The sequence below is a fragment of the Anopheles stephensi genome, chromosome 3 (genome assembly GCF_013141755.1).
Source record: "Anopheles stephensi strain Indian chromosome 3, UCI_ANSTEP_V1.0, whole genome shotgun sequence".
NCBI lineage: Eukaryota > Metazoa > Arthropoda > Insecta > Diptera > Culicidae > Anopheles > Anopheles stephensi.
In genome coordinates, this window is record NC_050203.1 from 83,655,551 (window position 1) to 83,897,244 (window position 241,694).

At 46.3% G+C, this 241,694-nt stretch overlaps 14 protein-coding genes and 7 non-coding genes across 29 annotated transcripts; 13 read left to right on the forward strand and 8 right to left on the reverse strand.

Moving 5' to 3' along the window:
* Positions 1-3,997: 3,997 nt before the first annotated feature.
* Positions 3,998-10,997, forward strand: LOC118513775. Of its 2 annotated transcripts, none has more exons than XM_036059952.1 (4): positions 3,998-4,139; positions 5,939-6,056; positions 6,142-6,741; positions 6,802-10,997. In XM_036059952.1, exons 2-4 carry the CDS (start codon positions 5,979-5,981, stop codon positions 6,871-6,873), a joined length of 750 nt encoding a protein of 249 aa, XP_035915845.1. In that variant the 5' UTR covers positions 3,998-4,139; positions 5,939-5,978; the 3' UTR covers positions 6,874-10,997. The 2 variants fall into 2 exon arrangements, with proteins under 2 accessions (XP_035915845.1, XP_035915846.1); XM_036059953.1 differs by lacking the exon at positions 3,998-4,139 and adding an exon at positions 4,219-4,336.
* A 94-nt stretch (positions 10,998-11,091) lies between these two features.
* LOC118513774 (DExH-box ATP-dependent RNA helicase DExH6-like) lies at positions 11,092-14,818 on the forward strand. The gene is made up of 3 exons (XM_036059951.1): positions 11,092-11,478; positions 11,549-12,715; positions 12,795-14,818. Exons 1-3 carry the CDS (start codon positions 11,298-11,300, stop codon positions 14,774-14,776), a joined length of 3,330 nt encoding a protein of 1,109 aa, XP_035915844.1. The 5' UTR covers positions 11,092-11,297; the 3' UTR covers positions 14,777-14,818.
* Positions 14,819-15,161: 343 nt separating this feature from the next.
* Positions 15,162-45,166, reverse strand: LOC118513773 (mucin-5AC-like). The gene is made up of 7 exons (XM_036059950.1): positions 45,038-45,166; positions 44,877-44,972; positions 34,002-34,744; positions 33,529-33,791; positions 29,278-29,351; positions 19,313-19,866; positions 15,162-19,239 (listed from the first exon to the last, which is right to left on the reverse strand). The coding sequence occupies exons 4-7, from the start codon at positions 33,560-33,562 to the stop codon at positions 15,651-15,653; spliced, it is 4,251 nt and encodes a 1,416-aa protein (XP_035915843.1). The 5' UTR covers positions 33,563-33,791; positions 34,002-34,744; positions 44,877-44,972; positions 45,038-45,166; the 3' UTR covers positions 15,162-15,650.
* A 473-nt stretch (positions 45,167-45,639) lies between these two features.
* On the forward strand, positions 45,640-47,636 carry LOC118513776 (DET1- and DDB1-associated protein 1). Its single transcript, XM_036059954.1, has 4 exons — positions 45,640-46,001; positions 46,164-46,302; positions 46,370-46,431; positions 46,538-47,636. The coding sequence occupies exons 1-4, from the start codon at positions 45,939-45,941 to the stop codon at positions 46,628-46,630; spliced, it is 357 nt and encodes a 118-aa protein (XP_035915847.1). The 5' UTR covers positions 45,640-45,938; the 3' UTR covers positions 46,631-47,636.
* Positions 47,637-50,300: 2,664 nt separating this feature from the next.
* On the forward strand, positions 50,301-137,408 carry LOC118513778 (receptor-type tyrosine-protein phosphatase mu). The gene is made up of 18 exons (XM_036059956.1): positions 50,301-50,610; positions 52,939-53,584; positions 64,792-65,449; positions 126,594-126,718; positions 127,376-127,399; positions 127,535-127,815; positions 127,904-128,038; positions 131,827-131,967; positions 132,750-132,916; positions 133,792-133,927; positions 134,939-135,188; positions 135,419-135,495; positions 135,638-135,769; positions 135,838-136,059; positions 136,161-136,255; positions 136,886-137,021; positions 137,087-137,193; positions 137,270-137,408. Exons 3-17 carry the CDS (start codon positions 65,403-65,405, stop codon positions 137,165-137,167), a joined length of 2,049 nt encoding a protein of 682 aa, XP_035915849.1. The 5' UTR covers positions 50,301-50,610; positions 52,939-53,584; positions 64,792-65,402; the 3' UTR covers positions 137,168-137,193; positions 137,270-137,408.
* A 165-nt stretch (positions 137,409-137,573) lies between these two features.
* Positions 137,574-146,352, forward strand: LOC118513777. The gene has a single exon (XM_036059955.1). The coding sequence runs from the start codon at positions 137,610-137,612 to the stop codon at positions 141,639-141,641; it is 4,032 nt and encodes a 1,343-aa protein (XP_035915848.1). The 5' UTR covers positions 137,574-137,609; the 3' UTR covers positions 141,642-146,352.
* A 746-nt stretch (positions 146,353-147,098) lies between these two features.
* LOC118513786 (CCHC-type zinc finger protein CG3800) lies at positions 147,099-154,492 on the forward strand. 2 transcript variants are annotated; one of them, XM_036059970.1, is made up of 3 exons: positions 147,099-147,360; positions 149,107-149,462; positions 151,919-154,492. In XM_036059970.1, exon 3 carries the CDS (start codon positions 152,350-152,352, stop codon positions 152,953-152,955), a length of 606 nt encoding a protein of 201 aa, XP_035915863.1. In that variant the 5' UTR covers positions 147,099-147,360; positions 149,107-149,462; positions 151,919-152,349; the 3' UTR covers positions 152,956-154,492. The 2 variants fall into 2 exon arrangements, with proteins under 2 accessions (XP_035915863.1, XP_035915864.1); XM_036059971.1 differs by having other exon boundaries at positions 147,128-147,360.
* LOC118513781 (phosphatidylinositol glycan anchor biosynthesis class U protein) lies at positions 154,340-160,671 on the reverse strand. The gene is made up of 5 exons (XM_036059965.1): positions 160,274-160,671; positions 159,568-160,210; positions 159,231-159,502; positions 159,011-159,153; positions 154,340-158,925 (listed from the first exon to the last, which is right to left on the reverse strand). Exons 1-5 carry the CDS (start codon positions 160,395-160,397, stop codon positions 158,812-158,814), a joined length of 1,296 nt encoding a protein of 431 aa, XP_035915858.1. The 5' UTR covers positions 160,398-160,671; the 3' UTR covers positions 154,340-158,811.
* A 5-nt stretch (positions 160,672-160,676) lies between these two features.
* Positions 160,677-161,351, forward strand: LOC118513788. The gene is made up of 2 exons (XM_036059972.1): positions 160,677-160,804; positions 160,868-161,351. Exon 2 carries the CDS (start codon positions 160,904-160,906, stop codon positions 161,264-161,266), a length of 363 nt encoding a protein of 120 aa, XP_035915865.1. The 5' UTR covers positions 160,677-160,804; positions 160,868-160,903; the 3' UTR covers positions 161,267-161,351.
* Positions 161,352-161,606: 255 nt separating this feature from the next.
* Positions 161,607-226,660, reverse strand: LOC118513779 (NADPH oxidase 5). Of its 7 annotated transcripts, XM_036059961.1 has the most exons (16): positions 226,353-226,660; positions 225,386-226,130; positions 199,179-199,273; positions 181,914-182,025; positions 181,736-181,833; positions 175,985-176,105; positions 175,796-175,861; positions 175,611-175,695; positions 174,484-174,569; positions 166,438-166,562; positions 166,138-166,355; positions 165,880-166,068; positions 164,345-164,538; positions 164,097-164,218; positions 163,060-164,004; positions 161,607-162,979 (listed from the first exon to the last, which is right to left on the reverse strand). In XM_036059961.1, exons 2-16 carry the CDS (start codon positions 226,064-226,066, stop codon positions 161,968-161,970), a joined length of 4,149 nt encoding a protein of 1,382 aa, XP_035915854.1. In that variant the 5' UTR covers positions 226,067-226,130; positions 226,353-226,660; the 3' UTR covers positions 161,607-161,967. The 7 variants fall into 7 exon arrangements, with proteins under 7 accessions (XP_035915854.1, XP_035915853.1, XP_035915852.1 ...); XM_036059960.1 differs by having other exon boundaries at positions 165,880-166,355; positions 226,513-226,660; XM_036059959.1 differs by having other exon boundaries at positions 165,880-166,355; positions 226,457-226,660.
* LOC118514921 lies at positions 168,071-168,265 on the forward strand. Its single transcript, XR_004906896.1, has one exon. It is a non-coding gene; the product is annotated as a U2 spliceosomal RNA (small nuclear RNA).
* On the forward strand, positions 169,083-169,277 carry LOC118514925. The gene has a single exon (XR_004906900.1). It is a non-coding gene; the product is annotated as a U2 spliceosomal RNA (small nuclear RNA).
* LOC118514922 lies at positions 170,095-170,289 on the forward strand. The gene has a single exon (XR_004906897.1). It is a non-coding gene; the product is annotated as a U2 spliceosomal RNA (small nuclear RNA).
* On the forward strand, positions 171,115-171,309 carry LOC118514923. The gene has a single exon (XR_004906898.1). It is a non-coding gene; the product is annotated as a U2 spliceosomal RNA (small nuclear RNA).
* LOC118514920 lies at positions 172,127-172,321 on the forward strand. Its single transcript, XR_004906895.1, has one exon. It is a non-coding gene; the product is annotated as a U2 spliceosomal RNA (small nuclear RNA).
* LOC118513784 (carboxypeptidase B-like) lies at positions 182,081-183,201 on the reverse strand. Its single transcript, XM_036059968.1, has 2 exons — positions 183,087-183,201; positions 182,081-183,029 (listed from the first exon to the last, which is right to left on the reverse strand). The coding sequence occupies exons 1-2, from the start codon at positions 183,182-183,184 to the stop codon at positions 182,123-182,125; spliced, it is 1,005 nt and encodes a 334-aa protein (XP_035915861.1). The 5' UTR covers positions 183,185-183,201; the 3' UTR covers positions 182,081-182,122.
* LOC118513783 (carboxypeptidase B-like) lies at positions 183,410-184,667 on the reverse strand. Its single transcript, XM_036059967.1, has 2 exons — positions 184,533-184,667; positions 183,410-184,455 (listed from the first exon to the last, which is right to left on the reverse strand). The coding sequence occupies exons 1-2, from the start codon at positions 184,628-184,630 to the stop codon at positions 183,546-183,548; spliced, it is 1,008 nt and encodes a 335-aa protein (XP_035915860.1). The 5' UTR covers positions 184,631-184,667; the 3' UTR covers positions 183,410-183,545.
* Positions 186,578-187,773, reverse strand: LOC118513785 (carboxypeptidase B-like). Its single transcript, XM_036059969.1, has 2 exons — positions 187,597-187,773; positions 186,578-187,532 (listed from the first exon to the last, which is right to left on the reverse strand). Exons 1-2 carry the CDS (start codon positions 187,677-187,679, stop codon positions 186,629-186,631), a joined length of 987 nt encoding a protein of 328 aa, XP_035915862.1. The 5' UTR covers positions 187,680-187,773; the 3' UTR covers positions 186,578-186,628.
* LOC118513782 (carboxypeptidase B-like) lies at positions 188,166-189,563 on the reverse strand. Its single transcript, XM_036059966.1, has 2 exons — positions 189,239-189,563; positions 188,166-189,160 (listed from the first exon to the last, which is right to left on the reverse strand). Exons 1-2 carry the CDS (start codon positions 189,352-189,354, stop codon positions 188,236-188,238), a joined length of 1,041 nt encoding a protein of 346 aa, XP_035915859.1. The 5' UTR covers positions 189,355-189,563; the 3' UTR covers positions 188,166-188,235.
* On the reverse strand, positions 200,796-200,869 carry Trnat-agu. Its single transcript has one exon. It is a non-coding gene; the product is annotated as a tRNA-Thr (tRNA).
* Trnat-cgu lies at positions 201,376-201,447 on the forward strand. The gene has a single exon. It is a non-coding gene; the product is annotated as a tRNA-Thr (tRNA).
* Positions 226,661-241,694: the final 15,034 nt, after the last annotated feature.

The window sequence follows — 241,694 nt, forward strand, 5'->3', positions numbered from 1 at the left end:
GACGCTGCTTTCATACGTTTGCCGCTAGGGGCGCTAGCAGCGATTTAGCCACGACAATCACCAGCTCTTCAAACTCACCGTTAAAAGTTCTTTTTCGAACAAAATGACAAACTTTTTTTGTTTTTTAAGTTTTTTTAAGAAAGAAATTTATTCATTGATACAAAAAAAAAACACTTCTTTATGAAATAACTGTGAAACTTACAAAATAAAACTGCTTTATAAAAGCTATTAGATTGTTATCTTTAGGCTTAAGGCTAGGTTGTCTCCCTCTTAATCTTAAGCTAGTGCCAAATAGATACATTATAGTGCCTCAACAGCATAACATAGCTTATGGATTCCCATACATAATACGATATAACAAAACAAAAATGGCTCACTTCTTTTGTGTTCGTAACCATAATCATGAAAAACTGTCGCTCCCTTCGACGGGGTTTCGAGTGGTTTTGCAAAAACAAGCAGAAAAAACCAAAACCCTCCCAGACGTGCTTTGCTGCTGGGAAGCCCGCTGACAGTGGTCGTAAATTACAGTCCACCATAAATTTTCCTATATCATCATCAGCTCCGCTACAAAATTACTCTTCCTTCTAGAGACGGTGGTGTGTGCGCGGCGTTGTGTTTGCGTTTGTTGGTGTCGATACGTCGTTTGCTTTTTTGTTGTTGCTTCGATTCCCTGTGGTACGTTTTTGGGGGTTTCCTCCCTTCCCTTCCGAATTACCACAAAACTTCCGACACACAACACGACCGATCCCGGTGTGGTTAGCTCAAGGAGGAGGAAAAACAAAAACTGAAAAGTTATCAGGAAGGACCCGCTTTTTTTTGTTACTGTGTCCACAGTTCGGGCCGATGCTTGTTTGTATTGGAAGCAACCGGTCTGTTGTGTGTGCTTTCTTTCTGCTGTTTGATGTTTTGTATCCTTGTGTACAGAGATGGGGTGTATGGGGTTGTTTTCTTTCTCGTTTTGTTTATGCTTGGTTTTCTGCTCATCCCCGGTTTGTTCCGGTTTGAATTTTGTGTTCGCCCACGCACGAAAGGAAAAAGCCTGATGCTATAAGGAAAACTCTCAAACACACACACACAGATACACGTGTACGCATGGGGATGCTTTTTCCGAATGAATTTTCCTATCAATGGAAAAATTACGACGTCGCGTAGGAGGAACAAAATAACACACACACGTTCAAGCTCACACCTGAATCCAATAACTGCCACCGTTAGCTACACTCGTGGACATTTTAACGAGATGCTTCTGTTGCATGTAATACATTATCCCGAACCGTTTTGCTTCTCGATTTTCCACACTCCCGCACATGTTTGATAATGCGTTCTCTTGTTTCTGCCCGATAAGATAAAACCAACTCAAAAAAAAAAAATACGTGGCGAAACATGTGATTCAAATAACCGTCCAGAGCTTTCAGTCGCAAAAAAGAACCTGTTTAACACGCCGGAAGATGAATGAAAACGGATCCGTACGCGTGTTATTCTGCGCCCGATGGCAAGCCAATAGGAAAAAAAAACACGTCCGACACCTTTACGTTCAACAACACCAAGCCGTATCGGGTTACCGTTGGCGCACGTACACCACCGTCCATGCTAGGATCGACCCTTGGAAGGGAAAATAAAGCTCCTAAGCACGTCTCGCGACGTGATCTTCGACAGCATGTTATCGGAAAACTCACTCCCTTTTTAGTCCCCATTCTCATTCATCGCCTCACAAAATTCTCTGCAACACGACCGAGGGATGGGACAGTTCCCGGTACAGTCTTCCGAAAAAGATTTTCCAACTCATTGAATGGCGAAAAGCTGAACGCAGCTGCTCCAACCCACACGCGTGTTAGAAGAGGCTAGAAAGAGAAAGAACGATAGCAAGAGAGAGCGAAAAGGACCTGTGTAGAAGTAGCTAAAATTATCAATGAAATTCGACTGCCTTCTAAAATTCACATCCGCTGGGAAAGGGAGCTGCCGTCGGGCTCTCTTTCAGTCGCTTCTGGGTTAAAGGCCAGCGCCGGGATGGGAGGTGAGTAATGGCTTGCTTTTCTTCTCCCCCCGGAAAACCCATCGTGGGAAATGTGGCCCATTCTTGTCTGCTAGTGGCAGTGGGCGTAGGAAAAGTCGGCAAACTACTCCTAGTGCCTCAAGCACTACGCCGACGGCAAGGATTTCAGTCGCTGCGAATTTCCTGCGAATCGAAACACTTCTTTCGCGATTGCTGTGAGGAGAGATGTTTTTACGGAAAGTGTCAGCGATTTTACCACCTCGTGGAAAACAAAACTGATTCCCGAGAATTTTGGCTCGAGAGCTTTCGGGGGAATCGCTTGTGTCTGGGTTGGAATCGAATCTGCATCCAAGATTAAGAAGACCTCGGTGTTTAAATGTTTTTCGCCGAACAATTGAGAACTGTTTGCTGAATTGGATTTTCACCAATTACTTCTAAAATAACTTTGTATTAATAGTAATAAGCCTTCTCAGCTGTGGTCTTTGTTGGGCTTTATCTGGGATGTATCTACCACTGCCGGGGAATCGGAATAAAATTTGGAATGTGAAAAATGTGCAATTACAACAGCAACTTCAACTTCAACTCCAACACCAAAGGAAGCGTTTATAGTTGCTGTGGTTTTCCTGTGGTTTTCCTTGATGCGTTTTCACACGATGAAATAGCATTTCTTTGCTATGTTTAAACAAACCAAATAGCACGAACTGCATTTTATCTTGTGCTTTCTTTCTCTCTCTCTCTCTCTCTCTCTCTCTCTCTCTTTCTCTCTCTCTGTTGCAGGACGTGATTTTTGCTTCCCAGTGGAGAGCGTTAAGCGTGTGTGGCATGTTTGCTTGTGAAAAGATAACAAAGGAAAATTAAAAAATCAACAGCAAAACATTACAATTTCCTGGTGCGTTCTGCTACTTATCGAGGGAAAATGTACAAATACACTTATCTTTAATGTACTTGAGATTAAAGCATAAATAAAAATGCCAGGCCATAAAACAAGTGTTCACTGTGAGGATCAGGTATAACAAAACACTCATAGTGATTAAATCATTTGGACAATTGCTTGAATATGTAGAAAGCACTTAATCGCTTGATAAATCCGGAAAATGACTTCTCTTTCTGTCACTCACTTTGGACTGGACTGGAAATTTAAATTTACCGTCAGATCATTCACAGGTATTTCCTATCCTGGTGGAAGCTTTATTCGTCCGCCTAAACATTTATTATTCTACGACACTCCTTCCCGTGTGGGTCCACCAAAAAAGCACGACCAGAAGCGCTGTTATAATTAATAACCGTTTCGTAACTTATCTAATCAAAAAGCCTCGGAAACTGATAGTATTACTGGTGAGGTCGAGGGGGCCATACCGTACCATGCCGACCACCATCATCATGCGAGAGATGTTTGAGAGCATTTAATTTGATTCTACTTCAGTACCTCCACGGCTGTGTCGTAACTGCGCTGTGTGCTGTGAAGGGAGTTTAAGATTTTAACTGGTATGGTGAAGATATTTTATCCGAAGGTCTTACAGGTGTTTAAAAATGTACCGAAGAGCGTAGCGTGGCGTTCATTTTCTTTAATTTTCCTTGGGAAGAAATTACAAGCATTAATTCTTTTTAATTTCAAATTTTTTTACAACTCCTTGTACTATTGCTAGTAATATTAAAGCCTTTAAAGCTCTACGGGCAAGCTTTAACAAATGGGGCAAGCTTTAACAAATGGGGCACATGTTGCCGAAAGCAAAACAATCGCCTAAACAATGCATCAAATCAACGTGATCAAGCGCGCCAGCTGGAAACCGTTTGGTTGTTTTGCAACTACTTCCGCCACCACTTTAACAACTCATCAACCTTCAAAACGTGTCCATTTTCGCCCATGGTTTCATCCAATTTCCATCACTTTTTCACACATCGCCAACAAGGGCGCATGCGCTTCCCACAGCAACACGAGAGGAAAAGAAGGCCCTAAAGAGAAAGAGAGAGAGAGAGAGAGAGAGAGAGAGAGAGCGAGCGAGCGAGCTTCATGTGGAAAAGCTTTGGGCTTCCATCGTCAGGCCAGCGGTTGCTTCGATCCAGTTTTCACCATTTCGTCGACGAGTGAAAAACAAGTCTCGCTTCGCAGAGTGTATAATTCGCCGACAGGAAAATCGTTTGTTAGGTAAAGGTTTTCTTCTTCTTGCCAGTGCCTTATCCGGTGGGAAAAGTGGGTGGTTTGGGCGAGTTTAATGTAGTGGTGACATCGCTAGTCGGAGGAGCTTTTTCCGTGTTTAGGCAACAGAAAGTGTTTGTTGGTTTGTCGCGCCATTTTTTGTGAGTGTGCGGTTTTTTGCAATTGTTTATTGCTTTTGCGCTTAGGTGAGAAGAGTTTAGTGTATCTCCCGAAGAAAGAGTTCGTAATTGTGTTAAAGATTGGATAAAGTGGAGCAGTAAAACAGGTCTCAATCAGACTACGTGCTTTGAAAGAGGGAAACCATAACCACACTTTTTAGTTTGTGCCTTCTTGCTCACACAGTTTTCGCGTGGGAGCCCGAGATCCAATGTTCCGAAAATGTTATCCTATCCTGCGTGCTGATGTCTCGAAGTTGTAGCGAGTTCACAGCCTTATCGTGTGGGAGGGTGAACTGGGGGCAGTTCTTCCCTCTACCAACCTCCAAAAAATCGATACAAGCAGGCATAATGTTTGCTGTTTAGTTAGCTACGGTGATCGCATTAATTATACATTCATGACGGTGATGATGGCAAACACATCGCCTGCCAGGTTATTTATAAAGGTTGAAGGTCGTGCATATGTGCGAGTGTGTGGTTAGTGTCCGCAGAACTCAGTGCAGGAAGCTCAGCAGCGACATCGCAAATCTGGAAGGAAATGTTATTATTGCGTCGCTGTGTCTCGCTCAGTGGCTCGAGATGATGGATTGAAGACGGGAAGCCCGACAGCCCTACTACTGTCCAGCGAATATCCACGCCACCACCATCTGCCAGCAGCCCTGTTGACGTCATCGACGTCATTCGGCGTGGGGGGGATATGATATTGATTATGTCGCATTGCGCCGTCGACGATGACGTTCGCTTTCCCGCATGCGTTCTGCCGGATGCCGTTTCCAGAGATTTTGTGTGTGTTTTGTGATGGTCAGGGTGTGTAGTGGGCACGGACACTGGACTGAAGATACTGGCCGGTTGGTTTCGGGAAAAACAGCTGGTGCTGGGAAGATGTGCACGTGTGGTTTCAACACACTTCCCGGGCCTTCGCATCGCAACAAGTGGTCGGAATTTTAATTTGCTGCTCGGGATTAATGGTTGGTCAGAAGATCAGAATGAGAACCGTGGAACGCTAAATCGCTCCCTCAGTAAAAGAGGGGGAGAGCTTCTCAGATTTTATAGGTCAAATGGTATGGAGCCTTGCGCACGAGGATATGGTTGGTGTAATGTACGCACATACACCCGAGTAAGGATATCGTCGCTTTTCATCTAGCCTCCATCAAGATTAGTTCGTTGCCATGCCACCAATATACGGGTCACCGACAGTGGCAATTGAGCGTGCGGTGATTCTAATCGGGGAATTACTTTTGATGACGGTTTCGAAAACATCACCTACTTGGATGCCGCTGCCCAAATGTCAAGGTTTACTGCCCAACGCACCAAACCCAGAAAGGACTTTTCGGAGGATTTAGGTGCCGAAGAAGTGCCGCACGACACGTGTTCGGAATTCATGTGAATGTGAACTTAGCTATAAATCACACGATAAGACACAGCCAAATGATGAAAAATGTGTTTTCCGAAGGACGGACCCCATGCAGAGACACCTCCCCGTCCAGCAGGAATAGTGGAGCCAAAAAGCTTTTCTATGTTTTGTTTGTGTTTCATTGTGCTTTGCATCACTCTATAATAGTGCTGTTGTTTTTCTTCTCTCTCTCTCTCCCTCTCTCTCTTTTCCGATGCCTTTTCCTTCGACGGCTGCAGAGCATTTGAACGTGCTTTTTAACAAAGCACGGCACCAAGCATGTACTTCTTTTTTGTTTTAGCCTCGCTGATGGTGGGCGCTAACCCAGCGTTAGCCTACCTATCAGCGGGCATGAAGGTAAGGACTCCAACTTTTCCCACTGACCTTCCGAAAATGATGCTCTCAGCGTGTCTGCTTTCATTTTTTTGTTTCACACCATCAGGATCAGTTTCTTTCGGACATGTTGCTCCGCGAGCTCGTCGATAGGATGGGCAAGGACTTGGCCGAAGCAGCCGACTCGTACATCGATCCGGCCGCCATGGACGAACTTCCCGCCAGCCGTCTAGCACTGATGGCGCGTGTAACGAAGGACCTCGAATCCGAGCAGCTCGATTACGACGCCCTGCTGGACGGTTCCAATCCGAACCCTTCGCCGCGTGACCAGGAATACCTGCAGCACAGTTCCCTCTGGGGCCATCAGTACGTGTCGGGTGGAGCCGGCGAAGGACCTAACCGTCCCAAGCCGCAGGTGAAAACCGACGCCAGTCTGCCGGCCTACTGTAACCCGCCGAATCCGTGCCCGGTCGGATACACCGAGGATCAGGGCTGCACGATGGATTTCGAAAATACGGCCGCGTTTAGTCGGGAGTATCAGGCCGCACAGGACTGTATGTGCGATGCGGAACATATGTTCAACTGTCCGGCGTCGACACAAAGCGAAGGCAACCCGCAGATGGATTCCGATCTGGAAAACTTTATCGCCCGTCAGTTCCACACGCAGGAGCACAAGAACTTGGTAGCGAAAAAGTTTCACGTCAAGAAGGTACCATAGCTTGAGCGCGATGGTGTTGGCGCATTTCTCTTACTCTGCACTTTCTTTTAGAGCTACAACCCATTCTTGCAAGGTGAAAAGTTACCGGTCGCTGCGAAGAAAGGGTTCAACGTTAACGTTTAAGCGATAGAGCAACCGTGGCGTATTCCATATCATGATAACCGACCCAGAGGCACCCAACAAAACCAGGTAGTCATAAAGCCCTGCAAGAACTAACCACAACACGGACAAACGGCAAACGGAAAAGTAATATTCATCGTTCACTTCTAGGCAATAAGGACAAATGCAAATACCGACACTAACTTCAACAAAAAACACACACACACACACTCGCTGTACGTAAAAGCTAAGGTGCAACTTCAATGCACCAAATATCGGCTCTTTTTTCGGAGTAAAACATCAGTTTTTATTCCCACATTTAACTCAAAGCAGAACCCGAAGAATTTTAATTACCCTAGGATATCTTCAAAATCAGTCCATTGATTTTTGCAATCTTCAGCCTTTGCTTGATGGCATGTATGCTTTGCTTTCTACCGAGTTATTTCAAAATTTCTTGAACTTTAACACCTTTCGCCGTATTATAGAGCATGAAGAATGTTGGTACATGTTAACATGCATTTTTTGCATAGTGTGTATAATATCCTTCCAGAAGCCAGAAACTAGGGCATATAGGACAGCTAATATAGCCATTCTTAGATGTTTCATGATGATACGTTCAACAGCAGATGCAACTGTCAGAGGAACGTGTTGAGGGATATTGTAGCTGAATTCCCTCTCTGTTGACTAATTTCCATGTTTAACACCGGTTATGAGAACGCTTAGTACAGAGCTTTCGAGAGAGCAACAAGACGATAACATACCAGATCTATATGAAGCATGAAATCAAAATGAAATATATTTTGAACGATAGAGGACACTCTTAAGCGAGAAGGATAACAGTCCTTTTCAAACAATGCTACAACGTTAAAACCAAAACCTAATATCTCAATACACCATCACCACACTACAGGCATTGGGTGCATTATAAGCTAGAAACGTAGAAACACTAACTAACAATCACCAAAACCATATGCAATAATGATTTGTATCATTGTTTTTCGGTAACTACCCAACGCTTAGATGATCGTTGCCAACAGTAGTCCCAGTTTTAGTGGCTAGGCTTGAATCAGGAAGTGTGTCTACTTCTGCTATAATCGTGGTCAATTTTATCCGTCAACTTGTGCCATATGAGACCTGAAACCCTTTTCCAAACTGAGTACTTTCAATACAGCAAACCCTTTTGGGCCAATGCCCAAAGGTTCAAGGTTCAAGATGCTTCCTGTGGTATCTATATTTGCTGATCGGTATTTTGTGTGTGCTAACCATAGACACGAACGAGGCGTAAGCTGCTTAATGTGTTTCATGTTACAATTTTAAGCTCGTGAATTCGATTACCGCTTCCAGAGCAGATGATGTGATGTCGCGCTAGTGGATAAGCGTTCATACTGATGACCTTCTCGGTGAGGCTGGCTCGCAGTGTCTCTTTTTTGCTTGGCCAAAACAACATCACACACCCAACCAAGATCCGGGCATGCCCGATAGCGCGTTCCTCCCGTGGACCAAATAACCCCGCCAACATCCTAGGGGTAGTTATCGGAAGGGGGCCTAGAGGCACTCGGAGAGCGGCTTGGCTGAGTCTCATTAGGATGAGAGCTACCATTAGACGTCAATCACATCTTGAACGAGATAGAATAGCATTGCTTGCGTTTCAATCCCTTTTTCGAACGAGGTGTTTTATTGCTGTATTGCAACGCCTCTTACAAAACAATTGATTGTCTTTGTGAAACTTGATGCCATTCCAGATAATTGTAATGCACTTGAATTAACTTAATTAAGAACTTATAGGATACGTAAGCTTGATGACCCGGGGTTCATCGATTAGTACTGTAGGAGGGAAGGTGATTGCTTTACGAGAGGAGCAATAAGAACAGCCGTGGTTTTCCTTTGCCGGCAAGCAAGAACGCCCAACATCCAGGTTTCTCGCTTGTGAACCGCTTTAACATCTCGAGCAAAGATCCGGTTCGGCGGGCTTGGAAAATCAAACAACCAAACATGTAGGAGAGCAATAAGAATATCGACTAGAAATTTGACTATAACTTCTTCGAGGAAAAACGAAATAAAAACCTTTAACATCAAAAGGGCATTAAATGACTGCTTTCATCCGCGTACTACACGCCATACCATCACGATTCGTAGCCGGATGAAGCGGACAAAACACGAAAACGCAAACGATCAAAAATGGTTGACCAGTGTGCGGGGCGTCGGGTTGCACATACGATCAAAGCGATTGCGTTTCGGTATCCATTTTGGACGGGCCCAATACCACCAGAGCTTGCCCTTGAGATCCTTCGCTAGGACGAGCGCGGGGGATGGATCGTACAAACATCGCACGATCGATCGAAAGGAAAGTGGTGCGACATTCCATCCAGTTCGACACAGGTCCCTTTCGATCGGCATTCCGAGCTTTCGCCTGTGAAGACATCCTATCCAAAATGGGCACCATTCGGAATCGTGCAACACATCGACATCGCTTTGTCAACCATTGTTTGATAACACTTACTTCACATGAAAAAAAAACAAACTAACAAATATTATAAAACTAAATGCACAGTTTACACAAGCGAGAGAGAGAGAGATGTACACGATCAACCTGATCAAAATACACACCACACACAGAGAATTACTTAAAGAAACTTACAATGCAGTATTAATATAGAAAGAGAAAACATACAAAAACTTTAATGCTAAGGGCAGAGTGGAATAAAAAAACGCAAATGGTATGCTGAAAGCAACATAACAATTCCATAAACACACCACAGAACACTTTACTGTTAGCTTATAAGAATGAGAACAAAACTGTGTAGCAAACACCCACATACACATTACAACTGTATGTTATTATATATATTTGCATTACGTTAGCAGAACGATGGACACATACACACGGTAGAGTGCAGTGCAGTGGTTGAGATGCGAGCAGGAAAAGAGAGGAAATATATATATACACACAAAAACTATATATAATCTAATTTTGTATTTATATCTATAAATATTTAAAATATACATACATATATATACATGCAAAACTCACCTTATATACAGATAGTGTACCCAGAACACACGTGCTGGAGGGGGTTGCCGGTAAGGAAGGAACGGTGTAACGAGATCGAAAAAATCGGAACAAAAAGAGGGAAGCATCTCTTCTTCAGTACTTCGATTATTTTAAAACTAAACATGACAATATCATTACACATACATTCCAATAAAAAGGATCAGCTTTACGAACAATGCAGGCAAAAGCTGTGAGATGCAGGCGAGTTGGGAGAGTGTTGAACAAGTTTAAAATACTCTTCTAATGATGATGATAATAATGATAATAGTATCAGTACGTGCATGTTGTTGACGGAGGTCAGCAAACATCCGGAGACCATCCCGGCGCAGGGGAATAGTGCTGAAAACAGAAACCAAAACCATATAAGTCACGTCAATACAGTTGCTTCAACTTGCTTTTAGAGGTTTACAGGATTGCAATCAGTTTAGAACACCAGGACACGCTAAACGGAAGGCAGGAAAGGGCGGGAGGGGAACAGGTTAGCGCTGAACTTGAATGATACTTACTCTCTTTCAGTATGGCATTTAATAGCAGACCGACCCAAACCCCAGGACAAGACACGAACGCTAGAATTATGCTTCTTATGTGTATATCGGGAACGAGAGAAAGGACGAAACAACAAAGCAAAAAAGGCAGCTAATGTAAAACCCCATTTTATGACATTTTATCGTCTTTCACACGCGGAACACTTTGAAATATTTGTTCGTGTACTAATGTAGTAAGAGCGTTGAACACAATATACCAATAATTCCACAGCCCAACAATACCCACAACTCACGCAACAACACGCGTGGAGCTTTCTTTGCACTTTGATCGACATCGAGAGCTTTCCACCGAACGAACGAAAGCATCGATCGATCCACAAACTTACGGTTCGATGATAGCAATAGGCGGAAACGGAGGGCAAAATAACCAAATCCAACCAACAACCACACAGCACAACACTGAACAGAGGAAAAGGAAAACATAACCTAAAAAACCCGGTACCCGAGGATGGAGACGGAAGCACAAAAATGACTTGAAAATTCAAACAAAAAAAAACAACAAAACTAAATAGAAATATATCATAAACCTTCTGTGTCGTATTTATGCATCATTCACGGTTCCTGTTTGTTCTTTTGATTATTATTTGTTGTTATGGTTTGGTTCTAGCGTCGCAATTTTCCTCTCGAACATCCAGCTCGGACACTCGATTCGAGTTCGAGTGTACAGTATAAACGCGGCTATTGCACTAGCTCCACCACACAAGCAAGCCATGCGAGTGTATATTGCAGCGGGGCTTGTTTTTTGAACGGTAACGGTTATTAGTGTCAGGGAAGAAGCCGCCCACAGCTAGTTTATCCGAAAGGTATCTTTGTTCGTGGATGAAAATCTCTCGCTTTTCCGCTAATTTGCGATGGATCAGGACAATGTTTCCGTGCTTCGGGCGATCGTCGAGTACGTGGAGAAAAGTGATTGCATACTGGAGGTGAAAGTTATGAAGGCAATCGGCTGTTCGGATTTGATAGCGTTGCAGAAGGAAATGGCTGGGGATGTAAAATTTCGCTCCGTTTGGATTTTCCCGACCGAAAATGAAGGTAGGTAGGAACACCGGTGGTCGTGTGCGGGAATCGCATATTTATGTTCGAATTTCTGCCCCACTTCCAGTCGGTGTAACGATTGTACGTGTCGACTTTGGTGGCAATGTGCCGTACTCGGTGGCGACGGAAGCGCAGCTCAAGAAGATTTGCCTGCTCGCCCAAAGCTTGGCCCACGTCACATACGCACCGCAGCTAGCGGAACGACATTACACTCGTTTTTCTTCCTCGATGAACTGGAACTTTTGGCTGATCGGTAATCGTGCGACGCGGTTGGGAAATGTTCCTCCCCCCGGTCAGTTTAGCGAACGCACCCTAAACCGGCGGAAAACGCTCGCTGCATATCAACACTTGGCTTCGTCTGCCGAATGGTTTTCGATCGCCGATAGTTCCGTGTATATCGTCTGCGGTGAACGGGACAGCGGGAAACTGACCGAGCTCGTCCACTACATGCTGGGAAGTTGCTGTGAAAGCGAGCGTTCTTGCCGTACGATCTGTGTGCTGCAGGAAGAGGTTGAAGTGCTCGCTACGGTGGGCCGTATATGCGAGGAACGGGATGAAACGGTGGGCAGTACGATCGGGTATAAGCTGACCATAAACGCGCAAGTCGGTGAAATGAACAACATTGTGTTTTGTACCGCCCAGACACTGATCATGTCGCTGGTGATTAAAACGTTCGATAAAGTTGTGCCGGAACTTACGCACCTGATCGTGGACTGTAGCGATCAACGGCCGGCTGGGATGAGTTTGCTGTTTTCGCTTGTAAAAAAGATTATGTCTCAGAATGAGGCGATCAAATTGGTGCTGTTGTGCACCAAGGAGGAGGTGCAATCGTGGGCAAACTTCTTTGAGGGCGCGCCAGTTATGCGCTTGCCGTACAACGTACCCACCGAGAACAACCAGCCGAACAGTCCGTGCGGAGCTACGCTCTATCATTTGGACAAGATTCTTATGACCATTTGCACACATGGCGTAATTCAGAGTTTGAAGGCGAACCTTCCAAAGGTGGATAATGCGCTGAAGATGATGGCGAACCTGCAACTCGCGTACGGCCATCGGGGGCTGAATCGGAATGCGACGGATTTAATGGATAAGCTGCTCTGGAACTGCTGGAATTCCGACGATGCGACACCGTTCACGGCGGTCCTGTTGCCGATGCTGGAGCATAACAGACACATGGCGGACTACCAACATTCGGACACCCGAATGACGGCCCTGATGATCGCTGCCGCGAAAGGTAAGTGGACTTTGTTGGAATAGATGTGCTAAGGGGATTTCTTAACACAAATTGCACACATTTTGTACGCCGAATACAGGGTTCGAAGACGTGGTCCGGCGTTTGCTGGAGCTGGGCGCTAATCCGTACCTAATGGCACGAAAGTCCTTGCAGGCCATGGATTGGTGTCCCGAGGCGTCGAACAATCGCTGCTTGCAGTTAATGCTAAATGCACACAAAGCGTACACCACGGACGGTGGGGCGGATCGGTGGTCTCTGCTGTGTCAAATGTACCACAAACTGTACAACCCGTACGTCGTTGACCAGAAGCTGGTAGTGGACATTGTGGCACACATCTGCAAGAGATTTGCATCGGGGAATGTACTTGTGGTGCTACCCGATTACTCCGACGTGCTCGAGTGTCTCGTGTGGCTACGACGCAGTGCGCTCGATCGACACAATATAAAGTTTGTGGTCTATCACCGTCTGGTCACCGAGGATGAGTTTAAAGATAGTGTCGTCTATCCGGAAGAACAATCGAAACCGAATCCGGGCAAACGGTTCTGTGTCATGTTGCTAGCGGGAGCTTCACTGCTGGAGCTAATACCGTCGCTGAACCACATTCATTATGTGGTGGACACAGGGCTAAAGGTGCACCATTCGGGGGATTACGCCAAAGGCATCTGCATTGATCGCTCGTGTCTGGCTACGGCACGCACCTGCCGCCTGCTCATGTGGCTTGCCCAGCGGAAGTGTTTCATGCTGTACGGGAAGGATAGGCTGAAAAGTGACGAAGCCTCAAAACCACTTCCAATCAAAGCGGTCTCCAATGTAACGCCACCGGAAACGATACTAACAGCCCTGCTTTGTCGTACCGACTTTTCCACGTCGACGATCGAGTATCTTGGCGCCACGCTGTTCGGCGCACGTCCAGCAAGCGTCGGCGCTTCGTTACAGCTGCTTCACCAAATCGGAGCCATCGAAAGACCGCTTACCGTACCGACCAGCTTGGGGCAACTGCTGAGCCACCTGGACGTTGGCATCCATCTGGGCAAAGCGTTACTCTACTCCATCTTGTTCCGTTGCGTTGACCCGATGCTCACCATTATTGCCGCCCTGAAGGTAGGCAACCCGTTCGTCGAACCGTTGGACGAGCAGAGTGAGAAAGAAATTGTGCAGCTAAAGCATTCCCTGCACAGCCGCACGTACAGCGACTGTATGGTGCTGTTGCGCTTGTACCATCAGTGGAGCCAATGCAAGTACACCCAAACCGATGGGAGCATGGTGAGCAACTATCGGCTCAAGATCGGCGCAATGGAAGCGATCTCGAACGCGCGGGTCGAGATTATGTCCATGCTGCGCGTACTGGGGATAGTCAAGTGTAGCCGTGAGAACAACATCGACTCGCTCAACACCAACTCCACCAAATGGGCCATAGTAAAGTGTTGTCTGGCGGCCGGCTTCTATCCCCAGCTAGCCATAGCGGACTACGAAAAGCACCTACTAACGACCAACTGTGGAAGCGAAGGGTTTAAGCCGCATCGTCTTTCGGTGGTACAGATCGACAGTCTTCCCGCGAAATGGGTGATCTACGGTCGGAAGCTCGACCACCAGCTAAACGTAGCGAAGGAGCAAAGCGTGCAGGCGCAACTCCTAGAAAACACCGTCATTACCGACTGGACGGTGCTGCTGGTGTGTGGCATCGATAGGTTCGACACATTGGCCAACGGTAACATGCAGCTACGGGAAGGGCGCAACATTGCCGACAGAGAACCGGGCACGGTACAGTTCATCATCGATCGGAAGTACACGTTCCAGCTACCGTACGACTACTACCGGGCAGTTTCCTTCATTCGACGTCGGCTGGGGCAACTGTTTGAACATTTTAGCCGCAACCTGCTCAAAACGTTGAAGCGCGAGGAAACGGACAGGCTGGTGAACTACATCGGAGATATATTGCACCAGGAGGATGTAAGCTCAATGATGGCCTGCACCCTGAACGATACACGACCGAAGCTTAAGAATCCCCTGGCGATGGGTGCAAGCTGGAACTTCACGATGGATATGTTTGATCGGATGTAGTCCCAGGAGGGAGCGACACGCCTGGACTTTTTTTGTTGTGTATTTAGTTCGTCGATAATTTACAACTCTTTATTATTCTTTTCGCTTTTTTCATTTCGCCCACATTTGCTCGTCCGTTTTCTCATCCATAGCTCGTGTACGAAACGAGCTTCGCTTAAACTACTGTTTATAGTACAACGTTTGTGTGTGTGTGTTAAAAAAGGACGACTAAAACGCACTGCGCGATCCGTCGTTAGAAGGAAGGAAATCGAATAGCCTTCAATCACGTGTTTTCACTCGTCAATCAGAGGAAGAGCAGCTAGCTTAGGGTTTAAAACAATCCTATCGAACAAGAAGTTGTCGTGAAAGGGTATTGAAGAGAGTAATAAATAAAATTGAGATATTAGAGGAGGAAAAGTACACCCTCAGGGCGGGACACAGTTCTTTCCTTTCTCGCAACTCAAACCGTTCTACTAAACTTACTAAGGTCTAAGGACTTAAACGTAAGGTTTTGCATAATTTACAGTACTATACGGACGGGCGGCGACAGTTCACGCGGGAAGCCTAGCCTTCACTCTACATTCTCTGCGAGACTCATGAAATACCCCCGACGCACACCTCAAATCCCCTAATGCGCGCGCGCCCTGATTGGTGATGCGGCCTGCCTGCCTGCCTGCTGGTAGCAACAACAAAAAAACTCATTTAAATACTTGCCAATTTAAATACTCTCTACGGGTGTTTAGATCCGCCCCAGCACCTGTGTCACACAACAACACACACACACCTTTACGAAACGCTAACCAAGAGGCGCGAGCCAACATTCGTGGCTAGCCGTGGCCACTGGCAGAATTGCATGTGTCTAAAGGGAAAATCAGGCCCGCTGCCTGTCTCGCTATCACGCTAGCCCTCCGCTCGGTTTCTTTACCTGCGGAAAGAACGCTTCAATCGGTAGGATTGGATCTTCGGTGGCGAGCGTGAAGTATCCGGGCACCTTGCGCGATAGCAAGCCCTTGTTGACGGACTTGAAACTGCCGCGATCCTTGCTACCGGTGCCGGACAGTGTTAGCTCAACGACGCGCTTCGAGTAATCGGACGACGCACTGTTAAGATCGTAATCCTCCCCGTTGGTCGCGGCGGTTGCGCTGTTCGGATCCTTGGGAGATATCTTCATTATTGCCGTTTCGTGATGGCGGTAGCTTTCGGTCGTACTGGTCGCGCGCGTCGTCCCATCGTCCGACGCCACACCGTTGGACGAGTCGAACCGATCGCCGAGCGTGCCGAGATCATCGATCGGGCGATTCTGTTCTCCGGAGGCCGCTAGAACGCTGTTCTGATCCACCGAAGGGATGTCTGCTACCTCTTCCCGCTTCTCGCCCTCATTCGCCGGGCCCGTGGCGGTGTTTGCCTGTTCCATCTCCTTCTTGCGGTTGTAGTTCTGAATGCGTTGCCTTAGCGTGATCTTCGGAGGTCGGCGGTTGATTAGCGAGGCGGTAGTGTTGTAGGTTCCGGCTAGCGTACGATTGGCCGCCACTGCCTGATCGTATGCCGTCTTGGTACGTCCACGGGTCGCCAGGATGCCGTTGGTTGATTGTCCACGCGTTCCCGTGCTCGTTTGAGACGTTTGAGGCGCTTCCGTGGAAGGCTTCTTCACCGTGAACCGATTGTAGGTGCGCGTACCGTGCGGCCGGAACGAACTTCTCGTCGTTGTTTCGTTGGCTGACTTTTCCGTTGTGACCCCACCGGTTCCCGTTGGGAGGACGTCGTTCGATTCGACCGTCTTGTTCGCGCGCGCGTTCACCAAGAAACGATTGCGGGTAGGGAAGCGAAGCTTTGGAGCCGTTGTCGTTTCTAGATCACCACTGCCTGGCGATGCCACCGTGCTGGTAGGGCCAGACGTACTAGCGGCGGTACGGTTCAGTTTGTTTCGGTACTCCTTGATGCTAAAGCGTGGTCGGTTGTGTTCGCCACGGGTTCGATTTTGAGGCTCCGAGGAGTTTATGTTCGATTCGTCTGAGTTGAACAAGGACACAGCCGCTAGGTCGGTTGATGTGGCCAACGTAGACGAAGCCGTCGGTGGAAGGCGGCTCGGTAATCGGGAGTTTAGTTTCAACCCATCTCCAGCGATCGGCTGTGTGTCCTCCTGCGAATCTTTACCCTTTTGCTGAGGAGCTGGACGATACCGGGATCGGAAACCGCCACCAATAGTGGACGGTACCGAAGGTGACGCTTCCACCGGTATACTAACAGCCGCGGATGATGTTGATGTGCTGCTGGTGCTTGAAACCGTAGTTAGGGTTGGCGTGGCGAGCGACGGTTCCGTTTGATCCAGGGCAGAGTTTTTCTCCTCTTCTCGCTGGTTTAGCACATTGAGGCGATTCCTCGTAAAGTGAGGTTTCTTGCGGAACTTCTTAATGACCGCTCCGTCAAACTCTTCACTAGAAACGAACGTTGGCAGGGGTGGTGGTGTGGGAAGGATGGTGGTAGCCGCTTCCGTCTCTACGTTAGCGGCGATCGGAGGTGTTACGGTGGTAATGGGCTTTGGACGGAAGCGAATCCTGTTACGGTTTCGGCTATCCGCGACCGTGTTTACGCTCGGACTGATGGCGTTTGTCGTCGATTCCGTAGAATCCAACTCGGTGGTATATTCCGTGGTAGTGCTGCTCTGGTGGTGCGGTTTCGGACGTCTTCGGCGATGTTGCTGCCCGTTACCTCCCTTCGAACCAGGTGCTCGGCTGGGTGCGGGTGTCGTTACCACCTGCTGAATAGGTGACTCCTCCGAACCGAAGAACGGTCCAATGGTTACGATTTCTAGCTGCAGATCTTCCTGCCGATTTTCCTCCTCCGCGTCCGTCGTGTACTTGTACTTGTTCTTGGACTTGGGTGGGATCAGCGTCGGGTCAGCGATCGCGTCCTCGATCGTGAAGAAGCTGTGCGTGATGATGGGTTCTTCGGTCGATTGATCCCACGGGGAGTTTGTGGTGGGGCCGGCACTAGCCGAAGCGGACGTCGTGGTTGAGGATGGTGTTGCCGATGGGCGTCGATTTGGCGGAAGTCCAGTATAGGCGGGATGCATCAGTTTGTGCTGCTTGTATTCACTCTCCACCGGTCGGAAGAGATTCTTGAAGACATTTGGCTTCTCCGTCGTGAGGTACTTTTCCCTGTTGTACCACCCATTGTCGCTAAGTTCATTGAGTGGTGTGACCAGAACAGGCGAGGAGGACTGATGATTGTGGAAGCTTTGCTCTCCCGGGAACTGATACTGGTTGTAGTGGTGCTGGTGGTAGTACTGCTGTCTTGGCAGGGTCGTCGCCGTCGGGAACTGCGTGGTAGTGGTGGTGGAAGTCGTACTAACAGTCGTCGGCGCAGATCCACCAGTGGAAGCCGCATGCGATACGGGAGTCGGTCGGGGGAATTCATAACTAAACCGATTCGCGTCCTGAAGCGGTGAGTGAGGATTGATGTTGTACTTGTTCAGAATCTCAATCGGATCCTTGCTCGGGGAAGATTCCGAAAGGTGGTTCAACACGGTCGGCAAGAATGCTTGCTGCGTGCTCGGTGGCGGAGGTACCAGATTCTTGCTGTACTCATCCTGTATCTCGTTAAACTTGGTTGAAAGTTGCTTTCCGGGCGATTCCTTGAATTTAACAATCTCGTACGGTTTATGTTCGATCGGAAGGGGTTGCTGGGTGCTGTAGGCACCGAACGCACCGCCACCAAACACTTGGCTACCGAAGTTGCTGAGAGACTCCCGCTCGGACTGGAACTGTCCCTGCTGGAAGCTATGTTTCGCAGAAGATCCTCCCGAAGCGCCAGACGGTGATGAAACCGGAGGAGCCGGATGTTGGGTTTTCAGGTTGAAGTTGTTGTACTTGTTACCGGAGATGAAGCCGGATGAAGAACTGTGCTGCTGCTGTTGCTGCTGAACTTGCTGAAAGAAGGGGGTCAACACGCTTGGTGGAAGATGTGGGAACAGCGGCGTCGAGTCGAGTCCACCCGATCCCGTTTTGGTGAGTTCCTTTTCCGCGGATGAAGGTGTTACGTACTTCTTCGGAAATTCAGCTAAATCCGCAGGAATTTGGTTAAAGTGTGGGAAGGAGAACTTGACGCCGCTGCTTGGCTGCAACTGTTGCTGCTGTTGGAGAAAGTTTAGCTTCTTATACTGTCCCACGCTCGGTGTGTAGCCGGGAGCATTGAAGAAGTTCTTGAGCGTTTGCGAGTCGAAGGTCGGCACACCGCCCGAACCCAACTGGCTAAGGAACTTCGTTTTGGAGGGTGCTAGCGAGGCTGGACCGAGTGCGGGCGACTGTCCGAATTGGATGTAAGTCCCGTACAGGTGATTCGGGTTGATGAAATGCTCCAACCGGTTCGAGCTGGTAGCGATCGGTTGCTTCTGCCGGAAGCCGGTTATCCCGAGATGGGACTGTAGCTTGTTCATGACCGGGTGAGGCTTGAGTGTCGATTTTTGGATCGTTGGTTGTACATCCCTGCAAAGTGTAGCGGAAAGGAGTTGTCATTAATTGCGTTGGAGCGGCAGAGTGCAGTCGTACCGGTACGTACCTGAACTGTCCGTTGAACTTGCCCGACTTTACACCAACCGCACCGTGCGTGGAAATGGCGGCCGTGATCTTCGGTGTCGAGCTGTGCACCATGTTTAGTGTGGTGATTTGATCGGACTTCACGAACGGTTTCGATTGGCCGGGTGATTGTTGCTGTTTGTGGGGCCCAGCTGGATAGATCGTTTGCAGCAGCGGCGTCGTCATGTACTTCGGTGGACCGGCCGGTGTATGCCCGAAGGACGGTGCACCTTGCGGCGAATGTTGATGGTGATGATGGTGCTGATGGTGCTGCTGATGGTGCTGTTGCGCCGAGACCGCCGGGCTTGGTCCGGGTGCCTGCTGATGGGTCGTGATCTGCACCTTCATGCCACCCTGCGAGTGCTGGCTGTACTGGGCGATCGGTTGGTTGAACTGCTTCAGGATCTGCGCATTGTGCTGTGCGATGTGAACCAGTTCGTCCTTGCTCGTCGTGTCGAAGCTGGCAACACTGATCAGTTGCTGCGATTGTTGCGGTTGCTGCTGGGGCACATGATACGGTATCGGTCGCCATGGTACCTGCGGAGAAAGATGGTAAGCGATGAGTTCTTGAGCATTGATGCTGGCGTTTCACCGAAATTGTTACAAATAAAGTAGAAAACTAATAGCGCTATCGATTTCATTTGCAAACGGCGGCGTTGTGTAAAGAGGCATGCATGCAAAAATTTGCAAATGAAAGTGAAAGCGAACACTCCAGGGCGCACCGGTCCCACTTCTCAACATAAGAACACCATCCACGGACACCACCGAACCGAACACTTTCCCCGCGAAAGAAGCAAACAAAAAAATAAAAAAAAACCAAATGTTTCGCCAAATTCGATACGCATCGAATGTTACCGTCGCTACGGACGGACACCCTCGAACCCATGATTAGGGCTCTGGCCGGGCAACGGTGGTGGTGGTGGTGGTGAAAGAAAAAAGCAACAAAACAACCTAAAGCGCATTGGATGCAGCTTGATCCGAGGGGTTTGCCCGAAGGAAAGCTTTTACCAGCAGAGCAATGGAGCGATTTTGCACGGTACGTTGGACGAATTAGAGAAAATGAAAATGAAAAACAGTTTTCATCAAATTACCGGCACACACACACACCAAACAAATTGATAATAATCGTATGCCCTTTCGAGCGATGGCTCGCGCTGCGTGCTTGAAGATGCTGCTCATCTTGCTCAGCAAAATATCAATCAAACAACAAACGGAAGGAGGCGGTGGCGCGAGTGTGTTGTAGAAAAGATTTGTATCAGTGAAAAACAGCAAAACTAAATCTAAAACAAAACACAAAAGAACACCACCGTGCGGGGTGTACGTACGGTTGCTCAGGCGTGCCGTAGGCCCACCCGACCAGGCCGCCAGAGCAGCGTGTGCGTACATGCGACCCGCTAATTGTAACGTTAAACGTCACAATTTTCCGGTCAGCGATCATCATCAGACCGAAACGATGATCGCGTGAACAGGAATCAAAGCGGCGGTTCAAGGGTTGTTGATTTTGTATTAATTGTCGTCTTCTTATGTTCTTCTATAGACATGGAGGAGTTGAACTTGAACCTTCTTGATCAAATTTATGATTTCTTGACTTAGTGATCGTCGTAGCTGGTTTGATAATCGAGTCAAATTTCCCTGGATGTCCCTGGATGGGCTGCGATGCCTGATCCTGTCATGTGAGGTCATGGAGACCGGCCTCCGCCTCTACCTCGTTCGCCCCAAGCTTGAACCTGCAAATAGTGTATATAGCATAGAGCCTAAAAATGTTGAAATCTTCCAGACACTATAGTTTTAGGTGTAACGATACACTAGGAAATCCATTTATCCCATCGCTATTATTTACATGCCGGTGGTACACTGTACGATGCGCTTGGACCGTTAAAACAATTCCAACCAGAGTTGTGTCTGGGGCACGCAATGAAGCTGCCACTAATAATCGGTATGGATACATCTGTCGTTCGCACATCCATTAGAAGACCTAACATCTGCAAGCGCTTTTCCCTTTTTGTTTTAGTTTCATGACATCTATTTCTTTTCTCTAGACCCTCGCACCGAGCCGCTGAGCTCTAACAACTGCAGTGCAGATATATATGCTGATCGTTAAATGCAAACGAGGAAAAGAAGCTGCACAAGCTTCAGCGTTATTACCCGCAGGAATTTATAACCATATCTACTGTTGTTGTTTTTTTTTTCTTCTTCTTTACCTGGCTTTCCCAACAACGTTTTCGCGTGATTCGGCCGGAGAAATGTGTGGCTGTGGATGTTGCGTTCTGTGTTTGGGGTTTCTCCTGCCTCATCAGCGTTTCGATCGTTTTAACCGTCCGTGCCAATCAGACTGTGTAATTTCGAATCGAAGACGACCGCCCGTTTGGCGACTACGTTTTGTGGCCATAAGGCTCCAATCGCTATGATGATGCTGCGGGACCACGATTAGTTCGCTGGCGTTCGTACGACGACAGGTGTTTGCTTTCTGCTTCAACGTATTACAACGTGTTTGAAGCGTACGCTTTCCGTTATTCCATAATGTGCTCTCACGAAAAAAAACGTTGTCAATAATTGGCAGACGAAAACATTCTTCAAAGCAAATAGCAATTCTAGCAACGAGCATGCTTTTTCCCAGCATGAGAAGCGAATTAAACTATTATGACACCCTTTTGCTGGGACGAGTATCGTGGTCTATTTGTCTTCCCATTAATCAAGCGCTTGTTCACGTAAGCGTTGTACGCTATTTGCTACGAGATTACTGCTGGTTTAGCATAGAAATAGACACTTCCAGTCACTGCAACCCAGCCCAACTAATTAGACAGATAGAGTGTGCGCTATTCTGGAGAGGCTTTCAAAGGTCAGTCCGATGACTTGGTTAATCACAGCCGGGCAATCTCTAGGGATGAGATGCCCAACTTTCTCGAAGCATAAAGATGATTCCTCGGAGGTAATTCGTACCCTTTAAAGAGCATTCTTGCCTTGGGTCGAGGCGTTTCTGGTGCTGCTCGGCTAATCAAACAGCTCTAGAATGGCATTAGTACCGATCGAGGGACGATAATGTCCAGCGTTGGGCGGAGCTTAACAAGCGGTCTGAATGCTAGTCCACTGTTCAGAAATTAGACAAAAAAGGGCACACACACACACACACTAAATAATGTTAGTTGTTTGAAGTTTCCCACTGGGTCAGTTGCCTGCCAGCTGGACACACGGGTAGGTTAGTTGGGGCTTGTGACCCGTAGGCTAGAAGAAGAACCCCGACGACAACCGTCATGAATAATGCATGCATCAAAAAACCTCCCCGAAGATGTCCCAGCAGTTTCAATTAAAGTTGTGAGCAACCCGCCTTTCTTTCTTCGTTAGCTGGTCGTTTTATCTCCTCGTCGAGATTTATAATCCAGGAGTTCTTCGCTGAGGGCTGTGCATGCTATGCTGTGTGCTATCACTTAATTACGGTGTATGCAACTAAGCAGTGAAAAAGGTGCTGCAAATTTGGTCCCAAAAAATTGCAAATCCAGACGTCATCGTGAGTGACAAAAGTAGGGCAGAAGTTTGCTTTATTTATTTAAAACTGCGCTCGTTGTGAAGCTGCGTCCAGTCATCATAGCAATTTAATTTAATTAGAAAGGCAGAATGTAAAGGACAAGTTCTCTTGAGCATCCCCTCGTTGGTGAGGCTTCTCACGCGAAGCCTTCAATTTCGGTGAGCACGAATGGGAATTAAGTTTTTGGTGAACTTCGGAGAGCTCTTCCCGCAGTCGGACTATTATTAAGATTAAAATATCAATTCGCGTTTCTGTCTCTGGTCCCTGGCTGGCTAGTGTGTGTGTGCAAAAATATCAATCATCCGTCATCACTTGGTTCTTGGGCCCGAGGGCGTGTGAGCTTAGGGTAAGTTTAACTTCAAATGAAACTGGAGCAACCTTTCAGGAACCGGGAAATGGCTCGTTACGATCGCGTTTAAATTAAACAAAATGATACGTTGTGGCTATCAATCGTTTCAACACGCCCAGCCCCATCCGGATGGCTTGTTTGGGTTGGCTTCTTGCGAGGATGTTTTGGGGTTTCCACCTCTCGAAAACCGGAGTTGTCACAGTAAATTAGCAAAACCAGGAACAAAGAACCCATGAAGAGAATTGCACAAAAAGTAGGGTTGAGGATTTTCTGTCTGATCGGGAGAAACCTTGATGGAGACAACAACAAAAAAAACTCCCGTGTCGATTACCGTGCTGATCGTTATCATTTCCGTGCCTCGTAAGAGTTATATGCTTGTGGCGAATTTCGGTTCCTTAGCTGGACATTGGAATTTATTGCCAAGAGTTGGTAAAGATTAGCCCAAGCAGGAGATTGATTGATCGTTATCATGATCGTTTGAAGCGCTGGTACCATTTTTGCATCTCGAGTGAATCTTGATCATGCCTGGGTCCGTTACGTTGATGGATGTGGCTTTAAAATCACACACCGAGTGCGTCGAAGCAGTCTTGTAACGCACATTTCTTCCGCTTGATTCTCATTAAGGCACAAAGAAAGAGGAGTCGAAGCAAGAAAGCCGGAGTTCTCCCTCGCTTCTGTGAGACATATTTGTTGGCATTTTCCTGCATGCATTATGGCATTCGCTTCACACGTTGCGTGGATTTGCTTAAGGATGAATGCCATACAGCAAAAAACGACGCATAAAGACGAATTGTCTTCAAACAGTGATCCAGTTTGCCAGTGGCCAGAGGATCACCCCATAATAAGGCATAACCGATGTGCATCTCAGCAGCTTCCACACGCTGGACGCCAAACGCTATTAGCGGGATAATAACATATTTATGCAACCCCTCATAGGCGGGTTGCTGTGGCATAGTTTATGCTCGCACTTCCCACGGGCAGACGGCAAACATAGAAAAGCAAAAGTGCTCCAGTAAGGCATCACCAGCGTGTTGGAGCGAAAGAGAGACCATTGTTGCGAATTTTTTCCTCCCTGTACGCTTGTAAGTGAGTGATAAAAGCCTGTGGCCTGTGCCACATCAATAAAACGACCGGGAGGTTAATTCGATGTTTAACATGGCTTCGAGGGGCCACAACAACGGAACGGCACCGTCGTAGCAGTCCGACAAAGGGAAAATGTGCTACAAGTGAAAACTGCTCTGTGCGGAGCTTTCGCAGCTCGCTGGTGGTGGTAGTACACGCTTAATGCGATGTATTTAGACCTTGCGCTTTGCACAATTGGTAAGCAGCAGCAGCTTAGCGCCGACCAATAGCGGCGCGATGGTTCTATGCGATGCTTTGTCTGTGTGCTTCAACTTTCCACCGGTGGCTAGGCAGGTGGCTAGAAAGTATTGTTTGATGTATGTTTCCCCATTTGCAAATGCAAACATCGCTAGACGTTCGTTTGGTGCATTGTGAAAAGAAGTGTTAACCGGGGCGGTTACACTTGCCAATGATGAACGAATGAGCGCCATTTCGAATAGACACCTGGACGATCATCGATCGGAGCTAGAAGTGGTAGCAGATGATGATGAAAGAACTGATTGTTTTGTTACATAATGAACCTTGGACAGAATGAGGTTGCTGTGCTAGGAAAAACGAGCTTTCTTTTTCCGTGTTGTTGCGCTGGAATTTGTTTACGGTATTAGGCACTGCTAGTCAATGATTTTTTATGACCTTAATACCTTCGTTCTCAACGCTTCATATCAGGGATTGTCAAGTGGTTTAGTGATAGTGGTGTTGGTCTTTCACACGGCAGAACTCTGTATCAAATGTTCCAATGCTGATTAAGAAAAACAGTATCTACTTAGACTAACCTTAGTACGGATAACATGCTTGAAATGTTGAAATGAAGGATTTAACATGCTTGAAATGTTAATCCCAATCCCAGTAATAGCAAGACACCTCCTGAGAGCTGTGCAATAATTTTCACGTACTTTTTTGTAAGTCCTGAAAAATATTTTCGCTCCTCAAATATAGTGAAAACGTAAAAGGTTTGTTTTTTTAAACAAGGTTAATGTATTCTCCATAATTTGAGGTCGCTGAATAGATCCACAATGTCGGCTTTTCATGTGCAAAATGTTGGACATATCTACATTGATCCTTTTGCAGTACCTTCCAAACATCATCCTCTTCTTTCTTGGCCTAACGTCCTCTAAGGTCGTAGGTCATATCTGCTATTTCTGGCTTACTAGACTAGATTAACTAGATAACCATTACCCATCACTTTGGGGGACCAGACCGATTTGGCAGGCACCAGATGAGATTTGAACCCCTGCCGTGTGAAGACCGGTGCTGCTGTTGTATCTACCACCGGCCCCTACTAGTGCAGCATCCATCGTTCCAAAGTTTTATCTGAATATCTGGTGGGACCAGACCGGTATGATTTACTACGAACTACTCAAACTAAAAAACTTCTGAAAAACCGGCCATAAGTTATTTGATGATCTAATAGTTGAAAGTAAAGAGAGGAATTGTTGACTAGCTGACAGGGACAATCAGTAATGTGGTTCGATTCGATAGTGACTCCGGTCTTCCCACGTCAAAAAACCAGCTATCAAATCACGCCCGAAACGGCTTACCGTATGCAAGTGACCTTCCAGCTATGGGTCAACTAACCTCTTGGGTTTGTAGAGCAACAGGAAACCTTATAATTTATTTCTAAATCTGAAGAAGTGAATTATTTGTCTATCCTACCGAAGCTCCCCAGTAGATGTAATACTTGTTTACAATTCAAGTCACGTGAGTTTTGAGCTTTAACTGACATTTTATGAAACATATTTTCACGTCTCAAAAGTCAAGACTTCTCAAGACTACTTCAAACTGTTCACCCTTTCTGCCCATTACCATCGTGCACCAACAGGAAGTAACCATCAAGCGGTGGTGGTAGTGACCATCATTACCGTATTATGTGTTACGCTTTTATTTTTGACCACACAACAAAACAGACATGCAAATTGCCCAACTAATATAATCCATAGCACCACAGCCCGGTCGAAACATCCGTAAGGCAGGGCAACAGTTTTGTGAGGGCCGTTATTATTATGATCCGAACGAGAGCGGGCTGAATTACTTCCTCGAGGTACGTACAGCTGGGCACGTACCGGGCGTAACATAAGAAGGGGCGCCCATACGGCTCATGCTCATGCCATTTATGATAATGAGGGGTTCTGTTTGCATAAGCACGGCGCTTCTCTTCCCCTACGGCACGCCACAATGTTACCAGCGCACAACAGCCAGCGCTGGTAGTGGAGTAGGTGGTTGGCACTTTCGGGGAGGGCGTCGAACAAATTATGGCGCGCTGTACCAAATTATGGACGGCGATAATTGTTTAGCATGAAAGTAAAAACAAACTGCTTGCAAGCTGGAATTTTGGCTTTTGGGTAAGGAAAGTGAGTGAACATGCACTACCGGGCGGTGCATGTGACAGTGCGTGTGAACTTCAGAGAGTTCAGCTTGCATAATATTGCACCGGACTCTGAGGACCTTTGTGGACGATGTTTATTTGGTCTTGTACAGGAAATAAGATATGTCTGTGTTTTTTTTTTTCTGGAGGTGATTCAAAAGGGAAATATGAGTTAGGTCTTCAATTAATTGTTGCGGACGATTCATCCAATGCTTGTACAGGTGATGATCATGGGGACTTACGATCGGCCCCTAAGGGCAGATGAAGGAAAAGCGCTTCAATTAATCATCCCCTCTAGATGTGGCTCGGAAGTTCATAGATCATTTCTTTTAATGAAACACGATTGTGTTAAATTAAAACATTAACCACCCCGAACTCATCCCTCCGGGGGGTGCCTGCTTTCTACAAGGTGCGCGCGCACACACACCCCCCAAAAGGCAAATGAATTATTCACCCCGTACGAGTTCGGTGGAATGTAACACCGCAGGGTGTTGTTGGCCGCCACCTTGAAAAACCTAACCCTAAACTCTGAACGAAGGTAAACTTTTTCCTTCCTTTTTGCTTTGCCACAAGGGAAATGTAAACAAAATGCTACAAATAGGTTTATGGGCCTTTAAAATCTCCGTTCAGGAGTAGCGAAAAAGTTTCCCGACCAATGTATCTAACATTCACTTGATATACTTTCATGCCACAGATAGAAACGTGCATGGACGTGCTATGCTTGTGTATTGGCCGGAAGAACACACCCAGCAACTTCTACAAGACGGGGAAAAACAGAAAAACCCCGAGATCCAAGATGCAAGGTACTGTTTTGATTTTTTGGGGTCACTTTCGGTGAGTGAACATTCCTTTCTTTTGAACGCCCCGGGTGACCTCTTTCCCGGCCGTTATGATTTCCTGCATGTAGTATGCTACGGCGCTCCGGTGCCTATGCTTGCAACCACCAGTTGTGCTACCAGTTGTCCAAAAAAGGGTTATTAATTTATTGGCGCCTCTCACTCTCAAATAAAGTGCTCCAAAAGAAGCAAGTGTTGTAAAAGCGATCGGCAAACAGCCGACAGAAGAAGCGTTACAGTTGCGTAACGCTTCTTATCGCTTCCGCCTGCCACTACTGATCCCACGGTTTCGGTTGCAATCGCGGTAGGCTCTCGCTGCGATCTCGGACTCTGTCGATGATGACCATCGCGATACTGGCGGTATCGTTACGCTCAATTTGGGTCAGTTTTTACGCACGGCCAACAACCGAGGAAACACACACATCGCCGTTCGCAAGCGGAAAATTATGATCTTTCCTGGCTACTTGCCTGCTTGTTGGCTTGCTGATCGATGAATCAGTTCAGGAAACGGTTCGTCCGCACGACGACGCGGTAGATTTAATAGAGCCATTTCCGATCGTCCGAAAATTGCGTCAGTGGCTGATAAAACCGCGGCCCTCTCACGATCGGATCGGGTCTCAATTATGCGGTTGCTTTCCGCGCTAGGTGACGCGCGTTCGTGTCGTGCTTTGGCTTCCCAACTGAGGCAAGCAACTTCATTCGCTATATCACGCGGTACGGTGCTAACACAGAGGAAAAGCCAGCCGTGCAAAAATGGTTCGATGACACGAAAAGATTGCAGCACACCAGGCGCTAAAATAAAGGACGTTGTTATTGCTTTGCCGTTTTTCGTGAATGGGACGACACGTTGTGTAGCAGCTTAGCGTGTTCCGGAGTCATTTAGTGGAGAATGAAGCTTTCCTTTTAATTATATATGAAGGGAGCAAAGTTATAGATTCCTGGGAGAGAGAAAGCTACAGTTGTTTAGTTAGAATAGTAGAGATATCTGAAGAGGACCAAATTCTCCTTCTTTTGTCACTAAACTAGATCCTCTAGAGATCTTTCTCCAGATCGATATAGCCTCCTGCCCAAATTAGAAGTCCATGGGAAGACGAGATCACAAGATAGGATTTGAATCCGGTTCCTTCGTGTCAGCAGCTGTCGTTACTATCACTATGCCACCAGTTCGCCGCCAATGAGAGACATTAGGATCAGCTTTTGTTTCCACTAGCGAGAGTTAAAATAGCTGAGATCTACCAGAAAGAAATGATCGAATTGCCTTCCCGATACGATATTATTACTTACTACTTCTCAAAATCACTATTTTTTCTCTTGCAGCCTCATCTCTTCGGCTCTTTATCAGCTATTAACACCTCTAAGCAAACCGATCGCTCTAATGAGCACCGTGATTGTTTTTGCTGCGTTTCGTGTGAAAAGAACGCGAAAGGGCTCTTAACAAGAAAGAAACAACCCGCATCTCTAAGTGAGATGAAAATTAAAAGATACCGAACCCGAAGCATTTCCCTCCTGACTGACGTCATAATGATGGGCAGTTGGGGGTTGGTGGTAGAGTAATTTAATTACCCTTTCAATCGACGCCTTGCATGCAAAGTGCATTTCGTTAATTTGTTTTCTTCGGTCGGCACCAAAAGCCCCTGATGGAAATGGAAATGCTGAAGAACAAACAATCCCACAAGCCAAACACCCTTCAAACTAAAGAGCCGTGTGAGATTCTTTGTGGTGAGCTTTAGCAGAAATGGGAGGTTTCATTACTTACTGATAATTCTAGTGCCCTCGGCTCGACATTCTCGCTGTGACCGTACTGGAAGATAATTACAGCCAGCCATATTCCTGTAACGGGAGCAGAGATTAAAGCGTTAGTTAGTTGCGGTAGTTGATTAGCAAATCGTTACGGGTAGCGTTGTGTCTCAAACTGATCGCATCAGTAGATCTTCCGGGTTTGTCTCACCGTGTCTGTCTGGCTTGAAACCCGCGATTTCCCATACTCATCCATAGCCCAGACATTCGGAGCGTGAGAAAACCCTCCCCTTCTTTTGATGGTGATTGGATTTGACACTTATGGTTGGGGAGTCACTGTGCCTTAACAAAAAAAAAAAAGGTGAAGTTCACCCGAGGGCGGAAGAGAATGTGGCGAAACAAAAACACACCAGCTGTAAGTCACATCCACAGGTTGGTGCTGTGATAAGGCACACCAACCGAGAGCCAGCGTATCTGCGGGATACACCACGATTCGATTTAGTTCACCAACGTGCGGTGCGGAAGCTCATCAGCATTTGAATGAGATTTTCACAACGTGGGCAGCGGGGAAAAAAATGGGAACGAGCGAACTTGCCTAGCGGGGCCTGCATACAATCCGGATCATAATCATATTATGCTGCCGTCACTAATCGCAGCAGGTATCGGCACCAGAAGGGGAACGTTCGCTCGCGGGCACACCACCGGCAAAGCAAGGGCGCCCTGGCCTTGCCCTGGCAGAATCGGTGCCAAATTGATGCCAAATTAGTGAAAGGGGCGATCAAGAGCGTTTCCATATGTGGGGCGAGCGGATCCAGCGCGGGTCGGGATTTTGGGAACCCTTGCTCTGTGATGGGGATGAGTTGATGCTTTTAAATCTCCCACACCTCTTATGCACCGGACGGGGCTCGGTTTGCATGGGAACGGAGAAGGAAGAAAAAAAGGTAAGACGCTCGTGCCGTTGTCAGATTTGTGGCAGCTAACCAATCGGTTAGTCAGTCAGTCGGTTAATTAGTTATCGACGGTGTGCCCTCGCGCAACCTGCTCTCGCCCTAGCTCTAGTTGGTTGCTCCCGAAACGCCGAGCTGAGTAGCTTGTAAGCTAGCTGATGGATCAAATTGTGCTCTTTGCTTCTTTCCAGCTTGATCAATTTTAACCGCTCGGTGTTAGCCGAGACTCGATCGAGGTACGAAAAGTCGATGAATTGATTAGGTCTGATAGGTGTGTGTGTGTGTTTTTTTTTCGCTGTCGGAGGTTTTCCTAGCTTCCCCAACCAACGGAAGAAGGAAATGAAGCCAATCAGCCGGGTATCGAGATGAAAGATTATTTAATTAAATTCCAGGTTAAGTATGCATCCCAAATCGGACGGCCGGGCTCTCGATCTGATTGCGTATCTCCCCGCGTTGAGGGGTTGAATGAGGATTCGAACGAAGAAATGGATCATGATCGATTAGCACCAGTGACGCAATTGATTCCATTTAGCGGTAAGATGGGGTAGCATAACTTAACCCCCCATCAAGATAAGATCCGTACCGATCTGATTGACGAGACGGGATAGATTAGGATCGCCACACACTTAGGCTGAAGGATGCCTAACGGACTTCGGAGCGATCAGATACAAAGCAAGAGCAAAAAAACCCCTCTCGTAGGTTTCCACTTTCCCATACACTTCTTCAAACTAGGGCACCAAAGAATGCCACAAATTCTTCGGAGAGCGTATTTAAAATTCCACCCGAAATACCTACGCTCCGCGATATTTATAGAATGTCGCCGAGTGTTTATTGATTAGCAAGATTAGCTAATCTTGCCAAAAGAAAGCTTATTACCATACTAAGATTATTCATCCGGTTAATCTGTTTTTCAACACGCCACCACACTGGACTCCACGCCAAAATGTTGCGGAAAACTGTCATTTCCTTACGGGTTTATGCGCCTTAAGAGCTCGCCAATGCCAAAACATACACGCGAGGGCTCACCACGCCGAGGCGAAGAATCGGATAATAAATTTGCACACAAACGTGTCCGTTTTGTACCTGCGAGCTCCAGCCAAGTCTCGCACATCGGTGCAGAAAGTATCGTAAAATCCGCACCACCAATCCGCATGGGTTTAAAGATTTTGCTGAGAACATAATTTCCATGAGAAATGATAGCGTCACCGGGCAACATAACGCAGTTCTTGTAAATACAAACATCCAAATCGGAGGAAGCAAAAGAGGTGAGCGGTTTGGAGAGCGAAAGGGAAGTAGCTAATTAAGAATATTTTACAGCTAGAGAAGCGTTCAGCGTGCTGTAGAACGGTCCAGCTCACGATTAAGATATTAATGAATGCGTCCACACAGTCGCACAAGCCGGGCCCTGAGCAAGACAACCGAACCGAAGGGAGATAGGTCCCGGGATTTCTCGAGTTGGGTGACCCGTAGGCTAACCCGCAAGCTTGACTTGCTGTGTGTGTGTGTGTGGTAGTGTGCATATCGACAGACTTGATTGGATTGGGCTCCGAACAGGGAGGGTTGGTTGGTTCGGTGATATATAAAACCTCCGCGAACGAGCATCTCAGCACCGACCACAGAGCGCCGAGAAACCGGATGCTATAAATATCCGTCGTTTGTTCTTGGAGAATCGGTTGGGCCGGGTGCCAAAAGTGCTGATCTGTTGGGTCGACACAGACCCTAACGAAACGAAATAAAATTCCAGCTGATACTAATGACTTCATTTCATACGGGTGAGCTTCCCGAAAGAACCGCTGCCAGTTGTCTGGATGGAAATCTTCCCTCAGATGAATAAAAACGGTACCTCGAGGGTTGGCAGTGTGTTGGTGTACGGCAATCGTGAAGAATGCCAAAACATGATCCAAATCACGAAACGCTGGGTGAAGCATGAAGTTGATCGAGGTAACGTAATAGGCGTAAAATTCTTACAATACACACACACCGACTGCTGATCGTATCATCGTCGCCGATCAATCTCTCATCCGGTGGTCTCGTATGGTCACCACATTAAGATTGGGTCAGTAGTCGCATAAGATTGCAACCTGCATTGCTTCAAACCGGTGGCCCCATCGGGAAGAGGAAGCATCGGGACTTGGTCAAGGGCATCATGGCCCACGATCGTCCGGAGTTGGCATTGTTGTTGCACTGCTCAACTAAATGAAGGAACGGTAGAGAATACAGTTACCGGTCGGGAACGCGCAGGTATAAGCGCATAAGACCCTAGCACTAACAAGCAATTAACGTTGCGCGCGATCGGTGATGACGCTTAACGGGATCGCCCGGGATCCCCTTTGGGATCGTGCGACCGAGAGCAGCACACGCGGCTGCTGTCATAACACCTTAACGATGCTCCGGACCCGATCTCTATCATTGCTGGCCAGTTAATTCTTCAATTGGGTACCGCATCAGAAAGAGGGCAAGGGATGTAGAAGTTTTGTTCGGCAAACAATAGCATTCTTCCTACACGTGTAACTAGGGCTCAAACGATTATCTGCGTGTAGCTTGTAAATTGGCCGCAAAGAAAAGTTCCAGAATTAGCTGCTGGAGAGGTTTGGTGAGCTTTTAAAGAGCCGAACTTCATCTTACATCCCAATCGTTACATCAAAACACTTTTTTGTGTGAGCTTGTTAGTGCTCGAGTGCTCTTAACCTTAAGAGGTGGTCCTCAATTAGCTATTGACTCCAAGAAAGAAAATTCTAATGCAATCTTCCCGCCGTCGTTCAGAATACGATTAAAACTGTCCTACTAAAGAGCGTGTAACGGAATGATATGAACGGTTACCCGTATACGAACGGTTATCGTATCTTTGCGTGAGATCAACCCATCGGAGGGCGCAAAGCTTAATAAATTACCGCGCCAAGACACACACGCGCGCGTTCTTAATTGTTTTGCAGTGGGAAAAGCCGAGCTCAACCGTTTGGGGTTGCCGGTATGTAGGTAGAATAATAATAATGTGCCACTTTACACCTATTTCCTGCCGTTTTTTTTTGTTTTTCGCTGCTGTTGAGCTTGGTCTGGAAAGCACGCAAATGCGCAAACGGGCAGGAAACTCGTTCAACATCCGAAACAACACCTTCCCAGGCCCGGTCGGTCTGTCTGGATGGAAGCGGTCGGAATGCTTCCGATGGTAGCTCGTTCTCGGCCGAACTGGGTTGCAGTTGCGGTTTTGCGGAAAAAACAGGTTGACCAGAGTCAGGAGCGGTGTGAATAGCAAACGAAAGACCTCTCAGCTTGAGTCCGTTGATAGATTTAACCCTTAATCTAGGCGAGGGAGTCATACTTACGGATGATCAGAGTCAGATTGTTTCCGAGCCCCATTTTCCGGCCGTACTCATTTACCGGGGTGGTCTCGACGTTGCTTTCGGGACGTTTTGGACTGGCGAAGTGCCGAGTAACCAACGCCTTTCAGGGTTTTCCTTTACACCACACTCACACGCACACGACGCACCGTTCGAAGGATCGGTTGGGATGGCGCTTTGGTTGCTTCAAACTACTTCAAACACTTTCTCGTACGTGCACAGGACTTTCTCTTGTACAAAGCAGTGAACTAAACACAACGACAAAATAGAAATAATAGTAAGGTAATCTGCGAGGAGAAAAGCTACCTGTTTTCCCCTACACAGAAGTATATATGTTTTTTTCTTCTGGATCTGGATCGCGATATTCAACAACTATAATTAGCACTTGAACTCAAAGAAAATGCACCTCAAAAACTCCGTCAGAAAAAAACACCCCACAGTTAAAAAACTACACTCACAGACACAAACTCTCCAACCGAAGGATAACGATCCTTTCGCTCGATCGAGATCACCACACACTAGGCAAGTCTTCACTGTCCCATTTACCGCAAAAACGTTCGCAAACGAGAAACACCTGACGACAAGCCACAGGCAAAACTACTCGTACGGTTGCCTTACTTACACTGGCACTGCGCGCGCGTTTGGAGCTGCTGACTCGTCCGGAGCTGTCGACGGCGGGACGGCTTACTGGCGTATGATACCGTGGCCAGCCGTAAAACTATGTTAAACCATTTTGTTCCACTACCTTGGCGCGGTCGCGATCGCCAGTTGCTTGCTCGCTCCCATACGCGGCTGTCTGCTTTCTTTCCATCTCAGCGCGAGTTTCGCGGAGAGTTTCTTTCTTCCTGGGGGAGGGGGGACCACCTTCGAGGGGTCTTTCTCTCGTGCGTACCTTCAATTGCTTGGCCGCGTGCTCTCTTCGGCTTTGGCGTTTGTTTTCCTTGCTTTCTTTCTGATGTTTTGATCGCACGGAGTTGGCACGGAGCAACAGTAGCATGCAGTTTCCTCTGACTCCCCAGCAAGCGGGCATCGGGGAGTTTTCGCAAACAAGTTTCTTGCGTGCCTTTGTTTTGCGCTGATGTCTGCTGGGCTGGACGAGATATCTCGGCTAGGGAGATGATCAATTGTTGCAATAATTGATATCGGTAACCGATTGACGGTATAGCCGTGGAGTTTCGATTTCATCGTGGATCGTAGAGACCTAAAAGTAGGACAAATTAAAAATGAAACAAATGTAAGTCTTCATAATAACCAATGTTGATTCAAAAAGAAGGTCTAAAACTGATAAAGACATCAAAAACTCTAACAACCTTGTAAAGCCCTCAAAGCTCAACTCTCCAACTCGAAATGATTCAATTCAAATGCAAATCAGTGCATCAGTATCAGGCAGCTTCCGCAGCACACCTCGCGATGCAGAGTCACGATGAAAGAGCGTGCAGGAGAAAAGGCCTCATACAACAACAACCTCCCCCAGCCAAAACCCCCAACCTGCCCGGTCGTTTTGCGTCGACCAAAGCGCGCGAAAACTGGAAAGGAGTTCGGTCCGAAGGGGCACTAAAAGGCTGTTTTATGGCCCATTGGCTTATTTTCACCCAGGGCAGCATGGGCACGAGCACGACCACCGGTCCTATCCCGTGGCAACGCACGCGTGCCGTTGTTGAACTTGAAGCCTCACCACTACTCGACGACGACCACGACGACAGGTTCCTTGCCTTACCGGGGTTTCTGCTCCCCTTTTGCGGGCATGCTGCCTCTTTCGGGAGAAGAGTGCATACCGGGACCGGACCACCTGCGCCATCATCATCTAGCGAAGTTCAAGTTTAACTGGTTCGGTGTTGAGTTTTTTTCTTCTGCTCTCTTCCAAATCGATCGATGCCCTCAGATGCTGGTTCGATCGGTACCTGCTGCCCGCGTCGTATGTTGGTTTTGTTCCATTCGATATCGCCATGCTGTTGTAAGTGATCGCCGCTTACTGAGTTGGAGCAGTTTAACGAGCCGGCAGGCAGCGTACGCTTTCTTACACCAGGGCAGTAGGTTTCGAGTGTCGTCATTATAAAACGGAAGCCAACTACCAAAACAATGTCCGTAGTCCACAGCCTTAGCACGTGGTGAAAGAAATCGAAAACACCCATCAAATGGTCAGTGCTCTTCAGTGCTTACGGCGTGCTGAACGCAAGAGAAATTGGGAAACCAGTCTCTGTCGCTTGTCTCATAATCCTTGCAAAGACTTCTGCGAGCGTTAAAAATAGCTTTCCGAAGGTGTCACAATGTAAAACGAGCTGTCGCTTTTATTGGCTCAATTTCCTGCCGCTGTGCGACTCCATCGATCGCCAATTCACCCAAAGGGCTGTCCACGGTTTCTGCGAAGGAAAGTTCTTCCGAAACCACCGCACAGTGGAACGGTGTGATGGAAAAAACTTTTACTTTTTATTGAGCAGGTTATCCCGAGCAGTTCAAGATACGCGATCACATCTCTGGAGAGCAGGCATTGGAAAGTGGTCACCCGGCTACCGGGTGATCGATCTCCGGCTTATGATATAATATCGCAGAAAGAGCTCACACGAGATCTCCGCTCGCGTTAATTGAAAGTCGTCCAGTCCAGTGGGACGATAAACGTGTAGGGCGTGGCCGTCATCCATGTCAACGGTATCGGTACACGTCGCCATTGCGAAAAACACCTCAACATCACCAGTCTGATTATGTTGTACCCCTTGGATGGTGTGTGATGCGGGAACATAAATAGAAGCATAAAACAGCCGATACGGTAGCTCGTCCAATTTAATGTGTTTTTCTTCGCGCAAACACTTATCTTCCTGATGGTTCCAATGCCTTGACCATTTCATTCACACGCAAAGCACACCACTACTTCGTCTTCTGCTGGGCTGGACCATTAGGTTGGCAAATGAGCCGCTGCAGGAGCGCACGTTGGAGTATGTTTCGAGCACGTATCAGAAGGAGAAAGTGAAGAAATTACTATTCGGCCCTCCTGTACCACCCTGGGGGGGGGGGGGTGGTGGTGGTTGGTGGGCGAGTGAGTGATAGTAAGGGAATTTTCCAAAAATTAAAGCTTCCCAAGCGGGCAACTACTGCCCACATTGACGTAGGCGCATCATTAATTTCGTTATGGCAGCAATGCTCCCGCCGCCGCCCGCTAATCGATTAGGGCTTAGGGAGGGTTTTTTTTCGGGCTTTTCAATTTACCATAGCCGTAGCGGTACTTGGACGGTATGGAAAGCTTGGAACAGAAGTGATGATTGTTTGCTTAAGGGTGTTGGTGTTAGGTGTAGCACACATTAAGCGGGGTTATGCTTATCGTATGCTCATTACTACTATTTTTAATGACTACAGTTTTCTAAATAAAGAGCATCTATTAGCGTTTATACTTAGATATTCCAATAACCTTAGCGAGTAAGTTGAGTGAACGAGCCACACCTTTGGAAGAACTGTTTTTTTTCCAGATAAAGATCCCTTTAACTGTAGCACCTTTATTGGCCAAGCCAATACTGATTTACGGAGAAGTAATCTTTATGTAAGAGATCTCAGCTTCAAAGTCGTCCAAAACATCACCTATCAAAGATAGCGCAGAAATGTTCGTCACTGATCTCCTCTGAGAATACCTTTCGAGAAGGACCGAGGCTGGAACTACATAGAACTCTTGCAGTTCCATTATTCACATAAGCGTCTGAGACATGAGGCGGTCCGGTGGCCTTGCTTGCTTCTAACGGCAGGAACGGGGTTCGAATCCCATCCAGAGCTGCTCCCCATACACAGGGCTAACTACTTTGCTAAGAGCTAAAATCATGTCAAAGAAAGCCAGAAATGGCAGACTGATACCTTTATAGGTTGTTAGTTACAAGGTAGAAGAAGAAGTCTGAGACATGGATTCTATCGAATGCAGACGATAACCGCTCCAGAGCTGTACAATGCCCTCAATATTTTCAAGTGAATTAGAATCTCCGCAGGTTGGGATTAGTAGGTCAAATCTTGAGAACGGTTCTGGCTAGATAGCCCCGAGCACCTGAAGACTTTTCACGCAGTCCACATGGTCACAGAAAGCGTGGAAGGCACAATAAGGTAGGCTGGGATAATGGAATGACAGCGGACGTAGCTCGACTGTGGACGATTTCAAGGCTTCAGCCCTAAACTTTGGATTCTCACAAAGTTTGGAGACAGCTCGGATGACAAAAATCACAGTCTGCTGGAGTTATGGTTCCAAAAGTTTGTCTTAAATGATCGATGATCGTTTTAAGATCATATCATTTGTTTTTTACATACAACAAATGAGAAGTGAATTCCGAAACTTCTGCCTCCATGAGGACACGTGCTTTGAGCAAAGCCGAGGGAAAATAATAAGCAAGGCGTGAAAGTTTTTCTATTTTGCAACCTAATCCACCACAAAGAGAGTAGTCCATCCCTCCCATGCTCATTTCAATTATTTCGCCTGGCCAGTGTTTGGCACACGAAAGAAAGTGAACACAAACCCGGCCGTGCAACATCGATCTGGTCGCATCTGGCAAAAGGTTCGCACATTGAGCGATTGCTGCACGATCTCGTTTCGATTCGAGTGGTGCGCCCGTTGGCGAAATGGAAGCAACAGCAAAAAAAAAAAAAAATCACGCGAAACGGGACCACGCAGAGATGATCACGCGTGTGCGTTTTGCATCGAATTTTGGGCCGGTTGTTGTTCGATTGACCCAATGAATGCACCACCACGCCCCGCAAGTGCAAAGAAAATGGATCGCTACGGTGTGAAGCGACGCCAGATCGATTCGTTATACCATCGATCGGGCTATTATTGGGTTTGGTTTTAATTTTCTCACCAAATTGTAACTTTATGTAATCCGACACCACATACGAAGCCTCGAAGCGATCCGGGCCGAATGCATACGTTGGCCATCATATCGCAATCGAGCTGTTGCACTTTGTTTTTGTTTGGCGCAGCCATTATCGGTGGGTGTGATCGTGAGGCCCGGGAAAACGGGTCCTGATTAGTGGTCGAGTGGGCGTGTGTGAAGTGAAATTTGCAAATTCTCGACGATGCAAAATTAGGATATTACCCAACTGTGAAGGGTGTGTTCGGTTGTTTGTACCCCTTGTTTCTACGCGCTTTTGCTTAATTTCTCTTCGTCCTAGATTGTGGTTTGGTGTGTGCAAATTTGTTCTAAAAATAAAATAGAAATTATTATCGATTTAACCTGTAACGTGCAACCTTTCTATATTTGAGATTTTAACGCGGATCATTAGCAATATACCTTCGAAGCATAAATATTAATAAACCACTTTTTCAATTACAGAAATCAAAATTCTTCACCCATCTCTCATGCTCCACGCGATGATAAACGATTGCACCACGAAGGATGCCAGTCGACAGAGCTTCTCCAAACGGAGCATGTGAGCTCTCAACAGTGTGCCCACCAAGGTGAAAGCCTTTCGCTCTGGGTGGGTGTTTGCGCTATCGAAAGTCCTGCCCTGGACTGCCAAAGGGATGCGTGATGGCATTATGCGTCCGTTTTGCGTGATCGTCGGCTGCATCATCGACGGCTAATCAAACGAGCGTAACAAAGCAGCTATAAACAACGCAACCGCTCGCAACTTTCCCACATCGGCCACCACCAGACCCGACCGGGCGAGTGACAACACCGATCGCCGCTCGATGCTAACAGCGCCGGAATAAATCAAACCACTTGGCACGCGTGCTCGCGTCTCGAATGCAAAGTAGCTCAAACACTGTAACAACCACTTCCCGGCCCCGGTTCGGCATTCTTCCTGCCAAACACGGGAATAGAGAAAAGCGAAATTTATGACGAAACCCTACGACTGGTGATGTCTGAATTTCGTCTACGCCCGTGAGCGCATGTGTCTCCCCCGGTGCGTTACTAAGTGGCGTTACGCATTACCACCAGCACGGTTGTGTGACTAGCGCATCTACCCTTATGCGTGCTCGGGATGCGTCTAACAGACAAGGATTAGCCATCCCTAGATTCCTGCTGGTAGGAAGGGTAACTACTCTACACCATACGGATCTCCCCGGTTTCACTTTCATTGTGCGTTACGCGACAACGCACCGACAACGACGACGGCCATGGCCAAAATGTGAGCGACATCGGGGGACAAGCGTAACCGGAATCGTTGCGGTGGAACCAAACAACAACCCGCTTTACGCGGGGGCCAATGTCCCGTACCGGGCGACAGTGAAACTAGTGAACTTCACTCGATCACTCTCACTGTCGATTTCATGCGCGACTTTTCTAGCGACAAATTGGTTTGCCGGCCGGGCGAGTGCGAGTGACAACGAACGTGCGTACCTGCGGTTGTTACACGTGATGATGGAGGAGGTGGAGCCACCACCGGCACTTGGATCGGAGGTGTATTTGAGGAGGAGAGGAACGCAATATATCACATGGTGAATGAAAATTGTCACATTAGTTCCGCTGGAAATGTGTTTTCAATTTGGAATTTTTGTGATAATGAGAAATCAAGTTGTTAACTGGTGCTCTTTTTAAGGTAGACAAATATACTTTCGTTGAGAACACGTGGAGAAAATATGTTATTCAAATGTATGCATTTTGAATAATTTTACTAAGTGATTTAGACGAACTCTACCTTTTATTACTACTAACCAGGAGACAGAGAAGTTGATTGACATCTTTCTTATCATTTATTTTCTCTTTATACTTCAATGTATCCTAGGCTTAACTCCAAATTTGAGCTTTCAAAAATATTTCTCACAGACCTTGCCTATCCTAAAGAGGAATAGGGATATAGGAGGTCATTAAGTATCCACCGGAGGCGACCCGGTGGTAGCGGCGCCGGTCTTTACACGACAGAACTGGGGTTCAAATCCCACCTGGGCCGTTCCCCCATAGTGAGGACTGATGGATCCAACTATGCGGTATCAATAAGTCTAGTAAGCCAGAAATGACAGGAATGATCTAAGGGGTCGTTAGGCCAAGAAAGACGAGGAGAAGCATGCTCTTTACTATATTGGAACAAAACTACAAATAACAAACTACCGGGACAAAGATACAGATAACGGCAACAAATGAGGATTGGGTTAAGGGTACGACGACTTTCGAGGTATACAAGACTAATCAGTCGTCATATGTCCCCAGTTATAGGACAGAGTAAGGCATCGATCGTCTAGATCGTCTCCTAGACTTCTTGTTGCCAAGTCGCCATAATCTTCCAGGATACTCGGTCCTGAGCTGCATCCGACCTCGGACAGGTTGGACTCCACCTGATCCAGCTAAAGAGTTCGCAGTGCTTCTCTACACCTCTAGCCGAACGGGTTGCTGACGAGCACCTTTCTGGTGGGGCATGAGTGCCGAATCGAACACAGCGCTAGAGAGATATTTTTCACTGGCGCAATCAGTCAATTATTCAGGGTCAAGTGAGTCAGTGACGGTCCACTGCTCCAATGGATATTAGCGCCGGTCTTTACACAGCAGGAACGGGAATCGAATGCCACTATCCAACTACGTGTCCAACATCAATAAGTCTAGCAAAGGCATTAGATGATCAGCATGACCTAACAGGTCGTTAAGCCAAGAAGAAGATAAACTGATCGTGTACTGGTGAGTCACCAACGCCGTTGACAGACAATCTTGTATAACATCAAAGATCTTGTCTAGGATCTTCTTGCCACTCTGACCAATTTTGCTTCATCAGCTTCGGCCTCATTTTACGGTCGTTCAGCACTGTCCGATACAGCCGAGACTAAGCCACCCTTTAGATTTCTTGCTTTTCTCCAGAAGATGCATTCAAACCTGAACAAATGTACTTTACCAAATCTCACACTCATTTCGGCCAATTTTCTTCACTTTCCTGTCCGCCAAACAGCATTGGCATATTTCACGGCATACCCCGCAAATGGCATGCAAAATTTTTCACACGCAAAACCGAATCCACCACTGCTGCAATCGGCGTCGCAATTACACTTACCGCCCAATAGGTGGCGAAAACTCGCATTCTTTCGGTCGCACCGTCCGCACCGAATCGTCGACAGAACTGCGGCGCCGCGGCCCAAAGAAAGTGGGCAAAAGTGCGAGGGAAATCTTGAGCGTGTACACGCAGCATCAGCGGCCAGGAAAAGTGTGCCCCTTCAACCGTGTCAAGCTTGGAGCTTCGATCATCGCGCGCCGGGTGATGAATCGCGGTGATCGCACGCCGGCATGTGCCAGGGAATATGTAGATATGTAAGCTAATTAAAGAGGTGGTACACTCTGCTACACACGGACGGGAGGAATGGGCAGGGGTGGGGGGGGAGGAGCAAATCTTTTCTCTGCACGTGAAAATCGAAAATCTTGACCAGCATCAACAGCGAGCACCGAAGACAAGACATGCAGGCCAGGCAGATACGGCCGTTTGCGAGATAACAGTTTTCCAATCCGGAATCCGGTTCCGTCCAACGATTTTCGGTTTCGGCTAGGCGAGAATAGCGAGCCACTTTCGTGTAATTTTTTGCTCACGTGTGTTTGGGTGTGTACTTTATCTCGGTCCGCTCATGTCCACTCTAGCTGCGAGATAAGGGAAAACACTGCACGCACGAAGGGCACGGATCGCCGAGATCGAAGGGATTGTTGTTGCGCAGGGTGCAGTTTGTCCATAAAATTCAGCCACTTAGCAAGCAAATGAAAGGAAAGTGAAGCAGGAGAAGGGCGGCACATGTTTGTTTTCTAAACTATTCAACCCGGTACCCTCGGGAGGCCGGCCTCCGACTAATAATAATGGTCTCCGTGTAGTGTTAAAGAAAAACGAAAGCGTCCAATTTGTTTGTTATTCTCCATGCTCCCTCCAGTACACCCTCGATAGTGGTACTACACACGAATGTTGAAGCATTTAACGTTATTAATGCGAGAGACTGCCTACCACTGGTCACACCATCTTCTGGAAAGAGGTTTTATAAATTGAAAATTCGAAAACCCACAAACACGAGCGGAGGTAAAATTAACTCGAGCAGAGAGTCTGAATGGTCAGCGAGGGCAGAAAGAATCGGTGACGCCTCTTCGCAACCGGTTTAAATAATTGCACAAGACTCCCCAAATGAAGATAAATGATCGAAATCGAAGCTCCATCGAAATTATTGACGATAAACCCTTTTTCCCTATTTTGGAGAATCCATATCGTGGTCCAAAGATCGAGTTTAAGGGCTCTGTTTCGCTGGGAACAGGTTCACCACCCATCCCAATGATTATCTATCACTCTCTCTTTTTTTTATAATATTTTTTTAAAATTAATTTCCCTTTTTCTTATCGCATTTAGGTGATTGGGCGAAAGAAGATCCACTCACATGGCACTCTTGCGCCGCAATTTGATGAACCGTAAAAATGTTCACACTCGATCGTAAATTCAGTGCACACACATTAGCGCATTTTCTTTTTCGATCGATCCTTCGGTCCGGTTCGGTGGCGTCCAGCGGAGGGATCGAGTCGTGAGACTGTGAAGCCAACAACAAACATGAGACATCGATCAACATTCAATTGAACATGCGTTCAAATTGATGTTGGAATGTCCGGGGTCTTTTGTTTTTTGTTTTTTGGGTTGTACCTCCAACGCAACGCTTTATGATCGATTTATTCCACAAACAATTTCACACTGCGGTGAGTTTTGTAAGCAATTTGGATAAGCTTTCGTCATTTTTCCTTTTTTTTATATGCTTCTCACACATATATGGCCATTCATTGGGGTGGGGTGAAATTTAATTTTCACTTTGAAATAATTGTTTTACCGCTGGTGATATTAGACCGCAGCACGTTGGTTAATGCGTATTTTGAGGAATTCCATTACAGATGCCTAGAAATGTAATCGGAAGCATAAAAAAGGTATCAAAATTGTGAATAAAATCATGCTTCACTATTCAAAACATTCATGCTGCTAATTAGGCATAGAATGTGGCTTAACATGAATAATGATAATAAACAGATTTTATTTTAGGTAATTGTTGAAACATTAAGCAGGTGAACCATATTGTCCGTTCCTAACATATGAAGATCATTTAAATGCAATTATTATTCATCAATTAATCTTCCTTTCTCGCCACCACACTCACGCGCCCTTACTACACATTCGTAATACCACCCCTAAAGGATGGCTTTTGACCGCTTAGTTCCGGGTTTCGATTATGAGACACACCTGACCAAATATTAATTATCCACAGGCCAAAGCATGTGCGGCAATATTATTAGCTGGCTGCCCTTTGCTTTCCCCCGAAACACCAAACCAATTCAAATGGCTTGCCCGGGCGACAGGGAGAAACCCCAAAACCCCCACAACACTACATAAATCCCTCGACTCGATCGGGGGGCCACGTGCTGTGGGGTGCATCCGAAAGAAGGTGCACCCGCAACAGTAAATCCGTCCGTAAAAAGTATGCTTTCGCTTTCGTTCGCGGTTTGCCACCCACCGTAACCGTGCGCATTCTCGCACCTTCCACCGGCCGAGGGACGGAGCACATACACACACGGAAGTTGACCGTTGGTGCTGCGGTTTGCTTTATTGTATTCAAATTTTGCTCACGTGCTTACACGTCGCTGGACCACCAAATCGGTTTTTGGCGAGCCAATCGAACAACACTTGGGGTGGAAATTTTTCATCCCAACCTGGTTGGTCTCCTCTACCCCGGCGGGGTCCGCCACCTCCCGCTGTGATGGGATAGAGTGAAGAAGAAAAGTGAGAAAATCCGAAGTGGCGATATGATCGATGCGATATTTATGCTCTCCATGCACACACACACACACACACACACACACACACACACACACACACACACACACACACACATCTTGTTTTTCCCATCGAAAAAAAAAATCGGACCCGTTTGCGGTCATTTAAGCCACCGGAGTGCGTAATTATTGATCCGATCGGATCGGAAGGAAAATGATTCGGTGGCGAGTTTCGATTTTCACATCGTTAAGTGAAAATGCATGCAATCGCTTTCCGGCATCGATATTTAAATAATGGGGAGAGGAAAAAAAGTGAGTCAGCGCTGGCGTTTGTGGAACGCTTTTTTTTGGGGGCAAATCCTTTCTGCTGTCTGTAGAGTGAAACAAAGTGAAGAAGAGACAACTATTTTTGCGTAACAAACACATGCACCATCATGCTCTGAGCACAAATGGCTCGTAAGCAGATTGCATGGCATATATGTATGTGCATTTGGAATAGACTTCGTTTGTATAGTTCAATGTGTTTTACGATCAGATTTGATTGCGACACACGCGGAAGGGTTCCTCGTCAGAAGAGCCCATGCGACTCAACTTTCTGCCCTTTGCGTGATCTACATATAAGTTATGAATTTATGCCTTAACTTAATCAAGATTTTCTATATTGGTACATACCATGCAGGTCGTATTGAATCGTAATTTGTCGTGGTGTCCAAAGCACGTTATGGTCTGCGATGGAGAATGTTCAAGGTGGTAGGTACATCCGCGTGGCTGAAATACATATACAAGACTTATTAATAAAGTAGATAGAAGATGTCATCAGTAAAGGAAACTACTCTTTCTGGTTGACACTACTCGAGAGGTCTCGATCTGCTACTTTCCGTTGATTCTACCCAGAACGAGATGATCAGTTTAACGTACGACGCGACGGTCCGGACTGACAAAGGAATAATTTCTTCTATCTCACACTACAAACAAAGCAACCTGCCATGGTTTATTGCTGACCATACCGGAACATCCAGTGCCAGGGCGATTCTGTTTGAGAAACACGCTAAATACAAGATTTGAACCCCGATCGGCAGTGTAGCACAGGGTAACATTCACGAACTGGCCTTACTTTAAAAGTCTTCTCGAAATAAACATTTTTTTCCAGTGAAGTTTTGTGCACCACTGTATTCGATGTTTTCCTGAGAATCGATGCGGTTACACTGGGCGACTCAAAACTCGGTTGCTCACAATAATAATCTTTTTTTCACCAAATGATGCACTTTTACGTGTATTTAAAATAAAATGAAAACAAAGTATTCATTACACAACACAAAAACAATTATTGAAGATGGTTTTATACATTTCCCACACGTTGATTTGTGTATTTTTACTCCGGAATAAATCTCGCATTTGACAGCTCGCGTTTGACGTTCGGTTGAACTGTCACTGGAATGGTCGCCTTCGTTTGACAGCAGCCCCACACAGCTCACGTCGTAAAATCAACAAACAGTGTGCTTTTTAGCTGCTTTTGTGTTCCCGTAGGCATTCACTTTTTTCAGCTGGAATCGTGATTATTCGAAAGTGTTTTCAGAAATCCAGCCAGCAGCTTGGCGCACGACATTACACGGTCGAGTGGAATCAGCGCAGCGTACGAAACTATTCGTTGAATCCATCCATCGAGCAGCAGCAGCAGCAGCAACAGTGGCGCTGACGGTGGTAGCTGCGGTGCAGCCAATAACGACGGTGCTGATGGCCGAGGAACAGGAACTGGCTCGCGCTCCCACACAAGGGCGTTTGCGGCAGCCGAACATGGTAAACTTGCTGGCGACGGTCTGCGCCGCAAATCTGCAGCAGGCACCAATAATTATTACTGCCAGAACGCGATAAAAATAACGCATGCTCTCATTGCCCTTACAATGTGGTTAAAATCTTTTTCTTTCTCTCCGTCTCTTTCCACGCATTCCGCGTTTGCAGTCGATTACGGAGTTTCTGAAAGATCTGCCATGCCACAACGAGGAAAACTTTTCGCTCTTTAACACGGAAAATGGCGTAAAAACATCCTCGAAAAGGCCTTCCGTCTACATCCCCACGGTAGATATCCCTTCCGAGCAGGGTAAGTGTGTGTTTGCCGATTGTGGTTGGTTGATTGGAAGCTAATCGTCTTTTCTTTCTTTCCACAGTCATAGTCACGGACAAGAAGAATATTCTGCTCCGCTACCTACATCAACAATGGGAAAAGAAGGTGCGCACAATAGCCATAAATCCGGCACGATCAACCAAAACAAACAGGCTCATACATGTTCATTCGTCCGTTCCCTTTTTTTTCTGTCTCACTCTCCCTTTCACAGAATCCTCCCAAAAAGCGTGAGCTTGAAAATGCGTCGAACGATCTGCTGCGCAAAAGACCCCGCCTCGAAACACGCGACAATAACAACACGTAGACGACGGAAGGATGAAAACGGAAACCGGAAACACACACACACTAAATTAGCGTTCTAAAGAAATTAAATGATAAGCTTTGAGTGTCAGGTTGAACAGCAGGGGTACGTGTGTAGGGGATGTGTAAGGGGTGAATCGGTCGATCAAGGGAATATCGAGGAGCGTAGAAGATAGCTTCAGTAATATCTTACTTGTCGCTAGGAGAGGAGCAAAGATACCGTGCGCGGAAGGCGGTAAAAGGGAACCACATCGCATCAGTGTAGGTCTCGATACTAGTATGAATTTTCAAAATCTGATACAATTCTCCTGAGGGCGAGATCAGGCGTGTTTTTTCAAAGCTCCCAGTAACCGGGGCAGCATTGAACGTTTTTGTGGAAGGATGTCTCAAGCAGGTAGTGTCTGTCGTGTTTGATGTCCTATTTGGTTTAAATTTCAATCATGTTGTGTCAGTAATTTTTTTTCGTGTTTCTTCCCTTTGTCTTCAGTTACACCTGTAACGCAGAGAAAAGAAGTAATGGCTAAGACATACTAAGATATGTAGTTTTCCCATCGTATTGTATTAGAATTGTCCTTAAGTCGTTAGAACGCCATTCAAGATACCCAACGCACACAAACGAATGGGTGTTTTTCTCAATACAACTCCATTGCCCTGTGGTGTGCGACTAGTTGTACTTTCCCTAGAAGAGGATGAAGTCATCTACACCTTGTAGCGTAGCCGGGAAATTCAGCAGCAGATCATCGTGCTGTGTCTCAGCGGAAAGCAGGGCAGGAATAAGCAACCACCATGGCTCGGGAAATGTGCTGGTAAATTATCTTGAAATCGTGTAAGAAACCAATAGGAACGATCGATAGTGTAGCTTGAAGTATGGATGAGAAGACTTCCAAGCAAATAACGGCAAGTGTCACAACAGTTTTCTTCTAAAGCTACTCATAAAAAGAAACAACAAAAGCATTCATACCCGATTAAGGAACCAACGTACCACGTACATAAACTGTAGTATAAACATATTTTTTTCTTTTAGATCGTGAAGAACCCTGAAAGAACCTAACCGAATGAATGGATAATATTTGCATAAATGTAACAGGTGGATGCATCGTGGCGAATGTGCAGATCTGAAACGCATTCTGAGAAATGATTCTAGATCGCCACATTCCTGCTACTATTACGTGGCTTTTGAGCGTGACTCAAGCAGCAAATCTACTTAAACAAAAATGCGCCAGGAGAAAATGAAGTCATGAAGCTTCTTTACGCTTGAAATCTGTTCCATTCGCGCTCCGGTTTATGCTTCATTAATTTAGATGCAAAGCACGACCATCCCATCCACACATGGTCGAGTGTGGCGTTCCTATCTCGAGCGCGATCAGAATTGCACGGAAGCCGAATAAACGAATCAGTTTCCCAACCGATTCACATCAAAAGCTCGCCCCGAATAACTTTTCGGCGTGAACAAATTTGCAATTCGCGCTTGGAAGGAACTAATGCTCGGCAAAACTTTCCCCACCGGAGATGCTCCGGTGTCATGTTTGCGGTTCAAGTGGAGTGGATCGGATGGATGGATGGATGGCAAAGGGGAGGAGTGCAAGCGTACGAAATGTGGCTTTACGAGGATTTACTCCCTTTTACGCTTACGTAATGGTTCCGCTTAAACGGAACCACCAAAATGGAGGAAGGCTGCTGGAGGATGCTGTGGGAAGATATAAGTGTTCGATTTCCGTCCCATGCGCCCATCTCGGAGTCGTTTGTCGGGGTTGTGATCATCGACTATTTGCATATTCCCATTTACACACAAGACACAGCTCCGCTAGTCTCGCTCTCTTTCTCTCTCTCGCTTGCAGGATGAGAATCCACTCGAAACTGAATGGAAAATGAATTCTGTGACGCGACTCGGCACATCATCCGCCGATCCGACATCTGACGGCTTTTCTCGGAACAAGCGAACCTTTATGAACGCTACTTTAGGTCCATTTGTTCTTTCGCCGTGAAGCCGACACGACGCAGCAAATGCACAGGGTTAACGGACCTCCGAACCGCGAGTAGGTGGTGGAAAACAACGCCCACACCCGATTGTGGGCCAGAACTCGCAGGCCGGAGCACTGCCATGATCGGCTTTGGGACGCGTAACAAAAGACACATAAACATATGCTCACCCCAATTCTTCTGGAAGTCGCTCCTGTTGGTGCTCATTTTCTCACCAACGGCACTCATTTTCACGAGTGGAGAGTAAACCTGACGCACTCTCTCTCTCTCTCTCTCTCTTTGCTCTTTGGATCGGTGAGTGTTCTCACGACACGCACACTAGTCAATGCTACAGGCTGGCTTTCCTTTATGCCACGGCTGGCTCGTTTTTTTTCTCCTCCTAACGTAGCTCAACTTTCCGGCATTTTGTTGGTAGTTGTTTGTGCTAGGGGGGCAAGCACGCAAAAGACGATGACGACGATGGTTACGGGTGGCCTCTAACGAGTGACAAACAGGTGGTTAATAATAAATACCGACACGCCAAGCCAAGGGTGGACTCGCGGGACACGAGAGAGGGACTTTACGGGGGGGTGGACTTTTTTTATTCCTTTTTTGGAAGGGAGAGACATTGTCCATAAACATAAAGTGGGCTATTTAGCGCGATTTTTGTTTGTTGGGGTGGTTTCGGAACTTCAGATGAAGATGATTTTCGCAACGACATGAAAATGAATTTATATCCCTATGTGATAGCTGAACCCCAACAGCTTAAATGAGTCGATCCTTACCGGATAGGCATCGGGTTGGAAAACTCTCTTGAATGCGTTACAGTCCTGGTAGTAGTAGTAGTAATGATGATGGTAGTAGTAGTAGCAGCAGACACTTCGCATTTTTACGATTGTGCATCGAAATCAGCTGAAAGGCGTAGAACAATTATGTGTGTACGCTATTCGTTTTACTTCTCGAATGTTTTCCCGGAGGTCATGGTTAGCCAAGAAGCTTCAAGGAGGATGAGAGCGTCCGGGTGGAGTAGAGCAATTTGAGAATGGATTGTGAGAACTGAACCTTAGACGAATTCGGCGATACTCAAATAGGTTGTCGTAATACCTTGAGGTAAGTCTAGATATCTTATGAATCGACATTTTTTATTGGTCATCGCTAAAAATTTGCTGAATCCTTGAAATATTCCTAGCTCATCTACGAAAATGCACACAAAACAATCGGACAATTCTTCCCTGTCGCAGTTCATTCGTCTTTCTAGCACACGAAACGCAACCGACTGGCGTCCACGTGTCGCCTCCGGTCCACAGAACACATACACACATCTCAGACGTCGTCAGCCACGGCTGGTGTCGCCGAATGGTTTTTTTTTTATTTCGCTCTCCTATCTCCACCCACCCACAACGAGGACGCCAAATTCTAGCAGGAAATGAACACGCGGAAAGGATTCTCTCGCGGCGGTACTAGTATTAGTGCAGAACCCCATCGGGGAATGAGGGTTCTCAACGCTCACTCACAGACTCGCCAGCTCAGCAAGAGCATCGTGTGCGTCGTGTGAGATTCTTCTCTCGCCGCACAATGATCAACGGCGCTCTTCGGTCTACTCAGAGCGCATTTGTGATGTGGTGAGTGTGTGTGTGTGTGTGGCGTTTATGTTTGCGGGCACAATTTTCCCACTCAATCCCCCCCCCCACCCCCTCTCCCCCCTTCGCTCACATTTGTTTTGTACGAAATTTTTCCACACCGACCGCTACTAGCAGAGCAAAGCCAGAGCGAGTCACCACTCAGTAGATCGTGAGTGTTTCAATGCGTCGGACGTGCATCGAAGTGTCGCGTTACGCCATTCCCGGCTCTCGGAACAAGAATCGCTAGCCCACCAAAAAACGAAATAAAAAGAAAAGATAAATCATCATCCAGCAGCCGCATCGGTAGGCATCACAAAGTTTCGAAAGGGTCTACCATTACCAACGCCTTCGACCAGCTGCCACGCGTTACACAGTTCCTCCAGGGAGGGGAAAAGGAACGAAGGTAGTGAGAAAATAGGGGGAAATATTTTTCGCCACTACCAAACTACTGAGTGTGTGATTTTAATTTTTTGTGGTGGGATCTAGTGGTGTCTTACAGAATATGGACACACGGTTCCACGGTTCAGATATTTACGGATTCAAGGATCCGGACTCGACGATCGCTTGGAGACTATCGAGCAAACGAATCGAGCAAAACACCCCGAAACAGGGAAGGATCCACTCTGCGTACGAAGCGTTACGTATTGAATGTGAAGTTCGTCGAGAGTGGACATTTATTATGCTAACTTCACAGCGAAAAAATACTTTACCCGTACACCAACAAACACGGGTTGTTGGTGGTTGCGTTAGTTTGTGTTGACACTCGCACCATGTGGCAGGAGCAAAGTGTAGCAGGCAATACGGATTTGTGTGCGTATCTAGAGCGTGGAGATTACATTTGGGGCAAATGGGCCAACACAACACTACGCCCGACAGGGTTTATCTGTATGTGTGTGTGTGTGTGTGTGTGTGTGTGTGTGTGTGTAAAAGGAAAACATCTTTCATTCATCTCGATGCCTCTTTTGGGACGTGTAAAAGTGATAGCGATTAAGTAAGCCTGTTTGCGAACACAGCAACACCCGGTCTGTCAAACGGGACGTGGGGACTGTGTGTGTTTGTGTCTGTCAAGATACTCAACTCTTCCCTGTTAGTGATGATACAGGTGTGCTGCTAGTAGTTTAGTACAGTGTTCTCCACGTCACGAAGTGACAGTTCGCTGTCAAAGTAGTAGTGTGAGGTGAAAAAAACTGTTGAACAGTAGTGATCCAGCGATCGTTCGTAATGATCGTACGTGCGCTAGATCAAGAATCTCCGCAGCTGTGTGTGAGTGTGACTGCGTACAGCTTATTGTATCTGTAACAGTAGGGTAGGGTAACAAAAAAAAAAAAACGATGCTGTGGCCCGGTTTGAATGGGATGAGAATGAGCAAACCGTAGACGCGCATTTCTATAAATATAAATCGGCCTTTCAAGCGACCACGTACCTACGTACTGACCCGCGGCCCGATCAGTTTCCCAGCACTGGGCCGCGGGGCTGATGCTGATGGGGCAAAACCCGAACACACATGCTCATGACGAATCCCATATTAGCTGCGTTGAGGCTATTCTGATCTTTCTTTAATTTTCCGCTTTTTTATAATTGGATTACTTTAATTTTTATAAAAGCTTTATATTGACGACTTGGTAAATTTTACATTTTTCATTATTTTTTTTATTTCAAAATTTATTTCGCAACGTGAAACAATTCAACCAACAATCCATCGAAATATGTAAACCTCCCCATAAAAAACGCAGAATTTCTTCAAGCCATGTAAACACAGATTCCTTTGGCGCCAAATGTGCGTAACCCCATCGGCACCGGTCTGCTGCGCCATCTTGCTTTGCTTTTGCGTGTCTTGGGCGAACATTCATAACATACATGCTACCCGGTTTGCTTCCTTGTCGGGCCATTTCTTTCACCCCCTCGATTCCTGCCTCCTGAACCACTCATTCCAACTCAATGCTCGTTCCGCCCCACTAAATCGGAAGCAAACTTTGATCGAATGGCAACCAGAACGTCGACGACGTCGCTGACGATGGCGATTGCAATCGAAAGTGAAAATATTTGTTTTCACTCCCCTGCCCTAGCCCCCAAACCCCCCACCCCACCCCTCTCAACCTCCCCAACCTTACCCGAATCGGGTAGGCCGCCGTTTCGTTCACCGATTTGTGTGTTTGATTTCATCTGTTCGGATGCGTGGGGTCGTCGTCGGCGAGGGAAATCCCGGGGAAAAGAAATATCTTCGCGATCTCTAACTCAGCCGGTTTGTGTGTGCTCGTTCGTGTTCTCATTTTCCCCCGACTGCTTGAAAGAGCAACTGTTCTTACTCCTTGCTGAGTAGGGGGGGTTTTTTGTGACTTGAGACAACTCTTGCTCTTTCTCTCGCTGAGAGATGCCATTAATCGGACCGCGAATGGACGTGAGGGAAGCTGTGTTGGCAGATAGTGTTATTGCTTTAGTGTCGCTAGAAGGTGAAGCACCTTTACCGGTATGTCAAAGCGTTAGTGGCAACGTATCCTTGAGGATAAAGGGAATATCATTAAAATTCATCCGAGAGTGATCATCTAGGATCGAGTAAGCGGGTTCATCGTCTCTCCCGAAGCAGTAGCTCTCAACCTCGAGTATCCTAAGCGTGTTCAGTTCATCTCGTTCGTTCGTTTAAAACAGCCGGTGTGGTGTGGGCACCCTGTCGTTGAATGAAAAATAGTGAAAACCGACGGTCACAGGTGTTAATCGGAATTTTATCTAACAGGCCCCCAAACAAGTGTAACGTGTTTCGATGTGGCATGAAAACGCAAGCAAAAAATAGTTGAATTTCACGCATTAAGACTACACTGTGCCCGAGAGTGTGTTCGTGTTTTGCACATTTTTTCTACTTCGTGCCTGTGTGTTTGTTTCCGTGAGCCGTGTTTTCCACCACCACCAGCTGAGGGTTGCAATTAAATTATTATTTTTTTGGTGTGTGTGTGTGTGTCGTTGTTCGTGATAGAAACGTGTGTACCCGCGGCAGCCAGCTCAACTCCGGAAGCAGGAAGTGTTTGATTTGTGTACGGTGCGTGTGTGCCTGCATGCGTGCGTGCGTGAAAGGCGTGAAGTTTCGTGCCACGTTAACGAGGTCTAGCTGTGTGTTTGGGTGCTTCTGTGTGCGTGCGTGTGTGTTTGCAACAGGGAATGTGGCATTTAGTGTTGTGTGCGGTCGAGCACTAGTGAAATAGATTTCCACGACACGACGCAAGCTGCCAGGAGGCGTTGTGAAAGTTTGTAAAAAGTTGGTTCGTCGCGAAGTGTGTGTGCGTGTGTGTGTGCGTGGAGTTCATCGGCAAGTGGGTGCCTCAGCAATAGTTCATCGCCAGCGTGCAAGGAAGCGACCGCAGCGTCGATTGGCGGCTGATCAAAATGTATGCAACCACTTTTTTTCAAGCGAACTTACGTTTACGTGTTGTGTTTTTCCAATTTGCTTCATTTCCTTCTACCATCGTATCGTGATCTTCCTTATTGTTTCCTTTTCTGTTCGATTGTTCTGATTTACTCTTTTCTCCCCTTTATTGTCCTTCATTGTAGCTTTTCTTATTTTTTCCCCTCGAACGATACTTCATACGCTTTCACCACTTTACGAAGCTAGAGGAGGAAAATTGTACATTTTAATACAGAGTACCCCCGGGGCAGTTGAAGTTTTCCACAGCTTGTCATACAAATACACGATTCGTTGGCTTGTACCCTTGTTGTGCCGTACTGTGCTGTCTCTTGCCCTGTTTCCCAGTTCCGGTTCAGATTGTGCTCTCTCGTGCTTGGTTTCATGTTGTTGTGCCTATTGCTTCTGTTTACAGTTCTTTTCAAATGTTTTCATTTCAAAGTTGAAGATATGGAGTGGCTTTTTTATTGTTTACTCCTTTCTTAGCTTAGTTTTGCTAGTTCCCATACACGGCTTAAGGCGTTTTAATTAGGTAATTTATAGAAAACACATAGTGAGTTAGACAAAGAACATGAAAACAAATGAAAAATATGGTAAAAACAGTTAAAGAATGATTAAAAAGAAAAAAGTTGCAAAATAAATAGAAATTAAAGGAAAACTCGAAAAAATAACCAGAAATCATCACAAAGAAAATATTTTCTGAAAAAAAAACTTGACAGAAAAGTTAACAAAACTTATAGAAAATGTGACCTTAAGTGAACACAAACTATCTGCATACTTTATGCGATAGCACGAACACCATTTATATATCGCCTCCCTAGAGCAGCTCCACGATACGAACGCTCCGTATCACACACGGCGCACGGAATACGAAGTAAATCCTGACAAATGTTCTGACAGCTAATCGAATGATAATGTGTGCTCCTATCGGTGCCGATCGTTACCCGCAAAACGAGGGCTTTGGCAAAACTTTATCACTCGTGTGTTTGAATTTTGGCTGCCCATGAAAACTCGAATGGGCGCTACCGGGCGAGAGGCCGATCCTACCCATAATCCTTCCCACGAAAAACGAAAACCCCGTGGAAACGATGACCGTGTTTGCTGTACGGTGTCTCGTTCGTTTATCCAGTTTGATGTTGGAAAGGCCTCGACGAAGATCCAAAAAGAAGAGACGAGCGAGCGAGCTACGGTTTTTCGATATTCACATGCAAATGTGTCCGCTTACATGTGTCGTAAAGGATAATACGAAATCGATCAATTCGCCTACCCGTTGCCGTGTGCCAACCCCACCGCCAACTCGCTCGCGGGCGTTCAATGAACCCCATACGCTAATGGTCCGGTTCGGCCGATCGTCACGAAGGCCACACGATTGAGTCATGGAAAATGGTTTCGATTTTCCACTTCATGTCATTTTGTTTAGAGAACCGATTGGTAAAGTTGTTTAGCCGAGCAGCGAGAGTGTGTGTGTGTGTTTTCCCGGCCTTTTCCTCTTCCTCTTGGTTACATAGAAAAATCTGACTGGGGCCAATTTGGGTGAGCCAAATTCAGCCGAGATGGCATCTTGAATCGCTCAATTTCGACGAACGACCATAAATCTTCCATTTTCGGTGCTTCGGGTCCGGCATTCTTCCGGGATGACGCGAAACAACGACGCTCGCCAGTTCGCTCGCCCCGGCAAAAGCAGCCTCACAGTGTTATGAATGTAGATTGCTTTCCTGGAACTGGGTGAGCGAATAAATTCTGCTGCCGAAAAAGGCAGTTTTTTTTTCGTTTCATTGGTTACCCGAGAGCAAAAAATTACATAAACAACAGAGGGAAAAAATGCGTAAGAATTGTTTCTCTACATTCCTGGACACGCGTAGGGCTTCAAAAGCACGTGCATTAAATATGTTGCCATTTTTCCGGTTTGATGGAAAAGTTTTCCCACAAAAAAATTTCAAAAAGTTAGACCCATGCACTCACACACACACACACACACACACAATGTAAAGTTTGCATAATATTGACATGCCTTTCTAAATCGAAATAACATTCGCTTACCTGCTTTGTGCACTCCAAACCGTCATTCTCAAGCTCCTCTCAACCTCTCATCACTCATAAAGTCGATGGATGTAATATTGTTGGCCTTGTTATCATTTTTCACGACCATCCCATGCCGATGATTTCACATATTTACATAAGCATAAAATTCAATTTTGCTTGCCTTCACCCAGCACTGGACTGGATATTCTCTCCTGTTTCAGCACACAGCAAAACGTAACTGCTTGTCCCTTTTTTGTACTTTTTCTTCGGGGGCAATGATCGGTCGAGTGCGAGAGAACGCTCTTGTGTTTATCAAATTATACCCTTCAAAGATCAACTTTTCCAATCATCAAGAGCAGAGATCGCTATCCCGGCGTTCCGGCCATGATCTCAGCAGAAATGTTAAAAGCCGCTTTACTGTTTATTTAGTTACGGGTGTTATTTTGGCCGAACCGAACGTAAAAGGGCGGAATTGCGCATTCTCGGTACGATCAACCTACGGAACACCAGGCGTCTCCATTGACGTTTGCTACCGGTGGAAAAATGTAGGTTTTATTTTGTTTTATGCGACACTATTGCCGACATTATTAAATAGATTGTGAATTTTAAAAAAATGACACAATCAATTTCTTAAAAAATTCTACAACCTCGTGTCCCATGCAAAACTCAACGTTCGCGTGCGGGTCATTATGTGGCTTGATTGTTTCTATTTTCAACTCAACGCTGTTCCGTGCGCGTTTTTGTTTTTCGCATCTTTCACTTGCCCTCACTCAACCACTCGCACATGCGAGTTGTTGGTGCCTAATCAAATCGTTCAGATTCGCTGATGGCTGTCACTTGTCACATAATCTCTTCTTTCCTTGATTTTCCGCATTCTCGGCTTCCCTCTCGCACGCTCCTCATTTGCCATTTGCTTGTTGATTCAGCAGCAACAACAGCACCATTTTCGTTGCATAGGCATGACTCTCTATCTCTTTCGAACCTTTTCCCTCCGGCCTACCGATCTGTCTCCTGCTGCTAACCAAACAACATGGCAGCTGGTGCTACCAGTGATTTGAAAGGAAGACGAACGGAGGAAAGGTGGTACAAAAATGGTGTATCCCCCTCTGTGTTGCGTGACGCGGACACGTTTGTTCCCTGACCTAGCACGCAAAATCGTATGCATATTTTACATACAGCGCGAGCTATTTTTTTGCCGACCCGAATGTACACGGAAACAGGGGTTAGTTTGGACACGAGTGTCGTGGTTGGAATTTGATTTTCCAATCGTCATCAGCCTGGGAGGGGATGGCGTGAGGGTGCACGAATCGAAAGTACAATGCAGAAGTGGGCTACAACGAGGCCATGACAAATTTGATCAATGTCAGAGGATCTGATTAGCTTATTCAGCAACACTTACTGCGTGGCACTTGTTTTGGGGTTGATCTGCTCGTTTTTTTTATGGACAATTCTCTGTGGGAAAAGCTCCAAATTTGCATCCAAATTCAGATGAGAGCATGTTTGTGTGTGTGTATGTCTGGAGGATAATAATATTGGCATACGTCCGGTTACGATTTAGGCACAATTAAAAGCCACACAGAATCACAGAATCAATTGACACTCGTGGGAAATTTGTTAAGTTTGTTTTGGAATAATTGATTTGTTTGTTTATGTTCAAACTCGCCAATACACTGATTGGAAGCTTGCATATAAAATGAGGGATGTTGGGACATTAGCAAACAGTACCTCAAATTCAATGTGGGACACCTGACTTATATTTTTCGTTTAATCACTCGTATTTCTTGCGATAGATTATTAAAAATTTAATACTATTCTCAACTTTGTTTGAGCAATTTTTGAGTGTAATTACATAAGAAATAAATAAAAAAAATACTAAAAAATTGTATTCCATTCTTGATTGTTCATAATTGTGGTCTTTAAATGAAACTCGACTTTGGCTGTATTTACTTATCGTTGACCCCTTGCTAAATAGTTACTCTTTTTGTCTAATGTTCTGTCCATGCCTTAAAGAAGTTTCTTAGTTATCATATTTAAAAAAAAACGCCATAAAATGGACATGAATTAACCAATTAGAGCTATAAGTTGTTATAGCGGGGCGGACCGGTAGTTGATATGATAGCGGCACCAGTCTTCACATGACAGGACCTGTATTCAAATGCCATCTGGACCGTTCCCCCATAGTAAGGACTGACTGTACAACTATGCGGTATCTAAGGGTTCGTTGGGCGAAGAAAGAAAATGAACTACAACATCTTAGAGAGGAAGACCAAAGTGAAACTATTTGACTATTTTCCTTAAGCATTCAATTTTCTTTTAAAGTAAAAAAGAACGTTCAAATAAGCTATTTCCCAACTTTTTCTGCTAATTCACCAAAGCTCCAGTTCAGACTGTTTATTGGCTAGTCCAAATAGTGTATATAGTTCATTTGGTAATTCATCATGTGTTCTTTCTTTACCCTAGTAGTCCACTTTATCCGGTTCGTTTATGTTAGCTAGCTTGAGTTCTTCAAATTTGTTCAATAATTTCGAAACTCCTTTTTTCATTCATAAAAATAACAGAAATAAAGCTTATTTGAATAGATCATTAATTAAGCAGGAAATTATAGGAAATCCTGCAGCTGTCCCACTTTGTCTTTGATATACTGTATTTATTTTAATGTTTGTCAATGAGCTACAGTGCTTTGGTATTTTCGAACTAACAAAACCGATCTTTGCATCGAATTTCTGTAAACAGTTCAACGGCTTCGTGCTTCCTCGCTCAAAACAACAGAAACCTTGCTTTCTGCATCTTATCTTACATTCCATTCGATCTTCTGCCTCTTCTTGCTGCACGAAAATGTCACCCCAGATGGCTCGCGGGCAAAATGGCAAATCTCGGTGAGGACCGAACGTCACAGTGAAAAGATGCGAACGGCGTAATTGTTGATTGTTTTGAGGCGATTCGGTAGTAACTTTTTCTGTGGCCGTATCCATTTCGTCTTTGCCGAGCTGTAAAATCGTTCGTTGGCAAACGCAATAATAGCTGCTATAATAAAGACTCTCTAAAGAGTCTGGTTGATATTTTCGTCAAATATCACCGCGAAACCGGCGGGCGAAAAGAGCGATGGGTTCGCGCGGGATTGAGTTGGGCAACAAATGAGACAATCCTTTTTTTTCAGTTGCACTTGCCCGCACCGATGAGTTAGTTGTTTGCTGTTTTACATTGCTCAGTAAAGATGGCGTCTTAAACAAAAGGGAGAGCTTTATTTTCCTTTTTGTTTTGCAAAAGATTTATTTCTGTAGTTATTTTTAAGAAACCATTTCCGTTTCCCTTTTTTTCTCTTTTTGAATGTCTCTGTCTCATCGACTGTATGTATCGGCATTACCCGTCGTTCGCTGTGTTGTGATGTGATTGAAGATTAATTTTTTTCTGGCTCAAGTGAAAACTGAGACTTTACCTAGAATAACCTCTTAAAGAGCACATTTGCTCCTCATTAATCCGCTCTTGATCAGAACGTACGTACGTTCAATAGATTGTTTGAGGGCAACGCCACATCGACAAAGCGAAAACTTTGTCATCTTCTAGTCCGTGGCCTGCGGTACATAAAGGATTAAGGATTTTCATTCGGCGCGCGTGTGTGTGTGTGTGGACCTTCACACGTATAGGCTCAACAGGTGGTTGAGCTCGGCTCGGCGGATAAAGGGAGGGTGAAAATTTGGTCCCTATTCATAGGCCCGCTCGGTTCATTCATGTCCCGGAGCGATTGTTGCTGCGCGGTATGATTGTGCATTGAATCGCGGAAAATAGGCCTCTCGCAAAACCTGGGCTCAGGGCCAATCTTGCCTTCACCCCATTTTGCTTCAGGTGTGCCTGGCGTGAGGTTTGGGAGTGTTTTGGCGCGACGTGTAAATATGTACAGCCGATATTGCTATAAGCTTGTAATTTGTGTATTGTTGGTGAGCGCTTTGTAGAAATTTGCATTGTACGTTGGAGAACTGGTTTAGGCAGAGATTAGGTGTTTGATAACAGATCATCAGTTGGATTCCTGTCTTAGACGAGTTTGATGGTGTAATTAATAAGTGTTTGATATATTAGATATTCGTTTGTCTCTGTAATGTAAAAAGAGCTTTAAAATAATCATATAACATACACAGAATTTATAAAGTTAGCTTGTACTATTAAAATTCAGAATTCATTCACAACATTTAGCCGTACATCTCGTCTTCAAGACTAAAAATGATAATAACTCATTTTGGGGATATAAGACAGGATTATGATGACTCTATTGTTGACTCTCTCGGGATTTAAATCCCTACTAAGCAACCAAATCTCTCGGAGATCAACTCTCTTGGGCTTCCTTAAAGATTCTTCAAGATCCAAATTGTTGATTCATGAGCTGTACCCTGATGCAGTTACGAAAACTATTCGAAGATCCGGATCGATTCATTATTTAGATTCAACTCTTTCACTGGCTCAGTATCGATAATTAAAGCTCTGTGGTGACTAATAACTAATTTGCTGTCTGTCTGGAGTCCTTAGATTCAAATATTTATAATAACTAATGACTTATTTTCGCACAAGGTAGTTACAAAAACTATCCAAAGACTTGCGTTAGTCAATCTATTAAAAAGAGCTAACTCTCTCACGAACTCTTACTCAGTCTTCACATTCTTCTCCACTTATTCAGACGACGGAAAGCAACTCTTCCCCTTTCAAGTTCACATTTCGCCAGAAAACCATGTGTTGGTTCACCCTTTCGGCGCGTAAAATCAGGGCCATTAGGGCGATTGAACTCACCGTCTACTTGGACAGCCCGCGGAAGGACGTTTTCCCCCTGCGCACTCCGGCCCTGCTCGTTTGCGCTCGGTACTAGCTCACGACAAGGATTTGTTGTCAAACTATTTTTAACCGCGCTAATCCTGCTTAAATTATTTACCCCACTTGGACCGGATGCTGCCGAAAGACCAAACAAAAAAAAAAGACGCAGGGATTCGATCACTCGACAGCGGCGCGGGAGAATATAAAGAAGCCGCGGGTGTACGGGATGATGATGCTGCGATTTGCTCGTTGGTCGTCGAGGTCAATGCATGCATGCTCGGTACAACCACCAGTCCGAGTGTTTTTGTGCCAAGAAGCGCGGTCATTAAACAATGTTTTTCGCGTTACGGACGGTCGCTCGTTCGGTCGCAGCCCCGGACGAGTTCCGTTTCGTATTATTTTGAGTAAAATTTTGCATCATCCGTCATTTTTTTTTTTGTCCGCTGCCCTCGTCTTGTGTGTGTGTGTATGTGTGTGCCTTCTGGGTGAAGGATGGATTGTTGCGTTCGTCGGTGGCGTCGTGTCGACGGATTGATGTGGAAACATAGTCCCCGGGTGAGAAGGTTCTAAGAATAGTCTCGGGCGGGTTATCTTTTTTTTTCTTGCAACCAGACAGCAGTGGCATCTGCAACCCTCGAATGTCTGTTTTTTTTGCGGACTGCGAGTGATTATTTTCTGAGCTGCTGAGTAACACAAATGCGTTTTTGCGATGCGTCCTTGCTGTACGATTTATCAAATTAAAGTTGGGATGTGCTTAAGTCCTTGAGTAAAAAGGATATTGTTAGCTCCAAAATTCGGTGGACACTTATCTTATGACCTGAACAATTCTATATTCTAAAGATTGTCCCGCCCGATGTGGAACAATTTCTCAAACGCCATTGACCGTGACCTCTTCCAACCCATGTAAGACGGATCCGGACAACAGAATCTTGAAAGGAAACGCATCTTCTTCGCTCTGACGCACGCTTCTCGTCGAACATAAGGGGGGGAAAACTTTTTCCTCAACCTCAACTCGACTCGCCGTTGTTCGTGATAAAGAACGCAATGTGTTGTGGCTTCTGCTGCTGCTGCATGCTTGTGTAGTCGGATGATGCACAATGGGTGTAACATGACGGAATACTGTCACCCGAAACTACTTGAAAAATAACCGACCCCCGGCGGCCCATCGGTGTGGACCTGGTTATGAAGACCGCCCGAAGAGGTTAGGCACCATATCCTTCTTAAAGCTCGATCCAGGGGGGGGTTTGGCTGGGACAGTTTTCTCACCTGTAATGTTCACACTTTTCTCGGTTGGAAAATCCTTCCAGCCAGTTCCAGACGAATGCACGTGTGTGTGTGTGTGGGAAGTTACGGTCCTGTCACTATTGCTGTAGGTTGTTTGTTGTCAACAGCTGGACGACTTCAGAAGGGACGAGTTGCAGCCGAGTTTCAGCTACATCTCGTTGCCCCCTCCCCATTTCCTCCGTTGTCTCGCCATCCATCACTTCCTTCCGCTTCATCAGCAGCTGTTGGCCGGTGGTTGGTGGTTTGCAGGTGTGAAAAAGGACTCTAGCGCAACATGATGACCTCCCACCGTTTTCAAAAGCCTTCGGTGGGTGGTTTTCGGGCATGGGAAAAGGATGGCTGAAAAGGGGTTTGGTAGATGGTCATGACGGTAGTGTGATGTGGTGGGTAAATTGTTGTTTCTATCTCAGCATGAGTTTGCTGGCCCGGTAACCGGGCGGGCTGGCTGCTTTTTGGATAAATTATGAGCACCGCAACAAACTATGCTGGTAACCCCCGGTTTTTGTGTAATCAGTTTTTCGGTTTGCTTATTTGGGGTGGAATGGACAAAAGAATTACGCAAACGGGATTTAGTGCTGGGCTGAATTCCGAATCGATTGTTTCGATTTCCAGGAATTAATTGGGATTGAAAGGCTTAAAAGGGGGTATTTTTGAACCCGAGTTATCTTACAGCACAAACAAAGGGAGTAAAAGCGAATCTCGTTAAGAAGATTTTAGCCGGGTTTTTTTTTTTGCCTTTCATGCTCCCTCAAAGAAGAACTTCCTTCAATCAATATATCTTTTACCGGCAGACAGCACAACACGTTACGAAAGTCGAAAGCCGAGAGACCATCAAGACACCCTCCCCCAAGGGACCTGTTTAAAAGGGCGGGAATAGTTCACGCGCCGAGAGTTGCCATAAATTTTGCAGCAAGCAATTTTGCAGCTGGAGCGCAAAAAAACCGGCCCGCTTTAGTTTTATGCTCGATAATTTGCGACCAAGGTTTTGAGGCCGTGCGAGACTCAGAGGGTACAATATTTATGGAGCTTGTGTGTTTTTTTGGGACCCGTTGAAATAGTCGAAAATGTAGACAAATTAGCAACCAAACACGACGGCAAGCGTGGGACTCATTTTAATGATTTACTGGGAGTTTCAGCAGCATGGAAGACACATTTTAATGCAGTACGAGTAATGATCGGAGGGAGGTGTTCGTGTCTAGGTTGTTTAATCAGTGGGTTTATTGGGAAAGGAAGAGGCACCCCTGTCTAGTAACCCCTTACTGTTATTTATGATGGCATCGTTTTCCCGAGAGTGTGACTTGAAGATATAAGACGTCGAGTGATTTTTAAAGCTTCTATCACTGTGCAAGCTACGGTGAGAGACTCTCATAAAAAGAAGCTTTGTTTGGAGAGCCCTCGAGGAATTATTTGTCACGATGCTACGCGGCTCCTGTAAAGCTAATAAAGCAATTGCTTTTAATTAAGTACATTCGATAGCTCACAACTCGCAGCCGACACACTTGACAATTATTCTAGTCGAAACGCTTTAAAGTATCGCTGTTGCAATTTCAAAGTATTTGAATGGTTCGCGAAAATAGATTGCAATAAAAAAAATCCAATTCGATTTCCCATTATTCCCACACGCCGAAAACGCGTTTAGTGTTTCGGTGGAAATAGAATGCAACTGTGATCGAAATGCTTCAGGTGGACAAATGTGAAATGGAAAAAAAGTCCATCCATTACATCAAATCGGATAAATTGCATTCACGATGCGTTTTTCGGAACGAATTTTCTATACAGCAAAACCCATATGAATCGGTACCGGCATAGGAGTGAATAATCCGATTAGGATTAGATGTAAGTGCATTGAAAGCGTTAGGTGCAACTCTCATTTCAACCACGATTGGTGAAATGTAATACAATGAAGCGGTTGGGTTCGTTTTAAACAAAAAATTCTAATATTAGACAAGATTCAAGAAAAAGGGTTTAAAATATCAACCTATTATTTCACACAAAAAAACAAACTCGATTGTGACTGAACCATTCACTGTCGGAATAATCGTGCAAACCAGCTAGAAAGAGAGCTTCGCCAGACCGTAGTAACCCAGTATGTTTATATTCAATGTAAGCGTGTACAGGTGGGGCAAGAATAAATTCAATAGAACCTTTTATATTTGCTCAATTTCACGATCCATTTCGTAAAAATAGCACCCGCACAATCATTGATGCTCCCAGGATTACCAGCCGAGCCACTCACTCACCGGGAATGATTCACTTGACGTACGTACGTCGGTACGCAGTATCGATTGTACTAGTTGCGGACGAAAAGATATGAATAGCAGATTAGGTGTCCCGTATGCGTACGTCTGTTAGTCCTTGAGTAATGTGTCCTCGACTGAGACAAGCGAGAAAAGAGTTTCGAAGAAGTGAAGAAAAAAAAAATTGGAAACAGAACAAAAGCATCGTCATTTTTTTTCTTCTACTCAGCAAGCACGGCACAGCAAGATTTGACTTAGCACTAGATATGCGACAAAAAAGCACACAAAAGAGCACACAAGAGCACACACACACTGATATTGGCAAAGCAAACAAACAAACGATCGAATTGTGTATTGTATTGTTCTAGCTCTTCCCATGTGGAAACCGTTTCCGCCTTGCCGGCCTTTATGTCGTTTCGTCTTTTCCTTTGATTTTCCCTTTGTTTTGTGGTCGATTTTTTTTCTTCTGTTGTATTCCTCCCTATTTGTTCCTAATTCTTCTATTGAGAAAGGAAACAATTATCTTTTCTAAAATTTAATTCTACCGTTAAGAAGGGCAAACGGAGGTATCGCACAGACAGGGAATAACTTCATCGCTCCTTTCAGATGTATTAATTACAGCCAACTAACAACGTTCCTCCTATTGTGCTCTGTAGTGTTGGTGTGTTGGTAGTAAGCTAACATGTAGCAAGTACGCGGAACGAGCACGATCCGATCTGCCCGTGTTTGGTTTGGCCGACGTTCAGACTAGACCGACTGGGTCGTAATAGTGTTAGTAACGATAGTTATTAACCGGTTGTCCTAATTTTTCGTCCCTTTTCTCGTCTCCCCTGCCAACTCCATACCCCCTTAGCGCGAGAGTAACGTCCACGTGCCAGTGAACGAAGAGAACCCCCAACAGACAACTGCAAACGATACGGCAGTAGAGCTTGACTCGTTGACCTCTTTGCCATTCCGGCGCGCAACGGGCACAGCGGTCCGGACCGGGAAAAACGATTGCACAAACACGCAACCACGGCATCCCGGCATCGTTTCATACCGAGCGCGAGACACATACACACGAGACACCCCGGTTCAACAGCAAGATAGAGAACACAAAGCAAGGAAAACGAACGAGGAATAATCCAATACCGATCGGTAATCGGTTGTCCGGCTGTAGAGCGAGTGGAAACGAGCTAGTGGAAAACACAAGAGAGAGGGAGCGAGAGAGAGAGAGAAAAGAAAGTAGATAAATTTTCCCAAAAAAAAAAATAAAAGCTCTCCGTACCACGAGAGCCCACGCGAAACGGACCACCGGGCACAGAATTGCAGTGATCAGAGGATTTCGCTTCACCTGCGTGTTTGGCTGTGCACATCGTTCACAGTGAGGCGCACACAATCTCTCACACACACACAATTTTGCGTAATTCGGTACACATACACGCACACAGTTGAAAGGCGCGTGAAACAGCCCCCCCCCTCAAAATGTCCCGCTCGACGGCATCCAATCAGCAGCGACGGCAAAGATCAAGGTAAAGGAAGCAAATCTTTTTCTCACTACTCTCTCATATCGGTTTTGTTTTTAACCTTTTCTGTTTTTAACTCTTTCTTTTTCGTTAACATTTTTATGTTTTTTTGTTGATGTTTTTGATTGTCTTTTTAAGTGTTTCGCTACGCTTACTCTTTTAGCTCTTCTCTTCTACGTTTTTTTAAGATTTGTGTGGCACTTCATGTATGACAGGAATGCAACCCAAAAAAAACTTTAACTTTACAGCAACAGCAATTTTTTTAAGCTGCTTAATTAACCCCGTTTTAAGGACCTACTGATTAGAATCGATTAGACGATGACGGTTGGCTCGTGTTGCCGACCAATCTTAAGCGCTCTCCTTTCCAACCAGAAAGGATATCGTTTGTGCTGGAAATGGTTCAATAAGTTTTAGCCTCGCTTTCCGAGCCGATACTTCAAGAGTAAAGTCCGGAGAGTTTGAAGCGGGCATCATCAAACGAAACTGAGCTACAGCGACGAACGAAAGCTATGGAAGCGACGAACATCATTAGACGAGTTTTTCTTTCGCTTCCTGCTTGGTTGTTTGCTTGCTTGCAGTGCTGTGCTGGGGTTAAAGCTTCACAACCTCGAACGAACAGACGCGTTTTGGGGGGCAATCTTTTGTTCCACCCTTTTTTTGCATACAAACCGTGAGAGTGCTGATCAAATTTCGGCTTCATGCGGATAACAGTTTAGCCCGGTTTGTGGGAAAAACTGGGCAAGGAAAGTGATACAAAACCTCCAGGCACAGAACCCAAACGTTCGAATTGAGTCCATCCTGAAAGCAAACCCAACTACGACGACGTCGTTCCACACACACACCATTTCCACTTCACCGGATATCGATTTCGATCGAAGGCTCTTCACGGGAGTTAAACTTTCACTTTAACCTAAACCGCTCCGTGTGTCTCGTGCAGTCCACGGAGCAGTCGATCGATGCTTCGATGCTTGCGATGTTCGTTCATCCGTCCGAGGACCGCTTCCGGTTCAGCGGATAGCTTTGCGCCACCGGAACATGGGCGGGTCAAAGCACAGCAGTTCAATGGCGATGTGTGTCCTCCGTTGACGTCCACTTTTTTTGCTGGTGCGCCAAGAGCCAGTAATGGGGCAAACGTTCTACGGTAATAATATTATTGTATCATTTTTCAACTCAAACAAGCGAAAGCGCGTCGTCCGGGAGGAAATACTCTACCGCGGGCGAGCGGTTCGAGTGGCAGACACATAAAGTCCTTTTGACGTCGCTTCCTTGCGTCATCAAATTCTTCCCTTTTTTTTGCCAGTGTGCTTTTCCTTCTACTCATTTCGCCTGGCCTTTATTCCGCCGTTGCGTTTGGTGGCGATTTTCCGGCCATTTTTCTTTCGCAGCCCAACGTTGTTGTGACGCCGTACGATGCAGCTCGGTTCGATCAGCTCGCGGGTGGGTTTGGTCGGTTTGGAGAGAAACAGACACGAATGGCATTTAGTAATGAATTATAGGAATCGATGGTGAAGGTGAGAAAAGGAGAAACTGACTAGGTTTCGTTTGCTAAAGATAAATACTGACGGAGATAGGAAAAAAGTGAGCACAAACTACAGGAAGAAAAACGCATTCCAAGGTATAAGGTTAGATGAAGGAAGGCGCATATGTTATGACGGTGTTTGTTTATGGATTTTTTGCGTTAGTTCCGCAGTACCAATATGATTTCACTATGAAGGTATTCAACAAGAAAAACAAACAGTGGATATGGGCGAGAGCGAACGTGTGCTTATTTGTTTGCCTCTATCACGATAAACATGATCGATCGAAACGTGTGCTGTTGTTGCAGCTTGCTCATCTCATGCTGAAGATATCCTGCTTTTTGCCCCTTTTTTAGATATGATTATGGTTAAAAAATATTCAGCTTTTGATTAGACTAGGGATACTCTACATAAAATAGAGAATTATTAGTATTAAATTATCTCATCCATTTTCGAATTCTTCAGGGTTCAGCTAGTCAAAAATATGTAACTGATCGTCTAAACAAATACAGAAATAAAGATATTCAGCAGTATAATCATTATTATCACGTCAAAAGCTCAATAGGAGCTGAACATTTCTTTTTGGTTGCATCTAATTTAATCCTTACTAGTTTACAAAATCAAAAAATCTCTTAAGGGTGAAAACATCAAATTGCCTATATTTAGGCGTATATGACATGAGAAGACTGTGGGAGTACTAAGTCTACTAAAATCTCAAGTAATGAGCTGTGTGATGTTAGATAGAGCCATAAACTCGTCCTCACTTTCTCAACTCAACCTCTTCTCACTTTAAAATTCCACATTATCTCAAGCAAAGTTTCTTCCTCCTTCAAAGATCGATATCTCACTCGCCGTACTTAGCTAAGAACGACCTGCCACTAAGCTCCTTTCTCCGGGACGGTTTTAGCCGTCTTTTCCTGTGTGAGCTCACCACCAAAATCATGGTGATTGTGTAATCTGCTTACCGTTCCACCATCCCGTAGGTCAAAGAGTCGAGCCGGTATCACAGATCGCTAGAATTAATTGATGGGTTAGAGCTTTCCCCATATGACCCAGGACCGTCGATACTCGCGACACTCCCTCTCGATAAGAACCAGGCAACTTTATTTCTTCGCTGACTGGCGAGACTCACCTGGAATTACGAAATTAAGCTGCCAGCTCCAGCGGTTGAGTTTTATGGTTTGGTTCGCAAAGGTACGCCCAGGCGTCGCGAATCTTACCCGTTGTGCTTGTGACAAACATGACAACACACACACGCTCACGGACGAACAGACACACTGGGGGGGGTTCATACCCGGAAGATGATGTCATATGGCGTCATTTGGCGAAGGTTTTGAAACACACGCTGACTGCCAGCCCTGACTGCCGTTGCCGTTCAAATTATCATCTTTACCCGTCTTCATTATTCATACCCCAAACTGGGAAGGAACAATCCTGGGATGGGTCGCCGATCTCACCAAGGTAAGCCGTGAAAGGTTCATCTTCATCCCACGGTGTGCTCGTGCAGTGCGCTCTCCGGTGCAGCTACGATCCGCAACTCGGAACCACCATCATTTCATATCGATCGTAATTTAATATTTTCACTTCTGAAGATTGGAAAAGTTTGATGCTTGCCGTTGGTGGGAAGGCGTGTGTTTTGCCCCCTTTTGTTGTTTTCCATTTTATACTTTTCCTCCTGCAACGCACACCGGCTATCTCTAAGCGTTTCCAGAACACCGGAACTGAGGGAGGACAACACATTTCCAACAGTTTTAGTCTTTTGTTTTAGCGCAAGGTTTCTCTCGGAGTTTTTTGCTATATTACCGAGAATGGCTTTGTTTTTATACGACAATGTTTTCCCTTAGCTTCAGCCTTCCCTAACACTCGCTCAAGCCACATCCAGCCTCGCTCCAGCTTCACGTCGCTAAAGCCTTAAGTGGTTCACGCACGGAGCGGTGCGAATCGGCGGAACGTCTTAACGGCCTGGTCTGGTTCGCATCACCAAAGACCACAACGTCTGTGTGCGTGTGTGTGTGTGTTGGTAATGGAAAATTGCGCTCGTTCCCCAGGTAGCCTGTGGCGATGAAAACGCGACAATACTTTACGAGCGCACCGAGCGCATTACCACCGTGAACTCGACCAGCTCCGACGGATGGGCTACTGTCGTTTACTGCTTCCCAGCGCTGGCACCAACGGGCATTTTAATCGGTGGCACAGTGGCAACAATGCGGAATACAATTCATTGGCACCCCGGGGGTTGGAGAGTTGTGCAGATTGAACCTGAGACCTTGACAATGTGCAGAAACCGAAAGAGAGAGAGAGAGAGAGAGAGAGAGCACAGGTGGCATAAACAGTCCTAAGTGCTTCTTCAGACTCCATGTGCTTTAAGTGGCCACAGATGTAGTCAAGAATAATATTTTTATAGTTACTCCGAGCGAGTAGTAGTTGCAATGTTTCCTTGGAGAACAATAGCCCAAACAAACACTTGAAACCACCCAAATGTAGCTCCTCTTTTTTTTTGGAGCTCGAAAAAGGTTCCCGAGAGATCCTTGTGGACCTTTCTCGCCCGCCCACAAGAACAACACCAGAAACCAATCCCAATATCAATCAAAAGATTTTCAACCTCGACCGTGCAGCTGAGAGTTGTTTTTGCTCTGTCTGCCTGGTGGCCACGGGATTCTGTTATTCCGGAACACCCGATTCTGCAACATATTATGTGTTGTCCGTAAAAGCTTTGCCTAGCATCAAATTGCATACCATTTGCCGAAGGATACGTGCCGGTAGGTGCCTTTAGCCTGTTTGTGTCCTTGGATGCTATGGTGCTCGCCTCGCGGATATAGTGCCACATACCGGTGTACCCCATTAGCATGGGGAATGGGAAACGATGATGATGATGATGGTCTTAAGACGATGAGGTCGTGTCTGCACCAGCGTCATACAGCGTCATATGTTGCGCTAACGTATGGCTCCGGTAGTTTGACGCAAAACAACAACAACCGGGCCCAGGTTTCGTGCATGATAGCACTTGGAGTAGTACTTGCTTCTTACCGCGATGTCGTTCACAATCCACCACAGCGGAGCGGGCGTACCGGCGGAACTCGCATCACGATCAAGCAACGACCACGCAAATCAAAACACACTAGTCGGGCGCGTTGTGAGAGTGTGGGCTCAATTTGCATGTGGTACGGACGCTGCCGAGAAACGATAACCTTGGAATTGAGGAGCCAAGGAAGCGTTTTTTTGTGGTGTTGAAGGTAACCGAAAAATACATCAAAGGTCTACTACCAAGAAGCGTGTCTGTTTGGCGTCTCAAGTATCAAATAATGTTCCTTGAGGTTGGTGGTTGTTCATCCATTATTAAATAAAGGTACAATGTGTTGTGGGCTGTGATTTGTTCTCCCTTATAGGATGCGGGCAACAAGCGGGTTCAGGGATATAGATTCTTCGGTATCTCATATTATAAATGGAGGACTACTCATACTTCCATTTGTGGTGAAAGTCGTTGACGGTTGACAATTGAACACTTCTAACGGAGTGTTCCCACGGCAGGACCAGTGATCAAATCCCATCCAAGGACTGACTATGCAGGTACAGAGAAGATTATGTCATAGAAAGCCAGAAAATGGCAAGCTCAAATCTTTCGAGGTTGGAGTGCCAAAGAACTAGAAAAACTCTCCTAACGAGCATCCAGTTAAAAGTAGCTCAGAGCTATGGAACGCTCCGTTATCGAGTAATTCCCGTAATGCGTATTGCCTACAAATAGGCGCAAGCAAAATGATTGAAGCGAACAATATTTCCCATAAAGTGAGATTTAATGAACCTCAGACGACTTCAAAATGAGACTCAACTCTACACAACCAGAGAGCATATTTTGCTTTTATGGCTCAATTCACTCACTTGCCTGTTAACTGCTGATGGGTTCCCCCCCCCAAAATGGTAGCAATAAACATTTAAATGAGTTCTATTTTTTCTCCTTTAAATTACTTTCACTTTCATAACAACCTTACACCGACGCTGCACGGGACACAGATTTATTTTAAGCTTTTCATCAGCTTCTCACTGAAAAAAAAAAACGCAAACCAAGGGGAGAAAGAATCGCAGCTTTCTACTAGATTAAGTTGGCTCAATTTCTATGACGCATTACCATCACACGCATTGCCAGATGTTATCCGGGTTCATTTATATCTCCGGTACATATCCCTTGCAAACAAAACCTCCAAAAACTTTTGGGGCCCGTCCGAACGTACCGTAGCTGGGGTGGGTTTTGCCAGGTACTTTGTCATTTTCATCCCGCTCATCAGTGACAACGGTGAGAACATTACCTCACCGGCGCCGTTGTGAGGCTTTTTCACACTGTAAATCATTGCCGCCCTCCCATGCAGCGGCTCGGTTGGGAAAGTAAGTCATCCGGTGCTTCGGTGGGATAAAAAATGGCGCCTCATTACTTGCGGCCCTGCTGGTGGTGGAGTAAATAGTGATAAACTTATCATATCCATGCCAGTGAGGGTTACCTTTACACCTGGGAACGATCAAGACGTATCTTACACGGACGTCACACGATAATCGGTTAGAATTCGTTGATTAAGCCATTGTGTTCGGTGCCTGGAGTATTCCCCCTATTCAAAACAACTTGCTCCAGGATAATCTAGATCTTGCACGAGCTACATCCAGAAATGCCGGAAAGAATGCCAAGCCTCTTCGCCAAACTCCTTCAAGTTGATTTAGTGCGGCACAGAGCAGAAACAATAACACAGGTCCCGGGATAGGAGTTCCGTTGGAGGCTGTTTGAGTACGCGGCGCGAAACAAACTGTTCCCTGGTGGTTGGATTTCGCCACACACTCGGATTTAATCGACGAGGCGCTGAGGTTGATAGCGTTGCGGTACGTGTCTGTGGAGTAATCCACTTATTTAGAAAGATATTTCGGCACTCTAGCCGGCAAAGTTGTTTGTTGCGCTCGCTCGTGACATTCGCGCGGTATCGAAGATCTAGTAGAGGAAGTTGCGTTGGGTTTCCTCGAGTCGCTCCAAAAAGCTTCTATTCCTCGACAACTTTCAATCCCTCTCGGGAGGACGACCAGCACCAGCACTGAATCCAAATGTATACAATCAATAACAAAATGCCACACACCGAGGCGGCATAAGTCGCCGATTCGGTACGGCCGCCGGGGTTTGGTTGACGTTGTTTATCTTTCTGCCCGATTCTTTTGTGGCACGTGGAATGTCACGAACACAGAGAGACGCCTTCGAGAAGGATTAGACTAGCCAACCCGAACCCGTCCAAAACGTGCCCTCATTGACCGACCGATAATGTGGTCCAGTGGCGCACAAGCTTGGAGTACCGGAAAAGGCAACCGTTCTTTCAATCCTTCGCAGAAAGCCTCTAGAATGGGTACCGGTTCCTGGTTTGGATCTATGTTTACACTTTCGTCGCGTAAGGCGGCCCCGAGTCCGTTTTCTGTTTCCCGGGGAAACGTCCGAGAAAGCTTAATAAAAGGTAACGTTAATATAAGCACGTTACGTAGGAAACGACGCTGTTTGGCTTTGGCGGTGTTCCGGACCGGCAGCAAGACGGACACAAAAGAATCGCACTCGTTTTCTTCGATTCTGCTATAAATCGGTTTCTCCAGCCCAAAATTCCCACCGGGACACTGGGGGAAAAAACGGTAGGGTGAGCCTTTTTCACGTGGCGAGCTTTTTCGGTTTGAGGTTTCACCTCACGTAACACATTTCGTTCGTTTACTCTTCACTTTTGGCGGGGATTGGAGTCTGTGACAATGAAACGCCTCTTGTCGTCAGCGCCATCACCGGCACCGGAATCTAGCTTTTCGGGGGTGACCCAAGCTTAGGAACGCCAATCCAACCAGGTATCAACCTGGCGATGCGCCTGACCTCTCAACCACGCGCCAAATGAATGTTACATTTGGGGTCTATTTAGTTAAGGAGGCATCAGTGAGGTTAGGCGAGCCAATATCCTGTGCAGAAACCGGCACGGAGAAACACGATGGTCTCCAGCGATTAGGTCAGCTACAGCTACTCCATCTGAATCCATTTTCCAACCTGCTCGCCTAAGGCACGATGTTTGCAGGACACTCGAGGGACAACCATACAAACGAAGTGTGTCTGTGTGTGTGTGTGGTGGGGTTGTTTCATTTCCGCATTCCAGAAAATGCTCTTTTAACATTTAAACAGGTTCAACAGCAGCAATATGAAACCGTGTGGTTGATTGCTTTGCGGTTTTCGGCTTGGATATATGGTAGGTTTCGGTTCGTCAATCATTCATCGGATGGAAGTGAACCTCGTTCGTACACGAGCCCCGGGACCTTGTTGCCTTGATTAGGTTCGACCCGAGCTTCCAAAGGGGGCCGTGTACGATTATATATAACTCAATATGTATTAAGCGCTTCGTTTAACCACTTTCGATAACAAACGGGATCGTACCGGCGGCTCGTTATTCAATAACAATGGACACAATCTTCACCGGCCAAGAACACGCGTACACACACACACATTTCAATTGCAATTTATCTTCAAGAAATCGTGAGAAATCAGTGCAGCTGTGTAACCCGGGTGATTGCATGTTGCTTCGTATTATAATTATTATAATACAACGCTTTTGATAGCTGCCGCTGACTACCCACCTGGATGGGTGCTTCTGACGTCGGGTTACGGTTATGGTTGGTCCGCTAGGCATAACGCGTACGGAAAGTCAAACGTACTTTACATCACTTTTTGCTGCGCTCATTCCTTGTGAAGCTTTCTTGGAACGTTTCGCACAGTGGGTCAGGCTAGGCCAATTGGGAGGACGTTTGATTTTTAATTAATTTAGTGTTTGCCATCTCTTTGATCAGGATCTTTGCTCAGTATATTTTGAGAATTTTGAAAGCTAGATGGCTGTATCGTTAGTATTTTTGATATCCATCCTTTCACAATTTAGAAGTTTATCATTCCAACGTCAGAATATCCATAATTTTCTGCATAAGCATAATTAGAGGAACGAATAGAAAGATCTTCCCGATTTAAGAAAAAGAGGATTAAAAGGAATGTTAAGTAGCTGTCAGAGCGCTTAAAGTTTTAAGTAGCATTCTACAAATTTAGAGGTTCTGTTAACAAATTTGAAGAAAAGATTTTTTTGAAATATTGCTCTTAAAGATAATTTTTATAATTTTGTGTCAATTTTTAAGTTCAATTGGTGGTAATACTGAAGTTAAAGGGCTACATCTAATAATATTAATTTTTTAAATAAATTTTCTTATCCAATCAACGTCTTACATCCTCTCTTGACCCATTGTGAAACGGCTTCTTCAACGTTGCAACCAGCGAGCAAGAGCCTTTACCGAGAAAGGTATTCTTGGGGCGAAGAGTTTGATTTCTGTACCATACCCTGCCCGCGATCAGCCAGAAGCCTGCCGACTCGGCTTGCGTTCTATATCAGTATCTTTGAACTACGATGTAATGAAAATTTATTATCTTTATCTTGCGGGTGCTTTCCTGCTGCTCTAGCAACAGCCGCGCTGCTCTGTGTGCTTCGGAAGGCAAATTGCACTACCTTCAATCGCAGTCCCAGAACCTGCGCTTAACTCGGTGCAGCATACAAAAAAAAAAGCACGCCAACAACAACATGTGAACTGGTGGAAACATCACACCAAACTCTTCTTTGCTCACGTGAAAGGTACACGCATATACACTGTGTGTGTGTGTGTGTGCGTAATGGTAAACCTCTATCCGTGTGCGGGTTTGCTAGAGCATGGCACTCATGCCCACGTGCACTTACCACGCTTAGTGCTCGGCGGATGGTCTACCACGCGTCTTTGGGGTCTCGGGGGACGGCTTACGGAAGACACAAATCTTGATGTGCTGGTTGCCCATAAAGAAGCGATGGCGAAAACAAAAAAAGCGATCCAAAAGTGTGGTTTTCGCTGAAACCGCAACTCAACGTACGGTATTCTGCGGTGCTGATGTAATGGCAATGCACACGCCGGTGAACAAAGCGAAAAACGTTTGAGTTGGTTGAATATTGGATTTGTAAAGGAGCGAATCGATTCAACGTTGAGATTAAAAATAGAGGAAACGAACGCTAAATCGAGGGAAAAATTGGGGAAATTTAGCATGCACAAGACTTGAAGTAACTGAAAACAGGTAGAGATTGTATGGAAAGAATTTTAAACACCAACTATTAGATACACCTGCGAAGAATAATTCTCTTAGAAATTCTATCCAAACCCCAAAACAAATTCTACCTCAATCCTTTTAACTATAAGTAATGTCCCGAATATATTGTCCTCCCTCCAGTGGCCTCCATTTTTTCTTTGTCTTCCGGTTCATAAATTGCAACCGTGCAAAGGATAGGCAAGGGAATGCTTGTTACACCGAGAGCATCCCCGCTCGCTCAACAGGGCAAGGTTGTGGGTCAGATAAAATTCACCCCAATTGGATTATACTAAGTGAAGGAGCTGGTCGAGAAGATTGGCCCAGTTCGGCCCAAACCATTGTCGTCGCTAACCACATTAACTAACTCGTTTATTGTAATGCTCAGCGGTGTGTAATGCTCAGCCGAAGTACGATGCTTCCATGCTCGTTGATGTAGTTATTGTTATTAAGATCATCTCTCGGGGTCTCCGGGACACTCAATTCTTTTACTACGGCTGGAAGTCACCGTAGATAAAGATGCTTGGGGTTAAGGTACAATTCCAACCATCACATCACTGATAACGTTCTACCGGGAGATTACATACGTACGTATTCCCGGACATCCAAAAAATCTTCTTGACATTTCTTCAACGCCTTCAGCTTCCCCATCAGCAGCGTTTCAGCATTTGTGCCAAACGATGGCCAAACGTTCGCCCTGATGCGCAAAATGCAAACGATGGATGTCATAACGCTGTCGGGTGTGTTTGTGATTTTGGAGCCTGCCCTAAATGATGAGGTAATAGGCATTTACTGACGTACGGCTGACGTACGGCAGTGATATTGTGACATTCCCGCTCCTACGATGACAATGGTGACGACAGTCGACAGCCGACAGGATGCTAATGGCACCCGACTTCTTCGCAATGAACGCACGTGTCCGGGAGAGAAAAAACAAACTGTGTGTAGAAGCAAAAGTAACACGGACGCCCAAAATTAGCCAAGCACACACACACACACAGAGACAGGAGCGCCAGAACGAAGACTTATGCCGGTTGCACATCCGGTGAGCCGTATCGTATCGGACGTTTACACTCTGGCTCGGGCAAAAGTTCCCCCAAACCAGGCAAGGAACCAGGCACATTGGCAAACATTATTCTGTCTTGGCGTGCCTTTTTGTGCCTGTCAGTTCTGTGCTCGGTGCAGGCAGGATGTACAGGCAAAAGGCAGAGCCTTGGAAAAGTCACTGTCAGCGTTTGTCTCGTGGGGACTGACTGGCAAGCGATCAGAGAAGAAGTCAAGAACGAATCTCCACCCGCAGCAAATCAACGGAGCGCGCGCCGGGACAGACGGCCGTTCCATGGACCGTGAAGATCCTGACGCTGTGACCACCGGCTGACCAAATTTAGCCAGATGAATTTATTCATTCTACGGCGTGCCCATTCTCGAGCGAGCACATGTGAGCCGGGGTTGGATAAGATACGAAGCACTGCCGGAATAAATATAAATAAACAGAGCCGTTGTGGAAAAAGGCGAACCCGAAAGGCAAGGGATAATCACACAAATGAGGATGCTCGCCCTAGCGTACCGGGACAAAAAGCAGTCCCCTGCTTACGGATGTACATTTGATCATCGGATGGAAGCCATGCCCGTGCCTGGAGGAGCGTTCAGTTATGCTTGAGCTGTGGGAGTAAAATCATGACACGACACTGCTTTGAACTACATAAATAGTAATCACTAGAGGAGAAACTCAGAGCCAGGGAAGATAACACTGGGGATGGTTCTTTGGCGAGTTCTTCAAATTTCCCTGCTCTTCGGCTTCTGTTTAATGTTCCGTACTCTAGTTCTCGATCAACTGATAAATCAATACGAACTAAAAAGCTAACCAGCGAGCTTTGCAACAGTGTTGTGCTCGTGTGCGTTACCACTTCAAACGATTCTGTGGCTTGAATATCTGGCAGTGGCAAAACGATAATTTGAGCCATCGAGCCTCGCGGACCCAAACGCGAGCGCCACGCTCCTGTTGCGAATGACAGTTTCACTAATTAACTTGCTCTCCCCTTGTTTACAGTGTCCGGGTTGGTGGCTTCACCGTGCACTACATACGGTACACAATCATTATTTATGTACAATCCCGTAAACCGGTTGAGCCTGAGGTTTGGTGGTGAGCGAATCGGCCAAACTAATCTGCAACAGGGTTTGGAAGATGGGGGGCTGGTTTGCGTCAATATGATATTTATCATATTTGATGACAAACAAACCAATCGAGCGATCGTGGAAATTGAGTTACAAACTATCGGCATGTTGCTCACACCACGGTGCAGCATTTTTGCTACAAATAAACCTGCCCGGTAATTAATGTTTACCTGTGGTACCCGGTCGCCTTTACCAGCGCTGCAAAATGGTTGCAAAATAGCAATTAAATATTTTACGATAGAAATTGCTCATCCCGTGTTTTGGACTCGATTTAACCCTCACCATCGTCAACTGATAATTATCGTTTTCATCGAATCATGACGTTGCGGACGTATGTTTCTTGCAGAGTAAAAAAAAAACCGAGCACAAGTTGCTCGGTTTCCTGCTTTACGTCATTTCCATGGAAACACGTAGACCAGAGAGAACAGACGGAGCACTAGGGTAGGCACTTTCTGTGCGTCATTATGGCATCATTAACCATTTTCCAACGATACTACGCTACGCGATCATCATCGCACCATCATTAATGTCGTCTGTCTGCTTGATCATAATCAACACGGAGTTATCACTGGATCTGAAGTCGTTTTGGGAACAACAGGAAAGACAAAACACGGGAATGGGACTCGACGGAAATTTCACCCAATTTCCCATTCGTCATGGTTGACATAGTCACGGGAATGTCACAAGAAATACCACTCAACATTTTGAGTTTTTGCTCCACCGTCTTCCCGGTGGACATCGCTCCTGTCGCTATGAGTGATGAAGGTGCACGAAATGATCGATGGAAAACGGTACTTCCATAGCACAGTACGTCCAGAAGACGTCAGCAAAAACCACAACGAGACGCATTTAGGTGCTTCGATGGATGGTAGCGCCCTGCCCGGGCCGATTTTGAGTGATGGAGAGGCTTGAGTTTTAACGACAATGAACAGCACATTCCTCAGGCGAAAGCGAAACGGAAATGCAAAAAAGGACGAAGGTCATACATATGAGAGCGGTTCCATCGGCGTCCTGGTCGTTGTGGTCCGTGGCTAATAATAGCGACCGGTGACTATTTTTAGCCGGCTTCTTCTTAGCATCCTCGTCAGCATCGAATTGATACCGTGTCAGTTGTGAAGCAATGCGGTCTAGAGGATCGCTCTTGCCATCTGTGATGATTATAACTTATTCCTGGTGGAAAATGAGCCTCACTCGAAGAGCCGTGACATGGGCGTTAGTAGTGTGGTCGAATGTTTTCATGGAAAGGGAGAAGGGAGAAGCTTTCATTCGCTCGTTTCTTGAACAAGCTTTTCACCACGCCGAGATGAGGAAAAAGGAGAAGCAAAATGTTGATCAACTGAAAGAAGAAGAAAAAAATGGCGGACAAACTTGGTTACTTCGAAGCATGGAAACTGGACTAACCGGAGGTCCACAAGGGGTGAAAAAAAGGAAAATCGAAGAAGCTTACTCGTACATAGCTATTTTTAGATCCCCAAAACCCTCCAAATTCAAGTTTTTGCTGCTGGCATGCTTACATGTGGCTGATTATTTGTTTTTCTTTTCGTGTGTTTGAAAAGCATGAACTCTGGGGCTTTAAGCCGGGAAGGATATTTCGGCTTCTCGCGCAGTCTGGCCCGGCACATCACCTTTCGGAAGCTTTTTTTTCTACTTCTTCTGTAGGGTATTACTGGGAGCTTACTTTCGGTATCGATGAGCGTATGAAGTAGCGCAAAATGAAGCACTTGCCGGTATTCTCCCATCACAGCCACGGGAGTGTTACAATGTTTGTTGTGACGAGTGTGTGCCGTGTTGCTTTTGCATGGTCGTAATTTTGATTTTAAGAGGTTATAAATAGCTCGCAACGTGTTTTATTGAATTGGGATTGATTCCATTTGCACACAGTTATTCAATTTTCCCGCATTCCTACGCGCCTCATCAACTTCGGCGAGCCTTGGCATTATTGCCTACCACCCGAAACGAATCCGTATGCTTCGGATTGCTGCTTATTTTCTATTTGCCACCCTGGTTTTATGGGTTTTTGGGGTTTTATTACCACACGCACATGCTTGCTTTCGTGGCTAGCTGCTGCCAGCTAGAGGCGCAAGCATTTGTTGGGTACATCGAAAAGTCCTTGTTGGCGAGACGAGGAACTCAATGGTTGTTCTGCTTTTTGAAAATGGTTTTATTTTTAGGAAGTAAACCCGGGCAAATAAGATTAAGTTGATATTGCTGGAAATAATTAATTCTTTTGACATTTTATCCCAAACCCCCTTTTTACCACAGAGTTGGTTGTGGTTCTTTTGTTATTACTCTTCAAACCGTTTCCCAAAATTTTTTGTGTCTATCTTTGTTCCTTTGAAGCGGAGTGCACAGAAAGAAGACAGGAGGAAAACAAAAAACCTTCCTCAACATGTTTCCTCTTTGGTGGTTTTCACCGAGCACGCTTGTCTCACCGCTTTCCCAGCTTTGTGCTTAACTACACTCCCGAGCTGAATGCTTGTTGCTGCTTCCCAGTCAAAGGTGGTTATGCACGAGTGAAGTGGAGCAAAGTCATAGTCGAAATTAGACCTTCTCCACCGCTGCCGCCGCCACCAGGTACAGAAACCCTTCGTCACTCGCGCTCGTCACGAATATTAGCGGAAAAATGTCCGGAAAATTGGTGGCAAAACCCACCTGTTTGGATGGTAAAATATTCCCGATTTTCCATCGGCGTGGTTTTTCTTTTCTTTTTCGGCCTATTTTTGCGTTTCAATGAGTTTACGGTGTTACTAGCCGGTTATTGGGCGCGCACCAGACCATGGTACGCTGGATAAAATTCAAATTATACAAATTAATGCCACAAGACAAGTTTGAGCAACGGTGGGGAGTTGGGTGTGAGGGAGATAAGAGAGAAGTTAAAGCGGGAAAAGAACCGAATTCCGCGACCGAAAGGCAGGAATCGAAATGAGGTGAAAGCTTACGGTTTCTGTAAGACGATTGAAATGATAGGAAAATTTTCCCGAACGCCGGGGAATGATTTCTACACAAAGAAGAAGGTCTATATTTCGTTCTTGGAGCTTATTATTTGTGACAGCTTTTCATTAGACGCACTCACAACGGTGGAGCTGTATTCATTTTCATTTTTAATTATATTTTTCTCGGGAAAATGTTCTATTCAATGATGTTTCGAAGAAAAAGCAGCATTTGTGTTCGTGCGTCACAGAGTTATGAATTGTATTTCAATCACAATCACCATTTTTCTCTTAAAAGCATTATTTTTCTCATGCCATAGCATTATCGCATTTTTTAATTATTCAAGTTGCTTAAACCACACGCAGCTTAAGCGTTTAAAGCACAGCTTAACCAATATCAGCCATGTTCTTCCAGCTCAAAAGAAAAAGTTTCCGCATCCGTGACACCTAACAAGGATACGTCGCCTAATTAATCATACAGTACAGCAGCATGGTAACTTTAATGCCCTCCGCCTTTCAGCACCACCAGTAAATTAGGAAAACTCTCATCTCCATTGCCATTGCCACGAACGCTTTACTTAGCTTTCCACTTGCCTGCGTTCGGAGAAAGTTCCCGAGCAATACATCGCCCACTAGGCGACTCTCCTCACCATAAGAAGAGCACAACGCACCAGGCGTCTCCATCTCACGCGGCGAGCATAACCTACCGGGCGGCTCCACCACAAAATAACCGTTGCCCGCCGGGACGCCACAATGCATTGATAGAACGCAAATGAGAGTGAAAGTAGGAAATGACAAAAGAGAAAAGTAAAACAAAAACCCCAACACACACACCGGGTCACGCTCGTAATATGAGAGGGTGAGATGGTTTATCGTAAAGAAAAGCAGTAGAAGACATTAATCTGCACCATTGTTTAACCTTTAACGATTGTTTTTGTTTTCGGCTTTGTGTTTTACTGCTTCACTTTGCTTCACAGGGTTTGTTCACCCGAGCTCGAGCAAGAAGGTTTTGACCTTGGTTCGGATGAAATCTTGGGTCCGACAAATTAACGTAACATGACGCTTGTGAACTCCATTTATATTCCGTGCTGTAAACTGAGTGTGTTTTTGTTTAAAGTCTGTAAAACAAAACTGTTTACTTGCAACAAAAAAACGAGCGAACTTACGGGTGAAATTACCCATCCCTTAATCAGTCCTCCTTTCAGCTTCTTAGTTGGGGTTGGCGAATGACAAACCCTTTTTTTTGTCTTACACATAAAATGGAGCATAAAATGGACAATGTTCAACGAGGCATTGGTGGAGCAGGGTGGGCTATGATGTATGGGAAGCTGTTGGTGCAAAATAATGACAGACATCAATCGACTCAATAGGGTGGATCCATGAACCGATAGAACGTAATGGATGAAGGTGACTGACTGCTCGGTATCGTTTCTTTTATCTTTTGTGCTACTTTCAAGACCACTCAGATGGAATGATTAAATCTGACGAAAAGGCACAAAAAATTGGAGTTGCACGTATTGATGTTTTGGTTTGCTTATGAAGAGCATTTTGTGTTTCTGCTTTAAGCATATTTTGCTTGTTTCTAGGTAGTTTGAAAAATACGTAAATTTTCTCAATTTTAAATACAGTTTGCAACTGTTCATTTAAAAATTGATCCATCTACTCCTTTTCACAATCGATTTACTTGGTACCAGACAAAAATCAAAGGTGTTTAGCCGATCCCATGTCAAAGGTCAAATAAACAGTGACCTTACCTCTAAATTAGCAAGACGAGTCGAGTCAAAATCCATCGAAAGCGCAAGGGTAAACATTCGAGCAAGGATAGTCTAAACAAGACCAACCCTCGGGTTGAGATCCCGAGATGTAAACCGAGAGCGAGGTGACAATCTTGACATCGGGCTAGAATGAGCTCCATCGGGAGGTATAATGATTTTTCCGACCTTCTATCGCTTCGTTCCATTTGGAAAATCGAAAACTTTATTCCTATAAAAAAAAAACTTGAGCAGAAGGTGCAAAACATAACCTCCCGTGCGTCGTTTTGCCTTTTTGTGTGTAAGGAGACTGTGAGGATAAATGCATTGGAAAGCACAACCAACGGGTGAAAACAATAAAATCACTTCAAAATATCAAACACAGACCTACAAAGTGGTTCGAGAGAAGAAAAGAAAACCTGAGGGAGAGTCAAATGTAGGACCCGTGCGTCACCGAAAACCCGTTTACGGGCTGTTTCATCTACGGAAAACGATCATTAGTCGTTATCGGGAGAATGCCATCGGGCACACACACACACTCAAGCAAATGGGACAAGGGCCTTCGCCGAGGTTCCTTCCATCGATGATAGTGTGACAAAAAATAAATAAACACATGATAGAGGCATTACACCCCACCTTGGGACGTGAAAAATAAAATGGGGAGCCAATAAAGTAAATTTGTTCCTCTCCATCTTTACCGTCGATCGAACATGACCTTCATGCTGCTCTGTGCTGTGTGGAGCCTTCGATCCGAGCCGTCCGATATTGGGTGGTGTAATTGAAAAGGAATTAGAGCAAAATAGGTGTCCCCTAGCGCTATCCTGGCTATGTACGATGGTACGTTGGGAGGTTCTTTTTTATGCAGGGGCAGGTCGATCTCGGATGTCTTGGAAAGCCTTTTATCGATTTATGATAGTATTTCACCGGCCAGAGCTCTAATGGATATTGTGAAATGATGTTTTATTGATTTGTTCTTCATGAGGGGCGTTTCATATTTATTCTTGGCCAGTTCAAGCTTTAACCTGACTAAAAATCAATAAATGAGCAACCATCCTAGCTCTATTAAATTGTAATCTAGAAGGAAGTTTAAACCACTTCTCTTAAGCGATCTTCCGGTTTGGGAAGCTTTTATTACCTAGACCTTTTTATTCTGGTTTCGGAAAATCATCTGTTGCCTCTCTTTTTTATGCCGCTGCGAACCACAAAGCAAATGGTTCACCAAACATCACTCAGATGGGTGAGCGAACCTCGCACGATGGTTTCCGTCCAAAACACGCTGGTCGCCCAGTGTGTCGATAATGATGAAAACAACGACTACGTGTCATGCTACCAATAATGGAAAATCATCCATTAGGATTCTGATGGCAAGCCGCCGCACGAAACTCCAACCGATGGAGATGATGTTGATGGTGATAGTGGTAGTCGTAGCAGCAGGATTTTCGGTTAGTCTTACCGGCAACCGGATTTTATGTTTGTCTTTTTCTCCGCTTTTTTCCCATAGACAAGACAACATCAACTAGCTTGACCAGAAGCTCCCAAAATGGCACGAATGGTTGTGTTGTATAACCTGTGGAATCTCGGATTTGATGTTTATGAACACCGAACACGTATCATGCCGACATTTGGGTCGATTTTGGCAATGTCTTTCTCGTACAATTGTTTTCTTGAATGGGTTTGCTACATTATTGAAACTGTTTAACGGGCATTGGAAATTACATCTTTTAGTGTGCGAGTAATTTCTTTATTTTTGTGTGGTTCGTTTAAATGCAATTTCCAGTGAGAGTTTTTGTAGATGATACCACCAGCTCAACGTGAGACTTCATCGTTTAAAGCACTTTACCATTCACGAACCCTCGTCTTGCAGAAGAACTCGTATTCCGTAAGGGGCTCACCGAGGAGCATAAGGTGAGGTCTTCATTTCTACCAAGGATCTTGTCATCTAACTGGGTCTCAGAGAGCATGGAGCATCGTCTACCACGAGACCTCTTCATCTAACGCTTTGTTGTCCATTGAAGCCTCGTCCACCAAGATAATATTCTAAAGGGTCCCACAGAGCATGAAGTATTGTTTTCCATGAGACTTATTTATTTTTAAAAAGCTTTGAAGTCCATGGAGTCAAAAAAAAACTTCTCCTTCCATGGGACCTTGTCTTCTAAGAGCTGTTGAAGTCCAAAGGGCCTCACCGACCTTGAGACCTCATCTAATATGGGTAATCTTCCTTCAAAAAGCCGTTTGATCCAAACAACTTTGTCTAATAAGAGACCTTATTGTCCAAACAGCCGTCTAACGGGCAATCTCTTTAGTTGCTACAGTTTAACAAAGTCCCTCCATCCACGAGCTTGGTTTATCCACGGGGCTGATGATATCTCGACAGGCCACTAATACTATCTAAGACAACAATTCAGTAGCTCAAGCGTATGCGTTGACTCAAATTTGCAAAAGCACGTAAGCTCCAACAAGAAAAATGACAAAGCTTATGTCCCTCTACACAAATTGTTAGCTGTCACCTACGTCAACCGAACACCATCATCTAACATCCTGACGCATTCTTATCCTTCCCTTCTCACGCAGAGCACGTGAACATTTTCCACGAAACGCAATTCTTCACGATAGAGCATATGCACCACACAAACCCAACAAAGAAGAACATTTTACATAGCTACCCCGAACACTACACGGAGATCGATGTATGAATTCAATCCTTTCTTACATCCATCTTGGAATGCGGGCGAAAGAAAAAAAACAGAAACGACGGAATCTCAAACTGTTCGTCAAACAGGCGACTCACTGTTTCCGCGGTGATGCATTTCTTATAATAAAACCATCTTACATATCAACCGAAGTTTAGCTCCAACACGACGCACCCGCGTTGGTTGTAGGGCTCGCGAAAGAGACCTCCGTTAGTTCGTTCGTTTTCGCCGAGGTTTGTTTGCCGCACAGACACAATGCCGTCGAATGCAACGCGTCGCCCTGGAGCTGGAGCATTAATTTCCTGTTTCGTAACGGTGTTTTCCGCGTGTCACGGCTTCACGCTGGCGGGCCCAGTTGCCTTACCCTCGTACGCGACAAGCATATTTCAACAAGCGTTCCTACGCGGGTTGGGCGAATAAAAATCGTGTAGGTGGAAGCGAGCTATAAAACATTCTGCCATTCGGCGTACCACCGCAGTACCGACGTGTAGTGCTGCGCCGAGTGGGAATGAAGAAAAACTATCCGGAAATAGAAAAATAAGCTTAGCACGGCTCAGCCCCAGCAGTGGGAGGATTGTGGTGTGTGAAGAAACATCTCCTTACAAGGCGTTTGGAAAGCATTCTTTGCATGGTGTGTGTGAGTGTGTCTGCATTGTAGCGTTGTGGCGTGATGCAAGAGATAACATAATGGATGGCGGGGAATCGCTCGGGAAAATCAGGAAATAACGAAACGATTGAATGTGATACGCCACAGTGACAAAGACCATTTTAAGATTCCGAGATTCCGTATGCTTCTGCGGACGTTTTGCAGTGAAGCGAGGTTTCAGTAAAAGCCAATCGACAAGACTCACTTATTCTGTGCGGTAAAATAAAATCATGCATTGGATTTTCCGATAAGTGTCACAAGCTTTTCGCACTCTCTACAGAGCGGCCCATGAAAAATTACGGCCAGCTTCGTGCTCCGCTGGAGATCGCCATCGCGGAATTAACGTTCCCATTATCATCATTATGCCGATTATTAGTCCCGCGGTTCCATTGGTGCTGTGGTGTTTTTTTCTTTCTCCTGAGTCGAGCAATCTCACTCGACCGATACGCACGTCACCGTGTCAGATTGACGTCACAACGTAGCGAATCCGTAGGGACCGTTATGATGGGATGGGCGGGTGCGCTTTGTTTCCAGAATAGCCAAGTATCAAATTAACGCAAAAATGTCTCACGCAAGCAATTTGCCGTGGGGGAGAAGGCAGCGCGAATCGTTTGAAGCGACGCGAAACCTTATCGGCTATTATCGGACAGAATCAACATCGGACGCTGGGAGGGATAGAGGCTACAGCGCCTGTTCACTGGTCACGGTCATTGAATCGAAGACGCGCCTTTCGGTTTCGGTGATATTAGCATGGTCAAATTTTATGAGCAGGTCAAAACAGCAAAATAGGAAAATATAATGATGGGCTCCCTTCCAACAGCCAGGAAGACAGGTCGAACTGTTTGTCATGTTAGCCTGTGATCGAGAGAATCGGAGAGGTTGGGTCGGTTTATGGATGAAGAAGAGGACCAATTAATTTCCGTTCCGTCCAAGAGCCGTGTTATTTCATGCTCGATCGATAGTGGGGCAGATGATTAAGTTACACTGGTTTTTGTCGGGGGCAGCTATTCTCGGAAAGAATTAAACCAGCAGGGATCAATCTGAAAGCGGTTCTGGAATTAAATTAAACATGGTGTTCCTGAATAGAGAGATAAGAAGTAGACAAGAAATTCAGAGTTACGCATAATTAATTAAACAGGATTAAGTTGTGAGAATAGAACATGTATTTGTCCTAGTGAAATGGCTGCTCGGACTCCACAAAACAGCAAGCCGTCGAAGGGTCGAACAAACCAATTAAGACTATCTAGTTGTATTATCTATACATTGAGATATCGACAAGTCTTGATTCTTGGCAGTCTTCTTCTTAAGGACCTGCATATAAGTGCATCCTCGTCAGCACGCTGTCCTGATTATCTCCTCGTATGCAAGACTGACTATCCTGCTGTTGCTAAAATAAGTAAAGGAAGCCAGCAAAATACCTCACGAGGTTGTAAAGCTAATAAAAAAGGATAAACAGCAGCGCATTTGGATGTCCCGAATCGCAATCAGAATTTTATCAGATTTGTTAAGACATTGAAACTTCTCTCGAGTCCCGAACCTGCCAACAATAGAGAAGGACTTATAAAGCACTTACGAGTGAAGATAAAAATTACCAGCATGATGTGTAAATTGCTTTAATAGTGCGCCTGCTATTGAACTCCTACTTCATATTTTGAATACCTAAAAATTGCACTGTAATAGTGCTTCGTATTGTCTCTATCTGCACATCATCATTGGAAAATTGTATGCGGAACTCTTTAAACTTCTTCAACCAGCCAGCACTGCAGATCAATAGCAGAAAATGGCTTTGATCACGTACCCCTTTACCCCTACAATTTGTCCACTGCAGTGAGCAAAATTATGAACAAATTTGCCTCTAAATTGCTCTGATTAAAGGAAATTGCAAGTCCTAGTCAAAGCAGCGGATGTGGCGCTGCCAAGCTCTAAAGCCTTTGCGTTCCACCGGAAACGCATTGACTGCACAAAAGAATTCATGGAATTTCAATAAGGAATTTCCCGAACACGGAATCCGATCCTCCGTGCTATATGAGTGGGTGGGCAGTCCCGATGCCGTAACAAAACCGTGATCCTTCCGGGTAGGATCGAATGTAAAAGCCCGCCCGCCCAACGAGTAGTAGGTGTGTGTGAACTCCGGTAGTAGTGCACACTAATTGCACATTGAAACTGCTTTTCACACATGAAGCGCTCTTCGGCACGGCTTTTCGGAAATGGTTTTCACCTTCTTGGAAAAGCTTTGATTGCAATGCTGCGTGCCACCAAACCAGCACACCGGATGCTTTTAGCACAGCACCAGCACATCATCCCGTGAAAACGATTGATTAAACCTTAACCAAAATGGCAAGTGAAGTAGATGCACGCTACCTTTCTCGGGCGTGATTTCGGCTTCATCTCGATGTAAATTTGATTTTTAATCCATAAACATCAATCAGCCCGAGCGTGCAGGATGCGTCGTTTTTCCGATGCGTCGTCGGTGGTGCTTCATAACTTCTAGCGCTCTCTGCTATGGTGCTATCTTCTCACCAGCTTGATGCAAGCGTTTTTCCTCGTACCGTTCGACCTGGATGTGAAATTTATGGGAATGAAGCTTTCAGAAGCCACTTGAGAATTATGCTGCAGATGTTGTGGAAAACGTGCCACCCGGGTTTGTAGCTAACTTGCTATGGCTGCAACTAGCCGCGAGACTCTGGCGAGGCTCTTCAATGCTTGCTAGATTGCGGATGGCGGATGTTTGCGTTGCCCGGGAAACAACGCTTGGATGGAAAAATGGATGGCTTTGGTAGTGTTTTCTCTCGTACGAGCTGTTTTGCTTCCTATGTGTGTGTGAGTTTTTTTATCATTATTCGTTGTGATTTATGCTCTTTTCTTTCGCCTTTGATTAACCTCAATCTTGAAAAAATTAATTTAAATTTCTATTTTCTCCCTCTCTCTCTCTCTCGTTCCAGGTACGTTACAACTTACTTATTGATGTGTACTTTAATGCCTGAATCTTCCTTTCAAGTATGTTGCCGACTGATACCAAACAAATTACTTTAAATCAAGAAGTCACTCAAGGGAGTGAGCTTTAAAATGCAGCTTAACGAGATTAAAATCTACGTCACATTCAATCACTCTCACTTCAAATTAAGCTCCTGAAGTTCAGCTAAGCTGAAGATGAAAAAAACGCGTCGTTCGTTCGACTTTCGATTTCGATAATGTCGAATCTATTTATCCACTTTTTTTTTTTGATTTGCCAAATCATGTTATGGGGTGAATGCTTTTTTGACAGCATCCACAGAACCACAACTTTTTCCTATCAATCATACATATCCCTTACGCTTCACGCACTCGCTGGCTTTGGCGGAAAATCGAGTTCTTCTTTTTCGAGGGTGAGAGTGAATCAAATCGAACGCTCACCTTCCTCGAATCGGGCTATTGCTTGGGAAGTATTTTGTATGCCACACCACCAAAAGGAAGGGGCAATAAAATGAAAGCAAAACATCTCGCCACCATATCCCGATTTTTGGGAGAGTCGCAGGCGAATCCTTTGCTGGCTCGTTTCAAGTCCATTTAGCATCAGAAGCAGCAGCCGTTTAGGTTCATAGTCTAATTTGACAGCTAGAGTGCGTTCGATATCCGTCCATCAGCGGCTATCGGGGCTTCAATCTGTGGTTCGAAACCCCTCATGTGGTAAGGAAAACACCCAAGGTTCGGTTTCCAGTAGTGATTCTTCAAAATTCACATTTGATTTTTCACACTCGCCAGCGCTTTCTCGCCTGGGGCTGCCAAAATGGCAAACCGAACGAATTGAATTTTCTCAAAAAAAAATCCTCACCGTCTTGGGGGGTGAGAAGTAGAGCGAACCTGTTGTCCCCTTCGATCCCCCCCCTCCCTGAAACAAGTGGTGGAAATTGGGGGGGTGAATTTCCACTTTCCCAAATTGAATTGAGCTGAGCCACACGATGACGACAGCGTTCGGGCACGACGATAACAAGCGTCCAGAACACGGTATAAACGGTAAGAAGTGCTTTCGATTTCGGCACACCGATCATCCTTTCCTGAGTGGCACACCAAAAAAAAAAGGATCACCCGCAGAATGTGTATGTGTGTGTCGGGGTGTGTTTTTCCGTAACAATTTTTCCCAAGTAGATTCTCCGGTCGGATAAGAAGAATAATTAAATGAATTTTTAAACTGCTGTACACTGCGCGCTGCGGCAAAGTATGAGCCCCGCTGGATAAAAGTCGCCAAGAAAAAATGATGGAAAAGTTCGGCACACGGAACAGTGATTTCTGGTGGACACACAGCACAACAGAACACAAGTCACGGCGATGACAAAACGCTCCCTCCGAAAAGCTACTGCGCTATTGTAAATTTCGATTATCTTTCTCAGGTCTTTCTTCGTGAGTTTAAGGTAACCGATGGCTAAAAGAATAAGAACCTAGATTCCATTCTTGTCTAGCAAGAGAAAATAAAGGGGGGGATGATAGGGAAAAACAAATTGGCCAGCTTTAAAATCAGAAGTTTGACCTACTTTTGCTACCTGTGAGGCTAGAAATGTAACTCTAAATTGCACCGATTGTAATAATTTGAATCGTAAAACAATTTCATCCTAGGACGGGGAGATGAATGGGTGGGAAAATATCTCACCCAACCCACTTGGTATTCGGTTGCATACAAAGTTCCGAAAATCGCATCTATTTGTTGCCTGATTTATGTCCCTTGAGTGTGCCGGTAATCGCATCGATCGTGGTGGCGTATGTGCATTCGTGAGTTATGCCGGGGAAGTGAAACCAGGGGAAATCGAGTGTGAGATGGCCGGCACACTCCCGTAACCACCAATTTCATTACTCGGTAAGGTTTCTGCGGTCAGTGCGAATTGAGATAGTTATGGTTAGCCATTAGAAAACGCAGCGCAAATTGAATTTACTATTTCAAAACACCAGTTTGGGAGGGGATGAGCAGGGGGAGAGAAGAGTGACGGGGGATGGAAACCTCACCCCCTCTGCAAAAACTAAAGATGTAGCATGTAACACAATTTTAATCACATCTTATTTTGTTTGGTGAAAACTCACGTGGGACCCGTTCTTTGACGAGGACAACTTTTCCTTGTGCAGAAATTCTAAATAAAGAGGGAAAATTCTTCCATACTCTCACTCTCTCTTTCACGCTTACTTTTAAGAAGCAAAACCGCTTCAACGACACATGATAACACCCGCTGTGCATTTCGTCAGGTTTTTAGCAGCATAAAATGTCACTGCCAACACCACAATAAATGTTCACGTGGCGCTCTCTATGTGTGTGCGTCTGTCCGTACTTGTACGTGTCATTCGGAACGTTAGCACGCTCTGGATGGAGAACGAAAAGGGGGGTTTATGACACCCCACAACGCACACACAACGACGACCACCACCATATCAACATTCTTCGGATGTCCTTCGGGTGTTCCGTACCGTTCGGTGTCCGCCGAACACGCTTTTGCGGGGGAGACTGATCGGGTTGTTGGCCAACAGGACGACGCCGTCGACGGGGCACGACAAGCCGAGATAACTTGTGTAAGCTTTCGGTTATGTAAATTACATCGTTGCCCCATAAAAGGAATGTGTACGCTTGTCCTCTCTTCCCTCCACAGTCATCCCTCCCCTCCGTACTTGCTCGCGGAAAATGCTTCCCAACAGCGACAACGAATCGATCGAGGTTCGGATCGGGCTTTCGCCCGGGCTGGGGCAACTCTGAATTTCATTCAATAAATTATATTGATATTGTTGGTTGGCAATCGGGGGACCGCTGAGACTCCCGCGCCCCTTAGCCGGGCGTTAGTTTGCTGTTCCAATATCTCTTTGGCAAGTTTTTGTGCCGTCCTTCCTTTTTCCATTCCGTGCGAAGCAAAGATAGTGTGCGGAACGCTCAGTGCCACGATTGGGAAATGATCGGAAGGGTTCCTTCCTTCTGTCCTCCGCCGCATTTTCCTTGCAATTCCCAGCCCAGCCGAGATGATAAAAAGCGATTTTGCTCTGTTTATGCGAAGATGGTTCGACATTTGGGGACGTAAAAAAAAGCCGAGCCAGGTTCGGCCAGTTTGCAGCGCGATGCCACGATTTGCTTTGCTTGTCTGAAAATAAATCAAAGTTTTTTCACTGCGCTTTTTTTCTATTGCATTTTATGCGTTGTTTATCAGCAAGCGTTATGTGTAATCAGAGGGAAATCAGTGTTTTTTTTCCTTCTTCACTATAAAAGATTCTTAAACAACTTGTTATCTTATTTCTTGGGTTGTTTCTGCATACAATTTTAATGCCAACAAGAAAGATTTAACAGTTCTGATTAAATTTTCTCATTATTTTTTCAAACTTGATATGGAACGTTAAGGCAAAACTATCCACTTTTTACTCCAATTCCGGGAAACCCGAAACCTTATTAAAGCGTTTAAGCCAGCGGCCCTTAAACTTCTCATACCCTCCCTAGGAACGGCATATAGGCCAACAGCATCCGTACTGCGAAATTGCATAACATACTGCACCAGGAAAATTGCATAGTCAGATGATGACGAGAGTGAGAGAAAGCTAGCAAAAAAACGCACTTTGGCACAATTTTCCACCAATATCCCCCCTCCCTCACCTCCGGACCGGGGGAAAAAGGGGAAAAGTTGTGGCACAGATTTGACTAAACTTTATCCTTCATCGTGCCGAAAAGCTCCACCATACCGCGTCCATCTCCCCCTTGTCAATTCCTTCACCCATTGATCATTAGATTTATAACGGTCAAAATTGTCGTTTTCGGCCACCGCTTAGAACCCGCTTGTGAGCACTGCAGAGGAAGAGGAAAAAATAAATTAAAAACGTTCGTCCTTGCCCTTTACGGCACAAAACAGGGCTCCCAGTGCGGCGGTGAGCGGCAACTCTAAATGGGCAATATTTTTCCATTTTATTTGCTTTCTTTGTTGTTTACTGTTCCGGGAAAATCGGCCGGGAGGATTTGTTTTTTTTTCTTGTAGGAAATAAATAGTTCTGTAAATCCAAGGCTTTTATCATTTATCTGCTCGGGCAGCTATTTTTTATGGGATTTAAATTGCTCGTTTGACATTGAAGCTTGCTTGGTAGCGACTATTTTAAGATGACGACAGCTGTTCACACGCTTGTAGTTCAGCGCTGTAGAAGGTTTTTCTTGAGAAGATCAAATTTCCCTTTTTCCCTATGCATAACGATCCGAAAAACCCCGTAGTCAAATGCATAAACAATTTAAATTTTCCTTTGCTTTGATGAGCAACAGTCAGCCGGATTCTCGACATTCTAAGCCGCCAGTTTTTTGCACTCACGCTCTAAACACTTCCCCACCGAAAAAAAAGCGAGCTGACCGACCGTGGCCGGCTGGTACATTTTTCGGCAGTCGGCTTTGGCTTTTTTTTTGTCTGCAAACGAAACAATATCATCCCCGGGGCGCGCATCATTGTTGCTGCGAACGCGAAACAGTGCTAAAGATGTGTCTTGTCTGTGTCGGGTGTAGAATTGCGGCCCAGCCCAGCCACTCGCACAGCACATTATTTTAACCCTTGTTTGTAAACGGACTCGAACTCTATCCACCCACCGGCCATCACTCGCCTTAACCCATTCCCCGGCAGGCATATGTGATGTGCGTGATGCGCGCGATGTGGCGGGCGAGGGCACTATTTTTAAACATTTTCACCAAGCGAGCGGGCCGAGTCGGAGGTCAAACGGAGAGCACTCAAAATCGCATCGTTCCCAGAGCACGACCGCTCGACTCCCTTCGATGCGGAAGAAACGAAAAAAATACGAAATTCTCGAAAACTCGCCTCGCCTGCTGTGGATGATGCGCTTGGTCGGAGTTTGGCGATAGCCAACGCTCTAATGAAGTTATGATGGACGCAAGAAGCGCAGCACTACCTGGCTCCCGTCATTAGTTAGCGCCGGAAAAACTGGCCGAACGTCATTTTCTGTGCCAAGGATCGGTGATCGCTGCCATTGACGCCAGGAAGCGTGGAGGAAAACGCAATCAGCAGTAACCAGTCGCGACGTGAAAGGAATGCTGGATTGCTGTGTGAAATTTCACCACCGACACACACACACACACACACGTAGGACACACCTTTCCGTCACGGTTTCCAGCGTTGGAAGTTGGCAATGTTAGATTACACATGTGCTACAACCGGGACCGGAAGTTTCGTTGGACGGCATCACAAAACCTCCATTGTCTTGTGTGTGTGGATGGACGAGCGAAACCTCCCGGCTTTGGTAAAGGTGGATGCAATTTTCCTGATTTCCCAGCTCCAAACCACCACTGGAGGCAATGGATGGTGGGCTGGGAGTTTCTTTCCTGTGCACAATGTAATCGCTGATGACAGTGCAACAGCAGCAGCAGCAGCAGCAGCAAGGTTGAAGTCACTAGCGCCGTTGCGCGTGGTAACGATTTCTTTCCAACCCAGGGCTTCACGGTGGGTTAATTATAGCGCGCGTGTTCTCATCGTTCGCATGCTATGTGTATGTGAGTGTGTCTGTTAGGTGGTCATTGTGTTGACTAATTCCTTGCCTTCCCTCTAATTTGTGTCTGGTTTGATAAACTCAAGCTGGTGGAGGACATGTTTTCTCCTTCCATTAAAGTTTGACGGAAACTTAAACATGTTTTAAGGGGAAAGTTGTAATTGTATGAACGTTTTCTAGAGAAGACTATATCTCTTCCACTGAAAGACTTTTAGCCAGATTTAGCGATGCTTTTGTCTGATTCTATATCACTTATATTTCCTTCCTACAGGTCGTTCTCTATTCTATTTTAAAGACCCTGTTTTCTCTGTTTCTTTTATATCGAATCCTTCAAGTGAGCTTCAATTGCTTAGAAATTGACGTTCTTCGTTATTTGGATGAATACGTTGAGGAATCTTCCCTTGGGGGGGGGGGGGAAGGTATTCCTGGTAGGTCCAAAAACTAGAGATCTAACTCAAGTCACAGAGCTCTTGTCGATCTAACAAAAAGGTGTTTCCTCAACATCATATCCAAATATTCAAGATCATCTTCACCGTTTGACAGGGTACGCTGTCGAATTTACCTTTGAGAAAGATAAACTTTGTGATTAAAATATCCCTCCCATTCTGTTTTAGTTCTGTCGCTTTGTCGCCTTTGTCGCTAGTGGTAGTGCGCTATTAACAATGCAGCTCTATTTCGACGTAAACAACCAGCTTACTCAAATCAACGCCACCTGCCAACAGCTACAATAAAAGTTTCAACAATCATTCGCGCTACAGCCTGCTGCTGCCCATTTTGATCGAATGCTTATCATTAAACTCAAACCCCAAGGCACGGCGATCCAATTTATGCATTATTAAATTGGATACTAAGACGCCAAAGGCCACATAATTAGCAGGCCTTCTCCCTGCCCGGGTTTTCTATCACCTTCACCACTCAATACACACCGGTGGGTTCGGCTGAGGTCATCGAGTATTGCGTGCATTGCAGAAAAGCATCATTATTTCTGTTTATCTCCGTTTATCAGCTCAGGACGGTTGGGCAGCCCAGCTCCAGACAGATGCGAACCAACACAAACAAACCGAAAGCCGAGGAAAAAGAAAAAGGAACTCGTAGGACTTTCCGCTAATTAGTGCTCCGTGCTTTGATTGATTGCTTTCGCAGACGGTAACGAGAGGGAGAGAAGACACGGATTTTATTGCTTTCCGCGTCTCAACCGTCGTTTATGGGCGGTCGTAAATAATATGCAGCAAAAGAGTTTTGGATTGGAGCTAAGTAGGACGTGGTGGAACGTTTTTAAAATTTCGGCCAATGAGCGATAGTTCAACATTTCTCATTCGCTTAGGATAGCGTTCGCTTGTTTTGTTTTTTTTTAATGGATCGCTGGTTATTATGTTTTGCAATCTATTAAACAGGAAATTGCTTGTTCCGATGGGTTTATAAATAAAAACCCCTAGCTCGTCAGCGCTTGCGACGCACAATAAAACTATACTGCCAACGTAGCTTTTTGTCTTTCACAACCACATTACAAGATTTAGCACTTACTGCAAATACGCCGGTCGCCTTAAATGCTATCAACAAAAAAGCAACACAAAACCACGGCTTGCGGAAAGATTATTGCGCGTCGCATCGAAATCGTACCGTTATCGGGCGTACGGGGCGTGATTTAATAACCGTAAGCTTACCGCTGTGTAATCCTTTTCTGGCCCGAAACGTGTGACGCATCTTTGCATGTGTGTGAATGTGTGTTTGTGATCCATTTTCCAAACAAAAGCGCTTGCCTGGTGCGGCAGCTGGCCTGGGATTGAAATTAATTTGTTCCAAAATTCGCGTCTTGTAATGCTGCATTGCTGCGAAAATTCCGGTAATCCGGTGTTTGTGGTGCTTTTGTTAAAAGTTTTTCACTTGTGATACCGCCGTTCCGGCCCTTTTCTTGGAACTGACGGGCGTGGATGGGGCGATATAATGCGTCTTTTTAATTGTGTTTAACGCAAAGCGGAGTTGAAGATGCTGATTTAAATGGATGATACTGTTATCGGAACTCTGTGGCTCTAATGTACGAATAATTCACCGTAGGCTCAAGAATGGTGACGTTTAATGCAATGTGTCAGTTCCGTTTCCGCAAGTTCTTCGAATTTTGTTTACTGTTAATAAACGGATCAGTGGTTGACACAACTGCTGATTCCATTTCGGGGGTTTCTCTCTCTCACACACACACACGCCAAAAGAAAACTTCGTTCACATTCTGACGTTGAAGTGTCGTTAGATTTTTCGAGGAAAATTTAAGTCCTGCCGAAAAAACACAATTTCAACAGCCAAGAACGGACGAAACGTGAACGATCCCTCACCATTCCTAAGCACCCTAGTAACTACATTTTCTAACCTCATTGTAGCACCATTTTCAACAAGCGGAAAATGACATTTTTACCTTTACCTGAATGTGATTTACAGGTTGCAGCCCTCATGCTTTATGCTTCCAGAAAATTTTCTCCGAAACCTTTTTTTTCACAGCGCGACATGAGCATGAAGAAAATATAATAAATACGCACGCACACACACACACAGCGGCAGCAGCATAAACGAATCTCGCCATTTTCGGCGAAAAATCGTCCACCGAGAGCAGGTGCAAAGAAAATATGAATGTTTAATCCCTGGAGAAGGTTGGGAGCACCCCCACTGTGCTTCCCTCCTTTCCCCTCTCGCTCACTGTGGTCTCCACGCTGGTGGCAGCCACTTGTTGCCAGTTTGCTTCGACCGGCCCGAACAGGATTTAGCTCACGGTGTGCGCCCACTCACCAACACCAGCGTAGAAAGGACCGTTTTTTTTTTATTGCGCCGGCTTCGGATTTCGCTTTGTCACTCCGTACACCGCTCCGACGGCCGTCTTTCGGGTGTGCTAGGTTGGGAGGGTGCACGAGAGCACTCACTTTCGGGAAACACAAGCTCAAAACATAAGCACTAACTTGTTGTGTGTCTTCCTTACTGTTACTCGCTCTGCTGTTGTTTGGGTGTTACACACACAGACACGCAAAGGTACCCGAAAAAGTATGCCGTGACGCACTTACACACGCACACCGGCGGTGGTTGATGCGTATCTATTCCTTTATCGGGTAAGGAAAATCGCCCGATTTTCTGTGAGCTACCAGGCGTCTCCATCGGTCGGACGGAAGGATAATACAGTCGAGTGTGTGTGCGATACGCACGGCCCCAGAAGTGGCCGCTCGGGTCAGTCATGATGAAGGGTCGGTTCTAGCACGGGTACTTTGTTTTTCGCTTTGTGTCCAAGCATGACCCCGTCTCCATCGGGCCTATTATTTAGCGTGTTTTTATTATTCCACTTTTCCGGCGGCACAAAACTCTCGAAAGGTTTCCCTTCGCGCTCTGCGCACAGGACGCTTCTTGACCTTGCTTTGTGTTTGTGTTTCTCTCCCTCTCCCGTCTTCAAAGGAGGGAAAAACACCATTAAACATTAACACTTGCGTCGGTCCAACTGGGGACCCACTTTTAGTACCGAGCCGCGTCGAAATTCGGAAAGGCACTTCCATCCATATTTTAGTGTGTCGTTGGATAGAGTTTTTTCTTTCCTTTGCCGCTTTGGTTCTCTTTGCTAGCCCCGCTCCGATGCACGGTTTGCTGAACATCCGGAAGTTTGGACACGGTCAAGTGCGTCGTTCGTTCAATGCCGCGTGAAAGTAGGTGGTCGCATACGCAATATTTCACTGCTTTGACAGGTTCACATGTCTCGCGCCGTGGACAACGGTGGTAAGCGCGTTGGTGGCCGTTTTTATGACAGCCACTGATTGAACGATCGCGTACCGCGTTCTTACGGGGATATTGGTAGGAAATGAACGCGACGGCATCGATTAGGCAATTCAAACCGGAAACTGAATTAAAACGTTGCTGGCGGGCACGCTAGCCTGCTCTTGTTGGGGGTAGCAGCAAAAAAGTCGAAAAGAAAACAGCTGTCAAATATAAACGCACACGATGCATACAGAATGCACTTCTCCTTTTCATTGCATCGGATGAGTGAGAAAATCCTTCGTTGATTCGTTCGATTCGATAAAACACACACCAAAATAGAACAACCACTAACGCTTTGCTGGTTTTGCGATACTGCCCGGATCGAAGCGATGCACTTACCGTTAATTGAATGCTTTAAAGGTATTTTCTAACCAATTAAATAAGAATCTACGACAGGCCCCATGCCTCCCAGCGCCTTTTATCTCTCCCCCGCTCCATATCGAATGTGAGAATATCCGGTCGCCAGAAGCATAAAAGCTGCTCGCTTTCCATTTATTTTCCTCCGGCGTGGTGGAAAGGAAATTGAAATTTGTACGTGAGCAACCTCAACCGGCTGGTCGATGTGCCCGAGACACGGATCCCGGTATGATGCATTCGGTTGCTCGTGTGGTTGTAGAATTGAGTGTGTGTGTGTGTGTGTGTGGCTGTGTGTAAAGCTTGACAGCAATCATCTCAAGCGACACGATCGTGCTACACGGAAGAAGTATGTTGCATGTGCAGCGTGTGCGTGTGTGAGTGCACTTCCTAATGGAACGCTTGGTAAATTGAAAGGAATAAACACACGCTCTATCCCTCTCCCTCTCACACACACTCATATGTCCCCATGAAGTGGTTGAAAGGGGTAGAAAATTGCAATTTCCTCATTACGCGACTAAGAACACGGAACATCCTGCTATGTGCACTCTCGTCCCGAAGGATGTAAGGAAAAAGCGATCTAGAAAAATACGGTGCATTTTATTCGTCTTCTCTCTCGCAGCTAGACGACGTTTCTGTGGCGTCCACTCGGTGCGGAATGGAAAAGCCACTTTTCAAAGGATTTTGACACCCATTTACCCGGGAAGTATGGGCGCCGACCGGTCAGCCCGTTAACAAGCCTGCTAACAGCATTAGCTCAATTTCCTGCCATTTGCCGTTCCAATTTCAACTTCAAACGCATCAACAAGAAGCGTACAGGACGTCTGGAAGTTGCCCCGTTCCCTGTATGGCAAAACGGCAAAGTGAGAAGCGTTCCGTTGCTTTCCTTCCGGCCCGAAAGACAATTCCCACAGACAATCGGTCGGTTCGGCGTCCGGGCCAACGTCCAACGTCCAACGTCATAAAGTTCAACGCGACCGCCCTTTGTAACATGAAAGGGTGTGTTCTCGGGAAGGATTGTCCTCAGGATACACCGCTCTGCAAACGCTTCAGGCCGCTCGATTGAGCACTACACCTGGGCGTCGGCTCTCGAAACACTCGATTGGATCGATGATATTAATTAAATTGTGTGAAACTTTCTTTCACTTTGTCACCTTTTGCCCCTAGCTGAGTGTGTGTGTGTGTGCGAGTGCTTTGCCAGCCGTATGTGATAAAGCCAGATGCACCGTCCCGAGTGCCTCGTGGAAAATTGATTGATACCAAGAGCAACGAACCGTCATCAAATTCAGGCTTCTGGCTCGAGGAATCCACTTTTTACTGTCACAGGATGACAACAACAAGGAACCTCGGATCCTCACTTACTCCTCCCAACCTCTTTTTTCTGTTGACATTATCTACCCTGATAGAAAGCAAAAAAGAAGATCGATCCGACTAGCATTATTTATTCAACGCTTTCCACGCCATCTCTACCTCTGCCAGTGAGCCGATTTCGAGCCTCGACGAAGATGAAGCATGCTTTTTTGGGGAGGGGAGGATGCGGACCGTCCAACACGCAAAACCATATTTCGATGACCCGGGCCGAAAAAGACAATAGCAAACACTTCAACCACCTCGTCCCCCCCATAGTGGACAACAACATCTCCATTTCCCTTCAAAAAAGGATAACGAAAAAGTCAAGCTTCCTCTGGCGCTCGCTCTCTCGCTCTTCGTAAACGGAAAGTTTGCTTTAGACAGCTGAGTTTTCCACACTGTGCTCACATTTTGTGCCACAACAAACCAGGGGGAGGATAAAACTGCACACAAACATGTAGGACCAGTGGGGAGCCAACGAGAAATCGAGTACGATGAATCCTTTGACAGGATCATATTATACTTCTACATGTGTATGGTGGTAGTCTGGATGGTTCCATATCCATGGTTCCAGGCGGCCACTGAGCACCAGACGGTCATCCATTCCATATGCGATGACATATAAAATATGAATCTTAATTAAGTGTACTCCAACGGGTTTCCTCCCTGTTTTCCCGATGAACCTTCTTCCCATCCGAAACAGCTTTTCCAATGCTTTTTGTGTAAAAAACCTTGTGTGTTTTTTTTTTTTTTTTTGCTTCTCACTACTCAGTCTCAATCACTCATTTTTCCAGCATACATGCCACTCCGTATCAGAGATGGTTTTGAGATCAGACATGCTGTACCCGGTGAGCATGTGTGTGTGTGCGTGTGTGTGTTTTCCATGTTCTGTAAAGCGCCCGACAAGGCTGGTGTACATAGCAGGGCGGAGGCGAAATTGTACCTTCGAGAAACGATGAGGAAACGGAAATGGTTTGCAATGCAATGTACCCACTTACGCTACAAGATCATGGTGACGCCTTTTACGAAGGTGCGCTTTCCTGTGTGTGTTTGTGTGCGAGAGAGAAGTAATTTATTAGTTCGCATTTAATTAATGAGCAAATGTAGAGCGCGACGGTGCTGGAATGTTGATGGGATGTGTTCTGTAAGTAGCTCGTAGTGGTTTTGATATGTTTATTGGTTGGCGCTTGCAATTGGGCTTAAATTAAACGATGCTGTACCAAGAAATATTAGCTAGCCGTTAAGCTATGCGTAACGCAGGGGTTTACAGCTCAAGATTTAAATGTCAAGGAGCATTTTTTTTTACTTCTATAAGTGATAAGTGAGGTGATTTAAGTTATCTCTTTAAAAATATTATGCTTCAAGAATCCTGTCCATGTGGATGGTCTTCAAAAGATATATTGAGCTGAGTTGCCAGATATCATTCTCATGACATGACTCGCCCATGGAAGTCTGACCAGTCTAATTCGCAACACAATAGTGGCTCGTGGAGCTCGTCGTTGGAGTAGTTTCTTCTATTTTCTATCCATACAACCAAGTCCAAAGATTATTCACTTTTTAGAGGAAAGATTTTGGAAAAATTCCAAGAGGCATATGGGAGTACTGGAACCATACGAAACATATACGAAATTCTTATCCCCAGGAACAAAATATCCATCGGATTTTGAAATAAATTTTACACCTCAAAAAGGGGAAGACAACCCCTGTAGATGACTGTATGTTCATGTAAGTTCCACAGAAACGTTTATTAATCATCACAGAAAACACAAATTGATTCCAAAATACATAATAGAATGCCATGTCAGTTTCAAATCGTGCAATTGTTTACTACGCAATGACATTTAAACCGTTTACAATCACTGATCGACTGCTCCCGTAATCGTTTCTATATGACGCACGCAAACAAACCTATCGGCCTTCCAGAAGTTACGGGACGTAAAAAAAAAAACGCTTTTCCAATCATTCCAGGCAATTGTCTTTTAGGGCCCACTCACAGACAGGCGCTGCCTCGAGCATTGCGGCAGCTCGGTTGAATGCAACCGAACACGAGCTGCACACAAAACCTAACCTCACTGTTGCACTCAATTGATGTGTCAAATGCAAAGGCAGTAACTTCGAGCCTGTACGTTTCAACTATCGTTCACTGTTTGTGTGTGTGGGTTTGTTGTCTGTTGTCATCGCGATCGATCGAACTGACGCCGAGTTAGGCGGGTGATACCTTCCGTGGGCTTGACACGATTCTCTAATACCCTGTGGGAGGAGTGTCAGGCTCAGCTTTAAGTTCTCGTTGCGGGTGTGTTGTCGAGCTTTTCACTTATTCATCTGCTTTGCAGTTGTTTCAAGAGATGTTAAGCGCTAATGCTTGTCGGCTGGTTTGAGGCGCAAAAAGTTTTGTGGCTCGTCCAAAGCTCAAACGTCATGAAAGATTTTTTCCCTATCTCTCTCTCTCTCTCCCTATGTTTCGTTGCCACAAGATGGTGAATGAATTATTGCCCCAATATAATTCGTCATGGTGCGAAATCTCCCCGAGGGAACGAGCTTCAAACCGACCGAGAGCAACCCACGGGCCTGATTATGAGCCTTGCAGCCAGCCGCACTTACTTTTGCCGGCTTTGTCGATCGTTCGCTCAATCGTTAAATCACCTCCATCCCGAGGACTTACATCCCACCGGGAGCCGTCCCATCCATCCGCGGTGGGTTGATGCACAAGTGCGAAATTGGGTTTTTGGGGCGGTGATAATAAATGGTTTATGAATAAACGCAATCCCGGGTAAGGGAAGACCCCACCGTGGAGGCCTGTCGTGCGCGCGTGAAGCATAAATCATTGGGCTCGAATTTCACCCAGGAACCCAGCTCGCAGACCACGCATGTCTTGTGGTCTTGTGTTGGGATCCGCCTGGGATGCGTTTCTATTGCACACCGGAGGATTCGATCACAGCCCAACTCCATCGTCCAATGATGCATATACCTTCCCGATTGAGTGGGATTTGGCTGCCATCCTGTCGCGAATGCGTCGGAAGTGTCAAAGTCAAACACACGGGGCACGCACGCACGCCATTTTTGCGTGGACGTGGCAAATTTATTGCCTATCAACTTGGGCTGCAGGCCGCAATCCCGCACGGACGATAGTCGTTTATCATCGAAATCGAACTCGTGCGTGTGTGTGAGAGTGAGATGAAGCAAAACGCTGGAAATCAAACACCCTTTGCGGGTGATGGACTGCGCCAAACGGAGTTTTTTTTTCGGTACGCAATGAGGTGTTAAGTATGCACCCGAAAAGGGTTTTTAATAAAGTAATAAGTGAGCATTACTATGAGCATCGGTTAGATTACTAAAATTTAAATAAAATAAAAACGATATTTTTTTATCTCCTGTTGGCCTCAAATCTCACGGCCTAAAAGCCTTAAAGCGCAATGCGTATGTCTATAAATCACACGGTAAATCAGGGCGATATTCATCATTGGAAAGTGAGCACCATTTTCTTCGAATTCTTTAGTACACTTAGTGCCCTAATTAACCTTGTTTTACACGAAGAATCATTTGCTTCTCAGATCTTAGTAAGAGATCTTCATTTAAGATAATTCTCAATTTTTGCTTTTTCATATCTGAAAATTGAATTATCAATTAAGCGTGCGTCAGCCAAATGCTTACTGAGCATCGATAACGAAGCTTGAAAGATTACATTAACACACTTTTCTACCATTCAATTCTTTCGTTGGATAAAAAAGCATACGCAACAACTCATGTCAGATAATGTGAAAATAATTTCTAAATCACACCAATTTGCCAACGCGAGCAACAGTACTGTACGCCGGAAAAATCATCCAGCAATCAGTATCTCATCAGCTTAAGCTTAAGCAAATCTCATTTCATAGCTCCCACACACACACACGCACGCACGTGCACGCATACACAGCCTCCCACACTCCATCTCAGAATTCAGAAAACATGATGACAACTGCTTTATTGAGCCAATTTGGCGTTAATTTATTGACAGTTGATTGTGTTGATTGAACAGCACGCGTCTTGGGCGGAGAAGCCCGAAGAAAGGACTTTTCCACTCTCTTTCCACCGTTAAATTGTTCTTCCTTTTCCAACAAAAGCGCCCGAAGCGGTATCGTACGGATCGTTTTAATGGTAGCTAAGACGCAAACGCACACACACACAACCACCACCCCGAAATCGATTCGTCCCAAGTCCCGAGAAAATGGGAAGCTAATGAACTGCCGGAGCCGCACTGTTTTCGCGTTTGCTGACAAAATCCGGACTATCGCTCCGGATGACGTTGATGTCGCTGTACAGGATGGCTTCGGGCGCATTGGAAAATTGCCACCTGCCGTCGGTTTTCCGCCCGAAATCATCCGGTTCGCACGCAGCCACTCAGCTTTGTAGTCTGAGCAGCGTAAAGGAAAGCTCCACCAATCCACCCCACCCGGGCCGGAAGACTCGATAATGCTATCTGCTTTGGTGAAGTCAACGCCGGTCGATGCTCGGTTCGGTGAGGGCTGTTGTGGATTTTAAGCAGGGTACGGGTACGTCAGATGCCGTGAATGTACGGCCGGCAGCTATTTTGCGACTTCATCGACGATGGCAACCGACGACGGATGCAACCGTAATTGATGGCCCGATCGAAAGTGATAACTTCGCCAAAGCCAAGCCATGCTTGGCCAGGCGTTGTGGTGGGTATAAATCGGAAGACTCCACAGTCTGCCCGCCGGGTCAGATGTGGCTTTTTTGCTTACTGGTACGCAAGAAAATATCTTCAAACGGTGCCGTACTGTAGCAAAACGGCGTTCTTCTCCGAACGCTACGAAAATCGCCAGTTATATAGGGAGGCCAATTTTATGTCCACGAAGCATTTACCGGAAGTCACTGCAATGCATCGAACGCTGACGATGCGCACTCGTTAATTTATGCTAACTAATGCCATCGTTCTGCTGTTGTTGTTATGTCCCGATGGTCATGTTCGGTAGGCTCGGCCCCGGCGATATGAGCCTTTTGCTAACCTTGGGCTTCTGGCGCAATGAATGTGAATCAGGATCGGAACCGGTGGCGTGAGGATTAAATCCCTGACTATACGCATTGAGTGAGGACATCAGATTGGAAGAAGCTGTAAAATATCCAATGTCCGTGATTTTTTTGTACACTTAAAGCTTTCAGACACGAAATCAGGATCAATTTCGAACTGTTTATGTAGGCTTTAACATGTCCGGATACTGCTACGATACGCTCATGAATCGGATTTTATTGACCCACCAAATAGCGGGTTGACGAAGGTTGTCAGTTTGGCCGAACTTGAGTAACGTGTTATCCAATATTTAGTACAGTTCTTTATGTATAACTGATATTTCTTGCTTTGAGTGTCTAAAACGATATAAACTCCAAAACTGGATGTTGAACCTTCTCGCAATACTTCTCGCTTCAAATATGGTCTTCCTGCAACTCCTTCTTTTAAAGAGCTCTTCAACGCGCTTATTATCAAACACACACACACGCGCAACCATCCGTGTTTACCTTTCTAAACGCCTTCCTCTGCCTTACTTTCTCCACTTCACTCACACATCACATCCTGTACAAAGAACTTCAATAAAGACCGAAAGACAATCCGACACCAACTATTACTCACCGCCATCGCATCGCATGGTTCGTCCTTCGCTCCAGCTTAGCACGGTTGCATAATTCGCTGGGCGTGACTTCCGTCTGCAGCTCGGCAGCTCGGTGACGGATGCACCGAATCGTTGCCATTTGCCAAAGATGGACTTCGGTAAATAAATTCACATTCTCCAGACGCGCTTACGTGATCATACTCCGTGCCGAACTTGGCAACCCAACCCACCCGAAGAAGTTGATAAGAAATATGTCCTGCGAGCGAGGTTTGAAATTGAAACTGGAAGCTCTGGCGGTTTGCTGCTGTCATTCGGTCGGCGCTTGATTCGCGTGACTTCTAGACGAACTTTTTTCTTCCGCCCTCCCCCTCCCAACCCATCCTGCAGGAAAACACATCCGAATGTTCGCGACTAACTTCTGACCTACCAGATCGCCTCCCGGTCGTTCTCATATTTTCTCGCCCACCATACAGCGGGCGCGCCGGGTGCAAAAGTGTGCAAACATTTTGCCACGACTCGCCATCGTCTCGTGCACATGCACTTCCAGCGGTGCATCGGGAATCGGGGGGGAGGAAAACCCATCTCGAAAAAATAAACACCAGACTCACGCCGAATGGTTTCCCGTCCCTTTTGGGAAAGGAAGATTATTGTGGTGGGTAAAACAGTGCCGGGACTTGCTTCATAATTCAGCATCGGGAAAACTTTTCCCAAACCCAGCGGAGAACCATTGGAAAACCTCAACAATTTCCACGTTGATGCACAGCTTGTCTGTTGGGCTTCACCCGGTTGCCTCTCGAATGGAGCAAACTTTTCTCCTATCGTCGTCTTCGTCGTCGTCGTTGGGTGAAAAATCGTCCCAGTGAGATGTGAAACCGTGCCGACCGTGGAAACGGACGAGAAAATCGGGTAGCGGGAAACTTTTCCATCACAGAAGCTAGAGTTTTCTATGTTGTGTTTTGGCTGGATTTTTCTTTTGCTTCCTTTCGTACTGGATATATTTTCTTCCCGCGTTGTTCCCAACGTCTTCTCAACAAAGAAATCTAGTTCCTGAGAATTGGATCAATGTCATATATAGGTAAACAGTTATCCGTATGGAAGCATTTTAAATGAATTTAAACGAAAAACTTAATTCTACCCTCTCTCTCTCTCTCTCGCTCTCTCTTTCTCTCGCTTTGCCTGCCGGTAAAACTGGGTCAAATATTCATTTCACATGATGTACGTGTTTGATAATGCGACGGGATTTTACCCGTGATAAACGAGCGGCATAAATGTAATTGCTACAACACAAATTTAAAATTTTATCTAATTTTTACAGTAACTCGTACACCGAGTTGCCCCCACTGTGAAGGTAGAGCGGGATTTAAGCGTAATACCTGCCCGGGGATCAAAACGATTTTCACCGGACAACGCGACCAGCAGGAAGTGGTGGGACAAACACTTGCTCGAGCGTAAAACTGTCAGCTACAGATCGGTCGCTCGGATGGATGCGACCATTAAGAGCGAGAGAGCCCGGGTGAGTGAGAAGGAAGGCCAGAACCGACTGGCAGAATGGATGCAAAAAGGCTTGGTCGGGTCGGGGTCTGGCCTGTCGGTTACGCAATAAAACACTGCACAAAATGATACACGAAGCTTCGGTGGTTGGTTATGATACATCCGCCAGCATTCGGCACCCTGTCCCCGGCTCTGTCCCCGGGCGAAAAACAAGCCATTTTCCATCATTGCAATTTAATGGTGGCGTGAACGGGTGGAGCGTGAAACAGTTTATCACAACAGCGACAACGGCAAAAATGAAGCTGGTTGATGTTATCCACCATTAGCAGCATAATATGCGATACGTGCCACACACACATACCGAGGCAGTCCATGCTGGGAAGGCATGGAAAAGTTAAGTGGTTTGAGTCTATCTTTTTTTGTTGTCGTTCGTTTGTGCCTGTGAGTGTTCATAGGGAATGGTTGCTTATATCATAGTTAAATGACGTATGACGGAAAAGGTGAAATGGATTCTTTTTTATTTTAATGTGTTATTAAATATTTCGCTGGAAAGCTGGAAGGCTGTTTCAGGCTTGTTATGTTCAAGAATTGAAAGAAAAGCTTTACAAACATTTTTTATACTAAAATATCTATCGCTTGGAGAAGCTTTTTAAAGGGAAACGTTCCATGTATCGTATTTCAAAATAATGGAAAATTAAATATTTCTGTGGGAAACTCATTTGAAATTATCTTGTTACGAAATTAAGCAAAGAACGTTTAAAATATTTTTTTTTAAATGAAAAAGCTTTCAAAATAATATTTTTAGCATCCTCTGAAAGATGAAACTGCCCTTCAGAAACATGATGTGGTTTGTTTAGTATTAAATATTTCTGTGGAAAGCTTATTTAGGACTTGTTCAAAAAATCGTTGCATTTCATGGAAAATCAAAACATAAACCATTTTAATTAATTTCGCATGAAATATTTCTGTACAAAAAAATATTCACAATATTTTAGTCCTTTGAGGATCCTACCATCTCCAGTATGAAGTAAAGATTGTTGTATTAAATATTTGTTTGCTCCAGTTAATTCAAGAGGTTTTCCATTATAAAATGAAATAACGTAAAATTTTCGGCCTATTTTCAAAAAAAGAAAAAGCACTTAAAATAAACGCCCATTTCATCACTCTCGCCAGAAAGCTCAAGCCTACCGGCAACACTGCTCCAAAATGGGTGCCATTAGTTTCACGCAAATTAAACCGATCAATCGAACCTACAAAACGTGCAAGGTGCTAACCAATTTCCCACCGGATTACATCACGGGCACCGCCAGCCCATCATTTGCATGATCCGTTTTCCACCGTGAAGCGCGTAGAAAAGTACAGTAACAACAAAAAAACCATCCTGTCCGATGCGTACACCAACCTGAATCCGATAAATACTCCGGCCTCCGACGGTATCCAACGGTTGTGTTCCCAGGTCGGTGTAATGTTTTATGGATCGCCACGTGAAACAATGGCAAACACACGTTAAAATAGAACTCCGACGCGATAAAAATAATGGCCACGGATAAGAAGAAGGGAATGGCAATCATTTCATGCCCGATTGTTTATGCTATTTTCTGGGTGGACAGTTTCCTAAAGGGACCGCAACCGTTAAAATAAAATAATCCCTTTTTTTTACTTTGTTAGTCCCATTTTCGATTTTATGAAACAAAAACAATTAAGCTGGAGCTTGCACAGTGACAATTTAATGGGACTGCACTTCAACTTAATGCATACGGCGTGTTGATTTACAACAATGTAGCGACGATTCTAATCCGGGCACCGTGTAGGGGGCTTAAAATTCCATTACAAAATTTCCACTTCTCAATAAACAAAACTCCCTCGACGGTTCGCGACGCACACGTTCGTGATTTGCGCGTGAATGTTGAATATTGAATCCATCGGCTCAATGGCCCGGCACCTTGTGCGCGCTTTTCCGCGCTGGTCGATGCTCGATTTACGACCTTACAACAGAATGGCCACCATTCACTGCGATGCCGAAAGATCGAATCTCACGGGAACGGGAAAGGGGTGACGGGGAGGGGGAAGAAGATTTACATTTCCATTTTCACACAAAACACGTGTCGCGGAGGGCAGACCACCACAGAGAACGAATGAAAAACCTCGCCATCGTTGAGGCTGTGTGTTGAGACAGCACAAAACGGGAGCAGTTTTTCCATGTAAACAACGAGCGTGTGTGACGAGGTGGCCAGTAGTGCACAACCCGGATCCGATTGCGTTCTAAATATGTCTGTTCTGCATCATGTCGATTCATATTTCGGTTCCAGCGCGTTCGGCACAACCTTCGGCTTTTGGTGGGTCGATGCTCGTGTTATGACAGTGTGCCCGTCATGATGAATCAAGGCAATGTGATTCGAACCGGGGAAGCAAATTAGAAATCAAACAGCATTTTCTATGTCTGCTGCTGATGCGTGCGGAATGTGTGAAAAAAATCGAAAAGAAAACCCCATAACGGCCAGATTTATTCGATAAACAAATATCAAGTAATACGACCTGTGCTGGATGCGATTGTGAGCCCGTACAAGCAACATCCGCCTTGTAAGTGATGGATTTACGTCATATTATTCCACGAGGCGGCTATTTTTACCACCGAGAGAAAGTGAGAAAGGCATGCAAAATCTCATAAAAATAATTGTTTACGTCTGAATATTTAATGTTGCTTTGTGCTAGCAGTGGGGCGATTGCTGATTCGTTTCATGCCACATTCCCTTGCAGCTTTAATTCAAACATTCTTCCATCGCTGGCTGTGTGTACGCACATGCATATTTGCTTTGAAATCGATACGCGTGAATTCGCAACTGCAACAGTAAACTCACTTCAACGTCACCAGACCACCTCCCGGGAAACCACAAACCGAAGATGGGCTGCTTCAGTTCGCATTCTTATGACCAACATTACCCAACACCTTCAAAAATCACTTGACACTGGCACCAGTTGTGACACTCATCAATCATCGGCGGGCAAATAAAGAAACCCGACCAAGAAGTTCGCAAGCAACCCGAAAACCACCAGGCGTCTCCATCGCACTGCGCCAAATTCGGAGCGGATGTTTAGGTTTCCAAGTTCCGGGTCGGCCGAATCGTGCAAAACACGCACCGGTGCGTGTCACTAATTTCTTTGCTAACTTGTCACCTCCAGCAGCCCGTCGTTCGCCAAACCCGGTGCTCAAAACAACCAATCAATATGATAATAAATCATTCATTACGTGGAGCTTCTTATTTGGAGGGTATGAGTTTGGGGGAACCCAAATCGCAAGTTCAAGAACAGAACTGTCTCTGTCATGCATCAAAGTTTTGTATTTTTTCGTAAAGTTCTTCTTCCCATGGGAGACATTTATTGCGTTCGATGCCACACCTTGTCGGCATCAATTATTTCACGTGAAAATGAAACTGCACTTCGTGCATCACTTCATTTGCAATTTCTTTTTGAAGCGACATAGGAAGTCACGTCCTGGCATGAATAATTTGATTGAAACCCATATTAATGAGTAGGTGAGGTGGGCTCAAACGCCGCGTGGACATTTCTCTTTAACTCCCGGCAAGAGTGAAGGTGATGGATGTCAAATGAATGTCCAACGATTCTTACCCCGTGAGCCACAGTTTCCCGGTACAACCCCGAATTCATATGGGGGGAAAAATCCGCTTACATCTCCGGCGGGCTGGCGAGAGTTGTACACCGGATGGCGTTGTCGGAACGCTGACGTCGTAGGCACCTCTGTTCGCTGCATGGGAATGGGATCACCAGACAAAAGGATAACAATTGCCAGTCAAGCAGTGAGCGCGTGTGCTGCTGCTGCTGCTGCTGCATTGCATCCGAAGTAGGTCACACCGTACCGACACCGGATGGTGTAGAGTAGTTAGTATGTGTGTGTGTGCCAACGACGATGATGATGACATTCATCATGAAGAAACGGGCCACCATAAACTCTGGGTCCCTCCCGAGTTTCGAACTCGAACCCCATACTTGCGGACTGGACACGCTGCTGCCCAGCAGTAAAGTTGCTTTCGTTGCACTTGCTTACCCTTTGATGCCGTTGAGAAGCTTTGGGGAGAAGTTTTTGCTAAAGTTTGTGCTCGGGTTCCTTTTTTTTTTGCTTCAAGCTCAAAGTCACTGAGCACCCTGCCTGAGTCTCACGGTGCTCCCTGTGAAGAGTGGATTATAGTTGGATGAATATTTCATTGACCGATTTCCTAGTGGAGTGCTCCATCTGAAGAAGGTCTGTTTGGGCGTATTCCACGGTGCAAAAGGTGTGATAGAATCGCAAATTAACTCTCTCCCACCCACCCGATTGTTGACATTGTTGTTTCGTAACTTTACTCCAAACAGCAAATTCTTCTCAGAAAAAACGGCATCAGCATCTCTTAAATAAATAAATTGCTATCGGAGCTTCACAGAACTCGAGCTTTTCTCGGTTCGTGTCGACGGTCGTCCATTTTAAATTTCACCACCAGCCAGCCAGCCAGCCAGCCTGCCGTCTTGTATTGTACTCGCGCCACAGTTTGGCACCCGTCCATACAGCTTTCAACCTCTGAATTTCACCTTTAAACACCTTTCGACTTTCAACCGACAGGGGGGCTAGAGCCGGCATCCTAATTGGTGCTCGTAATTGAATTTCATAAGGTATCTCTTTTGGCTTCGAACGGCACACACACACACACACTCATGCCTCATGCCGGATGAGTCCAATTTGGATGTGTTTCAAGAGGTCCGGTTCATTCAACAAGGTGGACACAAACCTTAAAAGGCTGGCTCTTTTTTTTTTGTTGCCCATTCTGGCCCACCAGGCTTCCACAGATCCTGGAAAGCCAGGAATTTCTGGTTTAATTCATTTATGCGACACATGCAGATACGAGTTCTAGGATGGTGAGGATTTTGGAGCTTAAATAGTGAGCTTGGGATGCTGCTGCTCCAACGAGAGAATGCAGCTTAAAGATTACCAAAAGCCGCCTCTTGCTGGCCTGAATGATTGCGTGTGGCTTTTATTAGGGTCCATTACCACACATACTGTCTCATGAACCTCTGGATAAGGACTCCAGGAACTTCCCACTACAAATCTGTTTCGAAATGGATTATTTTGTACACACTCACGATAGGGTTGTGCCCTTTAGGATTCTGCTTCTATCTATTCGCTCTCTCTCTCTCTCTCTCTCTCTCTCTCTGTCTCGCCTCTGTTTTCCTGTCTCGGATCTGATAGAGTTTATCGGTTTCCACCACTAAACCGAACGCTCTAATGCGATCACTTTACGGCCAGCTGACCTTTGCCACCTAGCTGTGTATGGGGAAGCGTCTACCACTACGATATCGTCAATCTCCACGGCCACACTTCCACACCGTTCGAATGCACTCCGCACCAAACCCTGCCAAGCTGGAAAAGATCAACGAGAGTCTCGGAAAACGTGCTTTAGCAGCCCACAAGCTTTAATCATCCTTTTGAGCAACATCCACCACTGATGCCACTTCTTGAGGGGGGAGATGCAGTTCTTGCTCGTCGTCGATAGGACCATCGGCATGCAGTGAAGTGGTGTGCTACTCACATACAATGTTCGCTCTTCGTTTCTTTTTCCTTCAAGCACACACACACCACGCACGATCGATTTCCCAACGGCGAGGGGACACAGGCAGCGGACTTTCCATTTTCCACTGCAGTTCAGCAGTATCAATCGTGCCGTTATTATGCGAATATATAAATTCAACTAGGGGATAAATCAGGATGGAAAAAGGGGTGGAAAACCTCAACTACACATGCACACAAGATTATCTCCTTAACCTACATTTGCTTCGTGCCGCTCGATGCGCTTCCATGTGTGAGCAGCGGCTGGCTATCTTTCGCCACATCCTCCGGAGACTCACGGAAGAGCGGGCCACATTGCCTTTCAAGTTTCCCCGTTTTTAGTTCCCCTTTTGTGTGTTTGTGTGAGTGTGTGTCTATTTTGTCGTTGATGATGTAACACAAAGTGGTTGCTCATACTCAAAATGACATTATGGATCAGGGCAGGGCGAGCTAGTTTGCTGAGCGGGTTTTCCTTCTTATTCTTTGCCGATGTGCAGGCACTTTGGAGGACGGAAAAGCGCACTTTAAAATTGTTCCACCAGGGGGGGCGGTGCATTGTGCAGGATCATATTTCTTGGACCGTTTCAAGTACCTCTTTAGTCCGTTGTTTATTCTTTCCTGCTCAATGCGTTTCATTTCACATCAACAATGTGGGCCGATTTTTTCCCGGGAATGCATTTCACCATATTGAATTCTAGTTGATTATTCCCTTGTTAAATTCGCCTTGCGCTTGTTTTAAAAGCATCATTAAAGCTCGATTTTTATTCACCGCAAGTACCCCCGAAATTCGCCGTTTGACATTTACTCCGCTCCGTGTGAGTGCTGCACGGCTGCCGATAGCAGAGCCGTGCATCATAAAAACCTTGAAGCCAATTTCAGCGTCATTTGCAATTCCATGCGCGTCGGTGCATGGGTGTGAGTGCGAATGAACTAACTTTCAAACCCTACCAAACAACCGTCCCGTACAAGGATCGTAAGTTTCGCTTCCTCGAATGTCCTCACGCAGGCAGAAAGGGAAAACTGATTTACCAGCACGCGTTGCAACGTTGCGAAACATGGTGTGGCAATGGTGTGTTTATCTTACGCTTCGCGGCAAGAGTTCTTCTCCAAAAACGCTTCCGCCATGAGGGTTTCCAGCGCGCCGCAAGCGAAAGTGTGCGCGGACACAAGAAGCACGTGTCAATATTTTCCATCCCCAACGGGTTTCAGACTCTGTGTGTCCCTCGCCACGGGTTGGAAAAAGAAACTTGTTCTGATTGCATCCATATGCGACAGTGCGCGGGCGTTTGGCTTGTCGCACTTTAAGGTTTTGGTCCTGTCTCTCTTTCCCTTAGTATCTGCGGGGGAAAAGTGCATCCCCTTGTCAGTGAGAATGTCCCACATAGGAATCGTTTTTTTTGCGTTGCTTTCCATCCCTTGCGATAGCATATTTGTCATACTACTGTCGAATGGCGAGAGCGTGTCTCGAGATAACCTTCGCACTGCTTGTCTCATACAGTTACACAGCAGCAGGAATGCTGCACAAACATTCATGCATTTGAAAGCATTTCGCTGATGGAGAATTGTAATGCAGAAATGTGTGTCAAATTATTCCGTTTTTGGGGTCGATAAAATCAACTGTCAATTTAATGGCGGTTTTTACTTACGTTATTTTATTGATGAGGTTTTCAAGTAACGCTTCGTAACGCTTCAACTATTATAGCATTATAGCAAGCAATAAACCCGAAGTTTTGAACATGGAAACGAATATATTACAAACTTTTACTTCAAAACTGAATTTTCATGGACAGCACTTCAAACTAATGTTAGTGCTTCATCGCATTACAAATCAATTTCGCTCACATTACTAGTCTGTTAATGGTGCAACTTTTGCCTGAACTCTGTGATTGCACACTATTACGAAAAAACGACTTGTACTCTCCTCCCCCTCAAAAAAAAAAGACACAAAAATCAATCCAGTACCCCCCGCGACCAGCAGTTTAGCTTCGCTTTAGTGTTGAGCTGTGTACCGAATTAAAGCTTTTCGGGAAAAAAAAACTTTTCCTTCACAACTTTTATTTGTGATGGTAGTGACCCTCACGAGAGAAAAAAATACCCTGTCGGACACTGTCGGGCAAGTCACGGAAACGAAGTATCCTCTGTAAGTAACGGAAGGAACTGGGCGGATAAACTTGCTTCTTGAACCTCTTTTTCTCTCTCTCTCTCTCTCTCCGTCGCTCTCAGCTGTCTGCTACTGACAGCTATGGTGAAGTTTTTCCTTCATTTACAATTTCCCCCCCATTTTCTCCATCGAACGTTGCAGCATGCCGGCTAATCACGAGTACGAATCAAACAACTCGTATCAAGCCGCCCGAAAATCATTATCAATGGAAGCCGCCGTGTACCGTGCAAAAAGAAAGGCTCGTCGATTACTCTGCTACACCGTAACTGAGAAGGACTGGTGGAAAGCTTATTTTTGGGGGGCCAGAATCGATGGTTTCTCATCGGTAGATTGCTCATTAATTTAGTTTCGCCGATCGACAACAGTGAGTGATTTTCTGATCCGATTTGCCGATTCCGACTGTTCCGGGTGGAGTTCATCTTGAAATCAATTATTACTCAGAGCAAGCCGCTTGCTATAATCCTCCCCGCAAGGTCCACAGTAAGGACCCGACCACATTGCCTCACATCACACTCAACTCGTCGACGCAAACCGTCTCATTTCGTCGGCCATTGTTGTCAGCGCTCCATGGTTGACCCGGTGCCGTCCGGTTGTTTGCCTATTGTGCCGTACATTTAAACCAAAGCGCAAAACAATATGGCGAATTGTTTCGTCTGTGTGTGTGTGTGTGTGTGTGTGTACTTCACGGACGCTCAACCATGAGATGAGCTTTTCCTTTTGTGCCCTCCATTGGAGTTCTAACTAAACAAAACGCAGCTACACACAATGGCGGATTTCTCGTCCATGCTTTTTTCTTTTCTCTCTCTTAGCCAGCCCTCACGGCATGCCAGACTGACGGTAGACGGGAACAGGTTTGCTTTCTTGTATTTCCTTCCCATATCCCCCATCACGCAGCAGACATCAGACATCAGCTCAGTCAGTCAGCTTTTCGGTGCCACTCAACCGCTTGTCAACACACTGGGCGATTTACCTCTACCCGAACAGAGGAGAATCACGTGGCACTTGAAGACGTCAGGTTTCCTTCCGATGTTCGGGTTTTCCACGTGCCCATAGAAAATGTGTATCGCATGCAGAGACAAGCATAATACACGAAGCTCAGACAATGGATGAGAAGATTTTCAAGGTCCTCCTGTATAGCTTTTCACCGGGTTTTCCCCGGTAACATAATAGCAAATAATAACTCATGTTGTAAAAGTAATGACAATCGTTCGTTTAAAGTACAACCAACAAAAAATAATTACCATAATCATTTGAAAACTGCTTCCAAAGAAGCAGTAAAAAATCGCTTAACTCAGCATTGATTCAGTCAAAGGTACACTCCCCGACAGAGCACTTGCGAATGGCACTTTTCACGAGCCATTTTTATCACCCCACTCGAAGGCCACACATCCATCTACCAGCTACCATCTACCGCGATTTAGCACGTTTACACGCCATATACAGCCGCACACGAGCTGTATTCAACTCGTACCCGCAGAAATTCGCTCTAAACACACATCCCGAAAATGCGTTCACTGGGAAAAACGGCCCTTGTGAAATGTCTGTGCAGCGTTGTGTTTTTGAGATTGGCACACGCGAAAAAAGATAAGTCAAGGCGCCTCGGTCTCACCTCCCATTCCTTGCCGGCTTAATTGCACGAGACTGCCGTTGTACGGGAAATTTAATCGCCACCCACCCCGGTTTATGTGGCCGACGGGAGAAAGGAAAATTTGGCCACCCGCTTTCAAATCCGCTTTTCACAGCCAGATTTGCCCTCGAAGGAGGGTGGTGTTTTCAGGGCGGGATGGAAAGTGGAATTCATAAGATGAACGCAAAGGAAAACTGGGCCTCACCATTCTCGCTTTTCTACCTCAAGGAACAAGATAACCAAGACCCAACGGGACAGAGGACGGGACAGAGGACAGATGGATGGATGGATTGGTGGATGGATTGCAGTGGTTGCAGATTATTCTCAGCTTAATTACACCACGTCCACCAAGGTTCGGCCTGCCCTGCTTTCCTTCGAATTTCACCTTAGCGCCTTTTTACGCTAAATCCTAAATCCCCGCCCCGAAGGGCAATTTCGGCCGTCGGCATTTGAAACGTGGCCGCGTACGTGCATTTTCGGCGGGACTGACAGGCTGCCAACGGAAAAAAGGAACACAATGGCACTATCAAAAACCCAGGTTTTAATGTGTTCTGCATGCACGCTTGCATTTAATAGCCAATTTCCCGCAGACGGTCGGTGTATTTTCTCTCTCTCTTTCTCTCTGTCGCTCGTAAACACAGCCAGCAGACCGAGCCGGCTGTCTAATGATCGGGAGTAATTAATTTCCACATGGCAAAGGATAAACGGCCCGACGGCTAACGAACACGGTGCAATTGTTCACTCAATCAGATCGGTTTTGTTTTCTTGTTTTTTTGCAAGTGGTCTTTCGTCGTCACTTGTCGACCGGTTCGATGAGATGAGCTTGCCGATAAACATTGAATACACACCACTTACCAGTTGAGGGAATGATCCGCCGGACAGACGGTTCAACAGATCGTTGATTTTTCCGCTCCCATTCCTTAATTCCCGTTCGGGAATGGTCGATAATCTTCCAGACATTTGCACCGCCAGACATTTCCATCCGATTTGCATCCATCTTCGGAATGGGTTTCTGTTTTTTTTTTTTAGTGGATGGAAATTGAAACAATCATTACAGGGGTTTTCTACATGATTTTCGATTTAAACAACAGCATGAAAGGAAGAAGTAGGACTTAGTAAAAATTATACTTTATATTTCTACAAAGAAAAGGGACAATTTTAACGAGAATGACCACTGCAAAGTCGCTTAGTATTCTAAATAACTAGAGTAAAGAGGACTCTTGGTAGGCAAGGAAAATCCTTCGTCAACTGCGAGATCTGCTTCACTATCAGTTTCATAGTACATGGGGCACCTCTCGGTAGATGATGATAAGGTCTCTTCGATTAAATGATTTCATGGTGAGATGTGGGATACACATTGATTGTAACGTTCTTTAGTAAGCGATACTCCTTTGACAACGAGGATTCTTGGTAGAAGGTGTTTCTTTGGCGAAGAGGGCTCTTAGTGCAAAAGGAATGGAGAAGTCTTTTCGACAACGAGAACCCTTTGACAATGAGCTCCTTTAGAAGATGAGGTCCCTAGGACGACAAGCTGTCTTCGATTGAGATATAGATCCTTGGTGACTGAAGCTTGGACCATGAAGGCTCTTCGACTACAAGGCCTTTTGCTAGTCGAGGCTCATTGGTACACAAAGGTTCTTGAATGAAGACTCCTTAACTACAAGGTCACATGGTAGGAAAGTTGATCTAACGTAATTTAATTTTATTTTAATTTTTCTCCTACCTTGTGCCCACTTTACAAAATCTCCTATTATTCACGGAATATCATTTAAGAAACCCTGTAATACAAAAACACCATTCAGAAATCGGATGTTTTTCCCATCAGCAGGGAAACCTAACGATTGCTTTACCAATTATGTGAAAAGAGAGACCACTAGCCGCTCGTCGCATCCCGCCAGCTTCCTGTAAATGGTTTCCTCTGTAAATGAAAAGAAATTTAAACCCACAAGGTAAAAATAATACAAACAGACACACTCACACACACTCTCCCTCTCGAACTGACCCGGAAGGATCGCCGAAACGGAAAGCAAATAAAATAATTGCTCTACGAAACGAAAACCAGACTCACTCCAGAGTTGGACACCAGCAAAGCAACGAACAAAAAACAACGAAACTCAGCAGAAAATCATTCAAAGCAAGAGAAACAGAATTGATCGCCGCTACAGCAACAACAAAAAAAGGGAAGCCGGTCGGATGGTGGGCGCAATTCGATCAAGCACAAAACACAATACAAGTGTGCCTCTTTCTTTGGGAGTCGGTTTAATTAACGAATCGTTTGTAAGTTTATTTCCCAGTTGAAACTTATACTTGTTTATTGAAGCATCTCGAGTCGGCGGGGTTTCCTATTTTTTTTTCTTTTCTGTTAGGCAAACTAGACTTCCGAAAGGAAAATGGAGGAAAGAAAACTAGCCGAGTGAAGGCAGGAAAATCTCATAACCACTCCAGCCGAACAATGAGTCTCAAACAACAGCCAGCTTCAACGAGCACTCTTAAATAGCTCGCCCTTGCTACAGTCCACAGTCCTGAGTCCGGAGGGACTGTTTTGCTTTAGAAAAATAACAAAATTTCATCCTACGAAAGTGGATGAAATTTCGTAACCGTAAGCTCCACGTGCTCACGAACGCGAAAACATTTACAGCTGGAAAATGGATCATTTGGCAAATACGCTTTTTCCTGTACACGAGAGACAGAGCGAGAGAGAGAGAGAGAGAGAGAGAGAGAGAGAGCAATCGTCCGGTTTTGTTCATTGCTCAACAGCGGAATAGTTGCATTAGGAGTGTTTTTGTTTGAAATTAATGCATACTTGCCCACGCTGACCAAGAAGGGGTTGATGAATTTCTGCAATTCTTGGACTCTCGGGGCGTCTCTCGGGGCCAGAAAACCAGCTCGAAAGAGAAATTATCAAAGTCAGTAGTTGTGTCCTACACTGAGGCGGGTCGGGGCGAGTATAGTTTGCGTTTTCCATTTTTCCTCCCGTTTTCCAAACCCCTTTCCCCTCGGCCGGAATGTCGTTTGAAGTTTTGCGAAAACTTCACCGCATGCCGTTTTGCATCCCAAAACGACGACGACGACGATGACCACCACGTGAAGCGGCTCGGCCTGGCTCGGCTGTGATCTATCTCTTGTGCTTCTTTTGCTTTTCATTATTTCAACACAACCACTACTAGTTCCTCGTCAAACTTTTTGTCCTTCATCTTCCCCTGTTCCCTTCCCTTTCCATTCTACTCCCTCCTTCATCTGCTTTTTGGCACACGCCATTACGTGCTGCTGTCGTGCCCGGCGAATAATGCTGATGGTGCGGGAACAACACAGGCCCGTTGGAAAATTGCCAATCATATCTCATGACTAATAGGGTCGTCTCGCTCGTTACCGGCAAATGTACCGAGCTTGTGAGTATATATATGTGTGTGTGTGTGCGCGCTGATCATGCTGCAACACTGATATCGGACCCATTTTCCCGCTTTTTCGGAAACCCTCTCGACTCCAAACCAAGTCGCCATGATATGGGCCATGATACACATATACATATGAAGCACGTGTGCACGGGGTTTTCCACAGAAGAGGTTCCCACACGCCCATCAAACCCCCTCTTTTCCATCTGATTCAGCGTTTTGGTTCGCTTGTAATGATGATAAAATGTTTTCATTCCGAAATGCCGACTTCCGAAGAAGCCGCCACCTGCATGGGATAGTGTAACCCGGGGGGGAGAAGGTGGGCTGTATAATTGAAAGCGTACGAAAAGAGCTTTTTGAGTTATTGAATTATGGATTTGGCGTTGGGAAAATTTTAAAGTGAAATACGAAACAGGTAAACTTTGCCCTTTTATCCAAGAGGCGTGCGCGCGCTTGCGAGCCAATCATCATAACGAGCGCGTCATCGATAAGTTGTCTTGTTAAAATCCATCAACGTAATGCATCTTCCATTCCCAACTGCATCCTCGTTACTGTAACAACATTTTCAAGCCATCTCAGCCACAAAAGGTTACAGTTCACGGTACGGGAGCTTTTTTCGGTGCAATGATGCGTGTGGTTGACTCGTATCTGTGGCAATAGTAGATCGCTGCTTATTATTGCTTTGTTCCAGGGATCATACAGGACAAGGGTCTTGTCAAGAATGTGTGGGTAGTGCTGGCCAGTTGTAATCATTGAGGCTTGTTTCAACCATCAATCAAAACAATCTATCTGAACTAAGTCATTGCTTCTTAATCTTCAAAATCTAGAAGACTAGAAAAATCTAGAATCGCTAATGGATGCAAGGTCATACTGAATCCCGGTATGATACTGATAAGTCTGTTAAGAATTTCCAGCTAATCCTTTCAAATCCTTTACTTTGAGTTTGGTTATGGTCATCAATTTCGATAACTATTCTGAGAATTTAAATAACAGCCTAAGTCTTTCTTCTTGATCTTGAAAATCTTGATGAGATCGTTTGTGGATTATTCGGAAACATTGGACGCTAACAAATAAACTCCAAAACTCCAACTCCACGCTAAACTATAAGCTCAACGCTCAAGTCTACCAATTTAGGCAGGTGTTTTGGTAAGGGATGGCATGGCCGTATCAGTTACGAAAGAACAAAAACAGGGAAAATATTACTTACTTAAAGTTACTAGTTACTTAAATTTAAAGTTACTTAAATTAACTTTAAAGATTTGTTTATCGAAAAATTCCAGAGCTTCACGAGCCACCCTGCGATATTCGAAGCCCCGATGTTTTCTTTTTTTTTCAAATGAAAAATTACCTACTGTATCCTATACCCGGCTAGTTCGTACGAGTACGAGTGTGGGCCGGAAATTGGGAAAATTAAATTTTCCTGCCCTGCCTGTGTGTGAGTGCTATCCGTGTTCCGGTGGTGCTGCATAATAAACAGGAAACCGGTCGCATACGTACGTGTAAGTCGTTGGTGCAGCACTCGGCATCGGCTTTCGTTTTTTTTTCTCTCCCATGCCCAGGATGCTGGAAGTAAATTAAGTTCCCGCTAGCAATCTACTTTGAATTCAGTGGCGTATCGCTGAGCTGCTGGAAATCATATCGGATTCCGAGTCTGGTAATTAAGTATTATCATCGTTCATATTTCATGAGCATCATAATTATTACTATCCGCCACTAGTAGTCCACCGGTGGAGTACATCCTTTAGCCGTGTGTATCGCGAACCTCTGATTTGTGCCTGCGAGTGAACTATACACCCAAGAAGTTGTCCTACGTCCCATTTGGCTCTTAGATACAAGCTCTGGCAAGCATCGACCACTGTCCTTGTTTTCTTCTCATTTACGACCTTCCAGACCTTATGTCCTGTGGATGCGCAAGATACGTGGCGCGAGATATATGGCACGACAGCAACGGAAAAAACAGCAAAATGTATCACCAAACAAACAACAACATGGAGTGCTAGCATGAAATTAAAAATTAAAACGTGCAGTCCCATCCATCTTTGCGCTCGATGCATCCTGGTAGCTGGCTGTCCTTTTCCATTTCGTACACACACCGGAAATAGGTGGCAGGCAACGGCTAATAACTCGTGACTCGTGACGGCGATGGTTACAGGGTACGAAATTGACAGCGTACAGAGCATCCTCATCATGTGCCACCCAGTTTTTAGGAGGCACATGCAGGCAGGACAACAAATCAGGCATGCATCGGGGTAACACAACGTAACGCATCTACAGCACCGGGAGAGAAATAAATTAACACAAATATACAGGGCACAACAGGGTGCAAATTATGCGCCGGTAGCAGCAGCACACGACAACATCCAGCATGCTGTCAGCCCCGTTTCTAGGAAGAAGGTGGAAATAAATAATCAAAAGTGGAAACGGCAGCAGCAGAAGCTTGGCGGGCGCCGTGTGCATCTCTCTCGGGTCATTGCATCCTTTTTTATTTGCCGAAGCAGGAAAGTGTCTGTACGGCTGATTAAAATGCAAAGACCATTCGAAGAGTTAATGTTGACGGAGTGTGTGTGTGTGAGAGAGAGGGGCGATTGTGGAAGCTAGCGAAAGCCAAACCCTTTCAAATGCATCATTTTAATCGTAACCCACCAGGCGTCTCCATCGAAAACGTGCTGGAAATTAATACTGCCCTCATTGTTGTTTGTAAATGGCGTACGGAGAAGGATCATAAGCATGTTTCTTCTGGTATAAAACTAACAATATTCTACCGCTTTCAGAGTAAAATTTAATTTGAAAATCAAAAACATTGTATCATTCTCCCTAAAGCGCCGGAAATAAGTTTGCCACTCCGTCAGGATGAAAGCAAATCCCCTAACCAAAGCAGAACATTCATTCATTAAAGGATTTTATGCTCCTTTACATCGTCCATCTCCCGTGGTGTATGCAGTAAACAGGCACGCTCCCGTAAGCAAACAAAGTGTTGAAGTAATTTTAAAGCACTGTGGCTTACGAAAATGTCCCCCGCCCCATACATGCTTGCGCCTGCTAGAAGGGACTATCTGCTGCACAGCAGGATTTTCATTTCAAAGCCTTCGAAGCACCGATCGTTCGGTCTGCAAAATGTCGAAATAGCAAAACTGTCCTGCTTGCGTATGTTTGCATTCGGACTACCAGTAGTAACCCCTGTATAGCTCCCGGAATAGTGCCGGAGAGCATCTGGTTTGCTTTCCTTGGTGCAAAAAACCGATGGCTAGAAATCTTCTTTGTAGAGATGCTGTGGGAGCATAAGCAGCACATTAAAGCTTCCATTCGATGCTGCTGGTTCTCAAGGCATTGGGTTAAAAGATATGGACCGTAAACAAGGCAATGCCATGGTTTCGCATTTTTCTCTCCTCTCTTCTTCATTGCCTTCTTCTTCTCAGGCAGCAGTGAAGCGTTCCCCCTTGGGGAGCTGACAATGTGGTGATCATCATCCACCATCCTCACACAAGCCAACACAAGCTCTGGTTTTTGTGTGTAAGTGTGTGTGTGTGTGTGTGAGTGGGACGTTCAAGTGCCTGTAAAACACTCCAGTGCAACGACATCATTAGTTTTAATGCGGTTAAATGCAGCATATAAAGCGAGGCAACACAATCCCACGCGCTCAAGGTTGCACCACCCTGCACCCTGCGGTGGTCGAAGCCCATTGAGAATGGGGTTCGAGATTTACGTGACTACGATTCGAAGTGGAGAGCAAGTTGAGCCATTAACTGCAGCCACTACAATATCATCAATCAAGTCCGGGCCAAAGTCAGGTGGAGAAGTGTGCAAGAGAGATGTTTTTTTTTCCGAGAAGCAAAATCATTTGCAAAGTCCGACCGTCGGATGGTTTGGCACAGAAATGAGTATTTATTTGCTACACAATAATCACAATTATTGATCTGTCGGTGCAGCAATTAGGAGCAATTAAAACTGCTTCTTACGCCCTGTTTTCGGAGAAGAATCTATTAAAGATGAGTTGTTAATGGCTGCAATAAGCTGAAAGTAATTATCGGATAGCTTTATTGCTTCACCCCGGCGCATGCGGGAGCATTAAGCCCCTTTTAAAAAGCTTCCTTTGTCTCGAATATCTCGCGTGCGCTTTCCGTTTTCATTGCGCACCAAGCACGATAGCAATCAAATCGAATCCTATTACTCGTGTGTTTATTATGAAAAGGGTACCCCGAGCGCGTGTACGATGAGCTGCTTTGGCAATTAATTCGCTCCAATCCGATGCTCGGTCTCGGGTGCGAGCGTGTCTGAAGACGATTTACACTCGCGCCAGAAGTCAGAACGGAGAAGACGGTTCAAGAGCATTACCGTTATCGAGCAGCGAGGATAATGGCTCGGTGTAGCTTACGATTTATCCCTCGGGCGATGAGAATGTTTATCGAACCGAGTCCAAAAAGCTAAAGCTCGAGCCGTGTTCGATTGTGGGGCTGATTGATTGTTTTGCTTTCACTCTACGCTTACCGCAAACACTTCGTCGTGATCCCGTGCTGCAGAAAGCTGTTGACTGCATCCACTAGGAGTTGTGGGACTGCACTTGACCCGATTGTTGGGTTTGCGCCGATAATCATTATCGATGCAGGTAAATAAGATGCAAGATGAAACAAACATCTTGCTTACCTCTAGGTAGAATACAGAACTCTACTTGTACCTGCTGCATATTTTAATATTTTATACAACCGTTGTGTTCCACAGTAACGCAATAGACGTGCTCACAGTTCGATCCTCCTTACCTAGACATGATTATGTTTCGCGAGCCCAATTAGCGAGACCATTTTTAGCACTTTGTCACCTGCCCTTGTCGATGGCACATTAGTGCAGCGAGCAGCTGTTCGTTCGCATCCATAATCGATAATTTATCATCGTTGCACGAACACGGACCGTCGCTTCGAGCCAGTCCACCGAACGATCCAAAAACGCTAATGGTGATGCGGACCGGATCGTCCCGTAAGAACCAACTAACGACGATATTGAGTGTTTACGGACATGTTTCCTAGATGCTTATGGGATTTTTTGTCCATTTTTCCGTCCTCCAAAAGGATCTTCTCCCATTACGCTGTATCCATTTCCGATCTTTTCCGCTTGATGAGTGTTTGAGCTTTTGCTAAGTTTGCAGCTGAAAAGGCTATTAATAATAATGAAGAAAGTATTAAGCTTCGCCGCCCGTACTGCTAGCGCCCAGCAGCGGCCAAGCAAAACAATGAGACTCGGGAGGAGAAATATAAGCGAGAAGGGTTATGCAGCTACCTTTGCCTACTTACATTCTCTTCTTCACTACAACCGGGTACCGGGAGGTAAAAGTGTTTACTTTTACCAAGAAATGTATTTGCTTTACAGTTTTTCTTCCGTTGAGCGACTCGAGTGCCATCGCGGCAACTCCCCTAACCCCAGTTGGACGCACTCGAAATAAGCTGCTTAAAGATGGTGCACATCATTCGGGCACTCATCATCTCAAATTCGTTCCGGCAACGGCGGTATCTCGATCATCCTTTCCGGCGGTGGGGTTGGGCAGCCGGGAAAACTTTGAATAAATTTTAAATTTTCTGATCGGAGTTAATAGACTTGAACTGGAATTGGGCTTGTCAGAGCGGTGGGCATCATCGGAGTGGAGCCGCCGGACCGAAACTTGGTGGTGGTGGTGGTGATGGAGTGTTCCTCAACAAAGTTCGACTCACGGAGTTTTGAGTTGTGTTTCCAATTGTGCACAAACTAGAGGCCCGCTAACAGCACCGCGTTAGCTTTATTATCATATTTGCTAGCAAACAATCAGCCACGGGAGACGACAGTTTGCTAATTTTCAGCCCACCGCTTCCCTGTCCCACCGTCTTGTCCGTCTCGCGCCTTAAGCCAGCTCTAAACGCTTTTACCTGGGTAAATGAATAACTTTGCAAGACGTCGAAAAGTCACAAAAAGTGTTTTCCTTTCTCGGGGCTCGCTTCTTCGCTCAACCGGATAGTGACTTCCGTCGCGGGAACCGGATACTTTTATATCCAACCGCATTCGATGGAGACGCCCGGTACTTTGTGGGGAAAAAAACATCCTGTCTCCCGAAGGAGACGCCCAGTACTTTATGGGCTAAAAAGGTGGCTCGAGATGGAGACGCCTGGTGCTTCGTGAAGTATTTCGTGCAAATGGGGATCGCCTAATTAATTGTCGCCCCGTGGGCACGTGTTGTGGACGATCGGTCGATAAGCTATGATGTGCAGCGAAACCGGATGATGAAATATTTATTTATCAGTCAACCGGAAGGGAGACGCTGAAACCCTGCCATTTTATTACTAAATCACGTGCAAAAAGACGCTAATGGAGAGTCTTTCAAAGTTTAGTAATTTAACTATGAACTTACTAAATGTGAACGTTTGTGCAAATTTTGTGCATTTATTCCTGGAATTGATAGTTGCTTGGCTTGAGATTGAAGGTAACGATGAAAAGCGCTAGCGTCTAACGGGAAGCGTCGAGAGAGAACAAGCGTTCGTGATCGGTCCACCAGTTTTTTGGCATACATTTGCATAAGTTTGCGAACAAGCGGAGTAATTTTATGCACCCTTCTTGCGTTCCGAGCTCTCCTCCTATGTTGAAGGCTTCTTTTACAGTTCACTCCAGAGCTCGGTGGGTGAGAATTTGTGAGCAATCGACCAGCGCAAAGTAAACTTTAACGACTTTTCAGTACAACGCTCATAAACGATCGATGTTTGCCACTGTGTGTGTCTGTGTGTACACTAATGGGAAAATGCTAATTTCGATCCGAGACAGTTCCTATCGCTTCCAATTCGATGCAGTCATCACAGACAGGTAGTTTCGTTGCGTGCTTTATTGCTTGTGCTGATATTGCGCCGTCCTGCGTTATCTGTTGCACGCCGTCGATCTGACTTCCGTCCTGCGTTTCTTCACGCACACAAACCACACTCGCTGATTGTTTGGTAGTAATCAATCAAGCGTTTCAGATCCAAATCTCATCATCATCGAAACCTTCCGCTTCGGTCCGCCGTTTGCGTCGTCTGCTAGCTTCCTAGAGGCTAAATCATGCGGTTGCTGGCCCGGCTTCCTTGGACACACCCCTCGATGACGAATATTTATTCAATGTCATGCTCGTAATGACTTCGGGTACAAAATTGTTTGCACAATTCGATCCTAGGCGGGACGGGCCCGGGCGGGCTGTGGCCGAGAGACGAGAAGAACAAATTTGCAAATTCTCTTGTTCGTGACTTCAATTTGTTACGGGACGGCCACGGTGATATCTCTCATCCATCATCGGCTGGCGAAAGGACACTGATGATGGGCAATTGACAAAATAATCATCGTTCGTGGTAGCATAATTTAAGACGCAACTTGTTTCCGATCAATTTGTTTCCGATCGAGCAAGACTGTAACTAGTAATATTAATAAATTGTCTACAGCCTAAATCACTTTCAATATAAAGTCCAATTAACTTAATTTTAAACCTCGTTGCTCTCTTTTATCTCTTATCTCTGCAGGTCTACCACACGCTATGCCGACCTAGAGAAACCCAAGAAGAAAAAGACACTCAGTTCCACGAGTTTAGTTTCGATACCCAACACCATAAAGTTAAGCATGTTAAATAGCGGTTTGCTGTCACTAGGTAAGTGCCCTTCCCAGAATAATCTCTTATTCTTCTACTTTCTTCTCACAAATTTGACACATTCCTTGCTGTTCAATAGCTAGCCTTAATGAGCCAAGGCAACAAAAAAGACTGAAGCCATCTGTGCTCACGAATCCGTAACGATAATGTAATGAACGACCCTCAGCGTCTAGCGGAACTACCCAGAACTTATTTAGTCATGGTGGCCAAATGATGAAGGGTTAATAAAAAAAGGTTCACAGTTTTCTGCACTTCAAAAGTAATCTCAATCCAATTAATAATGGTCGCCTTACTTTATGAGCAACTTGCAGAAGCCCCCCAAACCAGCAAGTCGTACGATTCTTTGCCCATAGTGTGGTTGCAAGGAAAAATGTGATAGTTCAACGCAAAATGGGTGTATAGAAAGAGGAGCGAGAAAAAAAAGGGCACATAATCGCCCACTTTTAACGTCGTACATTAACGATGCCATTCTTCTTTCGCGAGTTGCGCCTCGAGTGAATGCAATAGACAAAAAAGGGCAGGCAACGGGAATGTGTCGCAATGGGGAAAAAGTTCCCTAGTAGCTTTAGTAATCTAATTTTACCATCACCATTCTCGAGGTTTTTAACTCTCTTCCCGTTTGTTTCTTTGTTTGTTTGTTTCTGCCATTCTTTGCAGATAAAGTAAAACTATCCGCACGAGGTAAGTGTTACGCAGTGGCTTAATCCGAAGCTCGCGAAAATCATTAACAGATACATCCGACGGAATCGTTTATGTGATTTTCTCTCCTTCTCTCTCTCTCTTTCACACACACACACGCGCGTTATTGCTTTGCAGATGAAAAGAACCCACTGTCGCAGACGATGCCCGACAAACCGACCGAACTGCGACACTTTGCGAAGCTGTGCGAGCAGCGGCGCAAGTTTCCGATACTGTACAAGCTCGAATTCCAGACGGCTGTGAAGGTTGAAACCAACTCGTGCAAGCACGCCCTGCGCAAAGCCAATGCACTCAAGAACCAGAACCCCAAATGCATTCCATACGATTACAATAGGGTTGTATTAGACAAGTACGACAACACACCGGACTCGGACTACATCAATGCGTCGTACGTGGATGTAAGCACGCATACATCAATCGTTTTCTATTCGATTTCTCTCCACACGGTTATACTTATTGTGGATTTTCCCCATTTTCATTAAACAGAGTTTACTTAAGCCAAACGCGTATATCGTAACGCAGGGACCAACGGAGGACACGGTGCTAGATTTTTGGAGGATGGTTTGGCAAGAGAACTGTAGCGCTATTGTGATGCTAACGAAGACGTTCGACTTTACTAAGGTAAGTGAAACGGCCAATAACAATATCTTTGATATTGCTCCAAAACCTATCTATTACACGGCAAAATACAGCGACAAGTTCTATGAGTGCTCTTTGAGGGTTTGTTGAAGGAATTTGCTTCATTTGCCTTGTTTATTACAGCGATTCTTTTTCAGGTATAAAATTATTCACTTTGAAGCGTCATCAGCTTCAGGCACAGTGACATCGACTTCTCCTTTCTTTTAGGTTGTACATGCTATTTTTGGCTTACTAGACTAATTCATACCACTTAGTTGAATAGACAGTCCTCACTAGGGGGATCCGGATGGAAGGATCCTACCGTGTGAAAACCTCTGCAACTGTCACCTCTACCAGCGGGCCATAGTAGAAGGCATTAGAAGTCCGACGATTGAGAGCCATCTAGGCTCTCGAGGCGATTGAGAGTCTAGGAGCTCAATTTTACGATCATTCTAGCGAACGCATCAACGTCATCTTTCCAGTTTGGGCCTAGAGTAATTTACTAAATTTGTGGTCCGGTGCCATTGTAATGACATGACTAGCCCACCAAACCCTTGCGAGTCTTATTCACTGTGCAATATTGAAGTCGTTGTACAGTTCATAAGCAAATACTGGGTCAAAAAATCTTCCGAGCACCTTCCGCCCGAATGTGCCTTGGAGTATCGTGTCAAACCTTGACAGAGTTCATATATCTGAGGATTATTTAAATGTGCTACACAGCCCTATACGTATCTCAATATCTACATCTGTCAATTGCAATCACAGCTAGGTGAAGCTTTGGTCATACCATTATGATTTTGCCCTTTTTCTTCAATTTACAGATAAACTTTTGTTACTTAAAAGAACCTCAACGGAGATGGACCTCACTGAAACTTACCGTTTTTCTATCTCTTGAAGCTTCTCTTTTAGTCCCACAAAAAACGAACAGTCTTCTCATATGAAGTTATATTAAGGACCGTATAATCCCATCCCATATGTCATCGCATTACTTGCACCAAATCTTTTCAACCATAAACGTGACACCGTGATGCGTTTTCAGACACGACAGCAGCAAGAAAAAAAACAACTGCCGCAATCCACGTCCGTGATTTAGTCACAAAAATGCAAATATAAAGCTGCCCATTACCGTTCTACCGATGTCGCTTTGACCGGGAGGTCTGGTTCGGCAGCAAGAAACACCCTCTTCACACGATTTTATTGCTCGCGCTTGGTAAGAGTTGCGCCCAGAAAAAAAGCAAAAGGGATTCGGAGGAAAAGAAGTTAATTCGATAAATTCACTCCACCGTTTTCCACTGCAAACGATCTACGGTGGGCGAGCGCGCACTCAAACAAATGGTGCCCGCAGCGCAACTTTTTAAATTGCAATCCATCGTCAATCATTTCGTGGATTTAGCGAGAGAGTGAGAGAGAGAGAGAGAGAGCGAGTCGTAGCGGGACGCTTTTCGCGCCCCGTGCCGTGATCCTTTTTGCGACACACTTCATCGCTCTGAGTATTTGGAAATGGTTGATGCTGCCATCGAAAGGCCATGTTTCGCATCCCGCAGAAGATCCTCGGGTATTGGTTTTTACCTCCAATTTTTCTAGCACCATTTTGGAGCGTGTGTGCGTGTTGGTGCTTTTGTCTTACTTCGCCTCTTACTTCCGAGTAAATGAACGTGCTTTTACCACAAGTTTACCCGAACCAGACGAAACAACTGTGCAAATTCATTCAACCACCTGGGGAAACAATATTTTTCCTTCCTTTTCTCACCGATTTTTGCAAACCGATAAACCGATTTTTGCAAACGTGTATTTTATGGGCACAAAAATCGTTCTCAGGTTAGCGAAAATGCTTCTCTTTGTGCTATCGATTTCATAGACCACCAATGGAGGGATACGGTATAAATTTAAGCTAAATAAAAAATTAGGGAAAAGAAATCCATCCAGGCACATGTTTACCATCCGAGGCTATTATTTTATGTCCCGAGACATTCCGTTTTCCATTACCGTGTCATCCGGCGGGCGGATCAAAAAGCGTTGCGGCGTTTGCTTTCCGCGAGCTTTTCTTTACACCTCTGTTTTCCCGGCGATCATTTGAATGGTGAATTTCGGCAGCGGGTATTTACACTTTTCCCTCCGGTGGTGTGATTTTACGGTAACGGTAACGCTCTTGCTCCCACGAAGCAAGGAGGTACTGAGCGTGAAAAACCTCCGCACGATGATGATTGAGCTGATTTGAAAGGGCGAGGAAAAACTTGCCAACCTGGCACAATTTTCTAAGCTCTTTTAAAAGGATTACAATAAAAAACCTCCATGGAAGGAACATTTTTGCCTTTTGCTGACAAATCAATAAAGGATCAAGAATTGATTGATAATAGCGAGCAAGGCAGCCTTTCGTAGAATGAAATCTGTTGTTGTACTAAAAAGCATTTTCTTTGTACTAAAAAGCCGGTCCCATCAAATCAACACGGTACTATAATTCCTTCGCTTTAATGAACTTTCTCGACGTCACGAGCGGAGTCAACAGTTTCCCCACCATTAGCTCAATGTCTCAGCGATGGTCCAACCGACGGCGCCTTTCCACCCTAATGCGATTATTGTGTAAATTAATGTATTCATCTTCGTATTTGTACATCGGCGAGTCGAAATCGTTTTTCCATCGATCGATCGAGCTTTTCATGCGCCGCTAGCGTGTCCATTCCCCCCCCCCCTCCTATCGCTCTCAAAACCTGGTAATGATTGGCCGCTAACAAGTGCCTACTTTTATTTACTGATAAAAACACCACCCATTTTCCCTCCTCCGTTTTCCACGCCATGACTAGCGGTTGGGGTTTTTGCTATAAACGCCTAAGGTTCTGGTGGATAAATATGGTTTGACAGGGACAGCCGCCTTGTCCTTTACTATCTATCTTCTTCTCTTTCGCTCTCTTTCGTTCTCCCTTGTATGTGCAGTAGAAAATATAATTTCCACGCGAACAAAACTTTCCATTCAATTTCCATTAAATCCACCATAATTCAGGCTGCAACTGCGTCTGCTGTGAGCAGTTTTAGCCATGCTTTTTTTCTGTCTGTTTCTTTTACCTTCCGTTCATTGCTTACTTCCGCAGGTTTTTCTAACACATTTACCTCGTTTCTGTAAACTGTTATTCCATTACAGTTCTCTTCTGTTCTGTTTTGTTTCGGTGGATCGTTCGGTATCGTTTGCTTTAGGAAACCCCAAGCGAACCTATTCTACTTCCGGGTTTTTTTTTCCCCGTGCGTTCGTGACTAGACACTATTTGTTGTGGTGGAAAACTGCACACAACTGAGTTTGATTACTTGCATTAGAAGTTTTTCTTTCCTTTTTTCTGGATTGGAAGAGAGCGCAAAAAACTCCATTAAACCACATTACACGACACCATCGCCCAGTTTTGGCGATGTGTAAGTTTATCTTTTAACCCGCGGGTCGCCCGGTCTGGTCCGAAGTAGCGCTACCTTCCGCTAACGAGCATCATCAGAATCACCCATAATCATCGTAATAATCAATGTACAAAACATTCCCTCATCACTTTCACGTCCCACGCACTTAAATACAAAGCGGGGTTTCCAAATATGCTAAAGTGGACAAAGTAGCGGAAGAAAGTTTTGGGCGAGAAAAAGATCTTCTAAAGCTCAGCTTCTAGGAAGGGAGATGTATATGGTTGATAAATAGCTATCTTCCTTGGTAAACACGAAGCAAATAAATAACAATGATGGGAAAAAACTCATAAAAAATCCAAATAATTAATAAAATGGATACATTGAACCTATTTTTTCTTCTCACGATTTTCTAGGTTATGTGTGTTCAGTACTGGCCACCGAACAAAGAGAAGGAGGAAATCTATGGCGACATGCACATCACGATACAGTCCGAGGAAGAGCTAGCCAATTTTCACATAAGAACGTTTAGGCTGTTTAAACTCAATAAAGATAACGTAAGTAACGGCCGGGCCCAGAGCCTGGGCACACACCCTTCAAACTCTTTCCTTTGATCTTAATTAACGTCGAAATCGCACACTCGACACTTCCTTCCAAAAAAGTATTCCAGTCTGGTTCGCATTTAAAATGGCCGCCTGTTTTTAATGTTGTTGGGCCCTTGCAAAGATAAACAAACTTGCAGACTCCTTCTCGGGTGGTCTTGGCATAAGCGAACGCGACGACATATTTAAGCTGCCTGTACATGTGTAGGCATCGTGCAGCTGGTCCACGGTACGGTGGATAACTGGCTGGTAACCAACTCGTACACGTGTTCCAAACGTCACTGCACGTGCTTTCTACATGTGTGTGTGTGTGTGCGGCGTGGCAATGTGTATGGTGCACATTTTATTTTACACGTTTCGCTCATTAACCGTGAGATGAATGGGACAATTACACTAAGCAATGTTTACTTTCTACTTCTACTACACGACGGCACCGGTGGCCATGTTCGGCGTCCAACGTCTGCCAAAACTCGTCCCGCAATCGCCTGCGGGCGGTCCAGCTTTTACCGGTGACGTGTACCCCACCCCATCCGTATACAACACCGGGAAAATGTGCATTTTCTAGCAGCTTTTCCCTTCCTCTCCCTCATCCTTTTCCACCCCTCTATACATGTGTTTTGTTTTATGGGCCCGCTCGGGACACTTTTCCCTGCCCGAAGCCGTTTTTTCCACCGCGCAACTCATTTTCTTTCTTGTCGTTTTTGTCTTCTTCTTCCGGTTCCTCGTCGTGCTTACAGGTAGTTGCCGAGGAGCGATTTTTACTACAGTTTCACTACACCGAATGGCATTCACATACCTGCCCTTTTTCCAATGCAATTCTCGAGTTCCGCCGGCGGGTGCGGGCCGTCGTGGGGACAATCATCAAAGCGAACAGCAGGATTGGTCCGATGCTGGTACACTGCAAGTAAGTAGTAGCCCGTGCTTTGCTGTTGTTGGTTGAAAAGTTTCTCGAAACGTGTGAGATTGATAGTTAGTAAATTGAAATAAAATATATAAACATTAACAAATTGAAGAATCGCGAGAGTTGATTCAACATTTTACTGCACAGTGCTATAAAAAGCTTAGTGCAATGCAAAACCGTTCATCCGTGCCCGTTTTATCCGGGGTGTTGATTTATCCGGTTTACTTTGAGATGACAGTTTTGCAATATGTTTTCCATTAAATTTTATGCTTAAGTTAGCCTCAAAGGAAATAAAACAAATTTAAAAAAAATACACAAATTCCATGACCTGATCATCAAGGCCATAAAAGATTCCAGATGAACATCCCAATTTAAAGGCTTCGCATTGAACTTTAATTTAAATTTAGCCACATTTCTAGATAAAAGTCTAACCCAACAAACCTTAATTACATTTTTACAGTGAGAAATCCAAAAATTCCTGCCAAAAAGTAGTTCTAATTCAATAAAGTGTTCAATTGTGCTATAAAATAGTGATTAAGATTGGTGGTTAGTTAACCGTTTTCAAAGCTAAATATTGTGGAAGCTTGTTGGATAAAAAATTGCTTGATTTTATTCATCAGAACAATTTTTTTAAATAAATGAGTGATTTAACGCGCTATAAAAGCTCAAGATATTTTGAACTGTTTAAACCGAAATTATGACAACCCATTATTCCACTCTTCCGATAAACAATTCAATCATCCTCTCATCACCGGCTAGATAGTTGACAGAATCAGCTGAACGAGATATATTTACGTCGTTTCTCTTCCGTGTCTTTGGCTTGTTCGCACTTTATGGCTCATCGCATAAACATATTTATTTCTCCTCTTTTCTTGCAGTGACGGTGGTGGCCGATCGGGCGTATACCTAGCCATCGACGCGAACATGGAGCTGGCCGAGGAGGAAGACTCGTTTCACGTGTTCGGCTACCTGAAGAAGCTACGCCAGTCGCGGAAAGGCCTTATAGAAAACGTGGTAAGTAGGTGGCTGGGTCGCGGTCCGTTATGTACACAAACACACACACACATAAGCCTTCTGTCCTTTCGGTGGAAAACAACAAGCGAACAACGCTTATTTCCGGACTCCGGATTTTCCGTCTACTGAGACGTGGTTGTTTTTCGCATTGCTTTTCATTTAAGTATGCTAATGAAAGTGCAGTTTTGTGTCGTCCGGCCGGCCCGAAAACAAATCAATTAAATTTTGTTTTCCATCTGACATTTCAATACTTTGACCCTTTGGTTCCGTTTCGGTGTGGGATGCAGTGACCTTTCCAGCTGTTTTCTGTTTAAATATTTCATTTATCACTTTTCCGCTCGATCGCGCTCGTCCGTCCATTCGTCGGGGTGGACAGTGGGGTGGACAACAATTCAATTACTGCAACTGCAACCGGTCGCATTCTATTTTTGCCTTTTTACTTCCACCGCTATTACTGAAATTTATTCCATTCATTTTATTCGTTTGCGATGGCACTGATGGCGGTATTGCTTCCGCTCGGTTAGGCTGTTTGGCGAGAAGCGTCGCGTTCATTTTGCTCGCATTGATTGGGATTGAGTGATCGCAATAAAATAAAAAAAGATGACCGAGGAAAAAGTTCAAATGGTAATATTCTGTCTCTCGAGAGGCAAATTGATGGCGTAGGTAAATTGGATTGATTTACATTGATAGTTGCTGCAGTCCGATGGCAGATTTGAGTTCGTTTAATATCAATTTGATATAAATTTTCGACGAAACATTGGAGTTGGATTTTCTCGCCGTACATAGAAAATCCTAGACATGCTTATAAATAATTCGTCAAGATGTATATGAATGGACTAGATTTTATGCAAATAATGTTCCACTTTAAACACATTTAAATGCCAAAAACGTTTACCACGCTCAGCTACTTGGGAAGGCAAAAATCACTCCTTCTTCGTATGCAAAACCCCCGCAAAACACTCCCATGCGGTCGATAACAGCTCCCGCAACATCTCTCTCCCTATCCACCAGGACCAATACAAATTCGTATACGACACGCTGGAGGAGTTCATTATCTGCGGCAATTCGTGGTTTCCGGTGAAGGAGCTGTCGCAGCGATTGAAGGAGAAAAGCCTCAAGGATCCGCTTACCAAGATGAACTCGTACCAGCGCGAGTACGCCCAGATCTGCAAGCAGACGCCCCGGTTCACCATCGGCGACTGTGCCGGTGGCCATCGGGGTGACAATCGGGAAAAGAACCGCGACGTCCTTTGCGTGCCACGTAAGTACAGTACCAGCGGCAAATGCTTAATTCAATTATCAACAAATGACACAATCCTCGGTAACAGAACCTGGTGATGCTAATGATTTCCCGCTCTTTCTCTCGCCCCTCTCCTTTTCATTGTCTTGTACTGTGCTGGTGAATGGTCCCTGGGTGCCACGTGGTCGTTCTAAAATTGCCACCATCTTTGCGGACGACTTGGGGCTGAAAAATCCGACACACAAAAACAGCTGACAACTTCCGTCCTTACCTTAGCTCGTTTCAGGGAAATTCATTTACCGACTACATTAACGCCGTGTTCGTTGACGTAAGTACGGCACACGCGAGAAAAGCCACCATCTTTCGACACGTTCCAATTTCCATTCTTACCCTCGGTACCCCCATCCTTTCACCGCACGTTGGGCTTTGCCTAAATATATTACATACATTTATGCATCCTCCACCTCCAGGGCTACACGAAACCGCGCGAGTACATCGTCACGGAATGGCCCCTCCAGAAGACGTGCGGTGAATTCTGGTCCCTCGTTTACGATCACGAATGTGCTGCCGTCGTCGTGCTCTGCCAACCGCCACACAACTCGGTAAGAAGCCTTCCCATTTTATTAGAAGCCTCCTTGGCTTATACTCATGCTCTGCTCACCTTTCTCAGCAACAATATCCCGCCTTCTGGCCCGAGGGTCGCCACTCGAAAAAGTACGGACCGGTCTTTACCATCGATCACATCTCGCACCAGCACTATTCCAACATCAAGTCCTGGATCTTCCGGATCAACAAGAAGGTCATCTCGCTGACCGAGCTGATGGCGGGCGTTAAAGCGCCACCGAGAACGGTTCAACTCTTCCAGCTAACCTGCTGGCCGATGGGCCACAAGGTACGATTATTGCACCATTCAATGGTGGCCCCCTCTATTACAGCACTGCGCGAACCGATAATAATCTAAAACCCGGGGGTTCTCGCCACCATTTTTAACAGGTACCAACGTCGACGAACTCGCTGGTCGAGCTGATGAATATGGTCGAACGTTGGAGACAAAAAACGGACTACGGTCCCGTCTGCGTTGTGTCACCGTAAGTAACAAACTAGTCCCCGCCAGCCCCACCCAACATACCTTCGATTGATTTTTTTTGTTATCGGGAAACCGTCTGTCTACACTGAAATGGGGCTTTTAATTAAAACCTTTTGGTTTCCGTAAGCCCCCATCTTCCCGCACCAACAATGGCAGTGGACAAAACTATCGCCCTCCTCGTTGTTTTTTATTCTGTCGCCATTTTGTGACCACCTTTTTATAGAGACTGAGTTTTAGTAGTGATAGGTACTTCATGATAAAAGGGACACAAGCGATGGCCGCAGGTAGTGAATTAATTGAAATCGATTGTTTTTTCCAAGGTACGGTCGGGTATTTTACCGTCCAAAAAAAAATATCTTTACTCGATAGAAGTTTTGCTACGTTAACGTGTATGAGGTAGGGCGAAAACCATTACACAAACGAAGCGGGGTTTCATTGTGATTACTAACAGCACAATGAGGTTGTGTGTTTTGGGGGAAAACCAATCAATATTAGCGTCAAACTTTTATTGTAAAGTTAGAAGTTTTCAGGACTGTCAATTCCCAAGCTGCGCGGATGTTGCGGCCCAGGGAAATCCTCCGTTATTGAATTTAGTTGGTAGCTTTAATAACTTCAAATCATTCTCTTCCAGTGATGGCCGCAGCCGTGCCGGTGTGTACTGTGCTGCCAATGCCTGTATAGAGCAGGTCATCCAGCATGGCGAGGTGGACGTGTTTCAGGCTGTGAAAACTGTGCGAAGGCATCGACCGCAACTCGTAGATAACATGGTAAATTAGTACATTTCTAATGCTCTTCTAGCTTGTTCTAATATTTCTCGTCCATCTCTTCACAGACTGAATACAAGTACTGCTACGATCTGGTGCTGCACTACGTGTTGCACTATTTGAATAAAGACTTGAAAGAAAAGAAGTGAGAAAGCGATTTACACGATGATCTGTGGTGAGTTGCATAGTTCAATATACTTCCACGCGCCAGTTATTCTAATAACCAACCCCCCATTCCTCCCCATCCGCAGGTTTATTGAATTTGGACGAGGGAAAAGCATCCCGCTTACGCCCGAGTACTCAAATTCCGAACTCTCCAAAGAACTATCGAACGCAGGTCGTGTAATCGTGGAAAAGAACATCAGAAAGCTACAGAAGGGAGAGTCCTACGATCACTGTCAATCGTTTGACGACAAAAAGTTTGTAATCGACAAGAACGGACGCATTTGTGAGCGGAAGAAGAAGGGCCGGCTGTACAGCCTGGGCGGGAACGATCCACCGAAGCGCTGTACCCGTGGCCGGCTCGATCGCCTGAAGACGGTCGGTACGTTCGACATCACGAACGAGATCTCACGCCTCAGCCAGAAAACCATGAACCTGAACGAACGCATCATCAGCACGCAACTGTTTGCGCAAACGATCGACGAGACGGCCACCACGACCACCTCGGTGGGGAGTAGCGTCGGTCTGAGCGTTGGCTTTGTACCGTTCGTCGCGGCAGCAGCTACGGCCGGTTTGGCCGGTCCGAGCGGGACAACCGTAATGTTACCAACCGACGCTACCACCTCCGGCTGTCCGGCTTCATCTTCCGGGCTCGGGAAACAGAGTGCCGAAACGATCCACCTAACATCACCCCATCATCTACATCCGCTCCATTCGGGAGGCAGTGGGAGCAGCAGTAGTGTAGTCACATCCGGGACACTAGTCCAACAGCCACAGCAACATTCAACACCACCATCAACTAGCAGAGCAGCGGGGAAAAGTCGTAGCTTGAGTACGGGTTCGTACATCACCAAGGACTCTAGTGCACACTCGAGTGCCGAGCGGCTTACCAAATCGAACAGCCACACAGAGGTGCACGTGAATAGCGGGACAGCGGTAGCATCAACTTCGAAAGACAGCGGAACCTCCATAATGCCACAGAACAAATCGCTCGAGGAGGGCCGTTCGATGATCCCTTCGGCGAAAAGTTCACCACCCGTCCGGAAACCTATACTGCGCAAATCGAAGAAGATCGTAAGGACCGATTCGGAGTTCCTGAAGGGTAACATCTACGAGAAGGAGTCGAGCGTGTCCAGCTCGCAGTACACACCGACACGCGATCGACGACGGGAACAGTTTGCTGACTACCGCAGCAGTAATCCATCGTCCGAAACGCACAAATCGACTGACGAAAGCTCAAAGAACATATCGACCGATGAGATCGACACCGTGTTCTCGGACACGATGGATCTGGAACAGATGGAGCAGGACTATCGGATGCATCTGAAGAACAATCTGCAGCGGGAGTACAAGAGCGATAGTGACACGCTGGACGAGGTAGGAAAGAAGCGAGCGCCGGACTATAATGCATGGAAGAACCAAAGCTACGAGAACACGTTCGATGTGTATGGGAAGGAAATTAGTGAGCAGACGGCAAACGGTAGAAGTCATGCAGCGGGGAACGATCGGACGGTGGTTGCGCCTTCGCCTAAAGGGGACGATCAGCCAGAGCGTCCTTCTACCTCGACAGCACCCAAGCCGGATCGACCCACGGATCTCGAGCTTGGATCGACGTCCGACGGTGGTGGGAAATCGTCCGCTTCCTCCACGAACGATGGTCCTTTTGGGCATTTGTTCGAGAAGAATTTGGGTCGGTTTAAGCGCATGAACAAGCTGCTCAAATGTAAACGCTTCAGTACATCGGCACTGTACGAGAAGAAGTCATCGGCGAGCGGAAGTGCGACCGCCTCGGACGGCAAACCATCGTTTACTTCTCCGACGAAAAGCATACCGAATGCGGCACGATCACCCGTCAAATCGATCCACTCGCAGTCGAAGGCGTCGATCAGTTCTTCCAAATCGTCGCTTTTCGGAAGCAAAAAGTCTGGCACTGGGTTCACTTTCAAAGGGAAACGGTTTCTCTTCACCGGCAAGACATCACCCAATAAATCGAAGTCTAACAACGAGATCAGCTACTATCGTACCAAGTCGACCAAGAGCTCTAAGAAGGGTTCTGTGAAGAATAATAGTACGGCGTGCTTGAATCTCGAAACGACCTGCACATCTCCACTCTCGGAAGCGTTCTACAACACGACGGGAAGTGTCCGGTTGAGCGCGATGGAGCTTTATGAGAAGTTTTGCTCACAGGACTTTAGTGGACTCTACAAGCATGAAACGGTACGAGCGGATACGGACAGCCACGGGAGCGGGACGGACTCGAGTCACTACGATTCGCATCGACATCTGGGCGCGATAAGGAAGTACCGACGGCGCAACTTTAAGCTATTGCGGCAGAAAAGTGAACCCAAGTTTTCGTTTCGTACTGATACGCTGTACGAGGATAGCTATGATGGGGTGTGCTATCATGACGAGAAGGACGAGGAGGAAGAGTACGGCACGGAGGACTACAATCAGTTCCTGTACGATGAGCAGTACTATGAGGAGGACATTGAGCATTACAGTATCGAGAATATCTACTACCAGCGGAATGGGCTGATAGCGCTACCCGATGGCAGTTACGTGCAGCGGTATCCTTATCGCATGGAAGACGAGGAAGGTGATCAGGACGAGGAGGACGAGGAAGAGGAAGAGGAGGAGGATGGTGAGGAGGAAGAAGAGGAAGAAGAGCTGGGTGAAGAGGATGATTATCAGGGTGAGGAAGAGGAGGAAGAGGAGGAGGAGGAGGAGGACGAGGTGGACGAGAACGAGTTCGACGAGGAGGACGAAGATGAGCTGGCGTTGGAAGAGGAAGAAGAGGAACGGAGACGGTTGCAGCGGTTACAGCTACCCCCACCGATCGAGCTCGTCGCCTCGATGGATTCGGACTGCGATGAGATCTATCTGATGCCGCAGAACGAATCCGAAAGCAAGAAGCTGATCATTCAGGACTTTCTGTTTCACCGCAGCAACGACTTTGAGGCGAGCGTCAGCGGGGACGATTACGATATTGCCGAGGTGGACGAGGAAGCGGAAGAGGAGAAAGAGTGTGTGGCGCTGGAAGAAGAAAGGGAGGAACAGAGGGCGCGTGTGGATCCGAATGTCGGACAGCAGGAGGAAGACGACTTCGAGGAGGACTTCCGGATGGAGCGATACGCCGCGACGGACAAGGAAACGCTTACGATCTACAAGATCTGCTCGAAGGAAAGCATACTGGAGTCGATGCGGGGTGAAACTCCGGACCGACCGTCCGATAATCTACCGCACAGTGCCTCGATGGAGCAGTACTTTCTCAAGTCGGACTGCGTGACAACGCTCGAACGGACGGCATCGTTGGATCTGCTGAGCAACTCGAGTGGGACGCTTAACAAATCTACCCTGACGGACTACGCGTTCGATACGGTGCGCAATATGAATCTGGATAGCTGCAGTACCTCCCGGTTGAGCCTGTCGCTCAAGAGCGAGATCTTCGAGGACACGACCAATGGAGGAGGTTCCGGTGGAGGTCCTTCGATGGCAGCGGATCCGATGGCGATCGGTGCACTGCAGGACGCTGCGTCGTGTGGTACAGAATCAGTGGAAGCAAGCTCTGAAGTTCCTCGTATTAAAAGCTGGAACATTGAAGACTTTACCCTAACGCCCGAGGAATCCTTCTCCGATGAACAGCTCCCACTGGACGGACCGAGTGATGCGGTGAAAGTTGCAGAACTGCTACAGGAGCGCTGTGCGGATAGCTCCACCGTACAGGACCCGATCGTGCTCGATCACCACAACGGTACGGCCGAGTACACGATCGTCGATCTAGACGAGGAGCCGTACATGCTCGATCCTACCATTTCCGAATTTACTTCGGAGATCACGAAAGAGTTCGACTTGTTGTTTTCCCGCGCCGAAACGGAATCCTTGCAGGCGGCAGCAGCTGCCGCAGTAGAGACTGCACCTGTACCAACTCAACCACCCGAAGGACCTTCACAGCTTGGGGACGTCCTTAAGCTACTGAGCGATCTTCCAACGCGCTACTCCATGCAGATGCTCGAACACATCAACCTCGACTCGGACGACATTTGTATTCCGGTTGGCCGGGAGGAAGAGAACGGTCCAGCTCCACCACCACCAGCAACCTCGTCCGTTCCCGCAGCCCCATCACCGAACTCTTCCGTCCCGAACCCTCCCCAACCGCCAGAAAGTGCCAAACCGCGAACACCACTCGAGCAGCCGAGCGGAAGCGGACCACGATCGTCCACGAAGCTGAAGCTACGGTCAACCCATTCGACCGGTGCGACCCGAACGACTGCAACTACACCGACGGCGGCGGCGGCGGCGGACCTGGATGCCTCCTCGACCATCGTCGCCATCGTGGTGCCACCGGAGACCGGAGCGATCGCACGCAGTAGCAGCAGTGGCAGTGGAAGCGATCGACTAAAGAAGGCCCGCAGCCAGTCGTTAGGTAACTTACGAAATAAAACCAAATGTTTTCCATTATAGAAGTTAAGTAACACTGTAACAATAATCCTTACACTATGGGTGCTGCCAGTAGTAGTGTAGTTGGCAGCGCACGCGAGGTAACGCCAAGGTTCACACTGCACGTAGACGGGCAAGAAGGTGGGTAGGTGGGCAGGTGGTGTCGATGGTGACCATTTCGACCCCGTCGCCCCCTTCCGTTACGTTGCAGTTCGTTTTATCCCGTTTGTAGGTCGTTGTTGTGTCGGACGTGATCGTGTAGAGTTTAGAGGAGTAGCTAAAGTCTAGACGATATTTTTTATACGATACGATCCCGCTTTCCCCGATTTGACGTTCGTCGGCGTGGATCGTTCACCCATCAGTCCTTCCCTTTCCCAGTGCTAATCGGTGGCGAACAGCCGTGTCCATCCGGCGCGTCTCGTATTTATACACAGATTCTACCTAAGATTAATCTAGAGTAACAAATTGTCTAGCCAAAGGTGTAATGTCGATTGTTGTAGTAAGTGAGGAATCCAGTCGGTAAAGAGAGAGAGTGAGAGAGAAAGGTAGAGATCCTCGTCATTTTAGAAGTAAACACCCCCCCCCCCCCCTTATTCGCATCCCTCTACTCTCGCCTACAGAAATCCTTTTCCAACAGAAAGAGTTGGAGTACTTGCTGATGCTGCCTGTATTCTACCTTCTGCTAGCCTTTTCAGTTGGCCTCCGTCTGTCTTTTCTAAGTGGAGCCAGCTTTTTGGAATTGTTTTCTCAAAGCAGGAACAGGAGTTGGATGTTTGAATTTGGGATTTTTTTTTAAATCGAAATATTGGATAGACAGGCAAACTAGCTAGTGAGAATGGAGTTGAGGCGGTGAAAAAACGGAACGTTGGAAAACAGTAGATAGATCACATAGACAAGGTGGAAAAGGATGTTTTTACCGGGATGGCGCTAGACGCCCCGGGTTGGTAGGTTGATGCAAAAGTTTTCTATTCCGATGGGACCACGATAACGAGAAGGAGACGGATTTTGTTTGCTACTTACTACTCGCGGGAGAGCTCGTTTATATTTCCACGGTAAACGTTGTAAACACACAATAACTTGTTGTAAACTTGTACTAAACATACTACTACTATAGAGGGCGCTATCGCGTAAGAATTCGATATCGTTTTGTAAACACACACACACACACACACACACACATTTGCCTTTGTTATTGATATATACACACACACAGACAGAGATTCGGAACACTCTGCCGAAGAAGTTCGAAGTTATTCCATTCGATCTCCAGGTCCGATGTCTTTCGTCAGGAAAAAGGGAATTAGTAAACAGTTGATTGAACTCTACATCTTCCTACGGTATAAGTGTGTGTGTGAGAGTGTGTGAGAGAGAGAGATCCTCTGTTAAATGTTATGTAAGTGATCGTGTATCGATGTAATAGACACTAAACTAGACTGTACTAAACTCAGTGTGTAAAAGGAGAATCGGAAGATTGTAAATCTCACCACACTCGTAATCGTAATCGTAAATCCAACCCCAAATGTATAGATAAAATACTAAACACAAACACACAACAACAACAACAACAACAAAAAAACTTGTAAATTGCAAACCGAGCAAAAAGATGAAACGTTCTAAAACTTCAATAGGCTAAACCCATTCTAGCGAAACTGCAAAACGACCGCTCACCGCTAGTGGTAGCGTCATTGTAAGCTGATCGGACTGGGACAAGCAAAACCATATTAAGTCACGTAATAGGTAAGGAACTTTGTACAGGCAATATCGATATTATTTAGAGCGGAAAATCACCCGAATGAACCCGTTATTGTTGATGTTATTCCACTAACTTCGATCGGTTGGAGAGAGTTTTTGCTTACCATTTGTTAGACATTTTAAATTTAAAACAAAATGCGGGATGTTAACATTGCCCTCCAAGGGAGCGCGTTCGGTTTCGTATTTGAATCCTTTCGTTTTCGCCTCTTTTAAGTCACTCTGTTGATCATTGTTTTTTGTACTTTTATCTCTTCATTTCATTTTTTTTAAATCACTGTAAAAAATCTACTATTAAGGTTTAGGATAAAATGATACTTGGCGAACAGAAAAAAAACAAACTGATAAAAACCGAAAAAACCGTGATACAGTTTAAATGTTTGATGGATGATGCATGTGCACCGGCGTCCCCAGCAAGCAACAATGTGTACGTATGTGTGTTTGTATGTGTGTGGCATGGACTAAGTCTAGTGTATTTGTTGATGATAGTAATTTTTAAACGACGACAGCAAGTCCAGCGTCTAGAGCGTAGATGCTTCAATGTATGTGTGAGGGGTTTAGGTTCGGTATTTGTTAGCTATGGCGTGTTGCAAACCGATTGTTGTTGGGGACAAAAACGTTTATTTTAATGGTCGCCATTCCCTCGGGGGATTGAAGAGAGATCGTATCTTCTTTTGTTTTGGAGGGGGGGCATGTGTTAGGAAATTTAGAAAATGGCGTACCCCTTGGAAGGAGCAAACTTCTGCAGTGGTGGGGGAAACTTTACTAGCATTATTCTATAAGCGGAATTCGATGGGTAAAAGGAAAATGAAAGTTAACTGAACCAAAACAAAAAACACACACACACAAACAGAACAACTAAGAAGCACTAGTACGTAATGTGTAGAAGAACCCCTTCCCCTTGCTCGATCCTTGCCAAGCGAGATTCGTGCGGAGGTTTTTGATAGTCTTTGGCATTATATTTCCCTGTTTGGCCAATTTACTTACCTATTTTTGTCCTCCTCGACACTCCAAAGCCGCGTGGGTGTTTTTTGGAAAGCTTTTCTCCTACCAATCTAAAGAGTGTTTCGGTGTTTTTGGTATTTGCCTCCGATTCATAGCTTTTTAGAGCAGGACAGTATTTTCCAACAAACGCCTATACACTCTCTTTCGAACCAATCTTACAAACAGAACCGGTGGGCTGCTGCTGTTTTTTTTTTTTTTGCATAAAATAAAATTCGGAGCAAGACTCCGCCCACGCTCTTTACACTTAAACAATCGAATGGCCTTAGATTTGGATGAGAAGCGCTACGGGGAGCGATTTATTCACGGTGATCAGGGATTATTAGAACAGGCGGTGGCGCGCAGTGTCTGCAAAGCGGACGCCTATTCGATCACTGTGCTCGATCGTGTAGGATTTTTGTGTGCCGGCGTGCGTGAGGAAAAGGAATTGAGGAATGATGAGTTGAGGCAGGCTCCCAGCTCTACCCTTATTTGTATGCCCTCCTCTCTCTCTCCTTCTTTATACATATATTTGCTAAGCTCAATGTGCGCATTCATGTGTTCAACGCAACAACCAAAACGGCGGCATGTCGCAGTTTCGGTATGGTTGCGAGTTTTTTCGTTTCGTTGTTAGCTGGGAAGAGATTTTAATATAAAGCGACAGGCAGATAGTGTGTATGTAAATCGAAAAATAATAAAGAGCATATAAATGAACGTTTAAAACCAAAATCCACTGTCCATGGAGAATCTAAGCGTGTAACGTCTGGCGGACTCCTCATGTAACCCTTGCAATGGATAGAAAGGTGGAATTTAAAAGAGTAAAAGCTAGTATAAAATACCATAACCGCTAAATTAAAAACCAAAAAACACACACACAAAAAGCTCGATAATTGTTAAGTATAAACGTGATAAAACATACAGACACGCAGACAAACACACACACACACACACACACACACACGACATAAACCAAGCATTATTTGTTGTATTTAGTAGACCCATACTACCATGATGCCACTGTTTGAATGTTAATGAAAAAAATATGGGAAAAACAGCTCCGGATCCGGATGACTCAAATTAACCGAAGAAAAGTAGTATAGCAAAAATTGATTAAGTTTGAAAAGGGGTTCAGATGGTTTCGGTTCGAACAGTACAGGCAATCGAAGCCAAAGAGTCGCTACTACCGCACATCCCGAACGTATCGGGACGGGAATGAATAAAACAAAACAAACACCTGGGGTGGTAAAACTATGGCGTAATACCGTATGTGTAGATGTCGTTGTTGAAAACAGTAGATAAATTAAACGTGGAAAAAACGAGAGGCGAAGATAATAATATCCATATGTGGGATAGCGCAGGGATCCTTTTCCCATGGTCGGATACTGTACACACCTGTTGAATTGTACTGGAAGGCAGCACACACATTCACATTACAACACAAAATCCGCAACCCTCGGCCGGTGTGATCGTGACTGATCGTGAAGCATCGATTTTATATGAGAAAAATAATCATTCGGTCCGCTACTCACCCGCACAAACTTCACTAGCGCAGGACGAAGCGTGTACTTGTTAACTAGTAAGAATGTACAATATCATCCTCTTTGTGAGTTGAATAATTTACATGTTGTTACGTTACATTTTGGACCTTGTGTTTTACTCAAGACCCGCTTGTGTACAGCGATTAGGGCTGTTGGCGTATTCAATTCTAACCACGGTGTATAGTGCGCATAGAGGTAAAAGCAATAGCAAAACACGTGTACACTATCACCAACCAAACAAACATACACACACATTCAAACAAACAAAGGGTGCGTAAAACAATATCAACGGTATATAAGTTGGATACGACAAAAAGAAGAGAAAAAAGATTGTATGTTGTATGTTTCCTCTGCTCCGTTTCTGTTACCCTCTTTGTATAATCCCAGAGTATGGAAATTATTTTTATATTTGTGGATACCAAATACATCCCGAACATCCAGAAATAAAACATCGTTGGAATATAAAACGGGAGCGTGTGTTGATTTCTATTGGTGACATAATTCACATGCGTGTTCAGAAACGGTCAAATTGAAAAGCGCAGGTTGAAATATTTCAGCCCATCGATCGGAAAACACACCACACTATGGAGATTGGTTTTTTGCTGTTCGTTATACTGCTCAAACTGGTTAAAATCCTTATCTTGAAGCATTTAAATTATCTTTCTTTCCTTCGTCACATGTTTGCTGGTTTTAACCTAATTTATAGCTGCATTTATTAATTCAAACTTGAATTTTCGCTATTTTTGACCACTTGCAACGTTTCACCTTCCAGAGTGGTGAATAACGGTGGTGGATAAAACCAAACCAAGCATCTTTCCCGCGAGTAAAATCTTTGTTTCTGGCACAAATCAGCTACTAATTGCAACATTGCTTCAAAATCAATCAATAACCAGACTAATTCACTGTTGTAAACACTTACCTACGATTGAAAATGAATAGAAATTCGTCCAAAACACTTTAGAACAGAATATCACCACAACGGGTCCAGTGCGCAGTTTAGTAACCCTGACATTCCAAACAATTTCGACCGTCGTCAGCGCGTGTTTCATTGTGCACCGTGACTACGAGAGTCAGTTGGAAGCCTCACTCCGAGACGGAAACAGTGGCGCAACCACCTTCCATCTCGCTTCTAATGGTGCGGGCGCGAGCGAGAGCGCACGAGATGGTACGCCGCATCGGCGGCACCGTCCGCAGCCGTCGCGCACGTCAAACGCCGACAACGGGCCGGACGACGACTAGACTCAAAAGCGCTTCCGTGAAAATTCTGCACACGCCGTCGGTCGTCCTATTGCACGGGAAACGGTTGCGATCAAAGCGAGTGGAGCAGTCGTAGCAGTCGAGTCAGAAGCGTTGGTGTGTTCCGTGGTGTTTCGTGGAGAAAGCAGAGTTATTACCTTTTTCTGAAAGTGTGGTTTTGCCCCTGATCCTGGAGGAGAGAAGCGAAGTGCCCGGTGTTTGAGCGAGAGGAGTCGAAGGTATGAATGAGGAGTGGGACGTGGTATTTATTCTGGGTGCGAGACCTCCGTGATCGAACGAACGAACGAACGGAAAAAAGAACTGACATATATCTAGTCGAAAAAGGTTTTCTAACCGATTCCTTCTTCCCCGGCGACGAGACAAACGTCGTGGGGAAAGGAGTGGAGCTCTTTGTTGCGGCAGGGGGACGGGAGCCGCCGTGCTGTGGTGTGTGAACGATGGAAAATCGATCCCATAGGAGAGGGCTCCCCATTGCTCTATGACCCTACACACGAACGCAGATGCAGGCACACACACACAGAGGGCCCACGCGTGGAAAAAATGGTTCCTCTGACTGGCGAAAAGTCGAGGAGGCCCAACTCTCGCGCTCGATGAAAAGCTGTACTCGATTGGCACACACACGCGCACACTTACGGACACACCGCGAGCGTACACACATATCCGGAAGTCTTTTTTCGCGATGGCACATTTCTTGCATCAGCAGCACCAGCGGCGGCGGCGGCGGCAGCGGCATGCATTTGCACTGTGCGCGCGCCCTCTATCTTCGAAAAACCGGGCGCTGGTTAGCGCAATGGCGACCGGGGCGCGCGATGCAAAAGAGGCCCCTGTGGCTACACGGGCGCGCACACACAGAAGAGCGCACAGGACAAGAGGAAAACGATGGGTCGCCACATCGGCCATATCGGTATTACGCATTTCTCATTCGTTGGAGGAAATTTGTTCAATTGACAATGGACAAGATAGATGGATTGAAGGAGAGAGAGAGAGAGAGAGGGAGAAGAGGATGTGAGGAAGCAAGGAAGCGAGGTAGAGTTGAAGAGGGAAGGGGTGTGTGTGCGCGAGATGGATGAGGAGAAGGCAGAGTGAGGGAGAGAAAGAGAAGGTGACATTGTTCTAATCGCAGTTGGCCGAGGAAAAGCAAGCGAGCAACCCACCCCCCACGGTATAATGGAGTTCCGTTGTGTGTGGCGTGTGAAGGTCATGGGTTTCTTCGTTGCAAAACCTTCGCTTACTGTGTGTAGCAACAGCGGCAATTGCGCGTGTAGACCGCATAGCGCCAGCCGACTTTCGATTCCGAGCCATCGCACAACGCCAACCTGAGTATCGTGCACTGGAGCTGCTCCGTGGAAAACGAGACACACGCGCGCACACACATACGTGTATGAGATGATGTGCCGCAATGGAATGTGCCAACAGGAGAACACGAAACTGTCCTTTTTCCGGAAGATGACTGCCAGGAAGTTTTGAAAATATCGCCTATTCGTATATTCGCGTTGATGATGAGATTTCGATAGTAGAGAGGAAGGGTGTTCATGTGTATGTGTGAGAAAGAGAGAAAGACCAATTGAGCAGGAGAGTATGGAAAGGGCTACCTACGCGACTGACGACCGACATCTTGGAGTTTTTCATCATCGGTACAAATTTTTCTATTCTTCCTCGCGGTTTCCACGGGGCGAGAAAAGCTGCTGCAGCACCCATCACAACCACTGTAAGAGGACATCTCTCCATACCAGCGTCGCGTCTGTGTGTTTGTGTGTGTATCTTATGTCCCTCAAACTATAATTCCGTCCACAAAGTCCCCGGTTCCTGTTTTCCTGATCTTTCATTCGTCGTCGCGCACGTTCCGATCATCGTGACCAGAACCAAAAAACCGAGCCTCAACCACTCGCCGCCCATCAGAGCGTGCATTATCTTCCAACAAGCAAACGAAAAAAAAAATGGTGTACCTAATTTTTATTCCGCAGAGTGTGCGAAAGAGTAAGAGAAGTTGAGAGGACGAGAGAGTGTGAGAGAGAGAGAAAAGCAGCGAGAAGCCCCGAGAGCACACACAGCCTACTGTGAATTTTCTTTTCTGAACAACCCAGAACAACACAAAAGAACAGCACCAAGATGATGACGACAAACACTTGCTTCAAGTGTGACCGTCCCGGTCACTATGCCCGCGACTGCCAGAACGTTGGTGGCGGCGGTGGCCGCGGAGTCGGTGGACCCCGTGACCGTCGGGACTTTGGCCGCCGGGAGAAGTGCTACAAGTGTAACCAGATGGGACACTTTGCCCGTGACTGCAAGGAGGACCTGGACCGGTGCTACCGGTGCAACGGTGAGTACCAAGCATTGATATGTTGTTAGGTTATGTTTTCTCTTTTAATAACTTTTATCTATTTTAGTTGTAGAGTTGGGCTTATAGAAATATTGCTAACTAGAAGATTAGATTTTGCCATTGGGGGGAAACTGCACATTTTGTTGGGTTATGTTGCTGCCCTGCTGTCAACGTTGTCTCTTTGACGTAGACAAAAAAGTACCGGCACACAGCGCCAACACCACTGCCGAAACGTGTGCGCCGCGCGGCATGCGTGGCGGCTATCTTTATATTGGTGTGTGTGTGTAGCAGCAATCTTGCTGCTCCATGTGGCTTTACGGGTTTTTCCTTCCAAGTCAGGGATTCTAATTTTCTTAAGATGAAGTTTCCCTCTTTTATAACTGGTTTTCCGGTATTCTTTGTTGAGCACACGTACACATTTACACCGAGTGCCGGTAGCCGGCTGCGCCTGAAATGCGTTCGCCGGTGTGCAGTGTGTGTGTGTGCTCAACGATTCTGCCGCCAGATCGCGCTGCCATTTGACGAGACGCATACAGCCAACCGAGCGGAATAGAAACACGAAAATGGTGTTATGTTCACGTGTGTGGACGTGTGTTAGTGGATGATTACAATGGCGGCAGCTGCTGCTGCTACTGCGATCATCATCATCGCACTCTCTTCTCTGTGCCTCGTGCTGTGCGCCGCGGCGCGTTTATGAAAATGTGTGATGATTTTTTTAAAGCAAAATTATATTGCGTCGTTTGCATTACTTCTTCGTGATTGCGCGCTTGCTGGTTGGTGGTGTTATTTTTACACCGCGCGGGCGCCCGTCCATTTTGGCGATTCTGTTTACTCGGCATATTGGCCAAGTGCTCCGTGGTCTAAGGGGCTCCGATTTCTAACGTGAAAGAACCGGTATCAAGTCCCACTGCCCGGTTCATTATCCCATGGATGAATGCTAGAATATGGCCGCCTGAGGTTGTAGTGCCAAAGAAGAAAACTATGATCTATTAGGCAGGCCAGGACCTTTTGAGGAAGTAGAATTTATAGAATTTAGTGTGTGTGTGTGCCTTGTGACGCGCACGCTGTACAAGCAAAAAGTATGTACTTTCATTCGTTTTTCTCAAGGCCTACTCTAATTACGCCGGTGGTCGGTGGTGGTGTGGTGGTACTGATTCAATCCGTTCTCATTGACTGCCTTAGCAACGTAACGTGTACTACACCGTCGTCACGTTGGCAACCTCTTTTCCCCGTTTCTATCCTGTTTTTTGCTGGTTGTCTTCTACATGGGGGGTTTCCATCGCTTTCGAGCAGAAAATTACAGCTGCGGCTCTGCGGTGGAGATACTGCTGCTTCTTCTTTCTTCACCTGCTTCATGCGCGCACTCGGCTGCGAAGTGGAAATGATCAATGGCGCATTGATTATGCATGCATACGCAAACACGTATTTTTTTTTTACAAGTTGTGCGGATAGACAATTTGAACCCGGATCGGCGGTGTAGAATGAAGCTCCAATTTTAATTTTTCTCTGGCGGAGAGTTTTCATTCCGCCCCCGGGTGCGTTGATGCCAGGTTGAGATGAAACCTGAAATTAATCGATGTAATTTAATCAATCATCTACCGGCGCGCGGCTTTCTTGCACCAGTTTTTTTTATCTTTTCATCATCACGGTAATCATGTTCGTTTTGGTTGGTAACAACTTTCTCGCTCACGGGGAACTCAATGTGAAAATTCAGGCGGTGTGTGGGCGGTAATGACGATGATGATGATGGTGTGTGATGGTGTGTGATGGTGTGTGGCGTACATGCGCGCCATGCCAGAAAGCAGCAGCAACACAACCCGAACGACGAACGCATTACGGTGTGTCCGCTGCACAGAGTGAGTCTCTCACTGCTGCTGCTGTCTTGTCCGTTTGTGTGTTTGTGTGGGAATTTTCTTCTCTTGATGATTTTCCGTTTGAAAAGGAGCTTTGCCTTCAGTGAAGGTTTTTCCACATCCCACCTGCTGGGTTTACATGCTCTGGGGAATTCATAATAACTGAAGGAGAGGGGAACATCCAGCAAGGTTCTGCTACGGAAATATTGTACCAGGAACTTCTTGATTACTCTGCATGGGAGTGTGGTTATCAGTACAGCATAAAACTAGCATGTTACGGTTTGTTTCTATAATCAGAAGCTAGAGAGTGTGGGGTTGCCGATAAGACGGGAGCTGATTATTTTTGCACACGCAAGTACGCAAGTTGAGCCTCGTTTCTTCTGAGGACGTGTATAATATGCACTGATAAGGGCTGGATGTTGTAAATGATTCGATTGGGGAACCTCCCATTTTTTGAACCCCCTGCAGAGCAGCCCGATGTGGGGGGACCACTGACCATTGAACTCTTTCAGAAATTTAGATTTTGGCTTCTTATTCTTATTCGTCCTTGTCTCTCGATTCCATATACTAAATAAGTTGTATATATGTTCAACCGCTTTCCAGGCAGTGGCCATATCGCGCGCGATTGCAGCCTGTCCCCGGACGACTCGTGTTGCTACAACTGCAACCAGAGCGGCCATCTGGCGCGCAACTGCCCGGAGAAGAGCGACCGCGACATGAACGTGTCGTGCTACAACTGCAACAAGAGTGGCCACATCTCGCGCAACTGTCCGTCCGGTGATAAGTCGTGCTATAGCTGTGGCAAGATCGGCCACTTGAGTCGCGACTGCACAGAGAACAAGGGTCGGGATTAGAAGTCGGGTTACTCGTCGTGGTGTGGCAGTAACAACAGCACTGCGGCGTATTTCCGCTTGCCACATCAGTCCTCCTCCTCCTCCTCTACGACGGCCGCAGCAGTAGCTGCGAATGCATCATCATCTCCGCATCAGCAGCAGCAGCAGCAACATCACCATCATCACCAGCAGCAGCAGCACATGCAGCAACAGCAACAGTCGCAGATGAACCATCATCAGCAACAGCCGCCGGCGCCACCACCTCACCACCATCATCATCATCCTCATCATTCGCATCATCCGGCGGCGTCGGCAGCCGGGCCACCAATGCACGGTCTACAACACGGGCCGCCCCATCTGCATAACATTGCCCACCAGCAGCAGCAGCAGCAGCAGAACCATCATCATCCCCAGCAGCAGCAGCAGCAGCCACCACAGCAGGGTGGCCCCCCTCCCCACCAGCACTATGCGCATCCGCATACCCAGCAGCAGCAGCAGCAGCTGACCTTTGCCGAGACGACCAAGTCAACTATTCTTAAGACGGCGGCAGGGGTTGGTGGTGGTGGAGGGGCGGGCGCACCCGCGCCCCCTGGTGCCGGTTACGTGCTGCAAGACAACTACTACGGCACCGCAACGGCGGTGGCAGCTTCGTCGGCCGCTGCACTGATCGGTCATTCGCCGTACGGCGTCGGAACGGTCGTGCCACCGATCGGGGCGGCAGCTGGCGCGACCGCTGGTGTGGTTGGTGGTGGTGCCGCGTGTGCTGCTGCCGCCATATCGGCCACCAAGCCTCGATTCAAGCTCTAAACCGAGGCCACCGGAAGGGAATACACATACACACTTGTATTCCCTTTTGTATGGCAACATCCGCATGCCGTGCGCTCTAGTGCGATGATGATAATGCCTGCGACTCTAGGATGATGGCGTGAAGCGCGAACACATAAAGAAGAAAGGTCATCATTATTATAGGGGGACAGGAGGAGCCGAGTACTGTGTGTTGGTAGGACTTGTAGCGGAAAGTAAGAATAACACGACAGAAAGAGTCGAGACCCGGTAACTTTGATTTATTATAAAGAAACAAAAAAACACTATCCTTAAACATTATTGATTAAAAGAAGCAAAAATGATGAATACAAACAAAACACAAGTAAAATCAACAAAACTATGCGCATTATATTATACACACTCTCAAAAAACAAAGCAAGCGGAAGAGCAGCAGCAGCAGCGCAAACACACGCGCTACTAGCGTGTTTGATCATGAAGGTAACGGAAAATGATGGCAAACAGCAAACAAACAAGCAAGCAAAAGCCCCTAACTTCTTGTCTCTTAAGATGGAAGACGTCCCCATCATATCTCCCCTATTCCCACTCGCTCGCTCTCTCTCTCTCTCTCTTGAAGTTGTTTCAACCTCTCGCCTCAAAGGATCACGACGACAAAATGTATTAGCTTTACACAAACTGGTTCGGCCGGAAAAGAAAGAGAGAGAGGGAGAGCTGACTACCATCCGGGGGGGTTGGATAGAGAGAAGAGACTATTTTAGGGGTTAAATCTCAAGGATTTCCTTTAATTCATTCTTGCTGAGCAGAGGACGCGATCGCCCTCGTTTTTTTGAAGTTCTCTCCAAGGAACTTCTTCGTCACTATATTAACGCCTATGTTTTCAATGGGCACACACACAAACGGTCGATTCGACGTTGAGAGAGGCTTAAATTAAATCAGTTTAACAGGCAAAAACTTTCGCAAAAGCATAGGATTAATTGAACAGGAGGAGAACAAGCTCTCTCTCAGCGCTGGTAACTGAGGGACGCGGAGCAGAGAAGGAAGAGGACAAAGCCGGAAGTTGCGTCACATTTGTCTGTAGTTTGCCACGTTTCTGTTAAGAACAGCGAAATGGAAAGGTATTACATAGGGTGAGAGAGGATCCCTTATCTAATGTCTCTCTAAAAACCTCTAATGCAGGCAGTAGCAAGGCGGACAGATAGGGAGAGAGAGACACGGTGGAGGGACAAATGTGTTGTGTTGTTTCCTCACCATTTTTGAAGAGTTAAAGGTCGTCGTAGTAGTGGTTATGCCCCCTTCGAAAGCATACCGAAGACTTTTTTTGTGCTGCATCCTGGAATGCAAAAGGCGCCGCAAGCATAGACTGTCAGAAAGAGAGAGAGAGCGGGAAAGGTGCGTATGAGTGTAGTAAGCAGCAACAGCAGCAGCAGCAGCAGCAGAAGATTGGAGTTAAATGAGAGGAAATTGAAGAATTTTGTAATAGTGGTTAATTTGAATTATTGTGAAAGCTGGCGGAAAAGAAAAACAAGAAAAACGTAATCCTAACACGAAACAAACAAACACACCCCCCCTGTATGTGTATATCTCTGTTGCTTTTGGCCGTAGTGTTTGACGCACACCCGAAGGAGAAGGTCCTCTGATGCGGTGGTATGGGAGAAAAGATGGAGAAAAAACATGGCCGACAATCCGGTGGCGTTTGTATTTTTCGGATTTTTGGATTTGGATGGGTGAGTGAGCGATTTGCTTTATACTTAGGTCGGTACGTTTAATTTTCGCCCTGTTTCTTATAGTTCTGCCTGTGTGCGTGTGTGTAGAGAGACGTGTAATCGTACGGGCGCACACAAGCACAAAACACGCGCGCGTCTCACAACTGTATCAACAAAACATAACACACAAACAACCCTTTATATTAGCAACCGCTGAGGAGCGTGTAGCAGCAGAACTTACGTATGTGTGCTTACAAACACAATTATATCGTTTTAGGTTGATGATGTTTTTAACACTCAGTGTGAGCAAAGCCCTCATCGTGTCACACCTGTAAAAACAAAGCGTGGACCCCCCCCCCAGCATTTAATACAAATATATCCCCCACACACACAAACAAAAACACAAGCTTAAAGAAGTAAACTCAAATAAGTAAATGAAAGCTGATGCTACTCTCCCTCTCTACTGTAGTGTCAGCCTGTTTTATTTGTGTCGATGAACGTCTACAAAACAAAAAAACACACACACATAAATATAACTCACATAAAGAAGCATAATGATGAAAAAAGAAACAAACAAAAAAACGTATAAAAACGTGAAGGAGAGAAGATAATAACACTTGGAGAAGATGAGGGATTAGGACGAAGATAAGGGAGGTGATGATATGGGGCTAGGCGTATGTGAAGAGGAGAAGGATAGGGGGAAGCAAATCATCGTACAAAGCTTATTAAAACAACGTACGGAAGTGAGTGGTTTACAGTAGTAAGAGAGGTGTAGTAGCGATATAGAAGGAACCGCCGTAGACGACCAACTTTTACCCCCACACACACACACGCACTCACGAGGAGAAGATCGTTTTCAACTTCATACGACGTCCGGTCTGGAGTCAGGGTTGTTGGTTGAGTTGGTGTTATTTTGCAATACCTACTAATGGTTTCCCGGGGGGATTCATATGATATGGTATGGTACCTTCAAAGTTGGAGCTGTAGCGACAAGGTCTATTATGGTAGCAAAGACTCTTTTGGACGTCCGATTTGATTGCAAGATCTCTTGGTAGACGAGAAACCCTAGAACGGGGAGAAGGACAAGCAACGAAGAAGCACTGAGGACAAGGTTCCTACAATGTTTAACGTTAGATGAGGAGATCTTTTAGGAAAGTAAGCCAAGCTGATCTCAGAGCAACAGCAAGCATCCTGGTTTTGCACCTGTGATAAGACAGCGTACAATACGAAGAACGAGGGTAATAATGGAGAGGCCCTGAAGAGTTTGATATCGCACTACTCAAATGGTGTAGTAGGGGGCGAAGCCCGGCTGACGAGATTCTTTTTTTGCGGCACAACCAACTAAGGACGCTGTTAAGAAGCTGCAAATCAGCTCCCTGTTGATCCCTGTTGAGGGAAAACCCTCTCTGAAAAAGGAAGTTCCCCCGGAGCACATGACAGAGTGTTTTTTTTCGTTACGTCCTGTCTCTCCTACCCTCCTGCGTCGTATTTGTAGAGCAACCCGTCCGGAGGATGAAAGATGATTTAGCAAAAGCAAGCCATTGTAGTACAATTAGCAGTGCGTGTGGTGATGGAAGCAACGGGCAGGTGACCAGAAGATCACATTTACTCGAAACCCATGATGCAGCTAGTGGAGTGGAAGGGGAAGCCCTTAATCAGCTAAGAAACTGCAAGCGGGAGGTTGGCTGGCGCACACACCACGTGCATTACAAGGGAGAAGACACACACACACACTAAACTTGTATATTGTTCACAGCATTAACATATGTGATCAAGAGGGAGCCCCCTCTGATGATGAGCGAAAAGGGATGATGAAGGTCTCTCGGCGTCATGGAAGTTATGAGCCAGAGTAAACCACAATATGAACCTGAATTTAAGAAACACAAAACCAGTCACTTTTACACGAAGCCAAGATGTCTGTGGTGTGTTGTGTTGTGTGGTCCGGTAGGAAGTCCCGGGAAGCAAACGAGATAGGCACACACACGCACGTTTGGGACGGGTGTATTTATTGGAGGTGAATCCGCGAACGAAGAGGAACATTCGGCGTTGTGTCCTTGCGAAGCAGATGAGACTATTATCAAGCGAAGTAGTTAGCGCCTTGTTCGGGGTGTGAAGGCGTGTGTGTAACATGGGAGGATAACCAGCAGGAGACAGTAACAGCAGTCCGAGCGCAGGAGCGTGGTGGATTATCGTTTTATGATAATCTCGAAATTATTTTTCATAATATTTACCGTGAACGAAGGAACGAAGAACTGCCTGACGATTAAACTCGAAGTAGCGGAGAAAGAGACAGAGAGAAAGAGAGAGTGTGTGTGTGTGTGTGTGCTAGTGGACGAGAATCGATCTAATCGATTAAAAGAAGGACTGATCTTAAGGATATCGGGCGCGCATGTGTGGTACGGATGGAGCACACAAACACACACATACAGAGGTTAGTTTTAACGCAACGGGGAACGGAGTTGATTCCGTTAACAAAAAGAAGATGATCTCTAACTAAACCGCCACGGATAACGACGACAACGGGGATCGGAAATGTGAGTGACTGATTGTATGCTCGTTAAAAGTACCAATCCAGGGCCAAGCCAAATACGCGAGCGAAAATAATGGGTGGGATTTGTTGAGTTTGTGCAAAACGGCCTTATATTTTTATGTTGTGTGTGTGTGTGTCCTGTGCGTATGAATTCTCACCCCGTAGCATTTTCCCCTTTTGTTAGTCAAGTTGTGATCACAACGTTCAAAAAGGATGAAGGAAACCTAACCTAAAGGGGTCATGACGAAGAGCCCTTTTTGTTCCTAGAAAACAGAGGGATGGTTCGTTGCAGAACTGATCTGGCTATAAATTGTGCGTGTGAAGGTCAAACAGGATGGAAGGGAGGGTCCGTATGGGTGACCTTGAATTTTTTGGAGGTTCTACTTTCTGGCGCGTGCTAGAGAGTACCAGCAGAGACTTGGAGATGGAAACTTCGAAGAGGACCTAGATGTTGCAATTCGCCTGAGTTCGCTCTGTAGATCATTAACAGTCAAAGTACTCTTATATGTCGTTGAGCCTTGGGAGACAAGCCTTATGAGATTGTACGTATGCTTTTGTGCAGTTATTGCAATTGCAAAGCGTTGATGTATTCGCTAGTCGGGATATTGGATTGGCAGCTATAGGAGTTTGACTGAAAGAATTTCTACTGCTGTTTAGGACCTCAAAGATTGTAATAGATATATGATGATCTCCGCATCAAGGATCCTATCACTTTAGGATAGCGGAGTAGTTTCCGCTCCGAGAGGTCCAAGACCGAAACCTTAATGATCCTTTTCCCCATTCCCAGAAACAATGGCTTCAGTAACTGTCCGGTTCTCAGTTGACTGGGTGATTTTTTTTATCTCTGCGGATAAAAGAGTAAGATCATTGTTCTGATCTCATCTTGTGGATACTTCCCTCCACATGATGGATCTTGATATACTTAAACGCGAGGATACTTGAGCTTGGCCAATGTCTCTATATTGCTGCGTACACCCTTCAAGATGGCATCCAGCTCCTTGCAAATTGTCATAACTTTGGGGTTTAATTCTATCACCGACACACTACTCACCACACACGGGAAGAAAGGTCATGCCATATGGGAGAAGAATTTCGTTGTTTTGCCCGAAGTTAACGAGAAAATGGAGAAAAGGTGGAAAAGTGGTGTTTTGGTTGGTGGTGGGTGTCCTCACAGGCCGAACTCGAGAGGCATAACGTTACAACTCCCATGTTGGCGAGACAAGAAAAGCACACACTGCTACAAAATGACTATTAACTTATTTATATAACGATTAAATTATTCCGCCGAAACCGAACGGGGATTTGTGGGTGTGGTGGGAAGGAAGGAAAGGTGACGCGAGCGAAGGAGCGAAGGTCAGAGAAAAAAAATGGAATAAGAAAATTCAAACAAACGCGAAGAAGGGACGACAAAAAAAATCTAAAAATCTGTGAAAAATGCAAATGGCTTTTATTGGTATCAATAAATAAGATTTGTGATCAAAAAAACATCCACCGGGTTTGTTAAACTGTGTTAGCTTTTCTGTGCCGAAAATTTTGTTTAAATTTATTTATTCTTTCGTTTTGTTTCTATAAGCTTTCTTTACAGCTGCTGCACGTTCCCTTACCTACGCTAACAAACACGAGTGACTGACTTAGTTCTGATTTCTGCTAATACTCCAACGTAATTCGGGCCTCCTTGCCGTCCACCAACACACGGATGCCGTGCTTTAGGCAGAACTCGCGCTTAATGTACCCAAAGAAGAGATCGGTTATGAGGAAAATCTGGCAAAAATGGGGGAAGAGCATTTAAATCATAAAATCAATTCTTTTGAATGGGGAGATGCAAAACGGCCCTCCGCAGAATTACCTGAGCTGTGCAGAAGATTAACGTCACGCCGAAGTAAAAGTTGGCGTTGGCGGAATTGTTGTAGATCCACAGATGCCACACGGTCGGGGCCAGCACACTCGTGACCAGCATCGTTGCTCCTACGATGAAATTGTTCTTCATGACTGTGGAAAAGGTAGAAAAGAAACAAAAGTAAGTTAGTTGTTTAAAAAGACAATCATTTCGTACGCTTTTCCCTTACACATGGAGATCGATTTCCATAGCGGAATAAGGGCGAGATAGAAGCTAACGTCGCCAACGCACGGATACGATCGAAATACAGCCGCCAGCCCGATCAGCATCGTGGCCAGCATGATCGGTTCCTTGTGCAGTTTGAACGTGAGTGGAAACAGATACAGCAAGGTGGCGTTTATCTGGAACGAGTACAGGAACAGCGTCCGGAAGTGGTCGAACATTTCGGTGAAAAAGTACCAGAACAACCCTATATTTGGCTGCAAGCTACGGCAGTTGATGCTACGGATGGGAAAACACGATTGAAAATACATTTTTGCATTTGGTGCTAATTGCTGCAAACTTACATGAAGCCGTACGTAGCATCGAGGAAACTCCAGTCACCTCCCATCAGAAAGCTGCCGAAGTAATTAACTCCTAAAAATAAGCCTAAAAACAATGCGCAGCTGGTCGCTATACTGCTGAACCGGCTACCATTCTGCTGATGATTGGCAATGTGCAGTGCTCCCGGTGCGAGCAACACAAACGGGTACAGATTAATCTGCGTTTCGAGTGCCAGTGCCAGAAAGCTTAACAGTCGCGCACGACGCGAAAGTCCGTACAGGAACGCAGCCAGCAAGAAGTTACTCCACACGGTCGTTGTCTGTCCGACACAGTTAAGGATCGTGTACGGATTGAACAGGTAAGCAAACCCAACCGACATCGGTACCGTCCGAAGATCGGTTTCCACAAGATGAAGCTCGTCCGTATCCTTCGCGTACTTTTCCTTTTCTTTCCGTTGTTTTTCGTACATTTCACGGATGAATACACGGGCGGCGAGCAGTAGCAGGATCCCGGTGAGCACGTCCAGCAGGATGAAGAGCGATGGTATGGCACTTGGGACATTATCCAGCAGCCAGCGGGATGCGTGCAGTATGATGGGATTTTTATGGTACACGTCGCCATCGTACGGATTCACTCCGTTCGCGTATAGATATGCACCTTCCTCGACTGTGGAAATGGGAAGGCAGTAGTTAAATAGGGGCCTGTGTGTTTTTATCTTGAGACACTTACCTCGTTTCCATGCGTTTATCGGAGTGGATACTTCGACACGGTTCTGTATCCCTTGGGAGTAGCGAGAGTTCATCAGCAGAAAGCGGACCGCTGCGGCCACTCCTATACTTATTGCCAGTTTCATGTTTTGATTCGTTGTGTTATCTTGCACGGGCTATGGGTTGAGTAATTTATTTGCTAAATGAACTATTGCTTACAAGATAAAAGGCTAAAATTGAAACGTGCCCAACACTTGCATAACCGAAACTACCACATTTCTATGTAATTTCGGTTCTTTTTCCGGTTTTTATCGCAAAACAGGGCGACTTGGAGAATTTGTTTATCTACTGTTGGTATTGTTGTTGTTTGTTTCGCTTTTCCCACTGCCAAATTGACAGGTTTGTGAGCATGCGGTGCCTTGTTTACATACAGCTGGGTTCAGTACTTCAATTGGCAACATCTCTGCAAGCTGTCAAATTATCTAACACGGTGGTTTGTTTACGTTTATCCCGGCACGGGAGATTCCCTAGTGTTGCTCGCTCTATTCATTAGGTTTGTTCTTAATTTAATGCCCTATTTCGTCTTTATTTTAATACTTTTGGCTTCCTTTTGCAGTTACTTGTGCTCTCGCACACCACCAAAGCCCACACGATGCGTATGGCCAGCGCGCTGTTGCGATCCCGCAAACCACAGAACGAAGCGGACGTACCGTTTCAGGAGGTGTTGCCACTGCGCCTGAAGAACCATGTCAGCGGCAAAACAGACAAAACGAGCGATGTCGCCTGCCTGCAGGAGATGGCCGTGCTCTTTTCCTGCCTCAAAACGCACGACTTTAATGAGAGCCTGTGTGCGAAGGAGGTAGGCACCTTCCAGCGTTGCTATAAGGTGTTCCTGGACAAGAAAATGGCCAAGAAGGAAACGTCCAGCAAGGGTGTGCTGGTGGCTGGCAAGGACCTGAACTATAAGCAATTGAACAAGGTGCTGAAAAAGTATCCCACATCGGCACAGAGCTAAGGAGCAGAGGAGATCCGTTGCCTTCTTCCGGAAGGTTATGCCAATGCATAGTGTAGTGTAATAAACAACAACGAAACGAAAGTAATTGATAAAAAACGCGTTTACAGGCTGATAATATTCGAAATACGGTAAGTGGCATCATTTTTATTCATTCATTTCATTCATCCGGTGCCCCATGCTAAAATTGTGCAACCAAACTAGTTAGCCCACTAGCGCCATCTATTGTTCGGTTCCGCAAGCAGTTTAAAATTTTGAAAAATCTTCCAACTTGAATTTTGCCGTTCGTCTAGTGCAGCTATTTCGGATTTAAATTTAAAAAGACCTCGAGAACACAACCATCAATAGCTTCGTTCATGCCTCGCGGCTTTATTGATTTCGCTACTTCTAGTACAATAAATATAGCTGGGTGGATTTGTAACGAACCTAAACGTGTTGGCAGTGTAGTTTGTAAAATGTGCACATTTACATGACTATAAAAGTATTTTTTGCGTGCTGAACGATATCGCAATGACGCACTCTATAAATAAATTAACACTCAGGAATGAGTTTTCAAAAACAATAACGGCCGTCTACCGCTGGACGACGGGGGCCACCTCACGATGATGCAAACATTAACACAAAACGATAAATTAAATAATGTTCATATCAAACAGATAAACGCATGCTTCAAGATAGCCGACAGTTAGTAACAGAATAACAGCTTAGAACACTTCCTTGCGGAACTGGAACCCGAACTGGTCACACTTGTAGCGTAGGGTTTTGGCAAGTTGTGGCGGTCCACAGTAAAACACCGTCACCTTGCCCTTTTTCTGGTCCTGAATCTGTTTGAACACCTTGTCCCAGTTAGGGCGGCCAGCGTTGGTGCGCGTCTTGAGCCCGGTGATCAGATCGCGCTTCTCCTTCTCGTGCAGCAGATCCAGTGCGAGCTGTAAGCCGACCGCCTTCATGTCCGTCTTTTGAAGAGCGCTGGTAATGTACATGTGCATCTCGAGGAAGCGTTCCATCGCACCGCCAAGCTCTGCCTGCTCGATCTCGAGCTGCGAGAGCAGATTGACGAACCACTCGAACGATTGCTGATCTCGATTGATCCAGAAAAAGTCCACCTTACGGAGGTTCATGATCGTCGGTGGAATTTCGCTCGACCATTCGTAGGAACACCGTGGACAGCAGTGCCGAGCCTTCCAGTAGCGATGCATGATCGATTGCAGGATGGAAGCGAACGGCGTTACACCGATCCCGGTTGCAATCAGCACTGCATGCTGTGCCTGGAAGATATGACTCGAGGGTGCACCGTACGGTCCATCGATGTAGATCTCTAGCGGTTTGCCAACGGGGTAGTTAACCGGCCTTGTGCCAGGCGCCCCAGTACCGGCCGCCACGATTGCACTCTGGGAGGATCCTGTCGCAACTACCGCTGTGCCCGGGCCCGCCGGTACGGATCCTGCGGCTGTGCGACCTTCCTCGGCATCCTTCTGCGTGAAGACACCGGGCGACACGACGATCGAGTTGGTTGAGTCACGTGGCTCACAGTTTTCCAGACTCGGCGTCTTAAACGCAATGATCGTCGGTTTGTTGCGCATGTAGCGGAAGCTTTGCGCAAGCGATTTATTCTGAGGACTCAGGTAAGCCAGACCGAGCGATTGAAGTCGTGCCTTGCGAATTTGAACCTCATCGAACGAGCGTTCCGATTCCGAGCGCATGTACTCCCGCAGTCTGTTTGCAGAGGGGAAAGAGAATCCACGTCAGAAATACGCTATATAACTTGCATTAAAAGAGGCATCTCCACTACTTACACCATCATACGCTCCCGCTTCTTGAACTTGTTCTGCATGTCCGGCATCGAGAGCGATTTCTCCAGCGGTACCTTCTGCTGGAAGATCAACTTGTGCAAGCTCTGTTCCGGCGTAACCTTACGCTTCGCATCCTTCAGCTCGGATCCTGTTCCAGATCCGTCTGGTCCTGCGTCAACTCCATCACCGGAGAATCCTTCATTCGATATGCCACCCACACCACCAGCTCCACTCGATCGTGGAATTAGCTGATCGCGCCTAGAGAAGGTCCTCTGCAGCGTAGCCTGAATCTTCTTCAGAGCTCTGTTCTCCGACATTTGACGCTCGAATTTAGGCTGTCCGGACGTGGACGTCGTCATCGGAGACGGTGCGCTGTAACCCTCCATGGCAAGCTTCGAAGTTCCCGGTGGATGTCTCTGCTTCATAATACCGGCCGGTGTAGTCGCATCAGCGGCCCGGGGCATAGGTCCCACAGGTCCTACCGGTTTCGCTTTGTTGAGTGCCGATTCAAAGCTAGAACTCTTGTGGATCGTTCCGGTGGCAGTTGCTTTAAGCTTCTCCTGCACCACATCAACCGTACCGCCAGCGGTTGCGGGTGCGGCAACAGCTGACACCGAACCCGCACCAGAACTTCCCGCCACCAGGGCCGGTATTTCGCCGTTGTGCAAACGTTCCTGTTCTCGCTCGAAGAAGTTGTGCAGCCGGTTGGTCCACTCGCCGACCCCGCGAATGTGGAGCCAGATGTAGTCCTCCTGCTCCGGTGCACTGCTCAGCGTGAACGGATGCCACTCGTACTGAGCGATGGCGGGAATGTTCACGAAGACGTAGTCCCCCGGTCGGAAGCAAAAGTGTAGCGGACGCTTGATGACGAGATGCGTCACCTTGGAGGGAAGTAGCAAGCCGGACGAGATGTACGTCTTGCCGTGTTCCGTGCGCATCCAGACTAATCTTTGGGAACGGTGGTAGAGGACGAGGGAGCAGAAAAAAGTGAGGTTAGAGTCTTCTTTTGACGCAGGAGAGCATTATCTCGCTGTACCTACCTTATTGTGCGCTCGACCAGATAGATGAGACCGGGCACGATGAACCACTTCCAAAAGTTGGGCCCATGGAAGAGTACCAATATCCAGAACGGGACGTACAGCAGATGCGTCCAGTAGAACACCTACGAAAAAAGGAATTGAAGGAGTTTCGAGAAGAAAAGATTAGGCATGAGAAAAATCGGGGCACGACCACACGAGGGAGCTATCAAGCTATAATCTAACGACACAAAGGATCGAATCCAATATACTTCGAAGCTGCCACCGCGTCGCACGAACGGCTGCGAGCAGATGAACATGATCAGCAGGATCACCACCAGCACGATACCGGTCGGATTGGCGCAGCCTCCAATCAATCCGAACAGGCCGGGCCGGGAGGTAAACAGCCACTCGGCCGTGGTGTAGTTGTTGGCGTTGATTACCGGATCGTTCACAACGATCGTGGCTGGTATATGTACAGTGGGGGAGCCAAGGAGCAGAGGACGAATTGGGAATGTTGGTGTTGGTGGTTGCGATAGTATGGTCGGGAAAGATGGAAAGATAAACACAAAGAAGAAAGATTAGGGATTAAGGTTAATGAGAGAGTGTGCGTTACAAGTCGTTACAAGTGCCGATGGTCGTATTAGTGTACGCGTCGTCAGCCAGCGAGAGTCGTCGGAACTTTGGTGCCGAAGCTTTACGCTACAAAGTAAGCGTCGGGGAAATGCACCGGATGCAGCACCGGTTCGCGGAGAGTTAGTGAGGTAAATTAATTTTTAACGAGACAAATTCTACGCTCTCCGATCGGTTACGGTTACAGGTTACGGTGGCAATTATACGTCAGTCGGCCGGAGGATCGGTCGGTCGGGTCGGCTGATATTTCATCGATTATCGACCGGTGAGCAGGCTTCGGTGCCGGTTTAACCGGAGGTGCTTGTGATAAGGGAAAGGAGGCCTAAGAGGCCCGAGATAAGATTACGCCGGCGGTTGAGAGATTAAATCGAGTGACAGCTACAATGTAGAGCGTTCAGAGAGAGAGAAAAAAAGGAGGTAAAGATATCTACAAGAAGTGGTAAGATTTAACATTTATATACACTAAAGGAGTTGGTGGAATTTACAAGGAATATGTTATTAAAGAAGTGGACAAATTTACAACAAAAATATAAGGCAGACTAATTAAATATCTAAAATAGGGCTTGCAAGCGTAACCATTTACGATGCTTCGCCGATTAAAACACAACACAACGAAAGACACCGAAAAGCTCACTAAATTGAGTTATAAAAGTATAATTTACGATATCGCTCGCTTGCGATTTTGCTTTCCGTTCCGTCGATTTTAAGACCTTATCCCACCACACAATCGGCGATGGTGGCTCGTGCAATGTATAGAAGTGCATTCGGGCCGTACGCTGCAGGGAGACATGCACTGTCACGGCGCATTTTATGACTTCCTCTCGATTTTATTTTTTTTTTTTTGTGGGAAGGAAATGAGCGATTGGAGCACCTCATCTTTCCACCGTCGCCACTTCGGTTTGGGCGTAAAATAAAGCCATAAAGCCATGATTACGATTCCGCCCTGAAGGAACCAGCTATCCGGCGATGCTGCTAATGGTAATGGTAATAAAAACGGGGAATAATAATTTCATCACGAATCGAACTGACCGAGAGAAGTACGGGAATTCGATTCGATTTGTGTTTTTGCGCTTGCAATCTCTTTTTTTTTCTGTCCCGCTGTAGTTTGCTTGTGGTTGTCGTCGATGTCGATGGCGTTCGATTGGGTCCCCGAGTGTCACGGTGATGTACTTACTGAAGTTGAACAGGTGCATGATGGTGTGGACCAAGCTGAAGATGGCCACCAGCATGCCCGTCAGCTTGTGCAGATAGATGTGCTGATCGAGCGGCAGGAACGCGGTAAACCCGCGGGTCCTCAGAAATGTGATACACTGGCGCAGCATCAGCACCAGTATGAAGGCACAGTTGAAGTTGAGACATTGCCCTGGGAATGGAGTGATGTTCAGTGATGTTCCGGGAGCGCTTCTCAGCCACGGTGGACCAGATTGCTTACCACAAGCACGCGCCATTATGACGAACCCGTTCGAGTTTCGGTACTGGATGGCACGCGAAACGAACAGTCCCACGTTGATCAGCGTAAAGATGGTCAGAAAGGACAGATACACGTAGTTGTTCTTGATGTACGGTGCGGTCAGCTGGTGCGGCAAGGGTTTTTTCTTGCGCTTCTTCTTCGTGTCGTCCTGGGGCAGTGGGACCAACCATCGATCGATACTGTTAGAGCAAAAAAAAAAAACAACGGGAGGCATCAGTGAAGCTTGCGATGATCGTAGACACCACAGTGAGCCGATCGTACCTTATGCTCAGATTCTCCAGCAAACCGCCATGCTTTTCGAGCTGATTTTTGAGCGCCTCGTACGTAATGGCACCGCGATTGTACTTGTCCGCATCCTCAAACATGGCCATGGTAAGATCCTCGATCTGCGAAAGCAGAAGCATTAAACGCATTAATGTCACTCATGAGCGCAGCGATCGTTGGGGGAGCAAAATAATTAGCAATCATTAAAGGTAATTTATGAAGATCTGCTTCCTTCGGGACAGTGGAGGTGCTATTCGGTGGTGCCACGCTGACGACTTCCCGAACCAGGTTGATTCGAAGGTGTGGTAGACGATGTTCTGACACGGTTCCTGCCCTCCTTGGGGGCAACTCGTCTCAACTGTCAGTACTGGCAAAAGGGGCCCTTTTCCTGAGCCGCTAATGAGCCGCCCCAATACCTCAACCGGGCGCGTAAATTAATCTTCAACGCTGACTAATGGCTTTCCCCGCCGGTCAGACATCCGGAGCGGAGTGATGACCGGTTCCCGGGTTCCTCCTTGCGAGAAGGAACCTGTCGCCCCGACTCTCCAGCATTTACGGCAGCCGGCGACTGCGATTTGTTAGCAATAGTACGTTTTAATGATAATTTATTCCATTACAAAATTATGAAACAAATTAGAGCGCGATTGTCCGTGTGTTTGCCGTCGCCTAGACGGGTGTTGGGACCCGGCCCGTCCGGTTTCTTCTTCTCCTGCCGGCATAAGAGAGTGAGCATGAGTGCGTGCGTGCTTGTGTGTGTGTGTGTTTGTCACACAGCAGTTTGCAGCTAGGTGCGAATTACCAAACCATTTCACGTTAGATCAGGGATAACCTGACCGGGTTTGACGGATTGGAGTGCGAGTCGCTAATCCGGGACGAGAAATCTGCAAACTTTTCTGCAACTCATCCAAACAGACAGGGGGACGTGGGGGCAAGGGAGGGATGGCTGAAGCGAGTGGTTATTATTTTTTGTTGTGGCCTGAAACTGACCTCCTTCCCCTTCGCAGGATGGTTTCACTGCTAACCGAATTAACCTGCGCTTCAACAGGTGATGGTGGTGCGTACTCATTGACTCTGGCGGGTTTTTTCGGGAGACGGGTTTTTTTTCTTGTAGGGACAGGGACCCAAAAATGGTCTGACAGTGTATTAAGAGAAAATCATTAATCATGCTGAACTACGACGACGACGACGACGACTACTGCTGCTGAACGGGGTAGCTCGGATCACCCGCTTCTGACGGATGATGTTAAGCTTTTCGGGCAATGTGAATGATTTATTTTCGCCATAAGTTTTATTAACCCTAGTGTCACTACTAATGATGCAGGTTTTTGTGTACAACCTAATATTGAGATATTTAACTAATATTTATTGGAAGCGAATTGCTTGAATCTAAATTTTTGCTGCTACCTAAATGTTGTACCGCACTGTACTTTAATCCATCAATCCGTACCTAAGGGAGAAGAGAGTGCGTGTGCGCTACCTGCGTGAGACCCAAGTTCCCGCACGGATCTATTCCCTTTCCCACTCCATCCTTCGCTTCCCAAGAGGACCAAAAGGACGAGCGTTCGTTATACATCGCTAGAGTAACATAGCGTCCGACAGGGCCTACGCCCGGAAGAACCCATCCTCAGGTATCGCTTCTCGGCCTAAAGGCTAAGATCAAAGTGTAGTATCTGTTCTTATCAGCTTAACATCTGATAGCTCTTCCATTGGAAGACAACAAATGTTAAACTGATTTTTGGAAGGCGAAGGCTAGACTCGGGGCTTGCTCCACTACCTTCACGGGTTGGCCCGGTATTGCAGTACCGCCGGGATCGGCCCACGTAACTCATAACAAAACTTTGGACCATCTAATTGTTGGAGCCATGATGGATCATCAGAACTTTTCATCTGTTATAAAATCGTATGGATCATACTGAGATGTCAAGTGCGATGATAAGAATGGCTCTCATATGCTCGTCCAAACGAAAAGAACCCGCTGTAAGGATCTCTTCTGATTGACAATGATCTTGTCCTGAAGTATCATTCTATGCGCAAGACCAGCCTCGAACTCTTCGTCATTTTTTTAACGATGATTTATGGAGGACTTGGGTATCTGAGATCACATTTGCTTCTTTGACCTTGTCAAAATGCACGGCAGCACGGGCCTTTGGTATAAGTTTGCAGAAGCAGTTCTAAAGCGGTGTTAAGTCAACAATTAACCTCTAACTCCTATTCTTCCCAATACCATATCAAGCTTGCTCAAAGATATGCTTTGGTAGACAAACTATTTCAAAACTTCCAAATAGCGCTAATAGACGAATGAAGTCTAAAAACTCAAAGTCTCTGTAAATTTACTTTCCAACAAACCTTCGATCTAACCAAAAAGCATTAGGACCATTGGGCTTCAGGACTAAGGATAAAGTCTAGTCGGTACACACCATTTATTGGAGGGGAAAAAATATTGCGAGAGTATGCGTGTGCGCTACCTGCGTGAGACCCGAGTACCCGCACGGATGCTGCACAGATCTTTAATCTTCGTATATTCCCTTTCCCATTTTATCCTTCGCTTCCCAAGAGGACCAAAAGGTCGAGCGTTCGATATACATCGCTAGAGAAACACAGCGTCCGACAGGGCCTACGCCCGGAAGAACCCATCCTCAGGTATCGCTTCTCGGCCTAAAGGCTAAGATCAAAGTGTAGTATCTGTTCTTATCAGCTTAACATCTGATAGCTCTTTCATTGGAAGACAACAAATGTTAAACTGATTTTTGGAAGGCGAAGGCTAGACTCGGGGCTTGCTCCACTACCTTCACGGGTTGGCCCGGTATTGCAGTACCGCCGGGATCGGCCCACGTAACTCATAACAAAACTTTGGACCATCTAATTGTTGGAGCCATGATGGATCATCAGAACTTTTCATCTGTTATAAAATCGTATGGATCATACTGAGATGTCAAGTGCGATGATAAGAATGGCTCTCATATGCTCGTCCAAACGAAAAGAACCCGCTGTAAGGATCTCTTCTGATTGACAAGGATCTTGTCCTGAAGTATCATTCTATGCGCAAGACCAGCCTCGAACTCTTCGTCATTTTTTTAACGATGATTTATGGAGGACTTGGGTATCTGAGATCACATTTGCTTCTTTGACCTTGTCAAAATGCACGGCAGCACGGGCCTTTGGTATAAGTTTGCAGAAGCAGTTCTAAAGCGGTGTTAAGTCAACAATTAACCTCTAACTCCTATTCTTCCCAATACCATATCAAGCTTGCTCAAAGATATGCTTTGGTAGACAAACTATTTCAAAACTTCCAAATAGCGCTAATAGACGAATGAAGTCTAAAAACTCAAAGTCTCTGTAAATTTACTTTCCAACAAACCTTCGATCTAACCAAAAAGCATTAGGACCATTGGGCTTCAGGACTAAGGATAAAGTCTAGTCGGTACACACCATTTATTGGAGGGGAAAAAATATTGCGAGAGTATGCGTGTGCGCTACCTGCGTGAGACCCGAGTACCCGCACGGATGCTGCACAGATCTTTAATCTTCGTATATTCCCTTTCCCATTTTATCCTTCGCTTCCCAAGAGGACCAAAAGGTCGAGCGTTCGATATACATCGCTAGAGAAACACAGCGTCCGACAGGGCCTACGCCCGGAAGAACCCATCCTCAGGTATCGCTTCTCGGCCTAAAGGCTAAGATCAAAGTGTAGTATCTGTTCTTATCAGCTTAACATCTGATAGCTCTTCCATTGGAAGACAACAAATGTTAAACTGATTTTTGGAAGGCGAAGGCTAGACTCGGGGCTTGCTCCACTACCTTCACGGGTTGGCCCGGTATTGCAGTACCGCCGGGATCGGCCCACGTAACTCATAACAAAACTTTAGACCATCTAATTGTTGGAGCTAAGATGGATCATCAGAACTCTTCATCTGCTATAAAGTCGCATGGTTCATTCTGAGATGTCAAGTGCGATGTTAAGAATGGTTCTCATATGCTCCTCCAAACGAAAAGAACCTGGTGTAAGGATCTCTTCTGATTGACAAGGATCTTGTCCTGAAGTATCATTCTATGCGCAAGACCAGCCTCGAACTCTTCGTCATTTTTTTAACGATGATTTATGGAGGACTTGGGTCTCTGAGACCTCATTTGCTTCTTAAACCTTGTCAAAATGCACGGCAGCACGGGCCTTTGCTATAAGTTTGAAGAAACAGTTCTCAAGCGGTGTTAAGCGAACAATTAACCTCTAACTCCTATTCTTCCCAATACCATATCAAGCTTGCTCAAAGATATGCTTTGGTAGACAAACTATTTCAAAACTTCCAAAGAGCGCTAATAGACGAATGAAGTCTAAGGACTCAAAGTCTCTGTAAATTTACTTTCCAACAAACCTTCGATCTAACCAAAAAGCATTAGGTGCATTGGGCTTCACGACTAATGACACAGAAGGATTAAGTCTGGTCGGTACACACCATTTATTATAGGGGAAAAAATATTACGAGAGTATGCGTGTGCGCTACCTGCGTGAGACCCGAGTACACGCACGGATGCTGTACAGATCTTTAATCTTCGTCTATTCCCTCCTATTCCATCCTTCGCTTCCCAAGAGGACCAAAAGGACGAGCGTTCGTTATACATCGCTAGAGTAACACAGCGTCCGACAGGGCCTACGCCCGGAAGAACCCATTCTCAGGTATCGCTTCTCGGCCTAAAGGCTAAGATCAAAGTGTAGTATCTGTTCTTATCAGCTTAACATCTGATAGCTCTTCCATTGGAAGACAACAAATGTTAAACTGATTTTTGGAAGGCGAAGGCTAGACTCGGGGCTTGCTCCACTACCTTCACGGGTTGGCCCGGTATTGCAGTACCGCCGGGATCGGCCCACGTAACTCATAACAAAATTTTGGACCATCTAATTGATGGAGCCAAGATGGACCATCAGAACTCTTCATCTGCTATAAAGTCGCATGGTTCATTCTGAGATGTCAAGTGCGATGTTAAGAATGGTTCTCATATGCTCCTCCAAACGAAAAGAACCTGGTGTAAGGATCTCTTCTGATTGACAAGGATCTTGTCCTGAAGTATCATTCTATGCGCAAGACCAACCTCGAACTCTTTGTCAATTTTTTAAACGATGGTTTATGGAGGACTTGGGTCTCTGAGACCTCATTTGCTTCTTAAGTCTTGTCAAAATGCACGGCAGAACGGGCCTTTCGTATAAGTTTGCAGAAGCAGTTCTCAAGCGGTGTTAAGCGAACAATTAACCTCTAATTCCTATTCTTCCCAATACCATATCAAGCTTGCTCAAAGATATGCTTTGGTAGACAAACTATTTCAAAACTTCCAAAGAGCGCTAATAGACGAATGAAGTCTAAGGACTCAAAGTCTCTGTAAATTTGCTTTCCTACCTACCTTCGATCTAACCTAAAAGCATTAGGAGCATTGGGCTTCAGGACTAATGACACAGAAAGATAAAGTCTGATCGGTACACACCATTTATGGATTGCATTTATTGGAGGGGAATAAATATTACGAGAGTATGCGTGTGCGCTACCTGCATGAGACCCGAGTTCCCGCACGGATCTATTCCCTTTCCCATTCCATCCTTCGCTTCCCAAGAGGTCCAAAAGGACGAGCGTTCGTTATACATCGCTAGAGTAACACAGCGTTCGACAGGCCCTAGGCCCGGAAGAACCCACCCTCAGGTATCGCTTCTCGGCCTAAAGGCTAAGATCAAAGTGTAGTATCTGTTCTTATCAGCTTAACATCTGATAGCTCTTCCATTGGAAGACAACAAATGTTAAACTGATTTTTGGAAGGCGAAGGCTAGACTCGGGGCTTGCTCCACTACCTTCACGGGTTGGCCCGGTATTGCAGTACCGCCGGGATCGGCCCACGTAATTCAATACAAAAAATCGTAGAGTTAGGAAGATGGCGTAGGAAATGTGATACGGATCTCACTTACAATGTGAAGTTCTATAGCCTATCTTGCGATGATGATTTTGGCGGGTTTCAATCTCACCAACGTTGTCGGCTTCTGTGTATCAAGCCACACACACAGAACCTTCTGCAGTACAGAACACTCTTCTTCACACGACGCGAAGCTCAAGTGACAACGTTTGCACCGGATATCGTCCGTTAATAGTTTGACAGCTCGACGCAGGAAATGGGGGTCGTACAGTTTGTCTGTCTGTTCGATGTGCTGTTTCATTATTTATTTACTTTTTATCATCACAATCGCACAGCTCCTTTGCTAGACAAGCGAAAGAAATGGTGCTGAGACTGTGGCGTTTTTTTTTGTAACTAGCTTTATAATTTAATTAAAAAGTCACCACAATGGCCGGTGAAGTCGAACTGGTTTCCCGGTTGATGTTGCGGTTAACCGTCAGTGGTGGTGGCCCTGGCGAGAAGGCTTCCAAGCCGCTCGAGGCAGTAAGAAATACAGACTACGTCTGAAATCGATAGCGAGAAACAAAAAGTTTTCCCTTATGTTTATGCAGACGTTTTGTCGGCAAAGAAAAAGTGGTGGAAGCCCTCCCCGAGGAAATTAGATTAAGTACGGTAATGGAGAAATATAAATAATTTATCACTGTCCGCACGGCTCACACACACACACGCGCGCGCTTCCGTTGCGAGAACCGTTCAAATCCAGTTCTCTGATTATTGCGCGTTTTTTTTGCACCCCGCTTTCCTTGGACCTGTGTGGCTTATGAGCGAGAAAGACCTAAAAGCACTGTTAATTGTATCTAATTTAGCTCGGTTTGCGACTTACTATTCATCAGGCGCACACGATTACTCAAATAATCATCAAATGCTAATGAAACCAATGAATCCGAATCGCTCCCCGGCCCCGGATCATCGATCGACAATTGAGATCGATCAATTAAATCGCACGATCGCGGGAGCGCAACGGAGCGGCACCCAACCGCGATCGGGATTTTGAGCGAGCCATCGCCATCGTTCAGGATCGTCGCACGATTGCCGACCGGGACACGCGGTCGGGATAATTAATTAGGTTTGAAAAATTGAAAGCATAATTTATGCGTGCATCGAAGGGCACAGTGTGGGGTATCCAGGAAGGGTAGATTGGTTGCGAGCGATATGCACCAGCAGCACAACCGTTTACGGGCACCATTAGGAGGGTCTGCGCTTCGATGGCCGCATGGTCTGCTGGAGTGGACACGGAGGAGGGACAAATTGTCCGTACGTCTTAAGTAAAAGCTCAGCGGGAGAGATTGGTGCGACCTGATTGGAGAGAATGGCGTCTCTCGGGGGGGGGGGGGGGGGGGGGAAGCAAGGGGGCATTAGGGCTAAATTACTTCATCAGCTGGGCGAGCTGTTCCCCCTGCAACTCACGAAGCATTCAGTGCATTTTAATTTGAAATTTTCATCTGAAGAAAAACTGAATTTCCAATCGAAAGATCGCGACTTTGTACTAAAATTTAAACGTACAATCGCTGAACGAAATATGACAGCGACGAAGATCGAAACGGCACACAACCAGCGTACAAAGTAATGGCTGGTCGCGCAGCACCGGTTCGCCTTTTTAATGAAATGCGCATTCATCTCGCCCACTTTTTTTTCTGCTATTGATAAACACAAATATATAACCACAACAACAAAAAACAAGATATCTCCCCGGATCTCCCAAGCCAGCCCGAGCCAAGCGTCGCTTATGATGAATGTACTGCTTGAGACTTGAGTTGAAGCAAAACAGCGAGACGGGAAAGCGAGTCCGCTTGATAAACATTCGCGACTTTGATGCTGTGATACCGTTGCATTTGATTTTGAAGTCCTGCCATGTGATACATGTTCGACGGCGACCGCTATAAATTACTGTCCGTCCGTCCGCCCGTGTGTCGTTGGCTCGCTTGCCCGAGCTTCACCTGCTACGAGCGGGTGGACATCCAATGCAATAGCATTGCTGCTTCTAAGCTTGTTCCTGCGGACACCAAACCGAAAACATAACCTGCCCCACAGTTCCCAGCCTGCATTGGGGACATCGAGAAGACGAGAGGGGGGGGGAAGGGGGGGGGGGAGAGTGAAATAAAAATGTGTACCAACCTGATCCTCGGAGAATCGCATGCCGTTCTCTTCCATGCACGCCCGCATGACGTGCTGTAGCTCACGGTGTTGAATCAGTCCGTCACCTAGGTGCGTTGGTGCGTTTGTTTGTTTCCCCCGGTCGAGAAGAATGGATATCCAGCGTATGCAAAACAAAAAAAACAGAAAAAGGAACCAAACGCGAGGCTACTTGTTAGACTTTGTTGGAATGGAGCGGGGCACAAGTTCCTGAGCTTCAGTTGGTGGTTGGTTTTTCCTAGAATCAAGTCACCATTAATTTGCGTCTCCAGCGTACCAGCATGGTGCTGCGGTAATGTAGCCATAAAGCAGATAATGAGACCACCGATCGAGATGCTTATCGAGTCGCTAGTACGTTCGTACCTCATGATCCTCATGTTGCTGTCACGACTCGGCGTCTCGATCGTGGCATTCTTCGTGGTTTCTTTGTGGCACCTGGTCAATGTTTAGCTCGCTTGACAAATGCTTTCATTCATGGGGGACTGTAAGCTGCCCGGGCCTATGTGGACGAGGAGCGGCCACGGAGAAGATTATTGCTCGACTATTTGACACCAGATTGACAGTGGCGCGAGTGAAACATTCCTTTGACGGTAGGCTCGCAAATGAAAAGTTCGATTGTTCCATGAATGGCCGTGTGTGTGGGTCATTGTGTGTGGTTAGTGTGCGTCGTTACGTACGATGATAGATGTACGCACGGAAGCTCGGCGTGCGGTTACCGTGACTGGCTGGATAGAGAAATCCGGCCAAACGCGAAAAGAAAACGTTGACGTGAGCTGTCAGGGTAGTCTGTGTGTTGCTTCGTGAGGTCGGGCCGGTGGTCAATCGAGCAACGAAAAAATGCCGCAGGAAGCTTTCGTCTGCTCGCAGGCGTTAAAGCAAGTGAAACCAATGTTAAGCCGCCGGCGATTATGTGCCAACGAACGGAAGGGGGACCATGATCGTTTCCTGCAGCCAGCGCTTTAATCGAGCGAAGGAACTGTGCATAAGTATAGCGTTCGGGTTGTTGTGTTTTCCCCTCGGCCCAGAACTATACACCCCGAACTGTCTATTAATTATCGATTCTTCCAATTAGGGAGGATAAATCAATCGAAATGTGTCCGATACCGTACCGTCCAAATCATACACTTTGAAGAGGAACTTAATTTTGTCCTCTGGCGACTGTCCGGCAAACTGGTGGATGGCATCGATGAATTCCTGTTGGAAAAGGGGCACAGAGGAGGGATTAGGAGGGAGGGCAGCAAATGAGCGGTTTCGGCAACGGAAATGTCACACGGGTCGAGAATAGTCAGCCTACCTGCAGCGAGATGGAACCCGAGTTGTCCTTGTCGAAGATTTGGAACACACGCTCGGTGAAGAATGGCTGATGGGAATTGCAGAAATGATACCGGTGGCCACATTACAGGAGGTAATTGGGAGTGATTTGGGTTTGGAGCGATCTGCTGGGTCCGTGGGTCCGAGCCAGACGCCCCTAGTCGGTACTTACGTTTTTGGAGGTAACAATTTTCTTAAACTCCTCCCGGCGTATCTCCTTCTCGTTGCCGACCGTTTTAATGAACAGTTGCTCCAACCGCTCCAGGGAAGATTTGTCGAACCCGGTTCTTGGGCTGCAAAGAAGGGAAAGTAAGTCGATAGGTTGGCTACCAATATTTAGGATGCTCTCTTGATAGACACTGGGTTGTGTGGCCTTGACATTTACACTAAAAAGCCAGGCACATTAGTAACACTAGTCTACGTCTACTAAAGTGGATCAATTAAACTTCAAACGTGCTGAAGCTTCTTTATATGCCCGTGACCGATCGTGGGCATCGCTTTGCCCAATATGGCTTCCAACCCACCTGTCATCGTCACCGTTGGGGGAAAAGGTTATGTGGACCAATTTTGGTAATCCTCATGCCTACGCGCGTGACTCTTTTTCGATCTTTTATTCATACCAACTCACTCTCTTAAGTATCTCTTTTGTTCTACAAATGCTCAAAAGCGTTTCCCTTTATCACTTAATTGTGACTCCACTTCGCGCGATAACAGCGATATTAACTTCTGTCTTCAATTAATTGACATCTGTTGTCTTCGCTTGACACCGTTTGACGTGAATAGGCTTCATCTCAAAAGCCCTTTTAAGGAGTTCACACTGGGCCGGGAGTTGTCTATTGTTTGTTCCATTCATTGTTTCGGTTGCCATGGCTGCAAACTGAGCAAGACGCAAAACCTTCAACCGTTTGGCAGACAACTGTTAAACTTTGCTCAGTTCCAGTACCCAAACATGGTAAGCATCGGATCACAGATAATCGATCGCGCAGTGAGCGAATTCGAAGGAAAGGTGTATCACCTTGAGAAGTGCACACGTGCCTGATAACCTTACTGCTTGGCTGACAAAAAAAAAATGGTTTATTGGCTTTCTTTGGGTTTCCCCCGAAACGTGATTACTTCTGCCGAATAGGGACCCAACGGTATCGCGTTGGGCTGGCGTTAAGGTGGCGTTTCCTCAAAAAAATAAAACAAGGCTAGTCGTGGCCGTTTTCGATGGCTCCGGGGCAAATGACAGCCAGATAGGGAACCTACACGCAACTACACGCGGGTAACTCAAAATCGTAACAGTCATGTTGGCCAAGGACGCACGTCCGCTTGAGGTCCGAGAGCACCAGCTGGTGCTGCTGGAGCTTGTAGCAAGAAGAGGCCTCATTTTGTTGGAGCATTATTTGACGTAAAGAAGACACATGAGTGTTGCATATGTAATGATCGCTTCTCGCAACTCCAACGATCACGTGTAACATCGTTTAGTACAAGTAATGGATGCTTCCTCCATGGATGTTTTCTGAACCATTCTGCCATCTGCAGACAGCGATCGTTTACCGATCGTTCGCGTTGACAAATCGCTAGACATTCCCCATGGTGAGTTGGACACCGACCGACCGATCGTGCCGGACATCTATCACGTGTGTCCACACCGCTTCCCGGCACACTATAAATCTTGATTAGCCATATGGACGCTGCGGACGGTGGTACAATATTCGCAGGTTTGCCTTTTTTCCGCATCTCATCCATCTCCGCACGGATGCACGTGCACGATCAAATAAGGATCCGGCGAGATTGTGAGGGAAATAAATCATTCCATCCAGCTACTGCGACGATCTCCACCCATCATGGTTGACCGCCATTTAACATAAACGGATGCCCGGCGATACCGAGGGCGCAGGTCACGCGATACAGTCTTCGATCAAGTCCGCGGGGTCGTGTTCGAAAAAGTGGCCAGTTCCTCGAAATTCGTCGCGAAATCTAATCTACCGAGCGATCCACGCGACCAGACCACGGCTTGGAAATTGAATGTTTGGCTTTATTGTGTGACGATGATGATGATCAGCAACGTTTTCCTGGTTCGTGACTTGGCACTCGGCCTGGTTCGTGAAGGAAAATTGTCTACTTCAGCGGCAAAAATGGCGATCCGTTAGGCCGCTACCATTATACTGTTTGGTTCGTGTTTTTTTTTTCGACGCTCTTCTCGCCAGTTTGTTGTTAAAAGTAAACAAACGTAACAATTGGGTGTTTTGTGGTATGATGGAGTGTTTTGCAGTTTGTCAAAGTTGGTCACGACTTGCCAGAGCGAATTTGAAGTCTTTTTTTTGGCCAACGATCTTCGACACTTTGAAGCTGTGATTGTGTCTAGCTGCAAGAGGCAGGACACCAAGTAGACGACTTTTGTGGTCGAATTTTTGGAGACCAACAGGTTTTGAATATCTGCAACTCTGTACCCCGGTGCTCCAGTTTACATGCCTTCGAAAAGCGCCAATGTCATAAAGGTGAAATCGTACAGAAGGCCAGATGGTTTTCGCAGAGGTAGGCAACAAAAAAAAAGTCGGTAGCTGCACACATCCGGCAGAATAAAGTCAATACATATTAATTATTTACCATAATCACGCATCATCATGAAACCAACTCCCTTTCCCACGGCGCACCGAGTCGTCCGTGTGCATATAAACAACTTTATGCGAGTGCAGCACGAACCTCCGATCCATGGCATCGGGGTTTGAAGAATGCACGCACGGCAAACACACAATTCGAATGTTGGCAGATACAGTTGGCGAGTTTGTTGCCTCGCTGCCATGCCTTGTTTGTGGAAGCTATTTTTCGCATTGATCAGAAATTACGACCCGACCGCCATTATACGGGCACCTGAAGCTGATGAATCATTTGCTTTGGCATGCTTCTGGATTGCATCCTTTCGGTCCGGGATGCCCGGTCTCAGAAGGCTCTGCTTTGTGAGGCTGCTCGGGTCGGGTGTCTAATTCCTGCTCATTGCGTTGCCACCGTGTTGTTCATCTGTCTGCAACCATTTCAAATGCCCCCTTTATTTCTCAGCTCGTAAATTATGTTCCCCCCCCATCCCCCCAACCCCCTTTTCAATAGGTCGATATGTGCCAATGCACCACGTGAGGGGGTTTTCCTCTCGAAATAAAAGCCACGCTTGGGGCTTTTATTTTTTCTAATATACTTGTTAACATTCACGCAACTGGTGGCGATCGATAAATCATGCACTCGCGAGCTATTTATCAATAACTTCCCCCCCCAATGGCAGAAGATTGGTGTGTGTGTGTGCGTGAAATTTTCCCTCTGTGGATTAAGGTGCGCGACTTGGGCAGTAATAGGAGCAGGAAGCCACCGAATATGTGGCAGCAGCAGCAGCCGATCAGTTGCTGATTAGCTGAACGGCTTACGATCGCGGGTAAGAGTCGCCCCATCTGGTTCTTCCATTTCCATTTATTTTATTACTTTTCGCGACATAATTTATGAACCGTTCGCGAAGCTGGTTTGCTGGCCCCGATAGGAGCCTAGGAGGAGGAGGAGGAGGAGGAGGGCACGCAGTCAACTCGCAACTGCGGGTGCGCATGATTTACGATTTGTCAATCGGTAAAATGTATCCATTTGCGCTAGGTCTTCTCCGCCATACTATAGGTGGTGAGTACGCGTGTGGCGTATTGTGGACCCTTGTGGGCTTCGGTGAATGGTCAAGCGTAGCCAGCTGAAAGGATCGTGTCGAAAGCCGTTGAATGGGCTCGCACCGCGTCTGTTTTCAGGTACGCATTCAAGATGTAGCAGCCACAATGGAAGTCCAATCTCTGCGCAACAGCATATCTGCCATGCTGGCAAGCACGTACAGCAGGGAGATAAAGATCATGATCATTTTGTGAATCCATGCTGTCACACCATGAGGCAGCCACAGGTGATGAGCGAAATTCCTGCCATATCGATGGTAGTCGCGCATCATCTATCATCGGTGTACTAGCTCAGTGGTGGACAATGCATATTTAGAATCGTCGCTTGTCTTAATATCCCTTTTCAACCTGGCTAGCTTGTAAGAGATGTGATTCGTGGCATAATAGTTAACATTTATTCGCTTCTTGTGGATATCCTGTAGGATCTTTCTTTTTATGGAACTAAATAGAATTGAGACTTCTTGACGTAATGACCTCCTAAAGGCCATATCTGCCATCTCTGGCTTACTAGACTTAATGACACCGCGTAGTTGGATGGTCACTCCTCACTACGGGGGAACGGCCTGGATGGGATTTGAACTCAGGAGTCTTGCCGTGTGAAGACCATCGCCGTTGTCGCCTCGGCCACCATTATTGATTAAGAAGGCGATAAGGTCATATCCGATCCTATTTTATCAGCTCTTCTTCGATGGTCTGAATACTTCCGCCGGTTTATCTTCCATTTTTCTGTAGGTTCCATTTTGACCTCGACGTCAGAATTAGCATCTTCTAAGAGCTCGTTTCTGACTTGATTTTCTTGATGTCCCTTTTAACGATGCAGATTTGATGCTATCATCAAACAAAAATTCTATAAGCACAAGCAGTAGTCATTGAAGCGCTTCATTACTCATCAAGTTGCCGACCACTGGTTCTACCGTAGTCCAAATATGGCACACCTGATTGAACACCAAACACCTGCCATATCGAAAGCTGCATCTCAAATGCATCCTCGTTCAAACCACGTGTTCGATAGTCAATCAGATGGCGTTGAGGTGTGCTAGTAGAGTGGCACGTTACTGTCACTTTAATTGGTTCTTGTTTGTATTGTGCGTAACGGTACCGTTGCTGTGTGAAGAGATGTTCCTCCGTAAACCGATCGATCGACGAATAGATGAGACAGTTAACGTTACATCTGGTGATCGAGATCGAGCGTACAAAAACGACTGCCGGAATGCGACTGCTGGAGTGTTTGTGTGTGATGTAGCAGAAGAGTGTGTTTAATTTATGCAGTGTAATACCGCTGCCGCTTTTGGCTTCCTGATCAGGATTTTGCCACGTAATGGGCTCACTTCATCGAGTGCTTGATAGTTGGTAGTAAACCACTCTTCACTGCTGCCCGATCGACAGGGCTTGGCACTATCGGTGCTACCGTAATTTTGCTGTCCATCAAATCGGGTAAGATCTGCCATGATTCGCCGAGCCGATAGACCGGTATCGATCGGATGATCTTATCGCAGACGATCAAACCGGTTCGTTTCGATGACTTGGAGGAGGACGGTGTAAAGGAAAATCGATTACGTTTCTGATTAAGGCAGGAGATGCTGTGCAGAAGCGTCTCCTCCTAATAGAATGATTTAGACGATGAATCTGCTATCTTTGAGCTAGCCCGGGAATATGGGCAGGTGTCAAGCACGCTGCGAACCCATGACGAACTGCAATTCTTCCTCACAAAAAACACGCACACACACATTGTAAAGTCCACCGGTCCGATGCCGCAACGAATGATGGATAGAGCGGTCATGACTTTGTCTTTCGTTTTTATAGCACCTGCATTAACCCAGCACGATTAAGATCTACCGTTTTCCCCGATTCCAACACCCATAAATGGGCCCGAAGAAAGTGAGCAAAACATCGTCTCCTTTACTCGAAAATGATCGACAAGAGCGCGTTAGCCGCCGACATTGACGAGTACCGCGCGAGACAAGCCGTCGTGTGACGTTTCCCCCGTTGATCAAGGCTTCGAAGCGACAGCCGCCCCGGCAGGTCTGCCTCATTTGGGAAAAACTAATCACGATCGCGGTGTCGATGATTGAAACTAGGGGCCAAACTCTTCATATGCGCGCAGGTGTCGGAATGGTTTACCTGACGGATTTAATTATCCATCGGCACTGTTTCTAGCTCCGGTGTCCATGTTTCGCACAGGCGCCCTCAATGGAAGGGCTTTAATTATTCGATCGAAATGCTGTTGGAATGTGACCGTTACTTACCGCGAGTTGGTGAGGTTCGAGATGAACTCCATTATTTGATTGGTCGATACTAGGTTGGTGGAATCAACGTCGATTAGTCGGTAGAGCTTATCAAGAATCTGTTTGGCGAGAAGAGCGGCGGAAAAGATACCGAAATTCAGAAATGGAAGATACTGCTGGTACTCTGTGCATTACTTACCCCTTTGGCATGCCATATTTGGCAGAATTTGTCATACGTCACTGTTCCATCTCCACACAGCACGTACGCTACCGATTCCAGCTGTTCGGCAAAGTCGATTTGTTTCTCATCACTGTAGAGAAGGATACAAAATGGAAGATAAGGAAGAAGTTAGTCAAAGCACCATCCTGAATGTGGTAGAGTTTTATTTATTTTCGTGTAAATGAATGTCAATGCTCGTAGGTATCATTAGCCCTCAACACCATCTCCTTGATTGCTGTCCATGCCTGATTTCCGTACAGTACAATCTTATCCGGTTCAAATATGTGGCCATTGTTGGTGAGCTCAAACCACAGACACACGTGGATACCCAGCGATTGACAGTAATCCAGACAGGTTCCGTAAACCTTTTCTAGCAATAACGCAGGCGTTCCAACCGTGTACTGTTCACCAAACTTTACCCGAATAGCTTCCGCTCCAGCAACGGCCACAGCTTCCACCGTTAGTGCATTAGGAGCTTCATCCAGTGTGGAGGCCCACGGATGGAATATATGATTGCCAAACGTATGCATATCCACGAACAAAACTACCCTTTCAGCCATTTCCTGCATAAGTCCACTGATTGCGACAGTTTCCGCCTCGGAAAAAGCAATCGGCCCGTTGTACAATCGATCAGACGGGTCTATCGGCTGTTCGTTCTCTCCCCACATGTACCCAAAGTTCGCGTTCAAATCGACACCGAACGATCCACCAAGCTGTGGCGATCGATTCTTGTTCCAGTAGCGATCGTATTCCCTGGTGTACTCGTACCCATCCGGATTCGATATCGGAATGATCATCCACCGGAACTGGGATAGGTCAGGGTACTGTTCGACGTTGTAGAGCAGCTGCTCGGTGATGTAGATGGTCGACGTCATGGCCGCCCATTCTTCAGACTGTAAATTCGCTACAAGGATAACGGTCCTCTGCAGGAGATAGTTGATGACGAGCATGTTGATTGCTCGATTCTCGCTCGTCACACCAAGTTGTTCGACTTTTACTTTAGACGGAAACAGTTCGGCAAGCTTGTGCATGAAATCGTTCGTCTCATCGTAGCTGAGGAAGTGGTTGACTACGTAGGACGGATCGATATCATTGCTGGAAGAAGAACATTAGCTTCCTTTACTGAGCAAATCGTGGATTGAATAGCCCTACCTGATCGAGCGTGGAACAGTTTCATTTGAACTGACGTTGGCAGGAAGTATAATAAGAAATGAGAGCCACAAGATGGCAAAACTATTGGTCCAAGCCATGTTTTGGCGTTGGTGAACTGTTGGTTGAATGTGAGGTCATTTGGGTAATTATAGCATTCGTTGTTATATATAATTGCTTCATTTGTAGATTGCTGTCGAATTCATTAATTGACCGATAAGCTTGAATTTGCAATTTCTAGCTTAATTTCAAAATAATATTGAATTTTCCAATTAAGTGGCTATTATGGAAACAACGTTGGAGACATTTTCAATTGGATTTGTTATCAAAATCGTACGCAGGACTTGATTATCCAGCTAAAGGTAATTTAAGTCAGTACATAAAATCTAGTCAGTACAGTAATTTCTGATGATTCAGCCTAAATTCCCATTGTATATTTACCGATTCAAATTGTAAAATGAATTACAACAGATTAGACAACTCATCCGCTTTGATTGCCATCGCCCGAATACCTTCCCAAGCTTCTTCCCCGTAGCTCACAATCCTATCTTCGCCAAATTGAAACCCACTGTTGGTCATCTCAAGCCAAACGCACGCATTTATCGCCAGAACGTGGCAGTAGTCCAGACTGGTTCCAAACACGCTCTTGAACAAAGCGGACGGCGTACCTACGGTGTAATACTCTTCAAACCTAGCCCGAATCGCATCCGCTCCGGCAAATGCAACAGCTTTCACCACCTTAGCGTCCGGCGCTGGTTCACTCGTAAAACCCCACGGGTAAAATATATGATTTCCGAACGAATGCATATCGACGTACAAGATGGTGTCGAAAGCGAAATCTTCCAGCAGGGTACTAATGGCGATAGTTTCCGCCTCGGATGCGGCACTTGGACCACGATACGTTCGATCTTCTGGAGTGCCCGGCTTATCGTTCTTGTCCCACATGTGCGCAAAGTTCGCGTTCAAATCGACACCGACCGATCCACCGGCCTGTGGAGATCGATTCTTGCTCCAGTAGCGATCGTTCTCTCTGGTGTACTCGTACCCATCCGGGTTCGCTAGCGGCATAATCATCCACCGAATATCCTTCAGCTCCGGGTACTTTTCACCATAGTACAGCAGCTCGGTTATGATGTAAAGGGCGGAAGTTGTGGTGGCCCATTCGCGTGCGTGAAGGTTCGCTACCAGGATGACCGTTTTCGCAGCGCGCGGATTGATGACGAACATGTCGATATCGCGACCGAGCGCAGTTTCGCCAAGCTTTTCTACGCTTGCCCTGTCCGCGAACTGTTGTGCCGTAAGGAGCATAAACTCTTTGATGTCTTCGTAGGATAGGAAGCTGTTGAGAACATTGCTCGGTTCGAAAAGATCACTGAAATGGAGCAGGCGGTGTGTATTGTTCTGAAAGTTATTCTGAAGTGAGCCAGCTTAAAGTAATTGATACCGTACTTTGATTGTCGCAAGGAGTTACTCAGCAGACCATTGGTGTTGGGAATGATAAGAAAGGATAGCATGTAAAGCTGGATGAAAAATTGCCTAGCACTCATATTAACGCTTTTTGAAACTTCCAACGACCACTCAGAGTTATTTAAGATATTCCATTAACGACCCTAATATTTATACATGCAGGATTGAATGACGTTGTTTTGTATAGCTGCGATTTTACATCAGTTCTAATTACGGGCGTTGAACAATCAACAAACAATAGCGTATAAGCAACATGTAATTAAAAACAATTGGGATCTAATTTATTGGCCCAGAGTCTGGATCTGGATACGGAACAGTGGCTGGGTTAATGGTGGACGGATTGGACGTCTTCCAGGGTCCAGTGGGCTTTGAATGAAGGGCTGCGCGTACCTTTCCCTGATTAAGAAATGGGTTCTCAGGCCAGAGACTGCGTTCAAGAGGCCTATCCTAGAAAAAGGCCTTAGAAATCAAGGATCGTGAATCCAGAGCTAGATGAGGAGGAATTTAATGTTTTTCTCTGCCCAAAGCTTAAGATTGTTTTAAGAGCTTTTGATGTATACTACAAGGTAATCAATTGCGCTTAAGAACTCGTTTTGGATGACTTATAGGTTTTATTCGCTGATATATTGTATTATTTCCTTGGCAACTAACTCTTCATACAATAGCTTTTCGATGCATCACATCATGCAGGGTAATACACATCAATCAGCTGATTCGCCTTCACCACCATCGCCTGAATTCCGATCCAAGCTTCCTCCCCATAGGGCACTATGAGATCCTCACCAAACTCATACCTTTCTTTGGTCATCTCAAACCACAGGCACACATTGATGCCGAGCGAATGACAATAGTCCAGACTCGTGCCGTACAATCGCTCGAACAAATATGCAGGTGTCCCAACGGTGTAGTACTGGCCATACCTTGCCCGCATCGCATCCGCCCCAGCAAGACCCACGGCACGTGCCTTCCCACCGTCTGCCGCTGGATTGCTGGTGTAACTCCACGGATGAAATATGTGATTGCCGAAGGTGTGCATATCAAGAAAGAGTATCGTGTTGGCACTATACTGTTCCAGGAGCTTCCCTATAGCCGCACTTTCCGCCTCGGAGAAAGCGGATGGCCCACTGTACGCACGACTCTCCGGAACGGCCGGTTTATCGTTCTTGTCCCACATGTATCCAAAGTTTCTGTTCAAATCCACACCAAACGTTCCGCCCGGGATTGGTGCTCGGTTCTTGCTCCAGTAGCGATCGTAGTTCCTGGTGTACGTGTATCCATCAGGGTTCGCCATCGGTATGATTATCCAGCGGTAATCCATTAGCGCCGGATACTGATCCCGGTTGTATACGAGCTGTGAGATGATGTAGAGCGCGGTAGTCATTGCGGCCCATTCCCGTGCGTGTAGGTTCGCTACCAGGATGACCGTTTTGGTGGCGTACGTGTTTATGACCAGCATGTTGATATCGCGACCTAGCTCGGACTCTCCAATCTTTGCCATCGCTACCTTGTCCGCAAAGTTCTCAGCCGTGTGGCGTAAGAACTCGTTGGTTTCTTCGTAGGATAGGAAGTGATCGATAGCATTGGATGGACCGGCAAGTAAACTGAAATTGATTATGCTTGATGATATAGATGTTTGCTCCGAGGAACAGAGATAGCCCTACCTATTTGCAAGCGGATTTGGTGTGCTCTGGAGACAGTTTAGAAGTGTTACAACGAACAACAACAGTCTCAGAATGAAAAACATGTTGGACAGTGAATTGCAGGATATGGAGGGTTTTGGTCTCTATTTGGTGTAGAGTGCCCGCTTATATCGTCTTTGAATCGCCCAAGTCACCCATATCAAGCGATAAGGGTGCTATAATTGCATTCGCAGCTAATGCATTGCTAGTAATTATAACCCTCGTTTTGTTTGCCGGCCAGCAGTTGCTTTCAAAGTATTTTAAGAGTAAATGTATGTTGTGCTTCATTCGAGCCGATCGTCATCCAGCAAAGTCATCCTCGGTAAAACGTTCCGTGATAGTCTAAACTATTTGAAGCCATATTTTTTATATTTTCATATACTAAAATGCAATATAAGTCTAGGATAAGGAAAACATTTCCGCCTGTTTGGCCATCCCACTGAATGCTTCCACAGCTTGTTCCCCATATTCGCGGATGCTATCAACCTCCAGTTCGTACCCATTCTTCGATATATCTAGCCACATGCACGCATTTATCGACAAAGAATTGCAATAATCAACACTGGTGCCGTACAGCTCGTAATGTCGCAGCTCCGGCCATGTGCCAATGTCGTAGATGATGCCAAACTTTGCTTTCACCGCTTTTGCTCCAGCTTGAGCGATGGACCTGCTTTTATTCAAGTTCGCGGCGGGCTGCTCGGTGTAGGACCACGGATAGAATATGCTTTGGGCCGATGAATGTACATCCACATAGAGAATGGTGGAATTGATCGTACTGGACAGCAGTCCACCGATTGCATTCGATTCACGTTCCGAAAATGGTCCCGGACCACGGTAAAAATCATCCGACGGAGCATTCGGTTTAGAATTCTGCCACAGATATGCAAAGTTGGCATTCAAATAAACACCAAAGCTTCTGTCCGATTGTGGCGATCGGTTTTTGTTCCAGTACCGGTTCTGGTTCATCGTGTACTCGTACCCATCCGGATTGGCCATCGGTATAATGTTCCACCGAAGATGGAGTGTGTCGGGATACTTTTGTGGTCTGTAAACGATTTCTACGATAAAATATACCACCGATGTCATAGCGGCCCATTCTCGGGCATTTAAGTTCGCTACTATCGTTACATTTTTCGGCGCTAAATAGTTGATGGCGATCATGTTGATGTCGCGACCCTCGGCAGTAAGGCCAATACTCTTCACCTGGACTCTAGTCGGAAACAAGCGTGCTAGTGTGAACATGAAATCGTTGGTTTCGTTGTACGACATAAAGCGGGTGATAGCGGCCTTTGGATCTGGGATGCTATAAACGGAATGGAGTGTGGATCAATTCAGCACGGAAGAATTATAGCATTAGGGTTCCGTACCTCAATCCAGATGGGAAAGTAATACAGGAGCACAATATCCACAGCCAGATACAATGCTGATTGAAGCTTCTTTGGGCAACCATATTCCAGCTTTCGAGAGTGTTTCCTCACCAAAACTACTTTTTTAAATAACCCTCAAGATGTTTTATAGCACCAGACGGTAAGGCCAGTACAATAATTAATTAAATTCGATGTGGTTTGAATTTTCATTAAAGTCGATGGAATAAGGCGGTACGATGAAAAAGGTGTATTGAGACGATGAAAAGGTGTATTGTATTGAGATTGGTGCTCAAAGACACCGTCGTTGGTCTTTGAAACGACACAAGAAGTTGAACAATTCGGTCTATACCGTCTTCTTGTACGCAGTATTAAGTTTCTAGATTCAAGTTGTAGTATGAGTAACATCCAAAGAATTTGAAATTCAGTATTAATTCTTCACTCAGAGATCGACTACGGTTTTACAAGAAGTTCCCAAGGACATCAAGGTGATTCCTATTTCTCCCACGCTTCCTTCGTTATATTTACTTCTCATTCAATCAACTAGAATAGAATTATCAGAACAAACTGTATTCATTACCTTCAAATCAAATGTTTTATTAACCGTTTCAAAATATTCCGCAAACCCCTCAGGACACCATCCTAATTCCACATCTGCCAATCGGACTCAATAGCCATCGCTTGAATGGCGGAAAACGCTTCCCGCCCTAGCGGTATGATCTCATCCGTTCGTATCTCGTGCCCGGTCTGCGTTTGCTTCAGCGTAATGCACACCCGAATACCAATCGAGCAGCAATAGTCGAGACAGGTGCCGTACTGAAACGGTAAGTAGTCGGACACGATCCCAACCTCAAACTCCTGTTGCGATTCTTGATAGATTGCCGTCCGTCCGGCATTCACGACATTACGGGCCAGTGCCATGTTCGGCGCCGGTTCATGCGTATACGCCCACGGCATGAAGATGTACGGTCCGTTGCTTTGCAGATCGACCACCAGCGTAGCGTTCTTGTGGCTCTCCAACAGCTCCTTAACCGCCTTCGATTCTGGTTCGGAAAATGGAGCAGGTCCACGGTACGATTGTCCTGACGGCTGGATGAACACGGCATTGGTCGCACCGTCCCACTTGATATCAAAATTTCCGTCAATCTGGACACCAAAGTTTCCACCGGCCTGTGGTGAGCGGGTCTTTGTCCACTTGCGATCGTGCAGCTTGGTATACTCGTACCCGTCCGGGTTCGTTATCGGTACTATGATCCAGTGATATTCATCCGCGTAAGGATATTTGGCGACGTTGCGGATCAGCTCATGGATGGTGTAGATGGCGGACGTCATTCCGACCCATTCGCGGGCCCGCAAGTTGGCTAGCATGATGATCGTTTTCGGTTTATCGTAAAAGATGGAGATGGCAGTAATTTCGCGGCCCTCGGTCGATTGGCCTAGGGATTGAAGTTTACACTTTTCCGGAAACTCGGTCGCCAGGGCCGATAACCATGCTTCGGTTTCGTTGTACGTTAGGAAGAAGTCGAACACGTTGTAATCGATGGACAGTTTCGTCTCATTCAGACATCTGTTGTGTTGTGTAGATGGTTTAACCATTAGCGTGAATATTTGATTTGGTTGGAACTGTACTGCCAAGAGTACTTACTCTGGTGGAATTTCGTTATCGTTAGCTTCAAACACCGGCAACCATATGAGTATGACTACCGAGACTAGCAGAAAAGCGAACGAAGATATTGAACGGAAAGTGATGTATGGAAACATTTTGAGGGCGTCGTCTGAAACAACCTACTGGCGTTGGAACTGTTCCGTACAGTTAGTTTTATAGCTTCAATCAAGCTTAGCAATTTAATGCCAATTATGTGGAACGAATCAACAAGAATTGTTTGCTGCTATAAACTCCAAACATGAGATAACTTACTTACTTACTTATCAGACGCTACAACCGCTTTGCGGTCTTGGCCTGCTGCAACAATCCTCGATACCGCTCACGGTTTAGCGCCATCGTCTGCCAATCCGTTATCCCGGCCGTTCTAGCGGACGCATCAACGCCATCACTCCATCTCAATTTGGGCCTACCATGCCTCCTCTGTCCGTGTGGACGGCCTAAAAGGACTTTACGGACTGCATCGTTCGGTGTCATTCTCATGACATGACCAGCCCACCGGAGCCTGGCGAGTCTAATTTGCTGCACGATGATAAGATCATCGGACTGCTGTAGCAACACGTCCCACTTGTACCCGAAGTTACGGTTCAGATCCACTCCAATGGCTTTCGCATTTGGGGAACGGTTTTTGGACCAGTTGCGATTGGTAGTTTTCGTGTACTCGTACCCGTCCGGGTTTGCGATCGGGACGATGAGCCATTGAAATAGGGCCGCTTCCGGGTAGCTGTTGGAGTTGCGGATCAGCTCATGGATGATGTAGACGGCGGACGACATCGCGACCCATTCCTGGGGATTGAGGCCCGCCACCAGTATGACCTTTGCGGTTTGGGATGGGTTGATGGTGATCGCGTTGATGTTGCGACCCTCGTACGATTGACCAATCGTTTGGAGCGTACACTTTTCGGGATATTTCGCCACAAGGGCGTCTAGCCATTGATTCGTTTCCTCGTGTGTTAGGAAAAAATCTAGCGGATTAAAGTCGTCCACATCGTTGGCTCTAAGACCAGAGCTAGAGTAGGGGGAAAATCATCAGTATGGTCTAGCTATGCGGTAGAAATGAAGAGTTACTTACTCGATGAGGGTTCCAGGATAGCTGTAACTCCCATTCAGTGTGACTATCAAAGCCCATAAAGACCACACTAGGATTCGTACTACTTTCGAGGTCATTGTGGAGACTAAATCCAGGATCTCGTTAAAGTTTAACTAAAGTCTGAGCTATATCGCCACATAGCTTTATAGTGATATTGAATTCCACGCATTGAACAATCAGCGAGTCTAATCCCTGTTTGCTAAATGAAGCAATTAATTCCCCTAGAAGTGTTTTGAAGTTGAAGTGATCGAATCTCGGATTGAGCATATCGCGTTCAATTAAGTCCAACGAGATGTTCCTCATCCTATTCAATTAAACACTTACATTATGTGTGAGGCTTTTTCAACTTATGAGTTTACTGTAATATCCAATTAAAATGTTCCACTCATTTGCACTCGATCGTCCGTGCGCTGGATCGTCTCAAGGGAATGTGAGTTACGATCGGCGACACAAACAACTGTGCGAATCCCTGGGAATGAAGCGTGTTATTGCGACGACTTGCGTGAATTAGAGACGACTACACGAACAAACAGCCTTCAAGCATCTTGATTGCTTGCTCGAACCAGCAAGACGCACTGGGACCGCAGCCATTCGAGGAGGAAGAGAATTAATCGGTTCACATTCCATTTTCCAATCGATATGCTCCTCCTGCGTGACTCACAAGCCCAGAGGAACGAAAAGAAGGGCATGTGCACCAGCGCTATGCCAGTGTCTCGAAATAGACGATCCGTTTTTGCTTCGGTACGATCATAAGTTTCTGCCCCTAATTGGACCACTGTCCCGTTTGCTTAATTACATCCGCAAGGAAGATAAAGCGGGTTGTTTGTGCCTTAAAAACACACCCCAATTACGACACAATGCTAATTAAGCGGATCTGAACCAGTCTGAGCCATCGATGACAGAGTCCGCACACGCCTACACGTTCCGAGTATCTGATTGGGCCACCAAAAAGCCGCGAGGGGTGATTTTTGATGGGCCAATCGAATTCGGGCAAATGGTTCATAATTTTCGGTGTTAAGTCGTAAGCTTATGACACGTTTGCGCGTCTGTCGCCGGGGGGAGGGTGGGTCGAAAATTTTGGCCGGGCTGACCTCACCGGCAAATACACAGGTGGATAAGAACTCAATTTGTGTGCATCGCGTTGCCAATACCCCAACCACACACCAGATTAACACATTATTTTGTGGTTGCCCGACAGGCAACAACGGGTGTGTCCTGAAAGTCTGAGATGTGGGACGCAATTACGGTCGTTGAGGTTGACTGAGCACAAATTGGTGTCTGATTAAACATTTTGTTCCAGCTTATCGTACAAGTTGTGGAACCGTAAATAATGCGCCGAAACTTAGGCGTATCGGAGGTGTCCAAATCGGGAAGACTGCTCCATTTGCCGCCATGTCCATAGTACATCGAGTCCGTGGGAACTCCCGGTAAGTGTGGTTCATTAAGCGATCTAAGCAGGAAAGAGCTCTTAAAATGTTGGCCCGTCCTAGAAGAGATTATCAGCTCATCAGATATCGCCTCAACAAGGACGTTCCTTTCCCCAATACACGTTTTCCTGCGTCGAAAAAAGACATGACACCAATTGCAGATCGTTTGGAACAAATTTCATGCCTCACCCTAGCCACGTACGCCATAAACGGGCAACACCGGCTGCCAGGCGAGACCACCCAAAATGTACCCATTAACGCCTGCTGATGCTCATTTGTTCACCCGGACACAGGAGCGATCAATTTTCCGCGCACCATCGAGCGCACCATAACATCACCATAAACTGCGAGCTGCTGCCACGTGGAAGCTCCAAATCCGCGGTACACTCCTGCGCAAGAATCGGCATCCCAAGTTGGCTGCACACAAAAACAGCATCCACAGCAACCAAGTCACAAACGCCATAATGCGTCAATTGTGTGTGTGTGTACCCGTGTCTCGCCTCGCTAATGCTCCACGCCTAATCAACGCCTGGATCGGGCAAACTTATTAATTCAAATATAAAAGGTGTTAAATAGTAGTAATTGATTTAAAGAATCGAAAACAAGGGGAGCAAAGGTCCGGCCCGGGCAGCGATACCGAGCAGCTCGTTAGCTTTTCAGCACATATGGAGCAAAATGGCAAATCGAGCACGGGCACGGCTTGTCCGTAGCACTTGGCGCAGGCGCAAAAGGAAATGGCCCGAACGTGGTTGTGGAAGCCACGATGACGATTAGTTTTATTGCCACGGTACAGAAACCGGTGATAATTAACGTCCGCGCAAGTAGTAGCGGTGTAGACGGAGTAGAGCCACAGGGAGGGAGGAGAGTCGGGCCGGTAAATTCTTAGTTAAGGTAGGTCCGGATCCTGTAGTCGACCTGGAGCCACCTTCCATCATCCGTTGATTGGGACTCGCGTCTCCGCGTGGAGGGAGAGACATTATTATCATAATCGAAGCCATCATCAACCTGCATGCTCTTTCATCTGCATAGTGTGGGGAAAACAACAACGGCTTCAGCTGCTCCGTGTGCAACATCACTGCAAATACGTGTCTAACCGGTGTTCGGGGGGATTGTATCGCAATGCAGCAGCTAAAGTACGCGAGAGAGCAGGAAACGCAGTGGAGGAAGCTCGTTCCCCCGATAAGGTAAAAGCCGGGACCAGCAATGAAGCCCCGGGTGTGCCATTTCGGGCCATCGCGGAATCTCTTGCCCTCCCCGTGTGCTCGATGGAATGTGCACGGCGGAGCGCTCTACATGCATTCATAAATTCGCATCAGCATCGAGTTTTGGTGCTACCGGGTGTCGGTTTCCCCGTGTGGCGATTGTGCGTGGAACACATATTTTCATACACAACTCACAGCGTTTGAAAGACTTCGGAGAAAGGAGCCTCAATTCGGTAGTCACTGGGCTGGGTGTGAGTTTCGGACCAATTTCTGGGACGGCTTCCAAGAAACTGCGAGGAACGGCTCGGCGGGCAATGGGCCACCATTTGAGGACAATTTATGAGAAGCAATTATGAGCAATCGGTCTCTGGTGGTGTGCAGATCTGGCGGGCTGGACCTGGTGAACGGGAAGGCCCGGGCTTTCGTCCTGCACTCGGGTCACTCTTAAATCACCAAGGAAAATCACAAGTAAGGTACAAGTGCGGCAACTCTAAGTCGTGTTTGTTGTGTTCGAATAATGCGAACATATTTCTTGCACCCGATGCGACCAGAGATATCCGGAGGTGAGGATCGTCCGACGTGCAGCTGGTGAATGTGTGGGAATCGTTCTCGCCTCGGAAGTACTTTTTGTCCATTAACGATGGACATGTTTGGCGATTGAATAAATCCATAAAACATCAACACCCCCGGATCCTGGAGACCCACCCTCAAGAGCCGTGGTCAGCAGACCACGAAAAGAGATTGTTTTTTGTCCAATTTCTGCGTCTCGCTGGCCGTGTGGTATCAAATTTCGAACAATTAACTCATCCATTAGTCGCACGCATTCGATGTCGAAGGTGAGCGGTCTGGTGATTTTCTCCTCCCCAACAATTACATGCTTCGGTGGATTGTAATCTGGTTTGTATCTGGTCGTATTTTGTGTGTGTGTGTACAGGATGCTCATTTTTAATCAACGGAAAACAAGATTTTAGCATTCCACGGCGCGAGCGCCTTAACGAGAACGAGCGAATTTTAATTGTCGAAGCGAAAGGCGCTGCCGTTAACCTGGTATGCTTTCCAATCCCGGTGGTGTGTTGCGTTGATGAAACGTGATCACGAGGCTGTCCGGCGGATCGAATCGTGCGCAATGTTAATGAAGTGTTGAGGTGAGTGAATTTAATAAACATGAAGTCATATTTCTTTGCAGGAATGTGTATGGCCGGGAAGCACTGTCTGAGCGATGAGTCCTTGAAGTTTGAAGCATTACAAAGAATTCGCCGATTTACGAAAATTCCAGCAAGAGAAGTTGATCTGCAGTTTCGATACTAAACGATATTCTTTCGACCTCGCAGTGCCATCAACTCGTGGTGCATCTTTCGAAGCTGCGAAACGGAATATTCATCATGCTGTCAGTCCCACAGACGCTAGCGTGAGAACGCGCACTTGACGTCGTGTGCAAGCGCACGCATAAATAATCCAATTTTAGTGCGCTTTCACGATCAAAGGGTGGAAGCCGCATTCGGGGTCCTTCTGCGGTAGGCTCTCGCTGCCTTGGCAGCTTGGTAAAGCATCATGCTTCCAGCCACCCCACGACAGGTTGCTCGCACTGACCCCAAGTCCTGTCGTCGAAACCGTCGTCGAACGGATCAAATTCCCGTGTTGTGAACAAGCGACATGTATGTTGCACAGGGAGAAAACAGTCAAAACAGTCAAAACGCGCCCATAAAATAGTTCTCCCGAGCTCCCCTAACATGGGTAACGATAAATTTGATAACCTTCATTCGCGGTGTCAGGTGTCTACGCCGGTCCGGACCTTCGCAAACTTCGATTGAGCAAATGCTCACCAACCGATGTTCCGTGCGCGTTCAGGTCTCGTTAGGGTTTACGCGTGTGGATGCGTAAATGTGACCTCGGGCGTGAGCGTTTGGAGAAATGTATCAATTTTCGTACCCGCGCGGCCTGGAGCGGTCGACGAGCATTAACGAGCGGCTCTGTTTCCGGAGACCGTTTCTCGATGAAAGCTGCCCTGGGTGGATCGACTATCGAGCGGGTCGTCTTGTCGCCGAACACAAACAGTTCCAAGAGCCTCGATTTGAACCAGTTCTACCATATTTGGTTCGAAAACCGTGAAGCTGTAAATGGATTTTTATAATAATTTAATTCAATTTAAGGCGCTTTTTGCCTGTGTGACCGTTTAGAGATCCGGGCCCGGTTGGTTGCCAAAGAGGTTCCTGCTTGTTGCTACACCGCCTTCTTCTTTATCCTTAATCCAGAAAATTGAAATTTGAGATTTATCGCAACCCAAACACTCTTTTCTGGAGCACTTCTTGCTTGCCTTTTTTTGGGGTGGGGGCAAGCTCTCCCTGCTCACCCAGAGAACTCAATCTGGGTGCGCACGTGCGAGGGTCGTGGCACGGGATCAAGATGCCGTCAAGCGTTCAGTAGATGGCTGGCTTTTAAGTTGGTAGATTACGAGTGTGCGATAAATCGCGAATCGTGATCGAATTTGATCGACACAAATCGACCTGCCGGCGGATATCGGATCGGCAACATCTCAATATCAGGCGCGACTTCGTTGCCCATGTTTGGGCCGTTTCGATACTTAAGCCGCTGTACACACATTAACGGTTAACTCCCGAAAATGGTGGAGCCTTGACGTTCTCCCGTCCCGACCCGAAGCCGTGCACTAATTAACGCCGATTTCGGAGCGCATAAACACTTAGTTCAAAGTACTTTCGGTCCAGGCAGTTGACGGGAAAGATGAAATATGTGTGTCTGTGCAACGGGACTGGACTCAACGGGTGGTCATCAGGATAGGGGACCTTGCGGGACCAGAGTATACCGGAGTACAATCCGCCGAAATTAAGCAATAATAGAGGACAGTTATTTTAAGCGGTTTATGTGCTTTTTTGCGAATTTATAGGCTCGCCAGGATCTCGGCACTCGGTATCCAGAGGAGAATGTAGCAACAGCAACATGATTAAAAGGCGACCAAATATCTTAATCCGTACCAATGTTTACCGATAGCGATCAAGTGTCATAAACATTCACCTTTCGGAAACCACAGAATCTGCCAGATCTGGGCACTGGTAGCCTGACAAATGCACAATGATTCCCTTGTGTGCTTAGTTTTGTAGTTCTCCCTCGCGCTTCGTGTCAAGTGCAGACTGCCGATACCTACACGCACTCGCAAGTCACGCAACATCATCGCGCGACAATATCGCGCGCGCGTTTCAACCACACCACTGGGCAATCAATCAAAATGGCCAGACCCACCCTTTGATTATTGATCTCCCCAGGTTCCCCAGGTGAGTGTGGGCCGTTTGCAGCTGGTGGTCGATTTGAAGCTAGCCATATAGAAAGGCGCCCTGCTGCCCAGCATCCACTTCGGGACGGGTCTTCGATATTCCTAACAATTAAGCTCCAATAGTTTCGACCCATTCGGACACCGTGTCTTCGGTCATTGATCATTAGCGACAGCAAGGGGGAATAGTGGGTTGCCGAAGAGCATGGGCCAGAGTGGTTAAATGAATTATCAACTGTTGCGACCGGTGAGCATTGTAGGGTGTCTTTGTAAATTTATTATTACTTCATCAACACCCGAAAGGGCGCAGGGGAGGCGAATTTTGGGAGTCTACGCGGGAGTGCGTGTGCCGTAGGTTTTCTCCCCCTCCGGGGATCCCATCTGAAGGGAGCCGGACGGGTTGATTGGCGCACACCCTCTAAACACATGCTGTTCACAGCCTGCGAGGTGCGAGGTGGCTTTTGTCCCTTGACAGTTAGCTCCGAAAGCTCACTCTACGGTGTTGAGTGCGGAGGTAACCCTTTCCATCATGCAAAAGGTGTCCGTCGGACGTCTTGTCCGGAGGCAGTTACAAGACAGGTCTCTCGCCCGGTTGCGTTGCGGTGGTGTGGCTTCTGATCGAATCTGGCGTTAACGGGTTCCCGCAGTTCCGCCGATCGACACGATCGATAGATTGATGGTAGGCATATTTTCTCCATCCACACGCACACGTCGACTCATCCGTCTCAGGTATGGTCTCTTTAAAAATATTTTTTTTTCTTCAAGCTGCTGTTACCTGCAGTTTTCATCATTGCAACTCTTCTCTTGCTTCTTGCAGAATCCATGGCACCGTCCGGGCGATGTTACGACGACTTGATTGGGACCACCGGGAAACAGGATTCTGCGCTTCTGTGCAGCGCACAGACCCATTATCAGCGGTTACGATCTGTTCCAGAATGGAAATCGCACAAGATCGCAGACGATCGATTTCGTTTCCCTTGGAGCACAATGTTCGAATGATGATTTTTTTTTTGCAACGTCTTACGAAGGACAAGCTACAGCTGCGGATATTGCTTGTCGAACTGTACGGTAGCTTGGGGCGGTGGGCATACAATCTGATTCGGTGTCATGTTCAGCATTCGGGAAAATGATCGGAAACCGTCCAACAAGTGTATGATTTGAGGCGCGATTGAATTTCTTTATCAATTGAACTTCAACTTAAAGCGTATTCTAGTGTCGCTCGAGCTGTAAGCAAATCCCAGCTGAAACGGGAAACCTTGTGCACAGGACATGAAAAATGGACGAATTTATTAGGAGTGCTGTTTTGCGGCTTACGTACAGTAAATGTTGCACATTTATCTGTTCGCCCTCCTGGGGGGTAGTGTACGGTACATTATAAATGGACCGTTCAATAGGGCGCAATCGGTGCACATTTGTCACACCGCCGAATGCCAACCGTGTTGTCTACAGTTTTTGGTATTCGCACCCACGCGCACGGCTCGGTCCGATTTTGGAGGGCGTGTTTAACCGATGTTGCAGTTAAGTTTCGTTACAAGCGCTACAGGAGCGACGTGAAGGGATGAAGGGTTGAGCACAGGGGGATTACAAGACCCCGTTGTGAACACGAGAGAAAAACCCGCCGAAAGAGCCTCCAAAAAATGCCACTAATCTGCGTGTGAAGGTGATAAATCTTCTCGCACTGGCCGCGGCGTTATTAATCTCGTGCAAAACATTCTTACCGCGCCCAGCAGGTCACGTGCTGGTGGCAGGCAGACTCGCCCCCGCACGGCCAAAGTCCTTCGGAAGAGTAATGTGCCTTTTGCGAACAAAAATCGATCGATCGATACTAACTGGTGGACCCTCGGAGTCTCAAGCGAGAGAGAGAGAGAGAGAGAGGACGAGAATATTAATCCTCAAGATCAAATTAAACATGAAACGGAACACATCATCATAAATCATAAAGGTACACCGGGTTATACACGGTACGGTACTGGACGCTGTCTCAGGTCCGCTGACCGACCGACGCGGGGCACGCCTTTGTATCGATGCGTCACGTGTGCGAGAGTTGGGTTAAATGTCGTGTATTAATTTTAATATTACCTCTCACACACACGCCAGAGCTGCCGATCGTGTATGGCCTGGAGTGTCCGACGGTGGACGGTGGTACCACAATCAATGCTGACAAATTGAATTGCGTGCACCCGAAATGGTTTGAACTTCTTCCCATGTTCTTCGGACAGATTCGGTGTAAAGAAACATGGGTCTTCTGACACTCTCTCTCTATCTCTCTTGGTCGATTCAGATATGGTGTTGTATACATGAGACGTACAACAGATCCTTCCCAACAGTGTGTGTGTGCTGGTAGGCAACAGGGCTTTTGTTGAGGAAGGATTCAATTTGGCTGAAACTACTCGTGTTACTACTCGGCTATCGTACAATTTAATCTACACAATGGATGTGCCGCAGGGGCAGCCAAGTCCCTGACTGCATACAAGGTATATCCCACCAATCTGTGAGGCCACACCCGAGATCGACGATCGGGAAGAGGGTTGAAAAACGAGCTTACGAGGAACGCTCGGAACTGCGATGCTGTGTGGCAGATAATTCATAACCGTTTTGCTGCACCATTTCTTCCCAAGTCGGCGACTGCAGCAGCAAAAATTGGGTGAGCCCTCAATCGGGAGGTGTGTACGAGAATTGATTTTTGAAAAGCGAAATAAGGTTAATGTGAATTGATTTGCAGCACCCGGGCTGCGACTTGCGTTGAATGTGCTGCGTAATCATTGTGGGAGGTATGGACGATTTGGTCGAAAGGTCACGGATGGATTGGAAAACTTTTGCGGCGAGTTAAAAATTGATTTAAATTTGTGGAGGCAATCAGTTTTAACTGAGCTATTGTGAGCAAGACCTGTGAAGAATATTAAACTCGGCCGATACTTACGTCAGACGACCCTTGAGGTGTTCGATCCATTTATCCTGCACCAGGAAGTTCTCGTTGTCCATATCAAACAGCCGGAACAGATTTTGCAGAAACGTCTGTAAAGAGAGGAGAAGAAGCAGAAGGAAAGGTAAAGCACCGCTAGTGATGAAGATGTAACGCACAAAAATGGACGCCAGTGGAGCATGTTTTTTCGTGGTGTCTTTATTAGAATTGTCACTTGGGTCTCGTGATGGACCGCACGAGAGCACGCGGACAGCCAAACATAGCACAGGGAACGGGTGTACAGTTGTCGCCTACTGGCATCGTAAATGGTTCGCTGCAACACCGTCGCCGATGCCTTATGGGCGAGAATTTCCTCAAATCATTAGCCCTTGGACGGCTGGCTGGCGTAGCGGCATTTCTTTCCCTGAAAGGCCCGCCTCCCCGTTAAAACTCCCATCGTGGGCGAAGACTTCATTCCATCTTGAAGTGTGTTGAAGGTGGCGGTGGTGCTGGTGGCGGTGGCTCAATTACGCCTTTTGCGCTGGGCGATCGTGATTGTGGGGTCCTGCGACGGTGTCTGGATCGCTATGGACCCTTGGCGGAGCTCTCGATGCGAAAATGGGAGCAGCGTACGACGACACAGCCAACTTCCCTTAAAGCCGTGCTCTATTGCACGATTCCAGACCATTTCCTTTTTGTGCTAGGCCGGTCCGCCGGTCTAACTAAGGGTAGATCACGCGAAAGCCGGGTGGTTAATTATCGGCCGCAGGAATCCCTTGGAGACAAACCCACCGACGACGAGGTGGGGTGCGTTAGCTAAGGCGAGCACCAAACGTTGGGTTACATCGCGGCGTCGCGTTCGTGCGGTAGAATTGGAAGTCATTCAACAAACAGCATTCATCGACCCATGTTAACAACTTTATTTAATTGCCTCTCCAGTTGGTGGCATGTGGCAGAGACCTGGCTGGGGTAGCGAGACTGCCCGGAAAGATATGGAGAGGATGATCACACGCGCCTCGGAATGTTTCGCGGTGGCGGAGTGTTAATTATGCTTCGCGGCTTAATTGCACTTATTTATCTTCCATCGACAGTGGACAAGGGTACCCCCCCCCCTTGGGCTCGAAGTCATCGACCGTCGCAGGTGGAATTGAAGAATAAAATTCGCAATCCGAATGTGGGAAGATGGGGTGGCGGCCGACAACAGATGGTGCAGCAAATCCCATCCCGGCGTGAAATCCCAAACACGCGCCAGGAATCCGCAGCTAAAAGGGATTAAATTGGAGCTTGGCGGAGTGGAGCGAGCAATGAGTTAATCAACCTCGGTGGTAATGAGTGTGAAATCAGGAGGACACACACAAACGGGTTTCCGAAGTGAACGGCTTTTTATGTGGCATTACACCAGAGATCTGATTTAAAATATGTGGAAATGAAGATATTAAGTTTAGTAATGCGGTGTCGGGGATTAATAGGATTAAAAGCATAAAGCGAACGCGAGAGGTGTTTGGTGGTGATAAACTGTACAAAATCCGCATCACTGTTAACCAGAACCTTTCACAGCAAAATATCTGTTACTCATCTCTCCCCTCTCTCATCTACCTTGAGATCATCCCTTACGAAGGGGCTGAGGAGAGATGCAGGCTCCGGCGAGATTCGAACTCACGATCTCCTGTTTACTAGACAGGCGCTTTAACCAACTAAGCCACGGCGCCGAGATGTTGGGTGGGAGTAGGGCTAAAAATAAAAACATTTTTACCCCACACATTCCGGCCTCCGACAAAAAACACGCACACGAAATTCTGAATCGATCTAATTGTTCTCAATACTACATTTCATCACATCAACCTGCTTGGCGGCAGGCTGACGCACGCATATGCTAGTCGCGTTATTTTTAGCCCTTAATGGCCCAGATATTAAGGGTACTTTGTGGGGAAGTGTTCAGAAGACACGATTTGCACCACAGGTTAGTTACGTTGTATTGGATTTGAATTGACCAAGCGATTTGACACCCATATCAACCAAGAAAACACATGCTTCGTATCAGCTGTTTATACTTACTTATCATGTTTCAACAGCTGGAAGAAAATGATAAGAAAATTGAAGAAATGTTAACGACGCAACGTATGCCTGACTAGCATCTTCCTTCTTGCTCTCAGATAAGATCATGCTGATTGAGCAACTCCACCTGGACCGTTCCTAACGCCTCTTCCCTCACCTCGCCTCTTTAGCTCAGTGGTAGAGCGCTGGTCTCGTAAACCAGCGGTCGTGAGTTCAATCCTCACAGGAGGCAACTCGTGTGGTGAAGTCTTTTTTTGCTTCTTCCCACACACCTTTAATGCTCATTGTTTTATCGCTCGCAACAAATTAGGTTAATGATTTAATGTTTTTACGTGCTGGTGTTTGCCTCGTTTGATGAATTTCACCTACGTCCCTGACCTTAATTAGAGCAAATGATGGCGATATTTGTTTTTAACTCGCTCGCACTCGCCCGACAAAATTAGTCCGCGAGATTCGCGTAAAATCAAAGGCGAACGCTTCGAAAGGGGGTAAGTAAGAAGAATAAAGCGCACAATTAATGTGTGCTCCTAGGGCTTCCCAGGGCAAGGAATACTTAATGCATGCCTACACGCCATTAAACGATTCGAATTTTGTGATAATTAATTAACGACCGATTGCGTGCCGCCTCCACCACCTCCCGAGCGGCCGTTTATGCTCCCCAGAGCCGAGCGGCTCCTTTATAAGGAAGCTTTAAAAGCTTTCGGAGTAAAATCAGTCCAAAAACTCAGCTAACTTGCGCGCGCGCGCGTCACATTTAATTACCGGCCATCTGTTTGGTCGTTTTATTTGCATTGGCACAAAATGCCGCAGTTGGTCGAAGCTGGGAATCGATCGATCGGACTTGCTAGCAGGCCGACCCTATGACCCCTTATGTGGAAGCAAATTAATAGCATGTTGTTGTGGCAGCAGCACCGAGTAGCGACCGATTTGTCACCCCAGCGAAGAAACAATAATTTCTCCCCACTGGTGCATTGTGCTAATCGTGACCACCGTGGTTTGGCGGAATCTTAAAGAGACAGAGAGCTGTTCGAATAAATTAGATTAGCGGTGGCACGCTGGCAACCAATAAACTACGGCTGCTTCTTTTCCGCTGCTTTTCGCGTTAAACTCGCGAAAGCCACTCCGACTCTTTCGGGTCCATCAGCCAGGATCCGCTGCACTGGTTTTATCTCACTGCATTGTCACATAAACAACACGGGCGTCTTTCAACCGTTGGCTTCCAGCGGTCGGGTATGTGTTTAATAATGAAGCCTCCAATTGACGGCCTCCGCAAGAGCATGGAGGGAACTTCAATTCAATTACGATAAAATCGTTTCCACGTTTCAACACGGGAGCTTCTCGTGACGCCGAAGCGAGCGAACTTTAGCAGCAGTGGCCCCTGCAGAAAACTGTGTCATCTATTAGCCAAATTGATGGCGACGGGTTTCAATTAACTTTGCATTAGCGCCGGGGGCGGCGAGTGGTCTGATTTCGTTCGTGGCGTGTCAACTGATTTTTTTTGTGGGCAAAACGGCGGCCCACACTTGTCCGGGAAGTTTACGACCCGACAGGACCACACGTGGTTAGGAATTTGGATCAGCAAACCGTAAAGGCGACTGAAGAGAAGGTTGAGCTATTGGTGAGAAATTGTTGATATGATTTTACACAAATATCGTCTCAAGTTTTCTTTAAAGTATGTGTCCAAGTTATATGGAAATTAGCTTCACCTGCTACGCCATCATCTGCGTCCACTTCCGTAGCCATCACCTTTAGCTGCGTCCTATCGCTTTCTCCGCTGGTTACGCTAATGGGATTTTGTTCGTTGTCAATTTATTTCAATTATGGAGCTCTTATTCAAATTGCCCTTATCGCGGTTGCCACAGTATCCGGGCGCAGATAACGCTCCGGAGCTGCTCCTAGAAGACGACGACGCGTTACATTAGCTGGTGTCGCGCGAGGAAATAAAGCTAGACGAAAACAGGTCCCGGCGGTGGTGGCGATCCTGTGCGTGAAGTTGCGAACCCCTCGACCGACATGCAAACCGATAAGCACATAATGACGCGCATGATTAAGGCAAGGCGTTGGAGTTGGCGAAGAATTGCTCCTTGAAAGGGGCGCAACCGTCGCCCGGACGGCCATTGTCCGGTCCGTGGAGGCTCATACATATTCCCGGTGTCTAATCAATTTAATTGAGGTCTCGTTAGATAAATCGATCGACGGAACAAGTGCAACAAAATGGCATAATTGATCACACCAACTCGTCGCGTCAGGTGATCGGATGGTGGCGTTTGGTGACTCTGTCTTTGGAGTGTCCAGACTAGAGCTCAGCACAGAGGAGACGCTAGGAAGAGACTTGATGTACCCGTGTCTAAAGCTTGATCCTCAGTGACTTGCTTATTGGAGTCTCGGTTTAAAGGTACTCGAACCTGATGTTGATTAGTCCACGGTCGACCTCCAGTGATAAGATAGATAATATGCTGGTTAACAAAATCATTAAAGTCAAGTACAAAAAAGGAAGTTCAAAAAGCCTCGCTGTGGACAACTTCCTTTCTTTTTATCTTATTGCTATCTCTCAACGTGCCTTATCGGGCTCAGAAATTCTGAAAGTAACTGACATTTCTTCCTCTCTTCAACAACAACATACTTCCAGGGACAGCCTGTAGCCTCACGGCACAATCCAACACGAGCCTCGATAATGCGGAGATTAAAATCGTAGTGTTTTTAATTGCGAAAACTCGTTGCACCAGTTTCGGTCGATTCGACAGGTTTGGACACCTGCTGCTCGGTCGGGGAAGCCATCCACGTCTCTGACTGGTTGAAACGTTCTTTGAGATGGGCCGTTCTCTTTCATCCGGTGAAGCGGTCACTTTGCAAAGCTCTATTAGATCGCTTAGGGTCCTGAATGAACCTTTTCACCTTCCAATAACCGTTTGACCTAATCGATCTTTGAGCCGGTGGTGATGCAGCAGCACTGCATCACTGCATCCAGGGCTATGGCCGATCGTGCTATCTCTGCCGTTCGATCGCGGCACGTTCTGCTGGCGGCGCTTAATTACAGTGCACAAATACAAATCGAAGGCACTTTGCAATGCCAACAACCGATAAATGGATGCAACAACAGCTTATCTTTATCTGTTGGGCATACCCTTCCGCGCGGGTCTTTCGAGAAGCTGACTTCGGTTGGGCATGCTTCGGCAGTGGAACAAGATAAAAAAAGTTAACCCAGATAAATGTTTGGAAGGCGAATGCTAGGATGGAAGATATCGCATTTTTTGGAGGTGTCCCTTGATGATTCTGGAGTTGGCAAAAGCAGAGCTTAATGTCTCTGGTGGATTAATGCTGATGACGGAGATAATCAGGGTTTTTGTGGCGTTTTCAACAATCAATTTTGATCTTAACGGATCAGTACTGAGGACTTTTATAATATTTTGAAGTTAAACGATCTCTTTTAACTGATCAGAGGACTCGGTGGAGTTCAAGAATTCTTTCAACTTCAAATTTCTTCAATTATCTTCAATTATCTGAAGCTTGATGTGTAATATTTCTACGGAGTAGCATCTATTTCGCAATGTCTAGCAACAAGTGTCTGCTACTCGTCCAAACTCGTGAACAGAAGCATCACATGACGCATGACGCTCTAGTCACCTCGGCACGCGAAAAAGTTGTACTCCATTTTCTTTATCGCCTGCAGCAGTCGAGCAGCTGTGCCTCTCAACCGCGGCCGGACATTCGGTGGACAGCCCCACCAACATCAATCCCTACCGCGGTGAACGTGTCCGTTCGAAGAAATCCTTGAAACTTGAAATCCTCCAACTCCAACGGGGTGGAGCTAAATGTTCCGATTGACATTCAACCGACAGGCAGTGTAACCGCTGGTCAGAACCGATTGCTTCTAGACTGATTTTGAGCAGCCGCAACCGAAAACGTTCGGATTCTAGTATGCGTGCGTGAAATAAAAAATGGTGAACGTCAAGCGATTGGAGGAGAGGGCCTCTGCAACTGCAGCAGCGTGGCGTTCGAGTAGATATACAGGTACAGATCGGGGTGTTCGATTACATAAGTTGGCTGCAGTCTCGAACACCTTCGTCCGGCACACGCACTTGTACGGCGGGCGGAAACAGGTGGCGTACACTTCACACGGATGGTAGCCTAGTTCGCGCGAAATCGACTCGCACTGCGTTGATTGGCAAAGGTCGAGAGCGAACGGTGCACGACCGATCGCGGGAGAACGGTGTTGTTGTGGGTGACCGGTCCCGGGAAGGTTAAGTGGAGACTGCGTTTTTTGCAAACATGAAACTAATTTAAATAATTTAAGCACGTCCGCAACAGGCCGAGTGCTCCAAAGAGTGATCCGATTTTGAAGCTCCTTATGTGATCGTTTCCAAATCCGTTATTTTGTTGTTTAAGTTAGGACCATTTAAATCAAGATCGTATCGATATGGTTTCTTTTAGCCGCACTCACTAATGATGTTTAGCAGCACATGACTCACACCAGACTCGCCTGACATCGATGACAAAACAGACAGAACACCCCCAGGAATGACAGGTGACTGCAACAAGGCACAACACCGAAGCAAAAGGTTGTTCTAGACATGATGGCGACGTAACTCACTCTGGTAGTTTGCAAACCATTTTTTAATTGTGCCAAATGTGACAGACCTTCGGGTACGGTGCGTTTGAAACTCCTACATTGGGATGCTGTCAGGCGTAGGTTGATGCCGCCCTCGTTGCCTCCCTTGCGAGATATCCCTTCCAGCGATCGTGACCCTGATCTTGACTATTACCGGCGCGATCGTCATAAATATGTCGGTCAAGGAAAGTGTGTGTGTGTGTGTGTGTGTTTATGACGTTTGATTATTTATTACACACTTGCCATTCAGTATGAGTCAGGCGGCTGTGATAACGTCTAGGTAATCTTGGCTGCTGGAAAAGTATGTCAGTCTCATACACACGCAGGTTACGATGTGTTTTATTTATTCAAGCTCAACCACTTCGACGAGCATTACTTCCTGTCACCAGTTGCCTTCACGCCACACACTTGATATTGATCGACATTCCTCGGTAGGACTTCTCCCATCTGCCTCTTCTCCCTTTCCGTTTCGGTTCCAACAAGCATGAATTCGCCACTCGAAACACAGATTTGAGATTTGCATAACACTCACAACGCTCCAGCACACTTGAGCCGGCAATCGAATTGTTTTGGAGTGAGATCAATCCACGAACCGTCGATGCCCCAAAAATATTGATGGTGAAGGTAAGAGTGCCAGATTTAGCAACATTCGACTTGCCGAAGAAGTTGGAGGACATCCCAAAACCGGGAAACAGGAGAACGAATGGTGGATGGTCGAAGCAGTCGGCAGTTCCCTCTTTATGGGCGATCTGTTTACTCGAGGGCGTAGTTTTTATGTGTGACCGAAATGTGTTTTCCTTGTAATGTCCAGCCCAGCAAATTGCTCGCTTTTGCTACAAATTTAATGGCCGACCACCGCAGACACAGGCGATGGATCACGATGACTGTAATTATGGTTAATCTCGGTCTCTCTCTTTCTCTGTCTTAAGGGGGGACTCGTTGGGGTTGAGTTGAGGACTTTGGTAACAAGACTACACCCGAAAATTTACAGATCGCTGTTTTGCTGAAAGCCGTACAACTTTAAGCGCGTTAAATGGAGCAGAAACTGGTTCGAGTGATGCTACCCTTTTTTGGAAACGCGATACATATGAGAAACGGACTCACTGTGACTGAAGAACTTTTCTGTGGAGCTATACTCCCTTGTGGACCCTAATAGTAATTAAAACCGCCTATACGCTACGATGATGTCCAAGAGTTTGACAGTCACACGAAATTCTACTCAAGCAGGTGAAATCGAAAATGAAAATATCAATTTACCGCCCAAAAACGGTAGGCCTTCATTACTGGTGATGCCGACCGCTACGGTTAGAGGTTAATGCTATATGCCGTAGACCTCACAGGTCTGTAAGGTCCCGATCTCAAAAAAGGACAAAATTGATTTCCTTGCAGCCTTGCGCCCGAGCGCCCAGAATAGACCGATAGTAAGTCTCCGTCCCAGTAATTATACTGCCGAGAGACTGGACCCGCGTCTCCATTCTCAGGGGAAATCGGAGATCAGTTTCTAAAAATAATAATAGTTCAAACACGCGAGTTGCGGAAGAGCGTTCCCGTGTTTGAACGATTAATCACCTGCCATAAGGCTTTCTCGTGCGTGCGTGCGTTGTATCACCACCCATCTAACCCCCAAAACGGCTGCTTTTCTGCGCACTGACACAGGTGTACAACCCACCATCATCATCATCATCATCATCATCATCCTACCGATCCACCGGTTGATGGTGGATAATTTTGTTTATTTTGTGGTGCCCGGTGCAACGAAATATTTTGGGCATTTGTTTTAACCGTTCCCTGGTAAGCCCTCCATTAATCAGTAAAAGCTGTCGAAATCGAAGCAAATATATTTTTAACCTCCCACCGAAAATGGCTTATATTTCAATTTCACCGTTTAGAAACAGTCGTTCGGGGAGGTCAAGGTGTGTGTGTATGTGTGCCGAGATAATCTCTTTTTAATGCCACACACCACATCATTTGAACCTGCCCGGGGTTTGGTAAACACGCTTGGTCCGTGTTCAGAGTCGCCGAGGTCACGCTATCTGATTTTACTCACACGATATTCTTTTCTTGGCGCTTTTCTTTGTAGGTAAGTCTTCGGAAGTGACATCAACAACATTCCTGCAGAAGTGAAAATGTTGAGCGATGGAATCGATGAGCAGATAAACAGGTGGCAACAAGTGCAACCATATGGGAGAGAGAAAACCTTCCCCCGGCGGAACATTGAGACCTCACCACGCTGATAATGGGTTCTCGCCAGAGGGCGCTTTCAGTCCAAACCACGTAATTGGCTCTTCTTAATCTGATTTGGCAACTTAGGAGGCACATAATTAGACGATAATGCCATCGGCCTCACGGAGTGAGTGTTTGTGTGCCCCGTGTGCCTACAGAAGCAAGAAGCGTGGATAAGCGTTGCTTCAGGGGTCGACCGGCTCTGCACCGGGGATTAAGATGTTTCGTGCAGGAAATTGTAGGAAAAGCTGCAGGGGTCCACCACCTGTTCACTGTTTCAATCTGATTTCTTAACGGTCATTGACCAGGGGGAGACAGAGAGAGAGAGGCAGGTGATTTGTATGTTTCCCACAAAACGAGTTGAAGTTGGTGCAAAACACAGACTTCCCTCATCGGAATGTTCTGTGCGAAATGGGAGGAATTCTGTTACTCAAATATTTTGCTTCGTACGATCGTATGGCGCTGATAAACAAGATCCACGGTTTACCTTAGGTTCCACTTAGTATCGTTTAGTCTCCAACCTTCTTCAGGCATGGTTGGAATGCCCTCGGTTGGGAAACGGTGGACCTGCGTGCTAATGATTGATAGCGGAAACTGGACGAATGACGAGAAAACCAGACCAGCTTTACTGCTGCCCGAAGGAAGTTTCTTGTAGGATATTGAAATGGAAAGGAGTAGAAAATAGCAATTCCTCCCTTCTTTTTGCACCATCTTTAACTCGTTTGGCGTTCCGGAGACCTAATCGGACCGGAAATGCTACCGCGTAGCACCGGAGCTATTAATTGTTTCATTACAAAACGATCTCAATGTAATAACACGCTAATTAGCCACCAGTTACGGGTGTTTTGTAGATAGCTTTTTACTACATTTTTATTGACATGCTTGCGAGAAGTCATGCTGCTAAGAAAATATTCGTGTAGCTACATTCTTCTCGATGCCACCGGTGGCTCAGTAATAATTCATTTCTTGTGATTTCGAAATTTTTACCACCAACAGTGTTTTGGACCGTACGAAAGATCATATGGGGGATCTTCTTGAGTGAATTATAACCCTGTTTTTGATGCTTGTCATGCGAGCTACGATACGATGGTTGTCCATCAGATATTTATGGTGAAAAATAATTTACTGACGAGATGTTGCCGTTGGCGTGAGCCAACCATCTGCAAACAGGTGACTGGTGTAATTATTATAATATGGCCGTTATTCCATCGCCGGAAAAGTGCGTTCCCTTTATGGTTAATGAATTGATTATGGGTACGCACAAACATATTTACCAACCTCGCCACATTGACCCAGTAGTAAAAATCGAGAGGACCTGCTTCAGACAGAATCACTTCGTGTGAAATGTGTCGGGCAGATGACACCCTTTTTACTACCAAGCGCAGCCGTCGGTGTGAGAAAATCGGTAAAATTAATCGAGCAATAAATTTATGTCCTACCACGAAAGAGCGGGTAGAATTAGCACATCAATCGCGGTCGCGCTCGCGTTTCGAAGGCATTTGTCTTCCTGTACGCGTTTCTTTTCCCCCCTTCAACCTTTGTTCTTTAAGTGGTTCCTTCCGACTGCTTCGCGAGCAATTGCTGCTCCTTCATGCGTAACCATCAACGTGCTAATTTTCGCACCTTTTTTAGGCACATTTTGGCCGGCCGGCCGGTGATAAATTACGGACGATCCCGGTTGCAGTGGGGATTTGGGACCCGGTCGGAGCTTCAGAGCAAAACCTTTGGTAGCCGACGATCAAAGAAAGCAGCAACCGTTTAGGACGATCGTACGAACGATCCGAACGGTACGATAAGCAACGAACCCTCTTCGAACGGGGATTCCATATAAGGAATCCAGGTGAGTAAACGGAGCCCTTTTTCCTTTTGCGGCATCGGATACGGCGGATGGACGAGACACACCCGACACAGTTGCGCGGTGGAAGCTGAGAGGGAAAACTGGAATAAATTTTCCACCCGGCCTGGGTTCAGGTCCGGGCAGGTGACTCTGCGATGGAGGGGTCTTAAACGCATAGCGGGAAGAAGGTTGAAGGAGTAGAAAAACGGGAGGGGAAATGTTTGTGGAGGGCAAACAATTTCGCGATCGCGTGATAATGAACCATGATGTTGCACGTCATGTCCGATGAGCATGATAAGCGGTGGAAATTGAAAAACGGTCCATATTGGTGTTTTTGAGGAGAGAAAGAGGTAGTAAACGGTATTTAACTTAATATTTTCTATCTTTACTTTAAATTTTAGGAAATCCCCTAAACCTCCAAAACATAAGTACCAGAAGACCTCCAATATACAAGCCTCCAATCATTCCACTCCCGTCACAATTAACACATCACTCGTTGTATTGTATCGAAATCCTTTCGCTCAACTGTTAAGCGCACACTTTCGGGCTGTGCCAATGCTTTTATTTTTGATCGGCTCAAAATTGGCATAAATTCGGGTGTCGCTGTCGTCCAGGGTTTGGTGGCTTAACCAACCGGTTCGGCTGACAGATCTTTCGGCGGACAGTTTCGGACGTCCCGTGGCGTTTGCTCCCTCAGGAATCGAAATGCAATCGCGGAGCGCGTTCCATCATTTTAATTAACTCGTAAACATGCAGCTACTTCAGCTGTCGAGTAGTAGTTGAAAGGGTTTTGGGAGCTTGAGGATTATGCAAATGTATTGTGCTTTTACTTTCTTGAGCGATTGGCATGGAGTATGTAAAAATCTGGTTGGGTCTTTTATGCCAAAGATCACTGTGGAATAAATTAAATGAAAAGGGGTCGGGAATGGTGATAACTGATAACTGAGGCCTCGTCTCTATGGCTACTGATCTTAGTTACTGATTGATTCACTTGTCCCTATTAGTATTAAAAATTCATTTGAAGTTCATTCATTGTGTTCATTCTAAAACTGCCGATCTACCTTCCACATCCAAACTTTGAAAATATCTCTCCCGCTGGGTGGATACAGCACTGCAGTGAGCTCATTCAGAACAGTAGCTCTCTACTTGATGTTTTTGGGGTCTTAATTCCAACGCAAAATAAAGCCAAACGCCAACCCGATCTCCGGATCAAGTGCATGCAAAAGCCAATTGCACGATTCTCAACCATTATTCAGAATGCTCTGTCGATCGTTTACTTTTTATTCCTTCACTTCCCAAAAAAGGGACTTAAGGAGCAGAGTTTCTTGGAGCACGTCTTTCTTTTTGCACTCCCTCTTTCTCCCCCTATTGATTGAGCAGATTCTTTCAAATCGAAAAGCAAGCTTGAGTTGAACTGAAGAAAATCCAATAATCATTAAATCATGGCTGCGCGAGTCGTAAAATTGGTTGTTTTACTTCGCTCGACGAAGATATCCGCAGCGTATCGTATGCGCAGCTCTGTTTTCTGCTGTTGAGATGAATAAATTGCATTTTCCCTCCAGGATGGATGATAGGGGGAGAGGGGGACCCAGGGTTTGAACTTTATCAATATAGGCAGCCATCCTTGGCTGGCTGAAGAATCGTGAACCATCCAACGCGCCAAAGGATTAAATGAATTGTTGCGGTTTTCGTTTGCGGGCGAGTGCGATGAGATGAATTGCATGGATCGGTGCAGGGATGCCATCCACGCCCGATGGCATTTCTTTTCAACCCCGAACGGAATCACGTCACGCAAATCCGCCGCGTACGCCCCTACGCGGGCTTGCAAACAAAGCCGTAATAAATAAATTGGCTTGATTGTATCTCTGGCCTGGAGTATCGTGAGTCGTCATGTCGCTTCGCTGCCAGGGAGAAAAACATTTCCCACAAGAGGAGGGAAAGACTTTAGCAATGACCTCTCCGGATGATTGGTTTGACATCGACCCTTGCTGGGCTGGGGGGTGAGCGAGCAAAGTCCGGGATTTCAGGATCAATGAAAAAGGGAGTTTTCATCAGCCGGGTTGATTGGCTTGGAGAGATGCAGGAAATGATAATGTGATTTGCGGTTGGGTTGGGCCGCAAATTGAACGAATGATCATGCGAACTTATTTATTAGGCTTTTGTTTCGTGGCGTTCCATACGTGACCAGGTAAGGGATGAATTTAATGAACAAAAAAGCACACGACGGGATGTTTGCCTTTAATTTCTTAATCCAAAACATCGCTCCCCGGCAGCCATGCCAGCCGTAACAGGTGAATGCCGGTTTGGTCCCCAGTTTTTGCAAATGCATGCAAATAATGTTGCCAATTTAATGTGAAATGCATATGCCCCTTCGATTTCAGCATGCTTAATTTGATCGATTTCCGATTAACCTCGCATCGGTCACATGTGCACCACGCGAAAGGTTGGCCCATTAAAATAACTCCTCGCTCCACAGAACTCCGGCTCGACGGCGAACCTTCCTTGGTGCATGATTTAAATATTTGATTCCAGTCCGTAGATAATTCGCTGCCAGCCTTCTTGCTCTCACGCGGTCGTTTCTCACTTTTAGGCCAATTAGGCGAAATGGAGGGCTTCTACCTGCGGAGAAAGACGAACAGGACGGACGGAACAAGTTCGTTTGCTAAACCAAGCAATCAAAAAGGACATTGGCATTGCATCGTGTATATCACCGAAGTTTTGTCCAATTTTGGCACACCGTGTCCTTCACGTGGCTGGAAGCTTGCCGGAGCGCAGAATTGCATAGAAATCAATTTGCTTTGGAGTGTGTGTCTGTGTGTGTGGGGGGCAATAGAAAGGCGAGATCTGTAGCGATTTGCCAATATGCAGCTCTGTTGGAATGCTTCGTTTCGTGCACTGAACAATGCACTTCGCGCAGAGGTGTGTCTGTCTGAAGACTCAATCGTCTCGATGGGAGGACTAATACGCACAGGGCAAACAAAAACGAAACCTGCCAGACAGATCTCCAGCTCTTCAGTCAAGCAGGCAGGCAAAATTAGATGATGAGGTTGATATTGAAGCTTCTCAATCGATCGGTTCCAGCGGGGTCCGGCCAATTGGTCGGACGTGATCTCGTTTGCACCTGGAGGGAGGGAAGCGGGAGAGCTGCGTGCAGAGAGGAAGAGAGGTGAGCTCTGGCTATGCGAAGGGAAGGGCCTTCGGAATTGGTTTATGCGCAAGCAGTGGCGCTACCTTAAAAGGAAGCGTTGATTGAACCTCTTAATCTTCAGCGACGAAAACCCGAAACGAAACGGGCCAGGGAAGGTAGGGTAGAGACGACCTGAAAGGGGGAGGGGAATGTAAGGAGGAGCTGAGCATTGCTGCACACACGAGCAGTGAAAGACGGCCGGGGCTAATTTTCTGCCTCATTTGGGGCGCGTAACGCTTGGTGGCGGCGTGGTTGCCGTGGCACAAAGATTGGGAAGCGCCTGGTAGAAGCTTGCAAAATTGACAAGCCCGTGACACGACCGTGGGAAGGAAGGGAACTTGAGAGAGGGAGAGAGAGGGAGAGACAAAAAAGAGCTCAAAGATTAAGAGCAGTTCACTGAGTGACGCGTTTAGGGAAAACTGCGCCCGGCAGTAAGGGTAGGGCAACAACTACGCGGACAGAAGAAAAGGAAATCGTATCACCTGCCAACAGATTTGGTGATGGTGTGGAATTGGTAGCAAGGTTTTTTTTGGTGTCCAATCCTACCAACCTGGCCAAGGTTTGAGGCTGAACTGTTCGCTCCAACATGTGCATAAAGAGCAAAAATTAACGTCCATAGCCTTCACAGAGGTGGGCAAAGAAGTTGAGCGCTTGAGATCAAGTACTGGCGAGGGTAGATCATCATCATCGTCATTTGGGCTTATTACTGTTGGATAGGGTGGAATCTATCATAATTGTTTTACTGTCTTTAGAATCTGTTTTATTTGGATTTAATGCTTTATGGGATATTGTATAGTTAGTATAGATCGATTGGGCAAGATAATGAACTACGAATGAACTCCTGGATTGATCTACTAAGCTGTCATTGGAGAAATGAACATTGATATGAACAGCGAGGAACAGAACCTTAACTCAAAGTCGCCAAGCTGCTATGGGGAAAAAATCTTAATGATCAACACTTTATCCTTACTTGATACCTCTGTAAAGTTCCCCTTGCAAAAAAAAACCGCCTAAAGGGCTCTCACACAGGTCTCGTGTAATTCCTCCCAGCAGCAGTCGTTAAACGAGGACCGTGTAGTGATGCCCTGTTTGCTCCCCCCTTTTTTTTTGCTCTCCTTTAATGGGTTCATTTTTCCTTCATCCAGGGGTTTTTTTTTATTGCTTGTTACATATTTACCATTCCAGACAACTTGAACGCCGCTCGCGATTTTTGAATGCTTGCCCTTCGGAGCTTAAAGCCTTCCCGCTTGTCAGACATGCCCGGCCTTTGGTTAATGTGTTTTGTGCCAGTGGCCACCCACCCGAATTTTCTTTACTCCCTATCAAAAAAAGGGGCATGCAGTCGTGCCGATTTTAGGTGGCAATTACTTCGCCGGTGGTCCAACATCGGATCGATGTTTTAAAGGGCCGAAACCGAACAGGCGCAGAAAAAGCCATCAAAAAAAGGCCTCGTTGGTCGGTGGACATTTTCGGGATGTGAACGATTTTCTGCACCAGCTTTGGGGGTTTGTACAAGTTGTCGTGTTTTTTTTTTCTTCTGATGACTTTGCCATCGACTCGAGATTGACTGGATCGCTTACGGTGAAGCATAATACAGATATAACAACTTGTATCGAGGAGCCGTCCATGTTTCGTGGAGATGTTGAAGGGCGTTCGGCAGCATTCTCCGAGTCATCGTCCAGCAGTTTGCGTGTTGCCGAAAGTACGCCTGCACGCAATTACTTCTCAACTGCGAATGTTCTGTTGGACTTCCACGGGGTGGAGAGGAGAAGATCTTCGAAAACGCGATCTGTCACGTTACTTGGCAAATGTGTTGCATTCTTATCTCACCAAGACGCTACAACACCTCCGCAGCTGGGTTGAGTTTAAGCAATGTTACGTCGCTTATCTTATCGGATCGTCGAAATCAAGAATACGAAAGACGCCAAATAAGCAAACGAGGACGTGAAAGGAATAGTGGGAGCTCTGGCAGAAGGCCCTCCGGTAAGGAGGACTCATTTGCTCTTTAATTAACGCAAATTAACGCGTTTCTTTAGTAAAACGTCATCAAAACACGTGTCGCTCGTCGCACGCAAGTAGTATTACATACAGGCCATCATGTCCAACGTTTAATTGTAAGATATTCGTAATATGCTGATTCCAATATCCTAAGTCTTCTATTTTTACGTAAGTCAAATGCTTCAGATTCGGACTACCCTTGGATGAGATTTTCGAAAGTACTGCACATCCAACCAGAAACACAACTAAAACACCCTGCCAAATGTTTGACCCAAGCCAAACTTTGTTCCACACGGAAGATTTATGGGCTTTTGATACGATCGGTCAGATATCGCACCAGACATCCCACAGAAGAGCGCATGCACAGCAACTGCACACCTTCATCCCTCGATTGGGCATTTATTTCCCGCATAAATTTTGCAAACTGCCAGCCGAATGAGTATGGTAGATCTTTCATCGCCACGATCGCGAAAGTAAAGATCGCGTTCGGTTGCCGCAGCCTTGGCAGCGTTCGGAGCGCGAGCATCATCGTTCGACCACGGGGCGGATGTCGGGAATGTCAGTTTACCATTTCATTAGCTTGACGGCTACGGGTTGACACTAATTAGGCGCGATCGGATCGGTTTGAATGTTTCCATCCCTTGTACCCTCGGTGATGATCGGGCCTGGTGTGCTGCATCGACGATTATCCGCTACAAAAGCCGCATCGAATCGAATGCCTTTCGAAAGGCCGATCGGGTGGCATTAGAAGGGAGAACCGGTGGACCGGTGGTGGAATCGGTTATGCATTATGTATCGCAAAGAACAGCCGCCCGAACCAGCCAGGTCGGCCTGTCGATTGCGGTTGACTTCAACGGGCGTCCGCCCTGTACGTTGAACGACAGCCCAACAGACAGCGCACTTCAAAACACTTGCAAACAAATTTCATACCTTACGCTTTGCAACGAGGGAATAATATTTTGCACAGCGAGCATGCGCTGCTAATCGTACCCACGCCATCGGAGGCATCCATCGGCAAGAGACGTTTTGACACACCCTGAATGTGCGGCAGCAGCAGCCTCCTTCTGTTACGATTCTGTCACTACTGCTCGGAGCGCTATGAATTCCCTGCGGGCGTGTAAAGAGGGTGTAACGATTTTGACATTTAACGATACACACACACGGGAATATTGGAATGATGGCTTCGAGCATGTGTACCGGCGTGTCATTAATAATCGTCTAATGGCCGCTATTGCTTAGCCCGAAAGAATACATTCGCACGCCCCTCGATTTGCAATGGAATCGTACCCGATGCGCAGCAGACAATGTGAGGCGCGACAATGCAAAAGGACCCGCGGTGTTGCGTTTGTTTCAGCCCAGCTGGCTGGTGACAAGGCGTAGGTTTTATTGTAACGAGCTGTACGAAAAACCGTTTTTGATCGTTAGATTGAATTAATGCGACACACGATCGTTTGGACGCGGGGAACGATCGCGTCCAAGACACATGGTCATGGTGGCGGCGGCGGCAACACACACACTGCCGGTGACAGTAAAGCCTGCCTTTTACTGTCGCATTAGACAGGTCGCAGTCGCCAATGTCCCCCCTGCGTGTGTGTTTCTGATGGACGCGATCGTCTACACAGTGTGTGACGAAAACCTGTCGTACTCGGATTACCGTTTTTTTTCGTTTCTATCGGCAGAGCCCCGGAGAAACTGGTCGATGACATGAAGCACCTGATCTGCTTGGCGGGTCTCCAGCCGCGCAAAACCCTGACTCAAGTAGAGTTGATCTCATTTTGTTTGATTGTCTAGCTGAAATGTTCCAACCGGCAGATGGATTGATGGTGAAACAGTGAGCGTACTGTTCACCCCCCAAAAAAATAAGCATTCTGGTGGCCAAAAAACAAAGAAGCGAAGAGATGCAAGGAAAAGAAAATAGGAACGTGTTGGCCTGACATGATCGATAACTACTTGCCGGAGTTATGATTCGAACGCTCCCCCTGAGCATGTAAAGTCTCCCCATGCGCAGACAACCTGTTCGAGGCACGTCAAGGGGTCTTTGGAAAAGAGACACATCTAGTGTTTCCGTTCCCGTTCGTGAAGTGAGTCTGAGCTACTCAAAACAAAACAAAAAAACGTCTTCCAGCTCCAGAGTGCAGCCAAAAATAATATTTTTGAAGCTAAAATATGGCTCTTTAGCTCGAAATGTATCACCGATTGGAAAAGTCCAGTGAAAGTCTCCGGTTGGGAGTGACTTTCAAAGTGATAGTTTGCTAATGTAGGAAAAAAGGTTTCACACGCAAATCAACTTAAATGGTACCATTTTGCCATGCTCCCCTTCAAAAATGGTCCACTACCTCGCAAAATCAGAGGAACTGAACGATAGTTTAAGCGACTAACCTAACCTCTTTTGCACTCCAACAGGTCCCGTTCGACCCGTTGAACGGTGAACTAATTAGTATTTTACGACCCGTGGTGTCAGTTTAGTTTGGCACATTGTATTGGTTACGTCTTCGGCCCCTTCTTCAGAGTTCAAAATGAGCGAATTCATTAGCAATGGGGATCACAGCTACCGATCGGCACCTGCTGCCGTGTGCGGACATTCAAATCCTCCCGATAGAAAGGCCATCCGGGCACTGGTTCGGGAGATTGACTCGGGGCAAACAAGAAAACGGTCGGCCTAGGATTGGCAAACAAATGAGGATTTAGTTTGTACAGTGATGTTCGTGGTGAGGTGACGAAAAAGTTTGCGGATGTCGTATATTTGCTTTTTTGGGGTTGAGCCAAGTTGCTACCGGGGACAAGACTGTGTGAGCAGAAGGCTTTTTAAATATGCTTTGTGGGATTATTTGTACAGTAGCTGTTTTTTGGGTAAATAATGAGCAAAACATAGGGGTAAATATACATCCGAGGACAAGTTTGACGACAGGTAGATCATCATGAAATTAGTAACAATTTCTAACTCCGTTATAGAGAAAGAATGAAAGACGCATTGTGTAACGCTGCTTGACCGCAAGATGAACACGCCGAAAGACAAATGCCACTTGATGCTCTCCGAGGGCTCTTACCGGATGTCAATGTCAATGGGGTGGGAACCCAACAAGCGAACCAAGCAACCAACCACCTGTCCAGCCTAAACATCCTTGTACCCACAACAAACAAGGCCGTACTACCTCGACAGCAATGCTCACAGTTTCTAGCAACAAGCCGCACAACAACAGCACCGCTGAGGCTTTGTCTTGAACGAACGACCGAACTTTGCGTTCAAAACACAGCGATCCCTCTCGGTGGAAACTAATAAATTCAATAAGTTTATCTTGCACTCAATATCTCTCTCGTTTTCTCCTTCCTGCCGCGTTTTGCTGGCGGGTTTGCTCCCCTTACCGTGGGGCAATCATCATCATCATCATCATCATCAGCTTCATCCACTGCTTTCCCATCACCAGACACGATCACCGTTCGATTCATCCGAGAAGAAAAGGGAAAACCCCGCGGTCAGGTCATTATTCGTTGCACCGAGAGATGTGTCGAGCCCTCGCGAGAAGACTTTGGAGCCTTCGACGCTTAAGGCCGCTGCTTCGATGCTATCGATTGGCGATTTTTATCGATTATTAGTCGCAGCTTATTAACTCTCGAATAAATTACGCCTCGCGAATGAGTCTATCGGCATCGCGAGACCGGGTGCGCGGTTTGTGCTCTTGAAGTGTTTTACGATCGAGTGTGTCTCTTCGAAGGGTCCGTGTGCTTCGGCCATGCAAAGGTGGCATAAGGCACCTCGGGTCTCGGGTTCGAGCACGAAGAAACTGCATCGTTTTGTGCGCCAATTTCGAAGAGCTTATGTCACCTTCAGGCGACCTCGTCCTGGTCTGTACCACGGCCTAAAGTAAGCCAATTACGAGAAAGCGCAAGAAAATTTGCATTTCGGGCTCGTAAATTAGGTGCAAAATCTGTACGACCGCTTGAGTTTGATTTTGGATCGCTGTTTTATACGATCGGTTGGTACCTCGCCGTGATGATGTTGTATTGTGAGAAAGCACCTGTGTGCGATGGGAATGAAAGAAATGATTGTCACAGCAGTCAACAGCATCCAAACCACGGCGTCAATAATTCGCTTAATGTAGAGCCTGTTGATGCTGATCGCTGTACAACGTTCCCCAATTTTTTTGTCTTCTGTTAAATGCCATCTTAAATCAGTTAACCCAAGCTGGCCCAGCTTTTGATTAACAACCCCTCGGTCTGGGAAAATCTATCATCACTCATGTGGTGTGTTGAACCGAGCCACCAGCTCGCTCATTGGTGGCATTTGAAGGATGCCTGTGAGAGGCTTCGAAGCAGGTGAACAGAGCAGAAAAAAAAGATCTAATTTAATTTACATCTGATAAATTCCAATCAAAGCCACAAATCTCTCAAAGCCTCATGTTCGTTCGGCCCGGTTGTTGCCTACTCGGGTTTCCTATTTCCATGGGAATAGGTGCGATGTAAAAGCCGTTCAAAAACGAGCATGAAAACGGGTTCGGGAGGAGAAGAAAAAGTACACATGCGTAGCTATGTTTTGCTAGAGGGCAAAGACTCATAAATTTAGTGTAACATGGACAAAAAAAATCGAGTAAGATGCTTTTTATTTACAATTTTTGAAATTTGACGTGCGTGAGCCGTCACACGTTGCTTGGATGCTTGATCTCGAGTTCATGCGACATGCAACATCGGAGATTGCCGGAGTTCATGCGACATTGCTCTTGTTGCTAGCATATTGTGCTTTTTAACTTTGAGACATTCATTCTACATCGAAATACTAGTCAAAATAAGCGTCTCTTAGTGTACAGAAAACAATGTAGCGCGATTATGAAAAAAGAATTAAATAAATAAAATTCAAATTTATGTCACACCCAACGCTCGGCAGTAAATTAAATCTTCCACGACGATCACCATCATCATTCCTTTTCATCGTTCGCCGGGTGTTAACAGCCGGCCTGTATCGTAAAACTGAACAAATGGACACTATTCTACGCAATATGGGCGATGGGATGGGAACGCTTCAGGTCGTTCCCCGAAGTGAAGGAATATTTTGCTCAAAGCCGTTTACTGTGCATCACTGTGCGTCTGTCCGTTTTGGGCTATCTTCATAAGGTTTTGGTGGTGCAAAAGTCGCCGCTAAAAAGTCGGCCGCGGGTTTGGCGAGCTTCTTGAACCCTCAGCCCCATCGAAAGGAGGCACTTAGAGAGCCTCGCTTTTTTTTCTCTCTTGGCGCAAAACTTTTGATGGTTGTTCAATAATATATAAATATTTTGCGGTCCACGGGCATAAGTGGTCCTCCGGAAAAAGAAGCAGCAGCAGGAGGAGGTCAAACCGGTGCGCAAAAATCGTAAAAACGTTTCATCCGTTATTGTCACATCATCCGCGGCCGCCACAAATCCGTCTTGCGCTCTCCTGCCTTCATCAAGCGCTAGTCCTCGTCTGAAGACAACCGTGGAGAGCTTTTGGACGGGTTTTATCGTTCATAAAAGTTGGCCGTTCTTTCAACAGGGGTCAAACGACAGGCTCACCAACCCGTTTTCTGCGGGGATGCATTTTTCATTAAAACGAGCTTGTTTTGGGGGGTTTTGAAAGAAGAGGGATAAGTAATCCGGAGCTTATAGGCGATAGCGCTGAGCCGTCGGGTTTTGGGGATGGCGTTTTGGAAAATTCGGTTCAAACTAATAGGGTCTTTTGGCTGGAAAGAGCGCCAGCGTCGTTAATCTTATAAGCAATATCTTGAGGCTTTCTTTAACTTTTAACTAGGCATCATCAATTCCAATAAACACTTTCAACGTGGCAAAGGGAAATCTCTAAAGAGGATTAGCATTATCTTTAGTCTCTATATTCTTTGTCAAGGTATATTTTATGGCTGGTTGGCAATTCAATTTATAAGACTTTTTAAAGCATTTAAAATAAATTGGCTTGAATATATTTTAGAACTCTACTTGACTTGACGGACTGTTTGACTTAGGATTGGAGATATCTCACGACTCAATTTCTAAGAAAAACCCTCACCGTAGAGCCAAGAAATTGAGGAAATGCTTGTCATAGCTCCAAATAAATTAATGTTCCAGCTGAAACTGAAACCTTCCCCACGAAAGACAACGCCTTCCCAAGAAAAGTCCCCAGCACCCATGGGAGCAGCCGCAGCAGCAGCAGGTTGTGTGCTGGTGGAATTATTGTAAACCTCTGTGTAAAACATCACGAAAATTGCGTCCGGTCCCGGTTTCCGTGCGTTCGTTTGGACGCGTGTACATTTCATCGCATGGTAATAACTTACGGCTCCAACAACTCATCGCGTCCACACGCGCGAGATGCGCCCGAGAGAAGAGCGTTCGAGAATTTTACCTCTTCCAACGCGTTCGCTTCCTGCCTTCCTGTCGCTTTCGTGGTCCCGTCGCGCACTGGCGAACGGTGAAACGGTTATTTAATATCTTGAGCAGGGCTACGCTGATGACGGTGGTGGAACCTTAAGCATGTCATCCCGTCATGACTTCCCATTCATGCGTTCGCCATTCAACGCAAGTCTGGAGCACGGAAACATGATCAAGTGTCGGCAGTTTTGTACCACAGCAAGAGAGAGTGGAACATCGAAACGAAACGAAATGAAAAAAAAAAACAGCACAGAAGACTGGAGCCACGTGAGCTCCGGAGCTGGAACACCGAAATGTGTACTTCACGCATTCAAAAATCGAGTGTTGATGAACAATGTGGGCCGGCCGCCCGGCGAAAGAGCCCCCCTGTTCGCGATTTTGTGAAGGGCGACCCGGTTTTCTTTCGGTCGGTTGCGTCCACGGTCTGATACATTTCTTAATTTGTTGAAATGTAATATATTTTAATGGTCCGATCCATTGAACCGTTTTATTATTTATGATGTTGTTTATGCTCAATTAGACCATATATATAAATATGGAGAAAACCGACGCTCGCGACGCCAATCGAGACGATGGCTGGTGCGCGAGTCGGGCGGTAAATTCAATTTCTGCGCAGCCCTGTGCCGCGAGATGTCTCGTTGTTGGAAAGCATTGGCAGAATGAGACCACCCTCATCCCGTACCTCACCCCGGTTGCTGCACATGCGGCAAAGTTGTAGGATTACTTCGAGCCCGAGCCCCCCCATAGTGAGACAATTTCGGAGCTCGGACTAGACGGGAGGATGAGGCAGGAACGAAAAGCATCATCGGTGTAAAGTGTGCGGTGCGTGGTGTTGTGTTGTCTGGCAAGGCGCAGAACTGGACGTCTTTTTGCACAGACGCAGAATGATTTATTGATTTCCATGTGAGGCAGCCAGAAAACGCCAGGAAGACTTGCCTGGATGCCTCGGGAATGGGGCGATAACCCGACGACGAACGGCCGTTGTGGAGCGCGGATCGGTGGAGCGGGTGGACTAAAGCAGATCGCTTGTTAGATATGGCCCATATCCTAGACCGTAGGCAGCAGAGGGCGAAATGAATTTATTGCCGGTGAGGCCTTGCCGCGACTTAAAGACTTGAGACGTGGGGCGAAGGAGATCATCATCGTAAAAGGAAACCTCCAGCTTCGGGCACGTTTGTTTGTTTAGCGAGCGAGCGTTCCAGAGGGCGAACCTCCGCTAATAGGAGTCAGCCAGCAAGCTCCAGCGGAGGTGGCTTTTTGCAAATGGGCTTTTCCCTAGCTCATAAATCACTTTTCTAAGACTGTGAACTCCAAGAAACCGGCCGTCGGTTGCGGTGGGCGAGCGCTGTATCCTTGCTCCAGTTACACGACCAAGATAGTGGCTTATTAAAATATTTGAGCGAAGGAAGGAGAAGCAATGTAATGGAGGGCAAATCTAGATCACTTCACACAAATGTAACTGCCACGTATAGCAGAGCCTTACAATGTGGCTACATTACTGGCAGCTGGTGCGTAAAACAATGCTCGGCTGTCATCGCGCTGCCGGTTCGCCCGTGATTGACAAATTGATTTGTCCTTTTGAGCCGTCTGCGGTACCCAAATTTGGGCAATTGCTTCATTTGCCGGGCGACAAATCAAAATGCCACGGGTAGTAGCCCTTGTCCTGTTGTTCGTTCCTCAAGGAATACCGACGCGGAACGACCGCTCCAGCGTCAACGAGAAATAAAACTGATAAAGCCACAAGATCGCACCCAAACTGCACCAGAAGGAATTGCATCAAAACAAAACAGAACCAAGCAACTTGTTACAGGGCGTCAATTTGTCATTGGGCGGCAAAATTTTTGTCAACCTTTTTGTCCCAGCCCCGGTTTCAAGGCTCCAAGGAAGCCAGCAACATTAATTTAATCATTTTTTGTCTTTATTTTTCGCGCTTTCTCTCTCCCTCTCTCCCTCTCTCCGAGGAAACGGATGGAAAGTTTTTTTTTGTTCCTTTTTGGCCCATGCCGAGCATATGTCTGTTGTCAGCGACGTCTTACTGGTTCCTCTGTATCCTTCGCGGCATGACGAGTTGCTTCCTTTTTTATGCCCCAAAAAGAGTGCTGTCAGCAAGGCGGCGGTTGTACGCAAAAAGCTGAACGCAATCGCATACCCAACCGGGGGAAGATTAATGACGCATCCGAACCGTGCGGTGGCCGCTTCAGGCGCCGTCGGAATTTTGTCGGTCAGCCAACGGAAGACATAAATAAAGCCCTACGCGGTTCGAGCTGGGGTACAATGCAACGCCCGACAGCCCGAATGCCCTTTAATATGATCATTTATTCCGTGTGTGTGTATGATTTTTTACTATTATTTTGAAAAAGAAGCGTCGAAATGATTTGTTTTCGCGGCTTGCACATGCGCTTAAGTCTCCCGCAAAACGGATCGGAATGCACAGCGCGCAACGCGGATAATTTTTTTGTGTTGAGTGGTAAATGTTTTTACTTTGTTGTGATCGGTGAGCGATTGTGTTTGGACGTAAATGAAAATTCTCCAGCCCAAAAAAAAAAAAAATGGATAAGGAGGTTGGGAAATGAATACCTTATCAATCAATGGAATAATCAGCGTAAATTGATTGCCTTCGCCTCCGATCGAATTTATGTACCCGATTGAGGCGTAAGATTTTTATCCGAGCTTTACGGTTGTATGAGCAGATAAACTAAATAATCTGTCACCGTTTTAAGTGCCATCTCAACCGTTGATAAATCAATTTAATAAAACATGACACAAAAAGCCTGTTGAAGATCGTTAAAACGTCCTCGTCAATAACGTTCGACGCACACTACGAGCAGTACACATAAATCACGCGGGTTGCTCATTACGATTGCAACAGACTGCACCCACGTCATCCACGAAAGGTGTTTGTGGCTTGCAATAAAATAAAGCTTCATAAAAGCGCACCTTTCGCATCTCGCCATCTCTTAAATTTACATCTTATTTACGCCGCACAGCCTAAGCCACAGCTAAAGGTCTAACGCACACACACACACACACTGAACAATGTGATCTTTTCGCACTACCGTTTGCTTCGTTATTTGTGTACCACCCGTCTGCGAACAGTTGAGGTTGAATTGTGGATTGCATGGAAGAATGCAGTACGGTCGTAGTTGAAGGCAATACACAAGCTTTCAGCTGTGCGTGCAGAGCACGAGAAGGCCAGCGACGAGAAAGCTAGCTAATTAGCACCGGCAAACACGCACAAACGATCGATAAAACAGACCTAATCCGATGTTGGACGAGCTTATAGGCTTGAATTTGTTACTTAATTTTATTAAAAACTTAAACAATTTAGCTAAAACGTTGTGATAAACCCACGAAAGATCGTGTTGAGTGCATGATGCATCACTCGATTTCACTCTCACTTTCATTCACTCTCATTCTTTGTCTTGCTGACGATGTGTTGGTAAGCAGACGATCGTTTTCTTTTCGCACCTTCCTTCAATGACAAAACAGTTGAATATTAATGGGCACACTAGGACACATTTCCCTGCAGCCGGCCCGATGCATCACCATCGACGCAGATTGCACTTGCACTTTTTTTTTCTTTCTCGCTTGTCTCGAGCGCTTGATGTCGGCAAAAGGGGACGAGTTGGGCTGGATCGAGGTACGATCACGCAAACTTGTCATGTCATCAGGGGGTCATCTTCTTGAATATCACACTCTCTCTCACACACACACACACTTATAGCAGTAAACACTAGCACAAAATTCCTGCGCACAGGACACAAACGAGTAATCACACGGCGCATTCCGCTGCTTTTTTTTGCACCACCGACGATTATGTAAACGCAAGAAGACAACAAGGAACGAACCGCCAAGCGTCGGATCGTGTACAGGTCAACCGAAGCGAACAGGTCGACACTTCCCTTTCCCATCGCGCTTCCCGTTCGCTTCCCGTTCTCGTTCACTCACCTGTTCTCTGAAGATGCGCTTGAACCCGTCGACGGTGTGTTTGTCTTCGCCGAAGATCGCACTCAGCTCGGAAATCAGCAACCAGCGGCGCTTATCACGCTTTACCTCCAGCTCCATCGCACTGACGGACGGTTTGCGGGGCTCGGTAGTGCCGGACGGCGGTACCGACGGCACCGTATCACCACCCAACCCATTCACCAATCCGGCCGCTATCGGATCGAACGGCACAAGCTCGGTGGTGGTGGAGCTTCTCTTCGATCCGTGCGGCCCATTCTCACCGCCCGTGTCGGCCGTCACTGTACTGGCGCGGCTACCCGTCGGCGAGCCGGTTTCACTTTCGTTCGAATGCAGCGAGGTACGGCGCACGTTCGGAAACACGCCACCGTCCGACGGTGAGTGGGCAGAACTGTGCATATCCTGCAGATAGCTATCGTTCTGCCGCAGAACGAAGATGAACGGATTTTCTTCCTGCGGGCGGCCACTTTCACTTTCGTTGGGGACACTTTTTTCCGGCTGACCACCGGAGGAGCTCGATTGCTGTGGTAGCTCGTCGGAAAAGGACACTTTTTTCGGTTGTTTCTGACCGGGCTGGGGTGACGGCGAGCGTGAGTTGGTAGCCGCCGTCGGCTCACTTTCGCTTTCACCGACGGGTACGGGTGAGGCGGGACGGAACCCTTCCATGGTTGGATAAGGGCGTCAAAACGGGGGCACTTTTTAACACAAATTTAGATTACTTTTTGTTCTACTGTGTTTTTTTGAGAGAGAAAAGTAATTATTGTAATAAGTAAATGAATGGTTTTAATTAATTTTTTGTAGCATTAACTCTGTGTAGAATGCACAAAAGAAAATTTTAAAAAGAAACCGTCAACAAACGGTAAAAAATGCTTCGAAAAACGCAGAAAAGGCTGATACACGCTGATTTGATATAAAAGACTTCAACGACTTGTTGATTTTATAAGCGATGAACCTTTACCGAAATTGTACAATGGGGCTTTTATCCTTGTGCAATAAAAAATAAATATTTTCACACTTAAATAAAACTTCACAATACACTAAAACACCTATAATTACAATAAACCGTGTCAAGTGTGTCACAAAACAAAAACAAAACTGGGACAGCAACACACACGGGAGCACCACCCAGGAAAGGTCGGATACGGTGGCCGTCGGAAGGTACGGCCTGGCTTCGGACACTAGCTCGGACACTGGACTAGCGCGGTCAGGACGCGAAACGAAACGAACGCACGCCGGATCGAGCTGAAACTGAACTGTGCCACCGAGCGGCACTCAGCGCCGTACGCAGCCAATCGCACGATCATCTGCTACCCAACGTGGTAGACCGACCCGACCGATGGGCAGATCTTGGTCGTGCATGAACCACCGCCGACATCGAGCAGATCTTCGGGCGTTGTTTTGGTCTCTTTTTCGCTTCTTCACTTTTCTTCGATGGAGCAGCAGCGAATGAACGCCTGTGCGCTGCACTGGTGTGGCGCTATACCACCGATGAGTTCCCGCGAACCGATTGCCGATCGTGGTGTCGATGGTCGAGCTGCTGATGCTTTGAAGCTGTGATCCAATTCACCCGAACGCGGTTGGTGCGTTCGTTTTGCGAACGGTGCACGGTTCAGAGCTCTGGGTGGACCAATTTTAGATTTGCTTAGCGCAAGCGAGACGAACCTTTGACTTTGAACTTGCTGGGTAGATGGAGATTTACTTAGTCAAAGGGTCATGTTGATATAACCTCTTAAAAATTAATTTTAAAGAATATAGCTAAAATTAAACCGTTAAAAGCGGAACATAGTCAAAGGGCGATAATATTTAAATTTATATAAAGTTTTGTAAATAATTCTTGTTCAAAAAAAGTCACCGAAAGCAATAAATTATCTTAAATACGCCCCGCTAAACGGGACATTGGCCTTAGTTCGCAAAATAAATCGTGCACCAAATTACACCTGGATGTTTGCATAACTTTAACCAGCACGAAGACAGCGAGAGCTTAGAGACCGTGTAAGTGATAATTATAAATTGAATCCAATTATCTTTCCACCAGGAGCGCGAACCTTTGGCAAGAGCCACAGCAACATAACCGCGGCTCCAACCAACCCGAGCGCTCGAGGAGCTCAACTTAAGCCGCGCTTTATTTCATCGCTTCTGCAGGTCCAAAAGTCGGGCTTCCAGGCGCCCGTTTGCTGCTGCTGATGGCTAGCGTGTGTGCGATCCGAACGTGACGGTGCGATTGTACGAAAGCAAGGGGGGGGGGGGGGGGAATGCAATACAATTTTCATTTCGATTTTTCGGTCTCAAGAAAAGCGCAACATATGGTGCCGGCCCCTTCGCTTGCCTTGGATGACTTCATTATCTGTCTCAGCGTCTGGCTGAAGGTTGTGACCCTTTCAAGATCACAAAGGTTTATCAGAAAAAAAGGGGAGGCCGGAGAGGTAGCCGACTTTGCGTCATGGAAGACGAAGACACTCGCCGGACCATGGGAACGGATGCGCCGCATTAAGGCGTTCTTGGTGACCGTTATAAAGGGGGAGGTTTTTCTTGGGACGACCTCCGTTTGTGACGAAAAACCGATCGATTGATTTTTTTTCTCTGCCAAATCGATTGACCCAGGGGCATAACTCTGAGCAAATTGCTTGGAACCAATGAAATGGGGCAGGTGTAACGATGGCGATGATTGAGACGGTCAATTTTGCCATACGAATTTGCACCGCAGAAGGATGGAAAAATTTGAAGGAATGTTAGGCTATTTTTGCTGTTAGATGTTAGGGATGGATAATTTAAGGCTTTTCTATTTCTTTTCTATTTTCTTGCTGTTATTAGTAACAGTCGGATTAGCACTCATTATTATTATCCCATGCTAAGCTATAAATTCTACTTCGCCACCACAAAAGCGACCTTCCTTCCGATGGCAAAACCTTCACTTGTCTTTCGTTTTTACGATTGATTTGTTTCACGGAACACGTCTCGTTTGTAATGTGTTTTCCTGTTGATTTGATGTCATTTTTCATCTCGCACTCGCGGGGTCTGGCCGGTCTTTCTGGGGCACAATAAATTTGCATGCAACCCCGGTGGCGATGACAACCAGCGAGGCAAAGCGCATTTTGTTGGCAGTGTGTCCTTTGCTATGTCGCCGGAACCACCGAACCCGGACTGTAAAAACTCGTTTGGAGCCGTGGGCAGTGTAATTTTTCACCATCGCATAAAGATTCGTCACCTTCGGGAGGGTGGTATCACTCGATCAAGATTGGTACCGAACCGATCTCGTTTCCATTCACGAAACACAAAAGATCGTTCTCTTCCGGTTAAGGATGTGCTTATGCGAAAATATTAAGATAAATTGATGTGGATTTTTCTCTGTTGACATTGGGACTGCGTTGTTGAGGTACGAAGGCGTTTTCTATAAGAAATATAGCTTTATAGAGAGTAGTAGGATATAGATTTTTAATAAAAATTACCCACAATTAGGTAGTTAAAATCCTACCGTACAACCCAATAAAAGCGTCATCGCCGCTTCCACTGTGCAATCCAGGCGTGCCATGAAACTCATGTCTATTTTGAGTTAAAAACAATAACAGTAGCTGTAGTCCAATATATTTGTCTCTCTCTCTCTCTCTGTCGCTCTCATTCTCTCTTACTGAAATCCAAGCTGTGTCATTTCAATTAAAGCGAGTAAATCAACTGTCTGATAGCGATCTCCCGCAATGTCAACTAAAGTCGTGGAAAATCTTAAAATCCTTTAACCGGCTGTCCTCCTGACCGGATCCGATCCGTCCGATCCAGAAAACACGACTGAACAAGCGAGTGGAAGCGATTTACGGCTAAAAAACCTTCAGATCCACCTTAGCTAGAGGTGACGGGGCCGAACCATTGCAGCTCTTGTGCCGGAAGTGAATGTTACGCTTCTAGAAGCTTCTGTTTCTGTGCTCTCAGGGCTAATCGAAGCTGTATCGTGGAGCCTTTGGGATGACTCAACCAAACAGGGTCGAAAGGCCCGCGTTCTCGGTAGCATGTTATGAAATTCCCTATCAAAAGCATCCTTCATCGAACAACGCTGAAACGGATTATTGAATTTCGCAACCTCCGTGTTAAAATAATGCTACTCGGTGGCGCCTGCTGCTACCTGCAGCCCGTGAAAACAAAAACACCGGGAAAAACAACAGGAACAACTGGTGCAACAAGAAAACCTCCCAATCCCGTCGAGAAGAGGTATTAAGTTGCGAAGTCTTGTTCCTTTTTCGCCTTTTTTTTTCTTCCTCTTCTCAACCGAATATGAGGTGGTCCCACCATGGATGGATTTTCGCTCTCGAAGGCTCCACCGAACCATCATAAAGTTGTGCACCGTACAATCATTGGCGGCGCGCGTTGGACGCGCAAAGTTCGCGCCGCCAACGATGTGTAGTTTATTTTGGCTCGAATTTACATCATTATATCAATCACTTCAATTACGCCTTCTTGTGGAGCGATCCCGGGCTATTGGGTACGGTGTGACACATTCTTGCTGATCGGGGCCCGCTTTTTTTCTTTTGCTGTTTCGCCATTGGGAGTTTCTTTCCCCGTGCAGCTGTGGTGTGCCTTACCGCGCAGGATGTTATCGTGATCCCATTACTCGGACGTTAATGGGGTTTCGCTCGAGGGATGTTGTGATATTTTGTGCTTGTCCTGTACGCTGCTGTTTTTTTTTGTTGTTCGTTTTGACTCCTGAAGCAGAATTAAAGTCCCACACACACGCATGCAGGGGGGGCTGTAGCACCATCGGGCTAATAAATTGATTGTACTACACGGTGGAGGTTGTGTGTAATAACATTTAATTACCGATACGAATATCAATCGATTTTTCGTGGTGCTTTTTTGGTTCGTTGGGGACTAATTTCCCTCGTGTGTATCATTGACAGACATTGCTGAATCGAAAAATCATGCCAAGAAGATACAAGTACCAACCATGCGTCATCCGACATACATCTGCCTTGTCGAATCCAATCGACGAGATCTCCAAAGCCAAGCGACGAACCGCCAAAACGCAACAAGGGCAACAAGCCCAACAGCCGTGAGTCGCTTAATCTGATTCAGCTAATCTCCGTTCAAAAACCAAAACTTCAACCTCCCCATCCCCAACTCTCATCTTCCGGGCAAAGAGTCTTTTCTTGAGAAGTACAAAAAAAGCGAAAACAAACCAAAAAGAAGCCTCCGAACACCCAACGCCACTGCCGGTCAGCTGTAGCGCGTGGGGCCAATCCAATTGTGTGTGGCTGTGGATTTTTCGTCGGATGAAGGAAATTAGTACCACTTTGTTTCGTTAACGATGATTAGTTCATTCATTACCCGGACCGCGATCGATAATCGTTACCGAAAGGATCGGCCGAGCCAATTTATCAAAAACACGCGCTGCGAATACCCACACGCTTGTGAATCATCATCAAGCAGTAGGCAGCAGCCAGCAGCCAGCATCATTACGATCGCAAAGCCCCTCAACCGTATGCGCAGCAGCATAAGTAAGTAATGAGAAAAGAGTCACTTTTCATTACCGGTCAAGCTCTCCGGGGTGTGCTGGTGGAACTGATGGATCATCGTTTTCGCCCAGTTCGCAGATATTGGAACGGGATAAGATCTTGACAGCAAGAGCCCAATTGAACACCGCAAAAAAAAACCCCGGTGATCTACGGTGAAGCTGAAATCGGTGATCTATGGGATTCGTCTCAAAGAAACTTCCCTCCCAGCGGGAGCAAAAAGAAAGGTCACGTCGCAACACCTGAACTTGGGCAGCGCTTCGGGCGCATTTGTTTCGGACAATGGCAATGACACCCGAATGGTCTGGTCTGGCTATCTCGCGCGCCCCTATAAACCACCTGCCGGCATAAAGAAACAGTGCCGCTGCGAGCTAATTCTCATTATGCTTTAATGAGTTTTGTTACCTTCGCGGGACCTTAGACGGAGAGTTCTTCTTGGTTAGAGTTCCGTCCTGTTTAGCTGGGACGAGGAGTCCAAAAGATCTCTTGCCTGCCGGATTATTCAGAGCACCATAATCTCTTCCGCCCAGAGTCACACCCATCTGGACATGTCTAGGTCAAAACTCTTGAAGCATCACCCGTGTACGAAGCAAAGCCACAGCCTATAATGGTGGGCAACGCTCAAAGGCCTTCTTCCCAAGCGGCCTGAGTTACGATTACAATGAAATTTTATGATTCTATAAACTGCACGGTTTATAATGATCGTTTTATGCTGATCTTGTTTTCCCCAACCTCAAGTGTGTGAGATGGATGTTGAGAGATGGCAACCCGCTGGACGAACTTTCGACCACGGGAAGTTTTGGGAAGCGTAATGGTAGAACCTGACCTTTTTCGATGTCGAATAATGGTGGTGTTACGTTAAGCCTGGCGAATATATCGCGTTCTTTATGAGGGTTAAACAGTCGGGTGGATTTTTATATTGTGTTGGTTGGGTGTTGAAATAATACTGTTGGTAGAACGAGCATGCAATTGTACTTTGAAACACGATCCATTGGGTCTCCGCATTTATAAAAATACTTCTTGCTTTGCTATACTGTCTGAGAGGATCTGTTTCTCCACGCCAACCTGTAAAATGCATAATTCTACACCAGAAAACATGCCGGTAATCTGACCATCCTGAAGCATGTCGTTGCGCTCTCCGTACAACACACCACTAACTCATGGTCAAAGGTCATCAAAGGAGGACACAGCAAGCTTCAGTTGAAGTAGCCGCAACGCTACCTCGAGCCGGATAATTTCGTTGCGGATGCAATGCGAATCCTTGAGCAGGACAAAAACGTGCGCCACACCAACCAACCAACCAAAGGCGTGTAACGAATGGGCATTGTTTTATGTGGTCGGTCTGTTGCAGAAGGTGCATAATTCTCGTCGAGACGCCCTTCGCGTCGTTAAAGGGCGCGCAGATTGTGGAGCAATGCGGTCGGCGTGCAAAAAGTAGAGCAACCCAGGCGCTTAATAAGCCGGGCGTGCGTAGCTTCCAATCGGGATGATTACGGTTTATGGCAGAAATTATTTTACGATGAACTGTTTTTAAATCGCACCAAGGGTAGTATGAGGAAGGCGAAACAAAAAAAGCCGAAGTAGAGCTGGAGTTGACTTGGGTCCTGAATTATGGCTGCCAAATTACATCTCCCGAGTTGAGCTGGAAGGCTTCCTTTTAATTTTTCCCTCTCTCTCTCGCACTCAGTCTCGTCTCTTTATAGCTCATAAAACATTTATAAATATAAGACACGGCAGGGTTCATAAATAATCATTACATTACATTGTTCCAATATTTGCTCACTTTAAAAAGGGATTTCTCTTCGTAACGTAATGATACATTCGGCTTCCTTTTTTTTCGAAAGCCAACATAGAAACCCCCGCTCGAAGCACACAAGAGGGCAATATATCTTTTCCCCTTTGATATATTAATTGAATTATTGCTATTCCTTCCCACCTATTGGCCAACTTTCAAGGGCTTCCAAAATATATCAAAACATTGTGGTCAAACGGACCTCACCCCGCACAAGCCACAGCTCAATCTCTTATTCAATCCACGGGAAGCTGATCTTTGCTTTCAACAATCAACCCACAACAATACGCTCAGAAAACTACCTAAACAAATCGCAACCTTCCAGCACACATGTGAAGCTATAAGATCCTTCGCTTCCTTCCAACAAATCCCTCCTGAGGTGACGCCACGAAAGCCAGCAGCGAGGTGGGATTCTGTCTGTGTGTGCAAAAGTATTACCGTCCTGAGAGCCCCCAAAAAGACAAAACCGACCATGATTGATGGTTTCGTTGAAAATGTAATAATTAGATATGCTCTATCGGATCCCCACCAAGCCTCTCTCTGCTTCCCCTTTTGCCTTCTCCGCCTAGACTTCAAGTTGCAAAAACTTCTTTGGCGCGCTGTGGGGCCCACTGCGGTATAGCACGACCACCCCAGCACGCCCGCAACCTCGTACGACTTGCGGTCTAATAAATGAAATCAACAACGGTGCCTCTCGAAGCGCACGGCATTATGGGGGAGACCTCCCTCTAGGTCCCCACTTGGTAGTGTCCAACAGATTTACAAAGACGCACGGGAACATGTACCGGGCCAGGCCAGCAGGGGGATGTGTATGTGATTTGATCTTGTTTATCCGGCAATAAATGGCTTCACAGCCGAACGGGCCGTGTGCCATTTTTGTGGCCATTTACGAAATTGCAGCGGGGGGGTTGAATCGGGAGCAGCCGAAAGTCGGGCTTTAATCTTCGCCAATCCGCTTGTCGTCAAGTTGTTGCTTCCAACCAACACGGTGACGACTAGGTAGGTTGGGTAGTGTTGATTTGTTTTAATTATTTTTCCTACCACCCCCGAAGCTTCAGCCCCCGAAGCTAGGGCGATTGGTATCGTTTGGTACATGTGCGTGTGTATGTTTGATATAATTTTTATTTTCTGCACATCAAACATGACCCAAGGCTTCGCTTCCTTCGGTTGCCAACAAATACCGCCATTGACGTCAGCAGTAGCGATCGTTGTCTAGCGTCGTGTGATGTGGCGCTAGACGAGGAGATCCAACCTTTGCGCGAGTGTTTCTGCACCATGTTTGGCTGGCAGCGTTCGGATCGGTTTTTTGGAGTCACCGGCTCACTGACAGCTGACATTGCGATCTTTGGTGAGATCTTTGCGATATTTGGCCCCAAAAACTGTATTTGTAGTTAAAGGCTCAATTTAATCATTAATTAGCCAATGGCCTTCATGAGAAATAATGGGTAATTTCAACATTGACTTATTCCTCTCGAACAATGTCCTCATCACCATAAATTAAATGAGACTATAATTTACTTAGCTCCAATATTTTCCAATTTCTGGATACAACTGTGTTTTTTTGGGGAGCATTTAATTTGAATGGCCGAACCAAACTAAAGATAAAGATCACTATTCCACGATTCAGCAATTAAAGTTCGACTTTTTAACCTCCGCTCTGGATGGCTTCAAGAAAAAGAAAAACGAACCTCATGTGTCACAAGTGCAAATTTCATTAAACCCACGTGAAAGCCGTTGATCCCACCGTGTGTGTTTCGTTGGTTGGTGAGTCTTTCGATGCTGCACAGATGAACATAAACCACCCCCTCCGAACGGTATGCCAGAGTTCAAATGTCAACACATCCGATTGCGTGGAAGTATAGCTGGAATATATTTCGAGTTTTCAACAGTTAAAGACACCATAAAAATAAAGTGTTTTCTGGTGGTAGGAACCCTAAAGTGGGATCTCAGTTTAAAAGGAGAGTGCATCATGGGTCATAAATCACCTCAAGTCGCTTGCGAAGTGGAGTTTAAAAAGTCTAGCAAAATTAAACCAACTCCAGGACGGGGTTGTGGATAAGCTATGCAAATCTTTCACAAGAGTCTAGACTTTGTTCAGAAGTAAAAACCCGTTTGCGGGCAGCACTTGTGCAAAAGTGCAATCAGGCCGACTCAGACCACCAAGATAGACAAAATGATTGATCGAATCATAATCGAGGACTCGGGTGGCAAATGAAGGCTGATAGACGAACGACCCGCGAGAGCCGGCTGAGAAGAAATTAATTAAAATGCAATTTCCTATCATTGTACTTCATCTTACTTCCAAGGCCGGTTTGGCGATACAATGTGTTATCTGGATCTGGAGTAACGAATCCGGATAAATTAATAGACACATTACTAGCAGCCGGGTTTGAATCGCTTTTTGGAGAGCATCTTTTAAAGGAGTCCGAATGAAGATATCAAACACGCTAAGCCCTTAAACCCCTTCGTTATCCCCTAGTTATGAGCGATGACTTGTTTAAATCAATCGCGTCAAAAAGTGCACCGATCTATTGCCGTTGGTCGGCTAACGAAATGTATCGGCAAATCAATCTTACTCGCCACTTGTGTGACTATTAATGAATGCAAACGTCTGATGTTATCCTGCAGGTCTTCGTAGACTTTACCACCATTAATCTGCAAGGCCCTTTATTGATACATTGAAGATGCACGTAAAGGGCGAAGAAGTGATGCTATTACTTGGAGCTAGTTCCCAGTACGGTTGAAGCAGATGAAGCGAACCGATAGCTATAACAGGCGTTTAATGTGAATCACCGTGTTCTGACGCTGGCAGTATCCTCCGTCCGTCCGGTTCGTTTGAGGACAGAAGATTAGCATCAGTCATCAACATGCTGGATGTCTGAGACGTAACCGAAACCGCTTCCGCAGACGAATATTGATGTGCAGCTGTGGGCATTCATTGCAGACAGAATGCCTCCCGTAATACGATGACAAATCGTTTCGAATTCATCCTCAATGTCTGGTGGAACGGTGGGCAGGTTCATGCCGCTCGCCAAGCAAAAGGTGGACAGAAACGTTCCAAATTGCTCGCGTAATTGAAATAGGACCTTGTGGGCATGATGCGATGCGAACGGGTTCTTCTGCCCGTTAGTGGATGTTATTAGTGATGAAGCTTGCATAGGACCATTCATCAAACCTTCGTACAGTTGTTGCTGATGTCACTCAAGATGCACTACGCTAGAGAGGCCCGGTCTAACGCAACTTTTGACAGGTTGAAGAATTGCCCACAAGTTTTGATGACACACGCATTATTTGGCCCGAGGCCCGAGTTTATGAGGGACGAGTTTTGTGGGAGGTGAACTTGCCAGACTAACCTACTCTAGAAAAAGGTTCATTTACTCAATACTCCTCCATGCTCCATTCAACAAGTCAAGGCTCTTTCACTTAGCCGAGCAGTGCGTACGGGACACCCTTTTCCGAACTCGTTCAACCTACTGCAACTGGAGCTCCGGGGCACAACCTGCACGTATCTCGGTGCCGTCGATTTATCTTTGCCGCCTAACAATTCAATTAACATATTAATTACATCGACTGCTAAGTGCTAGACGGTGTAGACCGTCTCTCGGAAGGGCTTCCGCTCCTCCTGGATCCTAAGTGATCCAGCGCCAATGCCCGCGTTCTGTTGCTAGCACGGGAGCGGGGCATGATTCTGGCCACCATTAGACGCAACTTCGATGTACTGCTACTGCAGAAATTCGCCCCGGTTGCAAGCGAGCGTAATGGCACAGCAAAAGAAAAAAAACACACACAGTGATCCCTTCTTCGAACGATCGCCGCTTCGATCGATCTCTCCCGGTCTGCTCGGGGAGCTTGCTCGGTGGAGTGTTGCAATTACCTTTGCCTTCCTTTCCGACGACAAGCACGACACTCACGAGACATGTCATGTCCTGAAACGGCGCACCGCAATAAATTATTCTCTACCAGCACGAGGGAACCAACCTCGGGAACGGAAAAATCCCGCGCCTCGGTGCCGATGATTATCTTCCGGCCGGACGCGTTTCCCACTCGGAGTTCAACGCACAGTACACCCGCGTACGTGTGCGCGGGGCGAACGCGTGAATCCGCCTGTCTGCCGGTGTCTGCTTACGGGTTTCGATGTTGTTCACGTCGAAGTGTAGCTTTTTCCCTGCTAAATACCGCACCGCCGGTCGATTTCCAATCAACCCGGGATAGAGTGTCGCCGTTCCGTTCCGTTTCTTCTTCCACGATCAAACTTGACTTCAGATTGAGTTCGATTGCGAAACAGCCGGGCAAATGTAATTAAAAGCAGCAAACTGTCCCCGGACAGGCTGTAATGGAAAATAAAACCAAGGTGAACTTCGGGCTGGGATTAGAAAGATGCGAACTGCAAGCCATCTAATGAAGATGTAACTGCACCACGGGGACATGTGGTGCAAGTATAGTTCGATCGATTTTATTGAACTGTTCAATTGGCTCTGGGCTGGCATATAAATTTCCTTCGGCATTAGTGCCTGGTGTACCTGTACACTGTCAGGAGATTAAGATTATGGCAAGAGGGCGCTTTCCACTAGAGCCTGCTTAGCAAGCGCATTCGTTCGAGTACGGTGGAATCGAAAACGAGACTTTAATTAAATTGCGCTCCAGGCGGACTCTTGGCATGGTTGTTGCTAAATTAACTGAAACGATAAAATGTTTATGATTATTTGAAAATAACTGCAGATGAATACTGGCTCGATGAAACCTGGGAGATGGCTACAATAATAATATAAATTTTTAAACACCGCATTTGAAGCTCAGTGGCGCCGGATATTAACGCAACTGGATTGGGATAATATCCGTTCCAGACTGTACAAATGACTTTTCTTTTAGCTAGCCAGAAATTGGTAGGCTTCAAAGACCTCTCAAGGTTCTTCAAGAAGCAATGAACTCTGTTCCCACCATATTAAGCAAAATCAAGATCCAATTACTGGCCTACGCTTCGTTCACACAATCAAGCCAAGTGATAAAATTTATATGATCCTTTAATACACAATCGACCCGAACTGTATATTTTGCCTCTAAAGTGTCCAATAAATATCTTCATCGAGCATTCTTTCGCTGGACCAATAAAATCGGTTTTTTTTCTTTCTCTTAACTTCGATTCATGGCAAGACAATGGGATGTTTGAGCTTCATTGGACCGTTTAAAACCCAAAGGTGCAAAAATTTGAGCCGACTTGAGCGAAAAAGCTAAAAATGCCGACAAAATTAAACATTCCGTAACGGCTTTGAATGTTGTATTGTTTTTCTCGGACGTGCATATTCGCCCGGAATGTCAACCGAACGTAAATTTGATAACACTTCACTTGGTTGGCGGAGGTTTTGGGGGTTGTGCTTTTTGCTCTCTTTCTTGATCTTGCTTGCTGCAAGTAAAGGCACAGTGACACGGCGTGGCGTAATTTTTCCTCGGCGCAATTACGATATTGTCTTTTGATCGGGCGCGATCGTGGTTGAATTTTTATCGAGCCAAACTAAACTTGACTTGCGACACTTTAAGGACGATGGCCGAGGCTGGTGGAGAAGGATGTCTTCGGTGGACACTTGTGGTGCCCTTAGGGGCAATTTGCTGCTTTAACGTCAGCCAGACTGAAGCGATTTGCCTTTGCACGCTTCTTTGGGTCTCTTTCGGAAGAAAAAAAGCTGCTCTCGTTTTACCTCCAATTACCGAACAACGACAAAAGGGACTCGTTAACCGGGCGGCCCCTAATTGTGACACGTTTGCACCAGAATGAGATAATTTCACTTCTTCGGTCGTCCCTACGTCCAACATGATTGAAAATTATGTTTATAAAAAATCAATCTCTTCTCACCGGTTCGAAGAGCCAACGAGGGGTGGGAATCTTACCGAAAATGTTTCCTTCCCCGCGGCACAAGAATGTGCCTTGGTCTTGGTTTGACCGATGGAGTCTACCGAATAAAAATTCTCTTAGTAGTCAACGCCAACGATCGCATTTTTTTAGCCTTTTTGCTCGGACATTAAACATTTTTGCCATCAGCAACGCAGAGGAGAAAATAAGGACACGGAGGAAAGCCTCTCTGTGGCGCGGTTTCGGTGGTCTGAATTCCACCAATGTCGATATTATCTTAAAATCGATCCAATCGAGGCGGGTGGGTACAGAGAACAACTAAATTGAAAGTTGGACAGGCAAACAAAAACAAAACAGCGCAAAAAAAATGGCTCAAACATCTCACTTTGTTTCGTGCGATTAAAATGTTTACGTGTGTTTGTATCTGGTTCGTTTTTTTTGGAGGAATTTTTGGAGGTTGGAATTTTTGGACCACCTCCGATACGGTTTGGTGCTGCTCCCTCACGGGTCTCCCCGGATTTCCCCGGCTTACTCTATAATCAGCTTTTGCAGGAGGCGAAGTTGTCAGCAGGCCACTATCGGCCGGTGATCGCATGTTTCACATTTCGTCGGACCACATTTGATGCGGCTGACCCTGATGGTTTACGAGCCCAGCGAAAAATACTTTGAAGGTTTGGCATACACACACAGCCGGATCATGGCTACAGGGCGAGAGAGAAAGAGAGAGTGGGAGATTCGTAACATAAAACATTCTAATCACGTGCAAAAAAAATGCCGTTGCTCTTAATCGGTTCAAAACATATTCGACAGCACGAGGAGGAACAGCCACAAAAAAAAGCTCTATGGCCACTCCCTACGAAGAGTTCCTCACATGCTCCGGGGTGGAGATTTTATCGCCAGGCTGTTTTCCACTAATGATATGCGTGTTTGTGGCGAAAATAGTTTTTTGTACAGGGAAACAATCAAACGGAAAGGCAGGCGACTCATTATCATCTATAAAACTAAGTTATTGTGTGCGTGCGTGTGCGTCAGCTGATAAATTCTATTAATACCTCTGAATCAATATTATAAGAAACTCAACATAGGTCCGACTCCAAAATGACCGTGATATGTTTACTGTCACAACACATCTCACGAAGGGGAAAGATTAAAAAGCTGTTGCTAAGCTAAAGCTTCAGCGGTACGGTAAGCAGATTTGTTTGACTGTAAGTGACTTTGATTGGAGAATTGATGAGGTCAGTTGTCGGCTTAAATATTTTTACCTCCATTCATGTACGGGTGTTAAAGGAGTAGCATCTAAAGAGTCTCGCTTAAGTGATGTTGTCTGAAGGAGCTAGTCTAAGAGATTTGATCTCAGAGATCTCGTATAAGGAGACTCGACCTAGAGATCGTGGCTAGAAGCCTCGTATAAGAAGTCTTGAGCCCTCTGCGTACCATCTAAGCCATCTCTGTCTAAGAAACGAGATTCTGGTATATCGTATTATGAGTCCTGTCTAAGGGATCTTGTCTAAGGGGATTGGTCTAAGAGATATCGTATGAGTTGTCTCATCTGGATGATCTCGTCTAAGGGATCTCGTCCAAGAAACATCTTTTAAGAAACTTCGTGTCAGGGTTCTCATCTTAGGGAACTTGTCTAAGATGTCTAAGGGATCTCGCCTAACGTGTCTGATTCAAAGATTATCCTTCAAGGATGCCTCTTTTAAGAGGTTTCGCCTGAGAAGCTTTGACTGAAAGATCGTGTCTAAAGGGGATGGGGGAGACATCTCGTCTAAGGTGTTTCATTCAAGAGACGATTAAGGGATCTCATCTAAGAGATCTCAACCAAGATAGTCTCATCTGAAGCACCTGGTCTATGGGATTTCGTTTATGTTCTTATCCAAGGAATCTCTCCCAAATGAGATGACTCGTCTAAAAATCAAGGGAGTCAAGGGAGAAGTATTATCTAAGAAATATCGTCTGAGAAATCTCGTGTAAGAGACCTTGTCTATGAGACCTCATCTAAGGGATCGCTTGTAAAACTCGATAAAAAATATTTCTACATTTTTTAACAATAATTTAATATATTGGAATTATGCTCTCTGCCTCAAAATATGTTGTCAAATTGATTACGTTATGGTACGATCGTTCGCATACGTCTTAATGTCCAATCGGCACCGCTTACGACTCCAGTTTGCAAACACTAGCAAAACAAGGGGTAATTGAAAAGCTGACCCTACCAGGTCAACATTTCAACCATTCGCATGTTGCAAACATATCTGTTCGTATCCTGAAGGCAATGCTGATAATTAATAATTAACCCTCTCGCCACCTCCCTTGTCCCGTTCCTTTTTTCCTCTCCCCGCCCAGTAACAGAAGACAAATGCGGCCTACTGTTGGGGTGGTTTTGATCCGGTTTGAAATTCCTTTGCCCCGGTGGTCGATCGTGTGCGTTGATGCCAACGGTGGCATCCCGTCCATTTATCATTACACGCCACGACGGTCCGGTCGGCGGTCGGAGTACGACGATACGCAAAACTGGTGCGCCCCGACTTCTTGCCGGAGCATTGTACGATGGGTGGGAAAGGATTGTGGTCGGATCGACGCTTTGCAAAACCACCTGCGAACGAGGGCGAGAAATTTGTTTCCATGTCAACGCGTGGATCGGTCCTAACATGCGGCTCGAAATTGAACTGTCTGGCGAGTTTGAATCTTCTTAGGTGCGTCCTATAATGGGGATTAAAATTTTGCAGTTGGACTTTCTAATAGTTCGGATGGAGAGAAAACCTCGAAAGAAAGCCTTGAGTAATATTTCATCCCTTATCTTTCAAATGCACCCTACGCCCGCGAGAAGGTCAAGGCTGCTCATAGAATGATATAAATTGCTCATAAAACGTCCACTCCTTCCTTTATCTCGATCTCGAAAGCTCAGCAACAACAAAAAACAGACGGCAATCCAACTCTCGTGCCTGCATTTGAAGAAAGCATCGAATGGTCGCAAAATCGTGGCCAACACAAACCCCAGTCTTGATGCGAGCGGCATAAATTAAAATGATAAATTGATACCGCCAGAAACTAACTCCCAGCCAAGGGGTCCAGGGTTGCGTTTGCTTGCACAACTTGCGTTGTCGCGTTGAACATGCAATTAGCTTTTTGCCAACATTATGCGCGCGCGCGCACGCCCGC

What these genes read in the sequence shown, in the direction of transcription:
- LOC118513781 (XM_036059965.1), bottom strand. Translation starts at nt 160,397, where the DNA reads ATGAAACTGGCAATAAGTATAGGAGTGGCCGCAGCGGTCCGCTTTCTG. An exon ending in GATGCTACGTACGGCTTCAT is followed by an intron (nt 159,503 to 159,567) that starts GTAAGTTTGCAG and finishes TCCCATCCGTAG; the next exon opens with CATCAACTGCCGTAGCTTGC. An exon ending in TAATCTTCTGCACAGCTCAG is followed by an intron (nt 158,926 to 159,010) that starts GTAATTCTGCGG and finishes CATTTTTGCCAG; the next exon opens with ATTTTCCTCATAACCGATCT.
- LOC118513776 (XM_036059954.1), top strand. Translation starts at nt 45,939, where the DNA reads ATGGCCGAGGAACAGGAACTGGCTCGCGCTCCCACACAAGGGCGTTTG. An exon ending in GTTTGCGGCAGCCGAACATG is followed by an intron (nt 46,002 to 46,163) that starts GTAAACTTGCTG and finishes CCGCGTTTGCAG; the next exon opens with TCGATTACGGAGTTTCTGAA. An exon ending in ATCAACAATGGGAAAAGAAG is followed by an intron (nt 46,432 to 46,537) that starts GTGCGCACAATA and finishes TCCCTTTCACAG; the next exon opens with AATCCTCCCAAAAAGCGTGA.
- LOC118513782 (XM_036059966.1), bottom strand. Translation starts at nt 189,354, where the DNA reads ATGTTTCCATACATCACTTTCCGTTCAATATCTTCGTTCGCTTTTCTG. An exon ending in GATAACGAAATTCCACCAGA is followed by an intron (nt 189,161 to 189,238) that starts GTAAGTACTCTT and finishes ACAACACAACAG; the next exon opens with ATGTCTGAATGAGACGAAAC.
- LOC118513775 (XM_036059952.1), top strand. Translation starts at nt 5,979, where the DNA reads ATGTACTTCTTTTTTGTTTTAGCCTCGCTGATGGTGGGCGCTAACCCA. An exon ending in ACCTATCAGCGGGCATGAAG is followed by an intron (nt 6,057 to 6,141) that starts GTAAGGACTCCA and finishes TCACACCATCAG; the next exon opens with GATCAGTTTCTTTCGGACAT. An exon ending in AAAAGTTTCACGTCAAGAAG is followed by an intron (nt 6,742 to 6,801) that starts GTACCATAGCTT and finishes ACTTTCTTTTAG; the next exon opens with AGCTACAACCCATTCTTGCA.
- LOC118513779 (XM_036059960.1), bottom strand. Translation starts at nt 226,066, where the DNA reads ATGGAAGGGTTCCGTCCCGCCTCACCCGTACCCGTCGGTGAAAGCGAA. An exon ending in CATGCACCTGTTCAACTTCA is followed by an intron (nt 164,539 to 165,879) that starts GTAAGTACATCA and finishes TACATATACCAG; the next exon opens with CCACGATCGTTGTGAACGAT. An exon ending in GACGCGGTGGCAGCTTCGAA is followed by an intron (nt 164,219 to 164,344) that starts GTATATTGGATT and finishes CTTTTTTCGTAG; the next exon opens with GTGTTCTACTGGACGCATCT.
- LOC118513788 (XM_036059972.1), top strand. Translation starts at nt 160,904, where the DNA reads ATGCGTATGGCCAGCGCGCTGTTGCGATCCCGCAAACCACAGAACGAA.
- LOC118513785 (XM_036059969.1), bottom strand. Translation starts at nt 187,679, where the DNA reads ATGGTTGCCCAAAGAAGCTTCAATCAGCATTGTATCTGGCTGTGGATA. An exon ending in ACTTTCCCATCTGGATTGAG is followed by an intron (nt 187,533 to 187,596) that starts GTACGGAACCCT and finishes TTCCGTTTATAG; the next exon opens with CATCCCAGATCCAAAGGCCG.
- LOC118513773 (XM_036059950.1), bottom strand. Translation starts at nt 33,562, where the DNA reads ATGGGGCTCGGAAACAATCTGACTCTGATCATCC. An exon ending in CAATCTGACTCTGATCATCC is followed by an intron (nt 29,352 to 33,528) that starts GTAAGTATGACT and finishes CTCCCGTTACAG; the next exon opens with GAATATGGCTGGCTGTAATT. An exon ending in AAGTTCAACGGACAGTTCAG is followed by an intron (nt 19,240 to 19,312) that starts GTACGTACCGGT and finishes TACACTTTGCAG; the next exon opens with GGATGTACAACCAACGATCC.
- LOC118513784 (XM_036059968.1), bottom strand. Translation starts at nt 183,184, where the DNA reads ATGGCTTGGACCAATAGTTTTGCCATCTTGTGGCTCTCATTTCTTATT. An exon ending in ACTGTTCCACGCTCGATCAG is followed by an intron (nt 183,030 to 183,086) that starts GTAGGGCTATTC and finishes TTCTTCTTCCAG; the next exon opens with CAATGATATCGATCCGTCCT.
- LOC118513783 (XM_036059967.1), bottom strand. Translation starts at nt 184,630, where the DNA reads ATGAGTGCTAGGCAATTTTTCATCCAGCTTTACATGCTATCCTTTCTT. An exon ending in AACTCCTTGCGACAATCAAA is followed by an intron (nt 184,456 to 184,532) that starts GTACGGTATCAA and finishes GCTCCATTTCAG; the next exon opens with TGATCTTTTCGAACCGAGCA.
- LOC118513778 (XM_036059956.1), top strand. Translation starts at nt 65,403, where the DNA reads ATGTCCCGCTCGACGGCATCCAATCAGCAGCGACGGCAAAGATCAAG. An exon ending in TAGCGGTTTGCTGTCACTAG is followed by an intron (nt 126,719 to 127,375) that starts GTAAGTGCCCTT and finishes CATTCTTTGCAG; the next exon opens with ATAAAGTAAAACTATCCGCA. An exon ending in TTAAACTCAATAAAGATAAC is followed by an intron (nt 131,968 to 132,749) that starts GTAAGTAACGGC and finishes TCGTGCTTACAG; the next exon opens with GTAGTTGCCGAGGAGCGATT.
- LOC118513774 (XM_036059951.1), top strand. Translation starts at nt 11,298, where the DNA reads ATGGATCAGGACAATGTTTCCGTGCTTCGGGCGATCGTCGAGTACGTG. An exon ending in TTTCCCGACCGAAAATGAAG is followed by an intron (nt 11,479 to 11,548) that starts GTAGGTAGGAAC and finishes CCCCACTTCCAG; the next exon opens with TCGGTGTAACGATTGTACGT. An exon ending in GATGATCGCTGCCGCGAAAG is followed by an intron (nt 12,716 to 12,794) that starts GTAAGTGGACTT and finishes CGCCGAATACAG; the next exon opens with GGTTCGAAGACGTGGTCCGG.
- LOC118513786 (XM_036059970.1), top strand. Translation starts at nt 152,350, where the DNA reads ATGCAGCAACAGCAACAGTCGCAGATGAACCATCATCAGCAACAGCCG.
- LOC118513777 (XM_036059955.1), top strand. Translation starts at nt 137,610, where the DNA reads ATGAACCTGAACGAACGCATCATCAGCACGCAACTGTTTGCGCAAACG.